The following is a 249,283-nucleotide window of genomic DNA, read 5'->3' as shown; positions in this document are numbered from 1 at the left end:
TGTTCGTCTGCTTTGGAGGAGACACCTGATTCCAATAAATGGGTCGTTATCTAGCTATGCAGAAAACCTGCTAATGACCATTCATTTGAATCAGGTGTGTTGGAACAAGGATACATCTAAAACATGTAGGGCAGGAAGGCCCGAGGACCAGGATTGAGAACCCCTGCGATAGAGGACATGCTCACCTTTTTGGCAGTGACCCCCTTCACTTTTTTGTGCACTCAGTTGCCTTTACTCCAATGTCTTGTTGCCTAGGTAATCGTAATCCATCACCATCTTCGGGCACAGGATATGACAATTTTAATCAAACTGTTTAAACAGAGGGAACTCTCATAGGAGTATAGATTACTTTTATAGCTGACATGGTTTTTCATTTCCTGATTGGTGTCTTCCCAGAGAAGACACAACTGAATGGAGATGAGATACTGTTTATTATCTCAATGGTGACATGGCACGCAGGTGAAGACGCAGTGGTTGGTTTGCCACCAAGGACAACCGATGATGTCGTTAATTATCTCTTACTAAAATAAATCACATTCCATTGAAGAACTTCTTGTGTTACGCGTATCAACCAGTGCATAAAGAGTGCAAAGACCCATCTGGTTAACTTTGGTAATTATTTTAGAAAACAAAACCAAAGAAAAAGTCAATCATAAATCCTGGCCTTGCACGGAACATTGATTAAAGCATTTCCTTTCACTTCTTCAGCTCAACAAGCCGTGAAAGGGTGCAAAGCTTGTTCTGTTTGATGGCTACTTGCGGCAAGGTGATTAGGTCACTGCTGTGGCAAACAGATGAGGGTCAGGGTCACCATGGCCCCTTATCACAGAGCAGATCTTGGAGCACATTCATCAGATCTTGACATTTTGCCCCACAGCAGAGATGCCGTAGCTAGGCTCACCAGGGACATGGTGTGGGTCCGCATGGGGCTCAGCTTGCCTGCAGAACCTTATGCAGCGCTGCCAACTGTATTTATGATAATCTGATGTTGAAAGCATTTTTTTTTTCATTTTTTTTTTTTTACGAATGGTTGACGTCAAACTGGGTCTTAGTCATTCCCCTTAAACTTTGCTCTGTGCTTAAAATGAGTGAAATGCAAGAAAGGGATTAAACAGTGCAGTTCAAGGTGTTGTTCTTAAGGCATCAATGTAATTAAATAAGGAGCGCTCTCATGTCCCCTCTGGAATCTCTGTTTGCTTCGACTGACGTGCTGGGGATATGTAGAGCACTCTGTCAGAGTTGCGGTAGAAGTGTTTGTGAAGGGTGAGCATTGTACCCTAGCAGACTGGTTAACAAGCTGCTACAACATGGAGGATGTTCTAGACATCTGACACAAAACAAACTGACAGAACCTGCCATGGTGGTTCCAGAACCAGTGCTTTAACGCATGTTTTAATGTCAGAGCCCAAAGTACTTACAACCAGTATTACAAATACTGTTACCATCAGGGACGCAATTATTGTTACAGTCTGCATTACAACTAGCCTCAAACATCTTCATGAAACTTGCATGAGTTGGCCGCATGTGGAAAGTTGTTATACTAGGGAAGAAAACCCAGTATCATTTCAGCATCATATCTAATTTAGGCGGTTTCAGATCAAACAATCCCATTTACGTTGCAGTGCAAAGATCCTAAACACGTCTTAGAAATTCTGCCAAAACACAACCCCAAATATCAATGTAATTGGGGCCAGGACCACTTTAAACAATGTCAAGACTAACTCCAACCCACTTGAATGAAAAAAAAACGCTTTACAGCCTCCAACTGAATAAGTATCAAGTGACCCATGTCAACCTCTATAGCTGGATTAAATCCGCCATACATGATTACAATATGTTTGGGCTCTGACGCAAGCTGGTTGCACAACACTGCATGGGTGGTAAAAGTTGATTAGGTTTGGGTTGTATTACATAAGCTGTTTCTTAAAGTCCCTGGATCGCCAATTAAGATGCTGTGTAATAGGAGGTAATATGAGGGGTGGTTAATTATCCTAAAGGGCTGTGTGCCAGTTAGAGTGGGGTCTGTATCAGTTGAGAAACAGCCTTGGATACAGGGACCAGAGGGGTTCAAAGTAAAACATTTATGTAATTAAAATGTTTTCCTTTTTTACATGCTCTGGTTTTCTCATTTTGTGTGACTCCACAAGTCACTCTTGCGCCAAAACTATTGTTATCTTCAGACGAGACTACTGGGGAAAGCATGTGGTCCTAAATATTGACATCCAATCAAGAGTTTTGATTTTCTCATAAACAATGTTCATGTGCAGAAGCAACTGGCATGAAGTGATTTATGGAACACCTAAGGTTACATAATTTATATAGTTGTTAAGTGTTTAAAACCATTTTATATCAGCAAGCGTGATGCAAAGCTTTGGAAGCACACTCCCCTCTAGTTTGCATTTAAATTATGCTATGATTAATTCATAGTTAAGGGATCACACTGAGATCACCTTCATGATTAAACATTGCCACCATGCTTCACCCAGTGAATCAAATTAGCATGTTTGAACAAGGCTTGTTGAGGCACGCATTGTTAAACAATTCAGGAATTTCCCACCTGACATTGAACGGACATTTCTTCCTCTGACCTCTAGTGCTCTAGCCCTTTGTCTCATTCTCACCAAGTAATTCAAACACTCTGCCAATCACAAAACCTCTTTGTTCCTCATATATTACAAACCGTTCTGCACTGCAAGTGTGTACAGTGACATGGTTCGTTTTCCAACTCCATTGGGATCACTATCATTCAGTAAGTAGATGGTATAATTATCCCTGAAAAAGAGGAACATTGACTGTACATTTACCTCCTCCTCCTCTTCGAGAAGGGTTCAGTCCTTTGTAACCACCCCTACGCTGTAGGCCAGAGGGTTAGAACATATCATACCATATTGAGATGAAGCCATTGCTGGTTTAACATTGGTACATGTACGCCATACTCTGCTAAACCGTTTGTAATTGAGGGAGGTTTGACTGATTTGTTTGAAGATAAAGGGAGCGAATGTGGCTAAGTGTATTTGTGCCATCTGGAACACATGCTGCCAAAGACAAATTGTGCTGCGTCAAACCTATATTATCAGCAAGCCAGCCTATAAATGTGAATGAAAATATTAGTTGTCATAAACTGATTTAAATGTTGCCAACCTGTCCTTTACAGTTCTTGCAACGTGGCTGGAGTTGCGCAGACAACTACCAGACAAAAAGGTTTTTGCGGGATTATATCAAACATGGCAGAATATCTATTTTACCTACAGCTACACTATTGATCTTTAAGACATGTACATCCATGAACACCACAAAAAAGAAAGCGCACGCGCACACACACACACACACACATGCTATCTATCTCCATGGAAACAGACCGAGTTTGTTTGTCACACACACTAGATACCAACACAACATATCTACCTTTCACAGTCAACCATTAATCAAGTCTGTTCTACAACACGTTTTAGCATGTCCTTATCTGGCCCTAACATCTGTCTGGTCATCATCGCTTCTCTCTATATTTAATCCAACCAGTTTCACCTTGAAGACTCAAACCCCTGTTTGCTCAATGACTTTTAACTACACTGCTTTGCTTTTGCACCGGGAATACAGCACGGCAATACATAGAAGAGCTATCTAAAAACGGGTTGGGGGATGCTAAATTATAGCACAACCAAGTCCTGCTGTGCCAGCTATTTTAACTCATTTCCAAGGAGATGTTTTATTATGGGATGGCAGTAGCCTTTTGCTGATCCGTTTACCTGGGCGTGAGGAAGATTCTCCAGTGACCTCAGAGCAGCAGATTGAGATTAGCACCGGTGTTGAAGTTATTCAAGTGTAACAGCTCACATTGAAACCCTCTAAATATGACTTGGCGAATGTGTGGCCTCTGCAAACATTCCTAACAGGTAATGGTAATGTAAGCACTCTTTAGCTGTTTTAAGACCACCTATATATTACAGCTGTATACAAGCTGAAGGACGAGAGAAGAACAAGCTTTGTCCCTAAGAGTTCCCGACCACCTCCACACCTCCCCACATCTCTGTTAACGTCACTTGGAAAAGAAACACTTTGTTATCGTGCTTAATTTGTATTTGCCTTGCCAAAGTACACACAAACATTCCCTTGCTCAATCTTTCACCCATTCTGACATAGCCACTCTGCCCCTCCCACAATTAAATTCTTCTTTCCCCCTTTCTCCTTGTCAGTGTTCATTTAGATGTTTCCTCTCATTTCCCTTTCTTCCCCTCTCCCTCTCTTCGGCACTCCCCCCTCCTTTCCTCTGGGGGAGTACTCTGACTGGCTTCATGAATACATCAGCGTCATCCTGCCCGTGAAACTGCGTCACCCCCACTTTAGGAATCGGGGGGGGGGGGGGGGGGGGGGGGGGGGGGGGGGGTAACCAGAAAACACACAGGAAGGGTTGAAGGGAAAAGGAGGGCCAACACTTTTTCACAGGGGGAATGTTTCCTCCTGTGAACAAAAAGTGTTAAAGGGGGATGTAGCACGTTCAAAGAAAATATTTCCGTCTAGCCGACACAAACCTGTAAAAGAAACTGAAATTCCCTCCGACAAACACCAGCACACGATCTATCAAAAAATGATCCAGCTTAGAAAGCTTTGGTAGGCCTTAACTTTTGTCCGTCCTTGAACTGTAAACGTGACATGTCATATATTTCTAATATTATCATATTGATGCTCATAAGGAAGGGTCCAGGCAGCCAACATAAGGTGCAGTGGCATGTTCACACATACTGATAATGACCCCATTCTACTGGGTACCCTCATAGTAGACTTTCATGCAATGAGCTTACAAATGTGTAACAAAATCTGGCAGCGGTCACCATTAGTGGTATCTCCGCATTAATAAGTAGCAGTTCAAACAGAGAGAGAGCGAGAGAGAGATAGAGAAAAGAGAAAGAGAGAAAGGGATGGAGAGAGAGAGCGAGAGAGAGAGAGAGAGAAAAGAGAAAGAGAGAGAGAACCTTGACACTGACAACTAGTCTGTTATTATTGCTCGGGGACTTATCTCTCATTAATCACTCGCTTTTATCTTCAAAGGCCTATCAGCTCCCAAATATGAAAGAGAGGAAGAAGACTTTGTATTTCTGTCCTCTCAATGACTAGGTATTTCAATCCCTTTTGCAATGGAAAAGCCAGTAGAAAGTATTCAGCGGTGCTTGTTTGATTACCAACCTATAGAACCACCAATTTCATAACAAAACACTGATTGGTGATGATTTTTTGTTCTCTATTTGGCAGGTACACTCGAGTCCCCAAATATCCTCTCTCCACAATATCCTCAATATTTCAATATTGAAACCATGAATAGCAACAAAAAAGGATGTTCAAATTCCTAATATGGATATATTTACATTTAGTCATTTAGCAGGCGCTCTTATCCAGAGCGACTTACAGTAAGTACAGGGGCATTCTCTCCGAGGCAAGTAGGGTGAAGTGCCTTGCCCAAGGACACAACGTCAATGGCACTGGCCGGGAATCGAACTGGCAACCTTCAGATTACTAGCCCAATGCTCTACCCGCTCAGCCACCTGACTCCTACATATCACCATATATCCGCAGACATAACCTGAGGTGGCTCGCGTCTGAATCAAAAGCTCCGGGGAAACATGTTTTTAACAAGGCCTACTCGACGCTCAAATTAAATTACCCACACTGATAGGCTGGCTTCCCCTCTCTACAACAGCCCCCTGCCAACCCCTTTTTCTCTCTCATCTCCTCATAATATGCTGCTCTTTATTAGAAAGCTGGGGCTTATGTAGAAAATGCCATCTGTTCCTGGCATACTGACTCATAGCAGTGGTTCTGACAGGATGTTAAAAATAGCAACATGGCATGTGGAAGGGCAACATACTCAGATCTTGATATTGCAGATATGATACACGTCTGCTCATGCGAACACCCACTTGTGATCATATCATGGTATGACCTGGAAGACTGTAGTGTGACATTTTTATTTTGAAAGAAAAAGATTGGAGTCAGGAAAGATGTTAAGCTACCTTGGATGTGAGAACGAACACATTACTTTCTTTCCACAACTACATCTACTGTATCAGTAAAGGAAGTTGCAAATGACGGTTACCGTGGGTAACCTTCACCAAAGCAGCACTGATCTAGTATATTGTACTCCAGGTGCTTCAGTTTATCCTTCCAGAACAGTGGATTTTCTTCCTTCCTTCGCTCTGCGAGGTCTGTCTGAGTCATTGTCTGTGTCTGTGGAGGCAGCAGTGCTGGTCCTGGTCTCTGTGTCTGTGGAGGCAGCAGTGCTGGTCCTGGTCTCTGTGTCTGTAGAGGCAGCAGTGCTGGTCCTGGTCTCTGTGTCTGTGGAGGCAGCAGTGCTGGTCCTGGTCTCTGTGTCTGTGGAGGCAGCAGTGCTGGTCCCGGTCTCTGTGTCTGTAGAGGCAGCAGTGCTGGTCCTGGTCTCTGTGTCTGTAGAGGCAGCAGTGCTGGTCCAGGTCTCTGTCTGTGTCTGAAGAGGCAGCAGTGCTGGTCCTGGTCTCTGTGTCTGTGGAGGCAGCAGTGCTGGTCCTGGTCTCTGTGTCTGTAGAGGCAGCAGTGCTGGTCCTGGTCTCTGTGTCTGTGGAGGCAGCAGTGCTGGTCCTGGTCTCTGTGTCTGTAGAGGCAGCAGTGCTGGTCCTGGTCTCTGTGTCTGTGGAGGCAGCAGTGCTGGTCCTGGTCTCTGTGTCTGTAGAGGCAGCAGTGCTGGTCCAGGTCTCTGTGTCTGTAGAGGCAGCAGTGCTGGTCCTGGTCTCTGTGTCTGTAGAGGCAGCAGTGCTGGTCCTGGTCTCTGTGTCTGTGGAGGCAGCAGTGCTGGTCCTGGTCTCTGTGTCTGTAGAGGCAGCAGTGCTGGTCCTGGTCTCTGTGTCTGTAGAGGCAGCAGTGCTGGTCCTGGTCTCTGTGTCTGTAGAGGCAGCAGTGCTGGTCCTGGTCTCTGTGTCTGTGGAGGCAGCAGTGCTGGTCCTGGTCTCTGTGTCTGTGGAGGCAGCAGTGCTGGTCCTGGTCTCTGTGTCTGTAGAGGCAGCAGTGCTGGTCCTGGTCTCTGTGTCTGTGGAGGCAGCAGTGCTGGTCCTGGTCTCTGTGTCTGTAGAGGCAGCAGTGCTGGTCCTGGTCTCTGTGTCTGTGGAGGCAGCAGTGCTGGTCCTGGTCTCTGTGTCTGTAGAGGCAGCAGTGCTGGTCCAGGTCTCTGTGTCTGTAGAGGCAGCAGTGCTGGTCCTGGTCTCTGTGTCTGTGGAGGCAGCAGTGCTGGTCCTGGTCTTTGTGTCTGTGGAGGCAGCAGTGCTGGTCCAGGTCTCTGTGTCTGTGGAGGCAGCAGTGCTGGTCCTGGTCTTTGTGTCTGTGGAGGCAGCAGTGCTGGTCCAGGTCTCTGTGTCTGTAGAGGCAGCAGTGCTGGTCCAGGTCTCTGTCTGTGTCTGTAGAGGCAGCAGTGCTGGTCCTGGTCTTTGTGTCTGTAGAGGCAGCAGTGCTGGTCCTGGTCTTTGTGTCTGTGGAGGCAGCAGTGCTGGTCCAGGTCTCTGTGTCTGTAGAGGCAGCAGTGCTGGTCCAGGTCTCTGTCTGTGTCTGAAGAGGCAGCAGTGCTGGTCCTGGTCTCTGTGTCTGTGGAGGCAGCAGTGCTGGTCCTGGTCTTTGTGTCTGTAGAGGCAGCAGTGCTGGTCCAGGTCTCTGTGTCTGTAGAGGCAGCAGTGCCGGTCCAGGTCTCTGTGTCTGTGGAGGCAGCAGTGCTGGTCCAGGTCTCTGTGTCTGTAGAGGCAGCAGTGCTGGTCCAGGTCTCTGTCTGTGTCTGAAGAGGCAGCAGTGCTGGTCCTGGTCTCTGTGTCTGTGGAGGCAGCAGTGCTGGTCCTGGTCTTTGTGTCTGTAGAGGCAGCAGTGCTGGTCCAGGTCTCTGTGTCTGTAGAGGCAGCAGTGCTGGTCCAGGTCTCTGTGTCTGTAGAGGCAGCAGTGCTGGTCCAGGTCTCTGTGTGTCTGTGTCTGAAGAGGCAGCAGTGCTGGTCCAGGTCTCTGTCTGTGTCTGAAGAGGCAGCAGTGCTGGTCCAGGTCTCTGTCTGCATTCCTGTTTGACCCACTTTCCTGAGCCCACCGAGTGGTCCAACAGAACGGGTGATGGACAACTCATGGGTGAGCGCACATACACACACACACAAACGCACACACACACGTACATTGCAGTACTTTACTGCAATTTGTGTCTATTACATGACCTTTACATGCACACACACATGCGCACTTACTGTACACACACGCACTCACAGCTGCAATCTGTGTCCATCCCTAAACCTTTATTTCCTTACAGAGTGTACTTCAACAAACAGGCAGCAGCAGAATGAGGGGGAGTTTGGAGAGGCTGAGAGATGGCTGATGTGTTGATAGCTGGTATTCATCACAGAGGAGGTCAATAAAGCAAAATTATCCTGTATTCTAATATGCCACAGACAGTGATGTATCTTGGTTCTGCCACTAAGGAGAGTATAGAACAACAAAAATAATTCAAGACTGCAGCAAAACATGGAGAACACATGGTGTCATTTTTATGGGATGTGACACCATTGTCGGTAAAGATTAAAGTGACTTAAAATAGTCTGCACTGATAGTAGGAAAGAGGGTAGTCAGGGGTAGGACGGGGAGATGGGAGGGATGGGGATAGATAAGAAATGACATGAGTGATCGAATAAAGTTTCACAAACAGCTTCTCCCCATTCCTGGAAGGGATGAGTCGCATGTTCTCTTCTGCTCTACGTCTCCAAATGTTTCAACATCTGTGTCGTGATCATCCTCGATCCACTCTATATCTCGGGCTTTACAGATGTCTACTGTCTCTACAGATCAACCAACCATGTTCTGTAACAGGACACTGATATGGAACCGCTTCCTTCTCTTACTGTAACACAGCGAGGCATCTTTGAGTGCTCTCAACGACCTTGTCATTGATTAAATTTCTACAACTCGTTAAGCCCCTCTGATTCAATGCATGGGTAAGGGTAAGGTTTAGGAGTTAGTGACCTTCCGGAACACTCGCTGTTCCAGCACAGTAATAATGTACATTCTGAAATCCGTTCCGGTCATTTCCAGGTGCACCCAGATTGACCCTGAAAGGATACAGTGCTCCGGAGGTGCTGTCATTGCTTCTGTCACCAGGCCCTGAAACTGCTCTCTATTTCTGCCTGTTAGAATTGTAATCAGAGAATAATTCCAACCTTATGGCTTGTCTTCAGAGACAAGAAAATGTGTACTCGTAAAATCCTCTTGTCTTGGCTGACATATCTTTGTGTCTGGCAAGATTTTCTCATCTACCTCAATGTCTTGATTTTATTTTATCTTTCTGTTGAATAAAAAGTCTTTATTTTCCCAGCATTTAATGGCATTGTAAAGATGAAATAACGAGGTCTGCACAGTGGTGCCAATGCCATCCATTCTATCATCATCATTACTGGAACTCTATCAGGCTCAGGGGCGGTTCTACACGGGGGCCTACAGGGGCCAGGGCCCCTGTAAAAATTTCCCTGGCCCCCCCTGTGGCCCCCCTGAGCTGACTGAAGAAAAAAAAATGTAAAAAAAAAAAATATTTCTTCTAGTAGTCATCATGAAATGAGGAAGGGACATTGCAGCCTTCTTTGCCCCAGTAAATACAAAGGTTAGAGAAACATATCAAGGTATTGAGAGAGCTGAGGGGCTGGAAGAGGGAGAGCCAGAGCCGTTTGTATGATTTTAATGTAAAGCAACATTTAATTATTTAACGTTTAAATATCATGTGTTTGTTTTAATGTGCCCCCCTGATTAAACACTGGCCCCCCCCAGTAAAATCTGTCTAGAACCGCCACTGATCAGGCTTGATTGCTGTAATGACAATAATTCGGACCTTTACATGTCCACTTAGTTACAGAAGAAGTGTAGATTTTCTCTGTTCTCATATCAAATCCTGCTCACAAACAACACATAGCTTTGTATTCTTATGTAGGCAGGATTCCAGAAGCTTGTTGAGGTTGAAACCTGACAATGCAAAAGCCAAATTAGCCAATGTAAACATCATCAAAGCATTTGTGGTTGGTTACACGCATAGCAGCAACATCAATAGAACAGTCTCGTACAAGGCATTTAAGTAATTCCAGATCAAAATTGTCTCCAGCATTTTACAGGTTTGCATGTGTTGAGGGTGAGGGTTTTGCACATGATTCTGCGGAACAAGAACATTCTGCTCCTCATTGCACATTAATTATTTCACAAGGTGCTTTCTTTGTTGTTTGAGCTTCCAATTGGATTTTTCCATAACAAACGATGACTCGTGTAAAATCTGTGGGGGAATCATGAAAGAGTTCTGGCTGTAGTTCTCAGTGATTGTGTGTCTGTGTGTTAGTGTGTTTGTGTGTAGCTTTCTGTACATTGGTCTGTGTGAGTGTATGTGTTAGTGTGTCTGTTTTGGCCTAATATACACGCTATCATTAACAATGCTAATGACATTCACTAATCAGCATGAGCTTGTAAGTGAAGTGGCATAGTCACGAAATACTCAACGAGAAAAAAAAAAAAGAAGAATAGAAATAACCCCACGGGATAGTCAATTGAAAAGACAACATTTTGAAGACTCGAACGTGATTAATCTGCCAACCAGCTGCACTTTTGTGAGAGGAGGAATATACTCCCGAAGCTTCCAATACATTCAAGCCAGTCTTTGTGTTATCATTTTTTCGCCCTCATATATTCCCTTTGCAAATGTAGTTCTCGCTTTGTGACTTGTGAGAAATGCAAAAATAGACCCCTAATGGTGCAAATGGAGAGATGATAAAAGGGAAAAAGACGGTTTGGAGAAGGGAAAAGCGATCCAGTCTAATTGCGGTAGCTCCTCATGCATACCGTATCAGCACACAGCTTTGTGTCTTAAGACTCCCAAGCCTGCGGAAACATCATCCCTAAGGCAGCAGAGAGGAAACGATGTGTGCCCAAAACGGAATAAAAGAATAAAGTATTTAATTGTTTCGGCCCATCATTTTTAGAATGTCATGAAGTGAAATTCAAATGTAAGATTTTTTTCTCAGGGTTCGTGCAGGGCGAGATTTTTTTTATTTTTTTTATTTTTATTTATTTTTTATTTTTTAACAGAACGACTTGCTGGGTCAGAGGAACCCAAATGTAAACAACGTGCCACAGTCTGATGTGTTAGGAGGTGTGAGCAGTCATGGAAGTGTGTTACATAATTCCTCATACCAATTTACCAATTTCCTTCAACACTTTTTTTATGAACCATTCAAAAAATGGTTGCTGTCCAGTCCATTAACGTTTATAATTAAACTAAATCATTCGGGCAAGGGCAATTAACAGAAGACTCATACAGTTCTATTGCATTGCGCATTAATTCTATTCAGGATGAAAGGGCAGGCTGAGCAGTAATTGCCCGAGGGAACGGCAATGCTTCTTTAGAGTTGTTCAGTGAAGAGATGATCATAATAGAACAAACATTAAAGGGGGCAGGCAGTGTTCATCTGGGTTAAAATAGATCTCTGTCTTGTCTGTCTAGTCAGACTACATCTATGCATGTTGATGTGAATAAGATAACTCACGTACAAGTTATGTTCATGACCATGTTTATGAGACGTTGTTTGGATTTGTGGACAGCTTGACGGTACAGTTTCCTGTGAACCTCAGTTAATGTACATGAACATGAGCCTATCTTTAGAGCAGTCTGTCTCATGTGCTCTCATCTGTTAACTGCCACATTGCCTCCCAGCAACAGCACTTCCAACACCGCCGCTCAGATCTAGAGCTTCTCTTTATTTATTTTTTTAATTTTCCGTATAGCCTTCGCAGGATTTAAGCCTTGTTAAAGTGGGTTAAGCCTCTGTGGGCATAGCAGAGGACTCTATGTCAGGAGTGTAGAGACTGGTGGACCTAGACATCTTTCTGCCTGTATCCTCCCTGCTCCTCTGCTCACCGTCACCTCCACTTGGATAGGAAGCTAACAATAATCTTTCTTGTTTGGGGCAATTTATACTCTGCAAAAACCCTGGTGGGACCACGTCAAAGTTAACGTCCCAGTTTGGTTTTAGCGTTCTGCCCCTCAACACTTCCGGCTTCATCAACACTCTCTGCCACTGCCACTAGGTTGTTCTCAAACGTTGCGCATGGTATGTAAAGTATATAACACTTAAGGTAGTATCTCTAGATTTGGACATTGGAAATACAACGATACTTCGGAATGATTTGCTGGACCTGATGTTAGTTTCCTCCAGGAAAATAATTATTCTTATTGAGGGACTTGTTGCTCTTGTTGGTTAGATGTAACTGATTTAACTTCTTGTACTCGCTGTGAATTATATTATTGTTGCTTGCTTTCCTACAGGTTCACTTGCACTTTTGAGGTTCATGTTGTTTAATTGTAACTTGTTTAACTACATGCTCATATGTTTTTCTTCTGATTTTCACAATGTATGCATCATGTTTTGGCTACCCACAATGTTTTCAGGGCTATCTCGTTGTTTACTTTTGTAAAGCTCTCTGTTGGAAGTCGCTTTGGATAAAAGCGGCTTCTAAATGAATAAATAAATAAATGTAAATATGACACCACTACTGTGGGTAGAGTTGAGGGAGTGGTTTCACTCCATTGGATTGCACTGATGTCGAGAATAAACCAGCGTCCATGTTGGCAAGCAGATAGCTTATGCTGGGAGAACATAACATGTGACACCTGTGTCCGGGGGTATTAGCAAGTTGTCCTTAATCTTATCCAGCAGAGATCTGAGATAGTATCTCCAGTCATAGCAGGCCAGTCCTATTCCCTTATTCCACAGCAGAAAAGAGAGCCATACTGAGGTCCTGTAAATGACATTTTCACATCTTTCCCCGTCACTAGAGATGTGTTGCGGTTACTCATTCCCACTTCCTGATGACTTATGCAAATGGTCCTAGGGGAATCGGCGAAGCTCTAGGATGTTCTGGGAGAGGACTGTGGGAGGGGAGACAGTCTCTAAACTGACGTTTTCATTTAACAAACACCAACAACAAAAAATAAGCCAAGCCATCTGGAACACCTTCATGGGCCGAAGCTCTGTGACGCTTAAGACCCAACACATTGTCAAACATCCGAGGCTGGGTATTAGATCACATTTACTAAAGCCTCTCTCTCAGATTTGACATTTTGGCTGCCTCGTTGGCATTCTCGGAGTCGGACAGGAGCAATGTGAATCTGGAGAGCAGTCAGGTTGTCAGGGGAGACGATGCTCCACTGCCGTTGAGGAGACAGGGTACACTTGAAATAAACTTGGAAAGCATTGAACAAAAATGTGATTCCATTCTGGTAGAAGTGGGTCTATTCAAAGGACCCCACGGGTGTTGGTCAACATATTTTGGTCATGGAGCTAGTTTTGACACCGCTGTGGTTCTTGAAGTTGTTCTTAATGGGAGCACAAGACAGAAGATGTAAAATAACATTGTGTACCTTCAACATTCCTTAACACCTTCATGCCTTCAACAGTCTCCAGAAAATACTTTCTACCAAGAACACAAGACCTTGGTCTGCCTTCCAAATGACAAAGACAGCATGTTGGCAAAACTAACCTCCCTGTTCCTGTAAAACTACACAACGTCACACCATCGTCGGGCTGCTTTAGCAGACAGACGTACAGGTGTATCTTTAAACCCTCTTTCTGGCCCACTTTTCTGCAATTCTTGTGGATATATTGGTCCAGGCAAAAACTGGGCCATCGGTTTCCCATGAGCCTCCACACATGCAGACAGGAATTAGATTTATTACCCAGAGAGCCCCATGGGGAACCACTGTCCCCTGCCCTGTCTTAGCAGAATCAATGAAACTAGGAGGGAAGAAAAGCGTGGAGAAGAGAATGGAGGAGGGAATGGAGAGTGGTTATTTGTCGCAGGCAGAGCACCCTGGAGAGGATGCGGTGACAGGCTCCCTGCGAAGGAGAGAAGGGGAAAATGAGACGAGAGAGCATGAGGAGGGGGGTTAGGGGTTACAAGCTCTTTAACCTTTGACCTTCCGTCAAGTCTGAACACTCCTTATTGGCCCATGGTGAGAGTTGCGATTCCATTCGCTGTGTCTCACATTGCCAGATCACAAATCACCGTAGGGGTTTAGGATCAGGACTAACTGAAGTAGAACAAACTTGCTATTATCCAGGAACAACTATTCGTGGAAGACAGGACACTTCATTTCCCGTCAGACAGAGTCTACTGATTCTAAATGTAGTGCCTCATTCTTGTGAAATACGTCCATAGCCACCAAATAGGAAAGGTCTTCCATCAGTCTGACAGATATACAATACAGATTCTGTCTATTGATGATGAAACATAAATCAAGACCCATGAACTTCTGCATCCCATCGAAAACTCAGAATGCACTTCAAGCCAAATGTTTTCTACAATAAAGTCCGTTTTCGGAGTAGATAAGACGTCTCAGATTAAGTTTTTACTGTCTACATTGTTTATCTTAGAAAATAGCTGTCAGTGTTGGCACTGCTTGTCTGGAAGGTTGTTGGTCCCACAAACCAAGGACAACAGCCCTGTTCTGCCTGTCTGGTCTTGAAGATCTGATGGGTTTTCAAAATAAGGGAAAGAGTGCTGACAACAGATGGTTAGCATTCCGCCATTACATACATTCGCCAACATATGTAGGTCCGGTGCGCCAAGGTCAGTAGTTACCATAGGAACCTTCATCTTTGATCCTGCACCCCAGTTTTTTCATGAACACTTGAATTTCATTTGGGATTAATAAAGTGGATTGAATTCTATGTCAAATACGGTATGTCGTCCCCCATTCCCTCCACGCTACTTTAAACCCTTTCAGATTATCACTCCTAGATTATGTGTGGAAATTCCCCACAGGACGTCAGCTGAACAGGTATAACATGACCCTGAGGTTTCATACTGTTGATAGGAGGATGGGTTTCATTTCCTTAAGGAGGGAGTCAGCAGAAGAACCCATCCATCAATTATCCAGACAGCATCTGACCGGCTCCACACTGATGCTCTCATCATCATTAACCTGGAAGCTGACTATAATATATACATGCATAAACACAAACTGTTGTTTATACATGCATGAGTGTGTGTCAGTTGGCTGACCCAAATGTTAATTTTGGGGGAGGGTAATTGAAGTATTGACGAGCTGGCAGTGTAGAATCCCTCTAGATGACCTTGGGAATACTGAGGGAACACAAAGGGATTCTCTAATAGCGTGAGTCTCCTCCCTCCATACACACTGTACATGGTTAAGCCTACGTGATTGGATGAAGTGAGGTGATGATGCATGGTGAATGCTGATTGGGTGGTCTGGGCAGCTGTCGTGGAGTAGAGTAGGATGGGGCAGTACATTGTGTGTGTGTGTGCGTGTGCGTGTGTGTGTGTGTGCGTGTGTGTGCGCGCACGTTTAATTTGTGCGTGTGTCTCAAAGAGGCAGCATAGTCTGTTTCTCATCATTTATCAATGTCAAATACCAGTGAGGTATACTCTCTTTCCCCCAGGTAAACCCTACACACACACACACACACACTCACACACAGACACACACTAACTCACACAGACTGCACAAAATACACGTACACCACACGCATGAACTGCATCATTTCCTAACACATATCTTGTTGTTATTTTGGGGTCCTGGAAAACGACGGTTCAAACCCACCGATGGCCCTGGTCCACGTCAAACTCCACCCTTACCCCCACCTCCTCCGCTCTACCCCACCTCCTCCGCTCTACCCCACATTCTCCTCCATGAATGCGGTTCTGGACCCAGAATGCCACGTTCACCCGGCGCAGACTAATGAGACAGAAAATGAGGTTGGAAAACCCTTGGGATGTCATCAGGGCCCTCGGCATGCAAAGTCATACAAGAAAAACTGGTGTTATATCCGGGATAGGATGTTTACCCTCATATAGGAACCAAGGGCCTATCAAAGCCGATGTTTTAATCTTTTTTTCTCGCTTTCCAGCACTGCAATTTCATGACCACGACAGATGGGTAGGTTGTCTTATTTCAGCAACATGGAGTCCACTAGGTCACTATCGATGCTTTTCTTTTTTTCGTGCCGCAATTCAAGTGGCTCTCCGCAGGGAGTCTATTGCAGGATGTGTGAGGTTCTGGGATTGTGCCTGCTGTTTGAACCGTCTTGTACTTGCGGTTGGCAAAATACTCCGGGCAAGTGCATATGCTTTCCCTCAGACCAGGCTGGTGCTGGTGGTAAAATCGACGAGATGATTCAGGCTTCACGCTCGGCATCTTCCTGTCGCCAGAATGAGTCAACACTATTCAGATCCAAGCACAGGCGTGCCAACGCTGTGACAGAGTGAGCGACGTGACATTCATCCGCCTCACAGAAACATCAACATCCTATTTGTGCCAAGATGGATGGGCCAATGTCGTTATACCGCGACGCACTTTTAAATAGGTCTGATGACGCAGGGCTTTCTGTCATGTTTCGCTTCTCGTTTTATCTTAGTAGTTTGCCAGTTGAGGCTTGTAAAAGCCTGTGGGTATAGCCTAAAGGAAAAACAGATCTGGAAGATTGAAGGGAGAGAGGGAGGGAAAGATGGAGCACAGAGGGAGAAAGGGAGGGAGGGGGAGGGAGGGAAGGGGGGTATGGCTGTCAGAGAATACCTTGCAGGTTTGTCAACATCTCCGCTAGGATGTTTTGAGCAGTGAAAAGTGTTTTGAAAGAAATTCAATTTAAAATGCTCAAGGACTTACATGCACAGTGAGTGAAATGTAATTGACAGGTTTTTTTGTTGTTGCGGTTGGCTTGTAATGCACAAGTGTACCACATTAATAGGCCTATATCAGATTTTGACATTGAAGAAGGTCAATCGGAATGTTAATGGATGTTTTTCGCCCTTACTCTTGCTAATTAATAAACACATTGCTGTGAACGGTTTGACGGGTCTAACAAATGCCACAGTCGATAGGTTACAGGAAATAATCAGTTTCTCACAAGTTCGCAATTCGGCCCTGGAAAAAGATTTCATGGTCATTTTCAATGGTTGACAATTTCATTTCCTTTTGGCCTGACAGTGAGGTCACTGTCAACTAGCTCTGCATTTTCCAGCTTCAGCTTCTGTTAATTCGTCTCCCTTCGCCTGTGTTTTCTCCTAACGTTGGTGCACCGGCCGCTGTCTGCCCGTCTCACACTCCGGTGCCGAACACAGACTAATTAGATGGCGCGAGCCCAGACTTCCGCGAAAGGGGCCGAAACTTGTCATTTAATGGGGGGTTAAGGCGTTCATACCTTGGCATACAAATTGAATGGCAGTGTTTTGCATTCAAGACAGACAAACAACGCTGAACTAGTGCAGCTCCGGTGGGGACCTGGCACGAGAGTGGACTGTCTGTTAATGAATCGGCGCAATCCAGTTTCGAGGCTGTCCAGCCAAGTTTTTTTTTCTTTACATTTACGTCAGATATAGTGCAGCCAGGATAGTCTACCTTTAATAAATAGGGGTTAATACTATATATATATATATATATATATATATATATATATATATATATATATATATATATATATATATATATATATATATATATATCCCAAACAATGCTGTACCAGAACAAGATACTATCAATATTACAGGTTACTAATTTATAAATGTATCGACCCCCCCCGACCTGTTGTTTTTACCTGTTTTTGGGGGGTCCAAGTCTTAATTAGAGGGGTCAGGCCCCCCTTAAATCCCCCGGTGATTTGAACCCTGCTTTCAGGTTCAACAATTTAATTACATAACTGTGCAGATAGGGCCATCTTGTGGATATTTAGTGCATTTGTCTACAATTGTTTAATACTGAATTTTAACTGAATTTGCCATATGAAAATGTGAATGAATATGAGGCAGATTGTCACTTTTTATTTCTGGCACCCCCCAAAAAAGGGGGGACGAGGGGGGGGACGGGACTTAACTGTTCCTATTCTTACAGAGGGCACTATTGGTGTTTCTTCTAATTTTGCTCCTCATCTTTAGGACTGTATAAAATCAAGTTACTTTGACCAGTTTATAAACCTTCAGGGACTTGGTGAGGAGTGTCTATTTTCATAAGAGTCAGTCGTTCCGTTTCTCTCAAAATTGACCTAATTAATATATATATATATATATATATATATATATATAATTTTTTACAGACAAACCATGCATGAGTTCAGCTCATAAATCTACATGTAGTTCCCTTTCACTCTTTTTACTGCAACAGGTTCCTTATTTCTGCAGTCACATTGGGTCAAGGCCGTAGCCACTGAGTCAACTTTGGGGGTGACGAAATCTGCTGGGGAGTCTGAGGCAACCCCCCCCCCCTGAAAACCTTTTATGTTTAGTTATGCATATTATAAAATTGTGTATGATAATTTCGAACAACGTGCGTGGTTGCCTGTCGTAGCGTAGCACATTTATATTTTATTTATAATTTTATATCAATATATGGGGGGGGGGGGGGGGACATTTTGACCAGATTTGAATATTGTGTGTCCCCCAATATATATCATGATTACGGCCCTGCATTGGGTACTCTCATTCAGCTATTCGGCTGCATTCAAGCCATCAAACGACGTAATGCAATCGGGTCAAATTTGTACCATTTGTTTTCTCCTTTATGAGTAGCGTAGGCCTAAAGCTAACACTTTAGATATATTTATACGTGCGATAGGGAAACTGTGGTCGCATGTAACTGACTGAATGTAGACTACTGCACATGTAATGATCATTATTACTTTAGATAAAAATGGATATGGATTTGATTTACAAACCATCCCAACATATTTCATACAATGTCCAGCAAAATGCCCCAGCTCCACTGACTAGGCTACCTTTTACAGAAAGGTTTTTTGTCTAAGATATAGGCCTACATTATAGATATTCTGTTAAAATGTTTAAGACCTTGCAACCAAATGTCAATATATTTTCTCTCTCTCTCTCTCTCTCTCTCTCTCTCTCTCTCTCTCTCTCTCTCTCTCTCTCTCTCTCTCTCTCTCTCTCTCTCTCCCTCTCTCTCTCTCTCTATATATATATTTATAGGCTATATATAATGGTTCATATATTGTTGCTGTGTTATATTACTGCAAAGGTTTATTTGCCGCCTTTTCCATGTCAGTCACGCATTCTTTGACAATGTTACTGAGAGAGGCCGTAAATCAAGGTGCAGTAAACTCTTCCAGGACATTCCTTTAATCTCTAAATGATTAGGAACAATGTAAAACTCGTTTTACAAAATCCCTTTGCAGTAACAGGAATATAATCTAGAGTTAACATTTCAATACATTGTATTATAATACCAGCCTGCCACGGAGCTGAACTTGGCCTGGAATGCAACGCAGCACGAGAAGGATACCCAAGCATCATTCCCTTCCGACCGCCCACGCACGCGAGAGGGGGGAGAACGTGCTTTGTCAATGAGGAGACTCACAACGCTGGGAGCGGCAGACAGCAACAAAGTTTCTAAATATCCCTCTCGGATTACTGCATTTTAGTCATCGACCGTGGGATTGTAATACTATAGCAAGCGTTTCGTCGCAGGAGAAAGTGGTTGAAGACCAGGGTAAATCATGTCTCTGCTTGTAATCTTGTGTGGCATTTGATTGAATACCGATTTCGAAGCGAAGAAAAAAGCTAGTATAGCCTACGTTATCGTGGCTTGAATAACTGTTGCGGTGATGAATAGTAGGATATAACGAGTGAATCACACCCCACTGTTCTTATTTGAAGTTTCAGTTGTTGGATCGTGCATCCATTTGGCATATTTTTCATTAAATGCTTGCCTTGAAGAAAAAAAAACTTTGTTGGCTGTAACCAATCGTACTGACCGTGCATATCGCCTCTATCGTATTTTGGTTCTATACGTCGAAAATGATCTACGCAAATCTGTTAAATGTAGCCTAGTCTCTATGTCTAGAATAACAGGCACCAACAGGTTAATTGGATTTAAGAAGGTACATTGAATGTCACCATTGACTCACAACATTGTGCAATGCCCAAGTCTGTTCAATCTCGACATCACCGAGTGGCAGATCAAGAAAAGGCTGCTTGCATTTACCCCAACTATATCTTTCGGCTGTCTGAAACGCGTATTCCACATTAATTCCACAGACGAATAATTCCACATCAAGTAAACAACCCTTATAAGAATTGCCAGTCATATGGGAAAACATAACTGTCTGTAAACGTCTACCCTTTTTCAACGTGATGCATAAAATGTTGACTGTGATACTGTTCTCAACTTGTTCAGTGTTGTTGAAAATAGACAGGTAGGCCCTATGTGGTTTTTGTTGTTTTTCCAATCGCTTATAATGAAAGTATTTCAACGTCAGTATGGGTTAATGAATGTGATGAGTAAGATAGAAAGTATTGCTAGACGTACACTCCCAAAGCCCGCAATTGTTCGTATTCAACTATCAGATCCCCCTTTCAAGATTTCAAGATCATGTTGACTGTGATATTGTTCTCAACTTGTTCAGTGTTGTTGAAAATAGACAGGTAGGCCCTATGTGGTTTTTGTTGTTTTTCCAATCGCTTATAATGAAAGTATTTCAACGTCAGTATGGGTTAATTAATGTGATGAGTAAGATAGAAAGTATTGCTAGACGTACACTCCCAAAGCCCGCAATTGTTCGTATTCAACTATCAGATCCCCTTTTCAAGATTATTTAGCAATACCCACATTGTCTGAATGTTTAAGTCAGCATTATTCTCTATTTCAATTTTGCAGAACCTCAACCCCCGTCCATGCATTTCAACTTTGCCTTTTCGTTTTGGGGAAGTTGAAAGCCATGGTGTTAAGCTTGTCCTTTCCTGTGGTCACTGTCTGGGTCTCAGTGTCCCTGGTGGTGCTGCAGGTCAAAGGTGAATCTTGCCTCATCATTAGTGAGATCAATGCTGACAACCCCAAACTTGACACCACAGAGTTTGTGGAACTTTACCACACCAGTGGTCAGAGGGCTTCCCTAGACGGTTACACCCTGGTGTTCTACAACGGCAATGGAAACGTGGCCTATAAGGTTCTGGACCTGAAGGGCCATTCAACCGACGACCGTGGCTTCTTCCTGGTGGGTTCGGTGGACATACAGCCCAAACCAGCCATCCTCCTCCCGCCCAATACGGTCCAGAACGGGCCGGACGCCATCGCTCTCTACCACACGTCGGCCGCCCGCTACAGTGAGAAGATGAACGTCACGGCCGTGGGCTTGGTGGACGCGGCCGTGTACACGTCGTGGCGGTCCGGAGGCTCTCCGAAGGTCCTCGCGGACATCCTCACCCCCGGGAATGAAGCCTTTGTGGAGGACGAAGGTTACAACGAGGGGGACGAGTCCCTGGAGAGGTGTCTCCTGTCTTGGGACCACTGGGGCTTCAGGATGGCGGCGCCCTCTCCCGGCCAGCGCAACAACTGTTCAACTTTAGTGTACCCAGCTGACACCTCGGTCATCAACGAGCTGAAGCTGGGAGGCGGTCTGGTGGATGGGTACGTGGAGATCCAAATGCTGTCTTCTGGTTCTCTGGCGCTGGTGGTACTGGATGGGAGGACAGACAGAGTCAGCATGAGTGTGGATGTAGACGTCTCCAGAAAGGGCATAGTCACCGTCGTCGTAGGGAAGAACAACATGAAAGGTAAGAGTGACCCTGCAGACTTTTTCGAATAGTAACAATCTACTTTTCATCAACTTTTTTGTCTATTTAAAGGATCCTTGTCCAGCTGTGTCACGATGAATGCTTTGAATTTTGTGTGGCAGTAGCTCTGGAGTTCCTTCAGTCATCTTCTCTTCTCTCCCTATGTCGCAGAGTGCAAATAAAATAATAGAATAGAATACAATGAGAAAGGCATAGCTCAGTGGTTTAAGCATTTGACCCAGAGATTAAGACGTTACCACTTCAAATCCCCCCTTGTACTTTTAGCTTCTACTAAACAAACAAAGCCACCATGAGTGTTGGTCTCCGGCAGGGCAGCGGTTGTGAATGTGTGCCGTGTGTTTCCCAGGAGATGACTCCGGAGCGGTGGCGTTGTACAGGGGCAGCGTGGCAGACTTCCCTGCGGGCAGCGCCCTGAGCAGGACCGAGGTCCCCCTGGACGCCTTCGTGTTCGCTGGGCCCGGCAGCCCGCCCAGTGACGACCTCGTAGAGACCCTGGTGCCCAACACAGAGCCGTACCAGCTCAGCAGCAGGCAAGATCCTTCTGTCCTAACGAACGATCCTTCTGTCCTAACCAGCGATCCTTCTGTCCTAACTAACGATCCTTCTGTCCTAACCAGCGATCCTTCTGTCCTAACGAATGATCCTTCTGTTCTAACCAGCGATCTTTCTGTCCTAACCAGCGATCCTTCTGTCCTAACGAACGATCCTTCTGTCCTAACCAGCGAACCTTCTGTCCTAACTAACGATCCTTCTGTCCTAACGAATGATCCTTCTGTTCTAACCAGCGATCTTTCTGTCCTAACCAGCGATCCTTCTGTCCTAACGAACGATCCTTCTGTCCTAACCAGCAATCCTTCTGTTTTAACGAGCGATCCTTCTGTCCTAACGAGCAATCCTTCTGTCCTAACCATCAATCCTTCTGTTTTAACGAGCGCTCCTTCTGTCCTAACGAGCAATCCTTCTGTCCTAGCGAATGATCCTTCTGTCCTAACCAGCGATCCTTCTGTCTTAACGAGTGCTCCTTCTGTCCTAACGAGCGATCCATCTGTCTTAACGAGTGATCCTCCTCAGTATAGGTACAGAGATTTCACAGTACAACATTCGTACAGACAGAGGTACAGGTATCTCTGTTTATAAACTGTTACAACAGCTCTGGAAAAATTGAGACCACTGCAACTTTTTCCTTTCATTTTTTGATTCCATTTTGAGTGAAGAACAGAAGGGTAAAATTTGCAGTGGCCTCTTAAATTTTACCCTTCTGTTCCTAGCTCAAAATGGTCCTTGCCAACTTTCTTTTTAAATGAAGGAAAAAGGTGCAGTGGTCTCTCAGTTTTTGTCCAGAGCTGTACATGCTACAGTTTAAAACCTCTCCTGTATTTGTGTGTTCCTATGTGGGCTCGGTAGTTTCTGTTTGCTGTCCTCTCAGCCGCACCCTGCAACAGATTGTTGGATTGTTTTCAATGTCGTTTTCCCTATAACTTATTTAACAAGTCATGATCCACAGTGAAAAACAGCTCTCATTTTCCCAGCTAAGTTAGTAAACACAAGGAGAGCCGCATGGCGTCGTTTCATTAACTGCAGATTAGGATGTCGTGGATGTCAGATGAGGCCAACACGGGTGCTACGTACAGTAAATATCCTGCAGGGAGCTTTCTTACTGTAGTGTTAGTGGATTCGATGCCAAACCAGATGCCACTAACCTTTTACTGCTAGTACTGCGTATCTTTGCCCTGCAGTAACCCTTCAACCATATTAGCAAAACCTTCATTCCATCGACATGCATAGCACATACCTATGACAATGTAAACTGCAAACTCTTTACTGTTCTGGTGAGTCCATCATCCCAACATCCTTTGTTCACAAGGAAGAAAAATCGGAAATGGGATCATTCCCACCTCTTGCGTGGGGGGGGGGATTTGACCTTGTTTGGCGGATGCTGGCGAGACGGTACGTCTGACCCTTGACCCTTGACCCCCTCAGGTTCAGAGAGGGCGGCTTCCCCCTGAGCCGCTGTGGGACGGCCAGCGAGACGAGGAACCCGGGGCTGTTCTGGGAGGCTCCGCCCACACCAGGACTGCCCAACCAGTGTCCCTGGCCCAAGATCTGCCCTCACGACTCGGGTGAGGGGCACCGCAGACTGCGTAAAGCTTACCACACAGGGTTGGGATGCGCGGGAGGGAGCAACCTTGTTTTAAAAGGAAGAGGAGTTAACTGGATTCATTTGAATAGAACACATATGCAAAAAAAAAAGAAATGCTAAAATATGTTTTGTATAGCTTAACCCCCCCAGTGCAAAGCCTAGTTGATACTATTTGTAAACACTGCAAATAAGAAGCCAGATCTGATATCTCCTTGTAAAGAAAAGGGGTTAGGACGAGGACACGCACACATAATTGCTATTTTTCACCTTCCTTGTGTTGTGGTTCCCCAGTGGTACCTGTGGGTACAGACATGCCCCCTGACCTCCCCCCGTGGGCGCGCCAGGACTTCCTCATCAGCGAGGTGAACAGCGACACCCCGGGCTCGGCCGAGGACAGCGAGTTCGTGGAGCTGTTCCACCCGTCGGCCCGGCGCGCCTCCCTGGAGGGCCTCTGGCTCCTGCTGTTCAGCGGCCACAACAGCAAGCCCTACCGCGAGATCAGCCTAAGCGGACACTACACAAACGCCCACGGCTTCTTCCTGGTGGGCAGCGACAAGATGGTGCCCGCCCCCTCGGTCCGCCTCCCGCCCAACACCATCCAGAACGGCCCAGACGCCGTGGCGCTCTACCGCAGCCCCTACGGCCCGCCTTCGGCCGGCCAGACGGGGATCCCGACCCGGGGTCTGCTGGACGCCGTGGTGTACCGCCTGAGGGGCTCGGACAAGGAGTGTCAGGAGCTGAGCGACGTGCTCACGCCGGGACAACTCCCCCTGCTGGAGGACCCCGAGGCGCTGGCGGGAGACGAGGGGCTGAGCCGCTGTGGCAGCCTGCAGCCTGCAGACCTGTCCGCCTTCACGGTGAGCGCCCGCCAGCTCTTGCATTATCGGGGTCGAGGAACAGACGCGGGAAACGGGGGCGCCGTGCATTATTGATCCCTCGTTTTTGGCACGGGGTGCGGTCGCTATGGTTGCAGGTCGCGGCGCATCTCTCTCCTAGATTGTCACGACAAAACGCTTGTCGTTTATTTTTTTTGTGTTTCAGGTGGCCGTGCCCACCCCTCTCAAAGACAACGCCTGTCCCATCCCACCGCCTCCGCCTGAGGGTCTCGTCATCAGCGAGGTGGCCAGCGCCCGCTGGACCAACCACAGCCAGCAGAAGGCGTTTGTGGAGCTGTTCGGACCGCCCCTGACCGCTCTGAAGGGTTTATACCTGACCGTGTTTGAACAGGACCACACCTGGACAGTGATGGCCCTCCCTCTGACAGGGTTCACCAACCTCAACGGATTCTACCTCGTTGGAAATGTCACCGGAGCAGGTGAGGGCAGAGCTGGTAGAGACTCGAGGACTCGTTAGTAACCGAGCAACACGGTCGCCGAGCATTGCTCTCTCGCTCGTTCTCTCTCTCTCCATCGCTCTCTCTTCACACCTCTCTTTTCCTCTCCCCCTATCTCTCTCCCTCCTTGTCTCTCTCTTTCTCTGTGCCTGTCCCTTCACCCTTCTCTTCTATATCTCTCTAAATGCCATCCCTTTCTTCCGTTCACCTTCACATCTCCCCATTTCCTTCCCCTACCCTCTCTCTCTCTTCCCCCCTTCCTCCCCGGTCTCTCCTCCCCAGACCAGGCCTTCCCTGACGGGGCCACAGTGCCGGTGCGCGGGGCGGTGGTCCTGTGTTACGGCTCTCTCAGCGTGTGCAGAGCCGGCACCTCCCTGTCCAACAGCAGCCTGCGAGACACGCTGGTGTTCAGCGACAGCCCGCCGCTGCTCTCCTCCGTGTCCGCCAGCAGGGGGCAGCAGGTGATGCCTGCTCTCAGGTAAGGTCGCACCGGCTCTGAGCTCCCCTACATGCTTGTCGTCCCTGAATAACGGGTATTAGAAGAGTGAGACAAGCTCCCTGTGTGTGTGTCGTCATGCAGGTCCGTAGAGGACGGTCCCGTCTCCCTCAGTCGTTGTTCGTGTTGTGATGTCAGAAGCGCCTCCTCCTGGACAAGCTCCTCCCCCACCCCCCACCTGACCAACCTCTGTCCTAGCCCCGCCTACTCCAGCGCCATCGACCTATGCCTGGGGCCTCTCTCCAGTGATTGGCAGGAGCATTCAGGAAGTACGCAGTTTCAACTGGAAAATTATAGTGCATAGCTATGATTATATGTTTGACTGTTTCAGAGGCATTCAGACAATCTTGTTGTCATGACACATGGCAGAAATACTTCTCTGTTGCTTAGCCATTGTAATATGAATTAATCGACTCTCCCTTTCTCTGTCTCTCTCTCTCTCTCCCTCCCACTCTGCCTCTCTCTCACTGGCTCCCCCTTCCCTCTCTCTCTCTCTCTCTCTCTCTCTCTCTCTCTCCTTTCTGTCTCTCCCTCCCTCTGTCTCTCTTGCTCTCTCTGTGTCGATCTGTCTTCTCTGTCTAGACTGCAGTGGGTTGATACAGGGCAGCAGAGTCATGGAAGTGGCGGGCTATCTGGAGCAGCGATGTGACTGTGGCATCTCTGCTCTTTATCTGCAGGGTGAGACCCTACACACGGACACGAGCACACATACTGTATGATGTCTATACCGGGGGGGTAAGATGGCTGAGCGGTTAGGGAATCGGGCTATTAATCAGAAGGTTGCCGGTTCGATTTGTTGTGTCCTTGGGCAAGGCACTTCACTCTAATTGCCTCGGGGGGAATGTCCCTGTACTTACTGTACTAAGTCGCTCTGGATAAGAGTGTCTGCTAAATGACAAAATGTAAATATCTATCGTTGAATGATGATGATGTGTGTGCGTGTTACAGGGGCTAACTTTTCATGTGTGGCCGGCTGGTTGCGGGTGCGAGGGAACATCCAGGCCCTGTCGACCCACCAGAGGGCGCTCATCCTCCAGATGTCCCATACACAGCCCTCCCCTGTACAGGGGGACGTCTGCTCCTCCCCCTCCATGGGGAGACACATGAGCCCAGGTGAGTCCTGCAGTACCACTCTACTCTCCAGCCTCCTCATCTGAACTCGCTTTCCCAAACCAACCTGGATCCACCTCTTGTCTACATTTCTGAAGGTTAGATAGGAACTGCTGAAGAAAAGCTTTGCTGTAACAAGTAAGAAGAAAACGTATCCAGCACAAAGTCCTGTAAAATAAATAAATGGTTTTCTTTCGACTGAAAACAACAGCAGTGTCCAGTCGTTAGACGTGTTCCAGATGTTGAGAAATGAGAAATGGCAGACAGTGAAGTGCCAACAGCCAATCAAAACACAGGATACTGGAGGGAATAAACACAAACACACACAGGAAAGCCCTCAAGGCTGTGAGTTGGATCTTTCTGGGTTATCCCATGCTTTCAGAGATAAACTGTACCTCCCTCAGTCAGGCTGGTAGACGGGAGTGTTTATCTCTTGCAGCTGCCTCAAGGCCTAGGATTTGAGTCACATTTGAACTAGTAGTTAATATCTGTATGTTTCATCCAAGTCTTTACCTCAGAAACCTGCACTACTCATGTTGTCCAGAAGGTGGCCCTCTTCGACATTAGTGATGAGCTCTCTGGCTCTTTTCAGTGAGCCGGCTCAATTGGCTTAGCCTGGCTGCCAGCCCAACTTCTCCCCGCCCCCAAAAAAATTTGGTCGGGAAGTTGGGTCTGGAGGGTCTCGTATTGGGGACCAACTACAGAAAACCAGAATCTGGGCAAACCAATTAAATTGCCAGGGCCGGCTTTATACGATGATGGACAGATGATCAACAGTAACGTAATCACCCACGTCACAAAAGAGCGCTTAAGTTGAATTTGTTTTGAACAAACATGGCTACCGCTGGAGATCTGGGATGTTATGATACTGCCATCGAGTCTGTTTTAGAAGACATCGACAGCGCATTAATTTTGAAAGAGGAACAGAGAGACGCAATCAAGGCATTTGTCGATGGAAAATATGTTTTTGCCGTCCTTCCTACGGGATTTGGTAAAAGTTTAATTTATCAGCTGGCCCCGATGGAGTTGTAATCCTAAACGGAGAACTTCGTATATGCATTGCCCTTTATTGTTTCGCTCAAAAAGGTTGACCGTGTGAACAAGTACTCTCCCTACCCTTAAATTAATTTTACAACACCGGCAAAAATCGTTTGTATTCATTCTTCAAGCATACTTCAAGTCTGCTTGTAGTTTAGTTCTGTTGACAACAACTATGCGGTGCTTAACATACGTCACATACTCTGTTGCTCTGATTGGTTGTAGATCTATCCAATTGAGCGAAGAGGCATTTGTTTTCCAGGCTCGTTTGAAACAGGCCCTGTAGTCAAAGCCCAACGGAGAGTTATCAGACTCATATTCTGACTAGAATTATGAGTATGACAACGTCAGGCTACAATTGGCTCACAAATGCCTCCCAAACACGACGACCCATCACAACAGAGAACAGAAAACGGTGTCACCTTGTAACAGTCCCCAGGGACAAGGCTTCAGGCCGTTTTATCGGAAAATAAGGCTGGTGTTGGTACTGTGATGGTAGAAGCAGATGTGCGTGTCCCCTGGGGAAGGGATGATAACTGGTGTGTGTGTGAGTTACAGAGTCGACCCTGGGTCTGCAGATAGGACTGGTGGCTGGAGTACTGCTTCTGTTGGGGCTTGGAGCAGCACTTTTTACATTCCTCTACAGGAGGAGGTGAGGATACACATACACTTATACACACACACAGACATACTGCATTCAACCACTCAAATGCACACACACACACACACACACACACACATTCATGTGCTTTATAAGATTGTCAAAAATCCATTCAGATTGCTTTCAGCTCACACAGATTTATATGCTGCCTCTCTGTTGGTAGGCGTCCTCTGGACTATTACTCCATGGAGCTGAATGAACATGGAGAGGGACTGTCTGAACTGTAACCTTGACATCTTGTGGTGTGAACCTTGTTCATGTGAGAGAGGTGGAACAGGGGGAGAAAGGGTTAAGAGAAGTGTGTGTGGGGGGGGGGCAGATATGGGTTCCTCATAAGCTGGTGTCACTTCTGCCTGTGTCTTTGAACAGTGTGTTTTGCTTTTGTTAGCCAGTACTGAATGACAGACCCCCCCCTCAAAGTTAGTGATATTGACTGTTCTAGCAAAGGCTTTAGTTGAAGCTACCTGTCTGAACCTTGTAATAATACTATCATTCAGTCAAAATCATGATCCTGCTACTCTACAAAAGCTCTTTTGGTGAGGAGGAAGAGTCGCAGCCCGCTCAGTCTTTCGTTCTGTTGTTAATTTATGTTGCGCTAGTTTTATGTCATGTGAAATGATTATAGCAACAATTCCTTCAGTCTGTTTCCATGTATTGTATTTAGTCTTTAACTTACCTTCATTTGACATTGTATTAGTAAAGGGATGGTACTGCAAATCTAACATCCACCCATTAGTGGCAGAACATTCTTTCTTTTAAAGTATTGTGAAGGTCTTTCTTTTAAAGTATTGTGAAGGTTTTTCATTAACTCGTGATGAGTGACTATGAACACTTTGGCTGAAAACATGTTTACATTTTCTTGAAAACTAAAAAAGGAATGTGAAGGGACGTCACTCCTTCTGACAGGTTTCAAACCTCTGCCTGTACACGCCTCAGACTGTTGCTTGGTCCTGTGAAAATCTGTGGTCCTCAGAGACTCTAGAAAGTGTTAAAAGTATCTTCTTTGTTTTCAGGAAACGGTACCGTCCTAAAACTGTTTTGATTGTGGGAATTTATTCTTTGAGAAACCCATCTGTCTGCCTGCAACGGCTTTCAGTGTAAATATGTTTTCAAACGTTTGGGAGACCCATATTTGCAATCACTTATTTTTTCATGCTGATATATCAGGAGAGATGAAGATTTGTTGAATAACAAGCAAAAATTACGCACACTAATACTTTTACAGTAATTTTGATATAGATTTCTTTCAATTTGGTTGAAGAAAATTGTTATGTACAATGGATTCCAAAATGTGGTTTGCCGTCTATTGTGTTGTAACCCATCAAGCTTTTTCTCAGCATCACTGGGCTGTACATCTGTTACCTTGGTGACCTGGTTACCCACTTGATAAGCCAGAACAACGTCAGTTTCTTGCTCATCACTCCTATTAGTTATTAATCAAGCAAGCTTGCTTTCCCTATTCGAAGTGTGTTTAGAACCCGCAGAATGGCCGTTGATAACTGAAATTTCTGTTCCAAAAACATATCCCCCTAGTGTTTACCTGTAGGTGAACCAAACAGTCTTTTTAACATTAAAAAAAATACTTTTTTTTAATCCAAGAAAATATCAAAACAACTTCAATACAATTGTTATTTAATGATAAGTTGGAACATTTGTGCTTTGAAAGGTATTCTTTTCTGGTACAAGGAAAGAAGATACAGCTGTACAAACTACTTTTATCATTGTTAGATACAGATGTTAAGAATGTATTTTATTATTATTTGTATTTTATTTTTAGCCTTGACCACTTAAATCATGAGTTGTGCTTAGAGAAGGTGATGCACTTTTTGGTAGATATATTTTTCCATGCCATGTAGCAAGTTTTTATCCAAATAAAATATATTTCATCAGATGTACGTATATAAAATGTATTTGCCTCAGCTTTTTGCCACACCATCCTTGGTGTGTCACCACCTCCAAAGTGCACGTCATCTCCCCCCATGTTCCTCTCATCTCGCTCTTTGACGGTTAACAGGTTAATGAGACCACCAGCTGTTATCAGCAGGAAGCTGTCATGGTACTACTGTCCACAGTCACAATTCATAACTACCTTTTTCACACATGCTACCACCTGCTCCTAAGTGGACCTCCTGCTCCCCCGGAGTCACGTTTCATGTTCCAAGTCCCTCCTACCAGTTTAAAACCATGTCAGGTACTGTGAAAATAGAATGAAGAAGGCACAAGGTGTCACGATTGGACGGATGTGTCCTGTAGGTTCCAGCTAAGGTTCAGTGCATTATAAAGGCGTGATGTTCAGTATTCTCTGGTGTCTTGTGGAACTAGTTTTACATTATACACAGCACCTGCATAACACCAATTGTCAGATTACACAGGCTGTAGACTGTGGTCTTCTATAACAACCCCAGACACACTGCTAGCTTCCTGTCTCGGTGGTGAACAAATACTTTGAGTCTGGTAGGGTGAATCTTTATGTTTTACATAAAGTTGAAAAGTATAGAATCAATAAATGGTGAGGGAACACGACATGGGTGACTTTACATGCATTCAAAACTATGGTTTAGTGTGCATGAAAAACTGCACTTTTTGAAAATAAATATGTAGGCTATGTCATAGTCATCTAGTCAACCTCAAGCCACAGCACAGGAAGTCAGATAACAGCCAGAGGAAGATGGCGTGTGACTTCATACTGGGACTCTCGAGTGCGTATTCACAATAGACCAGACAGATAGATCCGAACTGTGCTGGTTCCATGTTTCATCTTTAATCACCGTGGAGATGCACGTTTGCTAGAAACTGCTGCTTTTTCTCAACTTCCGTGTATTAGGTAGCCATAGAGAGACAGAGTGGGTAACATCGTGCACTTTCATGTCCTGTTGCAACACCTTCGTAAGAGGTCGTAAAATAGAACATCTGCTTCTGAAAAACATTCCAGCTGATGACCCCCCCTCCCCTGTCCTGCCTCCCGTGATCTGCAGTATTTATCCCGCGTGGTGAGTTACCATGATTCTAACCTAGGCCTACTCTTGAGAGATTCCTCACAGAAATATGCAGGAAACCCAGCTTGAGCTCATAGATGCTCTGTGGGAAACTGCATTTCCTTTGAATGGTTGAACAGCTAGGGGTGTTATGTAGCCTACCAATCCACGGTATTCATTCACTTCAAATTTTAGAGCCGTTATTTTTTTCTCATGTTTGTTCTTTTAGGTTACAGGTATATGAAAAGAAATGTTTCTTTTGAATCGTGTCCCGCAATAGCTCCTTAGAAGCTCCTTGCTTTTTCCATTAGTCCCTGACTTCTGCAGAGGTTACATGCGTAGCTTTTCACACTCCCCCTTTAACAGTTGGGACCTGGAATCAGGAATATTAACTGAATTCACTTTCGAACCTGACAAAATGGCCGTGTCTCGCTGGAGCACCCCCATGAAGGTTTCATTAGCCCCCCAATTTTTTAAATATATATTTTTGATCTAAATGTGTTAATTTCTCTTCCTAAAACTCACTAGAGGACACTTTACAAGGATATTTGCTCTGGGACGTTTTATTATCCGGAGCATGGGCAATAAATTATGTAAAGTAATGTTTTACTCATTTATTTTAAAAAGGGGTCCGACATTTTACAAATGTAAAAATGTAAATGTAAATGACTGTTATGTTGCCTACGATGTCACATAAAGAGAATTTAGGGGGTTTCTACGGTGATAGATTCTTCTCTTTGTGAAATCTGAGCGGGAAGCTTGCAGCACAAGTGCTGGTTTCTGTCAGCTTCCGTTCAGCACAGACACAACATAGCCATCAAATTATACAGGAAGGGAGCATTTGTAGCTCTGCAGACCTTTTGAAATAGATAACCCCAATATGTCATAGAGATATTGTAATTTTTCTCTCTAAAATTTAAGAAATAGCCTACACCACTTTAGTATAATATATGTTTCGGGTAATTGGTAGACTGCGTTTAATTAGGTGTGTACGTTTTGTCACTCTTTCAATTAGGCTACTATTATTCCCGCTATGTATCACATTTTATCATTACAGTAAATGCTTGAATACGTACTTCTATGCTGATCAGATGACAGAGTACACATTGGCCCAAAATATTAGTCCAAGTGCTAAATTCTTAAAAGCAACAATAAACAGATTCCCTCTCCCCTTGACATTTTTGGTAAACAACTTGAGGGAATTCAATACAGAGATCTGCACTTTAGTTCATTATATTGCTTGAATGAGGCTTTGGGAAAGTATGTCTGAATTTCACTAATTGCACAACCTTCTCCAGGAGTGACGGTTGTGATACTGTAGGACTTGTGTCTCTCACCCTCTGAGAGGGCCTGTCAGAGGATGCAAACATGTAATCCACTTTCCAACCTGACATCTAACCGGGTGAACTTTTTACACCTTTGCAGTCGCTCACTGACTTTCATTCACATCTCTTCAACTCACTGAAGGCACTTCAGTTTGGGATTACAGTCAGGCCTATAAGACATGTCTGCTTAGAGGAGATGGGACTCACATGAGAGGAGAACATGTACATCCAATGAAACGTTTGTGACAATATAGCTGTAGTAAAATGCTATAAATATATTTACGGCTACAGTGAATGCTGTTCATTGTGTATTCTGTGTCTGTGTCTTGCTATAGAAAATACAATTGTTTTGTTCAGGGACTATGGGAGGGCTGAGGTTCATTTTTTTCCATTAGGAAGGAAAAATACCAGTTTACATATATATATATATAATATATATATATACACACAGGGAATACATTTACTGCTCATTACCCATTGTTTCAATGACATGGTCAACGATGGGTTTGTTAAGGTTTCTGCAGAATGGAGACAATTCACATCTAATACAGTATGTAACAGATTTGCTTATCAGCTATCATGCAAGCAGGAATGGTTTCCCCTCATATAAATTCCAGGCTTTTCATTTGTATTCCAGTCTTACAGGCTTGGGCATGGACAGGAGCAGAAGTTTGGGATTTCTTTGAGTAGGAACAAGTCCAGGCCTTCATGGAGAAAAGCTCACTTTGTGACTTTATCCTGGACCGAAACAAGCGCATCACATGGCAAGGGGACTGCTATGTAGACCTCCAGTCTACACACAGCAATCCCTCTATTAAAGTAGAGATGGAAGGTAATTTCCTGACTCTGCTGTCACCATGACGCCGTGTCAAGAAATGTCACTGTAGTTGCTGTCATGGATGTGTTCACTTAAAGTAGAGCAAGGTAGTCTAAGCTTAAAAAATATGTTATCCAACTGACAAATCTAGATATAGTACCCTTAAACTACTTTTTTTACTGTTGTACTTTTCTGATTATCTATCTGTTAATGCCCGATGAAGCGTCCATTATCAGAAAATAATGGACGACGGGCAAAATATGTGTGTAGTTATTAGTTACCAATAACCTTCTCCATGCTGTGACCAGATGTTGGTTGGATCAAGGAGCACAGAGGACCGCTTTGCCGTTTCACGACCAAACGTCTCCTGGAGGGGGCTGTGTCCCACATGCGGATGCTGGAACTGCTTTGTGCGGACGAGGAGACCCAGATCAAGGCACTAGACAAGCTGCAGGACCAGGTTGACACATTCACCACCATCCTGATGTGCAAGGAGCCCCAGGCTTCTGACGCCCTCAGAGCGTTCATCGAGAACTACGACTCCCAGGTGTCCCAGCTTATCACGATGCATGGTAAGCAGCTGCGTTGCATTGTAGATCGTAGGACTTTGCATCACAAGGTTTTTAGGAAATTCAGGCTGCATAAACTTTCATCTGGAAGTCTTTTAGATAACAGAAACATGTCCAAACTGCTTAGTGAAAGACCAAATAACTATTCTTGATAACGTATGTGTCAGTCTCCTTCATGCACACATGCAGCCAATGCCGTCTCTCCCCTCACCTTCTTATCTACAGATGACATGGTGAAGGAGCACAAGGAGGTTCTACAGCATCGTTTTGGGCCTCACAGTGACAGCCTTACAGCCGACCACCACGGCTTGAACGTGGCTTCCAGAGCCCTCCTCCTGGTCGACGGCCTCTCAGACCTCCAGCAGAAGGAACACGACCTGATGCAGGTGGAGGCCACACGCGGGACTAAAAGACACCATACACGGCAGCTGGGCCTGGCCAAGCTCTTGGAACCTCTCTCTCGGATCAGTCTGCCCCCCAGGGTCTCCCTCACGTTGGGGGTGTCTGGTATCGGAAAGAGCACCTTGGTCCGCTCCTTTGTTCAGCTCTGGTGCCAAGGAGAGATCTGTACGGATGTGAGCTTCATCTTGCCTTTGGCCTTTTGGGAGTTGAATGCTTTTGAGAAGATCTCGATGGAAAAGCTGGTGAAGCTGGCTTTTCCTCACCTACCTGATCCTAGTCTGGTCCTGAGCGGTTCCTGTCGGACGTTGTTTATATTGGACGGTCTGGATGAGTTCCGTTGTCCACTAGACTTTTCGGAGGCAGCACCTTGCAATGACCCCAAGAAGGAAGTGCCCATCGATGACTTGGTCACTAACATCATCCGAGGCAATCTCCTTCCGGCAGCAGCGGTTTGGGTAACATCAAGACCTTCCGTTGGTTCAAATGTCCCTGGTGGACTTGTCGACAGGGTGACCGAGATTCCTGGCTTCAGCCAGAAGGACATCCAGCTCTTTCTTAACAACTGTTTTTCGGACAAGCACTTGGTGGGTCAGATATGGGCCCACTTAGTGTCCAATAAGATATTCATGGTGATGTCTTATGTGCCTGGCATCTGTTGGATATTAGCCAGTACTGCTGGGTACCTCCTTCAGAGTGGCTGTCAGGAGGGACTACCAAGAACTTGCACAGAGTTCTTTTCCCATTTCTGCTCCATGAAGGCTGAAGCGGGAGAACCCAGAGGCAGAGAGCCTTTGAAGGCAGAACAGCTGCACGGAAACAGGAAGCTGCTAGGAGCGCTAGGCCGACTGGCCTTCTATGGACTCCTCAAGCACAAGCACACCTTCAGTGAGCAGGACATGAGGGCTTATGGAGTGGACCTGCCGTCCACGCAAAGCAGCTTGGGAAGTGGAGTTTTGGTTCGCGAGGAATCTCCCGTCTGTGTTGCCTTCCGTTTCACTCACCTGTCCATCCAGGAGTTCTTGGCCGCCACGTACTATCACACCTCCTCCAAACGAGCCATCTTCGACTTGTTCACGGAGAGCGCCGTGTCTTGGCCCAAGATCGGCTTCCAGAACCACTTCCGGAGCGCCCTGCAGCGCTCACAGCAAGCTGAAGATGGCCACCTGGATGTGTTTGTACGCTTTCTGGCAGGTCTGCTGTGCCCGACGGCAGTGCGCCCCCTAGCAGGACTGCTGGCACTGGGGAAGGATGACAACGGAGGACTGAAGGGATGGGCTGCGGGACTGCTGCAGAGCCTCCTGGCCAGCGGGGGCGCTGTGGTGTCACTACGTTCCGTAAACATCGCCTACTGCTTACAGGAACTGCAGCACACAGAGCTGCTGCGGAGCGTAGAAGAAGACCTGAAGAACGGAAGTCTTGGAGGGAAGCTGACTCGGACGCACTGCGTGACTCTGGCCTACCTGCTGCATGTGTCCCCAGAATGCACCGAGGAGACGAACCTGTCGTCTTGTATGGACATCGCCACCGTGAAGAGCCTGCTGCCACAGTTGCTCTACTGTAGCCATCTTAGGTAATCTTAGAAGTTTGGAATAGCGTTAAAATGAAGTCATTCATAGATATTGATCCTAATTATGAACACACATTTATTGTATCACACAAGGTTTTGTTCTGTGGTGTCATCTATGTGATTGACAGTAGGCTATTGCCAATACTTCATACTATACTACTCCACATACTATACTGTCTTGCTTGAGCCATATGCAGTTAATAATCATCATAGTCAGAAGCACATAGTGATTATGTTTATAAACCACCCATTTAAAAAACAAAAACAATCATACTTCACAATGATATTGTTCAGTTGTCTGTTAAATCCACAGGTTGGAGAATAATCATTTCAAAGACGATGTGATGGAACTCCTGGGGAGTTTGCTCAGTGCCAAGGACTGCCACATTCAGAAGCTAAGGTTTGGATGGCATTCATGTCTGATTCACTCAATCATTCTCATATCAGACAGCTGCTTTGACTTAGTAGCTAAATATAAATGTTCGTTCTCTTTCTATAGCTGTCTCACAGTTTTGTTAATGTTCAAACATTGTACATTAGTACTATATCAAACATTTGTTCAACTCCTGTAAATGTCATTTAGTTAATTTGCTTTGAGAGGTAGTGATTGGACTAAAAATGAAATAATAGGTTAGATTAATTTGTGTGAAGAGACAATTTTAGTAATCAGCATTCACAACTGAAGGAGAAATGTCTTGACCCCTTAGCTGTTTAATTACAGTAACAGGATTCAGGTCAGGTTTTATGTAAAGGCAAATATGCAAAACAAAGTAAGAAGTAAAAAAGACTTTGCGTCCAGTTGGGTAAATGTCAGTACTGCAGATGTGTAACTCCATGTATTCCATGTATTCCTTAGTCTGGCTGACAACGGCATCAGCAACAAAGGGGCCAAAGCTTTGAGTCGGGCATTGCTGGTTAACCGGACCTTGTCCACACTAGAGTGAGTCAGGAGCATTTGCGTTACCCAACCATGTGGGTTCCACAACCATGTGGGTTCCACAACTGAAGTCAAATTTTTGCTGTTGATTGAGGAAAGTTAGGAATGGTCTTTGTAGCTTAACGTTCGTAAATCTAAGCAATTTACAAGTAAAGTTTTCATTTCACTTTGTTATGGTGTATTTTGCATCTTCTAAGTAAGAAAAATATACTCAAGAGATGTGAATTTGGATTGATGTGTTGACAGTATACAATGCATGTAGAATGCTCTATTTTCTGCATAACATCAGTTTTTTTTAATGGTTCTAGTCTCCGTGGCAACAGGATTGGTGCTAAAGGTGCCAAATTTCTCGCTGAGGCCCTCAAAACGAACCAAGTGTTGGTGTCTATCAAGTGAGTCCCGGATAATCATGGAGTGTAACATTGTGAACACAAATGACATCTTTAATCATTTTCCAGGCATGTCTAAATTGGAAATTGTAGTTCGCGTCAGTGGATGTGTGAATTCCCGCCGTGTTCTACAGTTTTCAGAACAATCAGATCGAAGAGGAAGGAGCTCGAGCCTTGGCAGAGGTTCTGCAGTCAAACCGCAGGTTGCTTTCTCTCAAGTGAGTCTCCCACCTGCCTCACTTTGCCAACTTGTCAAATTTTGAGACGTTTACATTTTTCAAATTTCAAAGTTTACGAATGCGCGCGTGTGAGCAAGAGAGATAGTGAGAGAGAGTAAGAGAGCGAGAGTGAGATAGGAGAAAAGAGAGAAAGGGAGATGGAGATGTACAAGGACAGGGAGAAAAAGGGAGATGGAAGCGGGAGAGAGAGAGGGAAGAAACAGGGGTAGAGAGAGGGAGATGGTAGAGAGAGGGAGAGAGGGGAAGAAACAGGGGTAGAGAGAGGGAGATGGTAGTGAGAGAGAGAGAGGGGAAGAAACAGGGGTAGAGAGAGGGAGATGGTAGAGAGAGGGAGATGGTAGTGAGAGGGAGATGGTAGAGAGAGAAAAAGGGATATAGATTGACAACCTGACATGAATGTGTTTTTCTTGCACATCAAGTATGTTCCTCTGTGTTCCCAGCATACAGAAGAATTCAATCGGACCAGATGGAGCCAGGTGGATTGCAAATGCGCTGAAGACAAACCGGACTCTTACAGAGCTAATGTGATTATAACCAAATCTTTGGTCATCTTCTCTTTTGATTACTGTTCGATTATTTCCAAAAAGATGCAGAATTGTTTGTGTAAATACAATATAATTTACAAATGCACTTTGGAGACAACCCATCAAATTTGTCCAGTTTAACTTCCTAAAAACCGGGTCAGAGCTATTGAGCTCATACAGTATTTCAAACCTTAACTTAAATACTATTCATGTACTTAAATGTGGTGTTCATACATTTACATACTATACATTTACATTAGATTTCTGTCCTTATGTTCTTTGTGGGCAGCCTGTGTAGCAACCAGCTAGGAGACAAAGGAACTTCAGCCCTGGCCTTGGGATTGATGGTCAACCACAGCCTCCTCTCTCTGCAGTCAGTCACCCACACAACTGGATTGCCATACAGTTCATCTATTTATAGTCATTTTAAAGCACACATGTAATGTATGGATTAACAAGTAGACTGTTGTTAGCACATACAAGGTTGCAAGAATGGATAATGGAGTAGATTGAATTTTCCCTTTGGGGATAGACAAAGTTCCATCCAGATACAGCAGACTGAATTTGTTCATGTGTATTATAATTAACCCTTTATACCTCCACTAAGTGACACTGTATGTAGGGCATAGTTCAGTTAGCATAAAGTGTACCGGCTAAAACGTCTGTCCTCCATGCTGTGCTTTTAGCCTACAGAGTAACTCCATCAGTGACAAAGGAATGACCGCGTTGACTAAGGCGCTGAGGTCAAACCACGGACTCCTTTTCCTGAAGTGAGTACGACCAAAGTGAGCAGGGGCGATGTTAACACATGCTTGTTGCTCCCCAGAAGTGTTCTCATTCAGTCTCTATCAACCAGGCTGCTTTAGACCTGCTGCCACAGTAAACGTTTTTCCTTGAAAACGCACATTATGAGCTTGATTGCGCCACCAGTGGGCGGGTGCATTCTGATTTCTTCCATTTCCAATCATTCTGGTGATTTTCATGGCACGAATGAACCTGTGTACAGCCGTACCAGGGGATGCAGCATCATGACAAAAACATCAGACCAGCTGTAGTCTCTAACTACTCAGAAGAGGGATTTCTTGACTTTTGACCAGATGTCCCCCCCCCCCCCCCCCCTCCGTTGACACACAAGCCTTAGTTTCTCATGTCACAGCAATTTCAGGCGAATCTTATGGAGCTGAACACTCCTTGAACGGCAAGGACTCTTCCGAGTTTTTACTTTTGCGAGTGTACAGCATCTTCGGTTTATATTGAAATATAAACCTCCTCTATTTATTCCTCTGTCATTATGCCAGCCTTCGAGAGAATTCTATTGGGATGAAGGGGGCGAGAGACATGGCCAAAGCACTGCAAGAGAACAACTCTCTCCGGGATTTAGAGTGAGCACAACCCTCTTCACTGTGTTAAATAACATGCATACAAAAAGGCTGTATTAGGACAGGATGTTGAAAACAAAATACAGTACAAGGTTTCCTGTTTGCTCCCTCCTTATTTTGCGTGTGTGTGTTTGTATGTGTGTCTGTGTGTGCATATGGGTCAGTCTTACAGCCAACCTGCTACACGATGAAGGAGTTAAAGCCATAGCTGGAGCAATTAAGGTCAATCAAGCACTCACCTCCTTACAGTACGTACCGCTCACCCTCCCACACACACACACACACACACACACAGAAAAACAAACATACACATGCAGACAAAAATACACATGCAGACAAACATAAACACACTAAATGAAACTTCACACTTCCAAGCTTACCTGCCATACCTTTCTTTTTATCAGCCTACAGTGGAATTTCATCAAGTGCACCGCCACCAAAGCCTTGGCTGATGCACTTCTAACCAACACCACCATGCAGCTTCTTGAGTGAGTGCTGTTATACAAACTTATTTACATGGCCCAGGTAACTCAAATCAAATAAAATCAAATGTATTTGTATAGCCCTTTTTACACGCAAGCATGTCACAGAGGGCTTCACATGCGCCCATAAAACTCCCCTTCATCCTTGTTCTCTGTGTCCTCATTCCCTTATCTCCTATTCCCTTATCTCCTATGCACTTTTCTCCTATGCATTTGATCTGTGAATTCAAACTTTGTTTCTCGAACTATCGGTTATCATACCTGGAGGATTTAACAGCAGTAGCATAGATTATTTGTGTTTGTGGTTAAGGTTGTGTGTGTGTGTGTGTGTGTGTGTGTGCAGCCTACAGGAGAATGCAATAGGAGATGAAGGTGTGGAAGCTCTGGCAGGGGCCTTAAAGACCAACACATCTCTCTGTACTCTGTGGTTGGTGCCCCATGCTATTAATACATTCTCATTTCAAATCTGATTATCTCTGCTACCCATGGGATACCTTTCTATTGAAATGGAGAGAACCACTAAGCTCTTTGTGTGTGTGTGTGTTGTTTCATCCCTGTGAAGTCTCCAGGGTGTATCAGCAGGCAGAAGTGGAGCCATTGCCTTGGCTGAGGCACTTATGGTCAACAAAAGCCTGCACACTTTGGAGTACGTATTTACGATACCATTAAGTGTTCTTCATATCTCTATGTTCCATCTTTTTGCTTTCAATGTTGTTTGTCCCCTTCGCGTCTCGCTTGACTTGCACTTCTGTTGCTCCGACATCAAACATAACTGACTGAGTATGTGGTTTCCAAGGTTTCCAACCTAGCCTTTTAAAGCCAGATGAAGCGAGAATGTGAGTCTGCACCTTGTTTTCTTTTCTTGACTGTCTCTTTGGGTCTCTGTTCTCAGTTTGCGTGGAAACACAATAGGCATGGAGGGAGCCAAAGCTTTGGCCAGAGCGCTGAAAACCAACCGAACTCTCAAGTCTTTAAAGTGAGTTATATTGGACCAGCAGTTTGTTGTATCCACAACTTCCATTATGCATGTATCTATTTTGCCATTAATTTAAATGGTTACCTGTACTTTAATTCACTTAAAACTGAAAGTTCCATCCATATGCTATCCATCAGCAAACAATCAAACATATTCTGAATCGTGACTACACTGGCTCAGTACTCAAAGTCCCTGCACGAAACAGGACAATAAGTAATATTATACACAATATGGCCCAGCAGTATATGTAATGGAATCCTTTGTTTGGTTTACCCCTTTTACCCCGTTTACCCCAGTTTTTTACACACTTCAGAGGAACTGACGTGTAAAAAAATAAAAAATAATAATCATACCCTCTCCAGTCAGAACCTATTTAAGGACATTGTTACATGTGAAATATTTGAGCTAAGCCATACTGTACAGTGGACTTATAGGTTACCATGGCAATGTGTGTCCTAATGCATCCATCCAATGCAGATAGATTGTGTTTTTTAGGTGTGTACAATAACCTTAGTGTTTATGTGCAACCCCTTGGGTAAAGCATTTGATGCCATTTTCAATCCTCAAAACACAATTAGTCTTTCATAATTTCCAATCCAGGTCTGGTAAAAGTCCAAATGTGCCATTGTCACTAAATCACTCCAATACATTCACAGTGTACAGTATGTTTGCACTGACACAATTGTCCTTTGTCTAGTGACCTGAAACAGAAATTATGCAATGAGGATTTTAATAATTGAATGGACACAACATACTCAACACTACTAGATTGTAGAAAAATGTGCCACTCAGTCAGTCATTTTGCATGGTAGTAACTATCTTCAATTACAATTGAGTCTTAAGAGGTATGTATACCAGCAATGTATGTTTTGATTTGGGCACTTTCTTCTCTTCAGTATTTCTCTAACTCAGACGAATCAGATGGGCACTGCTTGTGAGTTGTAGCAAATTGCCAATCACAGATTTATACAAAGGTCTGGGCTACTTGAAAACATTCTTGTTCTTGGTTATAAACCACTTCAGTCTAGCTTTGACTGTGTGTTCGTGGTTGCTGGAATGTGAACCTCAAAGTCCAAGTCTCTATTTGACTGAGACAGGTATTCTTCTAGAATCGCATGCTGTTGCCTCAACCATGCTCCATTGCGAGGAAATTACATTTTCTGTTTAAAACACAATGGACAATTGTGTAGATGAGTGACTAGTCTCCACTCACAAAAACATGTGGGTGGAAAAGGAGTACTTAGTTTCTGTATTTGTAAGGTTTTTTTTAACCATGTAAATCTCTTTCCATGACTCCTGCAGTCTTCAGGAGAATTCTCTTGGTATGGATGGAGCCATATTCATCGCCACGGCTTTAAAAGGAAACAACCAACTAACTTACATAAAGTAAGTGTGTCCGTCTACATTTCCCCACACATTAAAATCCACTCGTGTTTATAGTAAACCTTCCTTAATCCTTACAGCTTGCAAGGAAATGGCATCGGAGAGTCGGGGGCAAAGGTCATCGCTGACGCAATCAAAACCAGCTCCTCTGACTGCATAGTTGAGATCTAACTGTTGTCTGACATGCATCATTGGAAAGAAGCCTGCTGATTACAACCAACTTGGCCACAATCAAAATAATTGTTCAGAGGTTGCTACGTAAATTATTCACCCGTTTTGAGTTAATCAGATGGTAAATAAACGATTTGCATACTCAGCTAAATAATGACAGCAGCAAATGAATCCAGAAACGGCAATTATATGTATGTACACAATATTTATTTGAATAAGTTTCATTATCACTGTACAAACCTGTGTCTGTTAAATGAATATAGAGGAAATGATGTCCATGTAACCTAGTGCCACTCTATCCTTACTGCCTAACAACAGAATGTGTTTTGTATATGTATCTTAATAATCAACTGCATATGTGATCACATGTTATATTGCAGGTAATGTTATCAAGGTAAAAAAAAAAAAGTTACAATTTATCATAATGTATTGTGGCAATAAACTATGGATATTTCCTCAAAGAATAATTTCCCCAAAAAGATACCTTTTTGTAGAGTGCAGATGTGATTGCTTATGTTTTTGACCGAAGGCTGAAAAGAACTTGAAAAAAGCCATACACACACAAATACAGTAGTACATATATAAATGTACATATATACAGTACAAAATATATATATATGTGTTTCTGAACATTAGGCTCAGAAGTCGTTGTCACTCTCCTCCAGGAGCTGAGGTTTGAGAGCTCCTTTGGCAGGCCGTGTCGGCTTGGAAGCAGCAGCTTCCAGACTGTCGTTGTCTTCCTCCAGGTCGTCCTCCTCGTCCTCCTCCTCGCCTTCCTCGTCATCCTCATCTACATCGATCTCGCTGTCCTCCGTCTGAAAAGAGCAAACCAGTTCCGTGCGGTTAATAAGGTCTGTGGGGTCGTTAAGCCGTAAACATCTCCCCAAACAGGAGAAGCCATCCAAAATCTAATCTGGAATTAAACTAAGTAGAATTTACACCAAATAGGCCCAAAAGTAGATGCCTACATTAACTTAGTCCAGGGTGTCTCTGTCACACCCATTGCTCACAGGTACATGTGAGCACATAGCCAGCACATGGAATTTATATGGACTTGTAAGGGATTGCATTTACTAGAAATCAAGCTTTAGTTAATTTCCACTGGTGCCAATTATCCATCACATGGAAGGTTGACTGTGAAAGTACTGTACTTAAGGCCTATTACATACACTTGACCAAACCTTTTATATAGGGCATTGGAAGTAAGCCATGGGGCGGAACTACATCCTTTCCGAAAGATTGTAGAGAAAAGAAAATCATACCCTCTCCAGTCAGAACCCATTTAAGGACATTGTTACATGTGAAATATTTGAGCTAAGCCATACTGTACAGTGGACTTATAGGTTTCCATGGCAATGTGTGTCCTAATACATCCATCCAATAAATGCAGATAGATTGTGTTTTTTAGGTGTGTACAATAACCTTAGTGTTTATGTGCAACCCCTTGGGTAAAGCATTTGACGCCATTCTCAATCATCCAAACACAATTAGTCTTTCATAATTTCCAATCCAGGTCTGGTAAAAGTCCAAATGTCCCCATCTGCACAATAATATTTGCTGACTCCTAAGACTCACTATGTGAGCTCACACAGGTATACTAGTTTTTGGTGCTAACAACCATCTGAGGTTTGAACATGACGGTACATAATACTGGAGCCACAAAACTACAGGACAGCCTATAGAGGACATAGTTACAAGATATGGGTTTAGGAGCTAGCTACTTACTAGACATGGGTTTCGGAGCTAGCTACTTACTAGACATGGGTTTAGGAGCTAGCTACTTACTAGATATTGGTTTCGGAGCTAGCTACTTGCTAGATATGGGTTTAGGAGCTAGCTAGTTTCTGGAGAATCTAATGTCAGATCGAGGGACCATGAGATCAGTCTGCAGACTGGAATATCCTGCACAGACCTTTTTGTTGCGCCTTGTGTGGGCACGAGGGCGAGAGCTGGACAGAGTTGCTTTGGTCTTTAGTAATGCATATAATGGAAAGAAATTGGTCATTTAAGTGACGTTAAGCAACAGCTTTTTAAGGAGCTAGGGAGAAAGATAAAAGTAACACGGAAAAATATGACTCGGAGGAGCAAAAACAACTATAGATAAAACAGACTTTACTGACCTCATCGCTGTCTCCTCCCTGCATGTTGCCGATGATTTGGGTTCCACCTCTTCCTGTTTGAGAAATGTTTGTTTTTTTGTTATTTTTTGGGGGTTGGGGAAAGCACAAGTGTACAATGTAGTCAATCCATATAAGTAGAGGAAAGATGGGTGTTTCACTTATAAATCGATACTGGTTGGTTGAAGCTAATAATCGGTTAAAGGTTATATTTATATTTATTTGGGTAATGTTTGATTAGAGGTAATGTTTGTATGGGGGTAATTGTTGGGATGGAAGTTATGTTTAGATGGGAGTATGGTTTGGTAGGGGGTAATGTTTGGGATGGAAGTCATGTTTAGATGGGAGTATGGTTTGGTAGGGGGTAATGTTTGGGATGGAAGTCATGTTTAGATGGGAGTATGGCTTGGTAGGGGGTAATGTCTGTGTACCTGTTATGGGGATGTTCCGGGTCGGCCTTGGCTTAGGAGGTCTGCGGTCCTCCATGTCACTGTCAGAGCCCTCGTCCTCTGGAATGTCCATGTCCGAGTCCTCGTCTTTAGCTGTCGCAACAAAAGGAATGAAATATATGACGTTAAAGGATTGCGAAACGGAAATCGAAGGGTTTCACTTTGTCATGACTGTTTGTGAGAGTTGAAAATAGCTTGCCCATATGCGTGAAGTTGTGTGTATTGCACTAAAATACCATGTATTGGAATATTAGTGTGTAGTGTGTGTGTGTGTGTGTGCACGACTCACCCCCATTCTTCATCAGTCTCCTCTCCTCCTCTCGCAATTTGTGCTGCATCATTCTCAGGGTGTTTTCTGTCTCCTGTGAGGGAGAAAACCAGTAAGGAGGACAGCGTGAGCGAGAGACTTACAATATCAGCCAAGGGTTCTGCATGTTGGCTACTGTTGTGGTTTATTAATATAGGGCAGGATGGAAGGCATGGGGGGTACTCAGTGATGAGGAAGAGAAGGCCGAGGTCTGAGCTGCATTGTCTGTACAGCAGAAACATGTCTTGAACTAGTCTCAGTAAGGAATGCTGAAGCAGGGGGGTTGTAGAATTGAACAGGCGAGAAAGGGTACCAGAATAAAGATTGTTGTCTCCGACAATTTTTTATCTCAATCCTTCTGAAGAAAAGAACATGTCCACTACCTCAAACCTCTCCTGCTCCAGTCTGTGGTGGTCCTCCAGCTGCTGCTCCAGGAACCTCAGGTTACGGAACTTCTCCACGTACGTCTCGTACTGCTTCTGCAGATCCTCCTCGATCTTCTCGTACTCATCCATGAAAGCCGGTCTGACACACAGAGATCAAGAGAGAGACACAGATAGAAAGACAGAGAGAGAGAGACAGCGAGCGAGAGACACAGATAGACAGACAGAGAGAGTGAGCGAGAGGCACAGATAGAAAGACAGAGAGAGAGAGAGCGAGTGAGAGACACAGATAGACAGACAGAGAGAGTGAGCGAGAGGCACAGATAGAAAGACAGAGAGAGAGAGAGAGCGAGTAAGAGACATAGAGAGAAAGACAGAGAGAGAGAGAGGGAGTGAGAGACACAGAGAGAAAGACAGAGAGAGAGAGACACAGAGAGAAAGACAGAGAGAGAAATTGTGGAATGGGAGAGTGTAAGACCAAAAGTCACAGTCTACCCAGTTACATCTATTGATTTACAGCAGTTAAATCAGACAAATATGGTTCAGAAATTCATAAGTGGGACTAGTCTGACTGTCTTGTCAACCAAAGTAATACAATAGACAACAATCCTATTTAAGAGATGTACAGTACTTGCTGGGAGGGGTGACATGCTTATGATCCTTTGCTGCTGTGTTGGTTACCAAATCCTTAGTGAATCTTAATTGATAGTGTCAACATCTCTGTGGCGCACACGCAACTTGTGCGTGTGTGGCAGTCCATGGCAAACAGGTTCACTGATGAATCCTGTGGCAAACAGGTTCACTGATGAATCCTGTGGCGAACTGGTTCACAGATTAATCCCGTGGCGAACAGGTTCACAGATGAATCCCGTGGCGAACAGGTTCACAGATGAATCCCGTGGCGAACAGGTTCACAGATGAATCCCGTGGCGAACAGGTTCACAGATGAATCGTACCGCACACTCTGTAGCGTCTGGAGCCTCTTCTGGTTCCTCTCCAGCTCCTGTTTCCTCTTCTCCATCTTGGCCTCCAGACTGGTCTCATCTGACGACACGTTGTTCAGCATGTCTTTGGTCTTCTCAACATTCTCCTGAAAGGAGACAAAGCAGATTTATGTTAACAAGAAAAAGTGAATGAATTCATTGTGGCGTGAAGTAGAGATCTCAGAAATTGTCCTATTGTACTGGTGTGTGTGTGTATCAGTGTGTGTGTGTGTGTCAGTGTGTGCGTTTTGTCCGAGTCTGGACGATACACACCAAAACCTCCTTAATGACTGCTCTCAGGGCCTTTTCAGTCTCATTAATCTCCAGTGGTCTGGCGATAGCAGCAGTTCTCATTTCCTATGAGACAGACATTACGTATTTCAATATTATAAAGCCTATAACCTTCAATTATCCTCTTATTAGAAAAAATTTCGACATAATATTGCATGTAGATAAATACTATTATTCAAGAGTTCAAAGTTTCAAGAGCCTAATTTTGAGAATGTGAAGAAGTACAGGGGTGTTACCAAGTCTCTTTTGAGATCTCTCTATATTGAATCTGATTTAAATCAAACAGTAGCTATCTGTTCATTCGTAGATCACTCTCTCCCCCAACTGAAGCTGTGTTGCTTGTCTCTTCCCAGGACACAGTCTGTCTCATTTGTATTCTCAGGCTGGCTGGGGTTTGGTGGCTGTGTGTTCCTCAAAACTTACCCTCAGATCCACTTCCTTTCCCAGCAAGTCAAACAGAGATGCTCCCTTGGATGTGATCTCCGATGCTAGTTGTCTAGCTGCTTTCAGCTCTGCGATCTGAATCGGGAACAGAGCATTGCATGAGCCTATGGCCGTTCTTTTAGATTATTTAACAGAATGATTTAAAACCGATCTGTATTCAGATGTATTTTTGAAAGATCAAAGGATTGTCCTATACTTCATTTTCATACTACCTTCAGTGGCATACATTTTGAATTTATGCTTAATACTAGCCTAAACAATAAGGCCAACATATCTAAAGGAATCTTTCTTGCTTATTATTGATTGAATGTGTCTTGTACAGGGATGTACATAGTTAGATAACCCCTCACACACACTTGAGTGGTAGCTATTTACATTTATTAGTTGTGATTTGCAGTAGTGCTCCTGTCAAACTAAGTTGAGAAAAACCTTTCTAGAATCTCACTTATTTGAATTAATTCCAATTCTTCTCTCAAATAGTTACTTCAATAAACTTAAAAGACACTCAACTTTGCATATCATCAGTAAGAAGTTTGGGGAGACCCCGAGCAATCTAAATATCGGGGTACTGTTATGTTTGTACTGCTCAGACAGCATTCCGGGTTTTTTTGGCTGTGGGGCTGAATAGATTAAAACGCAAATGACCCATAGCGGTCCTTAGGGAAACAGCATGTAACCTTTGCACTGTAGGACTTTTAACTTTATATCAACCTCTAAGCTACACAGGACCTTTGAGGTGGGCCATGTGTCAATCATAATGGCTGTCCACTAACTGCACTTTGGTCTCGTCATCTTTTGTGGTGAACATCAGTCTTGTGGGGACTGTCGACTAGCGTCAAAAAAACAGCATGTGATGTTTACCAGCAGTCTCTATGCACATCAAACACACAGATGTCAAACTCACCCTTGAGGCCAGGTCAAACTTGAATTTGCTGTTGTCCTCTGCTACTTTCTCCCCAGAAGCCGTTTCCTTGGTGACCATGGCGCTATACAGCACTGAGGTGATCTTTAGCATCTCTTTCACCGCATAACCATCTCCCTGGTAGAGGCGCTTGGTGTTCACTTTGATGTGAGCTTTAGTGGCCTGCAAACAAGGTGCAATCAGAGGTTGTTACATGTCAAGAGTAAACGCACGCCTCTCACAAGCATGTGAAGAAATCTGTTACTACTAGTACATTACTAGTAATGGAAATGACTGGTACAAGTGGTTGTATCCAATTATGCCAAATTGTGGATGCACATCAAAGGTTAACGTCACCATGAATTGAGCCACTGCTTTGATGAAGAAAACTCTGTCAGATTCTGTGTCCACATCACTTGGAATGTCCATTTGGGGTTCGTATCTGTAGGAATTTTAACACACGCACACAAAGATATTTAAGCAGTATTACATTAAGGACAGCTTCAATGTAGTGCCTATTTTTGTTAGTCGACTGTCAAACTTACAGTTCCATATTGCTCACCTTTTCACCAGCCATATTAGAATTTCTGCCACCAGAGAAAAGTTGGGCGTCCTAAAATTCTCCATTGATATTAAACGAGGATAGCCCAGGGCTCTCATCATTTCTGTAAAATCTAAACAGAGACCCAGTAAAGTTGACTGATCTGATTTAACTATGTTGTATAGATCGACTAGTTGTAATTGTCAGCACGAGTTACATCTGAGATGAGCTCAGATCGACTTTAGAAAGTTCACACTTACTTCGCAAGTCTCTGAACGACATCGTATTTTGTATTGTAGTACAGTAGTAGTGCTAACGTAATTACTGTGCCGTGTCTTTGCTTCCCCAGACAAGATATCTGCAATAAGACAGTGGGAGATATTTTACTTTTCCTCTTCTCTTGACTGCTAAAAAATTCTCATTGAATGATGAGGTGAATTTGAGCCAGCTGAGCTAGCTCGTAACGTTTTCTAGCATTGCTAGCAAGCAACCACCATACATATTAAAACATGACATCTACCAAGCGACGTCAAATGTAAATACTTAAATACATGTATGCTTAGTATATACTCTACCCACGGTCGCGGTCACAATAAAGTTAAAATATTATTTAACTCATCAAAAAACACCACAGAAACGTTGGAGAGCTACCTAGCTGAGTAGCTAGCTTGTTGATTACCAGTTTGTGGTTGGCATTTGCCCGTCTCTATGGAATCCGTTCACAACAACGGAACCCCAGCTGTGTCAAATGTATTAGGCAATACAGAAACACTCGTACAGTGACACTGGAACGGCTTGAACTGCAGTTAAGAAGGCTAGTAGGAAACTTTCTGTTGTACCATTCCAGTTGTGTACGGGTGTTGTAGCCTACCAAAATCAATGACCTATCGAAAACGCGATTGGTAATCGCGTAAAAAAATACAATAAAGTGAAAATCATCAGAATGTATTTTCTGTGTTCAGATGCCCTACGTGGACGAAGTAATGGAACCGTGTGACAATCAGATTACACTAAAAGAGAAGATTTTTCAATCCGTGATTGAAATTAGTTTGAGCTTTATGTAAAATTTGGGGATCATAAATCGATGCATGTTAAAAGGTTTTTCTTTGTACAAGCACGCAAATAACCGGTGGCTAACCAAGCTACTGTACTGTACTGTTAAGGTCTTACTAGCCCGTGTATCTTCAGTGAAAACAAATAAAGATCACAACTGAAAATGAAGTATAAAATTGCAGGGTTTAATATTAAACACCACGCTACCCTTCACTGTCCGTATCTTTTTCATACATTCAACATGTAAAATGTTTAGCTGAAGTTAGAAGGAGCTGGGGGGGGGGGGGGGGGGGGGGGGCGCTCCCACCCCTGCACCCCCCTGGAACCTGCCCTGCTTCTGTACCTGTCTATTTCTCAACTCGTGGTATCACTCACGCACTCGAAAGCGCAGACACGGTTGCATAGCCTAGGCTGTCTTGCAGCAGACAACATCTTCCACTGAGCATCTTAACAAGAACCCTGACTGTAAGCACTGTCTTCCTTTATTGCATGCATGTAATAAATCAACTATAAATTAATTAACTAACATTTAGCCATCTATTGGTTATTCTGTTTCGCATCGACTACGTTGTATCAGTTGAAATGATGATAATGATTTGGTCATTTCTGTTTGCAACATAATTTTTTGTTTGATTGCTTGTGTTTGGTTGCATTCTAACATTCCAGTGTTGGGGAATGTTTTTGTACTCTTTCTTACGTAAGCTTTTTGTTCTCCTCAAAATGTAACTTTAAAAAAAGTAGGCTTTGTTGGATCGTGAACATATTTATAACAAATATTTTGCATTATCACGCTGTCATTGGCTATTTAGATGCTTGGATGTTTGGATCGCGTGTTAAACGTAGCCTGCTGTAAACTATAGGACAGTAAATATCCGTAGGACATGGTCTATAGATACAGTTTCATTGGTTAATCTGTATCACCTGTTGGAAGTGACAGTTAGTCATTTAGAATTTTAGATCTTAGTTTTTAATTTTTGCGATGACTTTGGTTAGCTCATTTAGAGTAGGCCTACATAATAGACCGTTTTAACTGATCATCTGCAAGTGTGAGTCATCACTCGATCTCCATATACCCAGGTTGTCAGGTTAATTGGAAGTGGCCATACACTTTTAATGTTGGAGCAATTTGGGTTCCATCAATTATCACAGACTCAGACATTGTTTCTTCAATGGGAAATTGCTTTTGGCAATCGATTGTAAGTATGCGCGTGTGTGTGTTATATATATAGACCTATATCTATATATATATATATATATATATATATATATATATATATATATATTATATATATTTATTTTTTGGGTGGAGGGGATTGTTGATTTGTGTGACCCTCAAATACAGAGAGACCACTGTATCTAGGAAGTTATGTGAATTCTAAAAGTATTTGCCTAATTTTAGACAGCACCGGGAATTGTTCAAGTAGAGTGTTAAATCGTTGGATGGTGGGCGCTGATGTGAAGTCTCATATGCGCCTTCGTTGATGTGTGTATGATGATTTATTCCTAATGCCAAATCCATGGGATCACATGCATCTATAATTCAGGTACTAAGTTCCTTTCACAACCTAGTAACACAATATTCACAACCAGACATTTAATTATTTTAAAAGTAATTAAGAAAGTGAATCTGCTTTGAACATAGTAAATTACTTTTTGTAACTTAATCTTTTGCTCAACTATTCCTCAAATGAGGTAAGGTCCACATGAAACAAACCTTCAATATCTACCCATCATTTAGGTAAGGGAGAATTTATTATAATGATCATTATATATCAGACTTTAAAGATAAAATGTTAAGAAATAAGGAACGATTCATATAAAAAAAGAAAAGAAAAGATGTATGGTAGCACTCACCAACTTTTGAGAAAAAGAACAGGGTTCTAACCTAAGGGTTCCTTAGGTTCACTAAATTACTACGGTCACTAAACAAAGGGCGCTAATACTTCAGCATGAGACCTTCCTCAGGGCACAATATAAAAATATTTTAGGTTTAAACTACTCTAGTATCGTTATAGTTTAGTTGTATCTCTTATATGATGCTTTATTTGTTATTTCCTTGGCAGTTTTTTGTGTATATTTGTGCCGAGTATTAAACTAGCTAAGTTCTGTGAAATACCAGCAAGTGGTGGTGATAAAAAAACAATCATTTTGGAGGACAATTTATAGTGAATTATGGGTCTGTTTCACTGTGATCTTGAGAGAAATACACAGCACAGCAAGCCTGGTATGGGAGCTGTGCCTGTTGGACATGACTGACACTGATTTCCCTACATCTTACCCCCTGACACTTGATGTTGTTCTATTAGACATGAACCCACCCAGATTTTCACTCCACAACATTTTTCTTTTTTCGCTGATGGTAGAGCAAGGTTATATCCCTACCAGTGACATTTACAAGGATTTGACAGAATAGGAAAAGCGGAACATGTTGCTGCAGCCCACATTGCTCTAGGATCATGCCAGTAGCCTCAATTTCTTGCTTTTGTGTCAGTCAGAAGACCCAATAGGATTTCTATCCATGGGGACTCTTGCGATTCTCAGCCACAGGCAAAGACTAACCAGCAGCCTCCTGCCAGGCGAGAAAAAAACCCCAAGTACTTTCTATCATTCTGATGCATCTGTGTTTGTCAGCCCAGGAGGCACAGATATGCCAACCTGTGGCGCAGGGCTGCTCCAGAGGCCCTGGTGTCTGGCTAGCTGATTAACATTGTAGCTGTCCTGTGTGTGTTGTTGTGGCTGCATTGGAAGGCTCATGGGGTTAGCATGAAGTGGATGAACGTGGCACAACCACAGGCTATGTTACCTGACTGTGGCCGGTTTGTGAGTTCCACACATCAAATTTATCAACAAGAGGACACAAGTCATTTCCCCCAAAGTCCTTTGGGGTATGACTGTGAACTCTGGCTTTGCCTACACTCTGTTTTGAGTGATAAGAACTGTTGTGCCTTACAGGACAGGACATTTGGCAGCATTGTATGAGATGTTCTTGGATTCAAGTCACTCCCAAATAAAAGTGGTTAAAAGTTTCCTTACTTTCCGTAGTTCCTCTTTATTGCATTCATTATTTTACGTTTTCCTAAGAATATATTGGGGCTTTCCCCATATCTTAACTTACCATACAGCTGCCCTTTCTGGGTTTGGTTGTGTGTTGGTATGAAACAGGAAAAATGTGTATAAACAGTTCAGTATGCAGTGAAATAGCCTGTCTATAAAATCTCTGACAGATTTGTGACATTCCCTTTTGATCTTCAAGGTGAAATGGAATTACTAAAACAACAGAGTTTGTTTTCGGAGGACTGCACTGTCAATAACTATGGTGGCTTTCATCTGATACTTCAGATTGGTAGAACTATGCTTGAGATGAAAAAATATATTCGCTGGCAAACTAAATGACTTATGACTTTTGTGCCTGAGCTTGCGGTGTATTGTTACAGACAGGAAGTATGGGGTATAGGGTCAGGAAGTATGGGGTATATTGTTACAGACAGGAAGTATCACATAGGGTCAGATTCCCTTCACCTTTCTACCCCCTCTGCCATCCTTCTTTGATTCTTCATTTCCCAACATGGGAGATCATTTAACCTTTCATCATCTCTGGAACAGCTGACAGGTTTGTTTGAGACACAGGACCAGTATTCAAACATCCCTTGTCCCTGGTTGTGGGACATTCTTAGTTCATTTGACCACCTGTCTTGGTTGCAGTTTATGCTACAGTTTGTCACATTTATAAGCAAAGCCAGAGATCCTACACTTCATCTGTTAGTTATAGGGAGGAGGTTATAGATTCAGAGTCAGCTAAGAAAGCTATTTTTACACTTGACAAACAATCAAACAAAAAGCCTTTGTAACCAAAGCTTGCAAATAATAGTTATTTTAATGGAATTTCCTTCAGGATCAACAAAGTGAATTGGATTATGTGAGAAGGTGCCAATCAATCAGATCTTGAAGGCGGAAAATCTTTATATAAAAGCAGAAGATTTTGCACAGAAGCAGAGAAATATATGATAATGTAATCTGATTCCTCAGAACAGGCCATAACCTATGCATACAGGCCAGATTTTTCAGAGTTCAGGCAGTTATTGCATACAAATGACAATTGAGAACAACAATGGAAGAACATTCTCAACTCTTTATTTGACCTCTCAACTATAGAGTACCTCAGACTTGAAAGGTTGGGGTAGATGAACAGATCTTGTACTATACTTACGAGCTCAAAAATATAGCATTCTGATGCTGTATTACGGTATTCCATCAACAACTTAACTTCATTGGTCAGCAGGCCAAGATACCGCAACACTGTTGCCTAGCAACTAATACAGGTGCTGTATGAAGTTACAAATGTCCTATAGAGCCTCAGCTAGCTCAATTAACTTTAACCCTCTGTTAAAAAATATGCAAGATTTATTTTAATATGGATGGGACAAGATTTACATATAGACTGTTTGTGGTTCATATAGTTATTATCACACAAAGGTGTTGGCAATTAGGTGAGAAGGACAATGCTGTTTTTGTTTTGCAATTTGATATGCTTAATATGCTGACATCGTTAAAATAAAATGTGTTATTGTTGTTTGTCCTCACAGATTGAAGCTCATCCAAAAAGAGTGATGTATTGTAGTACAGAAAAAATTGTCCTAACCTGCCTATTGATCTTTCATGTACTAAAGGTGAGCATTTAAAACAAGAATAATGTCAATGGCGGTTTGTGGAAGGATCTTGTACAAGGTTTGGTATTGAAAAAGACAATAAAATGTGCATTATTGATTTTTTTTCTAATAGTATGAAATGGTCTATGGAAAGGTGCTGGAAGAAACCTACCATAAATGGATCCAGTACCGAGAGGAGTGTATACAAATGATTCAAGATGAGCCCTTTCCTCAAGGTGAAACCTCAGTCGATTTTACTTAAAGAAAATGTATTATATAATTTAAAATAGATACAAACTCTACCATGCAAACTGATGCCTTACCACATGGGCATGGGTTCTCAACCAGACATTTCCTCCATGTCTCCCCAGAACCTTCTTGTCTCATTTTACTGATTTCTGTCAAATTGTGCAGAAAGTGAGCTAATTTTGACTTCTCTTGTAGGCCTTTTCTGCAACAGGACATTTGACCGATATGCCTGTTGGCCTGATGGGACACCAGGGGCTTTGATCAACGTTTCCTGTCCCTCTTACCTGCCCTGGTTTGACAAGGGTGACTTTTATATAACTCTATGCATGTGCAATGGTGTGAAAACCGTGAAACTCACCCCTCAGGTATGTAGTAGGCCACCCGCGTCAACGAAAAGCTAGCTTTTCTTTGGCGCAGTTGGTAGTGGTCGCGCTTGGCAAATCGGAAGTCGAGCGTTCGAATCCCGCGAGTGGTGAACGATACCTTGTCGTGACGGAGCGAGGCCACGTCTGTTACATGACCGTCACACATGGACAAGGTTAATTCCAGTAACCAAGGAAATCCAGTATCCATGGAATCCATGATGTGGTGGTCATTTGAATATCCTTTCTTCCGAGTTATTTCAAAAACCCTGAAGCTTTTTGTTTTTAATACAACTGAATGTAATTCAACATTTCGAACTGAATTAATTGTATAATTTCTTGGAGAAAAGGAAAATGGAAGACATGTCACTGGTGACTGCATCTCAGCGTTAGTCTTTGTGAGCAAGTGTTTTTTGTGTTTTTGCGAGTGTCACTGCATACCTGTGTGGCTACCTGTGTTAACGTTCACTAACGTGACTCATGCAGCATCTCTGCACCTGTCCACATGGTTCTCCAGTGTCTCACGGTATGGTGCTTCGCCAATGTGGGGTTAACGGACGCTGGGTGCTGAATGAGGACGGGCAGGTTTGGAGAGACATGTCCCAATGTGAGGATGAGCCGGACGTCACGTCTTACGAGGTACATCGAGGGGTCAGACGGCTGAGCGGTTAGGGACTCTGGCTATTAATCAGAAAGTTGTTGCTTCGATTCCCGGCCGTGCCAAATGACATTGTATCCTTGGGCAAGACACTTCACCCTACTTGCCTTGGGGGGAATGTCCCTGTACTTACTGTAAGTCGCTCTGGATAAGAGCGTCTGCTAAATTAGTAAATGTAAATGTAAATGTAATGTAAAGTGTTATTTTGAGGCCAAAGCACCTTGTTCGTCAATAAACAGTATTACACAGACATTTTTCATCCAACATAGAATCCTTTTTTTGCTGCTGAATCACACTTTTTGTTTTTATCACAACAACAACATGAGTTGCCCTGGTAACACGTTTTTCTTCACAGCTGTGGTTCAAGCAGTTGATGGTGAGCTTCAAAACTCTCTACACAGTGGGCTACACCCTGTCTCTCTGCACCCTGATCTCAGCTCTTATCATTCTCCTAGGAATAAGGTAAGCACTCACAATGATAAATTGCCTCAGAAACAAATCACAGTGTGGACTCCTTAAGGAAATTCTCCCAGGAAACCCTATTACCCACAAGATAACCTAAGTAATGTGAATATTGTCAGACTAACCTAACTGAGATATTCTATACCTCTTTATATTTACATTACATTTATTCATTTAGCAGACGCTTTTATCCAAAGAGACTTCCAAGAGAGAGCTTTACAAAGTGCATAGGTCACTGACAACAACAAGATAGCCCCAAAACATTGCGGGTAGCCAAAACATGAAGCACATATTGTGAACAACCAAAAATAAGTGCCAAAGGGAAGAACCATAAGAGAATGTAGTTAAGCAAGTTACAATTAAACAACATGAATCTCTATAAGTGCAAGTGTACCTGTAGAAAAGCAAGCAACGGTAAAAAATAAATAAACTAAAATGAAATATTTTGCAGCGAGTACAACAGTTTAAATCAGTTACCACTAACCAACAAGAGCCACAAGTCTCTATATTCTCTATATTCTCTATATTTTTCATATAATGAGAAATATAGCATTACTATTCTATGTGTCACTATGTTCTGACTGAATATTTCATTGTAAATGCCCGGATGGCCTCTTAACAAATAAAGAATAAATGTGAGAGCCATGATTGTGTAGTTTCATAAAGGGGTACAAATGTACACTGAGTAACATTAACAGTTACTCTTTCTGGGATATTTTTCTTGAAGACTTCTTTCATTCAAGTGTGTAAAAGCAGTTTTACCCACCAAACCTGGTCCAATACACAAACATAATGCCAATGATCAAACATTTCTTTATACAACAGACATTCAAACATAAGGTTGAACTCCACGATATGATGTACTCATATCTAAGAGTAAAACTGACTTTTCAAATGTTGTTTTGCTTCCCTAACAGGAAACTACACTGCACCAGGAACTACATCCACGCCAATCTGTTTGTGTCTTTCATCTTGCGAGCTGTGTCAGTCATCGTCAAGGATACCATGCTGGAGCGCCACTGGGGCAGAGAGATCATGAGGCAGACAGACTTGGGAGAGATGCTAAGTCACCAGGTGGGTTGGGGGTCAAAGGTCATCCCTTGATGATTTAGTTACAGCCTAGTAAAAACCCCATGACTCTTCTCTAAAGCTTTTAAGGTTACAAAGTTAAATGGGTTAACAGTAGGGCGTCAGTATAAGAAGACACCTATGGGTTATTTGCCATATGGCTTATATTTATATCGTATTTAATCAGATTTTAGTGTTTTGCAGACATTTACGCAAGTGTAAGGAGATACAGTATTTAGATGGTTTTTCTAGCATTTTGTATTTGTTGATTGATATTTTATATAATTATAAATGTTCAATCTCTCCAAGGCTGCAATTGGCTGCCGGTTAGCCCAGGTACTGATGCAGTACTGTGTTCTGGCCAATCATTATTGGTTCTTTGGAGAAGCCATCTACCTGTATTCCGTGCTCATTGCCTCAGTCTTCATTGACCACAACAAGTACCTCCCATACATCTGCCTTGGCTGGGGTAAGTGCTGCATTCTCAAACCAAGGTACATTTCTGGTAAATACTGTATTGCACGTCTACTGTATCGGTTGTGATGTTTTCATGTCTCCCCAGGAACTCCTTTATTATTTGTCATACCTTGGATGTTGGCTAAACTGTTGAAAGAGAACAATGAGTGAGTGTGTGTTCCCATGTTGTCTCAATTACTTTGTGATATTGATTCTTCTATGAAAAACTGTAGTAAAGGAAAACATTTGTGTTCTCAGATGCTGGGCTGTTAATGAGAACATGAACTACTGGTGGATAATTCGTTTTCCCATCTTGTTTGCTTCCTTGGTGAGGATAGCTAGCGTTAACTTGTCAAGCCCCTTGGATGCTTGTGTATATGTGTGCATCCATAATTGTGTGCGATCACACACAGAAATGTATTTCCTGTGCTTTTTGTTGCATGGTTTGTGTTGTCTCACATTGGTCTGTTGGTTTTGAGAAATTCTAAAAAGATTATTCAATAACTTCAACAGATCAATTTTATGATATTTATGAAGATTGTGAAGGTTATACTCTCCAAACTGCGTGCCAGCAACCAGAATGGCTACCCTGATTACAAGTTCCGGTAAGAAATGGAAGCCATAATGATTATTATAATATGATTTTATTTGCATATGTTTTGCTCTCTGATGAAAAGGTTTTACATTTAATCATTTAGCAGATGCTCTTATCCAGAGAGTATTACATTGCATTGACTTTGCATTGATATGGACCTCATCCACAGCAGTTACAAAACCCCACACAAGTAATTGATTGTGACAAAAAGGGGATAAGATCAAATTAGATACCAAGTGCAATAATTGAGGTTATCTTTCCTGTGATGTAATAGGCTGGCCAAGGCTACCTTGACTCTCATCCCTCTGTTTGGTATACATGAAGTCATCTTCATCTTCGCTACTGATGAACAAACCAACGATACTCTGCGTTACATCAAAGTGTTTTTCACGCTGTTTCTCAACTCATTTCAGGTAGGTGAAATGCAAGTCTCAATGATGAGGGTGTTATGTTTAGGATGTCACCAGATTACAGCAGAATTAATTGATTATTATGTTCAAAAACTAAACCTACCGTTTTTTAGGTAGGTTTCTCCTATGTTCACCTGTACATAGGTTGTTTGCAGAAGGAGCTTGTGAGCAGAAGCGTGTCCCTAATAATTGATTTAGTCGGCCAAGTTACACTTCAATCATGTCTTGGCTGTTACGTTTGTGGTTGTATAGTAATTCTACACTAGTGTTGTGTATAAGACAACATATTACATGGTTGACAATATGTATTATGTAAAACGTGTCATATTGTTGCTAAATATCAAAGATAGTATTTCCGTAAGGTGAGTATTGAATACTCTGATACATCTGTGCCTATACACTGCAGATCATTGTCCCTTGCTAATTATGTCATCAGTACACGACAGAAGGTTAAGGTTTCTTGTGAAAATCCGACATATTGCAATGGCAATATTTTGTACACATATTGCAATGGCAATTTAGAGACAGTTTTTCTCTCTCCAGGGCTTTTTGGTGGCTGTGCTTTACTGTTACTCAAACAAAGAGGTATGTGTCTCTCGAATTTTCTGATATTCTCCCTTTGCTGACCACTCAAAGTCGGTCAGATCTCTGGAGCAGTGCTGTCCATCCCTGTTCCTGCCATCCTGTGCCCTTTCTGCCCCACAACTCTAATCTAGTGCTTTATGCTTCCATTGGAAGTTGCTAGAAAAGAACCTGTGTTGGTAGCTTTCCATCAACCGGTTTGGCCTGACTGCTTATGCATCTGTCCAGATTCCATTCTGTCAAATGTCTGTTGCTTTGGGTGGTTTATCTGTTTTGTTTGCTGTTCTGTCAGGTAAAGACAGAGCTGCAAAATAAACTGCGTAACTGGAGGATGGATGTGGAGACCATGTGCTGTGGACGGTGACTAACCGGAACGGAATCTCGAGTCGAGCCCTTCTCCATCGGAACCGCCCGAGTGGATAACGTGTCTTCGGCCACGCCGACTCGAGCCATGTCGGATGATTCACTGGCTCCACATGCGCAAACTGCCAGGCAGCTACCTCTGATGATCTCCCATACGCCACAGACCTCTCTACCGCACTGCCCCGCTGAGGAAAACCACGACAACCGCGTGCCAGAGTCCTTTCGCAATGAGGCTACAGGGTCGACTCTGTCAATGCAGGTGTCCTTTCTGGTTCACCTGAGAGACCCTGTAGAGCTTCCTCCAAACGTTGTAGATGTAGATTCTGATTAAGTGATGTTCTACTTGTGTTGGCCTACTTATGTTGATGTGTTCTGTTCTGTGTTTATCCACATCAAGAGTGGTAGCCTATATTGTGAATTATATTATATATTGTTAATATATTTGTATTTACAAGTCGCATGTCTTTACACATTCATTATTAAACAAAAGATTATTGGAATATGCGAAAATTATATTAAAAGAAAAAGATATTGGGAGATGTGTCTTTCTGAATTATTCAGATAACATACATTTATGCTACGTGCCCCTGAGCATTAAGCAATGGACTGTATCAACGTTGTAGTCAATTTGATTTACCCAGTGAGAGTGATTAATTTACCCATTATAAGTCAAATGAAAAATGTGATTCCCAAATAATTTATGAAAGGTTTAAATTATAAATTGAATGCTCAATGATAAATAAATATGTTTTCAAATATAAATAGCCTACTGGACGGCATTGAAATGACAATGCAATGCAATACTTTCCATTTAATTTTGCAACAATAAATGCATTCTCATATGGAAAAAAAAATTGCAAACATGATACTTAGTGCTAGTTTTAATAGTTTTTTAATAGTTACTGCATCATTTGAGCATTTCATATATCGTTTGAATTATGACCGGAAAAGCTTCCACAGGTGCAAGGGTGCAAGTAGATCGCTCTTGAATCTCACGAACTTCATTTCCCAGAGTCATCTTGGGACGTAGTCTACCGACACTGGAAGCGGCGGTGACAGTAGCGGGAGTTCTGAGACATTCTAAAAAAACTTCTGGTTTGTTTACATGGAGATGGTTGAAGAAGAGTTTCATGCACTACCCTCGCTAGAGGTTTGGAGTAAAACAAAACCTAAGTCTAATGTCAGATAAAACATGCATAACCTACTATTTCATGCCTGCTGAAGCCTGGGGATAATATTATGTTCAAAAGCAAGTGCTAGCTAACTAGTTTGCCATACGAGTAACGTTAGCCATCTGTTTTAGCTAGTAAATAACGCCGTCCAGATCTAGTAAGTAGCTAAGCGGCTCGTTAACACTGTGGTGGCTGTACCTTGGGCTAGCTAGCAGCAACATCCGCCAGTTTATCTTCGAGTCAACAGGTGGATATTTTGAAGGCTAATCTCCAACAATGGCCTCGAGAGGTAATGGATGAATATTCAAAGCAGCAGTAACCCTCAACATGTACTCAACTGCACTTGCAAAGTGACGTTTTCTAGCAATGAGTTGGCAGCAAACAACTGCAATAGTGCTGCGTTGCTGACTAAACGTTAATATATATAACTGTGTCATGATAGTGTGGCAGCACCCGTACGTCAACATCTTCAAGCACATCAAGATTGAAGAGTGGAAGAAGTCTTCAAGAGAGGGAGATGTGACTGCTTACATGGTAGCTAGCTAAATACATACTATTCCCATGTTTACAGCAATTTACCAAAGCCAATTGCAAATAATTCAATTTTTCTTGCCAGGACAAAACATTGAAATGCTCAGTGTTCAGAATTCGTGGGTCCATCCCGGCCAGCAACTACATCCTCTTACCCAAGACCAGCAGTCAGTCCTTGGGGCTGACTGGACGTTTCATCTACCTCCTTTTCAGACCCAGTCCTGACAAACACTTTGTGGTACATTTGGACATAGCAGCAGAGGTACTCGTTACTGATCACATATCTTCATGTGTGTTTTTGTTTTCACACACAGTACATTTAACTTTAAGCTAAGATTTATTTTCGTGTTTTTTTGTTGTATTTTTGCAGCTGTGTTTTACTGAATCTGTGGGACATAATTCAAATTGAAGGTGACATCAAATAGACTATAGTTCCCAAGGAGTAATTGAGAATATATACAGCTGCAGTCAATTACTTAGCCTAGTTATTTTTAACAACATGTAAGTGCAGAATGCAGATTACTGTTACTTGTGTCAGAAAAGATTACCATATCTTTGCCAGGTTTTAGTGATATATCCATGGATTTCAGCATCATCATAATCATGAGACAGTTTGATTTTGATTTGTTGCAGTTATTTTTAATTTTCCATTGTGGCACTTGAATAGCTAATTTGGAGACACTATCATCGATTATTATCTTTTGTCTTAGTTTTCAGATCTTATCACAAAGGGTTAAGAATAGCAGTTAATGCCATAAACCTATTCTGCACTTCGCTTTGGAACAAATAATTTAATAAACAAAATCCTTAGTCTGTGAAGGAGGCAGCTTGTGAATGAGGCAGGCTGTGGTCTGTAAAGGTGCTAACAGACACATTTCAAAGCACTTGAATCCATAGCTGTTTATTTTGCACTTCGAAATGACATTTAAATCATAATTGTTCTTGGAAATTAATCGTCTGTCCCTCGAAAACGTCTTTGATTTCGCTTTCGGATTACCTGAGAATGCAGCCACTAAGTAATTACCTGGCTTTTGTTCCTCCAGCAGTGATGGTAACAGCAAAGTTTTGGATAGTTTTTTTCTCTTCAGACGGATCCTATGTGCATCTATGCTATACTATAATTTTGACATTTTAATATTGTGACATGACATTTACCTGAGCAGGCAGGGATTCAATATTCAGCTCTAATTTCCACAAGCGGCCAGTCAACTTCACAGCTGATCCTACACTGATCCCTGGCACATTCTCACAAGATAAGAAGCACTCACTTGTGTGCTCGATTTAGTTCTACACTTGAGGTGATGCTTGTAGATGTAGATATATCATTTGGCACAAGATCTGCATGGGCTTTGAATAACTCTTCTGTCCTAAAGAAGGATCTGATTGACTGATCTGATTGACAAGTATGATAAGGTGCCTTGAAAACCCTCAATTATTCTATCTTGACAGTGAGTCTACTTATCTAACTCTAAAATAGCTCTTCACTTTGGTATCCTTTAGGTTTGCTTCCCCAACAGGCTGCATTTATTATTTCACCACTATAAACTTTCTTGCACTATAAACAAACGTTTTTGTCTCAAACCATTACATTTGGCATTCAAGACCCAATATTTTTTAACACTATTATTATTGTTATTATTATGTATTGTGTGTGTTCCATGGATCCAGTCCTTAACTGAACAGATAATACTATTTGTACCCAACCTACTATACCAACTGAACAGATAATCGGTCATTGTAGCCTATCTAAACATACTTCTGGCCTCTGTTCTTATTCATTAGGAGAGCCAGGTTATCCGGGTGTCTTTTTCCAACCTGTTCAAGGAGTTCAAGTCCACGGCCACTTGGCTGCAGTTCCCTTTCCTGTGTGGAGCAGCCAAAGATTCTGTGTACGACAGCACCGCCAAAACGGCGAGACACGGTAAGCAGCACACACGTTAAGCAGCACACACGGTAAGCAGCACACACGGTAAGCAACACACGGTAAGCAGCACATGGTAAGCAACACATGGTAAGCAACACAAGGTAAGCAGCACAGACGGTAAGCAACACACACGTTAAGCAACACACATGTTAAGCAACACACGGTAAGCAACACAAGGTAAGCAACACACGGTAAGCAGCACACGGTAAGCAGCACAGACGGTAAGCAACACACACGTTAAGCAACACACATGTTAAGCAACACACGGTAAGCAACACAAGGTAACCAGCACACACGGTAAGCAGCACACGGTAAGCAGCACACGGTAAGCAGCACACGGTAAGCAGCACACGGTAAGCAGCACACTCGCAGCACGGGGTCTGGTAGAGGAAAGACACCCCGGTGACTCTAGATGAAAGCACCACTGTCTGATGGCTCTGTGAGTTGTGTGGAGTTTAGTAAAGGAACCTCTGTGCTGGCGTGTTGCAGACCTTGTGGGTCCGGCCCCCCCCACGGTGCGTTGGACCTGTCTCACCATGGACCTCCAGTACGTGCTGTCCGTCTACCTCAACCGCCGGCACAGCCACCTGAAGAGCATCAAGCTGTGTGCCAACCTGTCCGTCAAGAACATTTTCACTAGCGACCTGCTTTTAGACCCAGGTGAGGATTAGCAATCTCTGTAACGTATGATTATGTTGATTCTGTGGCACATGTTTATGATAACCGAGATCTTTAGTACCTCTTAATCGTGCCCGTTCATGTATGTTTGTGATGTCTATGCTAAGTAGATGCAATGGATGTTTGCTGGAAATTGATTCAGTGTGAATGCTCTGATGTGAGGAGTTAGTCACTAATGCATAATTTATGAAACACAGCGAAGAATACAGTTTCTTTCAAATATCTTCTGTGTATCCATATCTACTGAGGTATTTTTGAAACCATTCAAAATGAAAGTGCACTTTTTTCCTTGTCGTTCCTCATATGGCTAAAATGTTGTTTTAAAGAGCTTTAGGTCTTACCCCCAAGTCTCCATTGTGGGTCTTGAGACCCCTACATACAAGTTTCTACTGCGCCAGTAGAAACTTCTCAGCAGGAACCCTGAAGATCGTGTCCTCTCTGCAAAGTCTGATGGTGTTCCTCCTGTCTTTTCCTCGATCAGGATTGTCCTTCAGTGAGGCCAAGCAGGCTGGGTTGGTGTCTGTCCAGGGCACAGGGCCCATGCCCAGGGAGATGTGCTTCCCCGTGCCCAAAGGAGGCCGCTGGCACGACCTCTATGACTACATAAGGTAAAACAAGAACATGAAAATGAATTTGAAATCTTAAATCATCTCTGTCAAATGAGTCAGAAGGGAATATAAGGCGAGCAGCTTTATCACAGTGTATGACAATATCACAATTATTTGCCAATACACAACATACTGTGTGTGTGTATACGTATGCATATTATTATTAGATTAGATGATTAGGTTCAACTTTATTGTCATTACACAAGTACAGGTACAAGGCAACGAAATGCAGTTTAGGTCTAACCAGAAGTGCAATAGCAGGATGCAGGATATACAGTGTAGTGCAATAAAGTATGGACAGAAGCTATCCGAAAAAAGTGTAAAAGTGCAGTGGAAATATTATGGTGTTTGTTTTTAAATTGTGCAAGATCAGAAAACAAATTACTGTTGTTTGTGCCAGATAAGATTACCAGAGAGATTTTGTAATAAGTTATTCATGGCTCAGCATCAGCATAATTAGGAGAGTGTGATGTTGATGCAATTATGTTTGTTTGGCTCATTCGAAGACACTCCATCATTTATTCAATCTTTTTGTCTTAGTTTTCACAAAGGATTACATCAGTTAACTTGTGAAAAAAAAATGTTGTCCCTACACCCAACATTTCAGAAGTTTTCTGAAATGTTGGGTGTGCTTTGTTCAAAAAAAGGATGTTGTCCCTTTTGAACAATCCAGGTTTCCTTCCGATGGTTCCAAGATGCCCTTTGACTCCATTCAGAAAGGCCTTCCAAGCCCTATATCCAGTAAGTGTCATACAAGGCATGTTAATAGACATGTCCCCTTCCATGGAGCCCAACGTCAATACTCATCTTGTTTTGCACTCAGTTCTGTTTACCCCTAATCAAGCACCATGGGAGAAGAAACCCTACTCTACACAAATCAGGAAACCCATTCAGCAATCCCTTCAAATCCCTTCACGCCTCATCATTTCTCCACAGTGTGTGCCCCCGGCAGTAAAAGCCCCAGCAGAGAGGTGTCCCGCAGGGTGAACCTCAGTAAACCAGTGCAGGACCGGGTGTCTCTCATCCAGCAGATCACCAGCCCCAAGCTTGTAAGACCGGCTGGCCCCCTGAGGTCACTGACCCCCTGGGTCATGTCATGCCCTGTGTCACGGTGCTTTGAGCATCTTCAAAGGCCCTGTATGAGGCATTGTTAGAGCATCTTTTTTTAAGTTTGCTTAATTTGATGGCAGATTTCTGTGTGTGTGTACTTTTTGGATCATATACATTTAGTACACAGAAAGCACAAATAAAACATGCACCAAAAACATCGTTTATTAGTAAAAGAAAAAGAAAAAAGGTTTCTCTTATTTACAGTTTTGTTGTCTGACATTGTGTTAACTGGCAGCTTCCAAAAAACCGCACCACCTTGGTGACCTCCAGCGTTCCTGAGCTGGGTGTGGTCACCTCCGGGGAGGGTGTGGTCACCTCCGGGGAGGGTGTGGTCCCCTCCGGGGAGGGTGTGGTCACCTCCGAGCTGAACGCCAAACACTCTCAGGAGGACTGGGGTTCCCATGGCGACGACCCTGAGAGAGGTTGCTGGTCGCACACTTCCGGTTCATACCACTCTGCGTCCCGAACGCCGTCCGTGGTTGAGGGAGGTGTGCATGTGTACGCGCGCCCAGAAGATGACTCTGCCTTCCGTGTAGAAGATGGCGAAGGAGAGGTTCATATCAAATCGATATTTCGTGAACACACACCACACCACTGTCAGGGTAAAATGCCTTTTTGATCTGCTTCGAGCACAACAGTTAAAGACGTCTTGTTTATCTTCTTCAATCTCCAGGTTGTGTGCACTGCTGTCACGCGGCCCATCTCTCTTCCCTCAGTCAAGGAGTCCAGACACAGTGTAAAGAAAAGTCCACACCTAAATCAGTATCTCCTGCTTCCTTCTGCTGTCTGGTCTGATCAAACTCGTTTGTGTGTATGTATGTGTGTTTCTGTTTTCTATGCTAGAAGCTGTATCCTGATCCCATTCTCCGGCTGAACCGTATCATAGGTTTTGGCGGAGCCACTCTGAAGTGTGTAAGTGTCAGCAGGGATCTGCGATGTGCTTACATTCGGTTTCTGATCAATCCTAATTGGCACACTGGCTGTAAGTCCAGTAGTGGCTGACTTGACATTGCAGTAACCAAGACCCCCTGGAGGGTAAAGCGTGATTTGCTCATTGTGTGTTGCAAATCAGAAGTCAAATGTTCTGCCTCTGCAGGCTTTGTGGACCAAGAGTGGGGATGAGGTGGTGTACCCCTGCCACGCCATCATCATCTCCATGAACATTTCCTCAGGACAGCAGAGGTTTTTCACCGGCCACACAGACAAGGTGGGTGTGAAGGTACTGCTGTGTGCCACAGCCCTGTCCTGGCCCGGAGCAGTGGTCCTCAGGAGGGGTGAACTTCACATCATCGTGCTGTTGTAGTTAAACACACACACGTTACGCGTGCAGTTAACTGTTTGTGACCTTCACGCTTGCCTAGTCTGACACTTTGTGTGAGATTTTGTCGCATGTTCAAGATCGTGTTCGATGAAAATTGTTTATTTTCGCTCTATGGCCAGGCTATTTGTTTTTTTTGCCCGAGCACATGTTGTTGCCTTGGAGACGGTCATCTGTCAAACATTTGAAAACTAACCACACAAATACTTCTGTATCTCGACATCCAACAATCAATAAAATGAATCTTGTACTGATGTTCTGGGGCTCCTTTGTAGACTTCAAAGTGTTGAATTGATGCAAGTGCGGATTCTGTGGCACATATTTTCTGATTACTGGGATGAGCACCTTCGAGGTGTTGAATTGATAAGTACAGGGACATTGGAACCTTTGTGACAATCGAGTGATGTTCTCAACAGTGTGTGCATGTGTGTGCCCGTGTGCGTTTTCAGGTGTCTGCCCTTGCGTTCACTGGCAACACCACGCTGTTGGCGTCGGCGCAGACAGGAAGCCAGGGCGTGGTGAGAGTGTGGAGCTACGCTAAGGGCAGCTGCCTGGCCATGTTTAGGACCCACGCACACTCTCTGTCCTCAGTCAGGTATCTGCCCCTCACACACCCGTACGGGCATGCACTGACACACAAAACAAGTGCGCCTTCCACAACACTAATATAAGGCTCACAGGTACAATTAGGCCCTGTCTTACTATTACCAGCTCAGTGGGTTGCCACACACACATACACACCTTACAGTAACTCCTCTGCTGTTGAGACACACTCTTGCACATGTTTTTTAATCGATGTTTTCTCGTGTGTATTCGTACCCTCCAGCTTCTCGTATGGTGGTGGTGTTCTCTGCGGGGTAGGGAAGGACAACCACAGCAAGACGGTACGAACCTCTCCAATGAGCATGGATTTCACATCTCCAACTGGCCTTTACATTTGGACAGGAAACTTCAATTTTCATGCTGATAAATTGCCCAGTATGCCCAGCTGCCATTGATTTGTCTATGTGAATCAAATGAAATGAATGAAAAATGATGGGGAGAAACGAAGGAATGGGAAAAGCCAACATAAAATGTATCCATCCTCATCTCTCAGCATGGCAGTCATCATTATTCATCGTTTGCATGCCAGAATGGTGGCCTAGTTAGACAAGGTTATTCTGTGGTCCCTCCCTGTGGCTGTGGATGCAGTGTTTGAGCCTGCTGTTCTCTCCTTCCCTGTGGCTGTGGATGCAGTGTTTAAGCCTGCTGTTGTCTCCTCCCCTGTGGCTGTGGATGCAGTGTTTGAGCCTGCTGTTCTCTCCTTCCCTGTGGCTGTGGATGCAGTGTTTGAGATTGCTGTTCTCTCCTCCCCTGTGGCTGTGGATGCAGTGTTTGAGCCTGCTGTTCTCTCCTCCCCTGTGGCTGTGGATGCAGTGTTTGAGCCTGCTGTTCTCTCATTCTCAGATGGTGGTGGTCTGGAACACGCAGCACGTCAGCAGAGGACAGGTGACCGTCCTAGCCAAAGCACACACGGACGTGGACATTCAAACCATGAAGATCGCCTTCTTTGACGATACAAGGTGACCTGTATAGTTTCTGGAATAAACGATGGAATAGTTTCCGTTTTCCATTTACGCAGTTACGCTTTTATCCACAGCAACTTCCGAGAAAGAGCTTTTACAAAAGTGCATAGGTCACTGATCATAACACACGAGATGGCCAAAACATGAAGAATACATATATAACCAAATAAGTCCTAAAGGGAAGAACTATAAGAGCATGTAGTTAAACAAGTTACAACTAAAATTGTGTGTGTTCTTAAAAACACTTGTTTGCATTTGGGTTGGTACGTGTGTGTGTGTGTGTGTGTGTGGTGTGCGCGCTGACTCCTTTGGGCGTCGTCTCAGGATGGTGTCGTGTGGCCGTGACAACGTGCGTCTGTGGCGTGTGAGGGGCGGGGCCCTTCGCTCCTGCCCCGTCAACCTGGGAGAGTACCACTCCCTGGACTTCACCGATGTAGCCTTCGAGGAGGGACAGCGTTCCCACGGCGACCCAGAGGACCGCTCGCTGTCAGTGAACTAACACATTTCACAGAACACAGATGCCTTTTCCCCCTCCCTGTCACCTACACTAGCTCCTAGAGACCCTCACTGATTTGACTTTCACCATTTCTTTACTTTCGGATGAGATGAAAAGGGTACTGTATATCTGTGTCAACTCGGTCTGCAGTTAGTGCCTGATAATTTCATGTTTACCTTAAGTAAAATGGTTGTAAATAATATTACAGACCTTTTTCTTTGTGTGTCAGTCAAAGTGAGTCTCTCCCACTCTCTTTCCTGCAAAGCTAATTATAGCTATTACAGAATCTACACCTCACACTTATGAACAGAATTATTCTCCTCACATCCCAAAGCTAGAAATGTACAAAATAAAGCACTCAAGGAATCTTCAACAACATGGCCTTTTCTAAACAAAAACAAAAGAAAGAAAAAAAAAACACCTTTGAGCCCTTTCTGTCTTCCTTGGCTCCTGTTTCTTGCAGGTTTGCCAGCAGCAGGAGTGGCCATATCCTGGAAATTGACTATAGAAACGTGGTGATAAGAAACGTCAGGAGACTGCTGCCCACCCAGCAGTCCCACTCCAAGCGCAGAGAGAAACAGACGTTCAGCACGGGTGAGAGGTCAAATCACAGTCAGGAAGTGTTTGAGGTGTTAATGATAAAACAGTCAAAAGCAGAGGGAGCGGGGCTGGTTAGAAACCTGTGAGAAACGGATTGAGTGTGATCCTGGAAAGAACATCTTCATCTCCAACATGACCTTGAGGGTCATATTTGACGTGTCGGCGTTGTGGTTTTGGCTGTGTGGATGCATGCTGCGGTCTCTCAGGTCCAGGCATCGCCGTGAGCAGCATCAGCGTGTCGTCTGCGTTCTGTGCCACCGGCTCTGAGGACGGCTACCTACGTCTCTGGCCTTTGGACTTCTCCACAGTGTTCCTGGAAGCTGGTAGGAACACTGGGCATCGTTAGCACACAACCCTATTCCCATACACTCATTATGATGTCACTTGGAATGGGATTCATCTCATGGTGAATACAAATGTACGTTACTTCCCATTGTAGTATCTGGGATTTTTTTTATTTTTTATACATTATCTTATTATTCTAGATTAATACTTTTTGCACCCCATGAGTGACAGTTAAAATAATTTGCAGACAGACCTATTCGTCCCAAAGCGCTTTTAGCAATCAACGGTCTTGTGAGGACGTTTTTTGGGCTTTAATTTAATTGAATCCAAAGTAATATTACTAGTAAATGATTCAACCCATATGAACATAGTCCTACTGATTGACTGGTTAATGGTACAAGAAATATACCAGCCTATGCCGATATGACAAAGAGCTTTGCCCTCTGTCAGTACATAATGAGATTTAGATGTGGAATTGAGGTGCCTTGAATGGGGAAAAAGCCTTGGCTTTTTAATAAAAACTGAATCTTTTAGGGAATTGTCATGTCTGCACAAAAACACACTACACTTCCAGACACACACACAGATCCTCCCTGAGAAAAATATCTCAGCCAACACTGCGTTTGAATTCATACAAATTAATCAAAGTGCACACTCCCACACAGACCTGTAGCCTCTCTCTCTGACTCTCTCTCTCTGTCTCTCTCTCTCTCTCTGTCTATGTCTCTCTCTCTCTATGTCTCTCTCTCTCTATGTCTCTCTCTCTCTCCCTCTCTCTCCCCCTCTGTGTCTCTTTCTCCCCCTCTCCCCGTCTCTCTCTCTCTCTCTCTCTCTCTCTCTCTCTCTCTCTCTCTCCCCCTCCCCCTCCCCCTCTGTGTCTCTCTCTCTCTCTCTCTCTCTCTGTCTCTCTCTCTCTCTATGTCTCTCTGTCTCTCTCAGAACATGAAGGGCCGGTGAGTCTGGTGTCAGTGTCGGCCGACGGCCTCAGCGTCCTCTCCGCCACCTCCACCGGTAACCTTGGCTACCTTGACGTGAGCAGCCGTGGCTACGGCACCCTGATGAGGTCACACACGGACACCGTGCTCGGCTTCAGCGTGGACGGCATCCGGCGCCGCCTCACTTCCGCCTCCCGCGACGGGACCGTGCGTGTCTGGGACATGGACTCCATGCAACAGGTCCACCCAAACCCCACCCACACCCACCCACCTCCCGTTACCCCCGCCACCTCCGAACAGTTTAGTCTGAGAACATTTGGGTGAGAACAATTGGAAGCGTTTAAACTCCCCCTCTGTCCTGTTGGAAGGACACCCCCTTGGCATCCTTTAGCTTTTGGAACGGCTAGCTTCTCTGGTCAAGCTGGAGAGAATGTTTTTGCGGGGAATAGCCACCACTTCTCCCAGTTCTCGGTTACAGGGATGTCACATCATGAGCAGTGTCTACAACACTTCCTGTCTAGGACACTTCCTGTCTACAACACTTCCTGTCTACAACACTTTCTAGGTGCGTTCGACATGACCCGACTTCATGCGGCGAGGCGGCTGACATGAAACAGTGAATTCTGGTTAGACTTTTGGTCCGATTTGAGACGGCGCCGAAGATACGCCATTGTGACGTCGCCATTAAAGTAAGATCCGTGAGATCGATTCGAGAACTGCCGGCTGTGTAGCCGAGCGCATTTTCGCAACTGCACGGGTTCAAGTGACGACACAGCTATTTCATGATTGGCCAGACTCACACACGACAACTTTGACGCGTGTTTTAATATTCGGACACCTTCAGTTTCGCCAATGCTCAAATCTGGACCAAACAGTTGAATTGAATTAAAAATGTATGGAAGAAAGGGTTTTACTCCGCCTCTTCACTAACGGAAAGACTACGTTTAATTATAAATAGAGTAAAGTGAGCAAACAGCGCTTAATCGGCCGTGACTGACGTCAACGCAGCAAACCAGGAGAAGCTGAAATGTCCGACTTCTCAGAGCCGTTTTCAACTCCTCCCCGACTGCAAGCGGCCACTCTCGCCGGTCGTTTCATGCAGCCGCAGTCCATGTCGAACGCACCTACTACTGTCTAGAAGAGCCTTTAGAGTGGAGAGTCAGATCTGGATGAGTTAGTAAGACGATTAGCTCTCAGATGATCTTACTGTTGATTGCCTGATAGGACAAGTGTAATTACATCTTATTTTAAAGCTATTCTCTGTTGGGCAATTAATGTACCCTGAGAAGATGGGGGGGGGGGCTGAGCCATTGGGATTTCAGTCTAATTAACAGTAGGAATAACTGTCTTTATGGCATTCAACTCCCAGCTGCAAAATCAATCTTCATTAAAAAAGATTCAATAGCTCTCCCTACAAGTTCTTGATTGTGATTCGCTGTCACATCAATGACTTTAATATCTCTTTTTCAACCTCTCTCTTTTCTCTTTCTCTCATTCTAACTTTTATTTCTTTGCAGCCTCCAATCTAATTTCTCAGAAACATCTCGTTGAGTGACAATAGATAAAACGAAGACAACCTGTACGTACAACCAAATAACCTAGTTCCCCAACCCTCAATGACCCCCCTCTGCCATTGTATCTGTTGTTTTCCAGCTGTTTGACTTTGTGTCGGAGGACACCCCCTGCTCGGTGGCCTTCCACCCCAGCCTCCAGGTCTTCTCTTGTGGATCCACCTCCGGGACCGTCAGGGTGTTTGACATCGCCAGCTCCAAGCTGTTGGCGGAGCACAGGTAAGGATAAAGAACCCATGACAGGCTATGATTGTTAACTTGCCTTGTACAATTGTGTACTGTATTTACATGGGAAAAGCCAACATTTATTTATTGAACAGGCTTTATTTATCTTACTTGGGACGTCTTTAAAAAGGTATTTTCAAGGGAGGTCTTTTTTCCCCCATTCATAATTAAAAAATAATAATAAACACACAGGTTGACTAATGATTAAATCGGCAGTCAGATCTCAGTGACCAAACCCTGATTCTAAGTCATCTGAATACTTTTCCCCTTTGCGTACAACCATCTTCTGTCTCCACCTCCGCCCCTTATCCGGCACCATACAGAGGTGTCAAACTGACTTTTGCTCTCCCCAGATCCTTCCGGATTCTTCCGTCTCCAGGGCCTTCTACTGTGTTTTCATATATCTGTGATGCTTAATGAGGGGGCTTTTTGTGTTGCCAGTGACAGTGATTGACAGTGTTTTAGTGCAGCACCATTGCTCATAGCACAGCTCATTATGGTCCACAGAAGGTGTCGTTAGTAAAAGCCACACCACCAAGCTCTCTGCAGGCAGCGCCAGCTTGGGGATTCTCCGGCGAGGCCTTAGAAAGGTCTCAACGCCACTCACTAACACCTGTACTGTAGGTCATCCAGACACCTCAGCTAGTTTTCGCAGGCAAGAACAACAGACATGATCATGTCTGTTTGGTCCTGTAGACTGAGTCAGTAGGAACGCCTCCTGATAGGGAGATGTTGGGTGATCAGCCGTGTTTCCCTATCATGTGCCTTATGCTTACCTTCTGCACATTTTTGTTGTTTTTGAGATTTATTTTGGGGGGGATTTCTGTCTTTATTATTTATTATAGTGAAAGTGTAGTCTGACAGGCAAGGCTGGTTAGAGACAGGCGGTGACATGCAGCACATATCTGGTGAGACGCCAGGGCCGCCTCCCCCGTAGATTGTATTTGCTGCTTGTTCCACATGTCAGTCTGGATAAGCACATCTGCTATAAGATGTAATCAAAAAAAGAAAAACTCAAAATAAATCCTGTGTTCCAGCCAGCACCGAGGCCAGGTGGTGGGTCTTGTCTTCTCCCCAGACGGAGAGTCCTTGTACAGCGTTGGCTCCCTCGGCGCTCTGGTTCTGTACAACTCCTCCTCCGAAGACCACCACGTGGTCAGAGTACTGGGTATGTATGTTTACACAGCATGTGTATGTATTGATTATACATAATTATATGTTCACTGTAAATGTTATGGACGCGTCTTATCTTACTTATCTATGGTTTTGTCGGCACATTCACAATCCGCCCAAAAAGATTGCTAATATTTCCGCCCTATCGCATCCCTACTGGGGTGGTTAATTGGATTTTCTTTTCTTTAGAGGGTTTTCACAAGCCATGACTCTCCATATGAAACCACATTTTCTTTCACCATAATTTTTTCACTTCTCATTGTACTCACTACATAAAAATGTTGCTTGTTGTTTTTTTTTTTTATAATATAGTATTTTACACATGCGCTGTTACTGACACAACATTCCTCCAGTGCTCTTTGTTAGTGTAATGCAAGCTTTTTAGTGCACCCTCGACTTTGAAAGCCAATAACTTGATTAAAAGCCCATTCAGACTTTTCAAATCAATATTTATTTGTATAGCCCTTTTTACACACAAGCATGTCACAGAGGGTTTCACATACGCCCATAGAATTGCCCCTCAGCCAACTTACACCCTCAAGGAAGATAAGGAAATAATGGAAGATTCCTTGTGAGGAGCAATTCAGTGAGGGATCCCCTCATCCAGAGACAGTTGGTGAAAGAGAGGAGCAGAACACAGGCTAAACATAGTCATACAGCAGGGAAGTGTCAATGGGTTTAGAAACACCAAAATCCATTGTTCAACTTGGACCACCTAACTTGCTGTTGCCCGTCATGGAGACTGGTTTCCGGTTGGCGACCAGGTCCAGCGTTGGCAGAACCACAACCAGGCAGGAGCTGACAGCTCAAACCCCCCACACCATGTGTGGAGGGGGGACAGAGAGGGGAGAGCAGGGATTACAGAATGCCAGGAGCAGCTAACAGAATATTGAAATGAGATCCCCACCGGTCAAGTGTGGACTATTGCAGCAATTTAACAGAGCTAAAAAGGGTATTTGATGCAGTCCTAGACTAAGACAGCAACAGCCCCCCTCGGTTGGAACATGAAATCTGTTCCAGGGGAGAGAACTCTAAAATAGGTAATAGTGATAGAATAAGGCTGGATTTGAGTCAGAAATAACAAAAGTCACTTCACACTTCAGCGTGAGAAAGTCTAAAGGTTGCTCTCGGGGGTAAATCTGTCCGTGATTGGAGTCATAGAGTGAAAGCCAGCAGGAGTAATCTTCAGAAATCGCATGAATGGTCCATTAGGTGGTCAAGGAACTGACAACTGGTAGTTGCCTCATCGGAAATAGACATTTCATTTTGGTTTTGACCTTTTGTTCCGAGATGTAAAATACAATGTTTGTAATTACCTGGATACCACTCAACCCTGCTACTCCGTTGCCCAGGTAACGTGGTGGCACGGGGGACCGAACGGGGTCCGGATGCCCTCGTCGTCAGTAGCGACAGCCGCTGTTTGGCGTTTGTGGGCCCCTCAGAGTACACAGTCACCATCATGGACGCCCGCTCTCTGGACGAGGTACTGTTGGAGCACTTACAAACCTCCCCCCCTCCTCCTCCCCTGTCATCTTCCTCTTCGCAGCCCTGTTATTGTCCTGTGTGTTATTTACATTTAGTCACGCTTTACATTTACATTTAGACGCTCTTATCCAGAGCGACTTACAGGAAGTACAGGGACAATCCCCCGAGGCAAGTAGGGTGAAGTGCCTTGCCCAAGGACACAACATCATTTTTGCTCGGCCGAGAATCGAATTGGCGACCTTCAGATTACTAGCCCAATTCCCTAACCGCTCAGCCACCTGACTCCCTATATTATATATATTATATTCCTTATTAAATGAGTTCAACCACCTGTTTGTGGGGAAATGGTCATGTACTAAAGTCTATGGAAAAATGGTGTCATGTACATCACAGTTAAATGTGAAGGCCCATAAGAAAGTTGTGAAGGAGCTCTCTAATGAGTGTTCATTTGTGTTTGTCCGAACTAATTCGCAACCTGCTTTGTATCCAGCCAAAAAAAGAGAAGAAAAAAAAAAGAAGGTAAAAGTGTGATGTGTGGTTCCTGTCAGGGTTTCAGAAAACCCCTCAGGAGACAGAAAAGTGACCAAGTTGACCCCGTGCCCTGTGTGCTGCAGCTCCTGCGTGTGGACGTCAGCATCCTGGACATGGAGAGCACCAGGCTGGACTCTGCCCTGAAGGTGTGCTTCTCCCCGGCCTCCACCGCCCACCTGCTGGTCACAACCACCGCCAACAAGATCCTCTGGGTCAGTGCCAAGAGTGGGAGGCTGCTACGCGAGGTGAGCCCTTAAATCTCCTTGAGAGAGAGAGAGAGAGAGAGAGTCACAGAGAGAGAGAGAGAGAGAGAGAGAGAGAGAGAGTCACACAGAGAGTCACACAGAGAGAGAGAGAGAGAGAGAGAGAGAGAGAGAGAGAGAGACAGAGAGACAGAGAGACAGAGAGACAGAGACGTGTGCCTGTGCATTAGTATGCCCATGTTCTGCAGCGAGTGACCGTTTGCTCACCAGTACTGTTACTGAATATTGATAGCTTTGCGTAAATGTAACACAACTGACGGCTGAGTGGAGTCAGTACCTGTTGGTCAGTACCTGTTGGTCAGTACCTGTTGGTCAGTACCTGTTTGTCAGTACCTGTTGAGTCAGTACCTGTTGGTCAGTACCTGTTGGTCAGTACCTGTTTGTCAGTACCTGTTGAGTCAGTACCTGTTGAGTCAGTACCTGTTGAGTCAGTACCTGTTGGGTCAGTACCTGTTGGTCAGTACCTGTTGGTCAGTACCTGTTGGTCAGTACCTGAGTTTCCTGTTTGGTGGGTCTTCCAGGCCTCCCATGTCCACAAGCAGCAGTGCTCCTCTGTGGTGGTGAGTGAGGATGGCCGCTACCTGCTCACTGCAGGACACAACGTCGTCAAGGTGTGGGATTACAGCATGCAGCTGGACATCAACTCCCAGGTAACCGACCCTGACACACCTGGACCTCAGTCTACCAGTCTGGATTCAGTCTCACTGTCTGGATTCCAGTCTCCCAGTCGTGGAAACAAGATCAATAAGCTTCAATTGGACCTGACATTGTGGAGATTTTCTTTACTTTGAGATTTTCTGTATCCCAGTTCCCATCCTCTATCCTATTCCTGAGTGGGTTGAATAAGTACATTCAATATGCTTCGATTGGGAATGTAATTGTGCAGATTTTCTATTCCAGTTCGAAAATATTGATAACCAATACCCTTAATCAATTTCCAGCGTCGCTGGCTGTTAAATTCATAAGTGTGTTGAGCTCAGATATAGATTGGAGTCTTGTCTTAGGGTAATGATGAAGGCAATCACACTGCCCACTGCTGGATGTCAGATGTTTATAGGACACAGCCAGCCTATCAGCCAGGTGAACTTTACACCCGACCAGATGAGTGTGGTCTCCGTGGGAGACGCCATCTTTCTCTGGGACTTCCTGGCCCACCCACGGGAGTCTGGGACTTGTAGTCCGTAAGTCTGTGTCTCACTCTAAACTCCATCGATTTATCCATGCGTCTGGTCTCAAGGCCGTTGCTTGTGTTCTCAATGTGGGCTTGGCACAATGTTTACCTCTTACTGAGAGTCGTGCGTGTCATTTTTTTGTTGCTTGCAGTTCTAGCCGAGCCCTGATCACGCCTCATAAAACAGGTAAACGACTCTCTTGAGGACAGGAGTCCAGCTTGTCTGGATTGATTGATGGTCCCTGTGATCTAAGGTGTCCGGTCGGAATGTTGTGATTAATCCTGTCAGTGTGCTCCATTCCGACAGCGAATGGTGAGCCAGATGTTCAGGTAATGCTGCTGTCCAATGGGATGCCTCGAGGGATCGCTCCCCTGCCGTTCTCACACCCTCCCTGTTTGGATATCAGCGCCATTGACGCAATCGGACTGGAAGGTGAAAACCGTTGATTCTGTGTTTCTCATGCGCCATCTGAACTGAGGGGACTGTCTGTCTTCTGTCAGTCATGTAACCCTCGTTAAATCCATCCAGATGCTTGTAGTCAGTGTTAATAGGTTATAAGGCCCTTATAAGATGCTTATTAATAGAAACTTGTTAATAAGTCTAGATACGTGTTCATAATATTAGCAAGGCTCAGGGTTATTGATATCATAACTTAACTTGTTAACTAAGTGTTAGTTAACAAGAAATAAGCCCCTATACGATGTTCATTAACAGTCATTTGAAGACTTTCTAACTTGTTAACCTTATGAATGAATGAATGCCTTTCTTGTCATTGCACATAACAACAAAATTAAATTGCTCCTAATTCTCCTGGTAGTGACACATAGTTAGACACAATTACTACAAGCACCTGGCTCTAAAGCGGTGCCTTACTGTGTCGTCCTGGCAACACTCCGCAGACTCGTGTCCGTGTGAGGAGCTTGAGCAGATCCCTCACCGCTCTGTCCACGGCCCCACGTCAGGCCCCTCCCCCTGCCCTGACCCCGCCCCTGACCCCGCCCCTGACATGGCGGCCGGCTCCTTCCTCAAAGTCACCGAGATGGCGTCAGCCCCAGACTCGTCTCCTCTGAGGACCAATCAGAATAGAGAGTTGGACAATGGTAGGTACTAGAAGGTCTCATCTCCTATAACGAACTAGGGTGCAAGCTACCGTTACCTAAATAAAGCTCTAATCTCTTCTATGACTTCCTGTATTTGTTGTGTGACCTCTGCAGTGGAGTCTGAGGAGGACAAGACTGTAAGGCCTGATTGTTATAAGCACTTTACTCCACGTTTCAAAACCTCCACTCTGGACCAGGTAGTTAATGTCTGGGTTTCCCCTCTGGTGAAGGACCACTGAATGTGCCTGTTGAGAGAACACGCTTGTTTTATCTCTCTCTCAGACGGCTGGGAACGCCCACCAATCAGGAAAACAGGGCTTGAGTTTAAAAGCTGTGATTGGCTACAACGGGAATGGACGTGGAAACATGGTGTGGAATCCAGATACAGGTACTGATAATATCAGAAACATTTATGAAATAATAATATATATAATACTAATATTATTAACAATACACTATTAGTAGCTTAACTTAACTTAGGGGTCAGATGGCTGAGTGGTTAGGGAGTCAGGCTATTAATCAGAAGATTGTTGGTTCGATTCTGGCCGTGCAAAATGACGTTGTGTCCTTGGGCAAGGCACTTCACCCTACTTGCCTCGGGGAGAATGTCCCTATACTTACTGTAAGTCGCTCTGGATAAAAGCGTCTGCTAAATGTTAATGTAAATGTTAACATATAGTGCATATATGTTATGTAATAATAATATATTGTATATTTACGGAAATATTATATTTAAGAAGAAGAAATATCTAACAGTTTATGTTTGAATGTTTGTGGCTGTTTGCAGGCCTGTTTGCGTACTCGTGTGGTAGCGTGGTGGTGCTGGAAAACCTTCACACGGGCTCTCAGAGGCACTGGCAAGGTCACACAGAGGAAGTCTCCACTCTGGCTGTTTCCAACGACGCACTAGTAGGTGCTAGGGATGGGGACGACCAGATAAGGGGGATCTTTTTTACTTCAGTTTTATTTCCACTTCTTCATTTTACATAATTGCACACAGAGTTACTAGAATACTTGAATTTCATTTGGGAACTGTGGTGGACAGTTCCTCTACAGGAACGAGCTAAGGAAGTGAGTTCATTTTGATACGAACAGGGCTGATGATTGTAATTATAGGTGTGATGGTGACAATGATGGTGATGTTAATTATAGGCTTCACAAGAGGTCTTGATGTCAGTGTGTGGTAAGATAGGGCAGTCACGTGACCGGATTCTCCCATTTACTGTCCTTTGTCTTCACTTTCTTTTCTGGTCATGTATGTCAAGGATCAGCGTGGACTTAAACAACAGTGTGTCAATACTCCCTAGTTAAGGCTGTGGATCTGCTGTCGTGGGGTTAAACTGGGTGTTTATCTGTGTCCAGATGGTGGCGTCGGCGGCGGGGGGGCGCGATGGCGCCACAAGCCTAATCTGCATATGGAACGTTCAGGACGGCGCCTGCAGGAAAACCATGTCCCACCACCGGGGGGCAGTGCAGAGCATGGCCTTCTCCAGGGACGACCTCCTCTTCCTCTCTGTTGGTCAGTCTGACTGGTTACCCTGGGGCCGCTTCCAAGGGGCTGGTGGTTTTTTGACTTCTTTTGAGGGGGAGGTTGTTTGCATCATGTCAAACAGTGTGTGTGTGGGGGGAAGGGAGAAATCTCTATAACAGAAAACTGGATAAAATTACAATGCGAGTGGGGTTTGAAAATGTCATGGCAGTAAAATTAGCCAACGGCCAGCCACAGGTGTCTACACAACCGTTTCCGGTCGTGTGCAAATTGGTTTAAATTCCCTCCCGTCCCTCCCCCGCCCTGCAGGAGACTTCCGCGAGCCAGAAGTGGCTCTGTGGAGCAGCAGGAGCTTCCAGCTGCTGTCCAGGGTGGGCGTGGCCGGGCCGCTCCACGATGTGGCCTTCAGCCCCTCGGCCGCCAGCCAGCTGGCCTGCGTGGGCCGCCTGGGGGTGGCGTTCTGCCAGGTCACCTCCTCAAGCCCAGACCCTGAGCTCCAGGTACTGATCTCTCACAGCTCCTCAGACCCAGACCTGGAGCTCCAGGTACTGTTCTCTCACAGCTCCTCATGAAACTGAGCGTCAGCTTTGCTTTAGTATTCCAAAAGCTTGTTTCTTTTTTAATGATAACCTGTTTATACAGGCGAGGGTTATTGACATGCTTATCCTTGATCAGCTGCTGTATTTACTACGTGCACAGTTTGGATAAAAAGGTTTGCTGAATTAATGTATTGACACTTTGTTTCTAATTGTCGGTGAATAGAATATTCTTAATAGTCCCTATTAAGACGCCCACTGTAGTCGTTAGTCGTCTGTGTGGGAGTGGAGTGGAGCACACCACCTCATCAGTCATGGAGTTGATGGTGCCTCTATGCTCACACGCACACACACACACACATACACACACACACACACACACACACTACACCTGAGACCCAGTGGATAAATAGCTGCCCTAATGACGAGAGACTTTAATCAGTCTCTCGGTGTCTCAGAGGGTCTCACACTTGATTGACTGTCATTACATTAATTATGCTATTCATTCTCAGCTGACACAGCTGTTTCTGCCCTTGTGATGAGTTGGTCTTGTTATGTTTTTAATAGGCTGGTAATGACAGTTATTACACAATGTGCAGTGGTATGTGGAGAGCCGTCACATTAAGGCCAAAGGCGACAAAAAGCTGTGATGCCAGAATTGTAATAATTTTTTTCCAGTGAAAAGATATTTAATTGCTCTACTGTCTGCTTTAATCCATCACCGCAATCTTTGCCTGTTCTAGGTGTTTTGAAATGACATAGGTATGAGAGACTCTAGTTTGTTACAACCCAGTGTGTGTATCATTATGACTTAATGGAGGTTTGTTATCACTAAAACTAGGGGTTACTTAACCTCTTCCTCTTACCTTCCTCCCGTCTCTCCACCTTCCTCCCCTCTTCTCCACCTCCCTCTCCTCCTCTCCACCTCCCTCCTCTCCACCTCCCTACCCTCCTCTCCACCTCTCTCCATCTCCCTCCTCTCCACCTCCCTCCCCTCCTCTCCACCTCCCTCCCCTCTTCTCCACCTCCTTCCTCTCCCCCTCTCCACCTCCCTCCTCTCCACCTCCCTCCCTTCCTCTCCACCTCCCTCCTCTCCACCTCCCTCCCCTCCTCTCCCCTTCTCTCCACCTCCCTCCTCTCCACCTCCCTCCCCTCCTCTCCCCTTCTCTCCACCTCCCTCCTCTCCACCTCCCTCCCCCCCCCCCCCCCCCCCCCCCCCCCCCCCCCCCCCCCCCCCCCCCCCCCCCCCCTGTAGATGCAGAACATGGCCGTCCCTGAGGAGGTGGGGGAGGTGGAGCTGACGGCGCTATGCTACAACACTAACAACATCCTGTTCACGGGCACTAACGGAGGACACGTGTGTGTCTGGGACTGTCTGAGCCAGCGCTGCTTCATGACTTGGGAGGCAGACCAGGGAGAGATAGGTACTGTGTCACATGCACGCCAGCCAAGTTGATGTGTTGCAGTATCTCTTCTATTGCTGTGTAATACACTACAATAGGTTGTTGTTGTTGTTGTTAGTGTGTGAGAGAGTCAGTGAGTCTGGGTTTTGGCAGGGCTCAACATTGTCGTGTGTGTGTGTGTGTGTGTGTGTGTGAAGGAGTGCTGCTGTGCAGAGGGAACCGCTTGCTGACAGGCAGCAACACGCGTCGGCTGAGACTGTGGGGGGTCTCTGCTGTACAGAGCCTGAGGCCAGGAGGAGCAGGAGGAGGCACTGCTACCACAGAGGACCGGTCTGCCCCACCCTATTAGCCCTCATCCCACCCTCCTAACCCTCATCCCACCCTCCAAACCCCCTCATCCCACCCTCCTAACCCCCTCATCCCTCCCTCCTACCCCCCTCATCCCACCCTCCTAACCCTCATCCCACCCTCCTAACCCCTCATCCCTCCCTCCTACCCCTCTCATCCCACCCTCCTAACCCCCTCATCCCTCCCTCCTACCCCCCTCATCCCTCCCTCCTACCCCCCTCATCCCACCCTCCTAACCCTCATCCCACCCTCCTAACCCTTCATCCCTCCCTCCTACCCCCCTCATCCCTCCCTCCTACCCCTCATCCCACCCTCCTACCCCTCTCATCCCTCCCTCCCACCCCTCATCCCTCCCTCCTACCCCCCTCATCCCTCCCTCCTAGCCCTCATCCCTCCCTCCTACCCCTCTCATCCCTCCCTCCCACCCCTCATCCCTCCCTCCTACCCCCCTCATCCCTCCCTCCTAGCCCTCATCCCTCCCTCCTACCCCTCATCCCTCCCTCCCACCCCTCATCCCTCCCTCCTACCCCCCTCATCCCTCCCTCCTACCCCTCATCCCACCCTCCTACCCCTCTCATCCCTCCCTCCCACCCCTCATCCCTCCCTCCTACCCCCCTCATCCCTCCCTCCTAGCCCTCATCCCTCCCTCCTACCCCTCATCCCTCCCTCCCACCCCTCATCCCTCCCTCCTACCCCCCTCATCCCTCCCTCCCACCCCTCATCCCTCCCTCCTACCCCCCTCATCCCTCCCTCCTAGCCCTCATCCCTCCCTCCTAGCCCTCATCCCTCCCTCCTACCCCTCATCCCACCCTCCAAACCCCCTCATCCCACCCTCCTAACCCCCTCATCCCTCCCTCCTACCCCCCTCATCCCACCCTCCTAACCCTCATCCCACCCTCCTAACCCCTCATCCCTCCCTCCTACCCCTCTCATCCCACCCTCCTAACCCCCTCATCCCTCCCTCCTACCCCCCTCATCCCTCCCTCCTACCCCCCTCATCCCACCCTCCTAACCCTCATCCCACCCTCCTAACCCTTCATCCCTCCCTCCTACCCCCCTCATCCCTCCCTCCTACCCCTCATCCCACCCTCCTACCCCTCTCATCCCTCCCTCCCACCCCTCATCCCTCCCTCCTACCCCCCTCATCCCTCCCTCCTAGCCCTCATCCCTCCCTCCTACCCCTCTCATCCCTCCCTCCCACCCCTCATCCCTCCCCCCCTCACCCCCCCTAGCCCTCATCCCTCCCTCCTACCCCTCATCCCTCCCTCCCCTCCCTCCTACCCCCCTCATCCCCTCATCCCTCCCTCCTAGCACCCCTCATCCCTCCCTCCTACCCCCCCACCCTCCTACCCCCCCTCATCCCTCCCTCCTACCCCTCATCCCACCCTCCTACCCCTCTCATCCCTCCCTCCCACCCCTCATCCCTCCCTCCTACCCCCCTCATCCCTCCCTCCTAGCCCTCATCCCTCCCTCCTACCCCTCATCCCTCCCTCCCACCCCTCATCCCTCCCTCCTACCCCCCTCATCCCTCCCTCCCACCCCTCATCCCTCCCTCCTACCCCCCTCATCCCTCCCTCCTAGCCCTCATCCCTCCCTCCTAGCCCTCATCCCTCCCTCCTACCCCTTATCCCACCCTCCTACCCCCCTCATCCCTCCCTCCTACCCCTCTCATCCCACCCTCCTAACCCTCATCCCACCCCTCATCCCTCCCTCCTACCCCCCTCATCCCTCCCTCCTAGCCCTCATCCCTCCCTCTTACCCCTCATCCCTCCCTCCCACCCCTCATCCCTCCCTCCTACCCCTTTCATCCCACCCTCCTACCCCTCTCATCCCACCCTCCTAACCCTCATCCCTCCCTCCTAGCCCTCATCCCACCCTCCTAACCCCCTCATCCCTCCCTCCTACCCCTCTCATCCCTCCCTCCTAGCCCTCATCCCACCCTCCTAACCCCCTCATCCCTCCCTCCTACCCCTCTCATCCCACCCTCCTAACCCTCATCCCACCCTCCTAACCCCCTCATCCCTCCCTCCTACCCCCCTCATCCCTCCCTCCTACCCCCCTCATCCCACCCTCCTAACCCTCATCCCACCCTCCTAACCCCTCATCCCTCCCTCCTACCCCTCATCCCTCCCTCCTACCCCTTATCCCACCCTCCTACCCCCCCTCATCCCTCCCTCCTACCCCTCATCCCACCCTCCTACCCCTCTCATCCCTCCCTCCCTCCTACCCCTCATCCCTCCCTCCTACCCCTCTCATCCCTCCCTCCTACCTCTCATCTCTCCCTCCTACCTCTCATCCCTCCCTCCAACACCTCATCCCTCCCTCCTACCCCCCTCATCCCTCCCTCCTACCCCCCTCATCCCTCCCTCCTAGCCCTCATCCCTCCCTCCTACCCCTCTCATCCCTCCCTCCTACCCCTCTCATCCCTCCCTCCCACCCCTCATCCCTCCCTCCTACCCCCCTCATCCCTCCCTCCTAGCCCTCATCCCTCCCTCCTAGCCCTCATCCCTCCCTCCTACCCCTTATCCCACCCTCCTACCCCCCTCATCCCTCCCTCCTACCCCTCTCATCCCACCCTCCTACCCCTCTCATCCTACCCCTCATCCCTCCCTCCTAGCCCTCATCCCTCCCTCCTAGCCCTCATCCCTCCCTCCTACCCCTTATCCCACCCTCCTACCCCCCTCATCCCTCCCTCCTAGCCCTCATCCCTCCCTCCTAGCCCTCATCCCTCCCTCCTACCCCTTATCCCACCCTCCTACCCCCCTCATCCCTCCCTCCTACCCCTCATCCCTCCCTCCTAGCCCTCATCCCTCCCTCCTAGCCCTCATCCCTCCCTCCTACCCCTTATCCCTCCCTCCTACCCCCCTCATCCCTCCCTCCTACCCCTCTCATCCCACCCTCCTACCCCTCTCATCCTACCCCTCATCCCTCCCTCCTAGCCCTCATCCCTCCCTCCTAGCCCTCATCCCTCCCTTCTACCCCTCATGGGACTGCTTTCTGATTGTCTGATAAAATAAAGTATATCATATTTACTGTCCTGATTTGATTGGTCGGTGCGTCTGTCTGTCAGAGGGGCCCTGGTGCTATTGGAGCAGGAGATCGTTCTGGACGGGACCGTGGTGAGCGCTGCGTTTGATGACGTTCTGGACATGGGAATCGTGGGCACCACGGCGGGCACACTGTGGTACATCAACTGGGTGGACAATTCCAGCATACGCCTCATAAGCGGACACAAAACCAAGGTAGGGGAGACTGGGGATGAAAGGAACACGGGGTTAGTTGTAACACTGTCAGTTTGACCAATTAGAAAGGAACTACAGTGATGTCATCAATATCAACCATCCCTGGTCTCCCCTACTCCCTCGCTAAAAGCAGCGATTCCCAACCTGTGGGTGATTCAGGTTGGCCACCAAACCAATAGAAGCTAAAATATGAAGAATGAATATAAATCCAAAATATTCATATATACTGTTTGCAAATTATTATTAAAATTCTGCTTGGCACGTTGACAGTAGCCCGACTGTAATTTCCATGTTAAATTGCATACGTCCACTTTAATTCACTATGAATGCATCACTTCATAGTAAAGCATATTGCATAAGCTATGTCGACAACTTCCGTGAGCGAGCAGTCACGTAAGTTCGATCAAAAAAATATTTGAGCTATGCAAGTGGGCTGTGCAGTGGAAAGGTTGGGAATGACTGGGTCAAAGGGAAAACTAGAAAGGTGTCATCTCACTTTTTGAAGGTGACGACTCCTAAACCTCAGCTCTATAAGTGTGTGTGTGTGTGTGCGTGGTCTTCAGACAATTTTTCTCCTCTCAATTCTTTTCACAGAGCTGCCTGTATCAGTGTTGCTAACTCGGACCCCCTCATTATTTCGTTGACAGGTGAATGACGTGGTTTTCAGCCCAGGCGAGACCCACTTTGCCACCTGTGGAGAGGATGGAAGCGTCAGGGTCTGGTGTTCCCCCAGCAATGAGCTGGTGATGCAGTTCCTGGTGCTCAACCAGGTGAGGGCGCTGTTGGGCTAGTGGAATTCTAAACCCATTGAAAGTGGATGTGTGAATTTTCCGAGTCAAACTGATTAATTTGATCACCTGTTAGTACTTAACACAAGGGCATTAGAAAGAGTTGAAACAATCACCCAAAGCCAGTGCAAATCTAGACAGTCTTTGACAACGATGAATCTGCTGAGAGCGACATATATTTACATTACATTTAGTCATTTAGCAGACGCGCTTATCCAGAGCGACTTACAGTAATTACAGAGACATTTCCCCCGAGGCAAGTAGGGTAAAGTGCCTTGCCCAAGGGCATAGCGTCATTATGCATGGCCGGGAATCGAACCGGCAACCTTCTGATTACTAGATTCCCTAACAGCTCAGCCACCTGACCACCTGACTGACATAACCCTCTTCCCTCTATACCTCCCCCTGCCTTCCTCTGTGGGTCAGAACTGCAAGTGTGTTTGTTGGAGCCCCGAACAGGGTTCATCTACGGGGGGCGCGTGCGTAGCGGCGGGCTACAGTGACGGAACCCTCCGGATCTTCCGCCTGTCGTCCTCTGAGATGGAGCTCAAGCTGCAGCCTCACCCGGTGGCCGTTACCTCGGTCCAGTACTCCGTTAATGGTCAGCGCCCTCCGGGAACACGCCAAAGTTGTTTAGAAACTGACTGCACAGTGAATGTTTTTTTCCCCCCCCAATTTTTTGGGGTACATTTAAATGAAATGTCAATCCTCTCTTACCCATATACCCTTGGTAAACAGGCCTGGTATATACCTCCTATACTCACACAACAATTGATCACTCTTTTGTAGAGTTCTAGTATATATATTTTTACTCTCTTGTGGGATGTGTATGATCTTATACACACCAACAAACAAAAAAATATACTAGGAAAAGTGTGAGAAATAATGTTGTGAGTGAATGAGATGAACAATAGCAGGCCTTATTAATCAAGGCCCTTTCTGTTTTTCCTTGTGCGTTCCTGCACGTCAGCACAAGAACAGCTCGTGTTTGGTTTGTCACAGTGGTCTGACTGCTGTATGTGAAACCTTGCTTGACCTCTGAATCTCAGGTCTTGTGCTTCTGTCGGCGGGAAAGGATGGGCTGATAGCGGTGAGCAGCCCCGTGACCGGAAAGGTCGTCCGCGTCCTTGGTGACCACAAGGGGGCACTCATCACCACCATGCAGTGTGTGAAAAAACAGGTCTGTGTTCATGAACTGCGCTGCAGCTTCTACCTAGACACCTGCAGACCTGGGTGTTTAACAAGCAGGACCACCCCCACTGTCGAAAAGGAAAATCCCACCCTGAGTACCATGAATGTGTTCTATCCCTCAGTACAAAGAGTTTGGACTCAAAGGAAACGACATGTGGTTGGCTGCCAGTGCAGACCGACGTGTCAGCATTTGGGCATCTGATTGGATGAAGGATAAGTGTGAACTGCTTGATTGGCTCACGTTCCCTGCTCCCGCCCACCCCAAGGTAAAGTTTCTCACACCGTATGCAGTGACACTGACAAAAGACATTGCTTACGGTAGAATGGCCTCGTAGCAGGTTCTATTTACTGATGAAATTAGACTATTACTCCATATGTCATGTTGGCTCACTCATTTAATCATGTCTCTCTCTCTCTTACACACACACACACACACATATCAGGACCCAGACAGCCTACCCCCCAGCTTGGCAGCTTTCAGCCCCACAGACCCTGGCCTCGTCATCTACACAGGCTTTGGGGTGGAGAAAGAGCTGTCCTTCTACAGCCTGTCTTTAAAACAGGTACCAACGACCCTCCGTCTAAATCCACATGCTCGTCCCTCTCTCCTTGCTGAACCTTGCATGTCGTTCTCCCATTGCCTCAGGTTGTTAAGAAGATCGCCTTGTCTCACTGGGCCACGAGCCTCAGTCTCTCCTCCAAAGGACATCTGGTTGCCGTGGGCTCCCAAGGTACCTGAGTACTGCACACACCAGGGTGTGATGGGAGAAAGGGGGTTATTGTTGTGTTTTTTTTTACAAATGTAAATACATCAACCTTGTGCTGACCTGCAAACCTGTGTACCACGGCGGTCTTTGAGATACTGTAAACGCCAAGCTGTACACTTCCTCGATGGGAGGAGTGATCAGAGTTTTCCCAGACGGTAATTCTCTGCACGGTATCCCTTAGTGCTTACGTCAGATGAATGGCCTGTACTAGCCTGCTGTGTGTGTGTGTCTGGCAGAGAGGGTGCTGAAGCTGATCCAGTCTTCCAGCGGCAGGTTCCAGGACTTCCTCCACCACAGCGACTCTCTCCAGACGTGTCGCTTCTCCCCCTCGGGGGAGCTGCTGTTCAGCTCAGCCTACAATGAGATCCTGCTCTGGGAAGTCCAGGGCCTGTAGATCTGGAGAGAGGGGCAGGTCGCCATGCTGACAACATCCTGGCACCCTCAGACCTGTCTCAGGCTCTGCCTGTCTGTCCCATCTCTGTCTGTCTGTCTGTCTGTGTGCATACTGATAACGTTTTCAAAAGCTCTGTTTTTATAGTTGGACCAAAGTCGATTTAATTGAAATGAATGATATGGGTGGTGTTGGGAAATATTTGAAATGCTAAATGTTAAACCTCACCTGGAACTGAAGTCGATTTAATAGAATGTTACTGTGTTGGTGGTGATGGCAACCTTGTAGGTCACCTAAACACCACTCCAATATTGATCTGTTGATGGTAGGACTTAATTCAAAAACATGGACAGAGAGGATATTGTTTACACGCATGATTGTAAGTCAGTGGTTTTTATTTGACTTTGCAAGAAAATTCTGTCTTGAAATATTTAATTCATGAAGGAAAACCTCTTCTGTAATGTCTGTTGGTTCTTTAAATCTGGGATTTGTTTAGTTTAGTTTATATGAAACAGTTTTTTAACATGTTTGTTCAATTCAAACTATAAATTATGCACTAAATGCTACAGTTCAAATCAACACTTATTTATTTTTGTAACTGTTCTTTTAAATAAACAATTTTAAGACAATATGGATGTAGTTGTCATCAATTGCATTCATTGGCAAAAGTAAACTCACTTTAACTTAATTAAATCTCTGTCTTGGATTGGTTGTAGTGACGTTTGTCATGACTTTTCTCTTTGTGCTTCTCAATTCCGCTTTTATAAAGGGGAAGTCATGACCACAGGCCAATATGTTTTGAAAGTGAAATATTACACGAGGAATTTGGAAAAAGTTAAATGCGTCTGTCATAGTTGGGGCTGACAGGGTCACTTCACTTTTCAGTTTCTACAATGAAGACGATTTTTTACTTCTGGATTGTTGGTGAGCAATTTTATTCTTTATTGTGCTTCAAGTGCTGTAGAGAATTATTAAGAGACCTAACTCTCTTAAAGAATGTTTTCAAGACATACAAGTTCAAATAACTTACCTTGATTGTTACTCACTGAGACAATTTCAGTGAGATAGTATAGATAGTCCACATGTTTTAATCTTAGGTTCCTTTATGTTTATTGTATGCACCTTCCTGCCAAAGTAAATTCCTAATCTGTGCAAACTTTCATGGTGAATAAATCCCATTCTGATTCTGATAATTCGACAACCCAGTCACCCAAATTCTGCTGTTTGTGTTCAGTGCTTCAGTATTCCCTTGCTCAAAGACCCTGCCCTCAAGGATATATAAGACACATCAAAGACGGATGCCGTGGTAAGTAGATTATGATGTTTGTGTTAAATCTTGGTCAAATGTAGCGTTTTTGACAGGTGACCTCGATGTCCTGAATATAGCTTGAATACCCTGAACTGGAACTGTAGCCTAGGGTGATGATAAATACATTTTCACGCAAGAGTAGGAACCCAACACCAAGTAGATGATGTAGATACATGTTCAGCCACACTTCAAAAATGTTCCATGTCTGTATAAAAATAATTGGTCCAATATTGATTTCTAAATAATTATGAACTTTATAAAAGTTAAAAGTTATTTTCAGTCATAGTGTTTTGCATTTATTGAATACTCAAAATGATTTTAATTCAACCTTCCACCCTATTGGACAACCTGTATTTCCTTTGACAGATATTGATGAGTGCAATGTGTATCCCACCATCTGTGGAGAGCATTCAATGTGTAATAATACAATCGGTGCCTTCTCATGCGAGTGTGAAGCTGGGTTCCATTCAGTAGATTTCAGTGGTACAAAATGTGTGGGTGAGTATGTGTATTATTCAGAGATTGCAAAAGTACACATCCGTCACTCAAGTAGAAGTACCGGTAGTTTTGTCAACAACAACAAAAAATATTGTTTTTCAACCTTTGGAAACTTGTTTTAAAAATTATTTTTTCAACCTTTTTTTTTTTCTAAACTTGTTTCCCTTGTTGCCCCTTGGTAGCTTCGTGAACTAGCTTCCGATTGTTGTGCGTGATAGCCAGGAAATGACAAAAGGCCCCCAATGACAATAAATAATATTGATCATGCTAAAGTCATATGCCTGGCTTTATAATGCAAGATGTAAAAAGTTCAGATATTTTTGGAAGGTTGTCAGAAAAATAAATAGTCAAGTACTGATACCAAAAAATTCTCATTTAGTAGGTACAGACCTTCGTTACTTCCCATCTCTGGTATCATTTGTACCTGTGACCAGCAGTTCTATAGCTCACTTAGTCGGTTCACAAAAATGTCCCACCATCAAAAGAAACAAAATTAAGTGTGAGGGTAAGAGAACAAACAACTCCGAACTGTCTCCCATGATGCACTGCTTCCTCACCTGTCTTCTTATGATTTTCTAACGTCTAACTGCAGTTGTATGATGTACTTAAACTAGTTTCTGAAATTTCTGTTTTTAGAGCTGAACTGTGACTTGGATAATACAACGGCTTCACATGTACAGGTGAGTTCTTTAGGAAGTATATTTTGCACTACATTGCCACCATTCTGTTTCACTCACAATTTATCTTGCTCTGTCTCTGCCTTGCTCTCCTTTCCACATGCAGACTTTGCCAAAAGCTTTTGGAAATATCTTGTCTCTGGTAAAAGACAGTTGTTTGAGTAGTTCTTCGGTAACAAAGTTACCGAAGAATTACAAAGTAACAAAGCAGTTGACTGGTGAAAGACATTTGCAAGTAAGTCCAGTTACCAAAGCCTTTAGTCTACTAAAATTTCAACAATGAATGTCCCATCTTGCAATTACATACACACAGACACAAGTCAACTTTATCTTGGATAAAAGTGCCCGCCACTCTGGTTTAAATTAATTGACACACAGGGACTTGGCGAGATATAAATGTAAATAAGCATGAATAGTCTTTAGGAGGGTTCAGCAGTAAAGTGGTTAACGATCAGTTGTGTCTTGATCTACCAGAGTTGGAGATAGTGGTGACAAGGGACAAGAATCCATCCAGAGGACCAGTCCGTCTGACCAATCAGAACAGTCTGCTTGACACCACTTGGGAGACTGTAATTGGTCATGACAAGAACTACACTGGTACTGTACTCCACCACTAATTGACAATATTTAATTTTGATTGTCTTAAAGTTAAGGAATTGGTTATAAGGGTTGGGTACCGAAACCCGGTTCCTATACAACCGGTAGGAATCGGACCGGATTAGAACGCAAATTTCGGTTTGTCATTTCAGTTCCTCTTAATGTGTCGACTGAAATGTTTTCCCTCTGTCGCTCCGAAACTGACTTAAAAATATCACGCTTTCTCTGTAGCAAGCTAGCTTTTAGTGCATTTAAAATGCCTCAAGCGAAGCAGTCGAAAGTGTGGCTGTATTTCACAGCCAAGGATTCCAACATGGCAAAATGCAACAAATGTTTCAAAACTATTACAAGAGAAGGGGGAAGCACGTTGAATTTATTGAAACATATGGCGACACACGGGATAGGCTACTTCTTAAAGAAGAGGGGTGCTCCGTGTTCGACAGCTTGCGGACATCAGTCCCTGGTCCCAGTGACAGTGGGACCAGTAAAACATTAATATATTGTTAGATTTAATTTAATTAATTTTTATTTATTTTTTTATTTTTATTTCTTTTATGTAGTTTTTAAAGAATTGGTTGAGGAATCGGAATCGTTTTAAAAGTACCGGTTCGGCATCGGAATTGTAAAATTCCAACCCTATTGGTTATACGGTATGTGTGTGTGCGTGCGTGTGTGTCATTCTATGCGCAGGGTTTGGATCTGTATTTCTGTTAAGTTATGAAAGTCTGGATTTCATAACCAACATCTCAACGGTTACCACAGTATCAGTTACCAACAGCAACACAACCAGATTGCCTCAGGCTGTTAACATCACATTCCGACACCTTCAGGTAATCTTAAACCTTTCTATCAGTACTTGGGTGCCAACAAACACATGAAAAAAAAAAAAATTCTTACTTTTTGGTAAAGTTGACCTAAGTCCAGCTGATACTTACAACTTCAAAAACATATTCCATAAGGCCCTAATTTTGCAATTGTATTTGCTTTCTGTCCCCAGTCTGATGTTGTTGAACCCACATGTGTGTATTGGTCAACGGATGGCACAGGAAATTGGTCGACGCAAGGCTGCACGTCCCTGTTCTCAAACTCCACCCACACAGTGTGTTCCTGCAACCACCTCAGCAGTTTTGCTCTCATTCAAAGATTAAGCTCAGAAGTGAGTCAAACATACAACACAGAAGGGCAAAAAAAACCACCCTCTTAGTTTTACAGATCTGACGCTCTTAATTCTTACATACTTAAAACTTGTATTTTTGATCTCCCCTTGACAGGAAAGTGACAAGCCGTCATTTGTGTGGTTGGTGGCACTATGTGTGGGTTTTATCTGTGTTGGTTTCTCTCTGTTTGCATCCCTGTTGTGTCGCTTTGTCAGCCGTAAACAAGGACGAGGGAACCGTTCACAGAATGTTCAACTCTCAAGAGTGTCGAACTGAAGAACAGAAATATGTTTATTTTTTCTATTTAGAAATCCATCCTCTGATGCAACAGCACCACTGAGGCAACTCACAGGTTCATAGAATTGTCCTTAAATATCTGTTTTTTGTAAATGAAGGTGAAGACTTTGTATTTAGTAGCTCTGTTATTAATTTTGTATATGTAATAATTATATTATAATAATAATTATAGACCCCCCCCCCACACACACACACACATAGGACACACATGAAAATAAAGTGCATTTTAATCAGTCAATCATGGTACATTACTGTTACAGTTGTCAAAACAACAATTATTACAACAACAAATAATACAACAACCTCGTGGCAAAAGGGGAAAATCTGTTATTTTTCCTTATGTTGACGACAGACAGGCTGTCATGAACCGGATTCGGAAGCAACTTGAGTTTTCTCCTTGGGTGGATGCTGCTAGCCAGTAGCTAACGTTAGAGAGGGATGGGTCACAGAAATAGTTAGTTAGCTTGTTAGCCAAGTACCGCCTTTAGAGGTTTATTAATACAAATTGCTCGTAATAAAGCAACAAACACATAGCTAACTATCCAGCTTCTGGAATAACAGGACAAAACATGAAACGAGATGTCAGGATACTGTTACTGGGGGAACGTAAGTCAATCCTCTTAGTTAAACTAGGTAGCTAGCTAGCTGCAAAGAGTAGCAGACTCAAAGTGGCGCGTTAGCTAGCCTACAGACTGTAGCTATCGAGACAGTTTGTTGAATGTAGTCTAATCTCAATGGAGATACAGCGAAGAAAGCATTGCTAGAAACATTAGCACTAGCTATAGAATATCACAATTGTTGACATGTCCACACTGTGTGTACTGGATCACTAGCTATGCACTTGTCAGCCAGCCAGTTCGTTGATGTCTACTTAACTTAAACTTACTACAGTACAACAAGAGTGCCGTGATCAAACTTCAGCTTGTACAGTAGGACAGCCAAGTTGATAGCAAGCGAGTATTGTAGCCTAACGTATGGTAGCTTAACTTGTATCGTTATTTGGTTACACATGTAGCTAACTACATATGTATGTAGCTAGCTCTATCGACACAATTTAAAGTCATAAATCCTGATAGTATGGGCGTGTTAACTAGCATGGGATAGCTCTACCTATAGGCTATAGAAGGTGACATGTTGGTAAATTAAATCAATAACACATAGCAACAGTGACACGTGCTTGTAAATTATTATGGATTAGTTGTTCTGCTCCTTCCGTAGCTGGCCTCAGGTGGCTTATCAGGGTGTGTCAAGTGGTCAAATAAAGACGCACGGTGGAGTCCTGGCTGTAGAAAGTTGGCTTGTTAATTTCGTGTTAAAGGCCTTAAACCATAAAGTTACAGGCACTGGTTTAGGCCTCCCATATACAATGATACGTGTTGTTTAGGCATGGATAAACTGAAGTAGTTTATTATCCCCTATGTTTAATCCAGTTGTTTTATGTGGTGGGGAGGGGGTGTTAGAAGGGCCTGTTTACATTAAGGTCTGACCCAATCTCAAGGTGAAAGCTCTCATTTTGATCTTCAGCTGTGTTTTTCTTTGGCATTAGCTCCCCCAGTGTGGAAAAATCTCCTCTATAATTTCTATTTATTTTACTCATTCACAGCCAAGGTGGGGAAGACTTCTCTCATCATGTCCTTAGTGGGGGAGGAGTTTCCAGAACATGTAAGAGTCTTCGCATCATTGCCAGTCAATCTTTTAGACCTGCAAAAAAACGTTTTACACTGATTTATAGCTCTTCACTGACCATACCTGTCGTGGCCATAAGTTTTGGAAATGACAAATGTTGTCTTGATATACTGGAATACAAAAAGGCCCATTTCATTTTTTAAAGCATTTTGGGGTGAACATTTTCAAGATATGCAAATAGTCCCCTCTTTTACACCAGTCAATCTGCTCTTAAAATCCAGTCAAAATGATAGAGGGATTTTACCTGGCTAGAACTAGTTCACTAGTATGACTTCATGAAATTATGTTAGCAGTCATTTTATGCCAAGGCCCAGCAATCTTTACAAACACAAAATGTATGTCGCTCCCAATACTTTTGGCCACAGCTGTATGTTCTCATAAGTTTGTAAGAATATGAATGTCTCACTTTTTTCTGCACCAACGATGGCTCCTCTGTGGTGAATTTATAACTGTTGATATATGATGGTTTAGGGAAACCTGTCACCATGGATACCTTGTATACTTACTTTGAATTGCTCTATTGACACACAACCAAAATATATAGCAGACCAAGTCATTCCCATGCCGCAGTGAAACAGGTTTAGCACTTTAATTAAGGCAAATAAAAAAATGTAGGTAAAATTCTAGTAAAAAATAATAATAATATATCTGTCTTTGAAGGCCCGAATTTTACCTTTGCTGACTCCTAAAATAAATCAAAGTTGAAGCTAATTGGAGGGAGGTTGATTATTAGCTGCTGGGAGGTTCCTGGCTCAGTTTGACAGACCGTGTAGACGTAGACCTGAGTTAGGTGTTACGCTGCCCCACAGGTGCCCCTCAAAGCCGAGGAGATCACCATCCCTGCTGACGTCACCCCAGAGAAGGTGCCAACACACATAGTGGACTACTCGGGTGAGGCGCTGTCCAGAGACACAACACACACACACATAGTGGACTACTCAAGTGAGGCGCTGTCCAGAGACACAACACACACACACCTCTCAGGTTGTCAAAACAAGGTTGCTGTGTACAAGTTCCTATTTTGCGTTGGTGTTGCTAGATAGGCTTGTCTTTCTGTCATGTTGTGCCTGTTTTGTAAGTGTTTTGCTGTCGCTCTGGCCCAACAGAGAGTGAGCAGACAAATGAAGCCCTGAGAGAGGAGATTGTCAAGGTGAACGTGTCACTTTATTCTTACTGTATACTTCCTGTTAGGACAGCATGATAGCCAATCAGATTGCTCAGTAGGTTGGGTTGAGGTGTGGGGAAGTTAGGGGTGGCGTGTGACAATTACGCCCAAGATAACCTTGACCCCCTCCTCTCATACAGGCCAACGTGGTGTGTGTGGTGTATGACGTCACCAAAGAAGAAACAATAGATAAGGTAAAACTTATATACTGAACAGGCCTATACCCAGTCTCTCATAGTTACTGTTTTCAACGTGAAACTGCCTCATATTCAGCCACATTACATGCCCTAATATGTGTTTTTAACATTTAACTGTGACCGTATGATGGAGTAGAGCTGTTGAAAGAGTCTTATAGTGTCAAACTTCTGCCCTTTCAGATTCGGACAAAATGGATCCCTTTGGTAAACGGCGAAGCGGAAAAGGGTAACAAGTATGTGTCTGAGCGAATCAATGCGCTGCGCGCAGCTCGACAATGAAATGCTTTTTTGCCATGTCGAACAGTAAAATATTTAATGAAAGTTGATACATTTGTTGCGGTAAATGTTTTAATGCATCAATGCATGAGAAACACTGGATATGAGTGTCCTGATTGTTGCCAACAATGTCATAGAGTTCCTATCATCCTGGTGGGGAACAAGTCGGACCTGCGTTCTGGGAGCTCCATGGAGACCATTCTACCAATCATGAACCAGTTCTCTGAGATTGAGACGTGTGTAGAGGTATTTACCTCTTACTGCTCACCATCACTCACTCACTTACACACTTACCCATCCACACACACACTTACATAATATCTTATACACACACACACACTCACGCACAATGGCTCACACAACAACACCAGTAATAACATTTACTTGGCTAACATATTGTGACCTTCCCTTTTTCGAAGTGTTCTGCAAAGAACCTGAAGAACATTTCAGAACTGTTCTATTACGCCCAGAAGGCCGTTCTCCATCCCACCGCTCCGCTCTACGACCCTGAAGACAAACAGGTCGGCTATTTAAGGAATAAACCACACAGCAGGATGTTTTGGGCTGACATGCTATGTTATGTGTTTTCAGCATTAGTTTTTAATTAGATTTTTTCCATGCTCTGGTTTGCAGCTGAAGCCGATGTGTGTTCGAGCCCTCAGCCGAATCTTCTGCATCTCCGACCAAGACCACGACCGCATCCTCAGTGATACTGAACTCAACTGTTTTCAGGTGAAGCTCAAGAGGCACTCATTCACTTATCATATCCCTCCCTCCGTCCCCCCCTCTGTCCCGCCCCTCCCTCCCTCCTTAACGGCTGGGTTTATGTACATGGTTCCTCAGAAATCGTGTTTCGGGAACCCCCTGGCCCCTCAAGCGCTGGAGGACGTGAAGACGGTGGTCTGGAAGAACACCAGCGACGGCGTTCAGGACAACGGCCTCACCCTCAACGGTCGGGTTTGAAGCCTTGAATGTTTCAAAGCAACCAGGCTCAAGTTTTCCATGTTTAATGTCCCGTATTGGTCGACGTCCGTGGTGTTCTGACTGGACGAGTTTGTCCATCTGGCAGGTTTCCTGTTCCTCAACACATTGTTCATCCAGAGGGGTCGTCACGAGACTACTTGGACCATCCTGAGGAAATTTGGCTACGATGACACTCTGGAACTGACTGATGACTATCTGTACCCACAGTAGGTACAGCATAGTACCGTACCGTACAGTACAAGCCTCTGCGGTCTACCGATTGAAAAAAAGTACATTTTTTATCTCCAGGTGGCTAGGTTTTTCCTTGTGTCAGGGATGGGGACATTACGTGCTACGTTTTTATTTATTTAGACAAAGTAGCACTATAAGTGTCTTTCTGGAGATTGGAAGTGCTCTCTAGTTTCCCCTTTATCCATCTGCTTATTTGCGTCTGCCCTTGTCTGTAATCACAGTATCCCCAGGTATGTATAAGGCTGTTTGTTGTTTGCGTTGCCAGGTTACGGGTTCCCGTGGGTTGCACCACTGAGCTTAACCATCTAGGTCACCAGTTTCTCCAGCGGCTGTTTGACAAATATGATGAGGTGAGGAGATGCCATCCACCTGAAATTCAGATGGACTGAAAGAAGGAAATACGTTTCTCAATAAAAAAAAAAAGAATTTTTTTAAATGAAGAAACGTTTCAAGAATCTCTGCTTTCTCTTATTATTAACGTGTGTTTCCGCATTTGAATTATTTTCAATTCGAACACGGTAGTTGGCAGTACAGATGTAGGTGAAACCGAAACGTTAACATGTGCATCTCTCTTCCACGCCCCAGGATAAGGACTTGGCCCTGTCACCTTCGGAGCTAAAGAATCTCTTCTGCGTATTTCCCTACATGCCTTGGGGCTCGGACGTGTACACGGCTGTGTCGACCACGGACGAGGGATACATCTCGTTGCATGGCTTCATGTGTCAGTGGATGTAAGTATTGTCATGGCCTTGTCCCATTGTGTGTGTGAAACCTTTAAAGACCACCCACCTGCGCCATCGAAGAGTTTTTCGGTGTAGCTGGTGAACGCACAGCGTTTACAGAGGTGGTGGTGTGTGTATTTGTCGTGTTCGTACTTGGAGGAACCCTGGTTCGAACCCTAGCGTGGGTAAAATGGCGAAGAAGCAATGCTTACTGGCAACACCAATACCCTGTTTCAGGAGCGTGTAGACATTCATGTCCACCTTCCCCTGGCACATGTCATGTGACCCGCATGCAGCCCCCCATGCTAGATGAATCCCTGGTGCATTTTTTCGTGTGGCATTTCCCAGCATGCTCGTGTGTGTGAAGGGATTCTAAAATCGGGGGGGGGGGGGGATGTTCCGTACGCTCACCAGCAGGGTCTTGCTTCTCCTGCCGCTCCTTACAGGCTGTCTGCTTACGTTGACGTGCACCGCTGCCTGGAGTACCTGGGATACCTGGGATACCCCGTCATCACCGAGCAGGACTCCCAGACTGCAGCTGTCACAGGTGGGTGGGTGTGTGTGTGTGCGTGTGTGTGTGTCTGCGTGTGTGTCTGCGTGTGTGTCTGCGTGTGTGTGTGTGCCTGTGTGAGAGTTGTGCGCTTCAGTTTTCTTTCCCAGAAGCTTGACTGGAAGAATGCAGATATGTTACCTAGAATCTGTAATCCAGTCCCAGTAGTAAACCCCTTTGACGGATTACCCTGTTAATCTGGAACAGTGTACTCTCTACATATAAATATACAGCGTTCCCTATGAGGGCATGCACACAAAAAACTGTATTACTTTAATGTTTGTTAAATAAAGTGTTTGTTATTTTAAGGTAATATTTTGAATCATATGAAAAGATTCATGAATGAAAGTCATTCTTTTTAAATAATGTCATCAATCAAGTGTACGATTATGCGGTGAAGCCCCATTAAGTTCTGTTGATATAACAGCTACTGCTGTCAGGATTCCTTGATGACTAGCTAGTTGTTGTTGTGTGTGCATGTTGAGAGTAGACAGGGTGCATCAGTACGTACTGTAGTAAAGGATTAGCGAGGGCGATGATGTAATAGTCTAACCGCCGCAAATGCCCTCGCTCCCTCAGTGTAGAGATGAGCTTCTTTACCTGAGCCTGCGCTAAATGGGGGACAGGGCCCAAAGCCCTGCAGCTAGCCCCTCCCACACAGCTAGCCCCTCCCACACAGCTAGCCCCTCCCATACAGCTAGCCCCTCCCACACATCCCCGGCTGCAGACGAACGGAATCCTTCCCATGATGCTTCGCTGCGTTTGCCCTGTTTTGTGTATGAGCATGTTTTGTTCATATATTTACATTTTACATTACATTTAGTAGACGCTCTTATCCAGAGCGACTTACAGTAAGTACAGGGACATTCCCCCGAGACAAGGAGGGTGAAGTGCCTTACCCAAGGACACAACGTCATTTGGCTCAGCCAGGAATCGAACTGGCGACCTTCAGATTACTAGCCCGATTCTCCACCACTCAGCCACCTGACTCCCATGTGTGTCCCATAAATATGTTGTGCCGATGTGTGTGTGTCTCCCCCCGTAGTGACGCGGGAGAAAGATGTGGACCTGGAGAAAGGCCAGACTCAGCGCTCTGTGTTTCTGTGTAAAGTGATCGGACCGCGAGGAACCGGAAAAACGGCCTTCCTGCAGGCCTTCCTGGGCAGGGGTGTCGCGGTACGACCTTTTCAAAACACTGTGGGTGGGGGAGGGAGAGAGGGAACCATCATATGAACACTTTCCTGAACCCAGAGAAGTCTAGTTTGTCATGCTGTCCTTTTATTGTTTGTAAACGTGGCCCCTCATTTAGGTATTACAAATAAAATAATTGTGCCTATCAATGCTTGATAATGAAAAGGCTTTTCATGTGCAAATGTATACCTTCAGTGGTGGCTGTCCACTGTGGAGCGGATCAAAGGGGCAGCATGAATCTGATGTCTGAGTCTGTGTCTGTCTGATGTCTGTGTTCTGTCTGTGTCTGTTTTCTGTGTCTGTTTTCTGTGTCTGATGTCTGTGACTGTCTGTGTCTGATGTCTGTGTCTGTCTGATGTCTGTGTCTGATGTCTGTGTTCTGTCTGTGTCTGTTTTCTGTGTCTGATGTCTGTCTGTGTCTGTTTTCTGTGTCTGATGTCTGTCTGTGTCTGGTGTCTGTGTCTGATGTCTGTGACTGTCTGATGTCTGTGTCTGGTGTCTGTGTTCTGTCTGTATCTGGTGTCTGATGTCTGTTTCTGTGTCTGATGTCTGTGTCTGTCTGATGTCTGTGTCTGTCTGATGTCTGTGTCTGTCTGTCTGTCTGTCTGTCTGTGTCTGTCTGTCTGTCTGTCTGTGTCTGTCTGTCTGTGTCTGTCTGATGTCTGTGTCTGTCTGTGTCTGTCTGTCTGTCTGTGTCTGTCTGTCTGTGTCTGTCTGTCTCTCAGAGAGGCGAGCGTGAGGTCGGGGCCTTCTCCCTCCACACCATCAACACGGTCCAAGTCAGCAACCAGGAAAAGTATCTTATCGTAAGTACATTACTGCCGTGACCTCCACGCTTTGACCTCTGACAGCGGCCTAACACCCCCCCCTCCGCCCTCTGATCCGGGAAGCTTTACGAGGTGGACGTGGAGACGGCGTTCCTGAAGGCGACGGACGCGGCGTGCGACGTGGCCTGTCTCATGTATGACACCAGCGACCCCCAGTCCTTTGACTACTGTGCCAGCATCTACAAGGTCAGCCGCTCAGCTGGGCCAGAGAGGACACACTCAGTCCTCACTCCCCCCCCAAAAAACACCGCTTTTTTTATCTCCTTATTGCACACACCGAACTTTGATTGTTTACCATGATGTTGCAACTCAAGACTCAAGTCTTTCCGTCTCTCCCTCCCTCTCTCTCTCCTTCTCTCTCTCCCTCATCCTTTCCCTCTATCAATTTCTTACCTCTCTTGGCCCTCTCTCTCTCTTTCCCACCATCTGTTTCTTACTTCTTTTGTCCCTCTCTCTCTCTCCCTTTCCCACTATCTGTTTTCTACCTCTCTCGTCCCTCTCTCTCTCCTTCCTCTGTGTATTGCCCTCCCTCTCTCTCACCTCGTGTGACAGCAACACTACATGGACAGCAGTATCCCCTGTGTGTTGGTGGCCTCCAAGGCCGACCTCCCAGAGGTCAAGCAGTACCACGGGATGACCCCCGCAGAGTTCTGCTACAAACACCGCTTGCCCCCACCCCTGCCCTTCTCCAGCCTCTCCCTGGACGCCTCCGGACGGAATATCTACACCAAGCTGGCCTGGGCTGCCATGTTCCCGTGAGTTCACACACACACACACACACACATGTGATTTCAGATGTAAACACTCGGTGGAGTGTTCAGTGTTTGACTGCCTGATGTGAGATTGTTTGTTGATGCATTGGTTCCTCCTTCAGACATCTGAATGGCTCTGACATGAGCAACACCTCCTTCTGGCTGAGGGTGACGTTAGGCGCAGCGGTGGTCACGGTCCTTGGATTTGCCCTCTACAGAGTTTTCCACCGACAGAAATGACTGGGACCCCAGGGGACCCCCTCTCTCCCTGAGCCAGAGCCCACCTTGGTCCAACTCTACCCTGATATCCAGACCAACTCCTCTCCAGACCAGCTCTTCTCCAGACCAACTACTCTCCAGAACGCTCCACTTTGTCACACCTAGCAACAAATCTTTAATTATAATCCAAGACAAATAAAAGATGGCGGCCATATCTTCCTCCCTCGCTCGCTCGCTGGCTGGCTCTGCCTTACGTTGTCAGAACCAGGCTAAGCAGGAGTTAGCCTAATGCATCGATACGCCGGGAGCTGCTATGTACACCTCACTCCCACACGGGTGCTTTATCACAGGGAGGAAGTGCAAGTTGATGACTTCCTGTAACGTTTCAGACCCAGAACATTTCTTCACTATTCCAACATGGTATTCACAGGGAGAATGGATATGTAGGTTTTAGTTTTCTTTATTTTATAAGTATGCAGTCTTTCCTAAGAAGAAGAAGAAGAAGAAAAAAAGGAAAATGCCAAAATGTTGAACATATGGACAGTTTCAAACTTGGGACTGGGTATGTTGGGCATGTGTCATTCAGTACCAAGCCTCAGAACTCCAGTGGAGGTGAGCCCGCATGCTGCAGAACAATAACCCCACCAGAAGACACCCGGGTCGGGCAACATCTGGTCCACAGCAGGATAGCTCGCTGGAAGTCCCACAGTCTTTCTCCGTCACTAAGACACCTGATCTGACTTGCCAAATAAAGAGAACCCCCTCTAGAAGGTATTCAGAGACAAATATAGTATTTTGTTCCTATAGGCTCTGCTGTATTGAATGAAAGCAATAGAATATGCCCAGTCTGGTATGCCTAGTGTCTTTAGATGTCTATTTTAAACAGGTTTTGCCTCCGGCCAACAGCTGAACTGGTGGCTTCTCAGATTTTAGAAGGGGAGTGATCTTTATTTTGTGCATGAAGCAAAAATTTTTTGAATGAAAAACAAAATGGCTCTGGAATGCATTGAAACTGGAACTCAATTCTGTACCTTGCAAAATAACTTATCTGATTCATATTTTCTTGGGTTTATTTTAAATCAGCAATTCACCTCAGAATTTATACCCCTCCCCCCTGCAGATGTAGTATGAGTGTGTGTGTGTGTGAGTGTGTCTGTGTGCGAACTGTGGGACACATATGGCTGTGGGTGTCAAGATTGTGTGACAGGTTTATTTGACTTGTAAACCGACTGGTTTATTTTCAAATTGGGACAATCGTTTCTCGTGTTAACTATTCTGGGATTTACCCACCATTGCTGCAGGATAACTGACTTGTTCCTCTGTGGACATTGTTGACTGAAGGTGCTGAAGTCATAGATGCTTACTCAATAAAACAAATCAGTTACTTCTTTAGTTTGTTTGGGCAAACGTGGTGTTATGCTTTATTGTAAACATGTGTGCATTGTACGTGTTGGAGAAACAGAGGTCTTTATTCGTTAAGTTTACTTTGTCCGACAGCCAGACTGACGGCGGCTAATTTAATAAGGCGCAACAAATGTTACGTAGAACAAAGCTTTTCAAAAAATTCTAACAACCGGGGACTGCCTCCACGAATCCACATGCTATCAGATAGACTTCGTTGTAAATGGAACAACGAATTCCCTTAATTTCCTTTAATGTGACTGTTTAGAAAGGTATAGCATGTACGGGCCTTTCACTGGCTGTCATGGCTTAACTGCAGGTCTCTATCCTGGAGGATGTTCTGCGGAGCGACCACTAGGTGGGTGTGAAGAGCATCGGTAAGGTAAGAACAGATAGCAGGGCTTAAAATCCGTCCAGAGAGGGAGACTTCAGAGGTGTTTTCTGTAGGTATGCCAGCCTTTAATTAAAAAAAAAGTGTCAAGATAAAAAAATATACCAAAGTAGCCACATGGTGTGATTATCCTGTGATTAAGCAAGAGCTGTTGATGCATTTGTTTGTGTGTGTATTGTACGGTCTTTTAGAACTCACAGTTCAGCCATTGCAAGCATCATGCTGTACTAAGACTACTCGCATACAGGTCCGGAATATTTTTAGGAAAGTGCATGGCACGCTGAGTTAGACCTAAAGAGCTTTACAACCGCCCAGCTCCTTTCTCTTTCCATAATTGGTAAATTAAGACCCAGGGGTAATCGAGGGACCCTTTCTACAACTGATTTTCGTTACCATCAAACCATAAAGTGGCGGAAATACCATGATAACGCATGCGTAAAAAACTATGAATGAATGAGGGAACACTTCATATTTAAAAGATGATAAAAGTTTATTGAATTACAGTATAAACAGTTTCAAAAGTGATCCGTTGTGGTTTGTTTGCCTACCAATAGACTGAATTAATTGAGAATGGTAGTGTTATTTGACAAATGTAACATAGACAAACTACACATTTAGAGCCATTCGCTTCACTTGGTATTCTTGCAGTTCCCACTCATGTTTTACATTGTTGTCAGGCTCAACAATGCGCACTCTTTAAACAGTTGTATTTTCAGAATGACCTCGTGCACCAAGAAGTACTCCATTGGTTCTGATCAATAAAATGTCCAAATTGGTGTTCACTAGGCCTACATATTCTAAAAGATCCTAGACAACAGGTATCCAATGACCGGGGAGGAATAAATATAACGATGCTACATACATTTTTTTACATTCCATGACTCTCCTTTTCAGCATCATGTAGACTAGTGCAATGGAGTGGGATACAATTGGTAAAAAGGTTAGGTTTCGCATGAGACCATACAAAAATAATACATATAAGAAAAACTTTTTTTTTTTCTCCAAAAGTTATTTACAGTGACTCAAGTCTCTCTGTTGATGTCATTTTTACTTCTTCTTCGTTGCTTTCTTGGCTGTTGTTTTGGGCTTGGGCTTGGCGGTTTTGCCCTTCTTGGGTTTGCTCGCCTTGGGCTTGGTGGGCTTTGCCTTCTTGACTACTTTCTTGGGCTTTGGTGCTGCTTTCTTCTTCTCTGGAGACTTCTTCACTTTTTTCGCCGCTGGCTTTGCTTTCTTGGCTTTTACTGGTGATTTGGCCACCTTCTTGGGCTTGGCCACCTTCTTGGGCTTGGCGGCAGGCTTCTTTGCTTTCAGAACTGGTTTGGGTTTGGAAACCTTTTTGGCGTCCTCAGCTTTGGCCAGTTTGAAGGAACCTGACGCACCGATTCCTTTGGTGTGGCGCAGAACCCCGGAGTTCACCAGCCTCTTCAGTGACAGCTTAATCTGAGAGTCGGCGTTCTCGCCCACCTTGTAATAACCCTTGATGTACTTCTGGATGGATTGACGGGATGCGCCTCCACGACTCTTGTCAGCTACGATGGCTGCCTTGATCATGTCCGAGTACTTAGGATGTGAAGCAGTCTTCTTTGGAGTTTTCGCCTTTTTGGCCTTCGGGGCTGGAGCTGCCGCCGTTTCTGCCATGTTGACTTTTTATAAAGTCTTTGGAAAAAAAAAAAATTCTGGAACCAAGTAGGATATCCCTGGTGAAAGTCTTTCACAGAGCGCAGGTAGCTGTCAAACGACAGTATTAGAAAATAGTTGATATGGTGTTGTTAAAACTCCAAAGAGTGACTAAAACTAGCTTTTTCGTAATAACAGAAAGTATTTTTTTTTTGCCACATACAGTGACGTGTCAAATGTGAATCCCTATGAATGTATCTTATTCCACAAGCGCTACTCCGAGTCTATGAAGCCTACGTGCGGACGTGATTGAGAACACCAACTGCCAGCAGCTGATCTAGCAGGCTCCATGGAACTCGCCTGGTCCCGTTTGTGTTTCTTCATCCTCGAAATCTCCACAAATATAAAAAGTCCGGTGTCGCATAGGTCCACAAAACCTCATAGATAGAAAGTAGACAGTTAAGGCTTCACACACATATAATGGTTCGTATATATTTCGCTGACCGATTAACTTTTATTTCCCGAAAACCTACTCGTAGCACTGCGCGGTGTGATCAATTTTGCAGAATTCCGGTCAAATTGACCCAAACAGACGGAACCAAGCAGAAAAATGTAAATTGCATTTTGCAAATTAATCTATACTCTAACGAATCCACTTGGGTTGAGTGGTGCAAAACCTCGTTTTTGCTTTTAATACACCGATATAGTTTTCTAACTAACACAGCCCAGCCAGTGACTTTGAGTGACGTGGTTGAGATTATTTACTGTTAAACCTCCTATAAATTAAATGTCACAGTATTTGAGATATTGATGAATCAAGTAATGTTAATGGAGATTTTGGTAGGTTGTAATGCTATATATGGGTCTCTTTTCCTTAATGCTTAAAGGCAGAATCAGGAATAACAAAGTGGCACTATGCAAGTCGCGCCAGAGCTCCATTGTCAGGAAAGTTGCCAACACCTCTAAGATGTAGAGCTCAGATAATAACCGATTAAATTTGTCAACAATTTCATTAGAGAGACAAACTGATCTTATATTTCACAGGACATTCGGTCAAGTTCAAGTGCGACTATACTGGATACAAAACTATAGCTTACATCCAATGTAGGACACATAGATGGCATTCTTTTGTTCTGTGGCTAGCAGAGCATTCGACTGAGCGGCATGTTTAATTTACAAGCGGTTCATCTCATTTTTCATTGACTATGAATAAAGCTATACAGTGATGGATCATAACCTATTACAAGAAGAAAAGTGTAAATTGTTTGTTACTATCCAGATCTTGATTTTATACATTTTCTCTGCAAACGCCATCTTGGATCCCATATGAAAGTCACACTACTTTTTACTTGTTTCCCGCTATCAGACAGATGTGATCATTAAGACATTAATTAGGTTACATTTTCTCAATTAGGAAAGTAGTGTATGTAAAATTATGAAAGCGTTGGCCTCCATATTTTACGAATGGAACATAATAAAATCGCCTCTCTTAACAGGTCTTGCCCACGCACCTTGGCTACTTTTAGCAAGTGATACCACATTTTACTTGGTCATTAGTAAAGTCATAAATTAATACAAGTAGCCTGTTGCAATGCAAATGATTCCTTTGTTAGAACCTTGTCATAGTTACTATGTGCTCCACATTTAGCATCCAGTGAGTGAGTAGCTCCAAGCTCACCCTCTACCGCCAGTCCTTTTGCTATGTGAGTTGCGTGTGTGCCAGTGTATGGGTGAGTTGGAGGGTCGGTAAATGAGTGAACAAAAGCGCATGAATGAGTGGGTGAGTTAGAGTGAATGCGTGAATAAGTGCGTTGAAGGAAATGAACGCGCACGCGCGCACTAGCGTTTGGCAACGTCCCAACATTGACTGTGGCAATATTTTCGTTGCTTGTTTGTTAATTGAGAACGTTTTTAAGGAATCTATTTTGGATTAACAAGGTTTATTTAAACGATGTATTTCAGTGTCGAGCAGCTAGGCTCATTGTGTGTTCTGAAAGGGAGGCTGTCTACAGTTCTTCAGCCAGTGGCCGTGCCGTGCCCGGGTGCTGAAAACAGCACCCCGAGACACTTCTCGCCCCGTTAGACCACTCCCTCGCTCCGCCGACAGAGGGATGTGTCTTTAACAATGGGCGGCCCGTCTTTTGGTCAATATAATCCGACCCCTCAACATCATGGTCTTTCATTATGTCCAACTTTTATTACTCTGACATGAACTCGCATTGATTATGTTGGGTTTACTCACTATGGCAACAATCCAAATTATATTTATTGTCTTACCATGCCTCATGCGCTGCTTGTGCCTGATCCCATACCATAATAACCTTGCAATGCAACCATTGGAGACAATGCAGTTATGACATAATAGCTTCCTTCTTAGGGCTTTTGCAAGGTCAGTAAGGTGCGCGATGTGATACTATTATAACATTATTTTATATGTAGCCTATATGTTTTTCCCTTTTCAACTATACAGCTGTAGAAAAACATTGTATTAGCATTTTATGATGATTATATCACTAGAAAAAAAACATAACACATAACCCTTAAAACATTATCACAATGTCTTATCTTCCAATTCTTTTTTTTTTAACAAAAACATTACTGCTAGATATGGTTAATGTTAATTGTATTCAAATGTGTTAAATCATGATACTTTGAATGACTATGATTATTATTAATTATATTATTTCCATAATCTTTAATTAAAAAAATGTATAGTATTATCATGTTTGTCTCATTATTCATATATTCCCACCAGATATCAGTATGATACTATTATGACAGTTCTTACCTACTTGTTCTAAAAAATAAATCTTTAAACAAGAAGGACAGTGTTTTACAGACATGTGTACTTGAATACAGACTCTGAGAGGAGACACGGCAAAGTGTCAGGACTACTCGGTCTTAGAGTTACAACCTGAACTGATCTCGTGCCAATTTGTCATTTTAACCTTTTAAACCTTCTGAAGTCCTTGCTGCATCGGCCACTGAGGTATTATGGGATATGTCCTCCGCCATGCTGTTTCATGGTTGCCTGTTTATCCTTGTTTGTTGCCGTGGAGACGTTGTTCTTGAGTAGAAAGCGAATCTAGCAATCCCCTCTCAACAGTCTGGTTCCATCTGCCATGGCAACCTACTGATGTCTGGGATTCCATGTTTTTTCTGTATGTAGCTAACTTCGATTACGACTGAGTTTGACTTTGTTAAAAAATGTTGGTTATGTTCCACAGTTACTGAGGAGGGTTTTATTTACATACTTGTAAGGTAACTAAGGGAAATATTGTCCTCAAGGGGCAATTTGTTGCACAGCCAGCAGTACATAGAATCAATCATCATACATAGAATCAATCATCATACATACAATCAATCATCATACATACAATCAATCATCATACATACAATCAATCATCATACATAGAATCAATCATCATACATACAATCAATCATCATACATACAATCAATCATCATACATACAATCAATCATCATACATACAATCAATCATCATACATAGAATCAAGAGCTGATCTGGAGATCAAAGCAAACAGGTTAGTTCAGCTTTAGCCATTTTGTGTTACAATGTCCTGACACTGTATTTTGTTAATGATTAGTGTACTACATGTACCACATACATTAAGCAGTATTAATATTACCCCCCCCAAAATATTATTCTTTCTTTGTGTGTCTTCTTTGTGTCATGTATGGTTATTACTCTGACTGTTCTTGTGTCAGTCGACAACAGCTGTGTTCTCCAGTATGATTTCTGCTGGAGAGTTGCAATAACACACGTGTGTGTGTGAGCAGGTGCCGGCAAACAAGTACTCTGCTGACTGCTGCTGAACCACCAAATAGACACACACACACTACACATATACACTACACACATACACACTACACACTACACACAGTGGGCTGTTAGGGTGACTGCCAACAGAAACACACCGGGTTAGTCCCCACACACTAAAGGCTTTCTTTGTGAATGTCTTCCCCCCCCCCTTCCCTCTGCCCCCTTCCCCCTCCCCCCCCTTCACCCTCCCCTCCACGCCCCTCAGACCCAGTATTTAGAACAGGTAACCACGGCCACAGAGCCAGCTGTCTAGTCACCTCCCCCCACATCGTCCGGTCATCACAGTGTCACAAGCATCTGTGTGCTGTCAGTCAAACCCTCCGCCATCTCATCCAGGCTATCATAGGTGATTTGCCTTCATAAGAACTCTTTCTAGATTGTTCTAAAGATGTATTTCTGACCTTTTTGGACAGAGAGTCAGGAACTGAGGAGGAGAGAGCGAGGGGAGGACATGCAGAGATGGTCTTGAGCCGGAATCCAACCCAGGCCGCTGCGACAAGGCCTCAGCCTGCATGGTACGTGCTCTAGCAGGTGAGCAACACTTTCTATATTTGTGCCATTCGAAGAAATGTTTGACATGTCATGCACACATTTGTTTACACATTTATGAAAAATAATTCTATAAAAACACACAGTTACATTTTAATTCACTGTTTTGTCTTTCCTGTGATGATCCTCTAACTAGATTATCCTCACTGAGCTGCCAACCTTCTGTTGTCTCTAAACCACATCTCAAAACACAAAATTAAGAGCTGATGAATTATTATGTGACAGTGTTGTGTGTGTTATGTAGTAAGAATCTTGTAGATAATGTACACTTCATGAAATCTGTTAGCAGGCTCTTTTTAATCCTTGATTGAATAAAGTAACTAACTAGGAGGTCATAGTCCTCTGATTATGATCTCTCCATATTTCCTTTATTACTTTAGCATGTGAGTTCTGGAATGTTGGTTGTTATTCTGGTGTCATTTACGTCAGCACATTACTTTAGTAAACCTTAATTTAGACACGAGTCATTCTAAGACCACAGCCTACTCTGCAGATGTAGTCAGAAATACAAAAAAAGATTTTACAGTATTTGCAGAATTTGACACTTGATGAAACTTGTGTTATTATGCTGATAGTCACCAAAAGAGGGCAGAAGGACCTTCAGACCTAATCCAAATTCCTAGATGGTAAACAATGGTTGCACTGAAGGTGTTTGACTGGTTCAATCCAGTATTTATCCATGTCTGAACAATGTTTCATACCCCAAAATATAGTCCCAAAGTATATTAACATCTGTGAAGGCACCAGCAAATAGGCACAACTGTCCAAACATCCGGCTATATGTCATGGATGTATTTCAGTCTGCTTTGCGGTGGTTAGTTTGGTGGTTACTGGAGAGTAATGTAGGTGACTCTGTACTGTTCAAAATTCCTCCATAGTTCTGTGGTTACCCTTCATGGCCTGTTGCCAGGAGAGACCTGTTGTTGACGGGCTCCAGTCCTCAACACTAGAGGGCGCTCCACACTTTTTTTTTTCAGACTGGTTCCGGCTGAATACTGTTTCATGGCACTCTATGGGTGAAGAAGCTTTATGGGAGCAAGACTCCGTTTAACTGTGTGTAAATAACATAGATAGCGTGACACCAAAATGTCAAAAAGCTTGGCTCGAAGTTCTGAACAGCTGAGATTTAATCCCTTGTGGGCCTGGTGCATAATGAGATGTGGATGACATATGCTCATCCTATGTGGTGCAATGAGAATCATGGTAGAACAACAATCTGCTTGTCCCATTCCCCCCCCCTCTCTCTCTCTCTCTCTCTCTCTCTCTCTCTCTTTCTCTCTCTCTCTCTCTCTCTCTCTCTCTCTCCATCTCTCTCTCCTCCTTCTTTTTTTCTGTCTTTCTTTCTTTCTTTCTCTATCCCTCTCTGTCTCTCTCCCTCTTATAATGCTTTCCCTTTCTTCTACGCATCTTCATATTTTCTTCCCCTTCTCCTTCCCTCATCCCTGGAGGACAGAGCACAAAGTAGAGCAGTTTGGTCTAAAACTATGTCAGTCAGTGACCCGATTCATTCTGGTGTGGTTTTCATCACACGAGTGGTTCCCCCATTTGTGCGATCCCCTCCTGCAGGAGCTCTGAAGGCTAGAGGGGCAGGTGTCATCTGTCTTTATTGCTGTCATTCACTCGACCACTGTAATCCATAATAGACTTAGCAGCCTTGTTCCCTCATTACCAGGGATACTGCTGCAGTGCAGAGAATACAGTGACCACCTCCCTCCCTACATACCTCCCTACATACCTCCCTCCCTCCCTCCCTACCTACCTACCTACCTCTCTACCTCTCTACCTAATCAGAAGTCTGTTTGCACGAGTCTCGTGACTGAACCATGTCTGAGGGCAGACTGAACCATGTCTGAGGGGAGCACGCTGTCACTGTCTGTGTCTATGATGAAGACAAGACCTCTTGTCTCGTGGTGAAACTTCTTTGAAATTTAAAAGTTATGGGATTGCTCCCCAGCCGACCAAAGACTGAATAATTCACATTTAATGTATTCACTCTGCATGCACTTTAATCCAAAGCGACATGTAAGGGAGGAAGTGAATTTGGGACTTCTTAATCTGCTGGCAAATGCTTCACAACTGAGTTATACCCATCCCAATATCCCAAATGTAATGTGTTTCTGCTTGGCACTCAGCATTCAGAGGATACGGGTCAGACCTTCCAACAGGCCTGTAGTTAAGGTATGCTTATACATCAAGCTGCTGCTCTACAAACAGGAGACAGGCTTTCTGGGAAATCCAGGCTCCACTAGGCTGTTATTTACCCACATCTCACCACAGACCTTTTATCTCTCTCTTCATTCCTCACACTTTCTCTGTCTCTCTCCCTCTCTGTCTATTTATCTCTTTCTCTCTATTTCTCGCTCTCTCTTTTTATCTGTCACTCTTTTTCTCTTTCACTCTCATCTCTTCCCCCTTCAATCAGACCCTCAGCACTTGTAGGGTGTATAAATGTTATGTAAGGTAATTACTGCCATTGCATCCCTGCTCCCTTTCTAGGGAGAGCAGAGTGAGAAGGAGGAGGCCTGACTCACAGGCCAGCACACGCAATGAAGAGAGATCCACCATGAGACCACACACACACACACATACACACACACTGGAAAATAAAACTCCCTTTAAAACTAACCTTTATTTTTAACAACCCACATAAACCACTGTTTGGTTATGCTAATAAAGCAACACCTGCTTCAGAAACACTTGCTTCCTAAACACACACACACACACACACAGACACACACACACACACACACATACACGCTTACACTGACCAAATACTTGCTTTGCACATTTACTACACACAGAATTAAAATATCCCATATATTTACAGAAACCTATCCACACACACACACACGTTGACACGCAGCTAAATAGCCACATGCCTTCCAGACCCGTGGGTCATTAACCTCAGACTGACGGTCTAATTAACGCATGTTTCTTCCCTTCTGAAAGACCTCGTTATTCTTCCCTCCATCTCACACAGGGGCTCCTCAGTGCTTTGTCTGATGCTCTCAGACCTTGTTAGGAACAAGTGTCTTAGTGCCCTCTCTCTCTCTCTCTCTCTCTCTCTCTCTCTCTCTCTCTCTCTCTCTCTCTCTCTCTCTCTCTCTCTCTCTCTCTCTCTCTCCTGTTTCTCCCTTCCTCCCTAACCTCTTTCTTTTCCATTTCTCTCTCTCCCTTCCTCCCTACACTCTCTGTCTTTCTCCCTTCCTCCCGGTCTCCCTGTCTGTCACTCCTTTCTCTCTCCTGCTGCCTGCCGTGAAGATAGACGTGAAGAGAGATGGAAGAGAGACGTGTGGAGAGAACGACAGAGGGAGACTACTGCCTCAAGAGCCTGTCCTGGGGGCGTTAATGGAAGGAACATGGAGATAGAGCTTAGAGGTCTGACATGTCCCACAGACGCTGAGCATGGGGGTGATTCTGAGGGTGGAGATGCTGAAGAGCTTTGAGCTAGAAATAACAACTCTTTTCTCCGCATTGAGATGTGGAAGTTATTTGTTTTCAGCAGCGGAAAGACAACAGGAAATGTTCAGGACGACCCCGACCAAGATAGTCGTAAGGCGCCAAGGCTCATGCTGTTATGTTTCTAAGGTCAGTCTTGGGCAGCACAATAATAACTCTGCCCTCACGCTCTGTTTTCTGGATAGCATATGCTCTGAGGGCTATTTTGGTCTGTGCTTTGGTCATAGCAGAACAGCACTGAAGGGCTCTTCATCACCAGAAGGTTTCTGTCCACATAGCTGCATCTGTTCTTTCTCTTCCTGCCTGTGCTCCGTCAACACCTGACGAAAGGTCTTTGAAGTTAACGGAAACTGGGCTTGGATGTGCCCCTGCTTTAATGCTCTGAGTCCTCCAATGACAGTCGAGTGTTGCTTGGTTAGGACGTGCTGTCCAATCAGGGAATTCGTCTTTTAAACATTTGAAATGTGGGCTGTGGAGTCCTGGAAAGTGGAATTGGGAGGACCTTGTGTACAGTAAATAGTATAGGCTTGGGGGCTTAGTGTGTATGTGTGCGCTCACAGGCATGTGTACTTTGTGTTTGTGTGGCCATGAGTACGAGGGGGATGCTTGGTGTCAGTCACAGAGGGACAATCAGCAGTTTCAGATCATTTCCTTGTTAGTATAACGCAGTGTCAGCCAGTGCTTACTATGTGTGTGAGCACCCCCCCCCCCCACCACCGCCACGCCCCACCCCCCCCCCCCCCCCCCCCCCCCCCACACCCCCACCGTCACCCGCCACCCACGCCCCCCCCCCGCCACGCCACCCTCGTCCACTTCCAGGCACTTTCATTGTTTGCCTTGTTTTAGGAAGTTTGGTTTAGTTCTGAATTAATACTCCCGAATACTCCCTTGTCATCGTGAGAGGCAGGAAAGATGGATGAACTATCTGTCTGTCTGTTTCTCTGTCTGTGTTTCTCTCTCTCTCTCTCTCTCTCTCTCTCTCTCTCTCTCTCTCTCTCTCTCGATCAGGGAGCTGCTAGCAGCACTGTGTCTTCTGGTCCCTAGACCACCAGCAGATCCATATGAGCAACGATTCATCAGGCTGATGACCTGACCCTCATGTCCTGTTCCCCAAAAACCCGTCTGTTCACCATTGGCATTCATTATGCATGAGATTTACATAAAAGGGCTTTTGTTGCTGGTATTACATGTAATGATCTATTGTACTCCAGGGAATTCTGCCTGTGTTATTGCAGTGGTATTCATTTGAGTGTTCTCTCTCGCTCCTCCTCTCTCTTCCTCTTTCTCTCTCTCTCTCTCTCTCTCTCTCTCTCTCTCTCTCTCTCTCTCTCTCTCTCTCTCTCTGCCCCCCCCCCCTCTCTCTCTCTCTCTCTCTCTCTCTCTGTGTAATAGATGTGTGTGCTTGCGTCTGTAGTAAGCCGACAGCCGCAGTGGAGCCCATCCCCTCTCCTTCCCCCAGACGCCTCTCTCTCAGGGATGAGAGGAACTGCAGCCATGGCCCCTCCTCCCCAGACCTCTATTGGCTGAGATCAGCCACCTCCCTCCCCTACCTCATTGGTATGCAGGCAGCGCAGTACGAGTGAGTGAGGAGAGAGAGAGAAAGAGAGAGAGAGAGAGAGATAGAGAGGGCACTAAGACACTTGTTCCTAACAAGGTCTGAGAGCAGAGAGAAAAAGGAGAGGGAAGGAGAGATAGAGACAGACAGAGGAGGGAAAGACAGAAGAGAGAGACAGGAGAAAGAGGGGGAGAAGGGAAGAGAGAAGAAAGTGAAGAGAGAAAGGTGTAGGAGAGAGTAGAGAGAGACGAAGAGAGAGTCACAGAGAGAGAGCGACAGAGAGAGAGAGCAACAGACAGAGAGAGCGACAGAGAGAGAGAGAGAGAGAGAGAGAGAGAGAGAGAGAGAGAGAGAGGGAGAGTGAGAGAGAGGGAGGAGTCGGTCTTGTAGGGTAAAAGGATAGCAAGGAGCACAGTGAGTGAGAGCTACTGCTGGGTCTGTTGTTTGCCGGAGCTTGTCCTTCTCCTCCACACTGGCACACAGCAGAGTCCTCGCCTCCGCAGACTCCGCTACCTCGTTACCTCAGCTACCTCCTTACCTCAGTCCGCCAGCTAGCTCACCCTGCGCCTCCACTGCTGTCACGGCAACCGGGAGAGACACGGGCCACAGGGTGAACCAGACGCCGCGAGGGGCTTATCCATCCTCCGAGCACGAGAGGAAACGATCGCACAGCGTGGCGGCCACGGACGGGGGCTGACGGCGCTGTGATTCAGGCTCCCGCTCTACAACCTTACCCGGAACACACCCGACCCCCCCCAACCTACCCACCTCCCCTCTCGTTCCTCCCTATGCCCTTGTCCTCAGTGGCTTCTCTAACCTCCCTGGCCAGTATATGGATAGAAGCTCCCTGTTTCAGCTCATACAAGAGCAGGTGAGTTACGACGCCACCCAGCCAGCCTGCAGCGACGGCAGCTGGAGGAGGTTTCTATGGTTACCGGCTCTTGTCGGTCGCTTTTTTGGTTGTCTAGGAGAAGGAGGGGGACGAAGGTGTGAATGAGTGTGTGTGTTTGTAACTGAGGTTAAAGGGGCACAGACAGGTACTAAACAGGGACGTGGTGATATATATAGCGGATTTGAATTGTGAACAACAGTTGGGTTTATGTTTCCAATGGTAACCGTATGAATGTAATAGGTCCTGGTTTGTCTTTGTAAAAGGGGATTGTGAGGTTATGGTCAGCTTGCGAAGGTGTGGTCATATCACAGTGCATCTCTCCGGTTCAACAGGTCAGGGTTTACAGCAGTCTCTGATCCTTGTGTTCACTGACGAGGGCAGAGAATGCAGACATAAGGAAACACTCTCTCTGTGACAGTCCCTGACTTAAAGACATGAAGATGTTGGTCCAGATCAAACCATAACCCATCCCTGAGACTCCTGAACCTTGACTGAGAAAAGCATGCTTTCGTGTGTTTCACTGCATCTGTGAGTTCATGTCGAGCATAATGCATGTATAGTATGTATAGAGTATGTTGGTGTGTGTGTTAACATATCAATCATTCATACTTTATCTATCCATTTATTGGCTGACTGCACCCTAGCATTGCCATGACGACACCTTGGTCAGCAGAGGTCTTGGCTGATTGACAGGATAGATTGGCCAATCATTCTGTCTGTTCCAGAGGGTGGAATTGATTATTGGATGCAGGGCCTAAGGGGTCACCAATGACCCATTGGTAACACATTGATCACTTTGGAAAGCAGTAGTGTGTGTGTGTGTGTGTGTGTGTGTGTGTGTGTGTGTGTGTGTGTGTGTGTGGAGGAGGGGTGTGTGTTACATGAATGACAGGGAGAATACCTCTGGGGGTTCTGTGTGAATATCAATGTGGTGAATCAGTCTGTTGAGGTCACGGCTGTGGTTTCTAGACTGCCCACAGTACCCAGTGAAGCTCTGTGAATTCTCTATGAGCTTTTCAGTGAATGAACGTATTTTACATCAAGGGCAGGAGGACAATTTTAGATGTACCAGGCTGTCTGAGTACAGACAACCAACACACAATCCTTTTGGTATGTGGGGCTCAAAGAATGAACGGTTTCCAAGCATCCATGCTCCTTGCTGGAGTCTACCGTCTATAACTCCTAAAATGTATATTTCGGCTTCCTGTCAGTCACACTCTTAGAACAAGGTCATAGAAGATCTTTCTGTAGATGCCAACAATGTCTGAAATAGATTTCTACATTGTCCCAGATCACTTTGAAGCAGTCAGTAGACTGCTATTGGTTTATACAGCACAGACCTTCATCTGTGCCCTCCCCACCCTATGAATGGAGTGGTAGATCTCCCATTGGACCATATGCTGTAGACATGCCGCAGAACCAGCGAGAGAGGGAGGAAAAGAGCAAAGCAACACAGAGGAAGCTAACAGAGAGAGATAAAGTAGTAGAAGTAGAAGAATGGAAAAGACAGTGAGAATGAAAGAGAGAATGACATGGAGAGTAAGGAAGGGAGAGGGAGAGGGAGGGAGAGGGAGAGGGAGAGGGAGAGGGAGAGAGGGAGAGGGAGAGGGAGAGGGAGAGGGAGAGGGAGAGGGAGAGGGAGAGGGAGAGGGAGAGGGAGAGGGAGAGGGAGAGGGAGAGGGAGAGGGAGAGGGAGAGAGAGGGAGAGAGATGGAAAGAATGCTACAGTAGCTAAGAGAGCAAGTTTATTAGTCTTTGTCTGCAAGAGGTAGCAGTGCTGAGCACTGGCTATTTATGGCCCACGCAGGCATGCTGCTCACACACACACACACACACATACACACACACAGACATACACATAGACACACACATCAACACAAACACACAAGCATATGCATAAGTGCGTCCTTCAGTCTGGATGTTTTCTTTGAAACAGGGCATGGGTCAAGGTTTCCCATAATCCCCTTCTGTACTTGGCAAACACCATCGCCGGCAAGCATTTCCTGAACCTGTGTTGGATGAAAACTCCCTGCAGTGTGACATTCAACAAAACAACTCATTTTTCATGTGGTGTGTTAAAGAAGTTCGGACCGCTGACCACCACAATGACTAACTATTACTACTATTCCTGCTACTGACTACTGCACTCAACCGACAAGGTTTTTTCCCCATCACACGGCACACAGCTACCATACCTGTTCCAACCCCGTAGCTCTGCTGGTATACTCCACCTCAAACATTAGCAGAACATCAAACGGGATGTCCGTCTCCTATATCTGCCAGTTCACACTGAGCTCACACTCACACTGACTGCTCACACTGACTGAATGTCTTTAAAAACTATTTACATTTTGCACTACACTCAATTCCTGTAATATTTGTATTTTATATTGTAAATTGGCAACTTGTATTTTACTTATTGTATATTTTATTTTAATTGTATTCCACTTAGTATTGCTAGTTTATGTATCCTTAGTATAGTTAGACCACATATTTAAATTTAAGATTCCTATATGTTTACTGTATGCACCTTCCTGCTTCTGTATGCACCTCCTTCCAGTCTGTGCAAACTTTCATGGCAAATAAATCCCATTCTGATTCTGATTCACATGGGATCAGTTCAGTGCTGCTCAGCTGTTTGCATGCAGATGTTGTTATTGTTGTTGTGGTAGTGGTGGTATTGTGGTCCAGCAGCTTGCAGGGGCCACAGTTTGGTGAGGGCCACCCCCCTGGGGCCTCCTGCTCTGTCCTGGCTCATCTGGGATGCAGATGATACGCTAACACACGCTAACACATGCTAACACACGCTAACACACACGATGCTTCTGCACTCACTCATGCAGACGTACACACACTGCTGAACCATGTACGCACACAAATATGATCATACACTAAAACACACACACACACACTAGATTTACCCACATTTTATACCAAATAGCCACAGATGTATTACAGAGAACACAGTGTGCATATCAACACTCATTGTTGGCACCGTTCAGACACACAGCCCCAATACACAGACACATGCTGTCCTCTGCCCTCCAGCCTACCTGTGTGTCCTCACCTCTTTGCCGTGCAGCACATGCACACTGCACCACATCCATTTTAATGAAGGGAGTCAGGTGGCTGAGCGGTAAGGGAATAGGGCTATTAATCAGAAGGTTGCCGGTTCGATTTCTGGCCGTGCGAAATGACGTTGTGGATTTGGAAAAGACACTTCACCCTACTTGTGGGGGAATGTCCCTGTACTTACTGTAAGTCGCTCTAGATAGGAGCGTCTACTAAATGTAAATGTAATATGCACTGCATGTGGACTACAGTTCTGCCTGTGTGTTAACAGACTGCATTTTCCAACGTCTGGCCCAGAAGTGCTTTCCTGCAGGTCAGGGTCTACTCACAGACCCCCATCGTGGTGCAGTGCTTTGTGCTCTGTGAGGCCTGGTCTGGGGTTAGTCTCAGTGACTGACGATAATGGAGGTCCCAGGGTTAACGTTGTGATCATTCCCCTGCAGTCAGCATCGCCGCACCCTCCTCCTCCACCTCCTTCCTCCATATACTCTACTCCTCCCTGTGAGCTGTTTAACCCTTCCATTTATGACTACCCCCACCTTCTTGTTTTGATCCTACTCCCCCTCCTCCCCCTCCCCCCCCCCTCCTGATGGTCAAGACATCACGTCTCATCACTCTCTGATTTCCTTTTTTATTGGTGTTTACACCCCTTTCTTCTCTCATTCGTTTCTCATCTCGGTCTCTTTCCTTCCCTGCATCTGTCTCTGCGCCTCCACTCCCCCCTCCTCCCTCCCCCCCCACACATGCTCCCTCCGTCCTTACAGCATCTCCTCTCTCCCCAAAATCTTCCTCTCCCCCCTTTCCGTTCATCCATTCTCTCCTTTCTTTGTCTCCTTCCCTCTCTTTCTGAGCACCAGGCCTCGTCAAAAGGAAATGCTTAAAAAAAAAAAAAAAGCTGTGACACACTCGGGCGACCGGTAACCATGGCAACGGTGCGGCTTGTCAACGCGTCATCGCCATCCTTTCTGTGTTGGATCACTTCAATCATAGGTCCCTCTCCATTCCTTTGGCCCTCTCGTTTTTTCTCTCCCTCACTCACCCTCTCGCTCCCTCTTTCTCTCTCTTTCTCTCTCTTTCTCTCTCTCCCTCTCTCTGTCTCTCTCTCTCTCCCCCTCCCTCCCTCCCTCCCTCTCTTTCGGACAGTCATGATCCCCATCACCCTGACCAAGCAGGCTAATCCAACATAGCCCGTTTACACGGCTGTCTCATCCATAGTCTTTCTTCATTGATAATCTGGGAAGTGCTCTCCAGGACATGTGTTCACAGGAGTCTTTTTACCCATCATGTTGCGTTATAACCTTGAATAATGTTATAAGCAAACATACAAATGGATTCTTCTGTGTGTGCGTGTCTCAGTGTGTACATTGGACCCAGTGTGTGTGTGTGTGTGAGAGAGAGACTATCAGCCTCATGTCTGGTGTATCAGGAGGGCCGTGTTGACATATGGGTGCAGACAGTAATCAGCTGTCCCCTCGCCAGCCCCTGTGTTCCCCTGTGAACTCTCACTATCTGATCTAGCACCACTCACAGCCCTGGAGAGAGGTACAGAGTTACAGCCTCCTGACTGACCAAGGACCAGAGTAGTGGCTCTGGAGATGAGAGGAACTGCTGTGTGTGTGTGTGTGTGTGTGAATTTCCAATTTTGTTAGGGTTAGGTTTAGGATTCAGAATTAAATGGGTTAAGGGTTGGATTTGGGGTTAGGATTTTGTTGGGGATGAGACTGGATTCTGTGTCCCCACAAGGATAGCTGTACACAACGTGTGTGAGTGTGTGTTTGCACCCAAGCTATGTGTTCCCCATTTAATCCACAACTCATTTCAATCCTTTGTCTTTCTCTCTTTCACTCCACTCTACCCATTCCAGTTTGACTGTCCCCTCATTTCTCTCCTCCATTGTCTTCTCATTCCCTCTCTCTGCATCCTTTCTTGTGCTATTTCTCTTCCCCCCCCCCCCCCCCTCTCTCTCTCCCTCCTTATCGTCCTGGCCCTGCACTCTGCCGGTGCAATCACTGTGGCCATATCATCACCCAGTTTTTTCAGGGCCTCAGGGAGATTGGGCTGGGTTTAAACAAACCACCATGGAAACACACTGTGCGGGGATTAAATAAAAATAGATATGGTCCTCCTGTCTTTCTTCCTTTTCTGTGGTTCATATTCATACACGCATTCGCTCCAGTCGCATTTTAGGAAGCTGATTCCAGCTGCAGGCTGTAAGGCCAAGACAGCAAGGCGCTTCACGTTCAGCAAAGATTACAGCTGTGTGTGTGTGTTTGTGCGTGTGTGTGTGTGAAAGAGATGACTAAGAGGGAGAGAGATTGTCCAGATTATGGATTTGTGAGTGTATGCGTGTGTTTGTGTGTCAAGGAAAGAGAGAACAGGCAAGAAAGACTATCCGTTTTCACTGATAGTCACTGAGGACAGAATGCCCTGCGACAGCATGCCACATAGCTCAACAGTAATATATAAGAAAGATAAATACTGAATTGATAATAAAAATGAGTGAATCTAAAAACTCATTTATAAATTGACCATGTGTTGGGTAGAACGATTTTTAGTCTAAAAACGGAAACGCATCCAGACTATCTGTCATTTGGGAGCCTAATCAAAGCTTATCCTATAGTACCTGACTGGCTGGTTCTCTGCCCCAGGTTAATACATAGATAACAGGAGACTGCCAACGACTGAGGAGTAGATTAAATGGAATTAAAGTTATGCCTGTGTTCAATTAAACGGAATTAAAGCACTTCTGAAATCGGTAAAAGAGAGGAAGAAAGCAAGATCTCTGAGAAGCATACACACGCTCCTACTGCGTGTGTGAGTATGTGTGTACGTTTCATGTCTGTAATTTAATTACATTAATGAGAAAAGCACTACCGTATTAGGATGTAGAAAAAACGGTCTCTTCGAATCTCGTCATTGAGTGATTCCAGAGTGATGCAAGAGCTGAAAGACTGGTCCCCGTAGCGACAAGCCTATGTTGGTTTAGTCTCCGAGTCCTAATTAGACGACATTCGTTTTAGCCTTAGCATTAACGTACTCCCTTAGCTTTAGCCTTAGCACTAGCTTTGGCTTTAGCATCAGCAGAAGCACAGTAAAGGGAGCCAGGGAGGGAGTATTCTCCCCTTGTGGGCTCTCTCTCTCTCTCTCTCTCTCTCTCTCTGTATATATATATATATATATACAGGGCCGTACGCAGGGCCCAAAAAATACTGAGGTCATGAGTCAGAACTTCTAGGCGGGTTCGGGGGCATGCTCCCCCGGAATTTTTTTAAATTACATTATTTAAATATGGCCATTTTCTCTTATTGAGTCTTAAGGAGCAAAAACATCATCATTATGACTTTTGAATATGGGGCGGTGTGGAGCTTTTGAAATTTTGAGGTAAACATGGGGCATTCTGAGGCTTTTTGAAGGACCTTTATGGGACTCATGAAGTAAGGGCAAGTTACCACAATTATTATTATATGGCAACGACGGTACGAGCGTTCTGATTGGATAATGAGTAGTCACCCCAGCCGCGTATTGCCCTCCTCGCCGGTCAATACGGATCCGTATTGCCCTCTGACGTCAGCTTCAAAATGAGCGATATGGACAAGTCAGCTGCTGAGTTTTACTATCCAGATGATGCTGAAAAGCTTTGTCATCGAAAGTGAGGATGAAGACCAGACTCTTTGAATCACTTGTGTCGTTATTTTGTGATGAAATTAAAGCCATTTTAGCAGAACCATGTTGTCAGCTTTCTATAAAAAGTAATGAGTTGCTTGGCAACACATGAAACACACCGTGAGAAGACTTGAGAGCTAGCTACAATTAGCCTAAAGGTACCATTTATTTTCGTTTACAAAATGAAAAGAATCTAAAATTGCCATATAATAAACTACTTACTAACCTCGACCGTTCGGTCATGCCGGGAAATATCAAACTGAGGCTGGAACGTATCGACCGAGCCATAGCGAGTCAGTTTGATATTTCCCAATTGCCACTGAATTTCATTTTCAATCAATCACATCAATGACATATCAATCGCAAAATGAATGTTGATTCAACCGGTGGAAATTGATTGACAACCGGTACTGACGGAGTTAACCAAACTTTGATTTGATGTTTCCTTATCCGAGTGCTGCAATACAAATATTTCCACATGAAAATGAATCTTTCTTCTCACAGTCATCTGCCACTTAAACTTCTCTTAACCTACATGTTTAGTTTGCTGCGCTCCTCTTCCAGTGACTGTAACTAACATAGTCTATTCACTAACAGTAGCGGTATGTCTATGGCAGAGCCATAGAAAAAGATTCTGCAAATTCTTTTTCTATGGCTCTGGTCTATGGCGGTAACATCAGCGTCCGACTTGTGTTTGGTGGTTACCATAACGACAGTACGTTTTGTTGATGACGCGCAGCACGTATGTCCAAACTCTTGAGCTACTCGGCTCTTCAAGTATAAAATCACGTTACGGTTTGTGGGAGACCAAGATCATCGTCCTGCAGTCAGTTTCACGTGTACTTTATTTTGAGTTTATATACCACGATTTAAGCACAAAAAAAACTGAAATACGAAAAAAAATACCGAGGACACGACCTCGGTGTCCTCAATGGTAGTTACGGCCCTGTATATATATATATATATATATATATATATATACTATATTTACTAAATGCAGGTTGAGTTTTTCCTCAGGCACTCTCACACAAACACGATGTTTCTCTTAGGATGAACTGTGCTTTCATCTACTCTGTTTTAGGCTTCTCTGTCCTCTCCCCTCTCCTCCTCTCTCATCTCCTCTCCATTCACTGTGGAAAAAAGTTTCGAAAGGTTGAAAGAAAAATAAGTTAACAAAAAGGTTTGAAAGGTAGAATTTCCATTGTCCTCCTCTTTCACCTTGTTTTTTTCTTCGAAAGGTTGATTTTTTTTCTTCCAAAACAGTCCTCTCCTTTCACTGTGTGAAAAAAAAGTTTTGGAATGGTTGAAAGAAAAATACAAAATAAAAAGTTTAGAAAGGTAAATTAAAGTCCTCTCCTTTCAGAAAAATGTATTAAGAATGTTCTTCATTAGGACTCTACTTTAGGTACTCCATTTGACTTTGCCCTGATTTCATCTAGGCTACTCAGGGTTAGGCTTCTCTGTTCTCCTCTCATCTTTTTTCACTGTGGCAAAAAGTTTCGGTTTTTTTTGTATATATGTGGATATCAATACACAAAACTAGACAGGAGAGGAAAAAAATTGGATAGGCTGGTGCCCAATAAACATAGACTTTTAAAACACTCTCCCCACCTTCAAATTCCATCGCTCTATTAGGCCTATAACTCAGAAACCACGCACACGCGTGCACTCACACACACACACACAAATGCGGTACACACGCCATATCCTTTATGGTACCTTTTTAAACGAGCACTATTTCAGACAGCCAAACTCCGGCATTTTTATGGTCTACCCCGCTTGAATCAATTACAGGGAGCCAGTGGCATGCAGGCCTCTGCGGTCATAACCCATAAGGCTGTGGGGTTTGGAGCGAAATTGGTGATTAATAACAGCAGTGATTGGGGGCAGAAAATATGGTTTGTGATGAACTTGGACTCACGCAGTGACTTGGAAATTAGCATAAAAAATCTAAGAAGAAACGCATTTTCTTCTTTCAATAGAAATATAATAAATTCTATGTTGTTGTGTTATTTGTGTCATTTATTATTAATTTATTTTACATATTTGGTGCAGTAGACTAATAAAGGTCAGGCTGTAGCTATTTAGTTTTCTCTTTCAGGTCTAACAATACCTACTGCTTTCACACGGTTTTAAGGGAGGATTTTGTGCTCTCTCTAGTGACAGTATTGCTTAATTAATCCTGGAGCGATCGACTGGCTCTCCCGTTGGCTGGGCCTCTCCCTATTGTCCTCATCAGCCCAGTGTGTCCCTGGTGTCTGTGTGCTGGCAGAGACTCCCGGTCTGTCTGAGAGCTGGTTATACTGATGCCATCTCAAGGAGAAGGCCTTTCTTTTGCTCTGCAGGGCCGTGCTCAGGGGCGCCGTATAGGGGGGAAAAGTTAGGACGATTCTAAGGGCCCCTGACTGACAGGGGCCGCCCAAAAATAGAAAAACGAATAGAAATGATAAAAAAATATAAATATATATTTTCTTTTTCATGGAGCCCAAAATTCCGTGCTACATTGTTTCTGTGGCGTTAGCTGGAGAAAATGAATGTTAGGGGCTTGTGTGTGGAGAGAGGGAATCAATGCAGTCCTGTGGCTGAATCTAGACAGGGAGGATGTTGTCGTTGAGACTGTGAACATGAAGAAAAACCCAGTTTTTGGCGTTAAAATAAGTTGTTAATAAGTGTTGTTGTTGTTTTTCGTCAGCTGGACCCAGACAACACCGGTTTCATAGCAGTGGAGAACTTCACCAGCCTGGTGGAGCATCATGAGCTGCAACTGGAACCATCCAAGCTGGACATGCTGTTCGCCCTGGTCCACAGCAACGAGGATGGGCAGGTGTGCTATCAGGAGCTTATCGAGCTGGTGAGTGGCTGAGAGGACACACACACACACACAGTCTGCACACTGCATTAAGACACACACACACACACACACACACACATAGTCTGCACACTGCATTAAGACACACACACACACACACACACACACATAGTCTGCACACTGCATTAAGACACACACACACACACACACACATAGTCTGCACACTGCATTGAGACACACACACACACACATAGTCTGCACACTGCATTGAGACACACACACACACGAAGTCTGCACACTGCATTGAGACACAAACACACACAACCAGACTAACACACACAAGGACACAAGACATTTTTCAGGTGCACACTCTACATTGTGATTTACGCGCCACATGCCATGGAAAGCTTTCAGAAAGGTTAAAGAATTGATTGTGCTTCTCGAGCACAGAGACTGCCAGGTTGATAATGGCCACATTGACTAGAAGTCTTTATTCCTACGAAGGCAGGATCAATCCGTCCAATGAAATGTAATGGTAAACAGTCTTGCACACACACACACAAGCATAATAGACCGCTATTTTGTTGCAATCGTGCAGCATGATTTTGCCTCTGTATTTGCTGTAATTGTGTTGGAGAGAGCGGATGTGAAAGAGAGTGAGATTGAAATGGTTGGAGAGAGAATCAGAGAGAGAGAAAGCGAAGGAGAAAGAGATGGAGGCAGTAAGAGAGAGACTTGCTGTTGCTGAAGTGAAATTTGTCAATCAAGCTTGAAAAGGTAACTTCCTTCCACTCAAGTCCGGCTACACGTACTTGTCTTGTTGAGCTGTACGGTGTGTAATAAAGGAGAGAGAGAGAGAGAGAGAGTGGGATCGTGGGCAGCTAATATCTACCAGAGTAGACAGTGTTGCTCGCAGCATACGGGTGTAAGCAGCATGATTAATTCAACGCAATGCAATTCCTGGCATATTTTCACTTCCTTAAGCTGATTTCTGCTCCCTCTCCCTCCCTCTGTTCTCCTCACGGTTTGTAATGAAAGCTGTTCGATTTGGAACGCTTCCAATAGCACAGCATCAAGAATCTTGACTAACTGCCACATCCAGGCCCACATTCTTTCATTCCGTCCAACTTCAAGCCTCAACCTCTGTTTTACCCTTACATTTTCTCTTCTTCTGTTATCATCTCTCTTCCCTTGAACTCTCGTCTGATCCTGCCACCCTCACTCCATCCCGCACCAAAGCTTGTGATGTGATCCTGCCACCCTCACTCCATCCCGCACCAAAGTTTGTGATGTGATCCTGCCACCCTCACTCCATCCCGCACCAAAGCTTGTGATGTGATCCTGCCACCCTCGCTCCATCCCGCACCAAAGCTTGTGATGTGATCCTGCCACCCTCACTCCATCCCGCACCAAAGCTTGTGATGTGATCCTGCCACCCTCACTCCATCCCGCACCAAAGCTTGTGATGTGATCCTGGCCAGGTTCAGGAAGCCTCCGAGAGACAGTTTAACGTTCTCCATCAGACAGGGAGTCCGGTGGCTTAGCGGGTAGAGCATTGGGCTAGTAATCTGAAGGTTGCCAGTTCGATACCCGGCCGGTGCACATGACGTTGTGTCCTTGGGCGAGGCACTTCACCCTACTTGCCTCGGGGAGAATGTCCCTGTACTTACTGTAAGTCGCTCTGGATAAGAGCGTCTGCTAAACGCCTAAATGTAAATGTAAAATGCAAATGGTTTTCGATCAGCACTGGTAGTAGCTCACAGGGATCTGAGGTCATTCCTGAATGCCCCTCCTCACAGAGCTATTGACCCTCTGCTCTGATTGGTAAAGATTTGTCTAAAACGCATGTGCAGCACACACAAGGAGGCGCACACATACCACTGCGTGCACTTGTTCATTGTGCATAAATTAGTGATTTAAGGCTGTCTTGGAGGTAGAACAGCCTCCAGCCAGGAGAGAGTGGGTATGTACTTCACTGCATGTGCTCTTGTCTGTATGCAAATGTAGCATGACATTTTTAACCAGGTCACCACCAAGCTGAAATCCCTCTGGTCTCCCCTTCTCTCCTGCTACTCTCACGGCTCACTTTCTTATTTCTCTTTTCTTCTCTCGACTCTTCTGTTTCCTGTTGTCTTGTTCTTTTTCTAAGTCTTTCCCCCCTTGCTCCCCTTGCCCCCCTCCTTCCTCACCACAGACTCCTCTCTGATCAGTCCTCCTGTCTGCCATCTCTCCTTCCACAGACTCCTCTCTGATCAGTCCTCCTGTCTGCCATTTCTCCTTCCATAGCCTTTCTCTCCTCCCCCTCCTCTCTCTTCCCTGCCCCCTTTACCTCCTCCCCCCCCATCTCTGTCAGGGATGCACCGGTGGTACCAGTGTGAGATGAATGACAGTGGTATTTCTTGTTTTGGAGTTTGAAAGTGCTGCCATTATAATGTCTCTGGTGTGTACAGACTGGCATCTGGCCCGAGTTAAGATCTGGCCTGAGAGATGGAGTACCATAGTCTGGGGAGATGGATGAGAGTGTTGGACAGTATGTTGAACAGATTGTTTTGGTTTGCAAGTCATTGTGTGGGTGTGTAGTATATGCTCATACAAGTGTACTTTACCCACGTCCAAACACGGTGCATACTGTCAAGTGTTTGTTTTTGCAGTCCTAAATCCCTTTCAGCCCTCAGGACATTTCCACCTCAGACTCATCCGTGTGTTGAACAGAGCCGTTAAACATCTTCAGTTGTTGTTCTTCGGGCTCTGAGAGACAACTGCATCTCCCAGCCTGAGTGGGTGTAAATGTGCTTGTGTCGAGCTGTTAGCCTACAGGTTGCACGCTGCCTGGACGTGTGTGTGTGTGTGTGTATGAGTGTGTAAATGTGTTTGACAAGCAGTAGGTTGTTCACGGCAGCTGATCAGAGCCAGGGAGCTCAAGTCAGCCACCCCAAGGGCTGAGCGTGGAAGACAGACCCCAAACCTCCCAGAGGGAGCACTGGACTCTGACAGACCCGCACCCACTCACACACACACACACACACGCAAGAATGCACACACATGCACGCACACACACACACACACATACATGTCAGCATACAGATTTGTATGTATTTACACACACACACTTGCACGGATGCATGCACACGCGACACGTTTCTTATCTGTGAATTTGACTGAGAGCTTCTAGTTGTCAGAGTTCACGAGTGGTAGTATTCACAGCTTCAGGGAGGAGCGTGACAGCAGGGATGAGAGTGGCAGCAGGGAAAACGAGGCCATGCAGACACCCAGGGAACTGGTGTGCACACCGTGTGAAAATTACGCATATCGATTTATTTTTAGATAGCATGTAGATGCTATTGTGTCCACCTGCGTAAAGGAAGAACTGTGTCATTATTTCTTACCTGCCGGTGGTAATCTGGGTGATGAAACCATCGGAGCTAATCCAACATGGCAGCTGTAGATCACTTCCAAACAAGGGACCCTTGGTTTTCTCTTTACAACTCACAATCCTTCCATCAAACTTTTTTTTTTACCTCTCTTTTATGGATTTCCAAGTCAATAGTTGATGAAATAGGGTGAAATCCTGCTCTAGAGTCCTTGTTTGCCCCGGTCTGGTGTAAATCCATGTGAAGAGAACCAGTGTGTGATGAGGACTGGGGCCAGAAGCCCAGAGGAGTGTCTGGCTGCGGCCTGGAGCCGAAAGGAGCTGCTGATGGAGGGTTTAGTGTCCAGGACTGAGACAGCTTCTGTGGGACATTTAGTGGCTTCAGTGCAGGTGTATTGAATAAGTCCTACTTGGACATTCTGCTAGTGTTTAGTGACTGTGGTGGACGTCTCCAAGGAGATGCTAATACACACACACACTCTCCCTCACACAAACACAAACACACACACACGCTCCCTCACACAAATACAAACACACACATAAAATGCCAACAAAAGCACATACTGAAGAAATGTGTCTAACTGCAAACACACACACACACACCAGGGCACAAACAGCACACACAAACACAAATACAGATACAACAAATCAAGGCAGGCAGCATTTCTCTTAGATGAGTTGTAGGCTCAAAGTGCTGCACTTTGCTCAAAGTGTCCTAGAGTGAAGGTTTTGCCAGTTGAGCTTGTGATGATTTAAGCATGAAGGAGGCTGTGGCTATGGCCTTGGGATAGAGGTAGACTCTCTTTTTAAAAAGGAATTGGGCAGCAAAGACCCGGAGTAACTGGGTCAGTGAAAATGAAAGATGCACAGTACTGAGATTCATAGTGTGTATGATTGTAGGTATGTCTCTCCCTCTTCCTCCTCTTATTTATGCCTCTCTCCATCTGTATGTTTGCGCACCTCAGTGCCTTAATGATACTAAATGACAAATGGTGTGTGCATTCTTGAGATGACTGTGCCCATGATGATTTGAGGGGCAATCTTCAGACTGGTTGTAAATAATTGAATGGCATTAATTCAATGATTTATTGGCATTAATTAATCACAACATCGTTTAACAGAGGTCCTTTCTGAATACATGCCTGGAGGTGTGTGTGTGTGCGCGCGCGTGCATTGTGCTTGTACACCATTGTTCAAAAAAGATCATAAAGTCAGTTGATAGAACAAAGTAGTTGTTCATCGGGTTAGCATCAAGTCAATTATGCACAGTCCACCTTGAAAACGTCCATTAATGGCTTGTTTATCCAGCACAACTTTGTTATTATTAATTCACACTATTGAGTCGTACAGTATTGACCATGAGCAGGCACTAATTAAGCCATCTCAGACTGGGACTGAGTGTTCTAAGACCACACACTGCTTTCATGGGAGAGAGTGTGAGCACTCGCTGTTTGGAACCCACACACACAGAGACACACACACAGACACACCCGCACACACACAGAGACACACACACACACACAGACATAGAGAGAGAGACACACACACACACAGAGACACACAGAGACACAAGCACAGCTGTCAATTAGGTCCGTTCACGTTCCCCTCCAGGCTAAGTCTATCTTTAGATCCCTCCTTACTCTTACCCTGACTATCAATGATTCCCTGGCAGACGTGTTCCTGCTCGGGGACTTGTATTACCGTTGCTGTTATTGCATGCCAAAGGAGGCCCAGATCTGGGGCTGAGATAGGATGTGATGTCAGCAGGCTCTGGGTCTACCCCACCACGCTGGGCTCCCATGTCTGGGTGTCTGCTGTACGCTCCTTATTGTCTACCTTCCCCTCGCCGTCGTATTACCACTTCAAAGGCCGCTTAATGCTCACTTAGAAGCACAGGTCGGAACAGGCGAAGCGGAATGACAAGTGTGTCTAACGGCGTCTCCAGGGAGCGCTCACGAGCCCAACTCTCAGAGAGGGAGAGGGAGAGGGTGAGGGAGAATGCAGCGTTGCTAAAGAGGAGAGGCAGCAGGTGTTTCTCACAGCAAACAGAGATAAAACGGGCAGAAACCCCCAGTCATCGTTTAGAGAAGAAAGGTGACCGTGGAGAAGAAAAAGGAAAACACATTTGTGTTTACAGCTGTTCTCCGCCCCCTTATTCACCTCATCCTTACTTCCCTCACTTCCGCTTGTGAGCACACAGTGCGGTAGATACACAGTGTGTATTCTCTTTCTCTCTCGCTCAATGTGTTTCGCTCTCCTCTCTCCTCCATCTGGTTTTCATTCCTAACTTAGGGTATGTGTCCTCTCGTTTGATAAAGACAGGATGGGGCCCTGACAGGAGTGTCTGCCCATTAGCAACACACTCGGATCGTCTAGGTGAGAGCACACACGTGGGATCCCATTCTTCCTCTATAATACCTGCCCTGTTCTCTAAAGTCCTCCCTCGACGCACTCAGCCTCCACGCTCAGCTACAAGGGCAGGCTCATTGCATTTCCCGGGTCTGATCTCCTTGAAGCTAAAATATGCAGCGGACCAAAACCCCCGACAGGGCAGCAAGCCTCCTCTGCGTCACTCGGGTTATTACCGTGCCACAGCCACGTACCTTACATTGTTCAGCCCCGCAGCTTCCTAATAACCTAATAGCCGACTCTGTGTCTCTCAGCATCGCAAACCTCCCGACCAACATAACAGCTTTGCTCTTGTTCTGTTCATCCTAAAGATCTATTTGTCTTTTTTTATGACTCTTTTATTTCTTCACATAAAATGTACGTCCTCCACGGCGGACCCATGTGCTCGGCCGTTTGTCTGGTCTCATTTATTCATTCGTCATCAGCGGTGTTTATTTCATTTAGCATATGTAAATTTTGCGTCGGTGAATTATTTCATTATCAATCTCCCCCAAGCCATGAGGCTGCACATAGCTGAGCCTAATGAGTTGTGGTTGCTCTGTTTCAGCTGCTGGGTCCCGAGGGACAGGATGGGTCTGCAGCGCAGCTGCACCACGGGCCGCCATATTGCATCTGTCTGTTGGCGTAGAATAATTTATTTGAGCTCTTTGATTACCTCATGTTTGCAGTGTCTTGTGTCGTATTCCATAGCCGTCAGTTGAGTTCCTGGCAGGTTAACTGATCGTGGACAGGTTTTCGTTAATTAGAAATGTATTAAGATTCAAAGTTAACTCGATAGGCAACAGGATTAAAATATGTTCAGGCTATAGCCTAAATTTGGGACATTTCTTCTTATTGTTTAATCATTTCTGGAAATGTCTTTGTTTAATATTTTATATTTGTATTATTGATAGAAGATAAAGATAGGCTATGGATAGCAGGGGCGGTCTACACGGGGGCCTACAGGGGCCAGTACCCCTGGAAAAATGTTTTTAAACATTTTTTTAAACATTTTTTACACATTTTACTTCTTCTAGTAGTCATCATGAAACGAGGAAGGGACTTTGCAGCCTTTTTTGCCCCAGTTTGAGAAACATATCAAGGTATTGAGAGAGCTGGAAGAGGGAAAGTCAGAGCCTGAGTCAAGCAAAATTTAATTATTTTATGTTAAAATATCATTTGTTTCCGTTTTTGAATGTGCCCCTCTGATTAAACACTGGCCCCCTTCAGTAAAATTAGTCTAGAACTGCCACTGATGGATAGCGTGATGTAATATCTATCTTATGAATTCCGCTTAGTCAAACACTACAGCTACACTAGTGTAGCTTCTGGGCTAATTCCTTAGCTGTCTGTATTGGTGGCACCTGAGCTCTTCCCCCCTGGGCGGTTCATTAAAAGAAAACATGGCGCTCGTTTCATGAAGGGAGTTGTGTCATGCTAGCCTACAGCTGTGCTGATATACTGCTCACTAAGCAAATCTGGAGTGTGTATGATAATAGGAACCTGTCACCCATCTCTCCCCTGAACACCCGGGTGCTTCCCTTGAAGGCAAAATCACGTTTCCCTCCAACTTGAATAGAAGAACCATGTGTTCCTGTCAAAACTGTGCTGAAATAATCCTGTCTCCTTTTAGCACCGAGCACTTCAAGGGTGCTGGTTTGCCTCTGTGTCTTTTCCTCTTCTCTTACGGAAGCCTGGAAAATTGAGATTCTCTTTGTTTTGGAGAGAGCAGTCGGCGGTTTTTAAAGACTTTGTTACAGCCTGTGACATTTCGTAGGTTCAGGTGTGGTCTAGTTCATTTAAAACTGTGCTTTAGAAGACGGGAACACGCCTGAATCAAGGGTTCTACTCTCACAAAGCTTGGTTTTATCATTTAAAATAGACATTCACAACCATGACAGCCGATGACAGCGATTTGTTTGGAAATGTTTCAAATCCTGTGTCTCTCGCTCCATCTCTCCCTCCGCAGATGAGCAGCAAGCGCTCCAGCAGTTTCCGACGGGCCATCGCCAACGGCCGCCGCACGCTGCAACGAGAGATCCTATTGGACGAGACGGGCCTGGGCGTGTACAAGCGCTTTGTGCGCTACGTGGCCTATGAGATCCTGCCGTGTGAGACGGACCGACGCTGGTACTTCCACCAGAACCGCCTGTGCCCACCGCCCATCTTCATGGCCATCATCACCATCATCCAGGTAGGAGGGAACACCACTTACCCACTCAGGACTGGCAGGGTTTCAACAGGCTTCCTGAGTGCTTCTGGGGCCCTGTAAGAGCCCTGGTATCTCAAGTCTGTGGGTGACACAATAACAACCTTAGCTCCAACTGTGGGCAAACTGGTTGAGAACCAGTAAAATAGCCATACATATCAGAATCAGAAAGGGTTTTAATCGCCATGAAAGTTTGCACAGACTAGGAATTTACTTTGGCTGGAAGGTGCATACATTAAACATATAGGAATCTTAAAACTAAAACTTAAATGCGTGGTCTAACTAAACTAAAGGTACATATATAAACCGTTTTTGATTCGGATTCCGATATATAAACAAGGCTTCAGTGTCTAGCCTGGAGCATCCGTTTGCTTAAATTCCATTCAGTTCCTGATTAAGAACAAGAAATCCAGGTCACTGAGCTCTCCGGCCAACTAAACGGCATTAATTGGCCAATTACACAGTAAAAGGAGAAAGTGGGCAGTGCTGCGGTCCTGCAGGACTGGAGCTGGGAGAGAGTGGACTGCAGCTCTGCCCCCGATGCAAGACTGGAGCTGGGAGAGAGTGGGCTGCAGCTCTAGCCCCCGCTGCTGCTCCCCCCCCGCTGCTCCCCCCCCCCCCCATCTCACGAGTGCTTTGGTATTCAGGAGAAAAGCCAAGTACCCTAAGTGCTCTTAAAGACTCGGGTGAAACGGTCTGTAATGACAACAGAGCATACGATGATGACTGTCAGCTATCGTCGAGGTTCGAGGTGATGATGATGATTCATTGGGATATGAACCCGCCTAATGTCGAAGCGTGTGTGTGTGTGTGTGTGTGTGTCGTTCTGAATGGTAGCTGACTGGCTGTGCCGATAAAAGAGAGTCTTACTATGACATATGAGAGAAGAGGGAGGAAGGAGGAGGGAGAAACATCTCACAACATTTGTAAACTGAAGAACAGTTTGTTTCTTGGCAGAGACAATTTCTCGGCTTTCATGATAGCCATCCACATAATTGGAGGTTATGATGATTGTGTCAGAGCGAAAAGACGTGGGTGGGAATTGAGTATCATCTGTCTCTTTCAAACACTCCTGCACCCTGCCTTTGGAGTTTCACCTCCTTCTCTCTCTCTCTCTCTCTCTCTCTCTCTCTCTCTCTCTCTCTCTCTCTCTCTCTCTCTCTCTCTGTCTGTCTCTCACACTCTACCTCTCTCTCTCTCTCTCTCTCTCTCTCTCTCTCTCTCTCTCTCTCTCTCTGTCTGTCTCTCACACTCTACCTCTACCTCTCTCTCTCTCTCTCTCTCTCTCTCTCTCTCTCTCTCTCTCTCTCTCTCTCTCTCACACTCTACCTCTCTCTCTCTCTTACACTCTACCTCTACCTCTCTCTATCTCCCTCCCTCCCTCTCTCTCTCCAGATCATCGTGTTCATGTGCTACGGGATAATGCTGAACAAGTGGGTCCTGCAGACCTACCAGCCAGACTTCATGAAGAGCCCCCTGGTGTACCACCCTGGCCACCGTGCCCAGGTCTGGCGCTTCTTCAGCTACATGTTCATGCACGTGGGGTGAGAGACGCGCTGCTTCATCCTTTTCTGTGTGAGTCAGCTGACATGCTAGGGATCGCTTCAACATTGGACTGCAGATTATGAGGTTGCAAGTTAAACTCCCCCGCTAAAGGCCATGTAAGACCTATATAGTATATACGCACTAAAGGGCTGTGGCACACAGGCTGCGATGCAATGTTGTTACAGTTTTTGCAGATGCCACGGGTTGGACAGACAAACGCATCTTTTTTCCCCCTTCGCCACACCACACACACCACATACATACCGTACACACCACACACACCACACACACCACACACACACCACACACACCCCAATATATTAAGCTGTGTGACACCACACCACAGCAATTGATCTGCTGTCGACGGCTAATGGCATGTGTTAGATTGATGGCTGCCTGTAGACCCCTACTGTAGACCCCTACTGTAGACCCCTACTGTAGACCCCTACTGTAGACCCCTACTGTAGACCCCTACTGTAGACCGATGAACAGAGTAGCAGTGATGACTTTGATGGAATCATTCCACATTATTCATTGTCATTCAATCCCAGTGCCCGCCTCTCTCTCTCCACCCTTTCCTCCCCCCCCTTTGCCCTGCCCTGTTCCCCTCTGTCCTGCCCCTCTATCCTCTGCCCCCCTTTCCTCCAGGCTGGAGCAGCTGGGCTTCAACGCTCTGCTCCAGCTGATGATCGGTGTTCCCCTGGAGATGGTTCATGGCATCCTGAGGATCAGCCTGCTCTACATGGCCGGGGTGCTGGCCGGTGAGTGACACACAGCCGGCTCTGTCCTGCAGTTCATGTGTACTGTGCTGTGTCTTAAATTTCCTTTGGGATTCAGTTAATTGAACAGAATTATACTGCGCTGCACTGTCGTAGCAGCAGTTCTGAGGGGTGTTTGTACTTTGTGCTAGTTGTTTATTTCATTAGTCATTCATTAGGTTAGTTAAAGTTCTGCGTCGTGTCAGCAGTTTTGTTTAGCAGTGTTCTGGTCCAGTGATTTGCTACTGAAATACGCGTGCAGCGTATGGGAGGGGGGGGGGGGGTTGGAGGCTGTTGGAGCTGGGAGGGGGGGGGGGGTTGTGAGGCTGTTGGAGTTGGGAGGGGGGTTGTGAGGCTGTTGGAGTTGGGAGGGGGGTTGTGAGGCTGTTGGAGGCCAAGCCTCGTGTCGAAGAGCAGCAACAGAAATGCTTGTACCTCCTCTTTTCAACTCTGCTTTGCAGGCTATTGGTGGTGATGTCGTTCATCACTGGGTGACTGTTATTAGATTGCTGTCACAGGCACAGTCGGTAATTCACATTGAGTGATCAATTCCTTTAAATTCGCTAACTTGATTTTCCTAGTTTTTCCATCAAAATCACAATCCAGTCAATATGTAAGTCTCTCCCAGTAACTTTTCAGCATTTCTTGTCTTCTCCTCTTCTTCTCCTAAGCTGGGTTAAACTCCTTACCACAAATTCCTCTTACTTTTTCTCACTCACTGAAGCGCACACACACACACAAATGCACACACACTGACACATACACACATTTTGTTTCTGCTCATGAATTATTGTAGCTTTGATTTATTTTTTACGATGATGACAGACTGAGAGGAGGAACGAGAGAGAGAGAGAGAGAGAGCGAGAGAGAGCGAGAGAGAGGGAGATATAGAGAGTGAGAAAGAAAGATGGAAAGTGGAGTATTTCCAGCTTCCTCTCCTGGGTATTAACCTAAGCGCAGTTGAGATGCTGGGATTTGTAATGCAGCCTTAAACCCAACGAGGCGGGGGTCAGAGGCAGGGGGTCGACGAGGCGGGGGTCAGAGGCAGGGGGTCGACAAGGCGGAGGATGTGTTTGAAGCAGGCGTGGGGCGCACGCCTGGGGGTCCACAACGCTCTGCAGGGGGTCAAACTCACAGGTGCTCCTCTCGTTTGGCTCTGGCTAATTATGTGGAGACCGCAAATGGACAGCGAAGGAGCTGGATAACTGGGGGGGTTTAACTTCCATGTGAGAGGTCGACGGGGTCACGCAGCCTGGCTTCAGACTCCAGGGGAGGGGGATGAAGACTCCTCCTGCCTCGGGCACGCGTGTTTTGGCATGAAAGTAAAGACGGGCATCAAACGGAGGGGGAGACGGGAGTGAATGTGAGCCAATGGAGGGGGAGACGGGAGTGAATGTGAGCCAATGGAGGGGGAGACGGCAGTGAATGTGAGCCAATGGGATCTCTGCCTCTGGCCGCTGTTGTCTCTGTGCAGCTGAATTTCGACTCTTTTCATGCCAGTTGCGATACAGCAAAGTTGAAAGGTCTAGCGTCGTTTTAATTAATCGTGTGTGTTTTCGAATGTTCATTTCAACCCCTTTCATAACTTTTTTTTACATACTGTTGGTTTCTGGATGATATTAATAATCACATCATTTTTTTCAGTGCTTTTTTCTGTTTTGGAATTTTAGTGCGTGTGTGTGGTTGTGTGTGTGTGTGTGGTTGTGTGTGTGTGTGGTTGTGCCTTCTCCAAGTTCCTCCGAACGTCAGTGAGATTAAACCTTGTGACTTTCTCTGCTTGGATTCATTTCAGTTCCCAGAACGCTCCCCTCTGTCAACGTCTGATGTTTGTGGATGATTTTGTGGATTGTGGATGAAATTGCCCAGGGGTCCAGATTACTGAAAATAATAACTTTTATTTTTTCTTCAGTCTATTTCTCATGTTTATATTCATGTTCTGTACCGTCTTGCATATGAGTTAAATCATATCAGGATTTGTTTGTTGTTCTTGTAAAGCAGCAGAGCTGCCAAGGCTTAGTCGTGCTCTGTGGTTACATTCACAGATACCTGCTGTGTGTGTGTGTGTGTAAGAGTGTGTGCGTCCGTGTGGGTGTGTATGCCTATATATGTGTATGATTATTGTGTATGCGCATGTACGTATACAAATCTTTATGGAATTTAGTTCAATTCAATTGAAACGTTTGCTTTTGATTCATTCGTCTTCCTCTGCATCTCTGGATGCAACCTTCATGGCCCTGGTCACTGAGAAGGCCTCTCCTCCACATCCCCCTGCCCCTCCAGGGTCACGCTCAGGAAAACAAGATACTTTACATGCATTTCACTGCCAAGAGGAAGAATATGATGGTTCACTGACTGGACCTTGGATATCAGGTGCATTTATTTCCTGGGAATGTGAGGATTACACTCCTGCTGTCGACGGAACAGCTCCTTCACATCCAGTCACTGCATATTGGTCCGCCATTAGCAACTTTATACTGTAGCCTCTGCGCATTCTCGGAGATCTGATTGCTTAATTAAAAGCAGTGGACCTTGGCTTATGAACCTATAGCGAGAAACTAATTAAACCTTGATGTTATTTTCTGGAAACATGACGGCCATTCTGTCCAACTTAAAGGCTCGGAAGGCTGCTTTAATTTGGGGAAAATCCATAGCTCACCAATCAATACATCCACTTGAACAATAAATAGAAATATGGTCTCCCTTCGAGGCTGCTTCTTCATGGTAGTAATGACTCGGTCCATCACTGAGGCCCCTTTTAATGGGTTTGATTCTGTAACATTCTTCCAGGCATCCAGACAACAATGTGATAAAAACAAGGGGAAAGCCTGAAAGAATTATTACTATCTAAGAAGCCATTGATTTTCAATTTCTATGAAGGGCAATGCTTTAGAAAAAAAAAAACGTATACTCGTTGCAAGATAGAACCTGCGCCACTGTTCGAATCGCAGTTCTGAAGTCTATCTCCAACTCCCAGAATGCTTAGCCGTGTCGCACCTTGTTTGTGTGATTGTCTTTGAGGGCTGCAGAGTGGGTCTGGTCTGGGACTTCCTGTCGAGGCTGAAGGGAAACCCAGGCCCAGCGGAGCAGCACACTCCCTCTCCTCTGCAGCTGCTGCTCCGCCAGGGAAGACAGCCAAGCCCTGGGAAACTACTGAGACAATCAAGACCTGGGAAACTACTGAGACAGCCAAGCCCTGGGAAACTACTGAGACAATCAAGACCTGGGAAACTACTGAGACAATCAAGACCTGGGAAACTACTGAGACAATCAAGACCTGGGCAGGAAGAGTGGAGAGGGAGAGAAAGGAGGGGGAGAGAGGGAGAGGGAGAGGGAGAGGGAGAGGGAGAGGGAGAGGGAGGGGGAGAGAAGGGAGAGAGAGGGAGAGAGAGGGAGGGAGGGGGAGGGGAGGGGAGGGGAGGGGAGGGGAGGGGAGGGGAGGGGAGGGGAGGGGAGGGGAGGGGAGGGGGGGAGGGGAGGGGAGGGGGGGAGGGGGAGGGGGAGGGGGAGAGAAGGGAGAGAGAGGCATGGAGAGATAGATGGTGAGTGATGGAGGGTGAGGGGAGATGGTGGAGAGCCATAGGAATAGAACAGGAGAGAGCAGTAGCATTGAACCGAAGGCTTGATAAATCACCCCGAGTGCCAGGGATGGCTGTGACTCCAGGCTGTGACTCACACTCCAGCCCTGACTCCCTCCCTGTGACTCCAGGCTGTGACTCACACTCCAGCCCTGACTCCCTCCCTGTGACTCCAGGCTGTGACTCACAGTCCAGCCCTGACTCCCTCCCTGTGACTCCTGCTATATGAATATGGAACAAGCACAGTGGTTTTATTGGCCCACGGTGAATTAGTAAGTGGATTCCATGGCTGTCATCTTGGCGTCAGTTCTGCCCCACGGAATAACAACTAGACTTCTTGCTCTTTCGGTTCTTTCCGCTGCGCTTGTTTGTTTCTGACGGTGCTTGGCTACCTCTCTCCTTACGCCCGGTAACCCCAGGCCCCGGAGACAGGTTTCTGTGGTATGTTCCTCTAGCATTAGTTCCTGATATTGTAAAGTAGCCTCTGTGTGGTTTACGGAGTCTGGCCCGGTGGCCCTGTAAACTCCTCCTCAGAAGTCCCCTGGTGCCGGGGAGAAGGGAGGGGGCGGGGTGACCTTGGTGTGATTATGGTAATCTCCCCAGCCTGCCTCCACAGGACCTGGGCTGGGAGAGTGCTCGGTTAACCCTACCTCATGTGGTATCCTGCTCATACCTTGCCCAGCCAACCACACACACACACACACACACACACACACACACACACTGACCGACTAGCTAACTGGCAGACACACACAGGCACACACAAAGACGGGCACACGCACAAAACGCGCAATATAAACACACACATAAATATAATGGCACGCGCAATATAAACGAACACATAAATATAATGGCACACACATAAAGAGACACATATTGTACTACCGGAAGCTTCTCTGTGGTTTACAGTGTGACAGCCATGTTGTGAGATAGTCTTTGCTCAACTCAGTTTGGTCCTGTCTGATCCAGGTCCTTAAGATCTAATTAAATGAGAATGTGTAATTAAATTCAAGGTTGTTATTCTAAAGAGCCTCAGCACAGGACTAGTAAAATGGCCTTTTTGTTGGGAATGTTTTGGAAATCAGCCGTTTTCAGACAACGTCATCTTTTGTGTCCATTGGCAGGAAAGCAATCGTGACTGAAGATCTAATCAGTCGTGAGGGGAATCCACACACACTGTAACAATAACACCACACACACTATCCAAATATACACACACGACAACTACTCAAGCTTACCACATACACACATTCCCACACAGTCAAACATTTTGTCACGCACTCGCATGCATGCACACACGCATACAAAGAAAGTTACCAACAAGACAGTCACACACTTGAGCCATAAAACATTTAAACCAATTAATCACTCAAATTTCTCCTGATATGCTCTCTCTCATCATATATTTTACACAAACACACACACCTACACACAAACACCCGGTCAGAGGTCAGATGTGATTAGGCCATCTGTCATGTGTTGGTGGATGCTGGTAGAAGCCTTTTCCTCTCGGACACAGTGAAGTAAGGTGACTTCAGGGATCTATTGATTTTCCCTCAGGCCCCCTGTGCTCTGGGGAAACATAAATATTATCATATTTTTTCCCCGCCTGGCAAATTTGGATGGAGCAGAAGTGATAGAATAAACCAAATCAATCTGGGTACGGACCAAGGGCAAGGAGTCTGCGGACTGGACTGTTTTAACAAAGTGCGAAGTTGATCAATTTGATTGTTCCCCTTAGAGCCTGGGGGAGGAGCCGGCCCTGATGCTATGGTGTCTTTTTTGTCTGTCTGTGTCTGTCTGTCTGTCTGTCTGTCTGTGTGTGTGTGTGTGTGTGTGTGTCTGTCTGTGCTTGTGTCAGGGGCGATTCTAGGATCAGTCTTTTAGGGGTGCTCAGCCCCCAATGAGAATGTGACATGAATACAGTACAGTGCCTTGCAAAAGTGCTAAACCCCCTTGCTAATAAATCCTTAATTTCACTGGATAACAATTCATTTATGTATTATTATGCAAAATATTGAATGAATGAATGAAAAAACTAAGGATGTCTCTTTCTTCATGAACTACCAGCATCAAATGATAATAAACAATAATCATTTATATTTTTTTATTATTATAATTTTTTGGGGTGCTGAGATGAAATTTGATGCTTGAGTACCCCACTGGTGTGTGTGTGTGTGTGCCTGTCTGTGTGTTTTTGGACTGGGAGGTGTTGTTGACCTTCCTGTCTGCTTTGTGACGGCACTCCGGCGCAGTGTGATGACAGCGGCGCCGTGTGATGACACGCAGGTGGATGAGCACTGATCTCAGCGTCTGGTTTCCGTTTGATCTTTCCTGGGTTTCCTCTGGGCTCTCTGTCTGACATTTGAGGACTGGGGTCTTCTGGGGATGAGCAAATGGACTTCAGACGGTTCATCCAAGCCATTCTCTGGACTACAATCTAATCTCTTCTTTCTGCACTGCACCAACGCAGAGTCGGGGGAGACGAAGCGCGGTTGATTGGACGAGGAATGATTGTCGATCATCCCATTCCCCGTGCCCCAACAAAAAAACACAAAAAGAGAAGATTTCATCTCCTTTTGCCCCTGAAAGAACAGGGAAGGCTGCCAGCTGACGACAGCCTTCATCTCTATCCAGGTGTTCCATATTTCCTACACAGTCTTTCCCAGACTGACAGGGCTATTAGAGTTAAAATGAGACTTGAAAATGGACGCCACTCGAGTAAATGACCTTTTGGAGTTATAGCCACATCAAGCAGAGGATAAGGTAGGAGACAAACTCCAGAGACAGATGGCTCTTCTCCAGGCATGACACCTTCTCTCTGTCCCCCCCCCCCCCCCCGCCTCACCTACCAGGTGACGGGACAGGGACACAGGAGTCCCTGCATGACCTCGTCCTGTCATCTTTCATGTCGGAGCCTCCTCATTCATCCACCACACATCTGCTCTGTGTTCGGGGGGCCAGGACCACGCCTGCTCTGTGTTCGGGGGGACAGGACCACGTCTGCAGAGCGAGCCGTTCACACGACGTCATGCTGACATCACAGGGGTTAGCTTTACTCTAAAGCTGTGGTCTCCAACCCTGGTCCTCAGGGACCCCCTGCCCTACATGTTTTAGATGTTTCCCTGTGCCAACACACCTGATTCAAATGAATGGGTCTTTATCTAAGCCTGATAATGAGCATGCATTTAAATCAGGTGTGTTGGCACAGGGAAACATCTAAAACATGTAGGACAGGGGGTCCCTGAGGACCAGGGTTGGAGACCACTCTCTAGGTGGATTTGCTTTTTGATTTTGTTCACGCGCATCCCGAGGGGAATTTAAAACCGCGTTTTGAGCTCCTGTCATCAAGCGGACGACCCCTTAGTTCCTGGGAGCGATTTGAGATCAAGTAGATGCTCACCCAGAGACGTCTCCTGCCTCCAACCTTGCTGTTGACTGCAAACAGTGGGCTGATTCATGAATGTCTTGTAAGGCGGTGTAACTTGCACTTTACCTGGGCCGATGAAACACCTGGGTGCTTCTGACTGGTCTGACTGAGGTTCAACCCTCCACCCAGCAGTGGAACACAGACCTGCACCCTGCCTTTGGAGTTTCACCTCCTTCTCTCCTCTTTCTCTCTGTCTCCGTCTTTCTCTCTTGCTCTGTTCTCTCTCTTCCTCCCTCCCTATCTCTCCGTTCTGTCTCTCTCTTCCTCCCTCCCTATCTCTCCCTTCTGTCTCTCCGTCTGTCTCTCCGTCTGTCTCCGTCTCCTCTCACACAAGCTCAAACACAAGCTCCAACACAGAATGTACAAGGATAAAAAATCGTTACCCTCCTTCTCTCTCTCTCTCTCTCTCTCTCTCTCTCTCTCTCTCTCTCTCTCTCTCTCTCTCTCTCTCTCTCTCTCTCTCTCTCTCTCTCCCACTAACTCACTCCCTTTCTCATCCTTCCCTCCGTCCCACTCTCCCTCCCTCTCCGTATTTGTGCTTGGTAAATAAATCTGATCAGGCGTTTCCTATAGTTTATTAGGCAGGAGAGGCTGAGGTAGTCTTGTGAGCGGGGAGAGTGCTGACTGCAGCACATGAGGGTGCGGGGAGGAGATTGAATGCATACAGGATAGATCGCTATAGAGAGACTGCGCTCAAACACGGCACCCTGAACACAAAACAAAACAGTGCTTTTAGAGGATAGCGATAGCCACACACTCTAAAGACACTTTTCGAGCAACTTGATTTAAGAAGAAACATTTTATTGATCATGCAGTGTGACACACATTCACCTGCACTTAAGTTAAGATTACTAACATCTATTTTGATATGTGAATATTAAGAACTTAATTAAATAAATCTGATAGGGGTGTTATTTGGGAGCTTGAACCTTCGTGGAGTTCAGACAATGGTACAGACACACTGAATGTCAAAAAACTGTACAGTAATTAAACAACCATTAGATATGATTGGAAATGGACCGCTGACAAGAACTGCATGTTATCCTATTCAAACAAAAAGACCTCTGTCAGCCTCCGAAACGACTGACAGTGTTCAGCACTGAGCGTGATTGCCATGTGACTGTAGAGAGTCCTACAAAGTACGTGAATCACATGAATAAATCACCACTCATTGTCCTTGCAGTGCCCCTTCCTGATTCACTTATTGACCGTTCCACCAGGACAGCCTGCTGTGCCCATTAATGTTCTGTGTTGTGCATGCTAACAGTTCCTTGGTACCTGTGTCAGGGCCATGTTAATGTTCTGTGTTGTGCATGCTAACAGTTCCTTGGTACCTGTGTCAGGGCCATGTTAATGTTCTGTGTTGTGCATGCTAACAGTTCCTTAGTACCTGTGTGTCAGGGCCATGTTGCACGAGCTGAACAGGTTTTCCCTTCAGTCCACTCTAGCCAATATCCTTATCTGTTATTCCATCCATTCCAATAATGTCGCCCGGCAAAATACTGAAGCGCTTGAATCTCTGTTCTTCCACTGAACCGGACCATTCCTAAAAGCTGCTCAGCCATTCGCATGCGTGGCAGAGCAGCAGATGTTTCCACATACAGACGAATCCGCGAGGTGTTTGCAGAGGCATGCTTGGCTATATTGTGCCAGGATTAGAGAGATATTTTCTCTGCTGTGTGCTGTGTTCTGTGTTCTGGCCAGGTTGGCCGTTTACTCGCTGTTTCAGATCAACGTCGCCTCAGGGTTTTGCAAGGGCCTGGCTGTGGAATCAGCCCCCCCCCCCCCCTATGTGGGGTTCAAGACACCAGCAGCTAAAACGTGCAACATTTTGCCCACCGGCTCCTTGGCAGCTTGACCGTTCCTCTGTGCCATGTTCGGTTAGATAGGATGGCAGGAGGAGGTCCATTTGAAACACTGACTCAGGGATTATGGTTTCAAGGTATTTATGCAAGCCTTGGTGTTTTTATTTACAATGCCATGCATGTGTACATGAGTACACACACACACACACTCGAACAGCAGAGGGAAGTTGATGATGCCTCCAGAATTTCGAAGAATGAAATATCTGTGCATGAACGGCAAACTGCCAACTCCGTGAGGAAATAAATAATCTGGGACGTCACGTCTGGGCTCCTGCTGAGTGAGATATCCCTAAATCTCAAATCCCCCACAAGCAGGAGAGAGCAGATGACAGACTTGGTTAGTATTCATATCTAGAGCCCCTTGGCCAAAGCTGTGCTAGCATCAGAGTAGGGGAGGAAGCAACTAGAACGCTTCTGTCCTCCCTTTGGATCCTTCCTGCCTTCCTCTGTCACCTCCGGATCTGCCCCCACCCACCCCACCCGCACTCCCCCCTTCTCACAGCTGGAACGTCCAATCATATCCCATTGCTGATCAGTGCCAGACATGTGTGGAGACGGCACAGCCCCGGCGCTAACTATGGCGTGGTGTCGTAACAGCACACCCTGATGCTGCTAGATTCGGAAGGCTGGTGGGGCAGTTCAGTCAGCTTAACTGCGTGAACCACCGGTGTTGGAGAGCGAATTCAGAGCCCGGATGAACAGCTGTTTGCTTGATTGAAGATTTTCAGTTGAGATGGGGTGTGAAAGCCTTGTTAGCCTGTCTAATAAACTTGCTTGGAATAAAAATTGCTTGGAAGATGGTCTTTGAAGACATCTCCAGTCATTAAATTCTGCACTAAAGTAGTAAATTAATCGTCAACTCTCTTACATGTTGGAGTATTTTACGTAGACCTTTATAAAAACCTCTGAGAGCTGTTAATAAAAAAATGTGATTCAATTTCTCTGTGCTTCGAAGAGATCAGAGCGCGCATAAGGCACAGTGTGTGATTGCTGCGTCTTGGAACCACTAAAATGGGAAACCATGAATCTTTACAAATCGTCAGCTGCAGCATCCACTTCATGAACCTTCAGATCCTCATAAATCCATGTAAAATAGACCCGCAAGTGTCTGCGAGAGAGGGATAAATGGCTCAGGAAACACACTCCGATTACCATCTGTCATCCCATGATCATCACTGTAGCTATTGGCTGACAGGGCACTCTTTAAGGAGCATTTCATTCTCTTTGGTCCACACTGCAACACACACACACACACACACCATATATGCATGCACCCACACACACACCATATATGCATGCACCCACACACACACACACACCATATATGCATGCACCCACACACACACACACACCATATATGCATGCACCCACCCACCCACCCACACACACACACACACACACACCATATATGCATGCACCCACACACACACACACACACACCATATATGCATGCACCCACACACACACACACACACACACACACCATATATGCACGCACCCACACACACACACACACCATATATGCACGCACCCACACGCAAACGCATTCGCACACACATACGTTTGCATTCCACGCACACACACACGCGTGCACAGCCACCATATGAATGAAACATGCATTACAGATCTAAGATGGCAACTTCAGAAAACTCTTGTGATTAAAAAGATAAGTTTTTGTTTTATCAGCCCTTCCTCACCCCTTTACATTTACATTTAGTCAAAAAACAGGTAACATTCACTTAGTCACAGTGTTGGAATATCTCTGTTCTTATCCACATTTACATTTAGTCATTTAGCAGACGCTCTTATCCAGAGCGACTCACAGTAAGTACAGGGACATTCCCCCCGAGGCAAGTAGGGTGAAGTGCCTTGCCCAAGGACACAACGTCATATTGGCGGGGCGGGGAATCGATCCGGCAACCTTCTGATTACTAGCCCGACTCCCTCACCGCTCAGCCATCTGACTCCCTTTATCGGCTAATTTGCATAATCAGCCATGGCTTCTGTCACAGGCAATGACCACAGTGATTTCCTCCTTGAAATTCTGGGTCAATTCGTAGGAAATGTCACCAGACGTATTGGTCGTCATGGTGACTACAGTGTATTGTCATGTCCCTTATCTGCATTGTGGGCGACGTTTGGTTAAACATGTTGACAAACAATTGATTGAGGTCAAGCTGTCCACTTTCTTATTTGCAGACACGTTGGAGCTTAAACTGTGAGAACTCAAGTGATTTCCAAGGAAAAAGAAGGCGGTTTATTGGCTCTTCACCTTCTTAATGTAATGACCATGTAATTCCACAGCACTCTCCATGTGTGGCCATCGTTTGCATTAGCGCTGACATTTGTATTAGCAGAGTCGCCACAATGTAACAATCTTTTTATGACTGCGGTCTCTCTTAAAATGGGCTCGCAGCCATTGCGTACATATCCCAGATTAGACTCGTCAATACACTCCTTGACGTTCTTATGGGCAAACTATAGTATCTCATTTTATATATCCCTGTCACATACTTCCCCTTACATAGTTACAAGTTATCATTTAGAGTTTGCCGTGACCATTTGCCTCACACAGGAAGTGCTAACATGATTAGTTTCTTCCTTGATTAGTCTGACTTCCTGTTCGCTTTCATCCGTTTTGTAAACAGAAGCTGAGAGAAACATTCATGGTTTTGAAAGTACATTTATGAATCATAATACTCTGGCACAAGTGAGAGACAGTATTGTAGATAGGCCATCCTCGCTCGCCCACCCTGGCGTGAGGAGATAATGCTGTGGGAAGGTGTCTGTGGAGTCTGGGATGTGGAGATAATCGTCATGAATGTGAAAGGACAGGCTTTATGACGACGGTGATGATGATGAAGACCTTAGTTTGAACAAAGTGTGCTGTGGGGGAATGTGCTGAACAATGTGTGTTTACTTGTGTGTGTGTGTGAGAGAGAGAGAAACAGAGAGGGAGAAACAGAGAGAGAGAGAGAGAGAGAGAGAGAGAGAAACAGAGAGAGAGAGAGAGACGGAGAGAGAGCTTGATTTGAAAGGGAGCATGTGAAGGTCAGCTGATGCAGCGCCGCTAGACTCCCAAAGACTGGAGGCTTGTCATGGTGGGGTTTTCGGAAATGCTTGGAGGAAGGTGACTTAAGCTGCAGTGTGTTGAATAACCCAGTCTAACCCTGTCTCCTCTGTCTTTTCTCCTCTCCCTGCCTCCATCTCTCTCTCTTTCTTTCTCTCTCTCTCTCTCTCTCTCTCTCTCTCTCTCTCTCTCTCTCTCTCTCTCTCTCTCTCTCTCTCTCTCTCTCTCTCTCTCTTTCTCTCTTTCTCTCTCTCTCTCTCTCTCTCTCTCTCTCTCTCTCTCACACACACACAAATCTCCTCCGATGTAATCCCTGCATTTGGATTGCACACAATTCTTTTCACCTCGTTTTTGATATCTTTCTTTCTCTCTTTCTTTCTATTCATCCCTCTTTCTCTCTACCCTCTCTGGCTCACTCTCTCCTTCTCTTCCTCTACACCCCCCACCCCCTCTTCATGTCTCTCTCTCCTCATCTGCCTATCGTCTTAAAACCCCCCTTGTCTCTCTCTCTCTTCTCCCCTCCTCTTCCTCTCTCCAGGTTCCCTGACGGTGTCCATTACAGACATGCGTGCTCCAGTGGTGGGGGGCTCCGGGGGGGTCTACGCTCTGTGCTCAGCGCATCTGGCCAACGTTGTCATGGTAACAAGTCCCCATCATCATCATCATCATCATCGCCTCCATCGTGACGCTTGATAACAGTATCAGTGGAAGGACACAATGTCAGAGCCGTCCCCTCAGACTGAGATCTACTATGCAGCATCCCACGGTCCTTCTGTTTTTAGTTCCTCTCTCGCTACGTTCACAGAAACCCTTTGCGGACCTCAGCAGGTGTGAGTGGGATGGGGTTTGGTTGAAAGACCACACAGAGCCGTGGGTCTATATTGATATGATGAGATAGGGATTTTCATAGCCGGCTAGCAAGCACTCTTTGGAAGAGAGCCATGGAAAATTCCAAGACCTCCATGACCTCACCATGATGTGTCGACAAAAAAAGCTTTAGTAGCAGATGATTGGGGAACTCAAATTAAGGTTCTGATTGAGGCTATGGAACATTTTCAGTTTCAAACATTGTTCAGATTATTCTCATTCTTCTCTCTTTACATCCTTTTGGAGCTGTTATAAACGGCCAGCCTCTTTAGTCGCATGTTGCTGTCTTGTTTAGAAGTGCAACATTTCAATCCACAGATAGTACAAGCTAAGAAAATGTCCTTCAATACTCCCTGAGAAATTGGTCTGTGAAATGTCTGCACATCCAAAAAACAAGATGTGCGATCACACACTACGCATGTGTACATGTTGTGCGAAAATGCACTCATGCGTCTGTGTTTGTGAGAAAATGTGTCTGTGTGGTGCAAGAGTGTTTGAGTGCTTTGGTTAGCAGGCTTGAAAATGAAATGTCTCAACACATTCTATCAAGAAGATTCAGCCCTGTGTGAGATCTGATGAATCATTGTCACTAGCATAGACCTTCTCTAAGGCCAAAGGAGATGCCAGTTAACATATGAATCAGAATGGATCAACTGGCCCAAAAGCAGCATCCACGATGTTGACGTATGCTTGTGACACGCCCGAAGACACAATGTTTTTTTGGTGCTCTTCGTGTCGTTGCTTTTCAAAAACATGTTCTCCTTATGCTCTGGCGAGTTTAGACTTTTAGTTTGAAAAATGGCTTCCTTTACAGAACACCCTCAGCAAACCGCCACTTTTGTCTGTCATGAAGCTTTATCGACAAACAGTTTTTAATCTGCAGGTTTTGACTGGGGAGTATCTCTTCAGTTCTGCGTAGCCGGCTTCCCTATCCCTCTCTGGGGACCCGGAGCAGATACTTTACTTTACAGTCAGACTCATTTTTCATGGGAAACATAGTGTTATCTACTCAACCAGGTTGAAATGAATTTTATATGCACCGCTGCCAGTCTCCATGTGAGTGTTTTTGTTAGAGAAAGTGAGTGTGTGTGTGTGTGTCTACGCCTTAGTGCTGTTTGTTCATCATATTCCTCTCCTTCAAAACCAAAGCACACTCAAGTTCAGATTTCACATTCCAAGGCTCTTAAAAGCCAGCGATGAAAGTGTGTCCAAAAAAAAAAGCTTTCATCGACGATAAATATAGGGGGTGTGGCTTTGTACCACCTTGTGAGCCGTGTCATATCCTGCTCTCTGCAGCGGCGAGCACACGATCAGTAAGAAGCATGTGTGCGCACGTCTCCTGACCCAAAAGGTCAGATGGCTGAGCGGTTAGGGAATCAGGCTGCCGATCAGAAGGTTGCCGGTTTGATTCCTGGCCGTGCAAAAATGACGTTGTGTCCCTGGGTAAGGCACTTCACCCTACTTGCCTCGGGGGGAATGTCCCTGTACTTACTTTAAGTCGCTCTGGATAAGAGTGTCTGCTAAATGACTAAATGTAAATGTATGGGATTCTGTCAAAAACTAGGGGTGTGAAAGTAAAGCTCACATTCAAAACACCCAAAGTCACTAAAGTGTTTAGATATATACAGCCTCTCACTCTGATTTGTTGATATCTCCTTCTTCTGACACCTTTCATTTATTTGTGGGAATTATTGCACTTTTATGGGACCAGTTTTTCCCCTGTCATAACAAACATATGGCTGGTGAATGGTTCATACAGTAAAAGTCCTTCTTTATTGACTTTCTTTCTGCATCTTCCATCTTCCATGCCTGGCACTCAGCTTGCCTTCCACCGCGGGGAGAAAAACAAGAATGCTCCCATTCCTCACAGTGCAGATGACTAAGGAAGAGCCACGTGATTGGTGCAATTATTCATCACGGCAAATGAACGTGTTATTCTAAAAGCCAGGGCCATTTTAGTTTTCATCCCGGGAGAATCACATGGGATTTTAGCGGCCTGTTCTCACCCTCCATGAAGACATTTTAGCCCAGATGAATGGAATGCCACTGAGGTGGACTCTGTCAATGGAAAGCAGCCAGGAGGATAATCATATCTCTGTCTCATATAGGTGCCTGTGACTCCCTGTATGGGTATGTAGGATTGCTCTGTGCTCAAACAAATGTCCCAGTAGCCGAGGACCCTCATCCACAGGTCCTGTAAGGTGTGAGCTGTGAATATGCTGGTTTTTGGACCTCATGTCTCCCCCTTTGTGTTCTAGAACTGGGCAGGGATGCGGTGTCCATACAAGCTCCTGCGAATGATTCTAGCGTTGGTGTGCAGTAAGTTCACTTCTTTTCTCTGCTCTCAAAGACCTTTACAGTACTGATATGGTGTTTGTGTGTTTGACTAGGATCAAATAAATGATGTTTTCTTTGAAGAGATTCCCCCACTAATGAAACGTATGGCTTTGTTTCATCTGCAGTAGATGTCGATGCACTTACACATTGTCTAATTGACTTACCTGGTCTAAAAATGAGCAGGATGATGAGTTCTTTGTGTAGGCATTTTAATGTGTGGGGGTGAGTGACTGGCTGGTTACAAATATGCAGTGTTGTTTTCTAAGTATGTTAGTCATACTCTGTGGCCTTTTACACCACATGGGGCTAACTCACTATGACTTTCATTAGTGAGCAATATGTCCCCCCCATCTGGCCAGTGCCTCACTCCATCATGCCTTAGCCTCAACTAGACCACGTTTGAGCAGCTCTCTCCCACGCAAACCTAGTCAACGCCACCATATATCCATTATCTCATCCCCAGCCTGACTGCACTGTAAGTAGAGGCCTCGCAATAATCCTAGCTTTAGTCTCCGCTGTGACTGGAATCCCCACTTGACTCCAGTCGTACTCTTTCCCTCCCACACCCCCTCTAATCCCTCCACGCCCTCCGACACCTCGCTGAGCGTGTTCCCTCCCTGCTCTTCTCTCCTTCTCTGCGTGGCAGTGAGTTCGGAGGTGGGCCGGGCCGTGTGGCTGCGTTTCTCTCCGCCCCTGCCCTCCTCGGGGCCCCAACCCAGCTTCATGGCTCACCTGTCGGGGGCGGTGGTGGGCATCAGCATGGGTCTGCTCATCCTGCGCAGCTACGAGGAGAGTCTGCAGAAGCAGTGCTCCTGGTGGGTCATCGTCTTCTCCTTCATCACCTTCCTCCTCTTCGCCATCTTCTGGAACATCTTCGCCTACGAGCTGCTGGGGGTACAGATCCCGCCCCCTCCCTGAAGAAGGCCGTCCCACTTCATCCACGTTGCTCCGCCCCCTTGTCATTCCGGTTTCCACTGAGCATTGAGAGCCCGATGCCCCCTTTTATCACTCAACCACTCTCACCCGCCACCGCCTGCTCACACACGAAACATTCACAACACGGTAAATCATTGAAATTCTACTTGTACAGAACAAGAATCCCCCCATTCAAAAAAAGGATGATCAAAAAGTTCCAAGTAAGACGCCTGTCATTAGAAAAGGGATTACCGTAGCAACAAGTCCAGGTGAAGGCTCCTCCCTGAGTTGCCGTGTAAAAAGTCTCACCACATTTAAATGTTGTAAACATCATCGAGCTTCATAAACCTCGAGGTCAAACCCGTAAGAGAGACTTTCCCCATCATGCTCTCTGATATGTGCAGAATCAGTTTGCCATCCCCGAGGGATCTGTAGTGTTTATGGTTTTCAGTTACCTGGAGAGTTCTACTTCTGCCAGTCTTCATATACCACAACACTATATCTAACCTGCACTGTGGGTAAGAAAAGGTATTATATATTAGAAGCAGAGAAGAAGTTGGGAAATATGTGAATGGAAATGACAGAGATGTAGGGGCAAAAAAAAGAAAAGGGATTTTTTTTATTTTTATGTATTGCCCCTTACCATCACCACAGATGCCAGCAAGTGAGATGCTAGTCATTAGCCAGTAGCCTGCTAGTCATTAGCCAGTAGCCTGCTAGTCATAAGCTACTAACTTGCAAGTCACTAACCTGCTAGCCACACACCTGCTGTCATTTAGCTTCTAACCTGCTATGTGCTAGCTGCTAGTCACTAGCCACAACTAGCCCACGATCCATTAACTACTAACCTGCTGACCACTAGCCTGCTAATGCACCATGCTAGCACATCTTTTACCTCATTGTCATCAACAACGGATACTGCTGAGCTGAGTTTTGTCAACACTCTAAACACAACTTGTAAGTAGCTGCTTCAGTTACGCCATTTTTAAGAACCACTGCCGACTTGTGTAAGTCAGGGCAGGAAAAAAACGAAGAGACATATACATGGGACGCTATTCTCAATCCAACAGGCCCAGCTAACCGGGGATGGCAAGGACTTGTCAGCATCTTCCTTCGACCTTTGACCTCCGACCTTTGTGTCCTAGTAGACATTGGGGTCTGGCAAAAAGACCAGTCTATACCTCAGTGTCTCAATCTTAGGGACTGTATACTTTTGTAAAGGAATGTACCTATACAAATGAGTGTTAACCTTTCTGAGGGGGTTTCTTGATAGTGGATGTGTATATGTTCATAATTAAGAAAATATTTATTTTTTATTGTTTTTCCTTATAAAAGAAAATGTTTCAAATGGTGCAGGCTTAATGCGATGATTGTTCTTCTGATTAGTTACAACAGTATGGCTTTCATCCTCAGAACGTAATCTCTGTGCAGAAATCCCTGGTTATTACGATAACACACAAATGACCGAAGTTTGCTTGACTTTATAAATCTTAGTGCTTTACAGTAAAAGCCATAGAAGAACCAACTCAACGGCTGAGGTGAAAATGGTCTTCTGTGGAAAAAATCAGCGGATTGCTAGTATGCATCAGTGAACGTTTGTCCTTCAATAAGGGTATATGGTCTGAAACGAGACTGATGATACAGGATAAAAAAGCCAAATTATTGTTTCTGCAAGTACACGCCTGCTAAACTCTAGTCTGTCTCTCAGAAGGCAAGTTATAGTGTTTTTTTCATGTAGTTAGAAACATCTTTATAACTGGGCTGCTAGATATTTAGCCACAGCTTCACGACACAGTTGCAGATTCCATGTCCTTCCCTGTCTTTTGGTAATGACAAATACTTACGAGTGACTTGTCACAAATGATCTCATAGACTAAATTAAGGACCTTTTGACTACATTTGAAATTCCATAACTGATACTAAATCTTCTTTTTTCTTTAAAGTTCCAATTAGTAAATTAATCTTTGTGGTTTCTGACTGCTTTGGAAAAGTTATCTAAATGTCAATATTTACATTTGGTCGAAAACATTATCCTTTTCACAAAAACAAAAGCCATCCAGTGAAAAAACGAATTTGAGAACTTCGTTTATTGAATTAAGTTAGCCTCATGCCTGGGGGAATTAATTCCGTGGCATGATGATAAAAATGTGTTGGGGTCGATAAAGGGCTAGCAGCGAACAACTGCTATGTTTTTATAAAATCCCAAATTAAGGAACTCCAATATAGAACCCCTTTCCAGATATTAATTCGGAATGACTTGGGGGGTTGATAGAAAACAACAGTGAATAAGCACCACTCTCCTGTCATCCCAGTAAAGATACAACACACTGGTCTAATGACGGAGCAAAGTGTGCCGGCGACCTTTGTTATCCTCATAATAACGCGGGCTCAAGTCACAGAATTCATGAAAATGTTTGTCTTTCCCCCTCTGTCTCACAACACTGCCTGTGTATGTGGAAGAATCACGGGAAATGAGAAGCGCGTGTATCTTAATGAACCAGATGCAGAGTCTGCTGGAGTGGTTTATGAGTTTATTAATCTTTAAGCCAAATTACCTGGCTTTGAGTTGGATCAAGAGACTTTGCCGCCTTATTTCTTAAACTCTCCCACTCCTCGCATAGTAGCAGTGGATCTAGGATGTGTGTATATATATATATACACACACACATACACAACAACACATATATATATAAAATGTGATGGAGGAGCAACTGCCATCTACCATCTGATAAATGTGACAGCTTTGGATGATGCCAGTGTGCGCCTGTGAGAAATGGGGGGAGAGAGAGAGGGGGAAGACAGGGAAGGAGGAATGGAGGTGGCACTACCCATAAAACACAGCTGGAGCTGTAAAGCAGCTGCGTGTGCCTTCATATCTTGTCGCGTGCACATCACAACGCCCCCAGTGTCACAATGATGTATGGCTGTTACTGTGTTGTTTTACTAGGACCCTGAGCTAAGCTGTAAACAAAACGTATTTTTTAATAAGTAAACCTGACAGGTTGCATGATGCTGATTTAATTGCGGTGTTTGAGTGACGAATTGGGCCGATTGGGGAAGCCCGGTAAGGAATAGCATGTGTAGAATAGGCAGCGAGCTATACCATCTGATCCATTAAAACAATGCTGCTGACCCCCACCCCCCATTCTTTTGAGTTGGTATGTTCCAATTCAATAGCTTTACATTTGAGGGTTTAATTGTAACCATATAATCACTTATCAATGTTGACCTTTTTTTTTTCTCTTCACCCTATGGAAATGGGACCAACATAGCGCCCAGTCTGCCTGTAATATTTCATGGATCTTTTAAACCCTGCTTTACAGACTCTATTTAGTCTATGGGCCTTTTCAAAGACAATTTCCATGTTCATTTAACTTTTTCTGTGCTTGTCTGTTTCAAAATGCAACATGTCTTTGTAGCAAACATACTTGAGATTTCTCTGATAACTGTTACTACTGTACTAAATACTCCATATATTCCTGTGTTTTGTCATAGGTGAGCTTTTGTGCACTTTCTGTAATGTGGTAAACTGACATGTGTATTCGTGCCATAAGTTATAGTGCCATACTTTATTTTATGCTTCGATAGGTATAACCTCCATATCCCAATCCATTGTGCTGTTACGCCTATTGCCTTGTGACATAGTGTGTCGACACATTCAAAACTAAGCAATGGGTTAGATGGCAGCTCTGCTGAGCATCTGCAACTATACAGGTCATCGGTTTGAGAAGTCACAGCAGCACCTGAATCTAAATTTGTGTGGCAAGTGTGGAGTATATCAACCAAGCTTGATAGGAACATGCTGCCATTGTTGTGAACTGGCAGATCGCTTTCTCCCTGTTTGGGTGTGTGTATGCGTGTGTCGTGTGTGTGTGTGTGTTTCAATGGTGAATTACTTGAAAATGGGATAGGCCTGCTTTTACAATAAGCTGTATGAAGCAGGATACTGTAACTCAGCTGACAGATAACTGTTACTCTATTTTCAATAAGAGGCAAAAGAAGCAAACCAGCGCATACCTTTTCTCACTCAACTTTTCCGTGTTTAGGATGAGTTAAAAGGAAGTGATATTGTATGAACCAACTTTCAACTATCCGACAACTGCACAGGAGTGCTATCATATTTCTTATCAAAGCTTACGTTCATTACTGCTGACTATTAGAGAAGATTTAGAAAACAGAACTTGGCAGAGGTGTTTAATGGACACCGTCTGGTACATGGTAACCTCTGTGCTGCTGTAGTAGAGTTCACTGGCTGTCTCGCTTTGATGAAATGGTGCCAAGCTTTGGAGGATTAGCCTTCAAATTTAGACCAGAGGTTGTACAGATACAGCGTTTACAAGACAAAAAAAGACAAAAAGAGAAGCTATTTTTCTCTGGGTCAAGAAGAAACATGAAAACTAAATTTATGTAAATATGGATAGTTTATATTAAAGTCTTCATTAATTATTTCATTAATGTATTGTACTTTTTAAATGTTATGAACACAACCATTTTATATTGTACATATTTTGTTTTATTTTGTACTGGTCATTGTACTTGCTTTAATTTCGAAACAAAACAAATAAAGAACGATACTGTGGCAAGGCCTCTACTGTTCCACTTGCAGGGCAGACCTTTTGTGTTTGTTAAGTGAAAGGTCGATTGTATTTACCATGGTAGGGTTAACTGCCAATAAAAAGACAATACGTCTAATTAGGTGATACAATGTGGGGAATGTTGATTAGATACATAAATTATAACAATGGATACTTAATTTCAAATATTTACTTTGGTATTTAAAGGCACATGAAGTATACATACTGTACAGCAGAAGACAACATTTTGCAAAGGTTTAACAATGATGAGGCGGGAAAATGTACAGGCTACTTGGTCTTCTGTTTCTTGGTTGGTCTGTGGTCGGTGTCGGAATCTGAGGTATCATTGAGGCTGGCCTTCAGATTGAAGTCCCTTACTAGTGGAAGTTGCAGCTGATTGGCTACTGCCCATGCCCACAAACACAGCTCCACCCTATGGGGAGTCCAGTCACACTGGCTGTCCGCTGAGGGTGAAAGGGATGGATCAGCAAAATAAAACTGAGCAAATAAAACCGAATTCTGAACAGATATTCTTCCAGTCCTTTTAACAGACATAGTTAAGTCTAATGAAATACCCTGTTTTACAGGATACTGTATTAATGTGGTGTCGGACCTGTTGCAGTACATATGGACTGACTGAAGAGCAATGTTATGACTTAAGGACAGAAGGACTTAGTAAAGGGTCATGGTAATTATAGAACAAATGATCTGTATAAACCTGTTCAGGCAACCTTCAGTCACTTTGAACTTCCACACATAAACATAACAGTGCTGGACCAAGAACGCCATCACATGCAATCTATTTCAAAACAATGATGTCACGCGCACGCTCCCCAATGTTCCAACAAGTTACCTCACCTTTGTTAAGAGCTTTTGTGCGCTCAGTCACCTTGCTCAAGTAGAGCGCGTAGTGCTTAGCAGCGTACTGGATGGGCCCCAGTCCAGGCACACTCTCCACGGCCTCGTCAGCCATAAAGGCTGCCTCTTCCGGAGCTCCTGCTGCCAACACAGCTGGAAACACACGGACAGAAACGGACCATATAAAAGGCCAAGTTAAACCCTGCCAGAGACCCAATTGCTGATGTTTCCTGCATTTAAACTATCCTCTGACAGAAGTTAGGAGGTTCCAGTCCTCGAACTGTGCTGTGTAAGCTTTATTCAGCATGCTTAATGAGGAAAAAAAACATTTAGTCCACATTGAGGGTCACTAAAACAACATTGTGTATACGTATTCGTTCTTCTAAACATGCTTATTCTTAGAAAAGAAGACAGGAATGCAATCATCTAGTGCATCATGGCATAGTATAAGCTCCAATCCCAACCCCCCCTGAGTGGCCCTGTAGGGGCCCAGGTCTACCCCACTGGGCTGGAGGCTCTGCTGACCTGACGCGGTGGCTGGACCCAGGGCTTTGAGGGAGCTGAGCTCGGTAATGGCTGCCAGGACATCAGGCAGCAGGGTGAAGGCCTTCCTGGAACACCTCTCCACCACGTCATCGGCGTTGGTGGCCACCAACTGCTGCAGGCGGGGACGGAATTTCCCCCTCTGTGGATACAATCCGTCCAGTGGGGGATGAGAGTGGAGAATGTACGTGTTTTTCTTCTTCTTCTACCCGGGGAAAGACTGAGTAGATTGATAACAGCGTCTGCTGGTTGTGTTGAGCTCATACTGAGTTCTCTGTGTGGTGGAACACTCACGGTCAGTTTCCACTCCATCACTTTCACCAACTCTGGAAGGGTGATGTATCTATCAGGTCGCTTTGCAATAGCTTCAGGCAGCTCCAGCTGAAACCTGACCAGAGAAATGATTCTTATCTAAAGGCCTTCAGGTCCCCCCTCTCCCCCAAGTCATATAAAGCAGCATACAGAAAGTGGGATTCTTATCTAGAATTAAAGCCGATAAGCAGTGTATATGTGAACCTGTACAGGGAGTCAGATGGCTGATCGGTTAGAGAATCGGGCTATTAATCAGAAGGTTGCCGGTTCGATTCCAGGCCGTGAAAAATGACGTTGTGTCCTTGGGCAAGGCACTTTACCCTCCTTGCCTCGGGGGAATGTCCCTGTACTTACTGTAAGTTGCTCTGGATAAAAGCTTCTGCTAAATGACTTAATGTAAATGTCCCCTATGGTTTTAATGGGACTGTTCACTAATGCTGGTGAGCAAGGGGGTGTTGTGTGGTGCGGCTACTACCATCTGTCCAGGGTAAGCAGCTTTCCTGACTTCTTGCCCTTGACAAGGGACTTTGCCTCCACCACTGCCCAGTATTCTGCCTCCACTCCTCTCCAAACAGCCGGGTCTTCACAGGTAAACAGGGTTCGACTCATAACGACGCAGGTGAAAAAGATAAATGGGTTTACACCGTCTCAGACCTGCGTCGCACACACACACATCCATTCAAACACACACACACATTATTCTGTTCTACTTAAGGGAGTGCACACCGGTGACACAACAGAAGCATGCTGTCCACCACTTGCACGTAAACAAAGCTACCTCAATACCACAGCACACTGTCACTGCACACTATATTCTAGATATTTGACTCCGAATATATTTTAATACGTTTTAAGACATACTGCATACTCTCATTTCACTGTTTAACTTTAACAAAAAAAATATAAAACTAACCTGACAACTCTAAGAAGAGACCAAAATATAATGAATGAATAAAAGCTGTTTGTATACTTCCGTCAAGTGAAACTTCTTCACGCGAGATGCATGGTGGTCACAATACTATTTCCGGTTCCAGAGAACAACACTTGTTTCAAAAGGTTAGTCTTCCACAACTTTGACATATTACTGAGATCCGACAGTATTGTTGTTTTGAGAATAGACTTAATATCTTGTAGATAAATCATATGTAAAACAAAACTACATGTAATTGCAACTAAAACTGCCTGCAAGTCAGGACTGCTATGTTGATGTTGTTGCCACCAGTTAGCTTGCTAGCAAGCTCCATAGTAGTATGCTGGACAGCAATCGTTAGCAGACTAGCTTGCTAGCTACTGAAAGAATCCTTTTTGTAAACACGAGTAGTTTTCCTGGCAAAGGTGTTGGCTAGGGTTATATAGTGTTTGCTGGCTAAACAGCTACTATATTAACAGAAGCACACCGCCCAGCTTAAATTGCTTAGCCATCATTTTTGAGAGACTTGCCATAAGTGAAGAGACACGTTCATATTCAGACTAAAGGTAAACACCACAACTGTAGCAATTAAACATAACGTCTAAATGTACCCACTAGCAATCAAGTACATGGTGAACTTACTTTAATTAGAATCATCTTTACCTTGTTGTCTCGCGTTAGCTAGGCTAACCCCGATCGAGTTAGAACACTAAATTCATCACATTCAATGTCATGTCGAAACATTTTCTTACCACATGCTTATCTTGTGGCTAACCCCCTGACCAAAACATGCATAGCTAACAGCATTCCATGGCTGTCAGTTCCAAATACCAGAGGATACATAATTATATAATATATAATTGAGGGCGGATCCTTCCGTCAAAGTGTGTGGCGGAAGTTATATTAAATATAATGAAATGAAATAGCACTTGAACACAGTGTTTAACTAAACAAGGCCACTCCCCTTTCCTTCGCAGTGTGTTTCAGCACACCAGTGACACATTCCTTGCCATGGTCCAGCCTTAATCCTGTCCCCTTGGGACAGTCACACTGGACTCCAGCTCTGGGAGAATTAAGCCATCCGACATGCCCCTCCAGCCCAAGGAAGCGCACATTCTACACATCCATTCGTTAAAGGACTACGGGACTAAAGGTATCTGGGCTGGTGTTCTGCATTTTGTCTCGTTTACTTGTAGATCCAACCCCTGTCCATCTCAGGTGGTTTCCACCTGAGAGAGAGGGCATTGCCTTACACTAGCTCTCAGGGTTTCCTGCAAAAAATGTGTTAAGTAAGGTGGTAGGGTTTGCTGCCTAACTATTATTATATATTTTTTTAAGCTATGTGATATTCACATGTAAAGTAGAAGGAGATTTAAAAACACACAACTTCATATGTGTGTGGTCATGTGTGTGTGTGGTCCTGTGTGTGTGTGTGTGGTCCTGTGTGTGTGTGTGTGTGGTCCTGTGTGTGTGTGGTCCTGTGTGTGTGTGTGTGTGGTCCTGTGTGTGTGTGTGTGTGTGTGTGTGGTCCTGTGTGCCCCAGGTGAACTCTGACAGGACTGCATGAGAAGGCCCGTGTGTGATTCTACAGGCTGAGGCCAGCTGCTGCTGTCTGGAGTAAGTCTCTTGAGATGGGAAGCATTTCTGTGACTTTTGAGTATTTTGTCAATGTTATTTGACAGGGCTGAAATTCGTAACAAGACGCTTTATAGTGGAGTCACTTTGTAATTTGTTTATTCATAAAATATTTAAAATACTCCTGTAAACACATCTTGTATGAAGAATAATACACATAGACACACTCGCACACAGCGATTTTGTAAGCCCACTACTCACTATATCCATAACCATGTTCATCTTCTGCTATAAATAAGTACAACAAACTATGGTTTAGCTTTTAATTAGTGCTTTAAGTTGGTTTAGATGATTAACAACATGAAACAGCTCGATGAGCATATAAGACTATTTAGCCATGGGCGGCCAGCCAGTATTATCTAGATGTATAATTTATGTCTGAATCTGAAGACATATTGCACGATGGTGGTTAACATTACATTTACATTTAGTCATTTAGCAGACGCTCTTATCCAGAGCGACTTACAGTAAATACAGGGACATTCCCCCCGAGGCAAGTAGGGTGAAGTGCCTTGCCCAAGGACACAACGTCATTTGGCACGGCGGGGAATCGATCCAGCAACCTTCGGATTACTAGACCGACTCCCTCACCGCTCAGCCATCTGACTCCCACATTAGAACACATCAAGCTTGTGCTGCTAACAAGCTAGTGACTCTAGCAAGCTGTCTAGACTGGTGCGTAGCTAGTGGTTAGCAAGTTAGCTCATCATTTGGGTGCCCATCTTAAAATTATACAGATAGAAAAGAGGCGTGCTAGTGTCACGCAGCATCATTCAAATGGCACATGTAGCCAACATAGCATTTCTCAAAACTGCACTGCCTCCTTTTGGCAGAACTAGAGAGAATCACTACGATATTATTTTTGAACCGGGGCAGAAGTTGAGTGGAACATTTCCTTCTTCCTGGACCACCACCATGTGAGAATTAAAAATTTAATACTAAAAATAGTAATACTACTTAACCCTTGTGAACCTTCGGGTCACATGACCCAAAGGTTCACAACAAACCATCGTTTTGTTTCACAACAACTTTACCCAATACAAAAACAAATAAATGGCATTGTCTTTTAACCTTCGCGATGTGGGGGGTCTGAGACAGCCCGATGGTTAAAAGAAAATGCTTCATTTTGTTTTGGTTGGCTGTCTGAAGGTCATGGAGAAGATGTCTCGGGTCACCACGGCGCTAGGCAACAGCTCCATCAGCGGCCGCACCATGTTCTGCCACCTGGACGCGCCCGCCAACGCCATCAGCGTGTGCCGCGACGCCACGCAGGTCGTGGTGGCCGGCAGGAACATCTTCAAGATCTACGGCTTGGAGGAGGACCAGTTCGTGGAGAAGCTGAACCTACGCGTGGGCCGTAAGCCCTCCCTCAACTTCAGCTGTGCCGACGTCATGTGGCACCAGCTGGAGGAGAACCTGCTGGCTACAGCTGCCACCAACGGGGCGGTGGTCACCTGGAACCTGGGCAAGCCCTCTCGGAACAAGCAGGACCAGCTGTTCACCGAGCACAAGCGCACCGTCAACAAGGTGTGCTTCCACCCCACCGAGGTGTACATGCTGCTCAGCGGCTCGCAGGACGGGTACATGAAGTGCTTCGACCTGCGCAAGAAGGAGTCGGTCAGCACCTTCTCAGGTAGGAGGACGTCACAGCAGGAGGGGGAGGACGTCACAGCAGGAGGGGGAGGACGTCACAGCAGGAGGGGGAGGACGTCACAGCAGGAGGGGGAGGACGTCACAGCAGGAGGGGGAGGACGTCATAGCAGGAGGGGGAGGGGGAGGGGGACGGGGAGGGAGGGGGGGGGGGGAAGGGGGGAGGAGGGGGAGGGGGAGGGGGACGGGGAGGGAGGGGGGGGGGGGGAAGGGGGGAGGAGGGGGAGGAGGAGGGGGGGTTAACAATTTTGGAGAGATACACATCATAGAGAAATTGCAATTTACTTGCAGTACCTTGGAGATTAAAAACTGATGTGCACCATTAATATGTGTCAGAAAGAAATATTGGGTGTAAAACACTTAGACTGTAGGGATTTGTGCATGGAGCTGGCAGTGGTAATGACTCAAGTTTGTGCTCTGATGTTGTTGTTAAGGATCATTTTCTTTTTTGTTGTTTCGTTATGCATTTGCAACACTTTGAAATACAGTATGCAATCTACATGACAGCAATATTCTTTGTAAAAAAAAAAAAATAATAAACTGTCATCTCTCTCTTCCGTCCAGGTCAGTCAGAGAGTGTGAGAGATGTCCAGTTCAGCATGAAGGACTACTTTACTTTTGCTGCTTCCTTCGAGAACGGGAACGTTCAGCTGTGGGACATCCGGCGCCCCGACCGGTACGAGAGAATGTTCACCGCCCACACCGGCCCCGTGTTCTGCTGCGACTGGCACCCCGATGACAGGTGAGGCTGAGAGGAGGTGAAGAGGAGGTGAAGAACAGATCAAACTGCCCCTCTTCACGTAGCAAGGACTTTTCAGTCGTTAACTCATCATGTCTGTCTGGTTAGCTAGAACCTTTTCAAAACCGTTCCCTAACGTTTATTTAAGTAGGCGCACGTTACAAATGAACAGAGGAGATTCCAGTATGTTTGTTCACCAGGTGTTTGAACGGTTGTCAATGTGTATGGGGGTTTCTGTAGGGGTTGGCTGGCCACAGGCGGCAGAGACAAGATGGTGAAGGTGTGGGACATGACCACGAACCGGGCCAAGGAGATCTACTGTGTCCAGACCATCGCCTCCGTGGCCAGGGTCAAGTGGCGCCCAGAGAGGAAGTGGCACCTGGCCACCTGTTCCATGATGGTGGACCACAACATCTACGTGTGGGACGTCCGCCGCCCCTTCATTCCCTTCGCCACCTTCGAGGAGCACAAGGACGTGACCACGGGCATCGCGTGGCGCCATCAGCACGACCCCGACTTCCTGCTGTCGGGCTCCAAGGACAGCACGCTGTACCAGCACATGTTCAAGGACGCCAGCCGGCCCGTGGACAAGGCCAATCCGGAGGGGCTGTGCTTCGGCCTGTTTGGCGACCTGGCCTTTGCCGCCAAGGAGAGCCTCATCAGCGGAGACCCCAACAGGAAGCCGTACCCGGGAGGAGACCGCCGCTACCCCATCTTCTTCTTCAAGAAGCCCGACCTGACGGAGCAGTTTGCTCACGTGTCCAGCGTCCTCAGCGTGTTTGAGACCGACCTGGAGAGCAGCCGCATGGACTGGTTCGTCAAGACCGCTCGTCTCTACCTCCTCAGCGGGAAGCCTTTCGCAGAGCTCTGCGACCACAACGCCACGGTGGCCAAAGAACTCAACAGACCTCAGGTTAGTCAAGAGCACGTCTTCTGTAGAGCCGATTTAGTCTCCAAGACCACACGTGTGTTTCTAATTGCTCGCGATATAGACACTACAAAGACTGGTGTTTCGTGCGTAACAATGTCATATTATGGTTAACGATCTGTCTTTTTAACCTCTGTGAATCTGGCTAGGTTTCAACCACATGGACCCTGCTCCGAATCATGTTCTCCGACCCGGCCAACATCTCCACGCCCGTTCCAAACCACAACATGGGCAAGCTGGCCGCCTTGCCTCTGATGAACAGGTAACTGTCAGGGACCCCTCAGTGGACCGGCGTACGAGTCACGTCGTGTCGGAACGAGCCGCAGGGGGAACCTGACCCGCCTTCTGTCCTCCTCAGCTTCAGTATGAAGGAGATGGGCACGGAGAACCGGCTGGACCGCAACAAGGGAGAGAACCGCCAGGAGAACCCTCACCTGGAGCCGGGGAACTCTCACATCAGCAACAACAACGATGGTAGGACTACTTTAATAACTTGGGGGAGGAGGATCAGGAGGTTCAGATCAGGAGGTTTGAGGGAGGATCTGTGTTCAGATCAGGAGGTTTGGATTCCCCCGGTTCGTATGTATGTGTTCCTGATAGCCTGTTGCCTAGCGATGTGACTGAACGGCATGTAACTGTGGCTGGTGCAGAGAACGAGGAGACGGAGGGGAGCGAGGGCCAGGCGGAGTACATGTTCGGGGATGCAGAGCTGGAAGATGATGACCTGTACTCCATAGAGCAGGACAACCAGGCTGGTGAGTCTCCGACCACTGTCAAGACTGTTTGCTTCACTATACAAAAACAGACATGGGTCCAAATATATATATATATAAAAATCAAATATATTATACACGGCTTCTCTGCTTCTTGTGTTTGCCTAACCTCTGCTCCTCCTCCTCCCCATCCTCTCGTGTGGAAGCCGAGGAGCTGGAGTTCACGCTCCCCCAGGAGGCGTTCCCGCTGCGCCACGAGATCATGGACAACCCGTCCGCCCCGGAGCCCCTGCAGCAGGACAAGGCCGACTCGCCACACGTCAGCGGTAACGAGGCTGAGGTGGCCTGCCTGACGCCCATCGAGTCGCTGTCCCTCATCTCCATCTCCCAGCCGCTCTTCAGCCCCCACCTCCCCGCCCGCTTCTTCTGCCCCGTGGTGAAGGAGATGCTGGGCCACTACGCCGAGCAGGGGGATGTGCAGATGGCCGTGTCGGTGCTCATCGTCCTGGGAGACCGCATCCGCAAGGAGATCGACGACCTCACCCAGGTTGGAGGGGGGGGCGGGGGTGGAACAAATACTATTTGTACCAATCAAATTTTTTTTTTAATCCCCCTTATAGGATTGATTTTTAAACAGCAGCAGAACAAAAACAGATTAACAAACAACAAAAACACATTGGATGTGCTGGCTGTAGCCGACCGACATGTTTGGCGGCTACAACAACACGGAAGTACGATTATTTAGCTGCTGCTCAACAACAAAAACTTTTTTTTGTCTGTTCTTGAAAGTAGCTAATCTAGAATGTCGTCCATGAGGAATCACTGTCTGAAACGATGCATTACACGCCGCCTTCAGACGGCGTCTAAATGACACACTTGTGTGTGTGTCTGGATACAGGAACACTGGTACATGTCCTACATCGACTTGCTTCAACGCTTCGAGCTGTGGAACGTCTCCAACGAGGTGATCAAACTGAGCACATGCAGTGCCATCACCTGTCTGAACCAGACTTCTACCACCCTGCACGTCAACTGCAGTAACTGCAAACGGCCAATGAGCAACAAGGGCTGGATCTGCGACAGGTGAGAACCGGACACTCTCAAACCAAACAGCAGCAGCAGCAGTCAAGTCGTGGATTGTTTTAGCACCACATAGCTATCCCACATAGCTATAACAATACAAGACTAGCAACTCTTCTCTTGAAAACGCATCAAGGAGCCCTGTCGAGGTGTGCGTGAGAGAGAGAGCTAGACAGTGAGAGCTAGTGAGAGAGAGCTAGACAGAGAGAGCTAGTGAGAGAGAGCTAGAGAGAGAGCTAGTGAGAGAGAGCTAGAGATAGAGCTAGTGAGAGAGAGCTTGTGAGAGAGAGCTAGAGATAGAGCTAGAGAGAGCTTAAGAGAGAGAGAGAGCTAGAGAGCTTAAGAGAGAGAGCTAGAGAGAGAGAGAGAGACAGAGAGCGAGAGAGCTAGAGAGCGAGAGAGCTAGACAGACAGAGAGAGAGAGAGACAGAGAGCTAGAGAGAGCTTGTGTAATGCGTGTGGTTCCCACTGGCCGCCCGTGTCTCCCCAGGTGCCACCAGTGTGCCAGCGTGTGTGCCGTGTGCCACCACGTGGTGAAGGGGCTGTTTGTGTGGTGCCAGGGCTGCAGCCACGGAGGACACCTGGAACACATGATGAACTGGCTGAAGAGCAGCTCTCACTGTCCTGCTGGCTGTGGTCACCTGTGTGAGTACACCTGACCTCCTCCTCCCCCCAGCCCAGCTCCCACCAGCCCACCTCCACCCAGCGCACCTCCACCCAGCACACCTCCACCCAGCGCACCTCCATCCAGCCCACCTCCACCCAGCTCCGCCCAGCCCACCTCCACCCAGCCCACCTCCACCCAGCTCCGCCCAGCCCACCTCCAACCAGCCCAGCTCCACCCAGCCCAGCTCCGCGCAGCTCCACCCAGCTCCGCCCAGCCCAGCTGCCCAGCCTGCTGCTGTGTGGGTGAGTGGGAGCACTCCTCCTCACCCCTAGGCCTGGCACACCAGGCTGGGGCCGTGCTACCGGGGGTCTGGGTCATGGCACCAGGGGGTGTGGTCTGCATTGAGTCACTTCCTGTGTACGCCTAGCTGTAGGCGTGGGGAGAAGAGTCTAGCAGGGTGGCTGTGTTGGAGCTGGGAGAGGTGGGGGCAGAGCATAGCCCACTGAATCACCCAATCAAAGAGAACAAGCAGACTCATGATTCTGTGTTTGGGACATGCCCCACCCACTTTTTATATCCAATTGATGAATGCTCATAAAATGTATACAATCACTGTTTGTGAATAGACAGTATATATATATTTGCTAGGATTGCCTTTTTAAGCTCTTCGGTGTATTGCGAAGCTGGTCTTGATTCACATGCGGTTAGGCAGAAAAAATGTTTGCTGTCCTAAATGTTTGTAAATAGAGAGACTTATTTTGAGAAGAGTTCTGTTTGATGTACATTGTGAGGGTGTTGATTTGCCAATATTATTATTTAACCATCCAGATCTTCCACTAAACATGTTTAGCACAGTGTTTTCTAGGGCAATAAATATTTTGCTAAAAATGTTGTCTCTTGAACGATGTGAACTTGTCTGATCTTACTGGACTGAACAGGGACAGGAAACCAAAAGTTAATAAATGTTTTATTATTTGAATTTCTGAAGGTGAAGGTCATATTCAGCTAACCTACTTTCTAACAATCACATACAGCTCTGTAAGGTTCCTCATTGCAAGATGTACAAGTACAAATTAGCTAGAAGCTTGTGGGATAGGACCAAGATTACATTTGACCCAGTTGATCTTCAAACAGGATCCATAGTTCATAACAAGGTGCGGACTGCCTCTGCTTGTGTCCCAGCTCTCCATTCATTAGAAAAAGGTTCCATTTCAACACTACAGCTAAACCCTAGGCCAGACCCAATGGCACAATCATTATTTCATTTGAAATGTTTAGGTCTATAGTGATTATTGAGCAACTGGATATTATTATAGACATGGTTTAGTTAAAATCTCTTAAAAGTCTTGGGTGAAATACCATTCTGTTATTGATAACTTGCTACCTCCAATCTCACACAGGATAACTGCAACTAAGGCAGTCAGTCCATTTCACAGCAAGACTGTCCAACAATCTCACACGTTGGGTCTTGCTGGTCACCCAGCTCCCCCTCTCAAAAGGTTCACTTCCACACAGGAAGTGGATCACTTCCACACAGGAAGTGAATCAGTCCAAAAAGCACAGGCGTGGGAGAGGACAGAGTCCCCTTCCTGTCTGCTTGTCGAGTCCCTGCTGAAGGAGCCCGTGGCCTCCTGCCATGTCTGGACAGCCCACACTACCAACTGCCTCTCTGGCCATGTTTCCAGAGTAGAGTCGGTCTGGACTGGCTCTCTCTATGTCTCTCTCTCCCCTCTCTCTCTCCCGTCTCTCTCTCTCTCTCTCTGTCTCTCTCTGTCTCTCTCTCTGTCTCTCTCTCCCCTCTCTCTCTCCCCTCTCTCTCTGTCTCCCTTCCCTCGGGCGGGGCTGGCCTCGTGTCCGGGACGCCGTCCCGTTGAGTGTGTTCAGGGTGGCATGCTCACCCTCCGTCAGCAGTGTCACCAGCCCCTGGGCAAACATGGAGAAAGGGAACAGGGTCAAGGTAATGCTGGAGATGGGCTGTTATGAGGTTAGCAGTGCCCTGATGTGCTTGTCACGCTCACCAGTGTGGTCTAGGGCAGTGTGGTCTGGGGCTGTGTGGTCTAGGGCTGTTCCCAGCTGTCTGTGAGCTTCTCTGGGACGCTCAGACGCCTCAGGCTCTGGAGCACGGTCTGGAGGGTGTTTCCTGGACGGGAAAACATACCAAACACACCATGAAACACACTGGGGTTGGATTGAGACATCTCTGAGGATTAGCTATGGCTTGTCATTCCACGTAAGAAACACCCCCCCCCCCCGAGGCAAGTAGGGTGAAGTGGCTTGCCCAAGGACACAACGTCATTTGGCACGGCCGGGAATCGAACCAGCAACCTTTGGATTCCTGGAGCAATTCCCTAACCGCTCAGCCACCCGACCCACCATCAGTTGTAAACTGTCGCTCACCCAATCCTTCTTCGTAGGAGTCCAACTTTTTCACCAACTCAGGTACGCTGCTGGTCTTCAAGCTGTCACCACCTGTGTGTGTTTGAAGGAATAGACCACTTCAGTGAGAGACATGAGTTTCACTGACGTGGTCTTGGAACACACAAACTGCCGTTTCAACTGAACGTTCTGTTTGACGCTAACGCTGCGATCCAACTCGGCGTTCATCTCACCGCTACCTCCAGAGTCGCCAGTCAGCTGATCCGAGCCCAGAAGATGGCCTCCGTTTCCGTCGGCACAGACGCGGGACAGCAGCTCCGCCCGACAGACACGTGACTTCTCCAGCGTGGCGCTCATGTCCTGAGCCAGCCTGTGGTCCTCCACCAGCTCCACATGCACCCTCCTCCACGCCATCTTGTCCTCCATCAGGCACCCCTCCATCACGGTACGCAGCTCCTTCTCCTGAGACACCTGGGCCTGCAGGCTCTCTGCCTCCTCACATCTCTGGAGGGGAGGGAGGTGGAGGGGAGGGGGGTGGAGGGGAGTGGGGTTAAGGGGAGGGAGGTGGAGGGGAGGGGGGTGGAGGGGAGGGAGGTGGAGGGGAGGGGGGTGGAGTGGAGGGGAGGGGGTGGAGGGGATGGGGTGGAGGGGAGGGAGGTGGAGGGGAGGGGGGGGAGGGGGGTGGAGGGGAGGGAGGTGGAGGGGAGGGGGGTGGAGTGGAGGGGATGGGGTGGAGGGGAGGGGGGTGGAGAGGATGGGGTGGAGGGGAGGGGGGTGGAGGGGAGGGGAGGGGGGTGGAGGGGAGGGGAGGGTCAGGGGCGTGGAGTGGAGGGTCAGGGGCGTGGAGGGGAGGGTCAGGGGGTGGAGGGGAGGGTCAGGCCTTGTCATACACTCCCACACCTGTCTTGTATTCAGATACTTGCTATCCAAAGAAACTTGCATACAGCGCAGCTGATAATCAGGGATTAAAGAGACATTACCTTGTGTAGCTGAATAGCCATTTCCTGCATCTCTGCCTCCAGCTGGTCAGAGTAAGCCTGCTCCAGAGTATCGCTAGGCGGCCTGGCATTGCTGTGCCAACGGGCTATCGCCGAGGTCATCTTCCGCTTGGGCCCAAACAGCCTGCGGTGCAGGTGAGAGCACAGAGTGAGGATGTGAGCTGGATGAGGCCTGAAGCGTGAGCACTGCTGCCTGCAGGGGCTTTGTTTGGCTTGAGTTGGGAGTCAGGTGGCTGAGCGGTTAGGGAATCGGGCTATTAATCAGAAGGTTGCTGGTTCGATTCCCGGCCGTGCAAAATGACGTTGTGTCCTTGGGCAAGGCACTTCACCCTACTTGCCTTGGGGGGAATATCCCTGTACTTACTGTAAGTCGCTCTGGATAAGAGCGTCTGCTAAATGACTAAACGTGATGAAAGTAACTCACGTGATTCCCACTTCCTTGAGGTCGTTCTCCGTCAGAGTGAGAAATATCCTCAAGTCGATATCCTGTTCCTCCAGCAGGGGGAGGTACTTGGAGTAGCCGATCTGCTCCAGGAATTCAGCCAGGTCCTGAGGCAGAGCAGAGGTCAAAGGTCAGCCGTTGTCAGACCAGTTAATATACCATTTAAGTCAACACAGCGCAACAAGATTATGAGCACAGCATAGCAAAACTGGCCTGACTGATTTTTGTTAAGTTTCCAAATTTGTTTGGAAGTTTTGAAAAGTTTCCAAAATTGTTTTGAAGTTTTGAAAATTCATCCCTGTTTAAGCAGACTGCTTTCGACAGCCGAAGCCCTTTTTTTAAAAAGACGATGGATGGAACGTGCCTTGGGACCTGTGTAAGAGGAGGGAGGATCGACGGACGAGGGAATCCCACTGTTCCCTGAACCACGAGGCTGCACGGTGGTGTCGCTGCTGCCATGGCGACCCCTGCCTTTGGAGTGGTGACCCTTGTTGGGCCTGCGAGGGCAGCTCTGCTTGGCCTGGTCCGAGTCCTACAGGACAAAGGTGCGCTGTCCTTGTCATTGTGGAAACCAAACAATGGCATTGTGACGTAGACAATGGCACTAGCTGGAACAACACAGTTGTGGTATGTAGCCAGGACCTCTATGGAGTGTGTGTGTGTGCTGTACCTCGTTGCTCTCCAGCGAACCTTCGCGGCTGAGGCCTATCGCGTGAGGGAGACCCTCGCTGCTACTGCTGCTCCTCATGGTGGGCATGTTGTTCTCAAAGAACGGGCTCTCGTCTGGAGGAACCACAGCACAGGGACATAGTGAGCTTCCAGAGTTAGTTCGTCTGGGCAGGTTAGACACAGTTTGGTTCAGTCATGTTTCTGGGCAGGTTAGACACAGTTTGGTTTAGTCATGTATCTGGGCTGGTTAGACACAGTTTGGTTCAGTCATGTATCTGGGCTGGTTAGAAACAGTTTGGTTCAGTCATGTATCTGGGCAGGTTAAACACAGTTTGGTTCAGTCATGTATCTGGGCAGGTTAGACACAGTTTGGTTCAGTCATGTATCTGGGCAGGTTAAACACAGTTTGGTTCAGTCATGTTTCTGGGCAGGTTAGACACAGTTTGGTTCAGTCATGTATCTGGGCAGGTTAAACACAGTTTTGTTCAGTCATGTGACCTCTGCTGCTGTTGCTCTGTCCATCCAGCTCGTTGATGGGCGAGGTGACGTCACGGTTACAGATGCCTTCGCTCTGCTCGCCACCGAAGGTCATATATCCTGGGGGTGCCACAGGCGGATCTGAGAGGGAAGAGGGAACATACCGTCTGACACAACAATACCAAGTCATACGATTCGTCACTTTATCCACCCGCTTGTCATAAGGTCCTCTGGTAGAACATAGGACAGATAGAGTGGAACAGCCAGGATACCACAGTGCTTGCTGGTGCCCCCGACTCTGAACTTGGCGATGGCCTGAGGCCCGTCGTGGATGCTGGGTCCTTTAGCTCGGCCGCGACTCTGACGCGCTCTGGGGACAGCGCCGTCCGAATCCTCCGAAGAGCTCAGATCCTCCAAGAGTCCTGGCGAGCCACACCAACAGGCCGTTAGGAAAATAACAATGAACTGGAGACCTACTGTGGTAGGAGAACTCCTGTGTACATCATTGGACCTTATCAACTTTCTAAGGTGCTGTTTTACATGCTTGTTGAAGTGTCCCTCTGTCGTACCTGGTTTGGCTTTGGGAGAGCGCATGTCAATGAGGCTCGCTATCTTAGCGTGTCCGTACATCATGGCCAGGGCACGCGCCGTCTCCCCCTTCAAGTTCCTCTCGTCTACTTTAACCCCCTGAGACAAGCACAAACAGGAAGTGTAAATACCCCTGAGACAAGCACAAACAGGAAGTATAAATACCCCTGAAGACCCCCTGAGACACGCACAAACAGGAAGTGTAAATACCCCTGAAGACCACCTGAGACACCCACAAACAGGAAGTGTAAATACCCCTGAAGACCCCCTGAGACACGCACAAACAGGAAGTGTAAATACCCCTGAAGACCCCCTGAGACACGCACAAACAGGAAGTGTAAAGCGCTAGATAGGTTTGATGCAGCAAGAGTCTCCAGCAGCACGTTAACAGAGCACATGACGGGTTAACTTACGTGATCCAGAAGGTACTGAACGATGATTTCGTGTCCCGAGGCAGCTGCCTCCATCAGTGGAGTGAAGCCCGAGCCTGGCTCTCTGTGGGCCGTGAACACGTCTCATTAACCCAACAGTCAAGTTGAGAAAATACAGAAATTGCGGTGGCAGAAATTTGACGACGCCATAGACTCGCCTCACGTTGACGTTGGCATGGTTGTCCAGCAGGAACTTGACCATCTGCTGGTGGCCAGTGCTGGTGCAGTGAAGCAGGGCAGTCCAGCCCCTGGAGTCATTCACCTCCAGGTCAGCACCTTGCTTCAGGCAGACAAAACCACAAACAACTTTAGACATTCGAATCATTATGGTGTCGAGTTAGTATGAATACCTTATACATGAATAAATTAGACAGAACAAAAAACAACATATTCAGCCTTATTATTGGTATAATCCATAACGCGTACTGAGGTTACAATGAACTACCTTACAGGAATATGAGTAGAATGTCTGACCAAAGATAAAGATTCTGACCTGCAGCAGAAAGTATGCGATGCTTTCGTTCCCACAGCTTGCAGCCAGCATCAGAGGCGTGAGGCCCTTGCCTGTCGTGGCATTGACACTTACACCAGCCTCCAGGAGGAGATTGGCAATGTTGTCATGGCCAATATATGCAGCATACATCAATGGGGTCCACCCACCAAAGTTCTTGTTGTCCAAGTTTACTTCTCCTCTAGATAACAACAAATAAATGCAGGAATAAAATAAAAAAATACAAGTGTATAAGTATATGCTTTTTCATCAGCAACGTTGATGAAGGGAGCTCACCTTTTGATGCACTTCGACACCACGTCATACTGGCCGATGGAGCAAGCGGTGTGTAGATCTAGCGGTACATCTAATTCCTCCGGTCGTAGCAGGGTGTCACCCAGCCAAAGGGAGAGGCTGGCACCAAGCTGTTCCGATTCACTCATCTCGTCGCTTAACTCCGACATCCTTCGATGAACTTCTTTTTGGTTTTCACACCTGTGTGTGAAGGTAGCCCCCCGTCTAAGGCTGGGTTGCACCAACATGGATTAAATTAATCCTGGTTTAGAGTTAATCTAGGGTTAGTAAATCTATGTTTAAACTGGTTTATAATTAATCAGAGATGTGTTGCACATCTTAATTTTAACCCTGGATTAGCTAAACTAGTTTAAACAAGGGTTAAAACGGGATTAGTTTATGTTCAATGTCAGCCATGATGGATTCCGACGAAATGTAAACAAATTCACAACGTATGTTTAACATATATGGAACTAAATAGGCCTAAATGAATGAATGCACTCTTTCTTAAACTAGCAGCTTTTTTGCCTGGGTCTCAGGGTTCAAAAGTGGAGTCATCAGGTATGGGCGACATGCTTAGCCATTGTCCCCCACTAGGTGTCCATGGATTTCCCCTCTCTCCAGCAGTGCACAAAGTTGACTGTTGTCAAAGATTCGGCTGTCATGTGTGGATCCTGGCCATTTTGCAACAATGTGTGTGATCTGGGCCTGGTCATCACACACAACTTGGACATTAATTGAGCAGTAGCCCTTTCGATGCAGTTCCCCATTCTCACCACCTGGGTTGGTAATGGGAATGTGGGTGCAGTCGATAGCCCCAATTACTCCTGGAAAACCTGCTCTCCCATAAAATCCAGCTGTTGTCTCTCCTTGGTACAATGTACTGAGCCTTTAAACTTGCAATTGCCTTGGATACTCTGCTGACAATTCTGCAGACTGTGGATTTATGAACTCCGAAAAGATCTCCATCAACCATCTGAAAACACCCTGTAGCATAAAATTGCAAAGCTACTAGGAGCTGGAGAAGTGGTGGCACAGCAAAATTCCTCTCACTTCCATGCTTGTTTGCTGGTCCAACCTTCCCATTTAGGTATATGACAGACTCTTTTGTAAATCTGTACCGCTGTGAAAACTCGCTGTTGTCATAGAATTCAATTGGGTTTAGCCTATTTCTAATTTTCCTGCGAGGAACTCTTTCCTCTAACCCCATCCAGCGAAGATATGCAGCCATATTGTCAATAAAACTGAGATAAACCTCCTCCAGGGGTGGTTTAAATATAACTGCTAATCCAGGTTTAGACTAGGTTTAAAATGACTGGTGCAACAGATTTAAATTTAATCTAGATTTAAATGGAAATTAAACAGAGATTGCCAAAGGGTTAGATTTACCCGGGATTAATTGTAAACTAAGGTTAAACTAGGTTTAAAGTTTGGTGCAACTGGATTAAAAGACAAACCTGGTTTAAACCTAGTTTAAGAGTTAATCCTTGTTGGTGCAACCCAGCCTAAATCGCTTAAAGAGCCAAGCTACAGTTCAGTTCTAGCTAAGTGTCCCAATAAAGGTTAGCAGAATTCCCATACCACATCACTATACTGATATGCATGGTGCATTATAAGAGTTGTTGTTGTAACTATGTTTTAATCTGATGCATGAATATTGCGGTCTGGCCTGAATTACGGCTTTAGTCTTTAGTCTAATATTCGCTAGTACAAGCTACTTAGCCAGATAACTTTTGTTTACAACTTCACTTGCTGTAAATAGTAGCCTAAGCTATATAAATAGTTTTTCGTTACGACAGCACCAAATACTTTTAATAATTTAAAACAGAGATATTATTGACGTTTATGACTCAAAACCTTACCGTTAAATGCTTGACGTTCTCCAACAAACTATCCCCAAATTTTTGTTGCTGTGTTACACTGTAATATGTCCGGGTAGAATGCCTCAGTTTACAATGTTAGAGCGAGCGAGCCTTCATCATTTACACGCCAAGCAGTTCATTTAATTCAAGACTTTACTGATGGTTTTATTTGGTATGGGAAGTATCTCCTTGTACAGTATACCAACCATTTTGGATCATAATTGAATAAATTAAAATGTCATAAAAATTAAAGAAAAATGTAAAAATGACAACGAATTTCAATTCCTTTATTTAAACTTAATTGGTTGCAACAATACAACTCATTTGTAATCATACAATCCATTGCCCTTAAAATAGGGTTATTTTAGACTTTTTATTTGAGTTTTTAGCCATAATTTCCCCATGCAGTGCACTCACTAAAGGAAGTTGAAGCAGAACTCCTCCTTCGCAGGGGTAAAGACAAAAGATGAGGTCTCCTCTTCGTCCTGCACACCTGTGTTCACCTGTTGATCCTTTTCAGCTTTACTCAGAGTCTCTGTTTTGCTGTCTGCTTTCCGGTGAAAAACTGATTTATCAACCCCCTTGTTAACTGCTTTCACTTTAGCTGATGTCATCGCTGGAAAGGGGGAAAGCAGAAGCTTGTCAAAAAGGCACCAAATCATTCCACTCATCAATCTATTCTTTTTTCTTCTTTTCTCCTTCATTTAATTTTTCCGAAATGATCCATTCCTCTGGCTCTACTCACCAGCCTGGATGAGTTTGAACTGCTTGTCCTTCTCGTCCTCCATCTTCTTTCGGTAGTCTCCAGACATGGCCCTCATCACTTGCCTCTTCTTGGCCAGAGGAGCCTTGGAGCTGCGTAGAGTCTTGAGGTTTCGACAAACCTCCTCTTCTGCAGATAGAGTCAGGAGGATGCATCCCATCTTAAATCCTGCCTAAACTTCCATCAACATTTTAATTTTGTTTATATGTTTTTCTTTATAGATTATCCTTACTCTATACCCAAAATAGCAATTGGAAAAAACAACAAGACAATGTTGAGTATTAGGGGTAGACACAATAAACGTTTTTATATACACTGATTTAGCATTATTTCACAACCTGTATGGCCAATTCATTGTTGTTACCAGCTTTTTTTCTTACTAACTATCTGTAATGATATGAAATATTTTCTAATTACTTTCGAAGTAAGTCTTGTAAATGATTCAGTTATTACATATATCTACTCACTCTGTTTGGTTGTACTTTTCTGTGTGCTCAATCCCAGCTCCAGTTGCTCAATGCACCAGTCTAGCTCTCTCTTAAACTGTTGTTCTGCAGACTGAAACAGACAACCACGCAACACTGACCCCACCTTTTCCATCGGGCATCTTCAACAGTCACATTTCATCAAACTGTGGAAAATGTAATGTCGCGAGTCAGTCTAGGTCTCGGACCACTCACCAGCGCTGTTCCTTCATCTCCACGAGCCTCTGATATTGTGGATGAACAGATTGTCTGTTCCTCCTGTTGCTCTGTGCTTTCTGTTGTTTTTTTCTTATTCCCAGATTTTTTCTTCTTTTTCTTGGCTTTGGAGGAAGCGTGAGGTTCATTCTGTTGAGGCTTGTCTTCTTTGGTAGGTTTGTTGCAGTCAGAGGCAGGCACTTCTAAAGGGAGGGCCGCTACTGTATCTGTCATCTCTTCTTCGGTTCCCTCAGGGATTTTAAAATTGAATGCAAACCCAGAACCCTGTTCAGTAATAGCAGTTGACCCAGTGTGGTGGACCCGCTGGGAAGATTCCTGCAAGCGGACAGCTATGTCCGTATGAGCGGAAGATCCATCCTTAGTGATGAAGTCGAATTTAAAAGAGTTGTCGCTACGCGACCAGCCCAGGCTGTTCTTTATGCCTGGTTGAATGGCTGAAGAGGCATTTACCCGTGGCTCAATGTCTGGTCCAAAGAAGAAAATGGCAACACAAACAGAGCGGAACACATTAAAACACAAAGAAGAGGACAATTAATCAACGGGAAGATTATGTTTTGTGCAATGCACATTTACCTATCACAGGAATTTGTTTCTCTGTCATGACTGTCTCAGCATATGGGGAAACTGTAGATGTATTCAACTACTGTAAATCAATACTTGCAACGTTGTGAGAACACACTACATACCATATACCATGGTTCTTGACATAAAGTCGTCCGTGTAAACCTTCAAAAACAATAGTTCCGTCATAGTTCATTCACATTCTTTCCTACCTACCTTTTCTTTTAGCAGTCCCAGAATGAGATGTTTTGCGTTTTCCTGTTTAGTAATAATTAAATATTGTTGGAAAAGTAGCCTATGAACAGAACAACAAACATAAAATCCAGGTATTGTTTGTAGCCCAACAATTTACGATCCACAATCCATTGTTTGATTCCGTTTTATTACATCGTAGTCCTACTTTTGATGCTTAAAATATTGTCACGTACGTTTTTGAATTAATTTGACCTAAACTTTCATTGACCAAAATGTGATCGCAGATTGTTATTTTGTGAGGCTGATGATAAACTTGTTTTGGTCAAAAACGTAGTAACACTTTGTCACGTGGGCTGTGAACTCCGGTTGTCGGAGCGATCTGGTACACCGCGGGCAGGTCTGTATCACATACATGACATCCGTGCAGTAGTATAAATTCCTCGCTCCTCAAACTCAACGGCAATCGAAGGGTTACCAGCGACGAGGACAGGACATTTGAGAGCTACCACGTTCAGTCAGCGGTAAGTAACAAAAAAATATATAATTATGTAGTTCATATGACAGACTTCCATGTATATTTCCTTTAAGCTAACTATATGGTTGGAAATCCAAATCGGATTCAGTTGTCCTTATTTACTTGCGCACACGCTCAAAAACAAGTTGCTCAACACACTGCTAGTAACTGGCTAGCTCATCTGCTGTAGTTGTGAGAAATTTCAAGATGGCATCGTTGCCATTTGAATCTTATCTTCCCAGTTAATCATCTCGGTTGTATATTAATCTGTATCCTACTGCTACTTTAGCTAATGTTTCAGCAAGGTTGGTCTTGCTCATGTTAACAAACATTTAAACATGATCTAGTTATTATGCTACATTTATCTCTAGCGTTAGTTGGCAAGCTAATAGTAGCTACAAATATACCACGTTGGAAGACGATAGCTAGTACGTGTCTGATGGTTGGTGTGCAATGGTGGCGGGGCTACGATTTGTTAGAATGAATGTTAATGGATTTTCTTTTGGGGGGGGTGGATGGATTGTTCTGTGTTGGACTTGTTTATTCTTGACGTCATCGTACCGACAGCTAACGTTATAAACTAAGCTAGTTGATTATATTTGTGCATTGTTGTCTTCATCCAGATGCTTCCTATGGAAGCACTAGCCCGGCTAGCTGCATGTAGTTTGGTGCTATCGGAAAACAATGGCGGCCAATAGCATTGTAATAGCTTCTTATTGGTTGCAGAGGAAACGTAGCTTGTTTACTACGTCACCTTGACCACGGCTGACTTGGGAGGCAAATGTATCCCCAAACCGCCTAAATATCGTCTTCAATTACATTTACTGCATTTTGACTCATCTGCTTTAATGTTGGCCACTTGCAGACGAGCTTGTTGAAGTGAATTATGGCACGTACCAAGCAGACCGCTCGTAAATCCACTGGAGGCAAGGCGCCCAGGAAACAGCTCGCCACCAAAGCTGCTAGGAAAAGCGCCCCCTCTACCGGCGGTGTGAAAAAGCCCCACAGATACAGGTAAGCCATATCACGAGTTTAAGTCGTAATTATTTGTCCCGAATTTACTTTCACTTTTTGTATGACACGTTTTTAATGTCCTTTTGTGAAGGCCGGGGACAGTGGCTTTGAGGGAGATCCGTCGGTACCAGAAGTCCACCGAGCTGCTTATCCGAAAACTGCCGTTCCAGCGCCTGGTCAGAGAAATTGCCCAAGATTTCAAGACCGACCTCCGCTTCCAGAGTGCTGCCATTGGCGCTCTTCAGGCAAGTCGAATTCCACCGTACTGGTTGCGTCACAGTTGGGGCTAGGCCTTTAACAGTGGTTCATAACAATGAATGCAAACCAGGTCTCTGTATACTTAATGGTTATTCTTTTTACTAAATTGTATTCTACCCATACAGGAAGCCAGTGAGGCGTACCTTGTTGGCCTGTTTGAGGACACTAACTTGTGTGCCATCCATGCGAAGAGGGTCACAATCATGCCCAAGGACATCCAGCTGGCCAGAAGGATCAGGGGAGAGCGTGCATAATTTGGGGGGATTTCAACTTTTTTTTTGGGGGGGGGGGGGGGGGGCGCTACACTTTCTGAAGTAGTAGTTTAAATCCCTTTTTGTACTTGTTCCATTAGTAGTAATAAGGCATGTGGTGAAACCTATTAGTAAACGTCATGCAAAACATTCCCCTACCTTTTCTCAGGTTTCGAAGTGTGTTTTAGAATGGTTTTGTGGTAGCGTGTCTTCTGTGAACATGACTTTTGTATTGCATCGTGGCCATTTGTTGTAAATAAACTTTCCACTACCTCATTTGAGTTGATATTGTAAACGTGACTAAATGCAGGACAGTGGACCCTGAGGACCAGGATTGATCCCCTCTGCTCTGAGTGGTGTTAAACAAGCACAGCTTCAGTAATGCCATTTAGCTCAGTAGACTTAACTAAGCCTGTCAATGGCAAGTGAGACTCAAAGTTTAAATTTGTGTTTTTTATAAGGCATACGGTTATGGGACAAGTTTACTCAAGACTGCCTATACAAACTCCAGAGTGTTTTAATTCAACAAGCATCTGCATATCCATAATTTACAGCCACATGGTATTTACAGGGATGAATATTATTGGTAGTCTGAATATTACTGTCCTGATGCACCAAATACATGGTGCCAGGGTTGGTTAGTTTGACGATTACCACTATTGCTGTACACACCATCTTTTAGGCCAACAAAACATTCCAAAGGGTCAAACCTTTCAGCAGACAGTAAATGTGTCTGTTTAGCACAAGCTTGACAGCTCTAGCACTGTTGAAATGTCCAAAGAGCACACAGGGTGAAGGCAGACTATACCATGAATGTACCTGGGCCCCAAAAATAAATACAACCTCAAATGATGATGAAAATAACTTTAGACTGTTTTATTCTGGACCCCTTCGTCTTCTTCGGGGACTAGGCCGGGCATGTGTTCATTGAGATGCTTCTCCAGCTGCTCGTCAATGTCCGTCTCTCCTCTCAGCACGCACCACAACAAGAAAGCGACGCAACCGATGCTGAGGGGAATCACTCTCCACCAAGGTCGTTCGTACTTGCTGCCGAGCGACTTGTCCACGTTCCAGGTCTTGTGACTGCCTTTGCTGGTGGAGAACTTTATGGGTTGTGAAACCACTTTATCGTCGTCATCGTCGTCAGCCGCTGGGTTCTTTGTCTTGGCCGATCTCTGAGAGGTCAGGGTTAGGGTCCTGCTGTGGATAAGTCTTAAGAAAGAAGAGGACAAGACAGTCCACACGACAACAGTCAACTGGGACAAACGTGTGAAATGCCAGATCTGACAATGCGTCATTATGAAAAATACATGACTTAGGATAAACGTGTAGTTCGTGTTGTATATGGAAGACACATTTTGCATGAACCACGGCGATGACGAAAACATTTTGTAATAACGTAAGTTTCACTGAAAACCAAAGTCATCATTGCTAAAACTGGATATTACAAAGAGAAAACTCCGCTACAATACACATATATATATACACATATTAAAAAGCACTCGTTTATCATCGGGATAGTGACGATTACTTAAGATTACTCATGTCCTCTGTTGTCTGTTCTCATCCATGGTCAGGCTACATGTCTGTCATTGAACTAGCTAGCTATAATACGCACTAAATCCAATGCGGATATTAGCGGTAACCCATATACGATTAAAAATACCTCTGACTTGTCGAAATCGCGTCAATTCGAGTAGCACGACACAAAGAATACTGTGCCAAACGAGACACAACACATCCAGCTCTTGACATCGTGAATCTCAGTGTAACATCCCCGGTTCGAAGTCAGGTCATGTAACATTTCGTTGTGCAACACAACATTAGTTCCGTCAGAAAGGGGGTGGATTACAATGGTTCCGTAAACGATTTATTTTCTGCACATAGCTTCCCGTAGGACATTCTCTGACGTAACTAAAGCTTTTTGACCAATCGCAGCGTATCAAATTACAACACTTCCGCAGTGTGCTACACATGTGATTTTGTTGCCGTTCTGAAGACTCAAGCGTTCACGTGTATTGAAAATACAGTAAGTATATATTTCACAGTAATGGGTCGTATGTGGACCCATATACATTTTGGGCTTAAAAGTACAGGAAGTACGCAACTCTGGAAAACTAGCGACTGAAAAACTGTCCAGTTAGTTAGCTAGCCGGGTCGCTGAGTTAGCCAGCCACATTTGTTGAGGACTAGTTACGGATTATTCAGGTGGCTTCAGACCCTCAAATAACTGGTGTGTATTCTTTTTTTATCTATCTGTCGTCACTTTTGTTATTCTTTCTTGTAGAAAATAAGTAAAATGGCTAAGAGTAAACCACAGGATCCAGAACCCAAATGCAGTGTGTCCAAGAAGAAGAAGTTACATTCAAATGAGCAGGATGTCAGTATGGATGTAAACGTGGAAAGAAAAGTGAAAAAGAAAAAGAAAGCAAAGACTGACACAGAGGTGAGCTTGATGACCATGTGGGATATTAATGTGTTCTCCATCCTGATAGGTTGAGGTTATATATTCAGCAATGTGCTTTTTCTTTCATTCTGTAGGTACCCATCATAGCTTTGTCAAAGCCGGTATCTGAGGAGGCTCCGACAACAAATTTAAAGAAACGCAAACAACCAACAGAACACATACGGAAGGTGAAGAAGAAAAAGAAGGCTAAAGTAAGTCATTATTATAAGAGCCAGTTTATTGATTTTCAAGTATAGGTTGCTTTTTGAATCAGTTACAATACGGTATTGCTGCCCCACCAGGTGGGGCTGGACTTTTCTCATTTGAGAAACTGTATTAGTAAGAGGATTAAAGCAAAATTCCATAGCTGTGATTTCGAAAATGGTAATCCACTGATTATTGAATCAAATCGATTTTCAAGTTACCTCAGATAAATAAGAGTGATTGTCCTCAGCACCTCACTATTTTAGTGAGTAGTTGTCTTGGTTATGCCCAGCAGAGTCTCTAGATATAGAGAGGTACACTCTGCTTTTAAGCGCTACATAGACACAGTCAAGACACAGTCAATAAAGTTTATAGCCATCCTATAAATTGTCCATAGCAAGTCACTTATTCGTCCAGAGGATAAGTTTTATTGTTGAGCTGAGGCGAGTTGGAGTTTGAGCTGCAGTGTGTGTCTTTGGGATGGCAGTTGGAGCTCTGAAAAAGGTGCGTCGAGGTTCTGAACGTCAAGCGCCTACAGGAGCTCGGACCCTGCAGGCTGTTGGAGTTGGTGGAGTGCAGTCTATGCAGCTTGTCCCAGTTGGCGTTCTCCTTCACGAAGAGCCTTACCTTGTCCTGGAACGTGTCCCCTACAAAGCTGTAGATGAGGGGGTTCAGGCAGCTGTTGGCGAAGGCGGCCAGGTTGACGATGTGTGCCGTCAGAGGATAGTCGTGCCAGAGCGTCCCCTCAGAGTCCCCCCTCAGCAGGTGGACGCTCACAAACACGTTCTCCGGTAGCCAGCACAGGAAGAACACCAGCACCGCAGCAGCGATTATCCTCAGGGTCTTCTGCCTCCGCGGCTGGTGTCGATGCTGCAGCGCCCCGTTCTCTTGCTGGGCTCGCGCCAGCAGCCGAGCGATCTTCCAGTAGCACCCGCCCAGCACGCAGAAGGGCACCAGGAACCCCAGCGTCACCTCCAGCCACTGGATCTGCGACACGTTGGCAAAGCAGAAGTGGAGCTCGCCGGCGTGCTGGATCTGGGCGGCGGTGAAGGGCAGCAGGGTGAGCAAGGCGGACAGCGCCCAGATCAGACAGCAGCTGAGGCGGGCGCGAGGCATGCTCCGGCCCAGGCGCGTGGAGCCCGCCAGGACCACCAGCCTGTCGAAGCTCATCCAGGTGAGGAAGAAGACGCTGCTGTACATGTTGACCTGGAAGAAGAGGGCCATGAACGTGCACAGGGCGGCCATGTCGTAGTACTTCTCGCTCAGGTTGAACACCTCGATCAGGGAGTCAGCCACCAGGACCAGGTCAGCGACGGCCAGGTTTACAAAGTACAGGTCTGGAGCAGTCATGCGGCCCCGGCGGCCCAAGTTCACGACGATGATGAGGATGTTCCCGACGAAGCCCACGGGGAACAGGACGATGGTGTAGAGGCAGGACAGGAAGAGGCTGATTGCGTAGTGACTGGCGTGGTCGTAGTCCTCTCCCGCCAGGCCAAGGCCTCGAACAGAAGAGCCATTAAGTCCCTCAGTGGAGTTGCCGTAAACCTCACTGCCTGTGTAGGACCGCACCTCCATAGCTCCTATGTTCTGGCAGTGAGTCGTTTGTTTCGGAGCCTCATTTTCACGCTGCTGTGATTGCACCTGGAACATCAAGGTGCGTCTCCGGTTTTGCTGCGGCGGGATATCGTTTTGAATTTATAGTTGTCGGGAAGTCAATAAAACACAGTGGTAAATCTTCATCTTCTGCTCAGAGCCGTCGAGCTGTTCATGTTGTGATCAGCGGAGTTTCCTTGATGGTTCACTCTTGAGTGCTAAGTAAAGGGCAAAAAGTCAGTCATAGTGCTGCCCAGTTGTTGATTTCACCCAAAAAATATTTGTCACCTTATCCGCTATTTAATACTATTCCTGATTGAAAGTCAGCTCAAATTAACAGGTTTGTTATGTTTGCTCATTAGACTACAATAGTATAACAGCTTTATGTCAAACAGAAAAGAGAAAGAGGAAGGTGAAACGTACCATAATGTCCTTGAGGTCCTCTCTTATCCTGCTTAAATTCAGATCGTTAACCGTGCAGCAATAAGGGAGATGGAAGCTTTCACAGATCTACTCTGTCACCGTAAATCAAATACAACACGAGAGTTTAGATAAACTAATCTCTTGTTCAAGGTAGCTTAACGCCTCCCCAACCCTGCCACTCCTACCCTTCTCGCTCTGTCTCTCTCTGTCTCTCTCTCTCTCACACCCTTTCACACACACTCTCACTCACTCACACACTCACTCACACACTCTCTCTCTCACTCACTCACTCACTCATTCACACTCAAGTTTAGAATCTGACTGGCAGAGAATACTTTTTTTAGGGTACTTTTTTACATAGTTGACATTGACAACTGCATGTTTAATGTTAACTTTTCAGATCACAACTTCTGCAAAACTGGGGAAGTATATCTCCAGGCTGTTAGCCATTCTATTAGTGATGTGTGACTTGTATTGTATTTTGTTTAAATACATCAATAGGGGTATGCAAGGTAGCGGCTAGGCATTCCGTTTACACAAAACAAGATGCATTTCAGCAACATGTATTTACTGTGACCTAAACTTGTTTTTCAGAACTTAATCACAAACATTGTTTAAAATCTTCTTAAATACTATTTTTGGATCGGTGTTCTTCGTGCACAGGTGTGTCTTAAATAAGGCTTGATTATTCAGACAATAGAATCATTTTAAAATGAGATTTAATCACTTATTTTTATTATTATTATTATGTATCCTGGGCTGTTGCACACTCACCAGGACAGTAACAATCCCAGAGTGTTTACTTTTTGCAAAGTTCGGTACACCTTTCATTCACTCTAGTCTTGAGTCTCCTAAAGGGCCCTTATTCAACCGAGAGCTTCACATGTAGTTTTTTTTCTCCTGGTCCCATGCCCCTGTTGCCCGCTGGCACTCATGGTGTGTGTGGGGAGGTAAAGTATGCTGGCTTAGTTATTCCTAGAACAGGAGCACCTTGATGGTTTTTTTTTTAATGTCTGGCCTCTATTGCTGTTTCACCCTGTTGTGGTTATGGAAGTTTTAGTGATCCAAAAACGCTTAATGAATTTAGCGGCCATGACAAGCTGTCTTCCTATCATGTATTTTACTATGGGTGTCAGGCATTGACATAAACTTAGTAGTTATGCTCTGTTTTGATGCAATGTTGGTGTTTTCTTAGAAAAGCGGTGCATGTTAAGGAGCAACATGATAACTCAAGGGTTGCTTTTATTATAATTTTATAATGACATGTAACAGTTTTTCATACACGTTAAGGGATATTCGACTATAAAATGAAAAAAGTTCTACAACATTATGCAATGGTTCCAGAATGTACAAATAGCTGCTGACATAATACTTAAATATGAACAAATGTGCAATAAATGTTTAGTTGTGCATTTGGCAGTAAACATTTCAGTGAGATTTTCCAGACAATTAATAAAAGCCTTCCAGATACAGTACTGTTTTACAAGTCCAAAATAATATTTTTGGCAAAAAAATAAATATTGAGTATATTTAGTTTAAGATGAACTGATGCTTTTGCTGAAGAAACTAAATTGAATTTCAATTCAGCAAGCTGCTCACAAAACAACAGCTCAGTATTTCTGTTGATGGACTTTGGTAAACCATTAACTTCTACAGCACGGGTTACACTTTGTGTTCAGGGCTCCAGAGCGTCAGATACAGTTCACGGCCTATGTGGTCACCGTCCATTCCGACATCTGTGATCCGATCTCTATGTGCGGGGCGATCACTTGGCTGTGCGTCTGCCCTCCCCTCAGGCTGCGACAGCAGTCCCTGAGCTGGCGCCCTGCCCTCACCAGGCTCTCTCGGCTGGGCCTGTGAAGCAGCAGTACCAGCCCCAGACACACACAGCTCCCAGAGTACATCACCAACTCCGCCACGCTCAGGAACGCCCGTTCCCGATGGTTCAGCCCCTCCAGCCCCACCCCTCTCAACAGCGCCGCAAAGTAAAACACCTGACAAGCGAACGTCGCCGCGCCGACCGCCAGAAACACCGACCTTTCTTCTGCGCCCGACAGGAAGCGTCCACTGGATTTCCATTGGTGGACGCAGCCGCCAACCAGAAGGCACAGGAGGAGTAAGTAAGGGATCAGGAAGGACACGCAGAGCTTAGCGACAATGTAAGAACGCCCAGCTTCGACCGCGTCTATGACGCATCTCTCCGTCCCCTCCAGACCCTGGCTGGCCCATCTCAGCCCGGCCAGCAGCACCGAGGACAGGCCTGAGACCAGCAGAGCCAGACCCACGCACACCCAAGAGTGTCCCAGCAGGGGGTGGGACGTGGCGTCGAAGGTCAGCATGTAGCCCATGAGCACCAGGAGCAGCATCCCCCAGAGGAACACCGTGTTGACAGAGAAGGAGAGTGTGGCACAGCCCAGGCGCGTGGCTTCCAGGTATTTGGGCCTGTAGGCCACGGAGGAGAGGGAGAGGAGCAGGAGGAGGAGCTGGGACACGCTGAAGGCCAGGAGCACAGAGTCTACCAGGGCCAGCTCCCTCTGGGCAGTGTACGACTGGATGAAACCGTAGAGGAGGAAGACTACCGAGACCAAGGCTAGCGCCATGAAGATGGCGTAGACGTAGGTCGCCCTGGACATTATGTCGTTGGCCTCGATGATGTCCAGAAAATCAGTAGGAAATGGGGTGTTTTTACCAGAGGTTGAGTTGGTGTAGAGGGAGGTGTCAATGGTGCTGGAGACCAACGTGGTCACCAACTCTGCCATGCCCGTTGTGACTGAGGTGACCGTGGTACGATCATCCGTGTGATTTTCCTGGAGGATAAGAGACAAAGCCATCAGAGACTGGAAGTCTTTTGGATTGCAACAATATCAATAAAAGAAACAGTATTCCAAATTAAACGAGAAATACTTAAATCTAATTATCAACTAAGCTAAGTAACCCTCCTGTTAGATATTTCCCAAACCAGATGTTCTTATCCAGTTAAGCAGCACCATCTAATGTTCAGTAGTGTCCTCGTCAGGGGAATAGGAGACATCAACTGGCGGGTGAAATCAAATTAAAGATAACATCTTTGAATCTCTGAAATCCTTGTAAAAAATAAACAGAACAGTTTTTTGATGTTTTAAAGAAAAACAAAATTCTCTTTTGGATGGCAAAGATATTCTTCTAGTGTAAAGATATCTCTTTGCACAAAGAGGAGAGTAGAGAGCAAAATGGTTTTGCTTTCGAAAATTTTTCTTTCCTCTCATCGTAAAAAAAAAAATATATGTACTGAAACAACCGTCTTAACATCTGTTTTAATTCAACCACACCCTGCCAGATGTACCTTTATCCCTCCAGTTACAGTTCACACAAGCCTCCACCCGTTTACACCACGTCGGACAGCGTGAAACACTGTGAACACTTGCTTTGTCTGTTCTTCATGGAAGAACCAGAAACGCCGAGCCACATATGTTTCCACTTACCATTTTCCCTTTCAGCGGTAGCAAGCTTTTTTTTGCTGTTTATTTTCTCAAGCCCGAGTCTGTTTAGACGTTCCAAAGACCAAACCAGAGAAAGATGATGATGCTAGTTCTGTGGATGTGCTCAGTTTTGGCTGTCTATGAATTTTGTGAGCTGTACTTAAGCCAGCATACTTTCAGTATGACTTGTTGGCTACGTAGTGAAAACCTCTCCTCCTTTTTTTCATGACCATACAGACACGATGCCTCTACTTTCAGTTCCACACAGTGGGACGTAGGTTTGTATCGTTTTTTTTCACTCAAAAGATATTTTTGGAGAGTTGTCCATTTGCAAAATCAAATTTCTATAGCCTGATACAAGGTTCAAATAAGATCTTATGTAATAGCTTAATGATACATAGCTCTTTTGATCATTTGTTGTGATCAAGTCCCAACATCCCCAAAATATCCATGCCCGTTTATGAATTAGACATAAATACACAGAAGTTGTAAAAACAAATTATATATTTTTTAGGAAGTTAGAGTGTGGTCTATTTCTCCACTTCAAAAAAAGAACAATTTTGTTTCAATTTCTGTACACGTTTTCACCAGACTCATTTCCGACTGCGCAGGCCGGTAAATACAGGGAAACTACCATGAAGGCCAGCAGGAAGGTTCTGTGGCCTCCTTGTTCGCCCCTGAATCCTCAAACACAGCACAGTTGTTCTGCACCTCAACATTTAGTTGCATGTTCCTCCCTCCATGTTTAAACTCGTCCTCTCCGACCAAATCTACCTACGGTTACAAAATGAAGTCACCTGAACTCCAGCTCTCTTGTGCTTTCTCCTCCCTCACCTGTCCATCTCTCGGATGCTCTTTCCTAATGAATACCTGTGAAACATTCCATTAGAAACATTTCAACTGGTGGAAACCTCATGATTGTGGCAAATACATTGTTCCTTTTCCGTTAGCTTTTGAACTTGGCACAGCAAAAAAAAATTGCAGCTAAAGAATTGCAGAGCTACAATGTGTTTTCTGGGTTTGTGGTAAAGGGTGCATGATGAGGCTAGGGTGTCAAGAGGTAAAGTTCAAACTGCTATGCACTTTTCAAGAGACAGCGAGAGGATGGTTGTGAAGCAGTCACTAGGGTGTTACAGGAAATCAGCTTAGAAACAGCCAGGCCACAGGAAACGACTGCATGTGAGAAATGCAACAAAATACAGGCATTGTTTTGGTTTGGCTCAACCCTACTTCCCTGAACCAAAAACAGATTCTTTCTTTAGTCTTAAAACAAAAAAATATGAATAATATCTTAATGTAGTAAAATGACCTAATTATCTACTATTCATGAAGCAGTTTGTTGACAAAAAGTGCAAACTATTTGATAATCAAATATTGGATTTTATTTGTGTGAAGGATGTCAGATATAATTTTTGCAAAACATGAAACAGATAATTCCATACAAATGAAATGCTGTTACAGATCAAACTAAACTGCTTTACTTTGTATTTAATTTGTGAAATTGAACAGATTTCTGAGACAACTAAGCCATTAAAACAAGAGGAGGAGGAGGAAGACGAGGAGGTGATGGAGGGAGAGGAAGACTTGAGCCCCGAAGAAAGACGAGTATTGGACAGAAAGATGAAAAAGATTCTGAAGAAGGATAAAAAGAACAAGTTGAAAATGGAGGGAAAGACAGAGGAGATGGTGGACGCTCACAAACCCATCGCCCCCCAGCAGGCACTAGACTACCTGAGCTGGTAGGAGCAGAGAGAACTCTGTGTAACTCTCACTCACTCATAACGTTCACCTCTAAAAGAAATCTATGATGGGAGGGAAAAAGTGCATTGTTCAGCGAGCAATTTAATGCTTTACTGTGTCATGGCTGCAGCTAAAAATAACTGTAGATTACATCACATTGCATGTCATTACATCTGAAAAAGATAAGCTGTGATCAAAAAATTGTTTTGTTTTGGCAGCTGGGCTGAGAACCGAAAGGAATGGAAGTTCCAAAAGACTAGACAGACGTGGTTACTACAGCACATGTTCGACACAGAGAAGGTAAACCAGATATTGGGCTTTTCTGTCTTACATGATCCGATCTGTCTTCCTTGGCACTCTTACAACCCATTATTGACGATGACAATTCAGCCTGTTATGAGGACCTACATTTCAGTTCGGTCAGGAAAAGTTTTTTTTCCCCTCAATGGAAAGTTATACTGATTTGAATGTGACCGTTTGGATTTTGTGAAATGTGCCAAGAGCAGGTGCGAGGCTCCCCCTGTTGGTTGATGAATGGTATTACCGTGGTATTATGAAGTCTATCTGTCAGATCCTAGTGTTATGGAATGTAGCTTTGTGTTTTTACATACAGCAATATGTTTAATCAATAATCATTCTCCTGTCACAACCATTATCTGCTTTTGACATAAAAGCTGAATTATTCAGGGCGACACTCTCTCCTAGCCGAGCGCACACTAATCTTCATGGTTCCACATTTAAGATGGCATTGCCCACACCATTTACATTCAGTCATTTAGCAGATGCTCTTATCCAGAGCGACTTACAGTAAGTACAGGGACATTCCCCCGAGGCAAGTAGGGTAGGGTGAAGTGCCCTGCCCAACATCATTTTTACAGAGCCGGGAATCAAACCGGCAACCTTCTGATGAGTAGCCCGATTCCCTAACCACTCAGCCACCTGACTCCCACCACCACATCGTGTCGTCCCCCAGGTTCCAGACGAGAGCTTCTCGCTGCTGCTGCAGTACCTTGAGGGTCTGCGAGGAGTGGCCAAGGACACCACCGTGCTGAAGGCCGAGGCGCTGACCCGGGAACATGAGGGATCAGAGGAAGAAGAGGCCCTGAAGAAGACAGACAGAGCCAGAGAGATCATCCAGCTGTTGTCCTGACCCTACACCACCTACACCACCGCCTGTGGCACGATACCGTCATCAGTTAACTGTTTTATTACTGTTCTACACAATAAAATAGTCTTTCAATTGTTTCTTTCAGAAAAGCAGAAAGAATATCTGGCTGCATTTATTCCATTTAAGGTAACCTATAAACAAGATAACTATTCAACCAAGTAGCCTTTGAAAGGATCTATACTTGACTGGGCTTGCCTGCTGCACAACAGTCAATGTTCCTGAAAGAGCAAACCCTGTTAGTCTTTCACCCTGTCCAGACGAGATTTCCAATAAGCACATAACTGTGGACTGCTTGAAAAGGATGAATACGTTGTATCATACTGCTTATTCAATTACAAGTGATACCCACTAGATGGCAGTAAGACTTTATATACTAATGACAAGAGAAGCTTGGGAGTTAAAGTAGATCAATATCAATGGATTTACTTGGCAACGGTCTCAATCAGTCACGTTACACAGTTTTATCTTAATACATTTTATATAGTTTAGAGAGTGAAAGACATACCACTGATGGAGAAAGATGTTGAATTGTGTTATGCTTTGGTGGAGTGGGTTGAATCCTGATGTTTATGTCCCTTATTATTATTACTAATGGGCACATTTAAGTCTCATTCCCTTTCTGTGTGTATTTGATCAAGGTCAATAAGGCATAATGTTTCACAAACTGTAATAGTCTTGAAACATTTGTAAATGTCTAAGATATAGGGAAGAATTTAAATGGGATGTCCTAACTAAATGCAACAGGAGAGATGTGGTGAACATGTTGAATAAATACACTTCAGTAATGCAGGATGTCAACTCCATTTTAAGTCAGTTTGAAAAAACACAGTTGTGGGAGATGAGAGGGAGGAGGAGGAGAACTTGGGGACAGGAGCACATTGGTGAACAAGCCAAACCACCTGCCACTTACTGTGACCAGGGTCAACCCATTCAGGAAGGCTGTGAACAGGGGTTTTGGTTACTCATGATGTTTTACGGATTATGAAAGATGGATGTTATTCCATTGTGCGTTGTAAATGATGTGTTTTGAATCGTTTTCATCCTCAATCAATAAAAGAAATATGAAAACATTACAGTCATCTGAGAAGAGTAACTTTGAATGGAAACATTAGAAATATCTCCTTTCAAATATGTCTGTCTGACCCAACCACAGATTAACGCCCCGTTTAGTTGTAATGTAATGACTTTCCGGAAAGGAAAGACTGGATTTTACTCTATTTGGAGTTGTGTTGGGTCGCCCTGTGGCGAGGGCGGAAGAGGAGGGGGGCGCGCTCCAAGTTTTAGTAGCCTACAACCATGCGCTCGTTCCAAACGCCCGCACAACCTCAAAGGGTACCCAAGCCGAAATGGGTACTCTCACTATGCAAAGGAATACGCTTTGGTTATACTGTTTAGTTTTAATTGGAATAACGGACGTATCTGGTAAGTCTATTCATGCTTTTTTAAGGTTATCATCGATTTATTTAATCAGATTATTATCAGGTGATTTCAAAAGCTCTTTACGATTATCAAACATTTATTTCCAAAGGTTCAAATCAAAATCAACATGGATAACACGCCAGGTTTTTATGTTTATGTAAAATGCTTCCTAAATGAAATGGCACAAGTTGCATAAAATGTTAATTGTGTATTACTATAATTTTTCCAATATCCTAGATGCCTCGTGCGCATCAATTCGCTCGTCAAAAATGTACTGTAGCGATAGATTTGAGCTTTTAAAGACGCAAACTGGACCACAAAGTTAGACCTGTCGGATCTGCTCATACCTCCCAAAGCTAGGCTGGAATTCCGTTTCCTTGTATCCCTAGGACTTCAGAGCACACGATCCTTTTGAGGAATTACATCTTTAAAACTATTGAAAGTTTGGATGTGTGTGTGCATGCGCGTCTTCTGAGCTGTGTTTTCATGTGGGTTTTTAATAAATTTCTGTCACAAAATAATCATAAATAAAAAATGATTCTGAGCTATAAATTGATTCTTGGCTATTTCAAATATGGCCCAACTATACTGCATTCATCGTTTCTTGTCCCAGGTTCAAACATCTGTACATCACGTGGGGCCAGCACATGTAAGCAGTGTCTGGCTGTCAGTCCAAGTTGTGCATGGTGCTTCCAAGAGGTGAGATTTAGCCTTTTAATCTCCTCTTCCCCACCCAGAGATGATCATAACCCCCTCTTCCTGCTGTGGTCTTTCAGGAGTTTGGCCAGGGGGTGGCCAGTGTGTCACGCTGTGACTTGAAGCGTAACCTGTTGGCATCCGGCTGTGCCGACACGGCCCTGGAGTTCCCCACCAGCAGACTGCAGGTGAAGGAGGACCGGCAGCTGAGTGACAAAGCCGCAGGATCCACGGTGGACGTCACCCAGATCCAGCCTCAGAGGCTCCACATCACCCTCAGACCAGGTGGGGTCCTCTCAGATTGGGATTATCTCAACAACTGAGATTAATAGAGATGCTAATACGTTTAAAAAAAATGCTAACATCCTCTTTCCTCAGACGACTCCAAGCGTTTCACGGTGAAGGTCCGTCAGGTAGAGGACTATCCCGTCGATCTTTACTACCTCATGGATCTGTCTTTCTCCATGAACGACGACCTGTTCCGCCTGCGGACTCTGGGTCGGGCCCTGGCCGATGCTATGAACCGTACCACCAGTAACCTGCGAATGGGCTTCGGTGCCTTCGTAGACAAGCCCCTGTCGCCCTACATGTACATCTCCCCTGAGGAGGCCCTGCAGAACCCCTGCTACGGGTAAGGGAGGGGCCTGCTGTCCAGTGGCAGTTCTAGACACATTTTACTGGGGGGGGGCCAAGGTGGGGCCAGTGTTTAATCAAAGGGGCGCAACAATTCTGTTTTTGGCGCTAGCGCATAAAATTGTAATAACTTGATCAATTTATTTATTTTTATTTTTATTATTGAGTCAGCTCAAGGAGGGCCACGGGGGGGGGGGGGGCAGGGACATGTTTACAGGGGCACTGGCCCCTGTAGGCCCCCGTGTAGAACCGCCACTGCTGGTGTCCATACAGGCTGTCTTCTTCATGCTCCTCCAGATTCTTTTGATTTCAAAATAGGAACGGCAGTGCCTCAATTGGGAGGGAGTCTAGCGTAGAGACTAGTGATGGGATTCAAATGTACTTGACTTCTATCATGGCTCAATCCCAGACCCACTAACCCTCTAAAACTGTGCACTTTTAGTCCTTAATTATCAGCTGCACTTACTAATGCAGTATTTGTACTTTGTTTTGGATAAACGTGTCTTCTAAGTGAAGATATTTAAGTGTAGATAGAAAAGGTCATACTCTATGAAGTGTTCAGCTGTGGCCATCATTCACTGACTGTCATAGACGTTGTTCTTCCTTCTGTGCTGGTCCCATGTCTAAGTTCTGTAAGTTGTTTACTGTCACAAAAAAGTAATAGAGGGTTGGATAGAGGGATCAACTTGACCAAGTCAAGTAACAGGTAACGACAGGTAACGACAGGTAACGTATTCTGTTAGTAGGATGTTGTCGTCCTGGTTGGGAGAATGCCATAATTCTGTGTCTACCCTCAAACCTGGTTGGGTGCCAAAACAGTCATGGTGCTTGTTAAAAGCTCAAGGGAGCATGCACAAAGCTTAGTCAGCAGGTAGCTGTCTGAAAAATAAACTAGCTCGATGACGCTGAACGACAAATCCTTATTGAATTAGAATATAACAATGGAACCATGAATGGATGGTTGTGTGAATTGATCAAACGATTCATTCGTTCAGTGATTCATTCTTTGGGTTGGTTTGCTTGGTTTGTCGTTCGTTTGTTCTGTTCTCACTGATGTTTTGCTCGTCAGGATCAACACCACGTGCCTGCCCCAGTTTGGCTACAAGCACGTGTTGTCTCTGACAGAGGAGGTGGGTCGCTTCACAGAGGAGGTGAAGAAGCAGATCGTGTCCCGGAACAGAGACGCCCCTGAGGGGGGGTTTGATGCTATCATCCAGGCTGCCGTCTGCAAGGCAAGGATGGACACACACACAGATTCACATTTACATTGAATCATTTAGCAGACGCTCTTATCCAGAGCGACTTACAGTAAGTACAGGGACATTCTCCCTGAGGCAAGTAGGGTAAAGTGCCTTGCCCAAGGACCCAACGTCATTTGACATAACCGGACCGAATCAAACCAACAACCTTCTGATTAATAGCCCGACTCCCTAACCGCTCAGCCATCTGATATTTGAGTCTCAGTACTTCGATTCATTTAGCTCATTCATTGAATCATTTGTGCTCAAAAACACTGGTTCAGCAACACGCCAAAGCCCACCAATAGATGAAAAGAGACAAATGTTGTCCTGGTATCATGTTAGCTGCTTCTCATTGGTCTACGCTGTGTGATCGACAGGAGAGGATTGGCTGGCGTCCTGGTGCTTCCCACCTGCTGATCTTCACCTCTGATGCCAAGACCCACGTGGCTCTGGACGGACGGCTGGCAGGCATCGTGCAGCCCAACGACGGAAAGTGTCACCTCAACTCTGAGAACATGTACAGCATGTCCACCATCATGGTCAGCGTGGAAACCTGATGCATCTACTGGATTTGAGTGTGTTTTGTGAAGGGTGTGTGTGTGGTGTGTGGTGTGTGTGTTGTTGGATTTGGCAGCTGGCCAGTAGGGTTGGGGCAAGTGTGTGAAGGAAGATACTGTGGCAGTGTTCTGAATCAGAATCATCTCTCTCCATCTCTCAGGATTACCCGTCTCTGGCCCTGATTACAGAGACCATGTCTGAGAACAACATCAATCTCATCTTTGCAGTCACCAGTCCCGTGGTTCCCCTCTACCAAGTCAGAAACCCAACACCAATACACCAAATCATGCCACTAACACCAATACACCAATACACCAAATCATGCCACTAACACCAATACACCAATACACCAAATCATGCCACTAACACCAATACACCAATACACCAAATCATGCCACTAACACCAATACACCAAATCAGGCAATTTTACCCAAAATATTTTTACCTGACATTTTGCATTACTCTTATTGCTATTATTACCTATCTCTCTCCCTCTCTCCCTCTCCCTCTCTCTCCCTCTCTCCCTCTCCCTCTCTCTCCCCCTCTCTCTCTCTCTTCCTCTCCCTCTCTCTCTCTCTCTCTCTCTCTCTCTCTCTCTCTCTCTCTCTCTCTCTCTCTCTCTCTCTCTCTCTCTCTCTCTCTCTCTCTCTCTCTCTCTCTCTCTCTCTCTCGCTCTCTAGAACTACAGTGAGCTGATTCCTGGCACCACCGTGGGCACCCTGTCAAATGACTCTGGCAACGTGGTTCAGCTCATACAGAAGGCCTATGCTGTGAGTGAGGGACGAGGACAATGTTAAGCTTGTTTGGTTAGTTAGGTACTGTTTAGGAACACAACACTTACTGCATTACACACCTGTGAGTCACACACACATGTTGTGCTGACAAATCTTCAGACTGTGGATATGAACTAAGCCTGTTTACAATTTACTCCTAAACTATTACAGAGCGTACATTATATTAAAGTATCTTTTTTGAAGTACCCTGTTTCATTACTATATGTCTGTTTTAGGACACTTCACATTTATCTCTCTTGCATCTCTGCAAGTCCCAGCTCCTAATCACGATCATTTGCTATTACGGGTACAGAAAATCCGTTCTAGAGTGGAACTGGAGCTGCAGGGCGTTCCAGAAGAGCTCTCTCTGTCCTTTAACGCCACCTGTCTCAACGGGGAGGTCATCCCAGGACTGCGTTCCTGCTCCGGCCTGAAGATAGGAGACACGGTCAGTCCTCCCTCCCTCCATCCTTCCTTCCTCTTCAACCTCTCCATTCTTTCTTTCAGAGAGGTCACTGTGGTCTTCCCAGATTAGGGATGTGATAGGAATCATGGACTGTTGACAACTCTCCTCTTCCCTAATCTGTTCTTCCTCTGCTTCCTTCTTTTTTCTTATTTGTCCTGTCTACTACCTCAATGTTTCTGTCCTTCCCCTTTCCACAGCTCCCTCTCTCGCTGTCTCCAAACACTGAGATATGCAGTCATTCAAACTGTAGGTTATTTGGTTACAGGAATCTACAACATTCTCATGTTCTCTAGAATCTGTACTTTTTTTCTGTCGCCTTTTTTTAAATTTGAAAGTATGAAACGAGTATGGCTTGGCTCTTGTTTTGTCCGTTTCTCTGTTTCTCACTGCTTCTTCTTGTGTGGAGGTGACACTGAGCTGTAGTTTCAGTGTTGGTTGCTCATTGCCTCTTTCTTCTGTTCTGTCCTTATATGGTGCTATATTCAGATGTTCATTTTAATGCCCACTTATGGACAGATGTTTTTGGATGCAACGTCAAATTAACTATTACTTTGACCAAACACATGTGGAGCTTTTGGCTGCGCTAGTGCTTTGTTGTATGCAGAACTCCTTACGACAAAAAAAAAAAGGGCAAATGATTCACATGGACTCATAGAACTCCTTTTGTGAGATGTTCTATACAGGCAGGATGGGATGGTCTCTGTAACTCGCTGGCTGGCATGTGTGTGTGTGTGTGTGTCTGGGCCCAGGACCAGGTTATTTCCTGTTCCCTGCCCTCTGACTCAGTCCCACCAACACATGATGCGTCTCCAACTGTCTAGAGTTGGCAAGTCACACACACACACACACGCTACATACATCAACGTAGGCATACGCCGGCAGACAAACACACCAGTCTCCCTGTCACAAGTACACACAATGGCCACAAACACACCTTACACTCTCACCTCATGATTAGTAAAACATGTAACACACGCCTTCAGGAGGACAACATCCTCCTAGTGCCTGTTCCATCTCCCCCTGAGGTCCTCCACCAATCATCTTTCACCTTCGACCTTTGACCCCGCCCCCCCCAGGTCTCCTTCAGCGTGGAGGCCCGCGCTCGCGGCTGCCCCAAAGAGAAACACAAAACCTTCGTCATCAAACCGGTGGGCTTCAAGGACTCCCTCTCAGTCACCGTCACCTTCGAGTGCGAGTGCAAGTGCCAGGCTCAAGCTGAGCCCGACAGCCCCGACTGCAACCACGGCAACGGCACCTACGAGTGTGGCATCTGCCTGTGTCACCCGGGGCGACTGGGCCCGAGGTGCGAGTGCGCGGAGGGAGACTACAGCCCGACCGAGCAGGATCGGTGCAGCTCGTCCAGCGGGGGGAGGTCGGAGGCGGCGATCTGCAGCGGCCGCGGGGACTGTGTGTGCGGACAGTGTGTCTGTCACAGCAGTGACTTTGGGAAGGTGTGGGGCAAGCTGTGTGAGTGTGACGACTTCAACTGTCTGCGCTACAAAGGAGAGCTGTGTTCAGGTATGTACTGGATTCTTCCTTCTCGATGAACTCAATCCGACATAAATGTGTTGAACAAAGAGCGTTGTACGTAATGGGATCTAACAAAACTGACTGCACTATTGAACCAGCTCTTCATAGAATGATAGAAGCATTAGCAGACAGTGACATTAACGTTAATGTATACACACTGACAAAACTCTAAGGCCTATAATGTTCTTCTTCATGGTAGCTTGCACTGAAGCCACATGCCTAGGGAGTTTCAAGAGAAAGTCTTGATCCTTTTTTTCAGTCCTTCTCTCCACCTCAGTGACTTACCAGCGACCTCATATGGGAAGAATTACCTACAATAACAGCTAACATCTCACTCCCTGCTCTGCCCAAGGCGCTGGCTCCATTCACAACAAACATGCCCCCGTATGTGTGCACATGTGTGAGCTTCACAGGGTGAGCAGCCCAAGCAGAAGTTGTGTGGGCTAAGCCATGCGTTAGACTTGTGTGTTTGTGTTTGAGCTGGGGTGCTGACAGGGCAAGAACTCGCCAAACTGGAGTGAACAGAACAGAATGCAATTGAACATACCAGCTTATTGAGCGAGAATTCCATTTGGGTGGCTGGACTCTTGTTTTTGGACTGTGTTGGGAATATGCGTGTAATGCCTGAGGTCATCAAATAGTAGCAAACCAAGGATTGAGAGCGTACCATATGAGGCCAAGCAGTGGTGCCACAAAACATAATGGGAGCGTGTGTGTTTGTGTGTGTATCTGTGTGCGCAGTTGCGTACACTGGTTTTGCCTCTATGGCTTTTACTGTATTGGTGCTGTCAAACATCTTCACTCCACTAGTAATGTCTGGGATCCCACTCTCAACAATCAGGCCCCCTGAGCCTCCCCTGACCAAACATCTTCACTCCACTAGTAATGTCTGGGATCCCACTCTCAACAATCAGGCCCCCTGAGCCTCCCCTGACCAAACATCTTCACTCCACTAGTAATGTCTGGGATCCCACTCTCAACAATCAGGCCCCCTGAGCCTCCCCTGACCAAACATCTTCACTCCACTAGTAATGTCTGGGATCCCACTCTCAACAATCAGGCCCCCTGAGCCTCCCCTGACCAAACATCTTCACTCCACTAGTAATGTCTGGGATCCCACTCTCAACAATCAGGCCCCCTGAGCCTCCCCTGACCAAACATCTTCACTCCACTAGTAATGTCTGGGATCCCACTCTCAACAATCAGGCCCCCTGAGCCTCCCCTGACCAAACATCTTCACTCCACTAGTAATGTCTGGGATCCCACTCTCAACAATCAGGCCCCCTGAGCCTCCTCTGACCACACATCCAGACCAATTTGTAGACTTGGCCCAAGTTCAATGTTTGTAGTTACACCCTTGCAATTTGGGTTTAGAGGATCTACTGGTCTAGTCATCACTCATCTTGTCGCAGGATGGTCTTTGTCCTGCACATTACCAGCATCATTTCATCAGAGCAAGACTCTGCTCTGCTCACTTAGAACCTAGTCTCGTTCCCACACACAACCTTATAATGCTGTTTTCCCCAGGGTCCAAAGATTATCATAAAAATACCTTTCTGTTGTGTCATGGGCTGATGGTGTCATGGAGCTAAAAATAAACCTTGTTTGGTAGAAGGGGCCAGAAAGAGTAAGCTGAGTGAGTGAATGTGTGTGTGGTGTGTGTGTGTGTTTCTACATGCAGTTTGTACGACCATCAATCTATCTGTGTGTGCAGCATTGCTGTTACACCACAATGTCTTGCAGAAACAGTTCGGGAATGGGGTGATTACAGATTAGTGGTGGTCAGAGAGCTTGTGGTTTTTAGTGTTTGTTTTTGGGGGCAATACTTATTTTTTTTATCCTAGCCAATGTCATTGTCTTCCTGTGCCATTGTTTATCAGAGAGTCTGGGGCTCGGTGATACTGCCACAAAAACAGCTGGTTCTGCATTGTCATCATCTAACTGGCACTGTGCGCAAACACACTCGCACACACACACACTCACACACACTTGCACACAAACACCAACTGAGTCACCCACAGGCCAAAAATTCCCCAGACACTGCTGACACCCTATAACTCATTTTTTTTCTTTCAAACAATAGAATTAGTTCCAGAACTCTTAACTAGTATAGAAACATAAATGATTGCTCCGGATTATTTGTGCTCAGATTCCAAGAATATTTAGAAGTCAGAGGGACTTTGACAAGATTAATGCTTTTTGAAGTTTTTTTTTGCAATATGGGAATGACCAGTCAGTAGACCATGTTCTTTTGTGGAATGTTTAAATCTCCTTATGTAATACAAGATTTACAACATGTGTTTTTAAGGCGATGGAGCATGCAAACCAATTTTTGATAAAAGCTGAGAGCGAACCTAACTTGCACATCCCTGCATTCCTGAGTCATTGAGACTGATTGTATACAAAGTATGTGTAATATAAAGGTCACAACATTGAAATGTTTCCATAAAGTAAGATAAGAGCAGGGTAAGTAATCCATCATCAGAGGTTGTCCAGGGCGGAGCAAAGTGGAAAAGAAACTTGGTATGGGTTGTAGTTTCAGCAACAGTCTCTCTGGCTGTGTCTACTACCGCGCACTGTGCACTTCGAGCACTGACTTTCAGTGCTTAGGGCGCTTCACTCACAAAAACAGAAGAATTCAGTGCACTGAAAGTACCCGGATGGCGCACTGCAAACGGACCAAAAAAATAGTGTACAACGATGGACACTACTCGCCCTAAACGGGCGCCATCTTGGCTACGTAGCGGAAAAGGAGGAGCCCTTTCGGCAGCTTTTTCCACTTGAGTGGAGAAGCGCGTTCATTTTGGCAGGTTTTGCGGGTGTGGCGAGCAGATTTGCGTCCGTCACTTCCACCAAGTGTTTAACGTATGTGTTCCATTTGAGACAGCACTTATCAGCGACGGAGTGCACTGAATATATAAGTGCACTGTTTTACAGGGCACTGTATTGCGGTGTACTTCATAAAGTGCGCGGTAGTAGACACAGCCATTGTCTTTACCACTCTCCTGTTAACATCTCCAGCCCCATCTTCCTCCTTCCGCCAGGACACGGTACCTGCGACTGTGGGTTCTGCCAGTGTGCCCCCGACTGGCAGGGAGAGAACTGCAACTGCTCCCGACGCACCGACACCTGCATGTCCAGCCTGGGGCTGCTGTGCAGCGGCCGGGGCCAGTGTGTCTGTGGGGTCTGCGAGTGCACTCAGCCTGGGGCCTACGGAGCCACCTGTGACAAGTGCCCCACCTGCCCGGACGCGTGCACCATGAAGAAGTGAGTGGGGGCACAGACACAGGGCTGGCCCGACTGAATGACACAGACACAGACACAGGGCTGGCCCGACTCAATGAACAAACCAAACATTTTGTTTAGGGCCCCGCCATTGGTTTCTGTTATAAATTCGATCCTAAAGTTTCTGTATTCAAGTGTTCTTGCATCGACAGCAATCAGACACGTTGACTGTGTGAGAGAGTAAGATCACGATGTTTGTATCTCTCCAGGGAGTGTGTGGAGTGTAAGCACTTCAAGAGAGGGAAGCTTTTCGATGACAACACCTGCGCTCGTATCTGCAGGGACGAGATCATGCTAGTGGATGACCTGGGTGAGAAGTTACTATCGAAAAATCTACCCTTTCACATTAATAGTGTTGCGTACACGGGTGATTTGTTTGGATGTTTAGTCATGGTGTACATGCTGTAGTTGCCTACAGTTTTCGATATGCTAATTGCAGCTGCTGATCAGTATGCTATCTTTTGCCCACTTGTCCCTGGTTCTCTGTCCTCCAGAGTTCCATGACAAGAATGCAGTGAACTGCACCTATAAAGATGAGGATGACTGTGTGGAACGTTTTCAATACTATGAGGACGCCAGCGGCAAGTCCATCCTGTTTGTAGTCAAAGAGCCTGGTAAGACACGTGCCAGACACACACATACGGCCATAGGCTACATATATTTTATGCCAGCAATTATACCAGTGACATAGGCCTACAGTTGACACCGTTTCAACATGGAACATTTGGCGTCATTATTATGAAGCGTGTATTGGACAGGAACATGGTGTCTAAATTACACAGGGAAGAACTTGAAAGGTGTGACTGAGAGGACTACTTCAGTTTCATAATTGAACAACTTATTTGGTTTCATCATCGCACAATCTTCACATCATTACACAGCCAATTCTAACCCTGCGATTTTCCGGTGTGTCGAATCAGTGTCTGTTGATTACACACACCAATCAGTGCTGTCCATTTCCTCAGTGTCTGTTGATTACACACACCAATCAGTGCTGTCCATTTCCTGTAGCCTCTTCACGTGCTTGTTAAGCAGCCATGTTGAAAGAGTGGGGGCGGTGAGAGGGTCATTAACCGGCTCAGGCCCGCAGAGAAAGTCTGTCCCTGCCCCTGCTTTTAATGGACCCACGTGTGTAATTTAGGCGCGACTAGGTAGCAGGGAAGTACACCCAACATCCCTTGAACAAAAAGCGGCCCACCTTGTAAAAGGAACTCGTAAACATCGTCCTGGCTCCCAAGGAACTCGCTGACGCTACACAATCCTTTGGGAAGCACTCTGAAACCAGGGAAGGAGCGAGAGATAGACAGAAAGATGAGATAGAAATAAGCCGTTTTTCTCGAGCCCCTATGAAAATATTTGTGTTTTGCCTTGTATTGGGATATGTTGCACTGCTGTCTGTGCCAAAGCCTGAAACCCAATCAGAAATAGAATAAATATTTATATATATACATATTTAGATGTCATTCTTTCTCATCAACACAAATGTCTGTATGACGTGCCTGATAATGATGTATTAATGAACACTATATTATGCTACATTATTCTTACATTTGATAAATGTGTCTAGTTTATACAATAAGTAGGCCATCTATAACAAATTATCAATTTAAAAGACGTTTCCGTTGACTTTCTGGCAACTCCAGACAGAACTAGGATACTCGAGTTCCGTGACTAGGTACCTCGTTATAAACTTCATCAACTCTGTGATCCACAAAGATGAGTGGAAGGGACTGGAATGTTCTTGTAGGAGAGAAAGGTCGTTTGTGTGATGGTAAGGTAACATGCTAATTGAGTCCGAGTGAGAGAGAGGAAGGATGTTCAGAGCAAGTAGGGCTTTGATGTTGGCAGTTAAAAGGACAACCTTTCTGCTGCCCCTGAACGTAGCATAACTTCTGACCAATGTGCAGAAGAACTCACTTACGTACGGAAGCACAAAGCACACATCATGGTTGTCACTGTACAGCACATTGATAATTTCACAGGAGGCCATTATCCTTGACTTTACTTCGTAGAACCTTAGTCCGCCACAGTTAACCTATTGAACCTCCTCAAGATTCAATATTTAACACTTTGAACCCCAAATAACTCCCTTACTTTGTACTTCCACCCTTCCATTGCCCTCCCCTCCTCAGACTGCCCTAAAGGTCCAGACATACTGGTGGTGTTGATGTCTGTGGCCGGGGCCATCTTGTTCCTGGGTTTGGCTGCTCTGCTCATCTGGAAACTGCTGGTCACCATTCACGACCGGCGTGAGTTTGCCAGGTTCGAGGAGGAGAGGGCGCGTGCCAAGTGGGACACGGTGAGATGAGAACCTAGGCGATTTGTATTTGAGTTAACATTTTCTTTAGCTCACCTAGTAAAGTCCTGTTGCATGAAACGGTTTTGCAAAGGCCATAGCAATTAGCAAAGCAGCCTCTATTGTCTTAACATTGGCAGTTGAGGTTGGTGTGAATGTCTCTCTTCCACACCATGTATGCACACACAAGATGCTTTTTATTATTTTTGTGGCGTGCTGTTCCTCCCAAACAGAACAAAAGGCAGCCACCGCTCTCCGGGGGTGGATTAGCTCTGAAATTAGCCAATGCTAATTAGCTTTTACTGGCAGTGGGCTAGGCAGGCACAGTCAAACACACACACACACCACACAGACACACACACACCACACAGACACACACACCACACAGACATGCGTACTGACACACAGACACACACACTTTTCTTCACAGACAAGCAGCCTCACCCACATCTGGACCCTCTAATCCTACCTGTAGGTTGCCAAAACTCCCATGATTCCACTTACTTAAAGGTGCTCAGTGTATGATAACCTAGACTGAGATCACCACCAAGTCGAAAGGGGGCGGGGTTTCACTGATGGTGTTAAGGAATGCTCAACACTGCAGAATACTTTAACAGGCATTCTGACAGGAGGGAATCACTCCCATGTGTATTTGTGAGACAAATATGCCTGTTGCACACATGCATTGTATTATACAACATTTGACATCAAGACAATGACTATTATTTTCCTCTTTTGAATAGGGACATAACCCTCTGTATAAAGGAGCCACTTCTACCTTTACAAACATTACGTACAGAGGTAACAAGGACTGATTCAGCTGCATCCTGAAGTTGATTGTTGCTGGCAGGCCTCCATCGGACTGTTCCATTTCTCCATCGGACTGTTCCATTTCTCCATCGGACTGTTCCGTTTCTCCATCGGACTGTTCCATTTCTCTAATCTGTGCAGGGTTCTACTGTCACAAGACAAAGATGTACTATTTTTTTTGAAGTTGTAAATATGTATAAATTATCCCAAAGACGTATTTTATTAGGTACCAATGAAATGTTACATTAAGTTATATCACAATGTAATTTGTATATCATTGAACAGGAGGCAATCTAGAGAAAAAAGCATTTCACTTCACCCCACCATGGCTTGTGTCTCTGTTCATAATGGGATACACAACAACACCCTTTCTAATCATTGTAATTTCCTGTTTTTTAGAATGTTGGTAGGATAACAACTGTCAGATTAACTTTACATCTCAAAGCAATAGACGGATATCTTTTGAGAGTTTCAATTCATGCAAAAAGTGTTTTTCAGTTTTACAATTTAAAGTCTGACACTTGACTTTATTCATCAGTTGAGGGAAATATACAATATAAAGTAGTAGCCTGCTTTATGTGTCAAAAACGTCATTAATGTTAACTTCATTTATTTCAGAACTGTCAACATACCTCATGTCGTGCATTTATCATGACAACATCATCTAATAAAATGTAGGAAGTATTTGAAGATTTCTGTCACATTTCTTCCGATCTTCCTGTAGCGGGGCGTCCACGTTTCTTTTTGCCGTCTTCAGTGGACGAGCCTGAAATGAGGGCTCCCCCTCCTGGCCTGCTGTTGGTACTCCAGTTGAACTCCAGTGAATTATTGCTCTAGTAGTGCACAGCCTACAACAGAAGGTCATTCTAACTATACAAAGCATTAGTGCATGGCAAGCCAAAGCTACATAGGCATGAAAAAATACATGAAAAACCGTGGGGAAAATTTTCTAAAAAACTATTACCGGTATTTACACTAGCAGAACAAACTGCGGTAGCAATTAGGCCAAGAATTGCAAAACTAACAGTAAGATAAGAACAGCAATGGTGCTATACGGTCTGAGGCCATAATACAATAATAGTGTTTTTAGGGTATTAGTTGGGTGTGAATGAGAATCAAATAGGTAAGTCGTAATGTAATAGTGGTCTTATTCTCCAGCACAGTATGAGGCGGTATAGGCATAAGTACATTACATCTGGATGCGAGCCATCAACCAGAACCCAAAGAAGAAGACGAGCTATTAATATTGGCCATGTTAACGTCAATATAAGTTTTTTAGGAAAATTAAAAGGAAATATTCGTGAGATGCCTCACCCACAAATATTCACCATAAAGCGATTTGAAATATATAATTCACAAGTTCTGAAACATTTCGTTCCTTGCTCTTATTTTGAAAGCAAATTCGTATACCGGAAATTGCATGGGGAATTCTTCCGTGTAGTTGTGAAGTCCTTCCTGCTGGAGCAAGCATATGTAAGAAAAGGGTCCGTTTTGCCCCCGGCTAAGATCATTTTGTGTACATCGAGATAGCAAACATGCTTTTATCAAATCGGATAAAATTTTGTTCTTTGGCTTTTACTGCCGCTCGCATGTATTCTAGTGGGCCTACGGCTGCTAATAGCAACCCGACAGTCTACTTTGACATTGCTGCAGATAATCAGCCACTAGGAAGAGTAACCTTCGAGGTGAGTTCAGGACCATGTAATGCCACCATGCATCAAGCTATATGTTAAGTTGTTGCCCTTTGTTTTAGCACTGTGGAGAAACTAATTGGAAAAGAGAGCTCTACGCTATTACACTATTACAGAACGAACTAGCTAGTTCACTGGTGAAGTAGCTAACTAACCGAAGTGCAAACCTTGGTGTTTCATGCAGGAAAACTGCACTACATTTCAACAAAAGTTTTTGTGTGTTGACTACTGTTGACCAGGCCAATGCTACCACATTCTAAACTCATTCCTCTTTCTAGCTGAATGCCGATGTTGTGCCTAAAACAGCAGGTAAGGAAAATCACTATTCCCCATTCTACTCCTCATTTTACAATAGCCGCCCCTAAAACTTGGTGTTATCCTTAGAAAACTTCCGAGCGCTGTGCACAGGAGAACATGGCTTTGGTTACAAGGGATCCGTCTTCCACAGAGTGATCCCTCAGTTCATGTGCCAGGTACACTACTTTATAACCACATGAATCTGCATGTATTCCCTTTGCAGGGCTCTTAAGTGTCACGCATTGAGAGTGACAGTCACTCATTTCAGTCTTTAGTCACGCCCCCCCGCCGCACATTGTATTTCTCACGCAGATTTTTTTTTTTAATAATATATTTAATATGCCGCAGCACCCAACCAAAATTGGATGAGAGAGAGAATGTCACTCTTGCCTGTCTTCAAAACTTGAGAGCCCTGCCTTTGACATTCCCAAGCCTTACATCAAGCGTGTGGTCTTTGGACATATGTTTCACTCAGGGGGGAGATTTCACTAACCACAACGGAACTGGTGGGAAGTCCATCTATGGATGGAAGTTTCCCGATGAGAACTTCAAACTGAAGCATACTGGATCTGGTAATTAATTTCTGTTGAAACTTGTTGCACTTGTAACCATCCAAAATGTTCCACATTGTACCACTAGGAAGTAGCATTGCCCTCAAGTGTATCGACAGAATGAATTTAATGTGGTTAAGGAAGATAATGTATCTGATCAGACAAGTTACATTAGAAAATGCATTTGCCGTTATTCTTTTTCAAATAAAGACAGTGGTTTTCTTCATAATTTGACGAAAGATCAATATAATATAAATGAGGTGTTACTTAGTGTTTCACTACTGATCTCTTCCCTTTTTAAACTGAAAGCCCATTTTCCATAGCTCTCCTCAGCCATTTGGGTGTCCATTACCTTGATGGTTTACATTTAGTAATTTAGCAGACGCTCTTATCCAGAGCGACTTACAGTAAGTACAGGGACATTCCCCCGGAAGCAAGTAGGGTGAAGTGTCTTGACCAAGGACACAACGTCATTCGGCACGGCCAGGAATCAAACCGGCAACCTTCTGAATAACAGCCCGATTCCCTAACCGCTCAGCCATCTGTACCCTTTATTGAGTCTGAATATCTATACGTGCCACAATCAAAATAATTTCAACTAATGTAGCCATATTTGTTTTCTAGGAATCCTGTCAATGGCCAATGCTGGACCAAACACCAATGGGTCCCAGTTCTTCATATGCACCGCTGCGACCGAATGGTAAGTACTGAGAAATGATTCAGGGCAAACCAGGGGTGTCGTTAGGCCTATTAGCCCCCCTAAATAATTTGGCATTATTGGCTGTAAAAAGAAATGTATTTATTATTTATTTCTATTGTGTTATCATATACTGAATGCAAGCAAAACTACGGAGCAAAAGCACACTCTTTCTAATCTATGAACTGTCTGAAACAATGGCTATTCGCGGCCGCAAATGCCACCGAAAAATTGCCGCAAGCTACACTCGCAAACATGCCACTCCCCTTGGGGCTAAGCCCCTCCCCCCCCCTTTTTTTGAATCCTAGAAACGCCCCTGGGGCAAACCATTGTAGTTTTCAGTCTGGGGCCATGACAATGACACCTTCTTCTTCTTAGGCTGGACGGCAGACATGTTGTCTTTGGCAGTGTCAAGGAGGGACTGGACGTGGTCAAGAAAGTGGAGTCTTTCGGGTCCCGGTCTGGACGTACCTCTAAAAAGATCACCATCACAGATTGTGGAGAGCTCAAGTAGACATTCAGTAGTCAGTGAAGTGGTCTTTGTGATTTTCAATGTGAAACAGGCTGTACTACAGTGGATCTGTTTAGGTGCTGCCATTGAGTGATGTTTTCCCCTGACAGTGACAGTGTATCACTCAGGGATATGGTCTTGGTCTTTTGGAAACAAAAATTGTTATTGAACTTGTCTAGTTGTTTCTAACAAGCACTTCACTGGTTACGAATCAGGATCAAATGTGAAAGTCCCAAAACTGTATGAATAAAATGTGATTCTATAATAAAATTAGACATTCATGATTATGCAACATGAAACGCATCCAGAATTCTTTTGGAATCAGAATCAGAAGGGATTTTATTCGCCATGAATGTTTGCACAAACAAGGAATTTACTTTGGCAGGGAGGTGCATACATTAAACATATAGGAAGTCATTGCTGGATCAAATAAATATTACGACCTTGCAATTTCCACAGTGGTAAGAACAGAGGTAATAGGTAAGGTAGGATGATTGGAACTGCCGAATAACTAAAACGTATTGCTATTCAAAAAGGATCAGTCTGAAATCAAACATTTAGATCAGAAGATCAACATTTGTCCTGTAGAGATAAATCGGCCATGGTGAGTTTGTGTTACCTCTTCCTGTTTTAGTTGGCGCTTTGATGTGACAAAAAATCTTGTTAAGAAAGGAACCATTTATTTTGGCTGCAATGTTCAGCACAGTAAGATCAGATTTAATTGCTCAAATGGACTGTCTGGACAAATATTCTTTTGTTACTTTTTGGGATAAAGCCAGAGAACATGGTAATGAATCTTCTGTATGATCACGGGTGGTTCTTAAGGCCATTATTAGGATGAATTAGAAGCAATAATCTAAGTCCTTGCATGTGAAAGAGTCAGGAGTTTGTCCATTAAAAGGAGACAGAATCATACAGTCGTGATTTTAAAGGTTTTATTACAAATATCCCTCATATAATGGTACAACATATGTACCACCAGTAAGGCACAGCAGGATCGCTGTTTCATAGAGCTCATTGCTGATATTTGCATCTCTTTTGTGCTAAGATTAGTGAGCCTCACATGTTAAGAGCATTGAAACAGGAAACAAATTCAAAACAAAGCATGCACATGCAACCTGTATAACATAAAATATATTTTTTGTAAAATAAGGTTGTTAATGTTCTAACTCAATGTTTGTAGTGAGGGTGCAGGTTTTTTTTGTTGCTAAATCAATGCTTTAAAACATGTTTGGAATGGTAACAAACTTAATACAAAGAAAACTGTTTTAACAAATAAGTGTATTAGGCACTTGGTTTTTCAAAACATGGCAAAATTCATATTCATTCACTGAATAAACAAAAGGTAATGGTTTTTAAAATATACATATAGTTATGTACCATCATATGATAACTACAACAATAAACATTATAATTTCCTTCTTAGTAAAACTTATTGCATATTTTATACAGACAATATCATTGTTAATGACACCTATTATTCATTAATTTATTTCGGTAAGGTAATAAACATTTTTGACATGAACATACTTCCAAGTCTTTGAACAAAATGATTTAACTGTGTAGAAAATATAAAAAAATTGTTTGATATACAATGATGGAAAATATTAGTTATTTTTGTGCAATAAATGATATTGACTGCATAATGACACAAAATGTGTATTTACAAATATATCAAATATGCAAAACACAGTGACTTCATATGTACTGTGGCATATAGTCTAAAGCTACACCTACATTTTCAATGTAAGCTATTATTACTGCTGTCAACGGAAAATTATATCTATCCACAATCCATAACAACTTTGGAAAATACTGATCACACTGTATTAATGCATTATATTTAAAAATGAAATACATTTGACCTGAAATACATCAGTCAACATAACAGCCTGGGTTGACCAGTTCATAATCCCTTCATTCACAGTATATGATACAATATCTGGTGCTTTACAATAGGCTACAAAAAAAAAAAAAAAACATTTCCTATGAGGATACACATGAATGCTACATGAATATGTCAAGACTCTCGTAAACACACACTAGATATCACTGGGAGGTATGAATCTGCAACTGCTGTAGGTAGAGGCCAGGACCCTAGAAACGATAGTGGCAGTGATACTGTCCAACATAAACAACACATTTGTGGGACACATAAATGGTTAAATGCATCACAGTACATGATGATGAGAGCTGTTTAGTGACAGGAATAGAAGGCTGACGAGACCACTCTTTCATACAACCTCAGAGGCTGGGAAACGGGAGGGGGGGGAGGGCTGAGGCTATTGTACGCGGCGACAGTAGTAACCCAGGACTTTGCATTTCTCACACAGGTGCTGAGGGTGCTCCTTGCTCTGGTCTGACACGTCCAGCCCGTCAGGTTTCTCCAGTGGTCTCTGCACGGAGGACGACAAAGACAGCGCTCGCGTTGGCTTAAATACCCCCAGGGTTAAACGTATGGAAAAGAAAACTGATCCGAGATGGATTTCAGGAACATACACTTGGTCAGTGTTATGGTCATGCGAGCTGTGCTTCATTGGGTAACTTCTGTGATCTTGTTTGTAAAGATAACGATAGGTGAGAAACGTTTCTTTCTTGATTTAGTCTTACAAGAGACATAGATAAGAACAGAGATATTCCAACACTGTGACTAAGTGAATGTTACCTGTTTGTGAGGATAAACATTGATGTGGCACTTTATACATTCTTGCCCCATGTTGGCCCAAGAGTTCCCACTCATCCACTTCCTCTTGCATTTAGGGCACTTGTATTCCCCAAAACATCTCTTCTTCCCCTGGTAAGGGGTCAACCCTTCCCCCTTTGGCCGGGCCTACAAGTACCAAGAAAGAATACAAAATCATGACAGAGATTCTGCAACACTAAAGGCAAACACAGTAAGTACACGTGACACTTTTAGCTCACATATGGAAATGCAAACGATTCACGACGCAATCAGCTGTGGGCAATTCATTGTGCAATATGTGTGGTTTTACTGTGTACAACTGGGGGGGGAGGGGGGGGTTGAATATATTTTGGCTCTTGCCTCTCAACACTTTAACTTGGGGGGACTGACATATTTGGTTTCTTTGGAAAGCAGCCAATTGCAGCAAATTATGAGTAGAATTGATAACAACTATGCTGGTGGGCAGACAGAACGTTTTTATGAAGCAGTTCATAACCATAACGGAATGTTGATTTATTTTTACTTTCACTGGCTATGGTAAAACATATCTAACCAACCACCTAATTCATAACTGACAATATATCTGTTGAGTAATATTTTTTTAAGCAGCTCCCCAACATATCTCTTTTCAGAATTTATCTTAAAACGATGCCCATCGTCTCCCCTTGCTGACAGTAAAGACATTCCTACAGTGGGTGATGACTCATAAACCTGGGATACTTCAGTAATTGTAAATCTATTTTATTTGTAAGTAGGAAGAAGAAAAAACAGTTTCTTTGGAGAAAGCTCTTTCCATTCGAGCCAAGTTGCCTCCCTCCAGCTGTGCTCCCAGAGGACCATAAAGGAGGCCCAGGACTGAGAAAGGACCAATCAGAGAAGACTCTCCTCTACAGGACAAATACCTCAGGCCCTCAGTCATCCCTCCCAGTTGGCCCTCACCCACCAATCAGGGAACAGAGAAGTAGAAAGGGGGGGGAGGAAATCAAACCCAGATGAACTCTACACTTGTATAACATAAGAAACCCCTAAACCCATGATATAGACATCATTTAAATATGTTTTCAATTAAGAGCACCTTGGCTGGAAACTGGGGCAAGCCATTGCTAAGGACGGCTAGAACGAATGCATTGCAACACCCTCTAAATTGTATACGGTTTAACTGTATAGAGTTGAATGTGTGTACATTCAACATGTGCACTCACTGAACTTCTTAGGATTAAGTGACAGACAGTAGGTCAACAATTTCACGACTAACCATATTAGCACAGGATAATTGGTCTTAAATTGTAGTATTTTGATTAAATTAACCTTTGTGATGTTCCGGTTTCATTAAGGGCATGCTGTTCCAGTGTTTGGCCAAGATGAGGCGCTACATGAAGTTGGAATGTGGTGTGCACGCACACAGAACTCGACACTAGAACGTACATACAGTGTAGATTGCATTGACGTTATGAAATGGCTATATTTTTTATACCTGAAACCCAAAGGAATACATTTATAAGCGTGTGTACGAGGGGCTGGCGAAAAGGAATGGAACGCAGTCCGAGAAGAACTTCTTCGTTTTGTTTTATTGAAAGACCGATGATAGTTAATATTATTTATCAAATTACTTCAGAAACACGATACATCTGTGATTTTTCTAGTGAGGAGCATTACTACATGGCTCCTGTGGTTCCTGCTGGCTTGCAATTCCTTCATTGCAATAACACTGATTTAAGACCCTACTAAGATGGCAGCAGGTTGGTTACATTCTACAGGCATGTATAACTATCACACAAGCCAGTCTATGGTGTATATTTTCCGACCCACATCTATGATCTGACCACTCTCTCCTCACCCCCTTCCAGAGAGGATGAAACAGGCCGAGAATCGTCTTCCTGCTGGAGGAAGCAGCTTTCACTATGCAGAGCAATCAAAACAAACTGGGTTACATGCAGGGTGCCAAAGGGCATGGCACACTTCTAACTTTCCACCGGTCCAAACAAAGCATTGGCATTGAAAGCTGAGGACAATGGACAAGACACAAAGATCTGACACGCAACAGAGAGGCTATGTGGGAAGAATACATGAGAATGAAGAATGGATGCGAGGGAAGAATTCACTCTTTTAGTCCTAACAACTTTAAGTCATAATTTTTTACTTTATGCGTTATGCAACTGCTGTATTTCTGTTTTTCAACTCTTGTCATACTCAGAGTTTAACTGGAGGAGGATCAAATGGAAACGTTATTAGTTACGTAGAGCGAGAGATTGTGTAGCTTTTCTTTGTCTTTGGATCTGTGCAATCATTCGACACAACATCTGCGTGAATCAAAAGCATGCTTCAAAACTTCCTGGTTGGAACCTTCATCATCTTTTCCATCTCTCTTGACCGCAACAAATGTCTTCCCATCTGTCCTCAAACACAACGCCACCAACAACCCAACTGAATACAGCAAGACTTTCCGACCGGGAGCCTTGCATCCCCATGCTAGACACTGAGAAGCGAAAGCTAGAGACGGAGGACTAGATCAGTCCAGAAGATCCTGGAATGATTCCTAGTTCCTGGTGAGAAGTCCCTGGGAGGTGGGCCACTGCCGTTTCTCCGTGCCAGCATCTGGAAACCATCACGATACACAATGGAGTTTCTCCAGAGCTGGAACCCCTCCACAACCCCCCCACCCCACCCCCCTCCACACTCCCCCCCCCCCACCCCCCTCCCCTGGGACATCCATCCAACAGAACATAAGACCACTAAACCTATCGGGTACCATGTGGTCAATTACCCCACACTAACAAACCCAGAGCCCTTCCCCTCCTGTTGTTGTCCTTGGACAGGACCCCCAGACTAGCAGAGGAGCCCAGCTGTTTGCTAAGAAAAACACAATCTGACTGGATGGGATTGGCATCCTCAGAGGAAGACCTTGTTGTCTGTCTCCTGTTCCAAAGCAGCTATGTGTGCCTCCTAATGTATTCGGTAATGGGCATCAGTCAAGGGTTTAAAGCTTAACACCAATGTACCTGACTGTATGGAGTGAATTTGTTTCGCTGCTTGTGACATCAACCACATTTTACTGTACAATCTTAACAGAATTTGAATTTGTTCACTCAGCAGACTGCTGGTCATTCTGCGATAACTACACTGTAGTCATGCCTCACTGGAATCTACTTAAATCAAATCAAAATGTATTTGTATAGCCCTTTTTACAAGCAATGTCACAGAGGGCTTCACTCTAACAGTTAGGTGTTAAACAATGGTAAAAAGGTGTTTAGTGTCAGGTAAAAATAATTAAAAGCCATCACAAAATCCGTTAACAAAATCTATAACTAGGACCAAGAGAACCACACCAAATAAAGTGTGATAGTTTCTCTCTCTCGTCCATCATGATTATCCTTACTCAATGGTCGTCTGTGATCCAGCCTGTCTTACATAGCATGTCTTTCCAGGCCTTTCCTCCACAAGCAGCTGTTCACACCATGCTACATGTGCTGAGCTAAGCATTCCTGCTCTGCACATGCATTTATCTACAGATATAGTACAGTAGCTACTGCCTTTTCCTCTGGCTCTCCACAGCTATTGCAACATAGAGGGCGAAATGGTGAGAGATTATAACATGGGACGGTAACATTATGGGCTCATCTGCCTTCCCCACTGAATCCCATTCAACAAAATCACCTCGGAATTCAGATATGAACAAAAGCCCAGTCTTTTTGTTAAGGAAATAGAATCTGTGTCCAGTTTTACACAATGGCATTTCCCCCCCCCCCCTAAATATATCAGCGTGGCCCACAAAAGTAAACCATGATTAAATGTTTGTAAGTTTGAAGCTACAGTGTTGCTACAGTGCTGTCACTCCAATCCCCTCATGACTGCTCCAAGTATTACAATCCCTTGCTCAGCGAAGCAGCAAGGATGAGAAACGTGCTTCCCCCCCGATATGAACAGTTCATGGAAATAACAGTTGGTGGGTCGTAAACCAGAATATTGCTTTTCTGTTTGTCTAGATTAAATCAGAGGATTATGAATAATCGTCTCTTTATTGGAGCTCTAATAGAAAGATTACGTGGTCATAGCTTCTAAATTTGAATGGAAACGTAGGATGTTAGTTTATGTTTAGATTAAATGTCACTTTAATGCTTCTGGGTTCCAGAGATCCTACAAAGCAACAAACAAAAAAACGCCAACACTTGCGTAAGGAACACAGACGTTGACGTTACGGGAGTTACGAGAAGATCAAAGTCAATCGAAGACCCATGAATGCTACGTCTCACAGCCTGGTCCTCAGTTTAACTCAGCTGAGATCTCTCCCGACTCCCGAGTACCTGCCGTGTTGATGACTTGTGCAGCTGTGCACCAGCATAACATTTCAGGCAGTAAGAATGAAGGCGGCAGGTGGGCTCACCAGCAGACACAACATGGAACAGAGGAAATATTCCCATCTTATTCCAAAACATGGGAGTGAGTGAGAAATAAGATAGGGTTATCAAATTTTTCTGGAAGAGGGATTGAGGAAAGGTTATTCTTCACAAAGCTAGTTTGTTGCAGATGGAGTCGATAATATTGTTCCTGACTTTGACATCAGTATTTTGTTAAGGTTCTACACTGTAAAATCTAAACATGGTTTCCAGAGATAATTATGTTATATTTAAACAAAAAAATGTTTTCCAATGTAAAACAGGCCATGCCATTTGACACAGTTAGGATTCAGCCAGTGTCCGTACAGCCAGAGATGAGGCTTACCTATGTCACAATACATCAATCGGCACTATGTCAGCACTGCACTAGTCAGATGGCTGAGCGGTTAGGGAATCAGGCCATTACTCAGAAGGTTGCCGGTTCGATTTCCCCCAAAAATGATGTTGTGTCTTTGGGCAAGGCACTTCACCCACTTCACCCACCCTCGGGGGAATGTCCCTGCACTTCCTGTAAGTCGCTCTGGATAAAAGCGTCTGCTACATTACTAAATGTAAATGTATGAACGTGTGAAGCTTTGATATCACTCTCTCTCACTTATCTCCCTTCCTGCTGTCCTCACTCATTCTAGACAGTACCACCCCCCCCCCCCAATTATTTAAAAAACTATGGCAACCAATCAATTACTTCCAGCGGTGATCCTTCTATATAAACATGTTGTTAAATTGGCCACACTATGCGTAGAGCCTTTTATTTTATCATTAAAAACAAGAAGAGCAGCAAAGCATAAAAAACCCATCGTAGCCCATCTATAACCACAGGCAGTTTTTAACTGAAAGAAAACAGCCATTGGTTATCAGAAGTGGTGTTCCCAACATTCCACTGTCTTCTCTATCTCTCCTTCTCCTACTTCTATGAAGATGCTCAGGCCAATGTCAACAGAAGACCACACATCTTCCAGATAACATATTTATGGTATCTGCCCAAGAAGAACCCAGTGTTTCCCACAGATTAGAAAGCTATATGTGGCGGGGGGGGGGGGGGGGTGTTGTTTCATGTCAGACCGGGGGGGGGGTCGAAATAATTCACAAAATCAATCAACAACAACAAACAAATAATTTCTGCATATGCAGGTAGCGACGCTGCATACAGGGTGCTAAATAACTATTTAACTGGTCGGCTCCATGACGCCGGGTAAGTAGCTAGCTCTTGAAACTTCTCACCAAAACAACGAAGGGGAACCTTCGATTAAGACATGTCCGTCGGTACCTAGCGAAAAGTAGCCTCAACTTTCCTAGACCTTTAGCTACGGCACTAATGCTGAAGGCTCGCTGATGTAGCTGTCGGTCTCACTAGAACGGCGTATGCATCGTTGCTAACGTGTGCTGACGTAGTGACTGTGTGTGTATGTGAGAAAGACGCGTGCGTGAAAGAGACGGAGGGAGAGCAGGGAAAGGAAATGCAGCTGAACGAATACGCTGCGTGTTTTTACCTAAATAGCGAAAAAAAAAAATGTTTACGAAACGCAATGTGTGGCGGCCGGTGTTGATTCTGTGGCGCACCGCCACAAATTAGTCTATGTGTGGGAAACACTGAGAACCAAAACCATCAGTACATCAGTGCTGCTTGAGGTTTTCCAGTCACACGTTCAACTGGGAAGAAGACATCTTGGTTGAAATAATACAATATATATATATATATATATATATATAATATCTAAAAGAACATAAACAATATACTTTAAGGGTTTATGTAAATCTTACTGACACAAAAAAAACTGTGTCTTTGTTTAGTTTTAATTACAAAGGTAAACTGGCTGAGCCCAAGCCACTTGAGGAAGGACTTCATGAGAAGAAACATCAAAGCCCAGAGTCAGACCTCATCTTTAACCCCTGCAACTGTCAAAGGACTCTCTGTCCCGAGTCATTAATCAAACCACTCCAGTGCATTCCGACATTCTTTATGAAACCCCGTGTAGAAATCAACACACATCACTCAGCCTCTAAACTATCAGAGACCCTTCCTTTTCCCAATCCAGGTTTTTTTCTTTTTTTTACACACATCTCATCCCTGTTTTGGACACAGACGTTTGAGCGAACCTGTAAGAGAGACTCCTGCTAGGCAGGCCCCTCCAGATCCCATAGGAGAGAGACAGGGATGACTTCATGGCAGCAGCCCAGCGGGCCTGAAGGCAGCACCCTGCTAAAAGGAACAATACAACCATACTTCCTGACCTCTCAGTCCACAGACCCTGCAGAGAAAACAATAAGCTCCTTATTTAGGCCCAGCCAATCCCAGCACTGAGCCATTCCCTGTCAGCGCTCTGTCACTCTTCTAATCACTTTACAGTAAGAGAGTTAAGCTGGGCTGTTATGACCTTGATGTAGCAGTGGGATGGCTGATGTTGTGACATATTTATCGCAACATGTGGACTGATTAGGTGCCTATCTTTATCAGGTGTTGGTTGGTAGCATGTGAGAATGGTCTGGGGATTCCAATCTGGACAGCATTAATTTGTATAGTGTTTCTGAATATTAGACCCTTAGTACACTGCTCTACAGAGACGCATGCAAACATACAGTACAGTCAGTATATGCATATCGTACGTACATTGTGTATTCACATTACTTGAATGTACTATAAATGCCACAGATTCTAACTGCAAGGACAAAAAGCAGTTTGTCAGTTGTTTGCAGCTCTGCTTAGCTTTTCAAGAACTGAAGAGGCCTTTGTTAAAAAGGACTGCTCCTTAATCATTGCTTTGGGTTTGAAATCCAGCAACACTCGATAAAATCTGACATCATCTTCCTACAACAGAGCATGGAGGAGGAGGCCGGTAGAAATGGTTTCCAGACTTTGCACATTTAAAGGGGTGAGGCTGTAGGAAGCATCATAAATACCTCCCAGAAACATTCTGACAGCTTAACCCGGCTGTGAAACAAATCTCAGCCAATGTTGTTGATGTCCTCCAATTGTCCATAGGAGGGGTTACACAGTACACACACTGACTTAATACAAACAGCAACGTAAACACATGCATTGACTAAATGTAAACAGCAATTGCCGACAACATTATCGAAAATGATTCATTGTTTTTTTTCTGAGTGGAGCAGAAACAGTGGAATTAGGGTACAACCAGTGCAACCAGAACCAACCCTCCACTAACCACCATTACCTGTGATTCCCTTATCAAAGGGGGCAGGTTTTCAAAGCTACTCCTCTTTACCTCCCGGGATAAAAGTTGGTTAAACCAAACCTTCTTTCTGTCTGTCTTTTCCCTTGTGCCTGATGAGTTACTCTTTGTTCTTTGATTCAAATTCACTCAGCTTTGTTCTTTGATTCAAATCCACTCAGCAACAAAACTCTGTGATAGTCATTCCAGGACTCGAGTACTCTCTGGAGCTAAGGTACCCTAAGAATCTCCATCCTAAGAACAGCAAAAGATGCCTGTATGAGGACAATAACCTAGGCATCCGCTAAAAAGAAGAATCTTGTGCACCACACACTTTATTCATATTGAACTACAGTAAGTAGAGTGTGTGTGTGTGTGTATGTGTGTGTGTGTGTGTGGGGGCGGGGGGGCGGGGGGGGGGTGGTTATCAGGGGTCAAGCCTTGAAACACAAAATGACCCAAGGAGGCACTTACAGCAAAGCAACGTCATAAATTACCAAAGTCACTGGTGATCTGGATAATCATCACAAGATGTGGTGAGATTGTGCAGCACTGAGAGATGTCCTTAGGATTTGTGCCACAGTCAACACAGTCTGCCATCAACACAGTCTGCAATCAACACAGTCTGCCATCAACACAGAGACCTGAGATTCACTGAAGTTCTTTGTATTCAGTTATAGTCCTACATCCTTTGTCTTGAGAAAAACATGGAAGTGAAATTATGTGTTTACCTTTTATGTGTCATGTTGTTTAGCGTAATTAAGTTACTCCACAGACCACAGTACATGTCTTTTTATTCCCTATTTTGGTTTCTTTAACGTTGCATACCACTTGTTGCGTTAATCAATGAAGCAATCCCTTTATGTTAATGAGTATAATTCTCGATATTTCCTTGTGAAAATGATCAACAGAGGAGTATGTTGGCACACACTGTTGTGGTCATGTTTATTCCATCCAGCAAAGCTCAACAGATCTCCCTCTCGTCTTTCATTAAGTCGAGCTTGCGGATCTAATCTCACATCTGGTCCACATTATCATCCTATGGTACAACAACTCCACTGGAATATGCGCATAGGATGTACTGCGAAATCTCCATCACCTTGACAAAAAGGAATGTCAACTTTCAGAATTAAAAATTGATGAGGAAACGAAGTTAAAAAAATATATATACTAGGCTAGTGTAGTTAAAAGTGTAGTTAGTTTAAACTTTTGTCTGTTCAGATCGATCCCTGTCATTTACAGCAAAAGTGACAAAGCCTTAAACCGTCGGTTTCAGAGCAAGATCCCTGGACTCTGTGACTGTACAAGTGACTGTGGTTTTACCTGGAGGTGTGGCCTGCTGTAGATGTCATGCACAGCTTACCTGAGGGCAGTCTTTGATGTAGTGTCCTTTGTTGAAGCAGAGGTGGCACAGGTAGTTGGGCGGAGGCCTCTTGCTGGGTTTGCGTGTCTCCGAGGAGATGGACAGGTCTGAGAAGTGGTCCGTTAGAGAGTGGAGGCCCTGCACAATGTTGTTGAGGGAGCCATAGGGAGAGGAGCTCTTGTAGAAGTTGTCGTTCAAGGCCTAACAAACAAAGACAATTACATACATGCAGGGCAACTTGTGACAATAATGTCAATAAAACACACAGGAAAGAGTTTATGTGTATCGAAGCTTTTGTGATTTCCAAATTTTTCCCTATACGCAAACATTTAGAATGAGTTTGAATCCCTAAAGGGTCAACTGATTTGCTACTTCTTCCTCTTTGATTGATTTGGTTGTTTGCTAGTGTCTCTTGCCTCTGTAAAACACAAGACAGTAGACTTTCCTTTATCCTTGCAGATGTTCCATTCATTCTGTGAACAGATAGTGTCCATTTCCTTGGAGGAACAAAATGCCTTTGTCAGGCATTTTTCCCATTCCTCCTATTAGTAGGACACAATCAACATCATTGTATGTATGGAACTGGCACTATGGTACTGTGTGTTTACTCCACTCTGTTAGAGCACAGAACATGAATCCAAGTGCAGAGTCATCTCCATTGATATGACCACTGGCATGGAAGCCATGCAGAAGAGTGACAGTTTGAAACAAATCCTTATCATTTGGTTCTGACTTCCTTGTGAGTGGTTAACGACCAGCTGCACACCAGTTATTGTTATAACTACAGCGTGGAACTATTGAAATCACCATTTTTTTGATGGAGATATCATGGAGGCCCTTATACATTGATGGGTTATTTGAAGTGATCACTGCCTACAGTGTAGCCTACTTTATGTGTTTTCCACACCCAGTCAGATGAATGTAGTAGTATCCTATTCAGTCAGATGAATAGTAGTATCCTATTTGAGCGAACTGGCTCCTGGGATAGATGGTAATCGAACGGAGCAGTTTCAGTCACAGAACAGGCCGTTACGTACAACGTCCGTTCAAACCCGGGTAAACCCTTGCATTCATCTTTTATAAACCTGTAAGGGGCCTTTCTCAACCTGCCCTACCTCCTGGGCTGCCAACGGACATCAGAACACGTCTCAACACACACAGGCACTATATCCGGACACAAGACACATATTCATAGTAGACAGTTGATCACCACATCCCACTGGAGGCACATTACTGGCATGCAGCGTGGGTTAACCGAAATAGTCTGCTTGATCCCAACTGAAACCTTAATCTTAAAATATGTGATTTCTTTTTTTTCTTTCTTAACGGTATATGAAATAAAACTTGAAATTATTAATATAATTAATTTCACAGCTTCCTTGGACGATCAGCCATAACTTTGCAGTAAATTACACAATAATAATACTATTATGCAACGTTATGTACTATCGGCTATAAAATGAAGGATGTGATTATGGCATGCATATCGCATGAACAGAATTGATACTCTACCTCAGTCCTCTGAAGTTGCAAAAAGTTGTTAAGATAGTTGGAGTTCAGCGCTGAGCTCAAATCAGGAGCGGAGCGCTTGGTATAGTTCAAGTCACTGATAGAAATGTCCGACTCTGGTTTGAACGCATCAAAGGCATTGGTCTGGTGAGTATCTTGTAAAGACATATAGACCCAGTTCAGCAACTGCGCTGGTTGGTACACAGAGGTACTCGTGTCTATGGCAGACATCAGGCTCATCTTGGTAAGAATGTGCCTCTTCCACCGTTATTCGCCGCTGCTGAATTTATCAAATGACCAAATTGTTTTCCTTTTCATTACACCTCTTCAACGCAGTTTAAAATGTTACTGCATTTACTCTAAATCAGACCTATGGGACTCCAATCCCTGGTTTATGTTCTCGGGAGAACCGTGGTAAAGGCATGACAGGGCGAAAAGTTTCTGCCCGTCAAATCTAGTGGCTCTAGAACTCAGAGTACAGATTAGATTAGCTCATTGCATATTCTCCCGGTCATTGGAGTACGTCATCACGTACAGGAGGTCCTATGTTAGCAGGATTGTGGGCACTCTATTTTCTTGAAAAAAAAACTAATTTTATTGATTTGTTTCTGTATGTTCTTAAAATAAATGTGGTTCATATTTATTCGTCTCAGAGCAACAAAAGCCCAACAACAAATTACGGAAAATGATCAAATTAATGACTTTTTACAAGGCTATATCTGGGTTCAGGTTAGGAATTAGTCAACATTCATCTGGTGTTCGAACACATTGATAGAATGACACACATAACTCAAACTTTCCTGCATGTATAAACGACACTCATAGCCTATACAACTTCAGTTCGTAGAAATGCTGCCATCTAGTGATAGTCAAAAATGAATGATTGTTGTGTGGGATAAATTATAGCCTACAGATGAAGTCATCTTAAAAGTTAGCCTAACTCAGTGTCAATTCAGGCTTTATTTTATCCATTGGCAAAGGTGATGGTATGGAATAATGAACCTTCAATAATTCATATTGTGTTGGCCAATTTAACATGTTGAAAGCAGTTGGACCTGTTTAACACCCCGCCTAGAGTCAGATTATTTTTGCTTCTCATTTCTAGAAAGCATTAAACCAGTGACACTGGTTGACTGATCTACTTACATCAACAAACGTAGGCTAATGTTTTTTTCTGAAGATATCATGGCTATGGGAGTAAAGTACGTCAGCCTACCGCTGACATGTGATCACGTACTCACTTATGCAATGAATGTATATAGAACAGCACGGGTGTGGCCATTGTCACCTAACTGAAACACTACACCAAGTGGCCTATGTAATGCATACTAAACACTGTGCCTTTCTATGAGTAGGCCAACACTGGGTGAATGGGTACTTGTTTCAAGAACGGAGATGGTCTACTGTTCCTCAATTCTTTTAAAATAATTGGGAGATTATTAACTTTGACAGTATTGCAACAGAGACTGACAGATCATCAAGTAGCCTAACCTTTCATAGAGAGCATTCCTGTTTACGTTCACGCCTCTTGACTCAATTGGAGCAAAGATTACAAGACTGGAAACAATGATAAGACCCACCCACAACTAACCCCGCTTTAGAAGCATTCCTCTTCCTGAATCTCCAGTGGAAGATCATCGGACGTTGAAAACACAGTAAGAAACACATTTTAGCCAACGTTTAAAATGTTAAGATCGCAACAACATTGCAAATGTCCATGTAATCAAGCGTAAAACGTGTAGCGTTGTGCGAGCCTTCTAATTTGCTTTATTTACTGCTCCGGTTTGAGGGAACAAAACCTAAACCTAATCACTGCTTGGCCCATCTACTCTGCGACAAGATACCATTTTAGAGCTGAAGCTTAGCCAGTTTAACTTTCATGGGGTGTTTTCACATTTTGAGCATCATTCTGTAGCCTGTAGTCTGCATAATGTATAATACTCTACACAACTGTGGTTGAACTCGTACTGCTATTTAGTCTCGAAGCTAGGCGTCTTGAATGAGACACTTCGTAATTACACTGCGATGTATGCTAGTGAATTTGCTATTACGTAATCAGGTCTCGAAGAACGATTACCACGGAAAAAACATAGGCCAATATCCTGATTGGTTGAATGTTATATTTCGAACTTCCAAATTCAGATAATAGGTTGTATTTAGGCTACATGACATAGGCCCATCCCAGTAAACTGTGAAGCGGATGCGATTGATGTCACAGTGCTGCGAGGGCCGTGAAGTTTTGACAGTGTGCTTGCATGATCATCTGACTTTATTTAACAATCTGGGGCGACGTCTAGTTACAAAGTAATACGTGCTTTTTGTTCTGAAGTTGGGGTGATTTAGGTTTTAATATCGCTTACCAGAAGTTTTTTTTTTGTCTCTGAAAGTGTTGAAGAGTAGGCTAGCCTAGCCTACAATGCAAATCATTTGCACCAACATCATTCGCAAGTGGGGGAACTGGTAGAAAGGGAAATGCGATGCCCCGTTTACACACGACTCTCACTATCAGGCCTGGCCTGTTCAGAAGTCAGATTTGTGAGGATAGTTTACAGTAGATTCATAGTGCGAGGTGGTCATCAGTTGATCTGAAGACATCCTTATCTTAATGCCAATAATTGTTTGTTGAAAATTATCGCAAAAATGAAACCTGACACGTATAGTAGGCTAAGTATTATTAATTAAATCAACTCTAATTAAATCATACTTTGCTGAACACTTGGGAACACTGCAAATGCTGTCAACTACAGTTTTAGCACTTAATCTCTCAATATTTCTGTGTTCATCCAGACTGAGGTATGATAGACCGTGTCTCTTGTCCACGGTTGAGCCAGCATATTACCTTACTGTGCTTACTTCCTCAAGGACCTGAAGATGAGCTATCCTGGATACCCTTCTCAGTCTGGTGGCTACCCCCCTCAAGCTGGTGGCTACCCAGCTCAATCAGGGGCATATCCCCCTCAAGCCGGTGGCTACCCAGCTCAACCAGGGGCATATCCCCCTCAAGCTGGTGGCTACCCACCTCAACCAGGGGCATATCCCCCTCAAGCCGGTGGCTACCCACCTCAACCAGGGGCATATCCCCCTCAAGCCGGTGGCTACCCACCACAAGCCGGCGGATACCCACCCCAAGCTGGAGGCTATCCACCACAAGCTGGAGGCTACCCTGCTGGAGCAGGGGGTTATCCTCCAGCAGGAGGGGGCTACCCTGCCCCAGCTGGAGGATTCCCCCCTCAGGCAGGAGGCTACCCTTCCATGCCCCCAGCAGGTAAGGCTGACACGGGTTGTAGAGACTCTGCAACGCACTTGTTTTATTTATGCTGTCAACTAGGTTCATCGAAGGGAGTTGAGACAAGGCTATTCAACGTTTTTTTCAATGAAAGGGCTTTAATTGGAGGATTGTGTTCTTTCTCTAGGAGGTGGTTGGGGGGGAGCCCCTGCAGGATATGGAGTGGTATGTTGTAATTATTATAAATGATTGATACACTGGCCATTATGTACTGACAACATAGCAACAGGCTCCGATAAAAGCTTTTTTTTACAATTCCTGCCTGTCATTATCATTAATATCTGTTATTACACCCAGCCAGGGCAAAATATGCCTCAAGGATACCCGGGGGGCCCTGCTCCAGGCCAACCTATGCCAACCCAACCAGGCGTCCCCAACCCATCCATGCCGGGGTACGGTGGAGGGGCCCCAACTCCTCAGGGACCTGCCATAAACGTGAGACTATTTCAAGTCGTGTGCTTATTAGTCATTGCAATGTTTTTCCCGATCATTTGTTAATCAATGTGTTTGTGGTGTCACTGTCCTGATCAGAGAGGATACAGGGGCTCTCTGAAGGACTTCCCAGGGGCTGATCCACTGAGGGATGTGGAGGTCCTTCGAAAGGCCATGAAGGGATTTGGTCAGTATGGGTTTTTGTAGGATTTTTTATTAAATGGTTATTCCGGCTTTGTAGCACATTTAGCACATTTAGCCTTACACTTGTGCTTAGTAGACATACTATTACCGTATTTTCCGGACTATAAGTCGCTCTGGAGTATAGATTGCATTGGTCAAAAAATGCGTCATAAAGAGAAAAAATATATATATGTCGCACTGGATTATAAATCTCATTTATTTCAAAATGTATTTCACTAAATCCAAGAGCAAGTACAGACATTTAATCTGGAAAGAAAAGTCATCCAACTACAAAATAGCAAACAGAACAACAGGCTGAATAAGTGTCCGGTATGTTAACGTTACTCATTAACAGTTATTCAGCTACAAAATAGCATTAAGAACATACCTGGGAGGCTGAATAGGCTAAGTTAACATAACAAGCTAGCGAGTCCAACAAGCAAGTTACCGGTAAACTAGTTCACCAAGCTCCCGATCTCATTCCACATCACTGAATCCGTTGAACTCCTTGGTTCATGTCAGTCAGTATGAATTAACATTTAAAAACATGTTAAATTACATATATTTTGATATATAAGTCGCACCTGACTGTAAGTCGCAGGACCAACCAAACTGTGAAAAAAAGTGTGACTTATAGACTGGAAAATACGGTACTTATAAACTGGTCCCTACAAACAGGAACTGATGAAGGAGCCATAATTGAACTTCTCGGAAACCGTACCTGTAAGCAAAGAGTGCCAATGGTAGCTGCCTACAAAACCACTTATGGGAAGGTGAGACCCAGTACAATACAGTTGTTTGTTTGTTTGCTTCGTTCATCATTTGCTGCTGCTGAGGAATGTAAATGACAAATGACACCTTCAATGATATTTCATTGAATGTTTTTGTTTCTACAAAGATTTATTTAATAATATTTCCCCTTCGTCTCATGCTTTTTCAAGGATTTATTCCACGATTTGAAGTCTGAGCTCACGGGACACTTTGAAGAACTGGTTCTGGCGATGATGAAGACTCCCGGCAGTTTCGCAGCTTCTGAACTCCGAGAGGCCATTAAGGTTAGAGGATCTTCTGATGTCATCTACGCCCCTCAAAGTATTGTATTGTGGCTCATCACATCTGTGTCTCATCTTGGATTAAAAATTGAAATAAAGGTCAAAACACCTAAATGTTCTAACTGAAAATACTGCAGCTTCTCCAGATAGGAATCGTTTTTCCTGTGAATATCTTTCAGTAATTCAGACGTCTATAACAGATTGTTGTTCTGTCATAGGGGGCTGGCACTGATGAAGCATGCCTGATCGAGATCCTGACGTCACGCAGCAATGCTGAGATCAAGGAGATCAATCAGATTTATAAGACCGGTACGTGTCTACGTGTTTGAGTCAAGGGAAAAAGGGGATATATCATGTGACTCATGAACTGACCTGAACTCAAATGCTGTGTTTTAGAATACGGGAAAACACTGGAAGATGCCATCAGCAACGACACCTCAGGACACTTCCGGAGACTCCTCATCTCACTCTGTCAGGTAACACTTGTTCAAACTCCCTCTAACCACGTATTGAACACAGGATCCATTGACATTACATTTATATTTAGTCATTTAGCAGACGCGCTGATCCAGAGCGACTTACAGTAAGTACAGGGATATTCTCCCCGAGGCAAGTAGGGTGAAGTGCCTCGCCCAAGGACACAACATCATTTTGCACGCCCGGGAATTGAACCGGCAACCTTCTGATTAATAGCCCAACTCCTTAACCGCTAAGCCATCTGACCCCATTTGCCAGTTTGGTCACATGGTCCACGTGAACTCAAAACCATGCCACAAAGAAGAATGAAACACCCATTCGGGATGGATATTTCCTTCCTATTTTTGTTTTGAGACAAATTTGAATTTTTGAAAGAAACTAAAGACAATCAGGCACAAATTCATCTCTTGAATTACTTTTTCTACCTTATATCCAGGTGACTATTTAGCTTTGCTTGTTGGAAACATATTTGAATTTCCTTGTGCTGTTGTGAGAAATGTATAGCACCACAGCACAACAGGCAGTCTCCTTTAAATAGTGGCAGGATGTTAACCGCAGAAGCCATATCACTTCATGTTGCAATGGCTCAAATGTGAAACATAGCACGCTTTTTGTCTCTGTCAAATGTCTGTTTCAATATTTCCCTTCTTGTAAATAGGGAAACCGTGACGAAAGGGAAACAGTGGACGTTGCCATGGCAAAACAGGATGCTCAGGTAACGACACTTAAAAATACTACTTGAATCTTTGTCAGAGTATTAAGCAGTCTACTATCTATAAGGTTGTGTTCTCATGAACATTATCCATTATCAAGATGCAGAGATGGAAACTGTTTCTCTATCAGTTAGTGCACCAGTCCTCTGTCTTATAGGATATTGTCTGGCTAGATATTCTATGTCTAGATATTGTCTAGCTCTCTAGTATTAGACTTTTATTTTTATTTGTACATTCTGCCTTTTTTACTTAAAAAATAAAATTAAAATAACATCCGTATATGTTATTTGTATGCACCTTCCTGCCCCAATAAATTCTGTATTTGTGTGAACTTACAAGGCAACAAAAACCTATTCTGATTCAGGTTCTTATCATCCTCCTCAGTGGCAGGATGCAGTGCTGCATGGCGTTCATGTACTTTTTATTTTGTTTCCTAGAAACTGTATGCTGCTGGAGAAAACAAAGTGGGCACAGATGAGTCCCAGTTCAACGCCATCCTGTGTGCCCGCAGCAAGCCTCACCTGAGAGCAGGTGGGCTAACCCAAACATCACTGTGTTCACTTCCTCAGGCCGAGTTTCCTTGTGGCTTCGCCTCACTGCTCCACACTTACTGTTCACTCACGTCTCACGAATCCAAGCGTTGTTTTTGAATGAGTTATGAACCGGCTGAATGAGATCTGACCTAAGGTATTAGTCGGGATATATACGATAATTTACATTTAGTCATTTAGCAGACACTCTTATCCAGAGCGACTTACAGTAAGTGCAGGGACATTCCCCCCGAGGCAAGTAGGGTGAAGTGCCTTGCCAAAGGACACAACGTCATTTTGCACGGCCGGGAATCGATCTGGCAACCTTCAGATTACTAGCCCGGTTCCCTAACCGCTCAGGCTTCTGACACCTTACTTACGTGATCCTAAACATCCTTGCTATGCCTCTCATCCCTTAAAGTGTTCCATGAGTACCAGCAGATGTGTGGACGAGACATTGAGAAGAGCATCTGCAGGGAGATGTCTGGAAATGTGGAATCTGGGATGGTTGCTGTTGGTGAGTCCATGGCATAAACTGTCGCCAAACTGTCAATATAAAGAAAATATAGTTACTAGTATCGATGCAGTCACCAAAGTTAGTTCATAGTAGTATAGATTGAAGATGAATGATATGCTTTGTCTCTTGTTCCCCAGTAAAGTGCATCAGGAACACCCCTGCCTACTTTGCAGAGAGACTCCACAAGGCCATGCAGGTATAGCTCACCTCCTGTATGTGCTTCTGTGATGACAATGTAAAGAAGCCTATTCTGTAGAGTACTGGTCGAACTGGTTTAATCCGGTATTTGCTCCCAGGGTGCTGGGACCATGGACACGACCCTGATCCGGATCATGGTGTCTCGCTCTGAAGTGGACATGCTGGACATCAGACAGGTGTATGTGCAGACCTACGGCAAGTCGCTGTACACTCACATCTCTGTAAGTACCGGAACCATGTCAAAAGGACTGTTGGTCTGATCTCCTGTGTTCTGATCTCCTGTGTTCTGATCTCCTGTGTTCTGATCTCCTGTGTTCTGATCTCCTGTGTGATAGGGTGACACCTCTGGTGATTACAAGAAGATGCTGTTGAAGCTGTGCGGTGGAAGTGACTAGAAGGGACACTGTACTGGTAGTCCTCATGATTAGAAGAATGTGCCAGGACCTTATATTTGCCTGTTATGCATGTAGTTATTTTAGCCACTCATTGTCTCTTGCAAATGCTGCATTTTAAGATGCCAACAGCACACACACGCACACCCCGTGACCTTTGCTGAAGGAGAACATGACTTTAATTTAACCTGGTTTAAGCTGTATTTAGTCAGGTCTATGTTACTGTGGTCTTCTTCTGTTTTGTGTGTAGTATGTTTAATCGTATTTCAAGACAAATCATTTTATATGACTGAAAACTTAATTAGTTAATTATAATAGTTGAGATTATATAGTTTACCATTTGAAAATACTAAATATGTCTTTTGAAGTACATGTATCAGTTAAACATATCTTGCTGACTATGCAAATTAATCTCTTAGGATGATGGTTTTCTCTAATATTCTTTCACTGTTGCCTTTTTCAAATTGCTGAAAACCAAAAGCATATGGCTCGTGTCTCTTTCAATGTTATTGCTGTTAAATTACTTTCTCAAATTGTTAATTTACAATTTTTATGATTTCCAGAAGGTGATAGTTGTGGAAGCATTGTGCCCGACAAAAAAGGTGCTTGTCATTATCAAAATTGTTTTGTATTTCTGTTACTGGTGTACAGTTTCTTGCCAGTAGAGGGCACTTTAGTTCACTTAAGGATTAGATCTAACCATGTTTATTAAACCATCTTTAAAGGTGTAGATGTACTACAGTGTGTCTTTGTACTAATACTACATTGCAGTTCATTATGCTGGTTATTAGGTGGCCAAAGGGGTGGCCATATACTATTCGCAACATACAAGGCTTATAAAGTTGTCACTTGTGCCAATAAAAATATAATGTATGACTAACAGATCTTTTGTGTGAACAGTGTTCATGTGCTTCAGTATAAACTGTAATTTAGCTACTAAAATAAAACATAAGGGCTATTTGCATTTCAAAGGCTGTTTCATTGCAAGTTTGGCCTGGATTATTAATTCAGTCAGGAAGTCAACCACACAGTTCTTCAGACACCTCACCTTCAGTTGAAAGATGGAACAGTATCCCTTACATAAGTGATTCCTCTGTGCGTGCGTTTTGGTCTCTTATCTGAAAAGGGAAAATGTTAAAGTTTTTCACAGTTCATTGCCACACAGCGGTAAAATGGCCCTGCAGAGGGAGAAGCTAAAAATAGTTTTCCACGGAGGAGACACATTTATTCACCAGCAATATCCCATCTGTCGTTTCCCCTTCGCTATGTGTTGTGATTTGGATTAAAGAATGGGACGAATGTGGTAATCAACTTTTTAGCTTAATTTATTTGAACAAATGGTATGGTGTATGTTCCCTTTAACACAGCCTCTATAACTGATGTTTGGGGGCAAAAAACAAGGAACATGGAATATCAAATAAGGATCTCTATTTTGTCACTCAACAGTAAGAACATCACTTTTTAATAATTTTGATACCTTTAAATTGTGCACTTTAAGACACTCGATTGGTTAATAATAAACAGACTAAGTGAAAGCAATATGTATTCTAGGATAGACCCCCCCCCCCCCCCCCCTCTCCCCCCCCCCCCCCCCCCCCGACACACAAACACATACACCAAGGGGTCACTGTGTTCTCCAGTTGGGAGCTGTCGATCGCATGTGCACATGCTGACATGCTGATCAATAGTGTCTTGTTGCGTCATCAGAGCTGCTGTGAGACGAGACTGTCAGGGTCAGACAGGCCACTGCTAGCTCCCTCCTCCACCAGGGCCCCGCCCCTCTCTTAACAGATCACAACTGTCTTCATGGATTGGCTGACAGGTTGCCTCCCAGCAGATTTGGGCTGAAAGAAAGAGGCAGGGATGAACAATATTGAACCTGAGGTGTGAAGGGAGAGGACTTCTATAATGTTTTGCAAGTTGGAAGTGAATCTATCGCATTGATACGCTACTAATGGACAGTAATATATCCTGCCAGTGTGATCTAGTCATAGAGCTTGATTAAAGTGGAATTTTCCCTGCCAGCTGACATAGAACGAGTGCCCAACTGACATTTGGTTGCCATGGGTGTAATCCCTCTTTAAACTTCATGAATGCATTTAAGCAAATTATAAAGTGAGGATTAAATGAATCACACATAATGAGATATCAGATTGAACGTTATCAGATTTACAGTAACTGTGCAGAATACACACAATCATACATTTGGTTTAACATTTAAAAGCCATGAGGGATTATGTTTTGGAGACATACCTTTAGAGGTTCATTCTGATTTGACAGAAGGCATTTGAGTGTTGCTTTGCACATGCAATTGTTTCTGTGTGTCATCGGTATGGCATCTGAAGCAAATTTAGAAAATACACAATGCTTAAGAATGAACACATAGCATTGCCTGTGAGTGTGATTCAGTCTGTCTGAAACAGTTTTTCATGACGCAATTAACTCACTGACAAGACTGGTGAGAATCGAATTTCCATTCATAAGTGGGTACGTTACACTGTTTTGGCATTTGCATAATTACAGAGCATTCCAGTAAGATTTGGCTCAGAGTCATATGGATTTTTACTGCTAGAAAGTGGAAAACGAAGTGGTTATATAATCAGTTGAATTGTTAAAGCTGTTTAAAACTCAAGTAGGGCAATGTATGGGCACACTGTGTGCAGAATTAAGCTTAACAGTCCTGAAAAGCATGCATACATGTTGTAGGTGCTGAGGTCACATTCTTTACCACAATATAGACATTGAGCAATTGTTTTTATGAATGGGTAGTTTAGACATTTGACAGCAATCTATCTCGAACAGTCTAATGCTGTCTATAAATATTGCTGATATTGGAGTATCTGAAAACGTTCAAAAGCTACCTCCTTTTCTCGAATCTTACATATTCATTCTTTCGGTCAGGTTCGTTACCGAACTTCAAGTTTGGCAGATGGGATTTCAGCCTCCAGAGTATCCTGCTTCTTACGTGAGGGATTATCTAGAGCAGAAGAAGGCATGCAGATGTGTCTGAGAACAACCCAGATGAGAAACTGTTTCGTGCATGCGATCATTGTAATCTTTTGATCAAACGATGAACGAAGCATATTTTGAGTAATGTAACGTTTAATGTTTTAGGCCTTACGCAACGCGATAAACATTTATAAACAACAGTCTTGGGTTGCTTTATGCATCGTTGGTAAGTAGAACAATAATATGTGTTGTAACATTTGTAGCCGTTTTGTTTTGTATCTCTACTGTGTTTCAGGCCAACATCGTGATGGAATAAAAGTTTCAATCAATCGGAAAGCCAGGTGCGTTTGAGAAGGAGATCCCACCCACTTTTACCTTACATGGCCATCGTATTAAAATATGATTGGCAGACTACACTACAGCTGCTGCGCTACGGATCCATGGCGGAGTTCGCAGTTCTGGAGAAGGGATCTTGAACAGTTTTAACTTTTAAGCATGAGGGAAGAAAAACTTGTGATTGGAAAACCTTATTTTCTAAGGGAATGCAGTGAGGATCCCTTCCGACATATGCCGAAACATTTTCGAAAAAGACGAAGCGCTGAACCTTAAGCACTCTGGGAAAATGCATTGCTCTTTCTTAGTGCAGTCAACAGCCTTGGGCAACAAATATGGCTACTTGTGTCTCTTGCAATTTGGGTTGAAAAGCGACTCAACTTGGCTATGCACTACGTTTTCGGGGACACTGAACTCTTTAAAGTGACCATCCATTAGTAGTTGCAGTTTTGGGGTCTTGACGTGGTCATACAACGGGTCTTGTGCGAAGCGAATTGAGATGGAGTCGAAGCACAAAGAGTTGTTAGATAAATGCCACCAGAACTTACTAGAGTCAATAACAGATGCAAACAAAGTTGTAGATGTGTTGGCCGAATCTGGCACCCTTAGTCAATCGGAGCACTACGAACTGGGTCATAACTGTACGTCCAACTCTGAAAAAGTGGACCGTCTTTTGAAGATGCTGATAAGTAAAGAGAGGGATCATTTCCAAGATCTTTGTACGGCCCTGGAAAAGACTCACCCTCACCTGAATTCTCCTCTACTATTGAACATTGTACCAGTGGACCCACTATCTGGTGAGACAGCAATTTAAATGTATTATATAGTTAATGAGCTTAAATGGAAATAATTGATTGATTACGGCGAGCATAATAAGCATGCTCCAGAAAATACTTTTCATTAGGCTACTAGCAGATGAAAAGCGCATGAATCAAGTTGTCATGACATCAGTAACCATGTATGGCTTCGTATTCAGACATAAATTGTGTCGTTTTCCGCACATAAACAGTAGGGTGAAAGAATCTGACAGCATGGCAACACGAGGGACAGAACTTTCCTTTGGGCAAGATAATACCGAGGGAGCAGTGACATCATGTGACTTAATACTACCCCTTATGCACTCTCACTGCTATGTTTGTTCCCTATCCTCTCGCTAAAAGCACAGTGGGCTAGCTGTTGGGGCGGGTATTTAATGGAATTAAATGGCCGAGACAATCAATGTTGTTATAGTAGGGGGAGCCATGCTTTTACTGGAAAAGGGAAGGAATCAATAACTCACAATGTGTTAAATACTTGTCAATGTCAAATGAAGAGGCTACAACTTTAGGCTATGCTGTAGGGTGCTGTAGCACAGTGAAACATATGGGAAGCTAGTTGGTTTAGGTAAAATACACGAAGGTTGGACCAGTTCTGAGAATTTGTTGTGAACATAGGCAACATGGCCTCATAGCAGGCAACTCTTGGTGAAAGGAAAGTGTCTGGGAACAAGGTTAGGCCTACTGTAATGAATGGATTTGAGCACGCAGTTTTCCATAGAAAAGGTAAATCAAAGATTCTATCCAACCCTGATTAATATAGGGGTCTTTAAAAGGCATGTATTCTTCTTCACTGAACCATTTTTCAGAGAGTGAAATACAGCTTGATGCTTGAACTCTAATATGTCTATGACCCTTTTATATAAGCTACAAAATGTCACAGAGCATGGCTGTTGTTCACGGATTGTTTCTGAAGGGAATATTACGACTTGAATGAGTTGGGGTAACACCAAAGTGAGCAGGTCAAAGTAAAATGTACAGAACAGGAAATAATAAGTTGGTGATATGGGGCAGATAATGTCACGACAAAGGTACTATTAAAACCACTGTAATTGCTGTGGGTATTGAGCTGTGATACTTTGCCTAAAAACTCTTTTGTAGCTGGAAACCAAGATGGCAAAATGATTCGAAAGGTACAACCTCCATGTATGTATTTTGGCATTTATTTACTCTTCCCTGACTTGCTTTCAGATTCTGATTTGGGTGTGTATTATTGGGCATGTATTATTGGGTGTGCTGGATAATCTTGTGTGGATGTAATTCTTTGTGTTCAGCAAAGCGCATCTGTATCCTTTTGGAGCCTCATGAAATTAGCCTACATTTTCCTCACTGCAAAATGTGAAAGCAGGGGAACATACTCCTGTAGTCGTTATTATGATGCTAATGTATTCATTGCCAGACTCACTGGTTGGTCTCGATTCAAGTGTTTATTAGGCTGCTACCTTTACTGGATCATAGGTTGCTGCAGTGTTTCTAACATGGACTGTTGTGAATATTCCTAAAACGGCTACAGAGATATATACACTATATGCACAGGTTGTGGCATATTTGTGTTTTATTTGCATTTGAAAGGGAAGAGTTAGCATTGTGTTTTTGTTTTATGTAGAGTATTTATTGATTTTTATATGAGTGAAAGAGAGATGTGTAAGTTCATTAGAAATGGTGTGCTTTCCGCCACCAGCCAGTTAGTTGCCAGTCACAATGACTAGCGCCCCTGCCCAGACTGGTTCCTCCAGTGCACTAAAGCAGGGCCAGTTCCGGGACAACAGTGGCTTGTTGCTGTCCACCAACATGCCAAATCAGCAGCTCATGCTGGATTTTCTGTAGACTCCATGGTGAACCTTGACCCCGGAGGATCTATCTCTCCAGATCTCCCTGGTAAGAAGGGCCAGATGTGGTGGAAGTGAACACATCTGAGCTGTGACTATCACTCGTCTATGAGAGGATGTTTAAGCACTGCCCTATTGAGAGTTTTGTCTTTATTCAGATTTTGGGGCAAGAGAAATGCATCCCAGTGGAAATGTTCGTCATAAGACGTACCATACATTCTGCTAAATGACTAAATGTAGAATAAGTTATCTATTATTTTTTTTTTTACTTCGGGGTGTTTAGTAGCCTGTGGGTCTTGTATGGTGAATTAACAGAGACGCTCTCCTATAACTCTTGCTCCAGGGCCTGCCAGCTGTAAGCTTCTGACTACAGAATGTCCCTAGTGATTCCTGAGGAGAACTAAATGACTTGGAAGCATATAGTGATGGCTCTCTCATGGCATGCTACCCTGGTTTTCTGCCTCACTTGAAATATCTTTGAGTCATGCAGAGTGGAACTTTGTTGACGTTTTTGGATAGGGTTGTTGCGTGTTTAATAGTGTTTTCCTAATACCAACTGTTAGGGCTATTTTTGCCACACTGTCTTAACTCTGGTGTACATGTTTGAATAACAAACCATATGTACCCAACAACCATTTGTTTTGCCCTGCAGTTTGCATTGATGCAGCTTTGACCAAAAGCTTGCGATCACTCTTGGCCACTAACACCCATTGACATGTCGGGTCAGTTCACCTGAACATAGGTTTTTGAATGATTTACTGTCGACGCAATGTAGTCACCCCTCATAAGATATGAACAATCCCTGTGCTGAGCTCCAGTGAAGTCAGGGTCACATGACTTCCAAGAAGCAGAAAGTGACTGAGCAATTCCACAGTGAACCTTGGCCATTGTGACACTCTTTCCCCAAACAGACTCATGGGAAACTTAAGCTAGGACGAACAAAGGCTGCTTGATCCAGGGGATGACACTACTCCTAAGGCACATCACTCTTTCTTTCAGTCCTCCGCTGGGAAAAAAGAGGGGCGAGCCATGGAAGCTGGCTCTCTCTCCAGTTTTAATCAAACCAGTCTCCCTCAGCTAGTGGGAGCGTTGCCAGAGAGGGATTGATTTAGTGGGCCGGGATGTGGGTAAATAGAATCGTTTGTCACGCTTCTTCTTTTACTTGAGTTGTAGACCTTACATCAGAGGTGAAAGTTGCTGACATAACTGTTCTATCAGCTGTTCCTCCCGGAGCCGAGTTGGGAGGTTAATGAACGGGAGGAGTGGTTATGGATGTTTGTGGTTTTTAGATGACAGAGACATTTGCTTAATGTAGCCAGTAGTGGTTGGATTCTCACTGCACAATTCTAGAACCTAACGTGAGAACGAGGCCATCGAGTTCACTTAATGTAATTGGATCAAATGGGGGAAGCGCTTCTGGACCACAAACCCAAACCATCTCCACAATAGGCTGCTTTTTTATAACGTTCAAAGAAATCTGGTTTCATATAGATACAGTAAGCTCATAACCCAAAGTGTTTTTTTTTTCTCCCCCTGAGGTAAATTCTGAATCACCAAAGGGAAAGTCCCTGCATTGACTGAAGAGAGGGGATTGTTCTCCTGTGTGTCAGAGGAGATGAAAGAAGCAGCTCTGAGGCTCTGTAGGGCCCCAGTGTTCACCAGCCCTTGTTTAGCCTGCCTCATAAGGCTCCCTGTGACAATTAGCCATACTCTTCTGTAAGACCCACAGGCTGTCATCTGAAGTTTAGTTCTCTAACTAATCTGTGCAACAACCCACTAAACCCAACCATGAAGACACCAAGGCACACACATCATGTTTTGTCAAATTATATTTCGAGTGCCACTTACTGTATGTTAGTTATGGAACGCCTCAAGCCATTTTTAGTGTTTAGCAGTCTAAATGTTCTCTTGCCCATACTGACATAAATGTTTGTTTTTCCTTCTCAGGTTCCACTTACAGCGTCTTGTCCACAATGCCGTCTGACTCTGAAAGTAGCAGCTCTCTCAGCAGTTTAGGTGAGGCTGGGGCTCGTGGTGAGAGCATGGACTCATCCCCTCCAAGAACAAGCTGAATACATTTACTGCTGCTGCCGCTCCTCTGTGTGGGCTGTACATCTTCCTGTCTTGATATTTCTGCTGTTACTTTATTTATTTTTCTCTCAGTGTTTAGACTCAGAGCACATGCAAGTGATTACACAGATGTGAAAGGATTAAGCCCCCCCCCCCCCCCAGAGCAGGACTCTATTGTTACCCTCGGAGGGGGGGAAGGGATGGCGCGGTGGCCCAGAAAAAAAACATTGCAGCTACAGTCTTAAACTGATGATTCATGGAGCCTCTTTGCTACACTGTTTCGATGTGTAGAATGAAAAAAGTATTGATTCAGCATCTCAGGACTTACAATGCACTGTCAACATTATTTTTATTTATTTCTTTTCTTTTTCATTCCCATTAGAGTACATTCTATCAGGCATTGTTCTGGTTTAAGCAATTAAGTACTACAGTGGACAGGTGCAATTGATCAACTTTGCCTCGAGTGTTTCTGTACCGACCTCAAAGTCCGTAGCCAAACCTTTGCCATCAGTGACATGCTAACACCCGCAGGTACGCCTGGCCAAGCCTCGTCCCCGCCGCCCGCCAGCACGGAGAACCGTCAGCCAAGCGAGAGGATGGAGACGGTGTTGTTCCAGCTGAGGCAGGTGACCCGGGAGAGAGATGAGCTGCGTAAGAGGCTGGCTCTCTCCTCTCCAGGATCCACGTTCGACGACTGCAGGTAACTGTCCTCTCGCCCACGCAGGGACCCCTTAATGCTGACAAAATGAAACATTTATTCTCAGACAATGTTCCAGGCACTTCAAAGTTTCTCAGGGATGGAGGGACCGGCTCTCGGCAACTGAGGTTCCCACACCTTTTTAAAATAAACTCCAGATCCTGAGATCTCACTGTGCTGTAGTCTAGTCAGATAAGTAACACTCTGTACAACAAGAGCTTTTGCGAACATGCAGTTTTAATGAAGCTACTCTCTTCATACGCTTCAACCCTTAAGCAGATAAGCGCATAGTATTCGACCGGTTTAGTTCGACCATCTTTCCGTGTGGCATCGATGTTGATGCAGGCACTCTCTGGCACACAGGCCCCACTCCAAAACGGGTCACGACTACGAGCGTCTGAAGCTGCAGTGTATGAAGGCCATGGCAGACCTGCAGGCCCTGCAGAACCAGCACAGCAGCACGCTGAAGAGATGCGAGGAGACCGTGAAGAAAGCCGACTTCTACCAGTAAGTGGTACCTTACCAACCTGGTGGCTCTCGGGGCCCATCAATATTTCAGCGCTGAGCCCATTTGCGGGTGCGTTCTTCCCTCGCATTTCCCCCACTGGGGAATTAACCTGGCTTTGCCCCTCACATAAGGCGGCAGATTGCAGACAACAGATTTTAAAAAGTTGCTAAGAGGGGTCAACCCTTGGTTCAATTCTCCCCCCAAATAGGTTTAAAGGCTCAGCTATGCCTTTTAAACTTTGAATTTTAACAGCTATCTTTCCAAATCAAAGCAAACCTTGGGCTTTTGGCATTACGGCTGTATATTGTGTCTTTTGTTAGGAAGATCAAAGTTAGGGATTGAATCACTTCAGTGTCGGCCTCGTCCGAAAGGTTTTGTGCCTGTGCTGCTTTGTGCCTGTGCCTGTGCTTCTTGCATCACGATCCTGATGGGTGCACAGCGGGCATAGCATCTGTGGCATCAGGATAATACTTCAAATCGGGCATTTGTTACTCTGAGGAATAATCTGTACAGACTGGTCCTGTTCCATTTGCCTGATTTAATGGTGGCAAACTGTCTTCCATAGGAACCAACAGCTGGCTGCAATGCAAACACACAGATGTAGGATTATCCCAGTATTTAAGCTTCTGTCTCCAGACCCATGTTTGTTCAACAGTAAAAGTCTTTGTCGATCGACGACAGGTCTTGGCTATTTGGAGCACGACCTCCTGTCTAGGCAGTAAACCTTTTTCCTCTTAAAATCCTGGAAACGTGTAATCCGTAGTACTCGGTTTTCCATTTGCTGAATAATATACAGGGGATATTGTACAGACCTGTACCTCAGAAGTCAGCTGAACACACTTATGGCTGAACACTGCTGTTGGTGTTTAAGCTCACCAAACCAAGTGTATGGGGTTTGAGACGCTCCTGCTGACGTTGTATCTGTTTGGTGCAGCACCCTCCACAGCCGCCTGGCGAGCGAACAGGCCCAGGTGAAGGAGGAGCTGGAGGCGGCTCGACAGGACAACAGTCAGCTGGCGAGGGAGCACAACCACCTGAAGCAGGGCTGTGAGGAGCTCCGCAGGCTTCACGAGGAGGGCCAGAGGGAGGTGGCCGACATGAGGCTGCTGCACCAGCAGGTAGGGGGGAGGGCCAGAGGGAGGTGGCCGACATGAGGCTGCTGCACCAGCAGGTAGGGGGGAGGGGGTGGAGGAGGAGGGAGGAAGGAAGGAAGGAAGGAGAGTAAGGAGGGGGGAGGAGGGGGGAGGAGGGCAGGGCCTCACCCACACCCTGCACACACCACACCCTCCCAGTGGAGCGGCTTAGGCCCCTGAGCCACCAGTCATCCCCCATCTCCACCACATCACATATGCACTTCATTCAAATCTGGGGATTAATTAAGATTACGGATTAAGGCTTCATTAAGTAATTAAAGTATAGGTCTAATTAGTGTGGCAGTAGTCCTAGCCGGCCCGTAACAGGCTGGAGTGATATCTGTCTCCCTGTTAGGTCTCTGCGGGGAGGAGGACGACTAATAGGCTGATTTTGTGGTGATTAAAAGGTGTGAAGTAACGGGTGATGGGCTAAATTCCCTTGTTTCGGCGATTTAAAAAAAATGGTCTGTTCGTCCTCATTTCTGATGGTTTATGTCCCACACAGTCCCAGTTGTCTTGTAACATTTATCCCAGATTTCACATTAATTTGCCCGCACACACCCATGAGCTCACAGAGTAATAAAGTAATATGAATAAACCGAGCACAGAAGTCAGACAAGCTTATTTCGCCATGTCACGTATCTGAAATTCCTTTCAATTAAGACAGACGACATTGCCAGTAAAACCGTTTCAGACCTATTTCTGGCCTTGTCGCAGGCCAGCCAATTGGCCAGATCATTAAATGTGTGTCATACCTAACATGGGCATGAGGAATGTCCACAGGCCAGGCCAGGGAAAGGGCCTCATTGTTTACCTACAGGCAGTCTGTGAGCTCATGGCATCATTAGGTAAACTAGCATGGAGCTACATTTAAATCTAGATTCAAATGACCCTGATGTCATTTCAAATTAGGCCATCACTGTGAATAATGTCAAAGTTGCTAGGAGCCGATGGCTTGACGTAGGGCAGCTATGACTGACATGCAAGGAGCTCGTGAATGGCAGAATACACGCCATGGAGCCTGTTTTGCATCCTGATCACTGCTTAATACTTGAGTCCTTCTACAGAGGGATTATAAATGGACTGCGTGAGATTTGATTTGGAGCAGTTGAGTTACTTCATTTAGCGTTCAGCCTTGACCTCGCTTAGCTACATAGCTTGAGAGCAATTTGACTGAGAGAGGAACTGACTACTCACACGTAGGAACGCCACCAGAAAGACTTAATAATCCGACAAAGATTGACAAGCGAAGCAGACGTTCACACGGGGCATGACAAGTGCACGACAACTTGATGATTGGAAACGGGTGTGTTGGGAGCTAGCCGTACTGCACACACAGAGACCAACAGGGAACACCCCAGGGAGGCAGGGAACGAGGCAGGGAATGAGGCAGGGAGGCAGGGAACACCCCAGGGAGGCAGGGAACACCCCAGGGAGGCAGGGAACACCCCAGGGAGGCAGGGAACACCCCAGGGAGGCAGGGAACACACCAAAGAGGCAGGGAACACCCCAGGGAACGAGGCAGGGAGGCAGGGAACGAGACAGGGAGGCAGGGAACGAGACAGGGAGGCAGGGAACGAGACAGGGAGGCAGGGAACGAGACAGGGAGGCAGGGAACGAGACAGGGAGGCAGGGAATGAGGCAGGGAGGCAGGGAACGAGGCAGGGAGGCAGGGAATGAGGCAGGGAGGCAGGGAACACACCAGGGAGGCAGGGAACACACCAGAGGCAGGGAACACCCCAGGGAACGAGGCAGGGAGGCAGGGAATGAGGCAGGGAGGCAGGGAACAGACCAGGGAAACACCAGAGGCCCGATCAGGGCCGTGACAGATAGTTTCTTTGATCTAGTGTGCTGAGAGACTCGCCTTTTCTAAACGTGGCACTGTCGGCTCAGCTAGTTTTATGGCGTTTCACCTACCGCAGTATTTGGATATGATAAAGTCATCAGTAGTCTTATTCTGTGTAGCATCTTTACTGTAACATGGGGAGGATCTATAGGGATCTATATGGGGAGGATCTATACAAGAGTGCAGACGATACACAACCCTGTCTATTGGCCTTCACTGAAGAGACAAATTACCAGAAGTACTGGAGAGAAACCTGTCCCCCCCGACCCTCCACCCCCCCCTCCCCCCCCCCTCCCCCCCAGGTGATGAGGGATGGGGCATCGGAGATCCTCAACAAGCTGTACGACACGGCTATGGACAAGCTGGAGGGCCTGAAGAGGGACTACGAGGCGCTGAGGAAGAGGTACAACGAGAAGACGGCCCAGCACAACGCCGACCTGAGCCGCCTGGAGCAGGCTGCTGAGGAGAAGCACCTGCTGCAGAAGCAGGCAGACGCCCTGCTGAAGCAGAGAGACGCCGCTGTGCACTATCAGCAGCTGTACTCCATGAGGAGGTACACACACACACACACACACACACACACACACACACACACACACACACACAGCGTCCTCTCTGATGTCCTAGCTTCCCGGGAGGGGGGGGGGGGGGGCGTATTGAAGCAAATAAGAGGTGAATTCAAAACCAACAAATTTTGATTCAATGTCATTAAGTATTCAATGCCTTTTTTAAAATGCAAGATACAGTAACATAAACTACCCCAGCTTCAACGGATACAAACACCACTCACAATTTCCCCAGAAATAGTACCCTCTATAGGTTCATTTGAGACTGCGAAGGTCTTGATTTGGATGACCTCTCCCCCCCCCCCCCCCCGTGGCGGGCTGTGCGCAGGTTCGACGGCGCCCAGCTGGAGCTGTCCAAGGCGTCGGCTCAGAACAAGGAGCTGCAGCGGGAGATGGAGCGCCTGCAGACGGACGCCACACGGCTCAAGACCCAGCAGCTGAAGGCGGTTAAGGACTGCGACAAGTACAAGGAGGAGCGGGACTCTGTGTTCAACGAGTACCGGCTCATCATGAGCGAGAGGGACCAGGTGATCATGGAGGTGGACAAGCTGACCACGGGGCTGGAGGTGGCCGAGGCCAAGCTGAAGAACACGTCGTCGGAGAGGCGCGTGGCCAGCGAGGAGCTGGAGGCCCTGCGACAGGTAAGGGCCCCTGGAGAGCGCAGCGTGGAACCACCGTGGAAATGGCATTGAAAGATGTTCGGTATGGTTTTAGGCTTGCTGGTTTTTTTGTCAATTTTGTTTTGCTCTTGTTTCATTGTAACATGTTTTGAGGTTGCTGTGTGTGTGTGTGTGCACCCTGAAGGAGCTGGGATCGGCGCTTGTCGACAGGGACCGGGCCATCTGTGAGAAGAACGAGCTGCTGGAGAAGTACTGCCACGAGGTGAAGGACAAGGCAGAGGCCCAGAAGGAGCTGAGCCAGGCCTGCAAGGACATGGAGACGGTCCGCGAGGAGAGGGACGTCGCCCGCAAGGAGAGGACCGAAGCCATCATCCAGAGAGACCAGCTGCTCCGAGAGTACTACCAGGCCAGACAGGTGAGGCTTCAGTGCGTGTCTGTGAGCAGAGACTTCTGCTGGATTTGATTGGTTTACTTCCCATGATGCATAGTTTATTACAATGCATCCTTTTTGGACACCTTCCGGAAGACCCACAATTATCTCATTGCTCTCATTACACGGGGGAATTTTTTTATGCCGAATTTATATACATGTCTGGAGATCCCTGCATTAGGAAATTACCAGCAATTAAAAGAAGGGAAAAGCTTTTTCTGACTTTGACACACAGAGGGTATTAAACGGTGCTGCTGCAGTACAAAGCACTTCACTGTCCCCAGCCACGTAAAAAAGAAAATTGGAATGGAACTGATTTACAGTAGTCTGGCCTTAAAGTAACTCAATGCCCTCTCTCCATCTCGCCCTCACAGTCCTCTCTGCCTCACAGTCCTCTCTGCCTCACAATCCTCTCTGCCTCACAGTCCTCTCTGCCTCACAGTCCTCTCTGCCTCACAATCCTCTCTGCCTCACAGTCCTCTCTGCCTCACAATCCTCTCTGCCTCACAGTCCTCTCTGCCTCACAATCCTCTCTGCCTCACAGTCCTCTCTGCCTCACAGTCCTCTCTGCCTCACAGTCCTCTTAAGCTCTCCAAGCCCCAAACACTGCCACACTGCTCAAAATCAACGTTGTCTATTTTTAAAACGGTGCCTTTTCCTACCATCTCGGCAGTTAATCCCCGTAGACCCCTAAATCCTCAGTGAGTGGCACCTGCTTGGCAGAACTGGAGTGGCACTGCAGCTGGAGTCTAATCCAGAGCGCTCCAATCTGGGGCCCTTTTCACAGCCCAACCCCCGTAATCCATGACTTTTCCCTTCCCGAAATACCTGACCTTACCCTCATTACCCTCGACTTTTGATTGGGTGTGAAGCAATGTTGACGTTGATGAAGCAGATGTTGTGTTTTGTTTTTGTCTTGTATTTATGTTTGCCTGCTGGTTTTGTTTTTGTTTCTCTGCTTACCCTGACTGGGAGCAGGCTGGTCTACGGGTAAGCACTTAGTGTTTCGTTAACAATGAAACACTTTTGGAAAGTGAAACACTAAATGTGTTTCACTGTTTACAATGTGTGTTTACAATGTGTTTTGGAAAGTGAAACACTAAATCTGTTTGGATAATTGATCCAAAGCATTACTTTGTAGCTCTATCACACATCTGTAGGGTAAAACATTTCCGATATACCACAGAAACCAATCCTAAATTAGATTTTCACAGCATCTTTGAACACTCCACGATTCATCCCTTCGTTGATAGTACAGAGTGCTGATTGTGAGCAGAGCAACACAGGTGTTAGGATTGCACTGCTAGATTTTGTTAGTGCTGCGAAACAAGCTCATACGTTATAGCTTTTATTGACTAAACGGACCCGTAAACGTGATGAATGTGATTCGAATCCCGTTCCGTCCTCCTCCAGAAACAGGACTCTGCCACCGTGGACATGGAGCGGGCCAGTAAGGAGATGGACATGCTGAGGAAGCAGTACGAGGCCGTCTCCCAGGAGCTGAAGGAGGCCTCACAGGAGGCCGAGGTGGCCAAGTGCCGACGGGACTGGGCCTTCCAGGAGAGGGACAAGATCGTGGCTGAGAGGGAGAGCATACGGTACAGACACACACACGCACACACACACACACACACACACACACACTTTCATGTGGGTGTTAATTAAGCAGCTATCCAGCCCTTAATTACCAAATGTAAATTTAGATAGGGATACACAGGTCAGATTTCTGTTTGCAGTTCTTGATAGTGCTTACTACAGGGTTGACAAGCGTGTGAAGACATGGAAATAAGAACACGTGTGTGTGTGTGTGTCAGGACGCTGTGTGACAACCTGAGACGGGAGAGGGACCGGGCTGTGAGTGATCTGGCAGACGCTCTGAGAAACTTGGATGACACGAGGAAACAGAAGAATGAATCCTTGCGGGAGCTGAAGGAGCTGAAGTGAGTCATCTCTTCATACCCTCCATCCTCCCCTACTGAAGCAGGCCTTCTCCAACTATTTTTAGCATTGGCAAATTGAATCCCATTACTTCCTGTTTACAGTTGTGAGAGTCTAGGAAGCAGCCTTTAGGCTGTGTGGTCTGGTGCTAGACTTTTAGCGCCACCTAGTGGAGAACCAGACACTCCTGAAGCACATCCTTATTAATGATCCCAGAGGTTTTTATGGTGTTGCAATTGAACAGTGCAAGTTCTTTGGAAGGTTGTAAACCAAAGCATCGGTGTGCGATGTCACAGAGCTCAAATATGAATGCCCACTTTTCAATTCTTCTCCACAGAGAGAAGATGGAGGACCAGTTGGAGAGGGAAGCTCGGTTTCGTCAGTTGATGGCCCACAATTCACACGACTCGGCCATCGACACGGACTCTCTGGAGTGGGAGACAGAAGTGGTTGAGTTTGAAAAGGACAGGGTACGTCAACCCTACCTCTGTCTCACAGCTCATTGGACAGCTCACCATGTGTGTTGTAGCCAGTCACGGGTCATGCTCTTGTTACAGGAGGACATGGATTTAAAGGCCCTGGGGTTTGACGTCGCAGAAGGACTTAATGACCCGTATTTACCTGGAGACTGTGGGATATACGTGAGCAAGGTGGACAAAGGCAGCATCGCTGAAGGAAGATTAAGGTATCTAGGAGTTGCCCTTCCCAATGCTTTTGAGATATCGATGCTGTTCCTGAACGTACGCCACAGCTGTAGATTTACGGCCGGCGTCTCCACAGAGTAAACGATTGGCTGCTGAAGATTAACGACGTGGACCTGACCAATAAGGACAGGAGGCAGGTGATCAGGGCGGTGCTGATTGGAGAGGGGGTGATCAATATGGTGGTCCGCAGGAGGAAGTCACTGGGCGGAAGATTAATCACCAACGTACAGCTGAATCTTACAGGTCACAAAGGTCAGTCTGTCAACACAGAAAGAAATGGAGGCTTCCACTGCCTTAATGAGAACTGAGGAGGAGACGGTGACCAACCGGTGCTTGATTATCTCTGGATCTTTCTCCATGTATTTCACTTTCTCTCTTGCTCCTTTTCCCCCTCCCCCTCCCCCCTCACCCCCCCAGACAATGGTATTGGTCTGGAGAGTGGAGTGTTTGTGGCTGGGGTTGCCTCAGGCAGTCCGGCTGCCAAGGATGGTTCCCTCACAGTTGGTGATAGAGTCATTGCTGTAAGTATGGCATAAAAAAAATAAAAAAAAGTGTTTCCATCCATAATCCAGACAAACATTCCTGTGTGAACACATTCAATACTGTATGACATCAGTGTTAAATTGTCACGTGTCACTACTGCCTTCTGGTGTTGATGGGGAAGCGTTGAGATTTTCTTGTGCCAAATAACTGTGTGAAGACCTTCCACTTCACCGTATACCAATAATATTTTATGACTCATTAATGAATCCCAAACTGTTTCATTGCCTAGGCATCATATTTACTAATAATATTTTAACAACAATCCTCTGACAATCATCTAACCTGAAAGCCCAACTCCTCCAAATGCACGTTCTCTATATGAAGTGCTGACTTCATTTTGGCTCCACAGATAAATGGAATTGCGCTGGATAACAAGTCTCTGACAGACTGTGAAGCCTTGCTGAGGAGCTGCAGGGACTCTCTGAGTGTCTCTCTCCTGAAGGTGAAGATCTCATCTCCTCCTCAAACACTGCCTCCAGCTGGAACAGGGGAACAGAAATGGGATTTAGAAGACATTTTGAAGAGGATATTAGTAATAGAACTGGTTTGGTGACAACGATTACGAGGAATCTGTGTCTGTACATAAACTTCCCCTAAATAGGCTAGTGTTTTATTCTTCAGGGGAGTTTTCTAGACACGTACAAAAGCCAAGGTTCAGTGGAAATGTTCCAACTGTAGTAATTGGACTGGGTAGAATTTTTATGAATCTGGGTACTGTAAACTTGCCCTAGAATATTTAGTTTACTAATTTCATGTTGACTGTGACATGGTGACCTGGTGTGTAAGGGTAACAGTCATGTCCCCGTTTGTTTATATATAGTTTTGAATTTCCTTCCCCCAGATTCTTCCACAGAGCTGCTCTGGCCAGAGTCTGTTTGAGAACCTGAGGGACTCTGAGAGAAACTCCAACTGCCGGCTCCACGCCGGAGAGCTCCACCTCAGGAACTGCCGAAACTCCAAGCACAACAGCTCCACCCAGACGGACATCTACAGTCCGGACGCAGGAGGGGAGGGGAAGAGGGGCGACGTGTTAGACGGGGCCTCCCTCTGCCAGCACAAGCCCTTCTCCAGCAGCTCCCTCCACTCTCGCTCTCTGTCCCACCGCGGGGGCCCCCAGCTCAGCCCCGGGCCCCTCAGTCCCTCCAGCGCCCACCAGGAGTTCTGCTACAGGAGACCCGAGCACCACAGACGACCCCTCACCTTCAGCCCTGTCGCCTCTGACTGCCTCACCCTCCACCCCCCCCAGGCCAGCGTGGCCCTCCCAGAGAAGTCCAGTGGTGGCACCTGGCCCAAAGTCATGGAGGGCTCCTCCCTGCCCGAATGCACCCAGCTCTCCATCTACAAGAAGCCCAAACAAAGGAAATCCATCTTTGACGCCGACACCTTCAAAAGGCCCGAGGCGCCCCCCAAGCTGGACTTCCTGTCGCTGACCCAGCTGCCCAGACACTCCCCCCAGAGCTCCAGGTGTGACACGCTGCAGGCCCCGCCCACCCCACCAGCCAGGAGCGACTTGTTCCGCTTCAAACACCGTCAGCAGAACAGCTCCGCCTCCGACTCCACCGTCACCCCTCCGGCCACGCCCGGCCAGGTCCCCGGATCCCCGCAGGAGGCCGCCCTGGAGGGGAGAGGAGATACAGGGAAGCACGCCTACTACATGGACACCCCTGTAGAGAGCATGACCACCTCTAGGAAGTCATGTGACGAGGAAGTGAGCAAGCAGAGGTCGGAGGTGCACAGCAGGAAGAGGTACCGGCCGAAGTCGGCCCCCGCGCTGCGCCGAAACATGACCCCCCTGCACCTCCCCATCCCCATCCAGGTAAAAAGGAGAGATTCAACTGTTCACCCAAATGAAGTGATATTATCATGCGTGGATAAGCAAATGTCTGTTTTCTGCCAGCAGATCCAGAACTTCTCCAACGACGAGCAGTCACCTGAGCCGGTGGACCTGGTCCGCTTCTCTCCGCTGCGCTTGCACCGCTACAGCATGCCCTTCGTCCCGCCCAGCTACAGCAGCACTGTGGCCGCCCGTAAGCCTTTCGCCGCTACCGCATCACACACACGCACAAATACAAATGTACCGTAATCCAGTGGAGTTTCAGACATATTGTGACTGTGTGGCGTGTGAATGTGTGGCGTGTGGCATGTTTCAGACCCCCCCCAGCGAGGCCTGGCGCCCTGCCCCGCGGTGACGGCCGTGATGAGGAACCCGGTGTACACCGCCTGGAGCCACGAGATCAACCCCAACACCTGCCCCCCCGCCCCCAGCCCCAGCTGCCTCCCTGCCCCCCTCCCCAGGTGCTGCCCCCGGGGCTAACAGGAAGTTACCCTCCTGCTTAGACAGGAGCCGTGCACACGAAACGCGTCGTCCTAGATTCCAAGCCATGTTCAAACTCACGCAGTCATAGCTAAGTCCTCGCCAGACCTCAGTCACTTTAGTGTCATGCCAAGCCTTTTGTACTGAAAGTCAACATTCATCTAATCGAGGGAAAACAGTTTTGCTTAGTCAAGTAGATCCACTGGACACTCAGTGTCCATGTTAGTCAGTGCTGTGTCTGTTGTGTTGTCAGTTCAAGCAGTGTTTGCTTGGCATGTTCGTCTCCAGTACGTTAATTCTGATTGGACTTGGTTTGTCCCTCCCAGCCCGCAGCACCAGTGCCGTCTAAGTCTGGACCTCAGTCACAAGCGCTCGGGTGATGTAATGGAGTCGTCTCAGCCCCACCCCCCACACAGCACCAACTCCCTGCCCTCCAGCGCCCGACTGGGTCAGTACCGTGCACCTGCGCTCTCGGACAGACATTTTTTCTTTCTGCCGAATGTCCTCTAAAGCTCATAACAGCTGCCCACTGGGTAATATCACCCATCTCTACTTCATCTGGGGTCGTTACAGGTTCCTCAAGTCATTTACAATTCCGGACAGAGCGCATCAAAATCCCCCCAAACAGATACCCACGCTCCACAGCCAGCTCTGATCGAGGTAGGCTGTTTTTACTCGATAATTATGGATCTAAAATGTTTCTTCATTAAGTTTTGACAGCATCGCAGAGTAATTGGTGTTCAGTTCACTCACTGGACCTCCTCCTCCTCCACAGGCTCCCTGTCCCACTCAGAGTGCAGCAGCCCCACTCCCCCCACGTCGCCCGTCACCCTGGACGCAGCCTCCTTCGCCAGCAGCCCATCGCAGGGCTCTGTCTCCACACAGCCCAGGATATCAGTCAGCCCCGCCCCCGCGGGGGACAGGAGGAAAGACAGGTAGCCCCTCCCCCTCAGGGTCATCTCCATGGCTACCTCCCTGTGGTCTGTTTTGTCCAGCCAGCGGGCTGTGTTGGTGCTCCCTGCTCTGGAGCTGTTGGCTGAAGGGTTGTTAACATCCTCCCTCACAGCTCCGTCCTTCGTGGGGCGACTGCAGACATCAGTCAGTCCAGCGTCCTCCCTGTCTCACCCTGGCAGTTCTTGAATATCACCTGCCACCTCTCCTCTCTGTGTGTTTATCATCCTTTGCTTTTCTTTTTTCTCCTTCCTTCCTTCTCTTCTGTCCTCAGGAAACTGTGTCTTAACAGATCTTATGTCAGACTCCCTCTGGCAGTTAAACCCTGGTTCTGCTCCTTAAGGAGCCTGAGGTTGGTGTTGCTCTATAGATGCTGCTCTATACATACTGCTCTATAGGTGCTGCTCCATACATACTGCTGTATAGGTGATGCTGCTCTATACATACTGCTCTATAGATGCTGCTGCTCTAGACATACTGCTCTATAGCTGCTGCTGCTCTATACATACTGCTCTATAGGTGCTGCTCTATACATACTGCTCTGTAGGTGCTGCTCTATACATACTGCTCT

At 45.2% G+C, this 249,283-nt stretch overlaps 21 protein-coding genes and 2 long non-coding RNA genes across 44 annotated transcripts in view; 15 read left to right on the top strand and 8 right to left on the bottom strand.

Annotated features, from left to right (window-relative positions):
* The first annotated feature begins 19,341 nt into the window (after nucleotides 1–19,341).
* si:ch211-183d21.1 lies at nucleotides 19,342–30,282 on the top strand. 2 transcript variants are annotated; one of them, XM_047032659.1, is made up of 12 exons: nucleotides 19,342–19,519; nucleotides 20,687–21,582; nucleotides 21,950–22,133; nucleotides 23,584–23,723; nucleotides 24,035–24,600; nucleotides 24,785–25,058; nucleotides 25,359–25,554; nucleotides 25,657–25,841; nucleotides 26,155–26,250; nucleotides 26,521–26,685; nucleotides 28,279–28,372; nucleotides 28,545–30,282. In XM_047032659.1, the coding sequence occupies exons 2-12, from the start codon at nucleotides 20,748–20,750 to the stop codon at nucleotides 28,606–28,608; spliced, it is 2,799 nt and encodes a 932-aa protein (XP_046888615.1). In that variant the 5' UTR covers nucleotides 19,342–19,519; nucleotides 20,687–20,747; the 3' UTR covers nucleotides 28,609–30,282. The 2 variants fall into 2 exon arrangements, with proteins under 2 accessions (XP_046888615.1, XP_046888614.1); XM_047032658.1 differs by lacking the exon at nucleotides 19,342–19,519 and adding an exon at nucleotides 19,976–20,225.
* Nucleotides 30,283–31,044: 762 nt separating this feature from the next.
* On the top strand, nucleotides 31,045–42,934 carry nlrc3 (NLR family, CARD domain containing 3). The gene is made up of 19 exons (XM_047032416.1): nucleotides 31,045–31,371; nucleotides 33,319–33,513; nucleotides 33,807–34,070; nucleotides 34,293–36,039; nucleotides 36,350–36,436; nucleotides 36,893–36,976; nucleotides 37,282–37,365; nucleotides 37,497–37,580; nucleotides 38,042–38,125; nucleotides 38,415–38,498; nucleotides 38,812–38,895; nucleotides 39,424–39,507; nucleotides 39,669–39,752; nucleotides 39,909–39,992; nucleotides 40,330–40,413; nucleotides 40,549–40,632; nucleotides 40,879–40,962; nucleotides 42,265–42,348; nucleotides 42,426–42,934. The coding sequence occupies exons 2-19, from the start codon at nucleotides 33,390–33,392 to the stop codon at nucleotides 42,514–42,516; spliced, it is 3,405 nt and encodes a 1,134-aa protein (XP_046888372.1). The 5' UTR covers nucleotides 31,045–31,371; nucleotides 33,319–33,389; the 3' UTR covers nucleotides 42,517–42,934.
* Nucleotides 42,935–43,153: 219 nt separating this feature from the next.
* cluap1 (clusterin associated protein 1) lies at nucleotides 43,154–49,702 on the bottom strand. 5 transcript variants are annotated; one of them, XM_047032422.1, is made up of 13 exons: nucleotides 49,612–49,702; nucleotides 49,193–49,290; nucleotides 48,954–49,065; nucleotides 48,749–48,833; nucleotides 48,395–48,574; nucleotides 47,470–47,565; nucleotides 47,029–47,112; nucleotides 46,729–46,862; nucleotides 45,773–45,914; nucleotides 45,372–45,444; nucleotides 45,065–45,175; nucleotides 44,637–44,689; nucleotides 43,154–43,331 (listed from the first exon to the last, which is right to left on the bottom strand). In XM_047032422.1, exons 2-13 carry the CDS (start codon nucleotides 49,212–49,214, stop codon nucleotides 43,155–43,157), a joined length of 1,269 nt encoding a protein of 422 aa, XP_046888378.1. In that variant the 5' UTR covers nucleotides 49,215–49,290; nucleotides 49,612–49,702; the 3' UTR covers nucleotide 43,154. The 5 variants fall into 5 exon arrangements, with proteins under 5 accessions (XP_046888378.1, XP_046888376.1, XP_046888377.1 ...); XM_047032420.1 differs by having other exon boundaries at nucleotides 49,584–49,667; XM_047032421.1 differs by having other exon boundaries at nucleotides 49,548–49,640.
* Nucleotides 49,703–54,770: 5,068 nt separating this feature from the next.
* LOC124475841 (glucagon receptor-like) lies at nucleotides 54,771–59,837 on the top strand. The gene is made up of 12 exons (XM_047032683.1): nucleotides 54,771–54,867; nucleotides 55,076–55,183; nucleotides 55,760–55,881; nucleotides 56,256–56,362; nucleotides 57,280–57,436; nucleotides 57,740–57,899; nucleotides 57,993–58,053; nucleotides 58,145–58,214; nucleotides 58,400–58,491; nucleotides 58,756–58,894; nucleotides 59,435–59,476; nucleotides 59,766–59,837. The coding sequence occupies exons 1-12, from the start codon at nucleotides 54,771–54,773 to the stop codon at nucleotides 59,835–59,837; spliced, it is 1,227 nt and encodes a 408-aa protein (XP_046888639.1).
* Nucleotides 59,838–60,845: 1,008 nt separating this feature from the next.
* Nucleotides 60,846–89,356, top strand: wdr90 (WD repeat domain 90). The gene is made up of 43 exons (XM_047031672.1): nucleotides 60,846–61,297; nucleotides 61,451–61,542; nucleotides 61,625–61,801; nucleotides 63,322–63,460; nucleotides 63,953–64,123; nucleotides 64,623–64,749; nucleotides 65,423–65,490; nucleotides 65,686–65,798; nucleotides 66,095–66,412; nucleotides 66,533–66,595; nucleotides 66,703–66,771; nucleotides 66,956–67,066; nucleotides 67,627–67,772; nucleotides 68,004–68,061; nucleotides 68,624–68,739; nucleotides 69,067–69,228; nucleotides 69,702–69,832; nucleotides 70,045–70,161; nucleotides 71,063–71,298; nucleotides 72,712–72,848; nucleotides 73,892–74,022; nucleotides 75,380–75,510; nucleotides 76,127–76,288; nucleotides 76,828–76,956; nucleotides 77,354–77,487; nucleotides 77,630–77,664; nucleotides 77,785–77,910; nucleotides 78,378–78,578; nucleotides 78,693–78,775; nucleotides 78,861–78,966; nucleotides 79,366–79,487; nucleotides 79,941–80,097; nucleotides 80,377–80,567; nucleotides 81,859–82,027; nucleotides 82,204–82,336; nucleotides 85,425–85,596; nucleotides 86,244–86,366; nucleotides 86,811–86,985; nucleotides 87,434–87,564; nucleotides 87,698–87,841; nucleotides 88,019–88,138; nucleotides 88,222–88,306; nucleotides 88,579–89,356. The coding sequence occupies exons 1-43, from the start codon at nucleotides 61,285–61,287 to the stop codon at nucleotides 88,734–88,736; spliced, it is 5,682 nt and encodes a 1,893-aa protein (XP_046887628.1). The 5' UTR covers nucleotides 60,846–61,284; the 3' UTR covers nucleotides 88,737–89,356.
* A 92-nt stretch (nucleotides 89,357–89,448) lies between these two features.
* On the top strand, nucleotides 89,449–93,470 carry LOC124475311. Of its 3 annotated transcripts, XR_006956906.1 has the most exons (9): nucleotides 89,450–89,657; nucleotides 89,968–90,039; nucleotides 90,409–90,540; nucleotides 91,177–91,220; nucleotides 91,324–91,452; nucleotides 91,692–91,814; nucleotides 92,505–92,644; nucleotides 92,812–92,970; nucleotides 93,086–93,470. It is a non-coding gene; the product is annotated as an uncharacterized LOC124475311 (long non-coding RNA). The 3 variants fall into 3 exon arrangements; XR_006956907.1 differs by having other exon boundaries at nucleotides 89,449–89,657; nucleotides 90,409–91,220; XR_006956908.1 differs by lacking the exon at nucleotides 90,409–90,540 and having other exon boundaries at nucleotides 89,452–89,657.
* A 167-nt stretch (nucleotides 93,471–93,637) lies between these two features.
* Nucleotides 93,638–103,460, top strand: rhot2 (ras homolog family member T2). Its single transcript, XM_047031718.1, has 19 exons — nucleotides 93,638–93,874; nucleotides 94,872–94,930; nucleotides 95,764–95,845; nucleotides 96,061–96,104; nucleotides 96,260–96,313; nucleotides 96,497–96,549; nucleotides 96,730–96,838; nucleotides 97,012–97,113; nucleotides 97,226–97,324; nucleotides 97,436–97,544; nucleotides 97,662–97,782; nucleotides 98,073–98,157; nucleotides 98,393–98,538; nucleotides 98,976–99,076; nucleotides 100,125–100,255; nucleotides 100,996–101,076; nucleotides 101,161–101,283; nucleotides 101,650–101,852; nucleotides 101,972–103,460. The coding sequence occupies exons 1-19, from the start codon at nucleotides 93,838–93,840 to the stop codon at nucleotides 102,087–102,089; spliced, it is 1,857 nt and encodes a 618-aa protein (XP_046887674.1). The 5' UTR covers nucleotides 93,638–93,837; the 3' UTR covers nucleotides 102,090–103,460.
* Nucleotides 103,461–104,329: 869 nt separating this feature from the next.
* LOC124475295 (histone H1.0) lies at nucleotides 104,330–105,755 on the bottom strand. The gene has a single exon (XM_047031788.1). It carries the CDS (start codon nucleotides 105,496–105,498, stop codon nucleotides 104,908–104,910), a length of 591 nt encoding a protein of 196 aa, XP_046887744.1. The 5' UTR covers nucleotides 105,499–105,755; the 3' UTR covers nucleotides 104,330–104,907.
* A 9,482-nt stretch (nucleotides 105,756–115,237) lies between these two features.
* On the top strand, nucleotides 115,238–154,937 carry rhbdl1 (rhomboid, veinlet-like 1 (Drosophila)). Its single transcript, XM_047031744.1, has 8 exons — nucleotides 115,238–115,754; nucleotides 125,203–125,361; nucleotides 133,047–133,271; nucleotides 134,682–134,830; nucleotides 135,480–135,592; nucleotides 148,068–148,168; nucleotides 150,655–150,715; nucleotides 151,380–154,937. Exons 1-8 carry the CDS (start codon nucleotides 115,716–115,718, stop codon nucleotides 151,649–151,651), a joined length of 1,119 nt encoding a protein of 372 aa, XP_046887700.1. The 5' UTR covers nucleotides 115,238–115,715; the 3' UTR covers nucleotides 151,652–154,937.
* Nucleotides 154,938–156,143: 1,206 nt separating this feature from the next.
* zgc:112496 (uncharacterized protein LOC541336 homolog) lies at nucleotides 156,144–159,770 on the bottom strand. Of its 4 annotated transcripts, none has more exons than XM_047031780.1 (6): nucleotides 159,488–159,770; nucleotides 158,411–158,589; nucleotides 157,918–158,011; nucleotides 157,606–157,765; nucleotides 157,081–157,233; nucleotides 156,144–156,686 (listed from the first exon to the last, which is right to left on the bottom strand). In XM_047031780.1, the coding sequence occupies exons 2-6, from the start codon at nucleotides 158,542–158,544 to the stop codon at nucleotides 156,511–156,513; spliced, it is 717 nt and encodes a 238-aa protein (XP_046887736.1). In that variant the 5' UTR covers nucleotides 158,545–158,589; nucleotides 159,488–159,770; the 3' UTR covers nucleotides 156,144–156,510. The 4 variants fall into 4 exon arrangements, with proteins under 4 accessions (XP_046887736.1, XP_046887738.1, XP_046887737.1 ...); XM_047031782.1 differs by having other exon boundaries at nucleotides 159,509–159,770; XM_047031781.1 differs by having other exon boundaries at nucleotides 159,598–159,770.
* On the top strand, nucleotides 158,941–166,320 carry wdr24 (WD repeat domain 24). Of its 3 annotated transcripts, XM_047031695.1 has the most exons (13): nucleotides 158,941–158,991; nucleotides 159,823–159,998; nucleotides 160,389–160,462; nucleotides 161,314–161,397; nucleotides 161,630–162,113; nucleotides 162,695–162,872; nucleotides 163,110–163,782; nucleotides 163,947–164,059; nucleotides 164,156–164,271; nucleotides 164,448–164,552; nucleotides 164,717–165,057; nucleotides 165,409–165,593; nucleotides 166,081–166,320. In XM_047031695.1, the coding sequence occupies exons 5-13, from the start codon at nucleotides 161,633–161,635 to the stop codon at nucleotides 166,247–166,249; spliced, it is 2,361 nt and encodes a 786-aa protein (XP_046887651.1). In that variant the 5' UTR covers nucleotides 158,941–158,991; nucleotides 159,823–159,998; nucleotides 160,389–160,462; nucleotides 161,314–161,397; nucleotides 161,630–161,632; the 3' UTR covers nucleotides 166,250–166,320. The 3 variants fall into 3 exon arrangements, with proteins under 3 accessions (XP_046887651.1, XP_046887649.1, XP_046887650.1); XM_047031693.1 differs by lacking the exon at nucleotides 161,314–161,397; XM_047031694.1 differs by lacking the exons at nucleotides 158,941–158,991; nucleotides 161,314–161,397 and adding an exon at nucleotides 159,330–159,411.
* A 67-nt stretch (nucleotides 166,321–166,387) lies between these two features.
* anks3 (ankyrin repeat and sterile alpha motif domain containing 3) lies at nucleotides 166,388–174,898 on the bottom strand. Of its 3 annotated transcripts, none has more exons than XM_047031714.1 (16): nucleotides 174,825–174,898; nucleotides 172,966–173,193; nucleotides 172,672–172,870; nucleotides 172,337–172,458; nucleotides 172,161–172,242; nucleotides 171,729–171,846; nucleotides 171,432–171,581; nucleotides 171,181–171,300; nucleotides 170,684–170,796; nucleotides 170,378–170,545; nucleotides 169,996–170,120; nucleotides 169,554–169,695; nucleotides 168,807–169,077; nucleotides 168,595–168,666; nucleotides 168,216–168,337; nucleotides 166,388–168,120 (listed from the first exon to the last, which is right to left on the bottom strand). In XM_047031714.1, exons 2-15 carry the CDS (start codon nucleotides 173,130–173,132, stop codon nucleotides 168,255–168,257), a joined length of 1,932 nt encoding a protein of 643 aa, XP_046887670.1. In that variant the 5' UTR covers nucleotides 173,133–173,193; nucleotides 174,825–174,898; the 3' UTR covers nucleotides 166,388–168,120; nucleotides 168,216–168,254. The 3 variants fall into 3 exon arrangements, with proteins under 3 accessions (XP_046887670.1, XP_046887672.1, XP_046887671.1); XM_047031716.1 differs by having other exon boundaries at nucleotides 168,813–169,077; XM_047031715.1 differs by having other exon boundaries at nucleotides 172,966–173,163; nucleotides 174,825–174,886.
* A 199-nt stretch (nucleotides 174,899–175,097) lies between these two features.
* Nucleotides 175,098–177,028, bottom strand: c13h8orf33 (chromosome 13 C8orf33 homolog). The gene is made up of 5 exons (XM_047031762.1): nucleotides 176,862–177,028; nucleotides 176,268–176,752; nucleotides 176,055–176,145; nucleotides 175,570–175,716; nucleotides 175,098–175,440 (listed from the first exon to the last, which is right to left on the bottom strand). The coding sequence occupies exons 1-5, from the start codon at nucleotides 176,887–176,889 to the stop codon at nucleotides 175,241–175,243; spliced, it is 951 nt and encodes a 316-aa protein (XP_046887718.1). The 5' UTR covers nucleotides 176,890–177,028; the 3' UTR covers nucleotides 175,098–175,240.
* A 429-nt stretch (nucleotides 177,029–177,457) lies between these two features.
* Nucleotides 177,458–179,100, top strand: h3f3d (H3 histone, family 3D). The gene is made up of 4 exons (XM_047031806.1): nucleotides 177,458–177,565; nucleotides 178,424–178,572; nucleotides 178,664–178,817; nucleotides 178,956–179,100. The coding sequence occupies exons 2-4, from the start codon at nucleotides 178,445–178,447 to the stop codon at nucleotides 179,082–179,084; spliced, it is 411 nt and encodes a 136-aa protein (XP_046887762.1). The 5' UTR covers nucleotides 177,458–177,565; nucleotides 178,424–178,444; the 3' UTR covers nucleotides 179,085–179,100.
* A 482-nt stretch (nucleotides 179,101–179,582) lies between these two features.
* On the bottom strand, nucleotides 179,583–180,939 carry c13h16orf91 (chromosome 13 C16orf91 homolog). Its single transcript, XM_047031796.1, has 2 exons — nucleotides 180,748–180,939; nucleotides 179,583–180,293 (listed from the first exon to the last, which is right to left on the bottom strand). Exons 1-2 carry the CDS (start codon nucleotides 180,834–180,836, stop codon nucleotides 179,948–179,950), a joined length of 435 nt encoding a protein of 144 aa, XP_046887752.1. The 5' UTR covers nucleotides 180,837–180,939; the 3' UTR covers nucleotides 179,583–179,947.
* Nucleotides 180,940–181,024: 85 nt separating this feature from the next.
* LOC124475288 (uncharacterized protein C7orf50 homolog) lies at nucleotides 181,025–191,192 on the top strand. Its single transcript, XM_047031777.1, has 6 exons — nucleotides 181,025–181,110; nucleotides 181,369–181,527; nucleotides 181,623–181,739; nucleotides 188,715–188,944; nucleotides 189,164–189,245; nucleotides 189,919–191,192. Exons 2-6 carry the CDS (start codon nucleotides 181,381–181,383, stop codon nucleotides 190,093–190,095), a joined length of 753 nt encoding a protein of 250 aa, XP_046887733.1. The 5' UTR covers nucleotides 181,025–181,110; nucleotides 181,369–181,380; the 3' UTR covers nucleotides 190,096–191,192.
* On the bottom strand, nucleotides 181,751–188,378 carry LOC124475274 (G-protein coupled estrogen receptor 1-like). Of its 3 annotated transcripts, none has more exons than XR_006956897.1 (3): nucleotides 187,209–188,378; nucleotides 183,748–186,554; nucleotides 183,210–183,542 (listed from the first exon to the last, which is right to left on the bottom strand). XR_006956897.1 is itself a non-coding variant. In XM_047031742.1 (2 exons), exon 2 carries the CDS (start codon nucleotides 183,379–183,381, stop codon nucleotides 182,137–182,139), a length of 1,245 nt encoding a protein of 414 aa, XP_046887698.1. In that variant the 5' UTR covers nucleotides 183,382–183,542; nucleotides 183,748–185,016; the 3' UTR covers nucleotides 181,751–182,136. The 3 variants fall into 3 exon arrangements, 1 of the variants encoding a protein (XP_046887698.1); XR_006956898.1 differs by lacking the exon at nucleotides 187,209–188,378 and adding an exon at nucleotides 187,070–187,198; XM_047031742.1 differs by lacking the exon at nucleotides 187,209–188,378 and having other exon boundaries at nucleotides 181,751–183,542; nucleotides 183,748–185,016.
* A 202-nt stretch (nucleotides 191,193–191,394) lies between the features above and the next one.
* Nucleotides 191,395–204,504, top strand: itgb3b (integrin beta 3b). The gene is made up of 15 exons (XM_047031692.1): nucleotides 191,395–191,535; nucleotides 192,146–192,231; nucleotides 192,309–192,513; nucleotides 192,607–192,859; nucleotides 193,931–194,093; nucleotides 194,480–194,641; nucleotides 194,821–194,916; nucleotides 195,341–195,430; nucleotides 195,747–195,881; nucleotides 196,976–197,417; nucleotides 200,474–200,696; nucleotides 200,924–201,024; nucleotides 201,209–201,328; nucleotides 202,847–203,013; nucleotides 203,754–204,504. The coding sequence occupies exons 1-15, from the start codon at nucleotides 191,460–191,462 to the stop codon at nucleotides 203,823–203,825; spliced, it is 2,391 nt and encodes a 796-aa protein (XP_046887648.1). The 5' UTR covers nucleotides 191,395–191,459; the 3' UTR covers nucleotides 203,826–204,504.
* A 734-nt stretch (nucleotides 204,505–205,238) lies between these two features.
* Nucleotides 205,239–207,866, top strand: LOC124475297 (peptidyl-prolyl cis-trans isomerase A-like). Its single transcript, XM_047031792.1, has 6 exons — nucleotides 205,239–205,505; nucleotides 205,790–205,820; nucleotides 205,896–205,984; nucleotides 206,284–206,380; nucleotides 206,984–207,059; nucleotides 207,435–207,866. Exons 1-6 carry the CDS (start codon nucleotides 205,356–205,358, stop codon nucleotides 207,568–207,570), a joined length of 579 nt encoding a protein of 192 aa, XP_046887748.1. The 5' UTR covers nucleotides 205,239–205,355; the 3' UTR covers nucleotides 207,571–207,866.
* A 314-nt stretch (nucleotides 207,867–208,180) lies between these two features.
* LOC124475292 (zinc finger CCHC domain-containing protein 24-like) lies at nucleotides 208,181–221,145 on the bottom strand. Its single transcript, XM_047031784.1, has 4 exons — nucleotides 220,690–221,145; nucleotides 219,178–219,378; nucleotides 210,233–210,397; nucleotides 208,181–209,963 (listed from the first exon to the last, which is right to left on the bottom strand). Exons 1-4 carry the CDS (start codon nucleotides 220,924–220,926, stop codon nucleotides 209,850–209,852), a joined length of 717 nt encoding a protein of 238 aa, XP_046887740.1. The 5' UTR covers nucleotides 220,927–221,145; the 3' UTR covers nucleotides 208,181–209,849.
* LOC124475308 lies at nucleotides 209,873–212,001 on the top strand. Its single transcript, XR_006956903.1, has 3 exons — nucleotides 209,873–210,144; nucleotides 210,328–210,461; nucleotides 211,003–212,001. It is a non-coding gene; the product is annotated as an uncharacterized LOC124475308 (long non-coding RNA).
* Nucleotides 221,146–222,165: 1,020 nt separating the features above from the next.
* LOC124475261 (annexin A4-like) lies at nucleotides 222,166–229,424 on the top strand. The gene is made up of 15 exons (XM_047031725.1): nucleotides 222,166–222,341; nucleotides 223,549–223,951; nucleotides 224,100–224,137; nucleotides 224,270–224,407; nucleotides 224,504–224,591; nucleotides 225,266–225,360; nucleotides 225,529–225,642; nucleotides 225,858–225,948; nucleotides 226,036–226,115; nucleotides 226,775–226,831; nucleotides 227,267–227,360; nucleotides 227,781–227,876; nucleotides 228,014–228,072; nucleotides 228,173–228,295; nucleotides 228,410–229,424. Exons 2-15 carry the CDS (start codon nucleotides 223,558–223,560, stop codon nucleotides 228,467–228,469), a joined length of 1,527 nt encoding a protein of 508 aa, XP_046887681.1. The 5' UTR covers nucleotides 222,166–222,341; nucleotides 223,549–223,557; the 3' UTR covers nucleotides 228,470–229,424.
* A 2,390-nt stretch (nucleotides 229,425–231,814) lies between these two features.
* The window catches only part of LOC124475237 (disks large homolog 5-like), a 27,526-nt gene continuing 10,057 nt past the window's right edge, over nucleotides 231,815–249,283 (top strand). The window contains exons 1-22 of one of the 6 annotated variants that reach the window (XM_047031669.1): nucleotides 233,179–233,289; nucleotides 233,665–233,709; nucleotides 236,340–236,408; nucleotides 237,009–237,162; nucleotides 237,523–237,666; nucleotides 238,602–238,785; nucleotides 240,949–241,199; nucleotides 241,541–241,853; nucleotides 242,017–242,247; nucleotides 243,676–243,860; nucleotides 244,077–244,202; nucleotides 244,538–244,670; nucleotides 244,758–244,885; nucleotides 244,981–245,156; nucleotides 245,322–245,425; nucleotides 245,797–245,889; nucleotides 246,289–247,263; nucleotides 247,345–247,474; nucleotides 247,598–247,742; nucleotides 248,088–248,209; nucleotides 248,335–248,421; nucleotides 248,537–248,696. In XM_047031669.1, the coding sequence (XP_046887625.1) occupies nucleotides 233,253–233,289; nucleotides 233,665–233,709; nucleotides 236,340–236,408; nucleotides 237,009–237,162; nucleotides 237,523–237,666; nucleotides 238,602–238,785; nucleotides 240,949–241,199; nucleotides 241,541–241,853; nucleotides 242,017–242,247; nucleotides 243,676–243,860; nucleotides 244,077–244,202; nucleotides 244,538–244,670; nucleotides 244,758–244,885; nucleotides 244,981–245,156; nucleotides 245,322–245,425; nucleotides 245,797–245,889; nucleotides 246,289–247,263; nucleotides 247,345–247,474; nucleotides 247,598–247,742; nucleotides 248,088–248,209; nucleotides 248,335–248,421; nucleotides 248,537–248,696 (3,992 nt within the window). In that variant the 5' untranslated portion in view covers nucleotides 233,179–233,252. Of the gene's footprint in view, nucleotides 232,546–233,178; nucleotides 233,290–233,664; nucleotides 233,710–236,339; nucleotides 236,409–236,993; nucleotides 237,163–237,522; nucleotides 237,667–238,601; nucleotides 238,786–240,948; nucleotides 241,200–241,540; nucleotides 241,854–242,016; nucleotides 242,248–243,675; nucleotides 243,861–244,076; nucleotides 244,203–244,537; nucleotides 244,671–244,757; nucleotides 244,886–244,980; nucleotides 245,157–245,321; nucleotides 245,426–245,796; nucleotides 245,890–246,288; nucleotides 247,264–247,344; nucleotides 247,475–247,597; nucleotides 247,743–248,087; nucleotides 248,210–248,334; nucleotides 248,422–248,536; nucleotides 248,697–249,283 lie in introns of those variants that run through there. The other 5 variants (XM_047031668.1, XM_047031667.1, XM_047031666.1 and 2 more) reach the window with 5 other exon arrangements.

The sequence above is a fragment of the Hypomesus transpacificus genome, chromosome 13 (assembly GCF_021917145.1).
Source record: "Hypomesus transpacificus isolate Combined female chromosome 13, fHypTra1, whole genome shotgun sequence".
In the NCBI taxonomy this organism is placed as follows: Eukaryota; Metazoa; Chordata; class Actinopteri; order Osmeriformes; family Osmeridae; genus Hypomesus; species Hypomesus transpacificus.
The sequence above is the reverse complement of the archived record's forward strand: the minus strand, read 5'-3'. Positions and strand labels throughout refer to the sequence as shown.

What these genes read in the sequence shown, in the direction of transcription:
- nlrc3 (XM_047032416.1), top strand. Translation starts at nt 33,390, where the DNA reads ATGGAGAAAAGCTCACTTTGTGACTTTATCCTGGACCGAAACAAGCGC. An exon ending in CGAACTCTCAAGTCTTTAAA is followed by an intron (nt 40,963 to 42,264) that starts GTGAGTTATATT and finishes TGACTCCTGCAG; the next exon opens with TCTTCAGGAGAATTCTCTTG. An exon ending in AACCAACTAACTTACATAAA is followed by an intron (nt 42,349 to 42,425) that starts GTAAGTGTGTCC and finishes TAATCCTTACAG; the next exon opens with CTTGCAAGGAAATGGCATCG.
- wdr90 (XM_047031672.1), top strand. An exon ending in CGACCTGCTTTTAGACCCAG is followed by an intron (nt 64,124 to 64,622) that starts GTGAGGATTAGC and finishes TTCCTCGATCAG; the next exon opens with GATTGTCCTTCAGTGAGGCC. An exon ending in ACATGGACTCCATGCAACAG is followed by an intron (nt 71,299 to 72,711) that starts GTCCACCCAAAC and finishes GTTGTTTTCCAG; the next exon opens with CTGTTTGACTTTGTGTCGGA.
- rhot2 (XM_047031718.1), top strand. Translation starts at nt 93,838, where the DNA reads ATGAAACGAGATGTCAGGATACTGTTACTGGGGGAAC. An exon ending in ACACATAGTGGACTACTCGG is followed by an intron (nt 95,846 to 96,060) that starts GTGAGGCGCTGT and finishes CTGGCCCAACAG; the next exon opens with AGAGTGAGCAGACAAATGAA. An exon ending in AAGAAGAAACAATAGATAAG is followed by an intron (nt 96,314 to 96,496) that starts GTAAAACTTATA and finishes CTGCCCTTTCAG; the next exon opens with ATTCGGACAAAATGGATCCC.
- LOC124475288 (XM_047031777.1), top strand. Translation starts at nt 181,381, where the DNA reads ATGGCTAAGAGTAAACCACAGGATCCAGAACCCAAATGCAGTGTGTCC. An exon ending in AAGCAAAGACTGACACAGAG is followed by an intron (nt 181,528 to 181,622) that starts GTGAGCTTGATG and finishes TTCATTCTGTAG; the next exon opens with GTACCCATCATAGCTTTGTC. An exon ending in GCACTAGACTACCTGAGCTG is followed by an intron (nt 188,945 to 189,163) that starts GTAGGAGCAGAG and finishes TTGTTTTGGCAG; the next exon opens with CTGGGCTGAGAACCGAAAGG.
- LOC124475297 (XM_047031792.1), top strand. Translation starts at nt 205,356, where the DNA reads ATGCTTTTATCAAATCGGATAAAATTTTGTTCTTTGGCTTTTACTGCC. An exon ending in TGTTGTGCCTAAAACAGCAG is followed by an intron (nt 205,821 to 205,895) that starts GTAAGGAAAATC and finishes TGTTATCCTTAG; the next exon opens with AAAACTTCCGAGCGCTGTGC. An exon ending in ACTGAAGCATACTGGATCTG is followed by an intron (nt 206,381 to 206,983) that starts GTAATTAATTTC and finishes TTTGTTTTCTAG; the next exon opens with GAATCCTGTCAATGGCCAAT.
- LOC124475274 (XM_047031742.1), bottom strand. Translation starts at nt 183,381, where the DNA reads ATGTTCCAGGTGCAATCACAGCAGCGTGAAAATGAGGCTCCGAAACAA.
- rhbdl1 (XM_047031744.1), top strand. Translation starts at nt 115,716, where the DNA reads ATGGATAGAAGCTCCCTGTTTCAGCTCATACAAGAGCAG. An exon ending in TTCAGCTCATACAAGAGCAG is followed by an intron (nt 115,755 to 125,202) that starts GTGAGTTACGAC and finishes GTTTTTCGTCAG; the next exon opens with CTGGACCCAGACAACACCGG. An exon ending in GATTCTAGCGTTGGTGTGCA is followed by an intron (nt 150,716 to 151,379) that starts GTAAGTTCACTT and finishes TCTGCGTGGCAG; the next exon opens with TGAGTTCGGAGGTGGGCCGG.
- LOC124475295 (XM_047031788.1), bottom strand. Translation starts at nt 105,498, where the DNA reads ATGGCAGAAACGGCGGCAGCTCCAGCCCCGAAGGCCAAAAAGGCGAAA.
- cluap1 (XM_047032422.1), bottom strand. Translation starts at nt 49,214, where the DNA reads ATGTCGTTCAGAGACTTGCGAA. An exon ending in AGTTTGACCTGGCCTCAAGG is followed by an intron (nt 47,566 to 48,394) that starts GTGAGTTTGACA and finishes TTCCCGATTCAG; the next exon opens with ATCGCAGAGCTGAAAGCAGC. An exon ending in GAGACTGATGAAGAATGGGG is followed by an intron (nt 45,176 to 45,371) that starts GTGAGTCGTGCA and finishes TTGTTGCGACAG; the next exon opens with CTAAAGACGAGGACTCGGAC.
- LOC124475261 (XM_047031725.1), top strand. Translation starts at nt 223,558, where the DNA reads ATGAGCTATCCTGGATACCCTTCTCAGTCTGGTGGCTACCCCCCTCAA. An exon ending in CCCTTCCATGCCCCCAGCAG is followed by an intron (nt 223,952 to 224,099) that starts GTAAGGCTGACA and finishes TTCTTTCTCTAG; the next exon opens with GAGGTGGTTGGGGGGGAGCC. An exon ending in AAAGGCCATGAAGGGATTTG is followed by an intron (nt 224,592 to 225,265) that starts GTCAGTATGGGT and finishes CCCTACAAACAG; the next exon opens with GAACTGATGAAGGAGCCATA.
- anks3 (XM_047031714.1), bottom strand. Translation starts at nt 173,132, where the DNA reads ATGTCGGAGTTAAGCGACGAGATGAGTGAATCGGAACAGCTTGGTGCC. An exon ending in TCGCATACTTTCTGCTGCAG is followed by an intron (nt 172,459 to 172,671) that starts GTCAGAATCTTT and finishes GTCTGCCTGAAG; the next exon opens with CAAGGTGCTGACCTGGAGGT. An exon ending in ACAGAGCAACAGCAGCAGAG is followed by an intron (nt 170,797 to 171,180) that starts GTCACATGACTG and finishes TGGTTCCTCCAG; the next exon opens with ACGAGAGCCCGTTCTTTGAG.
- h3f3d (XM_047031806.1), top strand. Translation starts at nt 178,445, where the DNA reads ATGGCACGTACCAAGCAGACCGCTCGTAAATCCACTGGAGGCAAGGCG. An exon ending in AAAAAGCCCCACAGATACAG is followed by an intron (nt 178,573 to 178,663) that starts GTAAGCCATATC and finishes CCTTTTGTGAAG; the next exon opens with GCCGGGGACAGTGGCTTTGA. An exon ending in CTGCCATTGGCGCTCTTCAG is followed by an intron (nt 178,818 to 178,955) that starts GCAAGTCGAATT and finishes CTACCCATACAG; the next exon opens with GAAGCCAGTGAGGCGTACCT.
- c13h8orf33 (XM_047031762.1), bottom strand. Translation starts at nt 176,889, where the DNA reads ATGACAGAGAAACAAATTCCTGTGATAG. An exon ending in GAGATGAAGGAACAGCGCTG is followed by an intron (nt 176,146 to 176,267) that starts GTGAGTGGTCCG and finishes TGTCTGTTTCAG; the next exon opens with TCTGCAGAACAACAGTTTAA. An exon ending in GAAAAGTACAACCAAACAGA is followed by an intron (nt 175,717 to 176,054) that starts GTGAGTAGATAT and finishes CTCTATCTGCAG; the next exon opens with AAGAGGAGGTTTGTCGAAAC.
- si:ch211-183d21.1 (XM_047032658.1), top strand. Translation starts at nt 20,164, where the DNA reads ATGCATAAAATGTTGACTGTGATACTGTTCTCAACTTGTTCAGTGTTG. An exon ending in TGGAAATGTCACCGGAGCAG is followed by an intron (nt 25,059 to 25,358) that starts GTGAGGGCAGAG and finishes TCTCCTCCCCAG; the next exon opens with ACCAGGCCTTCCCTGACGGG. An exon ending in ACATTCCTCTACAGGAGGAG is followed by an intron (nt 28,373 to 28,544) that starts GTGAGGATACAC and finishes CTCTGTTGGTAG; the next exon opens with GCGTCCTCTGGACTATTACT.
- LOC124475841 (XM_047032683.1), top strand. Translation starts at nt 54,771, where the DNA reads ATGGTCTATGGAAAGGTGCTGGAAGAAACCTACCATAAATGGATCCAG. An exon ending in TGTTTCTCAACTCATTTCAG is followed by an intron (nt 58,895 to 59,434) that starts GTAGGTGAAATG and finishes TTCTCTCTCCAG; the next exon opens with GGCTTTTTGGTGGCTGTGCT. An exon ending in ACTGTTACTCAAACAAAGAG is followed by an intron (nt 59,477 to 59,765) that starts GTATGTGTCTCT and finishes CTGTTCTGTCAG; the next exon opens with GTAAAGACAGAGCTGCAAAA.
- itgb3b (XM_047031692.1), top strand. Translation starts at nt 191,460, where the DNA reads ATGGGTACTCTCACTATGCAAAGGAATACGCTTTGGTTATACTGTTTA. An exon ending in CTGCAGAACCCCTGCTACGG is followed by an intron (nt 192,860 to 193,930) that starts GTAAGGGAGGGG and finishes TTTGCTCGTCAG; the next exon opens with GATCAACACCACGTGCCTGC. An exon ending in CATGCTAGTGGATGACCTGG is followed by an intron (nt 201,025 to 201,208) that starts GTGAGAAGTTAC and finishes TCTGTCCTCCAG; the next exon opens with AGTTCCATGACAAGAATGCA.
- LOC124475292 (XM_047031784.1), bottom strand. Translation starts at nt 220,926, where the DNA reads ATGAGCCTGATGTCTGCCATAGACACGAGTACCTCTGTGTACCAACCA. An exon ending in ACATCAAAGACTGCCCTCAG is followed by an intron (nt 210,398 to 219,177) that starts GTAAGCTGTGCA and finishes TGGTACTTGTAG; the next exon opens with GCCCGGCCAAAGGGGGAAGG. An exon ending in ATGTTTATCCTCACAAACAG is followed by an intron (nt 209,964 to 210,232) that starts GTAACATTCACT and finishes TCCTCCGTGCAG; the next exon opens with AGACCACTGGAGAAACCTGA.
- c13h16orf91 (XM_047031796.1), bottom strand. Translation starts at nt 180,836, where the DNA reads ATGTCAAGAGCTGGATGTGTTGTGTCTCGTTTGGCACAGTATTCTTTG. An exon ending in GCGATTTCGACAAGTCAGAG is followed by an intron (nt 180,294 to 180,747) that starts GTATTTTTAATC and finishes TTCTTTCTTAAG; the next exon opens with ACTTATCCACAGCAGGACCC.
- wdr24 (XM_047031693.1), top strand. Translation starts at nt 161,633, where the DNA reads ATGGAGAAGATGTCTCGGGTCACCACGGCGCTAGGCAACAGCTCCATC. An exon ending in GTCGGTCAGCACCTTCTCAG is followed by an intron (nt 162,114 to 162,694) that starts GTAGGAGGACGT and finishes TCTTCCGTCCAG; the next exon opens with GTCAGTCAGAGAGTGTGAGA. An exon ending in AGATCGACGACCTCACCCAG is followed by an intron (nt 165,058 to 165,408) that starts GTTGGAGGGGGG and finishes GTCTGGATACAG; the next exon opens with GAACACTGGTACATGTCCTA.
- zgc:112496 (XM_047031780.1), bottom strand. Translation starts at nt 158,544, where the DNA reads ATGAGTCGAACCCTGTTTACCTGTGAAGACCCGGCTGTTTGGAGAGGA. An exon ending in CTGCTTACCCTGGACAGATG is followed by an intron (nt 158,012 to 158,410) that starts GTAGTAGCCGCA and finishes TTCTCTGGTCAG; the next exon opens with GTTTCAGCTGGAGCTGCCTG. An exon ending in GGGTCCAGCCACCGCGTCAG is followed by an intron (nt 157,234 to 157,605) that starts GTCAGCAGAGCC and finishes GTGTGTTTCCAG; the next exon opens with CTGTGTTGGCAGCAGGAGCT.